General features: G+C 36.7%; 5 protein-coding genes across 8 annotated transcripts; 4 read left to right on the top strand and 1 right to left on the bottom strand.

Moving 5' to 3' along the window:
• The first annotated feature begins 19,275 nt into the window (after positions 1–19,275).
• LOC149072456 (uncharacterized) lies at positions 19,276–52,607 on the top strand. The gene is made up of 8 exons (XM_089246938.1): positions 19,276–19,425; positions 33,799–33,943; positions 36,447–36,538; positions 39,160–39,244; positions 41,442–44,455; positions 46,334–46,391; positions 47,401–47,609; positions 52,173–52,607. Exons 3-8 carry the CDS (start codon positions 36,468–36,470, stop codon positions 52,432–52,434), a joined length of 3,699 nt encoding a protein of 1,232 aa, XP_089103064.1. The 5' UTR covers positions 19,276–19,425; positions 33,799–33,943; positions 36,447–36,467; the 3' UTR covers positions 52,435–52,607.
• LOC149072457 (uncharacterized) lies at positions 24,033–25,659 on the top strand. The gene is made up of 2 exons (XM_089247195.1): positions 24,033–24,612; positions 25,088–25,659. Exons 1-2 carry the CDS (start codon positions 24,033–24,035, stop codon positions 25,657–25,659), a joined length of 1,152 nt encoding a protein of 383 aa, XP_089103321.1.
• Positions 52,608–63,738: 11,131 nt separating the features above from the next.
• Positions 63,739–190,711, bottom strand: Lasp (LIM and SH3 domain protein Lasp). Of its 4 annotated transcripts, XM_089246082.1 has the most exons (9): positions 190,134–190,711; positions 182,217–182,311; positions 124,895–124,979; positions 116,960–117,155; positions 114,732–114,782; positions 106,657–106,803; positions 94,717–94,845; positions 76,517–76,554; positions 63,739–67,592 (listed from the first exon to the last, which is right to left on the bottom strand). In XM_089246082.1, exons 1-9 carry the CDS (start codon positions 190,203–190,205, stop codon positions 67,416–67,418), a joined length of 990 nt encoding a protein of 329 aa, XP_089102208.1. In that variant the 5' UTR covers positions 190,206–190,711; the 3' UTR covers positions 63,739–67,415. The 4 variants fall into 4 exon arrangements, with proteins under 4 accessions (XP_089102208.1, XP_089102211.1, XP_089102209.1 ...); XM_089246085.1 differs by lacking the exon at positions 94,717–94,845 and having other exon boundaries at positions 190,134–190,387; XM_089246083.1 differs by lacking the exon at positions 114,732–114,782 and having other exon boundaries at positions 190,134–190,379.
• Positions 190,712–194,231: 3,520 nt separating this feature from the next.
• Positions 194,232–195,176, top strand: LOC149072454 (uncharacterized). The gene has a single exon (XM_089247194.1). It carries the CDS (start codon positions 194,232–194,234, stop codon positions 195,174–195,176), a length of 945 nt encoding a protein of 314 aa, XP_089103320.1.
• A 22,723-nt stretch (positions 195,177–217,899) lies between these two features.
• LOC149072453 (uncharacterized) lies at positions 217,900–232,653 on the top strand. Its single transcript, XM_089246995.1, has 2 exons — positions 217,900–218,059; positions 227,722–232,653. The coding sequence occupies exon 2, from the start codon at positions 227,867–227,869 to the stop codon at positions 231,467–231,469; it is 3,603 nt and encodes a 1,200-aa protein (XP_089103121.1). The 5' UTR covers positions 217,900–218,059; positions 227,722–227,866; the 3' UTR covers positions 231,470–232,653.
• The last annotated feature ends 11,929 nt before the right edge of the window (positions 232,654–244,582 follow it).

Raw genomic sequence — 244,582 nt, 5'->3', positions numbered from 1 at the left:
CAACCGTTTCATCAATTGGAGTCAGAATATACATCGTCCACAATGTGTGCCATTTCTCTACAAACTAATATTATTGCTTATAAAATATCAGCTGATATCATATCTAATCGTTTTTTGTCTGAGACACATTAGTAAAAATCCAGATGTGTGTGCTAATTTTAATCAAAGAATTATAAGTTTTATTTGATAGGTGGCGGAAGGGGTTCTACTTCATTTACATGTTTCTCACATGTAATATAATACTGCACTGTATAATTGTTTTCAATATTTTCTAGAAGGTATATTTTTGCTTATGAAATTTTATTTTCACCCGTTTATTGTTTATGGACAAAAGTGCCTAAGAAAGGCACCAGTGGGGGGACCTAAAATGAATAGGAGCCTCCATAATAAGTCTGGCAATATGATTCATGACAATAAATATGTAAATTAAGTGGTGCTGCCTAGGCTCTCTTTCATTTTGCCTTGGGGCTATGTTGTTGTTGGGGCAGCAGTAGGTACACTTTTTTTGGATAAAATGCAAACATTTGTTTGAGTTTGAGTTCTGTAGAACAGCCTCATTATCATCAAGGGTGTCGTGAGAAACTTTACCTTGGTATAGAGAACAGGTATACACAGAAATGGGCAGTCAGAACATTCTGGAGCTGAACAGCACCACACTAGAGATTCTCTTATTATGGAGTTGGAAGAAAGAAGCATTTGTGGGGAGATGAACAAGGAACCCAAATTTGTGCTGGGAGAATCGACTAAAAAAAGTCATTCGAAAAAAATATTGGTAAAGAGTGAAAGATCCTTAACAAAAAAAAGGGAAGGAACACTTTTTGAAAGTGCAAGAAAGGAGGTGTTTTGAGATGAATTAAGCACTGAATAGCAAAGAGTTTAATAGCATTTCAACACTGAAAAGTGTTGTATTTACCTGCGCTTATTTATCCACTCTCTCGCTTTCCTTTCAAAATTATTTCGATGTGCAAAAATTTCCGAGAGTGAAAACGTCATGATAAATCTGTGATAAAAAATGCCACCCTAGGCAGCCAGCCCTGCATTATAGGATAACATTCTCTTCTCCTATGAAGAAATTGTATTCAGTTGGTATAAAATTCAGTGAAACTCTTGTGTAATGATACTAAAGGGATCAGTGAAATTTATTGTTATAGATGGAATATATTAATTCTATGGGAATGTGCACTGAAACCAGAGAGTAATATTGTTGTATAGGTGATTATCATTGGTCAGAGTATCGTTACATCACGCTGTATCACATAGGCTTTTTATGTAACATGCATGATGTGCTCCTTCTTGAGTGAAAGGTTTGAGAGAAACCATATCAAAGGTAACAGACATGAAAACTTTCTCAGTTGCTCACTTTATTAATTTGGAGAAAAAAATCTGATGTATGAAAGAGGTAGAAATGAACAGATTTCTTCACAGTTGATATCGCAAAAGCTTTTTTTAATTCAAAGGTAAGATCAATCCCTATCTCTTACTTATCTGTTTTTGAGTCAAAAAATGCTTCAATTAAAGATAAAAAATTTCTTCCATGTAATATATAGGCTGTTATGAATTTTTTTAAATCTTAAACTAATCAATACAGTTAAATATTAAAAATACAAACATTAATTATTATTTTCATACTTGGTAAAAGATAAAGAATAGGTTGGAGTCAATGTGTTATTGCATGGTTGCAACCATGCAACATGTCTAATAGGGTGGAACAAAATTTTTTTTTTCGAAATTGTCATTGTAATAGAATTTTAAATATGCCTTTATGTGAATAAATGCCATTCCTAATTTTTTCCCCAAAATTCGAACTTCGTGAGGTTCCTCATCGCCCCTAAAGTTTTACGCACGTGTGGAATTCTGTAACATGGCACCGTGGAGGAGGCTTTCCTATTCCCCTGAACACGTGATTCATTCAGTGAACTCGATGTTTTTCCCTTGTTTTCAGTATTCAATTGCAATCTTACCCCTTAACTTAGAGGGCATATAGCAGTCAAAATGATGACAAGAAGCTTTTATCGTTGTGACATTTTAGGAAATCTTAAAGAGTTGAATTCTCTGGTCTTGCCCACCTATGGCAATTTTATGCTTTATTTGCTGACTCAATGTAATATAAAGGCATAACGATCAAGAAAAGATCCAGCTATTGCAGACATTCTTGAAATTATCATGCCAAAGATAGAAAATATTTGGAAAACTGCTTCAATTCCTACGGTTTCTCACCAATGGATATGCAAAATTTTCAAAGACTTTTACTGTAAATACAAGAATCATGAGAAAAATATGAAAGCAAAGAAAGATTCTCAAACTTTTAAGTGGAACTTTTGGAATGTTTTCAGTGCGAATCACGGAAATTGTTCGACATTGCAGCATGCAAATGTGATTTTGAAGACTAAGTGTGACAAGTTGAGAAAGATCCCAAATTTAGAGCGAGCTTTCTTGCAAAATCAAAGAAGTACACGCAAGATGACCATTGGTCGAGTAATGCTCTAACAACGAAGAAATTGAAAAACAATAAACAAAGGAAAATGAAAATTTTCCTTGTATCCTGTTTGAAGTCCTCTCAACTACTAGTTCATCAACCACTGAAAACTCAATCTATATCCAACGATTCTGAGGAAAGTGATTTATATAAGCCAAAACACAGTTTACCGTTGAAGTTAGCATTTCCATCTACCAGTAAGTCCATCTGAAGCTGGTCCATCAATCGGTGTCGAAGCAAGTATTTCATTTGCTTTTGAAGTTCTACCATCATCCTCACAGATGAGATTTAAATTACCAAATGTTGCTCTTGCTTGTGATCGAACTGGTGTGTCTGATCGATCAGATATAGACCGGATATATGACAATATGACAATAGACCGGATGAAAATAAGGCGTGAAAGAGCATCACAGAGAGTTCTTTTGCACTATAAAATTCCTAGAACAAATGTGAGAGGAATATATTTTGATGGTCGAAAAGACAAAACCTTAGCTAATGTCAAAGAAGGCGAACTCTGTAGGAACCAGGGTCAATTTATCTCGGTCACATAACTCCAAGAAGCAGTAAAGCAAGGGATATAACGTCATCAAATACATTGATACAATACAAAACAAATAACCATTCAATAACTGTAATACACACGCATGATCGTGCGTAACACTCGTTGGAGTCGGAAGGTATGAAACAGCGGTTGTAGAATAAACAAAAAAATGGGTTAATAGATGGGTTAATAGGGGGTATGGTCCCCTCTTACAGATATACAGGTCTCGCAGCGTGATTTCATACTTGAAATAAGGCAGTTTATCATTTCCTGTGGCAATTGGTCCCACTCGTTCAGCAACGCTGTTTTCATTCCCTGGATGGTTCCCAGAGGGGGGTTGCGAGTTGCAATTGCCCTCCCCAGAGCGTCCCAGACATGCTCTATAGGGTTAAGGTCTGGAGATCTGGCTGGCCAATCCATCCGGCTAATATCCTCACTCTCTAGAAAATCGTCGAGCAGAAGAGCTCTATGTGGCCTCGCGTTATCATCCATTAAAATGAACTCAGGGCCAACTGCACCCCTGAAAAGGCGAACATTGGGCTCCAAGACCTCATCCCTATACCTCACACCAGTCACAGTGCCTCTTTCAAAGACATGGAGAGGTGTGCGGCCATCCAACGTGATGCCTGCCCAGACCATTAAACCTTCTCCGCCATAATGGTCGATTTCGCGGACATTCGAGGGTAGGTAGCAGGTCCCTGGTTCTCTCCATATGAACGTACGGCGAGAATCGGTGCTTAGGCTGAACCGGGACTCATCAGAGAAGAGAACGGTCACCCATTGATCCATACTCCAATCTCTATGCTCTCTGCACCATGATAAACGGATTCTCCTGTGAATAGAAGTGAGCGGGACGTAAACAGCAGGTCTTCTTACGAACAACCCTCTCTCATGAAGTCTTTTGGAAACAGTCACCCTTGATACACGGGTTCCTGTGGTTGCGTACAAGTCACGAGAGAGCTGAGAAGCTGTAGCACTCCTGTTATGCCTCGCTATAATCGACAAATGGCGATCTTCTCTGGCCGTCGTGGCTCTTGGACGACCTTGCCCAGGCTTTCTCTCGATGGATCCGGTATCCTGGAACTGTTTCCATAAGTTACACACGACGCTGGGCGTTAAATTGAACTCTCTACAAATCTAGACTTGAGATTGGCCTGCTTATAGCCTCCCCACAAATCGTGGGGGGCATCATCATACATTTTAAGCATTTTCTTCAATGATAATTTATTCAGAATCTTCAATAACAATCTAGATACAGTATTTTGCAGCCCTCTAATACTTATAATCAATAAAGTGTAGTAAAATAATTTTTTTTCTGTTAGACATATCAATAAATTAATAAAACTTACCACGTTTCATTTTTTCAATCGTATTTAAAATTTATTTAAAAAAAACCTAAACTCCATTTGGCTTGCATACTTGGGACAGTAACAATATTTAAATCGAGTTTTTATTAAGAAATTTATATATATATATATATATATATATATATATATATATATACAACCAAAAAAGTTATCATTATTTTTATTTTTCTAATTTAAAACCTGATCATGGCCCCCCCACAATGGGTGGGCTGCAGCCCGGGACGATTTTCATTATTTTTTGTTTTTCACGATGTAAATCCATCATAAGAGGGCCCCGTGAAAGTGTGGTCGGGGGGCCCGCAAAAGATCTCAGACTAGGGCCCTACTCCAGGATGTGGAGGCCATGAACCTGATATATGACTCAATATATGAGAGTAAAATAAATCTTAAATAAGTGAAATGTAATTCGATTTTGGGGGAAATATACATTGTATCATAAAATATAAATAAATACAGGGCATTGCAAATCAGAAAAAAATTTAGGCACCAGCCAAATTCCGTAGGAGCCAAGCATGGTTTTTTCCCGAGAAAAGTGTCTTAAATAATCTTTTTTCAACCTTTCTGAGAATTGATGACCCCTTCCCAGTTCCGCAATTAGATACTTTGTCACCTGGGACAAGCCGTAATTTTGACGCGCCCCCCTTGCATGTAGAAGAAGCAGTTAAATGGTGAATTTGACTCCCATTCTGATCCAGCATCCGGAGCACCAGACCCACCTGCTCTCTCTTGTTACGGCTCTGCTCCTTTCCATGTTGGAAGACAGTTAATTATGAAATCAGAAAATTTTGAGCCATCCCTAGATTCTGATTTAGCAATCACATATACAAAATTTTAGGTGCCAATACAGATTTTCCAGTCGCCATGGTGACCTGGCGCCTGGGATTTATCCAACCCTGGAATAAATAAAGATGTATATACTGTATATATTTTTACTTGCATTCCGTGAAATATAATCGTTTTCGTGACCCCGTCTAGGGATTTCAGGATTCATGAGACCAGGGGATCCTGGGGGATATACTCAAATTTACGGCACAACTAGATCTGTAAGAAATTGCCTATGGCGATAGACCGGAGCTGTGTGCGGTTTCACTGAGACAGAGAGAGAATGAAAGTATATTTTTACTTGGACCGTGATCAAACTAGAATGGGGCTCAAGGGCAGAGGCATACGCCCCCAACAATTAAATAAATTTTTATTAATTAAATGCTTTTGGAAATTTTTCACCAACTCAAAAATTCTCCAGAAGAAATTCCGTGCCCCCCCCCCATAGATCGGTCTTCTTGGTTACGCTCCTGCTCAGGGACAGTCCCATTCCAAGGGCATAGCGAGGGGGAAGACTTGGGGGGGTCTGGTTCCCCCCCCCCCTCAAAATGTGAGAAAATGACCGAAAAAAGGGAAAAAGATGGCCAAATATATTGTTCTATCACTTTGGTTCCCCCTCCCCCGAAATGTAAGTGGTCCCTCCGAACGAAACATTTCTGACTACGCCCCTGTCCTATTCACTTTGGTAACAATACATGAAATATATTAAGGAAACATCTATTTTCTGGATACTATGCTGAGGTGAACTCGGAAAGAAAAGTCATCTTGTCCCCACCGGGACACGAACCCAGGCCCTCTTGCATACCGGGCAAGCACGCTTTCCTTTCCGAGTTCACCTCAGCATAGTATCCAGAAAATAGGTGTTTCCTTGATATATATCTCTTGGGCTGAGAAAAAGCCATCTATCTCTCTAAATACGTGAACTGATTGATATAATTAGAGTCTGGATTTTCCACTTAAAAAATGGCAAAATATGAACTAAAACTGAGAATAAAAAATCTAAAACTGAGAAAAATAAAGAACAAATAACCACGCAAAAAACACAAATATGTTTTTAAATGCATCTTTTCTATTTGTCTCTGTGCATATTCATTTGCAAAAACATTCTCATGCAAATGACTTCGAAAGGTATTTTATTTAGGAATTTCTAATTATTAGTACTGTAGCTGCTCACTAATAGAAAGAAAAAGTTGCTCGAAAAAGAAGCAAACTACACGTGCACACAAGTAACAATACATGAATAATGTCAAAAATGGGCTGATTTTTCTCCTGAGAGATTTTACTTTTTACTTGAAAAAAAAAGAAAAAGAAATGACAAGCAAATAAAGCACCCGAGCTTCGGGTATGGTTTCAACTCCAACTTCCTTGGAGTTGAGCAGCCAAACACCAAACTATTTGAAAATGTCGAATTTCCGATTCAATAGACTGTGTGTGTGATCCATATATATATATATGCATGGAAGTGAGCATGAATGTAATAAGTTCAGACTTTTAATTGTTCAGTTGGTCATCTAAACCGCTTTGATGATACGAAATTCTATGGAAAACGTCTTTTACTCTTAGAGAATCAATTGCTTTGAGATCAAAAATCAATTTCATGACTAGAGTTCTGTTCAATCGTTAATATTAGAACGAAATGATCTCAAAGACGTCCCAATGCAGATAAAGCAGCAATTTTCAATAATTTTATGTCCTTACAGACCAAAAAGTGAAAATTCGTTTATAATGAGAACTACGTTACAACGTTTTTGTAAATGTGGGAAGTTGTGAGCTGTTGTTATAACAAAATTTTACTGTATTATAAGCAATATTAATTTGAAAAATTACAAAAATTTAATTAATCTTCCGCACAACTTGAAAATTTGCACTTATTCTGAAAATTCTTCAATTACATACATTTATACACACATCAATGCTGAAAACAGGTTCATTTATATAAATGCAACAAACAGGACTAATAACAAATTTATAAATAGTGCAAAAAAAAAAATCAAAAATAAAAAGGTCAATTTCCCGTGACCTTTCATTAAATTAAGTTGTATAATAACCAAGAATGGCCACTAAAGCAGTGCTTTCCAAAGTGTGAAATATCGCCCCCAGGGGAAGGGGGCGATGCAATTGTCCAAAGGGTCAATAGAAGATATGGGTGGTGGGCTTGAGTTGGAAGAAATGAGAAAGAAATTTTTTTTATAGAAGGGCTATGGAACAAAAAGTTTGGGAAACTTTTCACTGAAGCAACGGTCCTCAACCAGTGCTCCATGTACACTTCCCGGGGGCTCCGCAACCACTCGAAGAAAATAAATTAAATCAGTAAATTTGATAAATGAATGTAAGAGGAGAGCCTACGGGGCTCCGCCATAGAAATTTTACGCCGAATAGAGGCGACCACTGATGCATATTTGTGTTTGAGTACAGGTGATCATTTGTGGAGATTTCACTGCATTTAGGAAAATGTAATGGAACCCTTTCTATACATCTCCCTATTACGTTTCTGACCTTACTCATTTGTACGACGTTTTGCTTCAGTTGCTATACATTTCTGTACATTATCCCCGTATACAGGGCCTAATTTCTTCATGGGCAAATGAAGCCTTTATAACTTTGAGCCCCCGAAATTCAAACAACATACATTCACTGACCAATTAACATCTTTGACTCTTGTCGCAAGAGCCTCCTTATTCCTGCTTTACCCAGGGCCCTGCCTGTACACACTTCAATTAATCGACGTTTTCACTTCGATTCGAACTCCCAAGTCTTTGGGAAACACCATTTCTATCAATCGAATCACATAATTTTTCAATTGGTAAAAACGTGTCACTGAAATACAGTGTTCCCGGTTTTCAAAAACACATCATGAAGAAACGTTGTAAACTGAAAAACTAAGCGGGATCGACTGTAGTTTCTCATGCATATTCTGTACTGAAAAAGCTATAAAATTTTAAATGATTGACTGGTTCGATGGCTTTTGACAGGTACTGAAATAATTATTGAATGGGCTACGGTATGCTGATAGCCAGGGCCGTAACTGGGATTTTTGCCAACCGAGGCAAACATGATTATGCTTCCCCTACATTCGATAATTTTGTAACGGTGTTCTCTGTTCCCACCTAAAACTGTCGCCTGGGGCAGTTGCTTCCTCTGCCCCCCCCACCTCTCTAGTTACGGCCTTTTGCTGATAGCAAACATATACGCTATTAGTTCTTTCTTTAAGAGAAAAATCTTTCAACAACGGAACTCAATACAACATCTACTTTTTACTTAGATATAGAAAGCAAAACGAACAAGTATGTATAGGACGTTTTACATAAGGTTTAAATAAAAAAATTTTCTGTTAATCTTGAAATGAATACCATAAAATTGCTTGAGACTTTAGCAACAGTAATGTTGTGATAATATAATATTTCTTCTCAAGCATAAGATTTTGAATCAAAACGACAGATTTTTTACAAAAATTTTTTTGGGAAACATTTGTAAAAAAAAGGGGGGGGGGTAATTTTCGGAAAAAGTTCCAGTTATACTGCTTTTGCATTTATACAACGCGTCATATAAATGAGGTTCCATTAGAGCCTGAGCCCCCCCCCCCCAACATTTTCATTAAGTTTACACCTATGACTGAGTACATAACAAAAGTTTACTCACCAATGTGGTTCAACATTAAGATAGTCATCGTGTGCTGATGAAGCAAGGCATTTGTTCAATTTAGTGGAGTTATCCAGGTTTTTACCTGACAAAATATTATGCATCATTGACCCAGTTATTAAAAGGAACGCTTTCTACGCCCACCCAGAGAATTTATTGCTCTCATTACTCTCAAATGAGAATTTCATTTACAAAGAACTGGGAATCAAGAGAATTCTGAAAATTAGAAATGAAGGATTATCAAAAGCAGAAATATCTGTACATTCCATGTTCCGAAAATAAACTTTTCTGCTAAGCACTATTCGGAACTAATTGCATGGGATCAAGTGCTAGTGACTGAACCACCTATTATAAAAAAATCAGGAAATGGACCCATAAAAATTATCTGAGCCTGCTTTTCCATCTATACAGAATTTTCCGTGTCACACACACAAGCAGTTAAACGATGCGTACGACTCGTAACTGAAACATCTCTTGCTTTATCAAAAACCGAGAGTCATGAAGGCTTCATTCAAGTGAGAATAAAATCAAGGAGTAAACTTCCATTGTTTGAAAAAAAAAGCAGATTATTTTGCAAAAAAGTGAAATGTAATAACAGTGTAATAACAGAGGAAGCAGTAGAGGCATTCTCCTGACACCTATATCGTCAAGCTATGTTTTTTGTTTTTTTAATTTAGAACATGGTTATAGTTTTGTCCCCACCCCCATAAAAGGGTTTATTTTCATCTTCCTCTATCAATCACTATATTCGGAGTTCTTAAAAAATTCTCCTTTCAACTGCCATGACAGCTGCAACGCTGCGTATTTGCTTGTCAGTTATTACTTATATATGGAACTCTTAACTTGTATTTCTCTGGGTTTATATTTATTTATTTATTCAGTTTTGCCTCATGTACTGAATAACTTTTAAATTAAGTGTTTTTCTTCTTTTTAGACTATGCTTTTTAAAAATCATCAACTTCGTTTATGCTTAAAAAGATTTTTATGTGTACTTAGAAAAGTCTTTTTGCTCAACCTTTAGGGTCTGTGAGGAACCTCAAGGTATTAAAATATTTTCCTAGATTTTGGTATAACTTCTTAAAACCTTGAAAGGCATCTTTTGAATACTAAGGCAACATCAATTTCCAAAAAAGTGAAAAAACACCCTTTTTCGTTCCACCCTAATATCTAACTCACTCATAAGTAGCATATAATTTTATAAATCATTTTCATGGATTCTTGTCTCCTAGTAAATTCAAACATGGATTCTTATCTCCTAGTAAATTCAAACATGGATTCTTATCTCCTAGTAAATTCAAACATGGATTCTTATCTCCTAGTAAATTCAAACATGGATTCTTATCTCCTAGTAAATTCAAACATGGATTCTTATCTCCTAGTAAATTCTTTGAAAACAAAGAATTCAACTCAGTTTTTAAAATTACTAACAGGGATAAAACTCAAAATTTATATATTTCCATAGTGAACATAAGCACTTATAACATTGATTTCTGAGCTGAGGCAATCATCCTGTGCTTGTCCTTCAAAGTGATGCTGATAATTATTATGTCTATGTGAAAAGCCACATATAGGATTTTCACTGTATCAATTTCCATATAGGTTGTGAAAAAACTAAGGCTAAAAAGGTGTTTTTTATACCGTTACAGCGAACATCTCGTTTTAATGAAGTTTTCTACCCCCCCCCCCCCCACATAAGTTTTCATAGCAACCATGCAAAAATCTTTATAACAAAATTTTTTTATAACGAAGTGATTTCTCTGGTCTCTTGGAGTTCATTATAATGGACTTTGACTGTATTTAAAGGCATATAAGTTGATTTGCTAAAGATTATGTAAGTGAGATTTGTGGGCTGCAAATGATTTAAAACTCAGTGGGTTTTTAAGTGAGCCTGTACTTTCCATATCTTGGGATAACAATCTTTTCTCCCATGCAAAGAAATTGTATTTAGCTATATACCATTAATTTTTATTTAAAAAATAATAAGGCTGAAAAGGTAGTTATTTTGCTAATCATAAATGTAATTGGAATTTTGTGGGCTAACAAACTGTTTTAAACAAAAACCCACTTTCGAGAAATAACCCGGGGGGGGGGGGTTGTAGGTGGGCTTGTGGCCTATTTTTCTAACACTGGTTTTATTTAAAAAACCCATGTATATGTAGCTGCTGCTCTGATGAATAAGTGCACGTCATTCTCACATACTTATATAGATATTTATTTAGTCACAGGGGAATAAGAATCAACCTTCAGAGCGAGCATACTGTGTTTGGGGCACAAGGAAATAGACTTCAAAAAGCAGAAATTAATAAATATAGCATATAAGTGCATTTTCTTTCAATATTTTAATTTTTTAAATAAAAATATTCAAAAACATTTTTAATTTTTGATCTTCTTGTGGCCCCAACCATGTGTAAGCCTCTGCTTACAGTAATACTTACATTGTTATAGAGTATAAGTACAATATATACGGAAAACTGGCTGTATGAAGAAATATGGTTGTTTTAAAAAGGAAAGTTCATCTTTGCCCTCACTGGGACATAAACCAATCTCAGGTTTGTACCCAAAAATTTCTTTCAGGGGGGACCACTTGCGTTTCGAGGGGGACGGACCAAAGTACACTGGTGAAATAAATTAAGAGAATTTGCATATTTTATCGAATTTCATGAAAAGAACTGAACTGAATGTAAAACCACTGCTTCTAGATAAAAATGCAAATCTTGTACGTCAAATACGTAATCGTACACATGTGTGTAGGCGGAGCCAGTAGAGAAACAGGCTTTATAAGCGTGCGTAAGTTAAGACGCATTTTGTTCGCTAGCACACCTCTGCGAATTTCTTGGTGTTATTTTGCAGCAATCGGTTAATTTCAAATTGTAACAGTAAAAATGAGCAGGGTTGTTTGGTTTAAACCTTTAGTTTTTTTCAAAAAATCAAATAAAAGTTGCCTAAATATCATTTTTTTTCCTTGAGAAATATCATATTGGTTCATTATTAGCCAAAATGTTCCATTTTTGAGAAATAGATCTGATAGGAAAGGGGGTGAAGTGTTGATATACGTGAAATCCTGTTTGAAGGCTAGAGAGTGTAACGTGCAGAGAAGTGATATTGAAACCATATGGGTTGAACTTGAGAGCAAAAGACGTCATAAGCTTATTGTTGGGGTTTGTTACAATCCACCGAATAGGGATCAAAACTACATTGCCAAAATGCATGATGAAATTTCCTACATGTGTAAGCGAAAGAGGGTTCTCATACTAGGGGATTTCAATTACCCGGGTATTGATTGGGAGAACCTTTCATCTGGAAATCAGTATGAAAGAGACTTTCTTAAGTTGGTGCTCGAAAATTTTTTGTATCAGCATGTATCAGAAGCCACTAGGGGTACTGCTATTTTGGATTTAGTTCTTACTAGTTCTGAGGATCTAGTTGAACATGTTTCGGTGGGGGAAGAGTTTTCTTCCAGTGATCATCGTATCGTCAGATTTCACTGTAACTTTTCCTCGGGTAAGGTTGATAACATAAGACTGGTTCCTTGTTTTCGGAGAACTAACTTTGATGTTTTGAGAAGAAGGTTAGCGGAAGTTTTCAAAGACCGGTTGGAATCAGTAGGGGTGGTAAGTCAATGGGAAGAATTTAGTACGAAGCTGTCCTCTGTTTTGCACGACGTCATACCCTTTGTTCGAAAAAAGCGTGTTTGTACATCACACCCTCTATGGTTCACGGATAGCGTGCGGAACCTTTATCTTGAAAAGAAAAGAGCATTCAGAGAGTATAAAAGTGGACGTGGTGACCTATCATTGTTTACTGATAAAAGAAGACTGTTGAAGAAGGCGGTAAGGGATAGTAAAAAGGAAGTTGAATCTAGGTTTGCAGATAACATTGGCTCTGACCCAAAATCATTTTTTTGATACGTCAATAATGGATGTAAGGGGACAGTTGGCCCCCTCTCAATAGGAGGCTCTAAGGTAGAGAGCAACGTAGGCATGTGTAGTGCTTTCAATGACTTTTTCGCGTCGGTTTTTAATGGAGATAATGATATTTGATATACGGGTGTTGCATGGGGTAATAAAACCCTCAACGATATTCAAGTAGAAGACGTGGAGGTCCTAAATCTTATAAGAAATGTATGTGCAAGCAAAGCACCAGGACCAGATGATATCTATCCCAGGGTTCTCAGGGAAGGTGCTAATGAATTGTTGGGGCCAGTCGCACAGATATACAGGAGTAGTGTTGCTGAGGGTATCGTCCCGAGAGATTGGAAACTGGCTAACGTTGTTCCGATATTTAAGAAGGGTAGTAGAGAAATGGTGTCTAATTATCGTCCAGTGAGTTTGACGAGCTCCCTCTCGAAAATTTTGGAAATTATCATCAAAAGGCAGTTTGTGAACTGGATAGACGAGAATAATGTATTGTCGGATAATCAGCATGGGTTCAGGAAGGGGAAGTCATGTGTAACTAACCTCCTTTGCTTCTATGATTACGTGACTAAGGCTTTGGGTAAGAGCGAAAATGTCGACGTTGTTTACCTTGATTTCCAGAAGGCATTCGATCGGGTCCAACATGGCAAACTCTTGAAGCGTTTACACGAGATTGGAATAGGGGGCAACTTGCTGAATTGGATAGAATCGTGGTTAAGAGATAGGTCGCAACGAGTTATGGTGAACGGGGAATTCTCTGGTTGGACAGACGTCACAAGTGGAGTTCCTCAGGGAAGTGTCCTTGGCCCCATACTTTTTTCACTTTTTATCGACAAACTCGATCAGGGTATCGATGGAATTACTAGCAAATTCGCAGATGATGTGAAGCTAATGGGGGTAATCGGGAATGAAAGCGATAGGGAGTTGCTCCAGACCTACTTAAACAAGATTGCAGCATGGGCAAATGAATGGAGCATGACGTTTAGCGTAGATAAGTGCATGGTCGCTCATTTTGGTTCGAACAACCCACGGTTCTCTTACGAGTTGAATGGTGTCACTATCCCGGATGCAACTAGGGTCACCGATCTGGAAATTCTCATTGACAAGCGGCTCAAGTTTTCTGAACATTGTTCAGCGGTTGTCAAAAAAGCGAATAGAATGCTTGGTCTCATTTTCAAAAAGGTCTCTTCGCGTTCTCCTAAAGTCATTCTTCCGCTTTTTCGAGGCTTAGTTCGTCCTGGACTGGAGTATGCGGTAAGGTTTTGGAGACCATACCTACAGAGGGACATAGACTTGATTGAAGGGGTGCAGAGAAGAGCTACGCGTGTCCTTATTGGCACACAGGGCTTGAGTTATGAAGAGAGACTTCATTTTTTGAATATGTTTACATTGGATGAACGCAGGTGTCGAGGAGATATGATCGAAGTGTTCAAAATTTTCAATGGGATGGATAGGATGGACCATGAACTTTTAGTACACCGCCAATCAACTGCTTTTACAAGGGGACACCAGTATCGATTGGTGAGGGACAATGCAAGGCTATGGTGTCGCAGGGAATTTTTCTCTAATAGGGTTGTTAATAAATGGAATAGCTTACCCCCGGAGGTAGTAAATTGTAACACAATTGACACGTTTAAAAAGAAATACGATAAACATGTTGGGGTAAATCGAGAAGCTATCCATTCTTAGAATAAGACAACCATAAGTATTCTTTATGGGCATTGTATAATATTTTATCATGTGTATATATTGTTTGTAATTTGTGTTAATTGCATTTTTAATGGGGGTGCTGTATTTTTGAAACATATGACATCCATATTTTTATGGGCATCTTTTTATCAGCCACCTCGTTGGGCATTTTGCCTGTTGTGGCATTGTATTTGTATTTACCACATTTTATATCCTTGGGGTACATTCTGATGGTATATCTTTAAATGACATAAGATTTTATAAGTGGTTTTTTTCAAAAAGTCTCATAAAAGTGGCCAGAATATCTATATATTTTTCATATGAAGTATCTTAGTCATTTAAAGTTATACATAAAAGCCAAAATTTCTCATTCTTACAACATTTTCTAACCTTTGGCTACATTCTGATGCTCTATCTTTAGCAAATTCATGAATAAGGATTGCATCACACATCTAAATGTAGTGTTGTGTTATCTCACAGGGTTTCTTTTTCCCTTCACAAAGAAGCAGCTACAGTAGTGACACCATCATGCTAGGGGCAGGTGGTCCTATAATCCAATAAAGACACCAGCTGTCCTTAAAGGACAAAGACTAGTGTACTAGTTGTTACATTACCTCACATACATTTTCATTCCAATAAGAAGTAGCACATCTCCTACTGTATATCTCCCAGTCTTAATATTCAATATTTGTTTTTTTTATACTTTCACACACATACTGTTAAGCCCAGTTAATCAAGGTTCTACTGTATAGTAGTAACAGATTTATGAAAAATAATCAGCTATATACAGGGTGATTATAATTAAAGTTTTGATTCCAAAACTATAGAATAAGTACTGATTTGAATGACTTGAAAATTTGCATGGATACTCCTGAAGCAATGGAAGTTTCTTTCGCAAAAGAAAAAAGTGCAAAATGTGCAAGTAGACGATGCTGTACTTGGCCAGCAGTATAATCTATTTTGTGCAACCACATCATTTCGGCTCTTCCACAGCATCAGTGTGTGGATAGAACTTCTATCAAGATGCACATTGCAATACCAGCAAAGCAGCTGCTGAAGACCCATTTTGACAGGATGCACCTTAACCCTTGCAACTTCTGGCTGTGGGGGTACCTCAAAATGTTATAAACAGTGGTCAGATTAAGTGGTTTAATAAAGCTGAATTGCAAGCACATCCACATTATGACCACGGCATACTCCGATTCTGTTGTTGAACAAGAATTTTGGTGCTTTCAACCTCATAGCCAGAACACGCGGTGGACAACATATTTAACATTTCTTCAGTAAGTTGTAGTTATTTGTTCAATTACTTCGTTTTTTGTGATGTTTCCATGAATTATGAAATCATGAAATGCTATAATTAAGGTATCATTCTGCCATGACTGGCTATCGTTTCCATTCTGCGGGCAAATTTCCCACATTGGATGATGTCATTAATTTTACATTTTCAAGTAATTTTTCCCCTTTATCAAATAAAATTTTTTCAGGAATATTCATGTCAATTTTCAAGTCATTCTGACAATCGTTTTTTTTACAGTGGTTTGAAATCAGAACCTTAGTTATAATCACCCTGTATATCGTAAATCATTGCTAATTAATCTGCATTATTTATGCTTCATTGAATACATTATATTCACCTAATTTTTATTACTTTTTGCAAAATATCTTCCTAATTAAGTATACTGAAAGTAACTGGAGAAAAACCTTTATATATTAGATGATTAATAATAACATTAAAAAAATTTTCAAACACACAGTAATCCATTGAGTTAAGCAAAAAATAATTAAATTGCAAAAGTTGGTTTTTGTTAAAATGTAATAAATATTTATTGATTAATTAGCATGGGAATAGTGTTAATTACATTAATAAACATTTTATTTTAGTTAATTATTGGAAGTTCAAATGATTTTTCAGAAAATTTCATTGTTTTTAATGTTAATACTATTTAAAACAAAAAACCGGTTTAAACCAAAAAAACAAGGTTTTTTGGTTTTTTTCAAAAAAACCGGTTTTTATACCAACCCTGAAAATGAGTAACCTCCAACATTTAGATGATGGAATGAGGTGGCGAATTGTGGGGAGGCTAGAAGCAGGCCAATCTCAAGTCTAGATTTGTAGAGAGTTCAATTTAACGACCAGCGTCGTGTGCAACTTATGAAAACAGTTCCAGGATACCGGATCCATCAAGAGAAAGCCTGGGCAAGGTCGTCCTAGAGCCACAACGGCCAGAGAAGATCGCCATTTGTCGATAATAGCGAGGCATAACAGGAGTGCTACAGCTTCTCAGCTCTCTCGTGACTTGTATGCAACCACAGGAACCCGTGTATCAAGGGTGACTGTTTCCAAACGACTTCATGAGAGAGGGTTGTTTGTAAGAAGAGCATAGAGATTGGAGTATGGATCAATGGGTGACCGTTCTCTTCACTGATGAGTCCCGGTTCAGCCTAAGCACCGATTCTCGCCGTACGTTCATCTGGAGAGAACCAGGGACCTGCTACCTACCCTCGAATGTCCGCGAAATCGACCATTATGGCGGAGAAGGTTTAATGGTCTGGGCAGGCATCACGTTGGATGGCCGCACACCTCTCCATGTCTTTGAAAGAGGCACTGTGACTGGTGTGAGGTATAGGGATGAGGTCTTGGAGCCCAATGTTCGCCTTTTCAGGGGTGCAGTTGGCCCTGAGTTCATTTTAATGGATGATAACGCGAGGCCACATAGAGCTCTTCTGCTCGACGATTTTCTAGAGAGTGAGGATATTAGCCGGATGGATTGGCCAGCCAGATCTCCAGACCTTAACCCTATAGAGCATGTCTGGGACACTCTGGGGAGGGAAATTGCAACTTGCAACCCCCCTCTGGGAACCATCCAGGGAATGGAAACAGCGTTGCTGAACGAGTGGGACCAATTGCCACAGGAAATGATAAACTGCCTTATTTCAAGTATGAAATCATGCTGCGAGACCTGTATATCTGTAAGAGGGGACCATACCCCCTATTAACCCATTTTTTTGTTTATTCTGCAACCGCTGTTTCATACCGTCCGACTCCAACGAGTGTTACACACGATCATGCATGTGTATTACAGTTATTGAATGGTTATTTGTTTTGTATTGTATCAATGTATGTACATATCAAATTTCATTAAAATCGGTACAGTAGTTCTAGAGATAATCGACCAAGTCTGCAAATTCTCTTAATTTCTTACACCATTGTAATATACCATTATATTTGGCATCTTTTTCCCTTTTTTTCAGTCATTTTCTCATATTTTGGGGGAACCAGACCCCAAAGTCTCCCCCCCCTCCAGCCTTGCCCTGTCTTTTGTATGCTGGACGAGTACTCCACCACTAAGCTATGAAAAAAGCAGATAGAATATTCCATCCTTGGAGAATATATATATATGCTGAATATCTCTGTGAGATTGACGGTGGCTACATTCTGCTAATACACTGAAGAGCCAAAAAAACTGGTACACTGCCTAATATCGTGTAGGTCCCCCACGAGCACGCAGAAGTGCCGCAACACAACGTGGCATGGACTCGACTAATGTCTGAAGTGGTGCTGTAGGTAATTGACACCATGAATCCTGCAGGGCTGTCCATAAATCCGTAGGAGTGAGAGGGGGTGGAGATCTCTTCTGAACAGTACGTTGCAAGGCATCCCAGATATGTTCAATAATGTTCATGTCTGGGGATTTAGGTGGCCAGCGGAAATGTCTAAAGTCAGAAGAGTGTTCCTGGAGCCACTTTGTAGCAATTCTGGACGTGTGGGGTGTCGCATTGTCCTGCTGAAATTGTCCAAGTCCATCGGAATGCACAAAGGACATGAATGGGTGCAGGTGATCAGACAGGATGCTTACGTACCTGTCACCTGTCAGAGTCGTATCTAGACGTATCAGGGGTCCCATATCACGCCAACTGCACACACCCCATACCATCACAGAGCCTCCACCAGCTTGAACAGTCCCCTGTTGACATGTAGGGTCCATGGATTCATGAGGTTGTCTCCATACCCGTGCATGTCCATCAGCTCGAAGCAATTGGAACCGAGACTCGTCAGACCAGGCAACGTTTTTCCAGTCCTCAACAGTCCAATGTCGGTGTTTTCGGGCCCAGGCGAGGTGTAAAACTTTGTGTCGTGCAGTCATCAAGGGTACACGAGTGGGCCTTCGGCACCGAAAGCCCATATCCATGATGTTTCGTTGAATGGTGCGCATGCTGACACTTGTTGATGGCCCAGCATTGAAATCTGCAGCAATTTGTGGAAGGGTTGCACGTCTGTCACGTTTAATGATTCTCGTCAGTCGTCGTTGGTCCCGTTCTTGCATGATCTTTTTCCGGCCGCAGTGATGTCGTAGATTTAATTTTTTTACCGGATTCCCGATATTCACGGTACACTCGTGAAATGGTCGTGCGTGAAAATCCAAATTTCATCACTACCTCGGAGATGCTATGTCCCATCTCTCGTGCGCCGACTATAACACCACGTTCGAACTCACTTAAATCTCAATAACCCGCCATTGTAGTAGCAATAACTGATCTAACAACTATGCCAGACACTTGTTGTGTTATATAGGCGTTGCCGACCGCAGCGCCGTACTCTGATTTGTTCCATATCTCTTTATTGGCATAAGCATGCCTTACCAGTTTTTTTGGCTCTTCAGTTTAGGTTGCAAATGACATCGAGTAAAGTATTTAATTTAAGCTTGGATTGCTGATGTTGAATGGACATGACTTCTTTTTTCACATGTGGTTTCTCTATAATAATCCTATCTGGTTCTTTTATAATATATTAATAAATCACTGCTTATACTATCTCTCAGATTGAACATGATTCAAAGACTTTTAGAATGCATTGAAAATCTGATGAACATGAATTAACTTCTATAGGTGGGTGAGTGGTGTCTTCAGTGTGGTTCATCCTTTGGTATGGGCAGCATGTACTCGTTACATTACTGATCCTCATTTACGTAACAGGTAGTTTTTTTAGACATATTTTCAGTGATTGATAATGATTGTTATCATATTCCTTCGCATTAGCTGGCATGCCCTAAAACATCAAGGTAGACCAACATGCTAGGAAATTTGAGTCACATATTTGGGATAATTCATAAATATTTGGACTCTAAGAATCATTTGAATTACCTGATTTGAACTTTTTCTGTTCTTAACATTTTAGGATCCCTTTGCTTTACCTAAACTACTATTCAGATGGTTCGCCTTTGTTTGCTTTTGCTACCACAAATTTTGATTTATTAAAAATTTTGGATACTAAGTATATCCATTTATTTACATAAGTTAAATGGAAACTTAAGTAGACTTTGAAGTATTTCTGTAATCCTTTGATTATGTGTGAAATTGGAATAGAATTAGCAAGAAATTAAACAATTGCACTACAAAACATGATGTTGTCATGCAGAAATGACAGCATGTTTTTCAATGTCTGAACAGGCAAAATACAGTATCCATATTTTTTATTAGGCTGATCATAATTAAATTACAGCAATAAGTAAATTCTCAATTTTTATTACCAATATTCTAATTACATTCATGACACCAATTTATTCAATTTTTGTTATCAAGTTCTCTGGCAAAACATATTTGCCACAATGAAAAATTATTTCATTCACGGTCACTTATTTACTCAGCATTTAATGTGAATTGATATAGTCTTTTGGATGTATTCAGTGATCCTTATTAACCTTACTTTTTCTGGCATGCCAGCAATGGATCATACTCCAACATTCAAAAAGCCGGTGTCTCCCGATTTTTATGGCATGCTAATTAATGCAGAGAATACAATACAATATAAAGTAGAACCTTGATTAACTGAGAGTAATAGGTCCAGAGTCACCTCAGATAATAAGATCCTTGGTGAATAGTATATTCACCATTCAGATCATTATAATGATCCTGAAAACATGAGAAATGAAAGGCTGTGCCAATCAGGTTAATTTATTCACCAACAAAAACAATTGAACTTTGCTACATAATAGTGATTGTAAGAATTATGCAAAAATATTTTGAAATCAACAGTTTGAAAATCACCAGTTCTGAAAATCATGCATTTTACTCATGGAGCTGTAATAATAGGAAAGTTTGCTTTGATATATGAGTGCTTTGGATTATGAGCACCTTCACAGAATGAATTATGTTTGCAAACCATTGTATATTACTTTTGTTATATATGTGTGTATGACAGGGATCGACAAATTCCAGGTGCCAGGTTGTCATGGCAACTTGAAAATTAGTTTGTCACGACTGAAATACTGGTGCTTAAGATTTGTATATTTGTAATTACTAGATTGAAATGTAAGCAACACAAAATTTTCAGGATTTGTATCAGTGTCTATCAACATGGGAACTGGCTTGAAATCCTGGAAAAATTGATTTAAGAAATTATTTTTGACTATTTTTTTTAAGAGAAAAATAGGCTTGAATCCTGAGAAATTTGACTGGCGCTTAATTTTTTTTCATTTTGTCAAAAACTCTGGTATATAATAAAGTTTTCCAAACATGCACCAGCCCCTTAACCACTTGTGTTTGCCAAGAACTTTGGATCATCTCTATTTGATGAATCAGCGATAAATCTGGTAACATCATCCTAACTTAACTGCACATTAGGAAAAGGAAAGAGAAAGGAAACATACATAAAAAGAAAAAGTATAATAGATAAGAGTTTTTTATTCTTTTTTCACCCAAACCCCTATGTGTTCTTTTCTCTTTCACTTTTATGTGTATATTAGTAGAAAGATACAATATATGTGGGTAAAAAAATCATTATCAAGAGTATAGAAAACCAGGGAAGTTTTTTTTTTATAGGGTTACAATAAAGCTTCACGATGGTAAAGAGAGAGAAAAGAAAACACATAGAACTTATTTGAATTTATTCCACTGGCGTTTGGATGCAATATTATATATCCGTGATCATAAAGAGGTTAATGACGGCAGTGAACAGCATTGGCTATAGTCAATAGAGCCTGTGCTTTGTTTGGTATGGAAAAAAGAAATTTTAACTGGTTAAAATTTCTTTCAATTTAAAATTAAGACTGGTTTTCTTATCTGTGATGTGCCATGCTATACTAGTGAAAAGTATAGCTGACCAGTTGACCTTGATCCGACCACATGTCTTGGTTAATTGATGTCCTACTGTGTATATGTATGCTCCCTCAGTCAAAAAATAATAATGCACCAAAAAAGCTGAATTGTATGAAAATTGGCAGGAAGTTACACTCGTGTGCAAAATTAAGAGAATTAGCACATTATGTCGAATTTCTGAAAAACTAGCGGACAGATTTTAATGAAATTTGGTTCGAATACACAGTCAGGGCCACAACTAGATACTTGGTCACCCGGGGCAAGTGCACATTTTGGCACCCCCTTGTAATGTTGTCATCCCGTCTGCTCCCCCCTAGTTGCGGCCCTGCACACAGTTATAACAGAGAAAGAGATGTACCATACAAAAGTCATAGTACGCACACATGATTGTCAGTAATGCTCATCATTGCAAGCATATTCAAAATCCATGTTGCGAGATTTAACTGAAAATGAGTTTAATATGGGGTATGGTCCCCTCTCGCATTCAGACAGGTCGCGATGGCATACTGGAGTCCCTGTGGCAATTGGTCCTGCAGCAACTCAGTTTTCAGTTCTGGTGTTACAAACTATAGGCGATAGATGGCACAATCCTTTATTGCAATCTTCTGTTGGCAACGAGAATTGATACTGGTTTCGGTTTAGCGGATATACCTGCTATTGGCGGAGAACTGGCGGGAACATTCTATAAACACCCCCCCCCCCATATGGTGACGCCGCCAAATTGGAAACTGTAAAATAGAATTTGGTGGAATGTTCTTTTTCTCGAAGTTTCTTCTGGGTTATAAATAGGGCGGCGCTCACAAGATGGCAGGCTCAAAGAGACTCGAATAGAGAGATTCGATGAACAGTCAGTTGTGTTTGAACTGTACGAGAAAGTTGTTAGCTCTCTGGTTAGGTTGTAAATACGTGTAAATTGCTGTTCTGTAAATAAATCAGGGTTTGTCTGTCGAACCACTTCTTGTTTTGCAATCTCGAAGTCTTGTGTGTGGAAAATTATCCGCAACACCAGGATGGTTCTCGGCAGGGCCGTCTTAAGAGCATAATGGGCCCCCAGGCCAAGTGATTTTTCTGAGGCCCTACCTGACAAAGTCTCGAAAATTTGAATGTAATGTATCTACTACTTCATAATACCATTTGTCGATGGCAGCACCATCCTGCCTTGTAAGATAGTGATTGTAATAAAGAAGGGCAGTCATGCTCTGGATGCCATGCTAACTGGTTGTAGTAATCTGTGTCCATCGCTATAGTTAGTGGACCAAACAGTAAATAGCTAAGCATCAATATATAACATGGTGTCAGTTAGAGAAATACTCACGTATTTTTGAATTTATGCTTCGAAGATCTGAAAAAGATGGCGAACAGCCTGCCGACCATCCAGCCATTCGATGCCGGAGCAAACCCGTCCGAAGCATAAAGGTATTGGAAGGAAGATTTCTTGGATTATTTAGAAGCGCTTAAATTCAGCTCTGAGGCTGAAACTACGAAAACTGCTCTTTTTCGTCATGTGTGTGGAGAGGAATTGAAGAAGCAGTTGCGATCCTTCGATATTGCGCCCGCAGCGGCAAGCACTGCGATATCGCTCGAACAAATCCTTCGTGAGTTCGACAAATATTTCTCGGACTATCAGAATGAGATTTATGCATCTTTCAAGTTCCTTGAAATAAAACAAGAAAAAGGCGAAAAATTTGTCGACTATTATTCGCGACTACGATGCGCGGTCGTCGAGTGTAATTACGGTCAGTCGATGGAAAGAATGCTCCGTGACAAGATCATCCAAGGACTGAGTGACAAAGCACTACAAGAAAGACTGGTCCGAGAAACGAGTAGATCAACGAAAACACTGCAAGACATCATTAGCGAGTGAAAAACATGCGAACATAGTAAGGCACAGGCAACAGAGATGGGTGAAAGCAAAATAACGGTCGACGTCGTAAAGAGAAACAAACACCACACAGCATTGTTGCGGTCAGCAAACAACGAAAACGCCGAGCCGAGAGACTTTAAACAGTGTGGAAAAAAACTCCGTCCAAAAGAGTGTCCGGCCTTCGGAAGTAAATGCCGCAAGTGCGGTGGAAAAAATCACTGGGCCAAAGTATGTAGGAAGAAAACTTTCTATAAAAGATCAAATACTCGCCGAGTTAACACAGTAGATCTCGCCAGTGACGACAGCGGCTCAGATACTGTTTATTTAGGTGAATTAAAATCAATTGATGCCTTAGAGAATGAAAAACCAAACTCTGTGTGGCTTCAGAAGATCCTAGTTAATGGCAACGAAGTCAAATTTAAGCTGGATACTGGAGCACAAGTGAACATTATACCTAAGAATGAACTACTAAAATGGAAAATAAAGCCAACTGTAAAGAAAATTAAACAACCAGTGCTAGACTACAGTGATAATGTAGTTCCAATATTGGGCGAGTGTTCGTTAAATTGTGAGGTCAAGAATCAGAAGAAATTCACATAAGAGTGATACACCGGAAGAAGTTATGAAAGAATTCTCAGATGCTTTTACTGGTGTGGGACGACTCAAACGTACTGTAAAAATTAAATTGAAAGAAAATTATTCACCAAATGTGGCAGCTCCACGAAAAGTGTCATTGGCTCTTCATGGCAAAGTGAAACAGGAGCTTAAACGCATGAGTAATAATGGAATAATTGAAAAAGTAGAGGAACCTACTGAGTGGGTCAGCAACATGGTTGTGGTGAATACACCAAAAAAATTATGCATTTGTCTAGACCCACGGCCATTAAATGATGCCATACAAAGACCTCACTATCAAATACCAGCAGCCGATAATCTGATAACAAAGCTGCAAGGATGTAAAGTATTTACAATCTTAGATGCAAAAAATGGATTCTGGCAGTTACCACTTGATGAAGAATCGTCATTTTTAACAACTTTCACAACACCTTGGGGAAGATATCGATTTTTAGTTTTACCATTTGGGCTAAACAATGCCCCAGAAGAGTTTCAGAGGGCCATGAATGAAATTTTTGAAGATGATTCAGAAATAAATCCATACTTTGATGACATAGCCCTTGGATCTTCATCCATGCAAGAACATTGTCAGTTACTCTGTCGAACCCTGACATGAGCCAGAGAAGCTAATCTTAAGTTCAATATTGAAAAGACACAATTAGCCTTAACATCAGTCAATTATTTAGGACATATAATGTCTGATACTGGAATAACTCCAGATCCCAAAAAAGTTAAGGCCACTAACGAGTTTGCTGTTCCCAAATGTCGTGAGGATATACAAAGATTTCTTGGAATGATAACTTATCTAGCCAAGTTCACTCCTCACTTGTCTAGTTTAACTCACTCGCTACGTCAGCTATTAAAACAAGATACTGAGTGGCTGTGGGATGAAAATACCCAACATGATTTTGACAAATTAAAACAAATGATAGACTCCATGTCTACAATATTTTGATGTGAAAAAGTCAGTGACTGTTTCAGTGGATGCCAGCTAGCACGGATTAGGAGCAGTTCTCCTACAAGATAACAAACCAGTTGCATATGGATCTGCTACACTTACAGCAGCTCAAACACGCTATGCACAGATTGAGAAAGAACTGTTAGCTGTGATCTATGGGCTGGAACATTTCAATTATTACACCTATGGAAGACCAGTAGTTGTTCAAACTGATCACAAGCCCCTTCTAGGGTTGAGTAAAAAGCAATATGACACAATCTCTCCCAGACTTCAGCACATCCTGTTGAGATTGAACAAATATGATGTTGAACTTATGTTCATACCTGGTAAAGAGCTAAAGATTGCAGACGCCTTGTCAAGAGCTCAATCGCCAAATGAAAAATTTGAAGAGGATTACGAGCAAGAAGCAGCTGTCTCGATTAATCTCCTTGCATGTGCTACACCCAATAAGTGGCACGAATATGCTTTGATGACAGCAAGTTATGCTGAGCTGCAGGATGTGCTTCATCATGTTCAAAAGGGATGGCCAGAAAAGAATAGAACCAGAGCAGCAGCTCAGCCTTACTGGCACTGTAGAGATGAGCTGTATTATTCTAAAGAAGGAATAATATGCAGAGGCCAGAGACTTGTGCCACAAGTTGCAAGACCGTATTATTGCTTGCAAATTGAAAGCTAAAGAATATTTCTACTGGCCGAAAATAAATGACGATGCGGAAAACTACATCAATAGATGTAAAATCTGTCAGCAAATTCTAAAGAAGTCCTGTTCAAACAAATTCTGCCTGGAAGACCATGGGAAAAAGTGGCATGTGACTTTTTCTACTTGAGAGGTCAACAGTATCTTTTGATGATCGATTATTTCTCAAAGTACATAGAAGTTAAAAACATGAAGAGTACTAATGCAAAGGCAGTAATAGAAGCAATGAAAAGCATCTTTGCAAGGCATGGAATACCAGAAAAATTGGTGAGTGACGGAGGGCCACCATTTCATGCAGAAAGCCTTCGAAAATTTTTCAAAGAGTGGAACGTGACACACAGTATTACTTCACCTCACTTTCCCAGAAGCAACGGCCAAGTTGAGAGAGCTGTACAAATATTGAAGAAGTCTCTCACAAAAGCTCTAGAAGACGGTAAAGATCTACATACGGTCCTACTGGATTATAGGATACAACCTACACAGGATCTTCCTTCTCCAGCTGAACTGCTGATGGGCAGACGATTAAGATCCTTTTTGACTACTCATCCTCATCAACTCAAGCCAAAGTTTTCTACAGTTGAAGCCAGTAAAATCTTGAAAACCAGACAAGCATAACAGAAGGAAAGATTTGACAAACATGCAATGCATCATCCTGAACTCAAACAAGGCTTGAGGGTCTGGTTCAAGAAAAGACCTCGTGAACCATGGCAACAAGGTGTCATAACCAAGACAGGACCGAAACCTTGTTCCTATATCATCGAGGGAAAAGGTGGAGGTACATATCGAAGAAATAGACACCACGTAAGAGAAGACAGAACAACTAATGAGAAGATCACTAGAACCAGAACAGTTGAAGATTTGTACCTTTAACGGCAGCTAAAAAGATGGCATCTTCAACTTCAGATGCAATTCCAGAAGCAGGTCAAATCCTGAGAAGATCAGAGAGAACTGTAGTTAAACCCATACGTTATAGACAATAAATTAAATATTCATTATCACATTATCATACATTAACTATAATAGAACTTTAATGTTTAAAAAAAAAAAAAAAAAAAGGCATGTAATGTATCTACTACTTCATAATACCATTTGTAGATGGCAGCACCATCCTGCCTTGCATGGCCCCCACTATCGATTTGCCTGACCTCTTGAAATACAAAATTGAAAAAAAAGAAGGAAATTTTACTCACAGTCACCCATTGCAAGTCACATCAATCTTAGCATCTTTGAAAACCAGATTTCTGAAGGGACAGACAGTTCATTTCGATTTGAACCTATTATAGTCTCCAAAGCCTTCCTCGACGAGGGTGGACTGCTTGGCCACGGGATCTTCGTCTTCCTGGCGCGAGGAGGTTCCTCCATCTGGTACGAAGGTGACAGCCGGTAAACCTTCTTCCTGGTTCACTACCACTCGGGGAAGCATGGACCTTACTGACGATTCAGCATACTGGCTCGACTCTTACTTATTTTTTTTTTCATAACTTCACTATTTCCCACGTTACGATTTTTGGCAGTTCAAAACTAGAAGGGATCTTAGTGACTGAGTTTCGGGGGGGGGGGATTTCTTTTGTGAGGGATTTGCACTTTACCGTGCAACTGATCCCGATGAACTGTACGCCTCCAAAGTTTTCCGGTGTTAATATGAAAATTGAATGATGGGAGGGGCTTGAGAAAGTGCACATTCAAACTGGTTGCGCAAACAGCATCATCCAAACTTTTATCCAATTGTATCACGAGGGGCCAACCAAAACTAAAACATGAAACCAAAAGGAAAACACCATGGGGCTGATCAACAAAATGAAAGGGCTACAACAAAGTTTTTAAAGACAACAATAATTTTCAATATAAGATTTCCGGATTAAAAGCATAAATATTCATCAAAATAAAAAAACATTCACATCATCGTGTGGGGAAAAAAATTAGATTTCCAACGATATGCTACATGAAATACTTTCAATCATGATTAGTGGCATGGTAATTTTCCGAGCCACAAGACAAAGAGAAATTTAAAAAAATTCAATTAACACAAATTTTCACATCAAGACAATTAATTTACACATACACGACACTTGTTGTGAAATGTCCCAATATATATATGATCATTTTAAAATCGACATTTCTGTTTCCTACGACATCAAAATATTACGACAAAACACAGAAATAACATTTGTTTTCTTAATTAGTTTTCTGACAAATTAATTAATTAATGGGAAAAATAATCATCTCAGAATGATTATGTTCCTTCGATCTCAAATTCTGACGAAAAATTTCATGTTTTAGACACGAAATTGCGGCATTTTATATACAACAGAAGCAAGCAAGAAAATAATAAAAATTATTCCTTCCGCTTCATAAAGAGAAAAGGAAAAAAATTCTTATCAGTTAAATGGCAGCATTTCTTCCTGACCTTAACGTGGGAGAGTCGTTTGATTGAGCTCTTTGTGCAGGGAATTAAATTTTCACAAACTCGACTTTTTCTCATCAAAACTTGTCCACACAAAAAACTCAAAATTTCACACACTGATTCCAAATTTTCCAAGGATTATTTTTGTGAAGTCGAAAAATTTCAAAAACAACAGGATTATATCGCAATTTCCGAATTTTCGCAAAAGACATACAGTGTGCAGAACAAAGAGTGTGTCTCCACTCTACACAAGCGATCGGTGGTTCAGATCTTGGATGTTTTAGAATATCGGACGGAATAATAACACAAGGAAAAAAAAAACAACCACGAGATTCAGCTCAGCCTACCACAATAAAATAAAGACAAGCCCCAGGGACGCTGGAAGTTAAAAATGATTTATGTTGCTCAAAGTTTATGGGACATTACTTAGTACAGGGGTCATAACATATATCTCCTATTGACCATACGTCCCTTTTGGAACCAGAATGTCCTGTGTTTTATCCTCAATCTGTATTTGATTTCAGCGATGATGGGTTATTTAACTTATTTTGTGGAAAAAGATTTTTGCCTCAGTAAAATATGGTAAATCTATTGATGTCTGCCTCAAGGTGATCAAAAATTTAGATTATTTTTTTAATAAATTAAAATATCGACAGAAGTTGCATATAGCATTTATATGGATTTTCTTTCTATTTCGGTTTGTTTTAAATTCCTTTTAAAGGTTACTGATTCAAATTTTTTCTGGGAGAGATACCCCGGTCTCTCCCACAAAGTTTGGTTCTGCGCACATCATATACTGCCTGCGTACAGTATATGTAGACCTATTAATGTTATACATACGCTCAAATACATGAGAGTGTACATATACATGAGCAGGGCTTGACAAATCAAAAAAAAAAATTTACGTGCCAACAAAATATTATAGTCGCCAAGATTCCCCCCCCCCCCACAAAATAAGTCCAAAAATGTGTATTCTGACTTGTTCAGGACCCCTTTCATGCTGGCAGAAATGTCGACATAATTTCCGATAATTCTGTACTGTCCTCAGACTTCAATGTAGTTATCAGTTATCATACATAAAAATATTAGGCGTCAAGGGCAATTTCTTAGTCGCCATGGTGACCTAGTGCCTGGGATTTGTCAAGCCCTGTATTTTTCCATCAGATTATTTTGGACAGAAATTTTTTGACAAAGAATTTTGAAATTTTTGAACCTGATTTTATAAATTACTATTATGCAAGAAGACACTCTCTGAAATTAAAAAAAAAACGTGTTTTATTTTTCTCTCTAAAAAGCTTAACAACGTCTTTTCCATCGCTTGGAAATAAAATTTAAGTTGACTGAATTTAGTACTGATAAAAGGATACAAAAATGTATAATAATAAAAAAATAATAGATAATATAATAATAAATAACTGAACTAATAACATTTTGAGAAATAACATGAGGAAACATCGGCGGGCCACGACGAAAAGCTTCGAGGACCAAATATGGTCATGCGTTGAAGACCCCTGGCTTACAGGGGATCTTGGCTATACGTAATATGGAAGGCTTGAGCCAGGGGTCTTCAATGCATGGCCAGATTTTTTGTCGTGACCCGCCGATGATTTTCAGAAAATGGTTGTCATTGGAAAACATTGAAAAACGATTAATTCTAGAATTGAAAGAAACAATTTCAGAATTAATTAAAAATAATAATTTCGGATGAAATAAATTCTAAAGTAAATAAATAAATGAAAGAAATAATTCCAGAATTCGCGAAAAATTCAGAACTACTGAAAGAAATAATTATGGAATTTGCAAATCAATAAGAGAAATAATTTCGTAATTTCTGATAGAAATCATTTCACAATGAACAAAAGTATAATTGCATAGTCATTGAAAGAGAAATAATTTCAAGATATTTTGAGAAGGAAAATAATTTCAAAATTACCACAATAAATAATTAAAGAATAATTTAAAGTGTTTTCAGATTAAAATTAATCTCATAATTAATTAATTTCATCAGCAATTAATCAAACTTTTTTAGAATAAGTGAAAAAATAATTTTTCAGAATTAATCAAAATTGATAATTAATAAAAAATAATTTCAGAACAAATAAAAGTCTTCAAATATTTTTCTCCAGGTTCAACACGGGGCCTATTGGCCACTTCTATTAAGATCATGGCTCCCACAAGGGGTGGGCTGACAAGGCTCCAGCCCTGGGTCCGAGACAATTTTCACAATTTTTTTGCTTTTCCACGCTATAAATTCATCATAAAGGGGCGGCCCATGAAAAATCCCGGCCTAGGCGCTCTACTCCAGGATGTAGGGGCCATGATTAAGATGTCACTAAATCACAAGATTTAGTGGTCCGTGGACTTCATGGGAAGTTTAAATTGACCCATTGTGTCTGAAAAATTGAAGATCCCTGCTGTAAGCTGTTACTTCTAGCTAAGTACGGAACCCCTAGAACAACACTTTGCCCAAAGGTCCATGTTTTGAGACAGTGTTAAATAGAACCAGGGGAGTGTAGTGAAGCTCAATAAACTCGAGAACCCGAGTACTTGAGTACTTTTGGTTTGCACTGTGGTCTGTTTTGTCAATTTCGGACAGAGCAGCTGGAAAAGAGATAAAACATGTCTGAAAATGACTGATGTCATATTCACCGGAACCTAGGAGCTGAGGCCATTTGAACCCCTCCCCCCCAATAATTTCTGAAAGAACAATGCATTGCTGCACCTTCTCTCTTCTGCGTACGTGCTCAAGTTTCGTATATACGCATAGGTGTACACAGAATTTTCTCGGGGGGGGGGGGGGGTTCAATTTTTTCTTCTTAAGGGGGGGGTCACATTTTTTCCTGCAAAATAACACCTAATAAGTTGCCTCGCTCTGGGACAGTCATCTAGAGATGTCCATGCCACAGGCTACTATGGCTAGTGGAAGCACGCAGGATGAAACTACAAACATTCACCTTCTGTGCACTATTGGTACCCCCAGACCAGATGGTAATTACTCCAATGGAAGGGAAGGTTTACAAGGGGAAAAAATTACTAGATTTCTTTTGTAGTGTCCCTTTTTGTTTGATGCCCTAAGTATGTTTTTTTTTCTTGGTTAATGTAGCCCTGTTGTTTCTTTAATGGCAGAAAGAAAGGAGACCTTTTTCAGGGGTAAAGAATATGACCATCTGCATACACTCTTCCCGTTTGAAACATAGGCGGAGATAGATTTGAAAGTCTGGGGGCATGATGATTATGATGTCAATTCATATATATGCAAATACATTATATCAGTCGGCTTTACCGTCGATGCTGGGGGGACATTGCCCCCCCATGACGCCCTGTATCTCCATCCAATTTGAAATAAGCTAATGCCATACCTAATAATACTAAAAATGATATTATAGGAGGCTTCAAACTGAAAGCCTCCTTTCACAATCAATAATAGTTTAATGGGGAAAAAATTAAATTTTAATCAAAAATTTTCAAAACATCTACTAAGAAAGGAAAAGGTTTATTTTGAAAGAATTGTGGCCCAGTGCGACCTCACCCCCTTAAGTCGGTCCCTGATTGCAAGGCTTCCAGCAGGTGTTTTCAGCAAGATAATGTTCTCCTACATATAGCAAGAGTTTCTCAAGAATGTCTGCACCAAGTTGAAACCATTCCTTGTTGAACTTATTCACCTGACTTATAGCCAATTGAGCACATATGGGTCCAACTGAGACGACTTCGCCAAACTGCAAAAGCGCAGGTATGAGACCCAGTAACAACAAGCATGTACAAATCTACCTCAAATCAACATACAGAACCAGTAAGCATCAATGTAAGACTGTATTTTTTCTTGTATCAACCTTGAGGCAGGACTAACATGATAGTGTTTGTGTCATTGTGCTGTTTTCTGCAATAAATGACTGTTTCATTCTGATATTGTGATCACTTACACATTTTAATGACAATTAAACACACCAAGTTTAAATTGAACTTGCAGCTTTCTTCTTGGTGTGCATAGGCGTATGCAGAATCTGGAGGGGGGGGGGGTCAGAACCCCAACCCCCCTTGCATACACCAATGTTGGTGTGCATTACTTTTTTAATCAGGAGTATATAAAACAACTTCAACACACAGATTGGATGGAAATTATTAAATCTTACCGCATGAAAATGAACATGATAATAATTGTGATTTTCTTCTATGAATTTTTAATTTTGCAGAAGAGTTAAACTTGAACAATAAATCTTAATTTTTAATGATTTCACAAATTTTGAATTGTAGTATCCTTGAAATATTGTCTTAGGCTTTCATGGCTGGCGTTTGATTAAATGATTACAATTTCTGGGGTGTTAGGTCATGGTCTGGGAAATTCACTTCCTGTAGAAAGAAACCATGTTACTCCTCAATGTTCATACAAAATACAAGTCTGGAAGAGAAAACCAAATAGAGATGCATTTTGGAAAGAAAATTCACATGCCCTGTGAAGAATCCAACTACCATTCCCTCACAGTCTGGACAAGTGCTCTACCATTAAGCTACAGAAGACTGGCATTTCAGTCTTTAATTTTTTAGCAGAGGCATGCAAGTTTTTTTTCTGAAATTCATCTCTGCTTGTTATTGTCTGATCAAGTTGTACCATATATACATGTCTACAGTTTGACTAGATTCATTAGAGTCATATTGGCTTGAAATCTTCAAGACTAGCAACACAATAATGTATAGGGTGTTACAAAAAGAATCATTTGATTTAAAAAATCATAACTATTCAGCTTTTAATCTGTTTTGATCGAATAATGTATAAGTAGAAAGAGGGAAATCTTGAGTTTCACACGGTTGCCGACAGGTAGCACCAGTGCTCTTTCTTCAGCTACCACTTCAGTGTTTGTCAAGATTGGCTTTTCCCACAGTTAGAAACCGATTCGGATTACTTCATTTTCCAGCAGGACAAGGCACCATGACACTGAAGCTTGGACGTTTGAGAATTTTTGAACAATCGCATGCCTAAACGATGTATCAGCTGTACGGAACCTGGCGATTCAGTTAAACATCACCGCCCTCCAAGATTGCCAGACCTCATAGTGTGCGATTTCTTCTGGTGGAGTTTATAAACGACTATGTTTATGTGCCTCCACTTCCAGCTACATTAGCCGAACTGAAGATACGCATAACAGCAGCAGTGGGTGCAAACATGCTTGCAAAAGTTTGGGAGACGAATTTGACTACAATATAGACATATGCTGTGAATCCCAAGGTGGACATATTGAGCACCTTTAATTTGGTTTGTAAAAACTTTGATTAGCCATGTAATATAAAATTAATCTTAAATGTCTATGTTCAATATTTTTCGTAATATACACTTTGAAACACCCTGTACATTAAAAAGGTATTACTCCAACAAAGCAAGTTGACAGCCCTTAATAGAATTAATAAAATAATCTACTCCAATGAAGCAGAAGAGTTAAAATACAGTAGCTTCAATGAGATTCAGAGGAAATTATCCCATCAACCAATCACCATCTGACTCAACAGGTAACCAATCAGAGCCTGGTCAGTACAACACCACTGAACCCAATCAAACCCCAGACATGTATGTATATAATGAACAACTTGGTGTGCAATCACACATACAATCATTGTATGTCTAATGCAACACTTGTTGCAGATATGCAGAGAGGAAATTTTTAGACCATGACATAACAGCTCAAAAGTTGCATGTATGTCATATAGTATCCTTGGTTTTTCAGGTTATGTTTGCCACCTTTCCCATTAGCATTACTTCTTTACTTATCTAATGATTCAAAACCTAAGTTTTTTGATTGCTTGACTGCGCAACAAGAATGGCCTACTTTTGCTTATTTTGAGGGTTTTGCTTCATCAACATTGCCAAAGGTTAGTGATTTTATTCAAATTATTTGAGATAATTTTCTATTTCTAGCTATTTTTCCTCTCATAGTAATGCTATTTTTTGTTGAGAAAAAAAACCCAAAGCTTCTTCTGCCATCTTCAAAAAATAATACATTGCAGTGATTAGGAGTTTTTCCACAACATTTTATTTGCACTAGGGTGAGATCTTCAAGATGGCAATTAGATGATATCTATACTAGTTACAAACTTACAAAACTGTTGAGATTTATATATTCTAAGTATTTTTAAAAAATCATAAAAAGTGCCAAAAATCCTCAGTCCACAGGGACAAACAGTCAAAATAGTTCAGACCCAAAAGTGTTAAAAGATACCACATGCACTGTCACTCTTTTGAGCCATACCTTGACAATGGAAATGTTGAAAAAACTTTGGGGAACAGACAGGGCCTGGGGCCATAATACCAGAAACAAGAATGGACTCTATCACATTGTGCAGGAATTTCTGCATTTTAAGTTGGCCATGGCCCCCACATCCTGCAGGAGGGCCTGTAGGCTGGGATCTTTGGCAGGACCACAGGTCAGATTGTTCATGGGCCTCACTTGTCCGGGATCAGAAGCACCAGAAACCTCCCCTACACTTCCTTAATTTCCATCTTGGGAAGCTTGGAGTAAGTATATATATATATATATATTTATTAGTATTAATAAGGTTCAACTGCATTAAAAAAAATAGAATTAAAAAATTCAATAGGAAGGAAAATATGAGGGTTGAACAACAAGAGCTGAAGGTGGAAAAAGTTATTTGGCATAATTAACAATAGTAAAATAATTCAGCGGAAGAGCAGATGACTTTGTCTAATATAAAAAAATTGTCAATGAATAAGGCAAATACCAGGAAATACTAAAAAATTCCTAATGCATTTCAACACACTATGGGTGTCGTCTTTCAGAGGATAAGAGTATCACGCTGACCGAGTTTCTCACTTGGATTGAGTACCAAATCTTCAATCTTACCAAATCAAAACTCTAAGAAACGAAAAAAAACAATACATCTGTTGAAGTCAAACTTAGTGGCAAGAATGAAGCGAAGCACCTGCGTGTAAGTCTTTTGCAACAACCTGATTGGCTGCTCGCGAAATGGAGCTATCCAATTGGTCTATTAGAATTTTCTTTAAATACCCGCTCGTTATGAATTTAAACCATGGCGATGCGATCTGTGGCATTGATTTACTGTTTACTAATTTATTTTTGAAGGCCCGGATGTATTTTCCTCCATTGAGCATTTAACATTTACTCTCTAATGTTTGACTTGAACAGACGTTTTATTTTTTCATTCCACTGAGTAACCGAGATTGAAGATTTGGTACTCAATCCAAGTGGGAAACTCAGTCAGCATGATACTCTTATCCTCTGAAGATAACACCCATAGTGTGTCGAAATGTATTAGGAATTTTTTAGTATTTCCATTTTTATTCATTAACAATTTTTTGACTAAAATAATTCTGGACCAAAAAAACAGGACTGTTTATTTTAAAGAAGGATGTATGGTCAAGAACAATTTTGGTTAAACATTGGTGTGCAGGCTTTGAACGGGTAAAAAATTAGGTGTATCCCAGAGTCCTCTTGGCTAAAGTCCTTTCAGCCTCCCCCCACAGATGTCTCTAGGGGCGGCAAATGAGGTTTTGCATCCGGGCAGCAGGTGAGCTAGAGCTGCCCCTTTTGGCATGGTGTAACTGAAAACACGATTCATCAGGCCAAATAACTTGTTTCCAATTTTCCACTGTTCAATGCTTGTTTTCCTGTGTGAATTTGAGATATTTGTTCTTGTTAGATGCAGACAGCAACAGTGTTCAAACTGACCTTTGGCTTCCATATCCCATGCAATGCATTTGTGACAAAGTTTATTCAGAGATCCTTTGAAACGATCCTTGATCAAGATCTGCTGCAGTTTGCTGCACTGTTACCATGCTGTTGTCTTTCACAATATAGAAACTCCGTTCCACCCAAGCATTCACCAATTGTTGACAACCACAAGTTGCACATTGAGATCCAGTTTTTTTTCCTGACAGTCCAGTCCAGGGCTGCAACTAAGAGGGTCCAGGCGTGTCTAGTGCCCTGGGTGCCGGACTAGAGGGGGTGCAAACTTCACTCTTTAACCTCTCCTTCAACATTATGAGAGGGTGCCAAAATGTGTGTGCTTGCCTCAGCTGACCAAGCATCTAGTTGCGGCTCTGGTCTAGTCTGAGACTACTGTCTCAAGAACTAAGTTTTCCTTTTTTTATACTAGCCTAGCCCTCTGGCAGTAGCAGTGTGGCGCTATAGCTTATTTGCTTCAAACCCAAAAAGTGAAAATTTGCACATTCATGCTTCGGGCACGAGGAGAACAATATGGATGGCCTTGTCTTTATCAGAAAATCTTTTATAAATTTCCAATTTCTTCAAATTAATTTTTTTTCTTCTTTAAATCTTTTTTGTATATTCCTAATCTCAAATATGCTTAATTTTTTGTCTAATTTTAATTAAATTAGATTCCAATAACTCACTCTAGAATGTTGGGGATTGAAATGCATAAAAAAATGAAAAGTACGTTCACAGCTGCACATGCTTTGATAGACCGTCAGTAAGTATTGTTTAAGAATTTTTATCAACTTTCTTTTCTAGTTATCAGAAGAGTTGTTGCAATATCTATTATTTTAATGAAATAAATCTAAATCTAAGATTCTGTTAATTGATGTAAATTATATGAGATTTGTTTCTTATCTTATCCCCCTATTGCTCATATATTTTATGTAATTATTTAAAGATAGGTGATTGAATTCATTTTCATTCAGCATAAATATTATTCTAAACTTTATGAAGGAAAAGTACATTTGGAGCCCAATTTTACTAATCAGATGGAACCAACAATTTTATTCATTAAATGGACAAAAATATTACACCAGGGTTGCGGCCGCTGTGGTGGTCGAGTGGTTATAGTGACGGACTCGCGATGCGAGGATCCGGGTTCGAACCCCGCAGTGGTGGTCGGCTGAAGTTGGTTTTCTGTGGTTCCCAACTTCAAGGCGCAAATGTGAGCCGATCTCCCCGTTAAAAAGTCTCGCCACAGAGAGCAACAGTCCTACAACAATAAATCATTCAATCATAACACTTCACTCATAGTTAGAAAAACTAGTGGCAGATGGCAGCACTACACATAACAAGCATTACAGAGAAACAACAAAACTTCACGTCAGGTTTCACTACACGTACACGCACATTCCCGCATGTACCGATTCGTTGGGGGTTCTGGGGGGGGGGTGTGTGGGCGGGGCACATGTGTGGTGTAGTAGTAGTAGGTAGGGCCTCCAAAAAATGGCTCGGGGATCCATGATGTTCTTAAGTCAGCCACCTCGTTGGGCAATTTGCCTGTTGTGGCGTTGTATTTGTATTTGTATTATCAAAATATATGCTAAGGGGCTTAACAAAATTGTTAACACCAAGGAAAATCATTAAGTCAAGGTTTGTGTAAGCAAGTTCTACTCTTCCAAACAGAAACACTGAGACTACATTTTTGACATTCACCAAATACCATATTCTAACATGTATAAGGAACCCCCTGGTTGTTTTAGCTTAAAATTTAGAAATAAAAGTTTTCATTGAAGATATTTTTTATTTTAAGATAGTAAAAAAAAATTTCTATTCATTCATAGAAACCATTATAAATTACTCGTCATTCTCATCTGATACATCACAATCACCTAGTTCATTATCATCATCAGAGTCACTCTCGTTGTAAATTACAAGGAATTTAGTATAATTTGTTAATGTCTGTAATACTACCCATGTATAAGGAACCCCTTATTTTTTGGGGCCAAATTTTTGGCAAAAGGGGGGGGGGGCGGCGGTTCCTTATACACATTAAAATATGACATATCGTTGAAAAGACATACATAAAAATTAAAAACAGACTCAACATTTTTATGGACATGAAAAAAGCATTTGAGAGCTTTGAGTGCTGCATTTTGCTCAATAAATCACATATTTATGGAATCAGAGGTAATGCTCATGAATTAATTACTTATTTAAGTCATAGATCTCAAATAGTCAAAGTTGGAAAAATAACCTTAATAACCCATCAAAAATAACGAAAGCAGTACCTCAGGGCTCTGTTCTGGGGCAATTGTTATTTAATACATTCATAAATGACCTATGCAAAATTGAATCAACTGGTAAAATCGCTAGCAAATAAACACAGATTTGTCGATTATTTGTAATTGATTCATCAGTTACGACTTGCAAATAAATATAACAAAAACTAAGTTTATGTACTTCTCCTCTATAGCTAATATACCTACACTTTGACCACAATCTGCTATTCCATAATTATAATTGTCAAAATATTTCTACTTGTAACTGCAGAGTCTTCAACAGGTTTCCATAATTAAATATCTAAGTATTCATATTGATCATAACCTCAGATGGAAAACTCATGTAAAATATTTGCAAACCAACTGTTATTTTGCAAAAACTATGATAAAATCTAATAGCGATGATTTCCAATATATATGATGAGTAGAATTAAAGTTCTGATTTTAAAACACTTTAAAATACAAACCATTCATCATAATGACTTGAAAATGTCCATTAATATTTCTGAAGCAATGGGTAATCTAGTTGATTATTTTTAATAAATCACTTACTACACACACACACACACAATACCATAAAACCTCAATTAACTAGGGTTCATGGTGAAAGAATAAAAACCTATTGAGTATTGAGCCTGATGGTTATATATTGGATGTGCTGCTTATGAAAAAAAAATGTCTGTGAGATAATGAAGTACTTTATACTGGTCTTTGTCCTTTAGAGGCACAATTGTTGTCTTTATTAGATTCTAAGACCACCTATACACTATATACAAAATGCATGATGCAATCCTCATTCTTCTAGTGGCTACAGATAGAGCATCAGAATGTATCCCAAAGTTAGAAAATGTGATAACAATAAAAAATTTTGGCTAGTAAAAACTGATACGATACTCTTTAACAAGGGGAAAAATTTTTAAGCCACATTTATGTAATTTTTTGAAAAAAAAGCCAATTATGATTAAAATCAGGGTTTAAACTGTGGTAAAAACCAAAGTAGTTTAAACCAAACAACCCTGATTAAAAGTCATCAATCGAGAGTTACTGTATCTCATAGGCTCTATAGCATTTTTGTGAGAAATAAAATAGGTAAAAAAAGCTCAATTTTTTTCAGAAAATTTCCTTCTGGCCCACCTGTTATTTTTAAAAATGCTGATGATTTGCCTATACCGATTTGGCAGGAACCACATAAGATGAGGGTAAGGTTCAATACATTATATAGATTTTTTTCATAATACTGTAAATTTGATTTAGTAGAAAAAAACTATGTAATTGAAGTTACAATTAAATAATGTTAGGCTAAGGTAAAGTGAAATGTTTTCTTTATTTTTTTATATATGAGATTATTACCCTTAATTTAATGATTTGTGTCTTATTTGATTTATTATCCCGTTTGGATCATTTGATACGATAATGTCACAGAATATTTTTCTTGGCATATAAATAAGGTGACAAGCCCAGCTTGCAGTGCTCTATATATGTGCTTGTATTTTGAATTCTAGCTCATAGCAATTAAAAGATTACCAAGTTGGCCAAAAATCGCATCACTAATACAAGAGTCAATTTGCAATTGTGTGGAAAAGGATTAAAGGTTACAGAAAGGTTATATATTGCAATACAAGGCCATAGCAAGAGGGGAACTTGAGGGTCTGGTCCCCTTTCCCAAAATGTGAGAAAATGACCGAAAAAAGGAAAAGATGGCCTATCTATTGTCCTATCATTTTGGTCTTCCCTGAAATGCAAGTGGTTCCCCCCGGCCGAACAAAATGTCTGGCTACGGGCCTGTTATGATATGTGTGTGCCTTCAAAAATACATTATAAAACTATAATAAAGTTGATCAAACCATCAATTGCAGTGCCATGGTTTAGGTTCATTAAAAGTGAGAATTGTAAGAAAATTCAGATAGACAAATCAAATAGCTCCATTTTGCAAGCAACCAATCAGAATGGTGCATTAGACTTACATGCAGGTGGTCAGCTTCATTCAGATCATGACGTTTGATTAGAGCAGACGTCTTTTTCCTCTGAGCAACTGAGAGTTTGGTATCCAACAAAAGTGGGATCCCTGGTCAGTGTGGATAATGCTTATATTTTATTTATCCTCTGAAGATGGCACCCATATGATCAAACTATGATCATATGGGTGCAATCCAATTGCTTCCCCCAAATAAACTCTTACCTAAACATTGGCACCTATTCTCGTAAATAATATTGTCTATTCCGCAGTCCCGTTCAGCCCAAAGGAACACAGGGTTCTTAGGAAATAAAATGTCTATCTTCTGTAGCTTAGTGGTAGACCACACACCCGAAAAGTGCAAAGTTGGTGGTTCAATTCCCCACAGAGGAATGTGACTTTTCTTTCCAATTATCTTTGCTTGGTATCCAGTGTGTGTGTGTCATCTATACTTCATATAATTAGTGGAGAGGTTGATCGTTTTGTTCAAAAACATAGTTTGTTTTTCCTTTGTTGCAATTTTTTTTATAATTTTAAAATAACAGGATTTTTGGTGGTACAATTTGCAATGGAGTTGTTTCCTTTGACTGTCATGCAGCTGAAATAACATTTAAAAAGTGCATGGTTCCCATCATAGAAAAGTTGCAGTTCAGTAGATTTTTTTAATATAAAGGGTGTTCTGTAAGTGCTAATGTGGCCTTTATCTCATCAACCATCAGTCGTAGAGGTATCATTCTGATTCAAAAAGTGCAAAAGACATTCAAAACTACCCTGTATCAGTTTTTAGAGTGAGAACACAGTGTGTCACAAAATAAAAAATTGAATTTTTATATGGTCCCCCTTGTCCACTAACTTCCAATTAGAAAGTTGTTGCCCTCTTTTGTGAGCCCAACAAAAAAAAGAAACACCCATGCCTTTCCCAACTTTCCTCAAATTTTTGAATTTGAATATCACTGCAAATATTGCAGTTAAAACTATGGGATCCCTTTTATTGGACTCTGAAATGACAGAGCAACAACTTTCTAACTGGAAGTTAGAGGACCGGGGGGGGGGGGGACCATATAAAAATTTAGATTTTTTTATTTTGGTGCATATTTTCTCTCAAAACTAGTACAGGGTGATTTTTGAACACATTTTGATAATTTTTTTAATTGAAACCATACCTCTATGACAAATGGTTGATGGGATAAAAGTCACATTAGCACTTACAAGACACCCTGTATTTTACTACAACATGAATTTTTTTTTTTTTTAAATTTGTGCCAAGTTCCTTGAAAACAGCCACCCTTGAGTCTTACATGTACTTAAATTTCTTAGTTTTATAAATTTTTAATGGTAATTCAGTACAATAAATTTATATGTTTGATGATATAAAAGTAAAAATATTTTTGCTTTTGAATTTTTTTCTCGTATATTTGATTTTCTTATTGTTATTATTACAGATCTGTGATATTTCACATCAAGTTCCTGATCTATCCTTCTCTGATTGTGGGAGTGATTGTTCCACGGACAATATTCCTCATGATAATTACAAGAATTTACAAGACATTTTTGCCAAAAAAAAACTAGAGCAAGAAAATGTGATGGATCCTTGGACAAGTAAAAAACACTCTGGTGACATTTATAACAAATTGTATGTCAATGTAGAAGGAAATAATTGCAATTACAAACAAAGTTCTCCTAGCTCAGATTCAAATGATAATTTTTTGCATTATGACCTTACAAATCAAACAAATACCACAACACGTAAAGGAATCAATGTTTCAGAAGGAAATTTTCCAAAGCATTGGTCAAGTGCACATCCAAGAGATAAATACTTGTTAACTGAAAAAGATAGCCACACTGGATTGATGGAGTATAGCAACCCATCCAGGACGGAGTGTAGAGATAAGCATTTGTTAACTGAGAAAGGTAGCCACACTGGATTGGAGTATAGCAGCCCATCCATGATGGGGTGTAGAGATAAGTACTTGTCAACTCAGAAAGATAGCTACACTGGATTGATGGAGTATAGCAACCCATCCAGGATGGAGTGTAGAGATGAGTACTTGCCAACTCAAAAAGATAGCCACACTGGATTGATGGAGTATAGCAGCCCAACTGTACGTCCAGAAGGTAGGTACTCATTAACTCAAAGAGATAAGTACTCGTTAGCTCAAAAAGATAGCCTCAAACAAGAACAACATTTTCCGAGGCACTGGCCAAGTGTGCCCCCCAAAAATAAGTACTTGTTTACTCAAAAAGATAACCACACCGGATTGATGGAACATAGCGGACCAAAATTTGAACAAAATGCTCTAAATGTGAACAAAAAGCTGCTTGAGCAAGAAAGTATGATGAATCCTCTGGCAAGTAGAGTGTACCATGCTGGTGTTAATAACAGTTTGAAAACCAGCGTAGAAAAAAATGATAGCAACCACAGACGAAGTTCTCCTGGTTCAGTTTTGAATGACAATCCTCATCTTTATGAAAATGATAAAAGATTTGATGTTTTGGAAGAACAGTTCCCACAGCAGTGGCCAAGTATGCCCCCAAATGAGTACTTTTTAACTCAAAAAGATAGCCACACTGGATTGGTGGAACATAGCAGACCAAAATTTGAACAAAATCCCCCAAATGTGAACAAAAAAAAGCTAGAACAAGAAAGTGTGATGAATCCTTGGGCAAGTGAAGTGCATCACCATGACATTTATGACAGTTTGAAAACTAATGAAGAAAGAAATAATTATAAACAAAGTTCTACTGTGCATCCAAAAGATAAGTACTCATTAGCTCAAAAGGATAACTACACTGGAGTGATGGAATATGGCAGACCAAAATGTGAACAAAATGTCTCAAATATGAATAAGAAAAAGCTAGAACAAGTGAGTGCGATGAATCCTTGGACAAGTAGAGTGTACCATGATGGCATTTTGGAAACTAATGAAGAAGGAAATAATCGTACACAAAGTTCTACTGGTTCAGTTTCGAATGATAGTCCTTTTCATTATGAACTTACGAATCCTACGGATTCCACAAGATGTAAAAGATTTGATGTTTTGGAAGAACATCTTCTGAAGCAGGGGCCAAGTGTACGTCCAAAAAATAAGTGCTCTTTGACTCAAAAAAATAGCCACACCAGATTGATGGAACACAGCAGACCAAAATATGAACAAAATGCCTCAAATATGAACAAAAAAAACCTGGAACAGGAAAGCATGGGGAATCCTCAGGTAACTAGAGTGCACCATGATGACATGAATGGCAGTTTGAAAACTAATAAAGGAGGAAATAATTATGAACAAATTTCTAGTGGCTCAGTTTTGAATGATAATCCTTTTCATTATGAATTTATGAGTCCAACAGATTCGACGTGTAAAAGAATTGATGTTTTGGAAGAACATTTTCCAATGTGTCAATCAAGTAGGGTTGTAAAAGATAAACACTCATTAACTCAAAAAGATAGCTACACTGGATCGGAGTATGGCAGAACAAAATGTGAACAAAATGCTACAAATGTCAAGGAAAATATTGCTAATAGAATAATTGATGATCCTTCTTATGTTCAAGATTCTTGGAATACGAATGAAATCATCAATGTATCTTCAAATGTTCGTGAAAGTTCTTCTCATCATATTACAAAGTCATGTGCAAATAAGCCAGCTAATGTCAACTCAAACGTAATACAGGATACCAGAGATGATAAAAAACTTCCTAAAGTGTCAAATAAAGCAAAAATACTTACTAAAGTAAAACCTATAGCCACTGATGTTAATACAGCAAGAAATAATAGTAAAGAAGGAAAGAATATTAACAACAGTTCAAATGATGAAAATTCCACATGCAAAACTGCAAATGCTCATTCCACAAGCGGGAAAACTATTTTCCCAGAAAGTGACAGTAAGCGCATTCAATTATTAAAGTTACTTTATAAACTTTTATCAAGTGTTCAAGATATTATTCCCAAAATTATCCCAGATGTTAATGACACTGAAAGTACCAGGGTTGAAGCAGAAAAGAAAAGTACTGTAAAAGATTTGGAATCTCAAAGAAATAAAGAAGATTCAGGTTTTAAAACCAAAAATTTGATAGCTACAATGGATGATTCTTTGACTCTTTCAGACAGTTCAAAAGATATTGGTTCGCAAACTTCTTTTCAAAGCAAGATTGAGAATTCAAAAGATTGTAAGATCATTGGAAAATTAGAAGAAAATGATATAGCTGATGGTTTTGACTGCAACATGCTAGATGATGTATCACATTCAATTATCTCTTCTCAAAGACATAAAAGTGATTCCACCTGTAGTCAAAACACAAAGTCAGAAACTTTCAAGTTGTTTGATGACTTTATGGACCCCACTGAAGCAGACATTTCCCTTCAGGAAGTAAATATTGACGAAGATGGCTCAGAAATGTGTTGCAATTCTAAACATGTCCCTCAAAAGAAGATTCCCATTCACTCTGCTGCCAGCAATAGGTATGTAGCAGAATTTTTGTCACTTCTCTTAACTACAAAACCATATTTGAAAGAAATTTTTTTTTTTCATGATTTCAGAAAATTTCATTTTTAGGATTCAATCTTTATTAAAAAAATTCCCATCATCTAAAATTTACAAGTACCTACTACAACTTGAAAATATATATCATGTCACATCACGTCATTTTAATTGTCTTTTCAAAGAGAAATAAAATTAGCTCCAGGGATCATACTTGTCCTACTTTTTGGTAAAATGTCCTATTTTTCCTACCTTTTTACCAAATCATGACAAAAAAATTTGAATAACTTTTTTTAAATGAAAAGGGAACCAAATTGAAATGTTGCCAAATAATACAAAGGTAGTAGATTGCAATTAATGATTTTGCCAAAGCAGAAGTTGTATAATTTTTTTTTTGGGGGGGGGGGGTATGTGATGCTATGTGGTTTATTAATTTTTTTTTGCTTAGTTTGAGGGTTCAAAAACTCATTTTGTGTCCATGTTTTGAGTAATCATTAAAAACTATCTGGATAGAAAAAACAATTTTGTGTTTACTACTTCATGGTTTTGAACTGTTCATTATAAAATGTAACTAACGTTCACCATTCAAAATTATGATGTTCATAAACAATGTTTACAAAGCTCTGCAAAGAGCTGGAAATGAAAGTGCTTCATTTGTCAAAAACGATGAAGCTAGTTAATTGTAAAATGTTAACAAATCTCTTTAAAAAAAGATGAACCACAGAATAAAACCATCTGGCTCACCTTGACTTATTTACATTGGGCCTTGTGATTTAAACATTCTGCAATATACTTTTGGTAGTGGTCTCAAAGGAGCATCATTCTAGAAAAACTTGCATGTCTTTATAATTTGCTGTGAGGAGACACAGAATAATTTGTGGTTTCTAGTATGCTGTTTTGTCCCAAAATTATTTTTTTACCAAGTCGTTTCTGTCATTTTGCTTAGGCTCAAATCAGTTTCATAGGATACTGAAATAGTGCGCTATGAAAAGGAAATTCATTTTTAAATTTTTTGAAAATACATTTTTGCATGTTTTTTTTTTTTTCACAAGGCTATGTTGTCTTGAAAAAAATTATAAAAAGTATGAGGGGGAAGGGGTACCCCCCCTCATACTTTTTATAATAATTTTTTAACTGGGAACTCTGGAGCTCAAGCTTTTAACAGTTGAAAAGTGCAACAACTCTTGCAATTAAAATGAATTAACCCCTTCGCTTACAAGCTATTATATAAACATGACATTATATCAGTCAGCTCTGTAATTGATGCTGGGGTCTCCCATTCTATCCCCATATTTCTGCCCATGCCAACTTGATCCAACATATATTGTTTGCAACAACATGTCCCACACCAGAATATAAAAAATTTAAATGCTTCATTTTGTTTTTCTCATCTGAGACGATGCAAATGTTCTTACAGACATTAGTGAGTTTGACTGATGTTAAATTTTTTTAATTTATTAAGAACAAATTTCAACGATATATATATATATATTTGTAGTTGTATATGAAAGATTACTTATAATTCCATTAAAGGCAAAACAAAGTAATTTTAGATAGGTTGGTGGTAATATATTGGAAGATAGAGTAGAGCAGTGTCTTGTACAAACATTGAACTCAATCTTTGGCAAGCAAGAAAGTCATTGAATAGCTCGCCAGTTAAATTTGGTTGCCAGATAAATTTAACTTGATATTAATCACTGAATACAAAGAATATATGGTTGATGCCCATATAAGCAGCAATTTTTAGGCCCCAAACAGTTATGAATTTTATTCATGTTAAACTGTGCTAATTAAATCGTATCTTATCACAAACAATGACAAGAATTTTTTTAAAATTCACTTTGTAATCTTTTTTACAGTAAATGCTGTCATCGACATTGCATAAAGAGCCATTTAGTAACAGAGCAAAATGAGAAGGTAAGTGCATTCATTAAATCACATATTTCTTTTCAATATTTTCAAAATGGAAAAATAAGGAAAACAATTTCAAGGGTTTGACAATGAAAAAAAATAAGTGCCGGCCAAGTTTCATATAAGAGCCAAGCATTTCTTTTCTCCCCTTGAAAAACTGTCTAAAATAATGTTTAACAGAGTGACTGACATAATTTCTTAAAATCTTGTGATGCACTCATTCAAAGTGAAATATAGTTATGATACATTTAAAGTACAGTGTCAATTCAAGGGCTTGCAGCAGCAAGGGGTTAGCTCCATTTTTTGAACTTCTGATTTGAGCCCACACTTTCTTTTTTAAAAAAAAACATTTCTTTTGTTTGATGCCAAACTAAGGTACTGCAGCAGTTAGTTTCTGTGTTTCACAATAGATAGAGAACACCATCCTAGCATTGGGGAAAGAAAGAGGCTGACTCTTTCTTGTTCTGATAGAAGAAAAATATGGAGGTAACCCCTTCTTGCTGGAAGCCCTTCAATTTTTATATTCTATGGAGAACTGGTGCTTGTCAAGTTCTGTTTATGATAGTCTATTTAATTTGCAAAACTGAGCATTTACTTATTTGCATAAGCATTTTGTGATAAACGAACAATCATAAAATAGGTTAAGGCATCATGTACAGGTATTTTCAGTGAAAAATTAATTATTCAATGCTTTGTAGTGATCATTGTATAAAACAGGAATTTTTCAGAAGAGTCTTTTCAATTTGTTTTTTTTTTTAATTTAAGGTTAGTTTTAAAAAACAACAACAATAGTAATGAATTCAATTTAAGAAAAAAAATTTGTGATTTTTAACAAAAAGTTTACTTTATTATTTAGTTTAAAAAATATGTAGATATGTGATAGATTTGTCTAGCCCTGGATGTACAATAACCAGTCTTTTTATAGATTCTCTGATAAATAATAATGAGATTGAATAATCTTAGATTAATTGGCACTTAAGCACTTTTGAAAAAAAATTTATATTTTGCTTTTCAGACTGAAGTTCGGACTTCATCACAGAGAAGCAGGTCAGCTCACCAACAGTCTATTCCCACTCACAAGAACAATCATAGCAGCTCTAGCATGGGTAGAAAGCATTTGCCAAAGTCAGAAGATACTAAAAAAGAAAGATGTAACAACTGTAATAAACAGCTCTTTATGGATAAGGCAACAGAGAAGTTGGAGCAAGTTGAAGCTGGAACACAGTAAGTATAAACTCCAACCCTTTTACTCATGGATTTTTGGCAATAAATTTAGAACATGCATAATTTATGTTCAAACGTGAAGTCTTCAAAACAGGTGTCTTAATTTCTATCTAGGAAATACAGGAGATGAAATGTGAGGTGTTCATTGTTCTATCGTAATTGCTCAAAACTCCCCTCCTCCAACATCCACTACCTCTTCCTTATCTCTTTTGTGTTACTTACCAACATACAGTCAAAACGTTTTTCTCTCTAATCATGTTCTTCAAGAAAAAAAGAAAAAATTGCTGAATCAAATGAAAATTTTTTTAATTTTACCCTATGTGAGAAACTAGAATGTATTCCTTCCAACTGGATTAGGACGAGTTAACAGTTCTATCTCAGGATGTGGTGGTTAATATTCACTATAGGGATAAATCGATTAGAGTATTTCAGAACTGGAATAATATGTTAAGTTATTCATATTTTGATGGAATATTTCCAGGCTCAATTCTGGGCCCTTTACTTTCCCTCATTTACACTCATGTCCATAAATTAAGGATAATTAATAATCACACGGAAATCGAAATCTAAAGTAAAAATTTCACTTGTAGAATTATCACACACATCTGCAAGAATGATATGCAAATTTCAGGAAGCCACCAGATGATGCCGATAGTACGTCACAATGACGAGAGTGTAAGAGGGGGGTATATAAGGAATGGTGGCAAAAAAGTGAAATTGTTAACAAGAGTTCTGTAAGGCGCTCAGTGCCATAAGCGAATAGTTATGACACAGAGGACGCATGTGGATGATTTTTTACGTGGTAGAATTATCGGCCACCTGGAATGTGGGCGTACTCAGATGGAAGTATCCGAGGAACTTGGAATTGCCCAAAGTGTCATCTCTAGGCTTTGGCAACGATTCCAAGATAACGGAAATGTCAGTAGACGTTACAGTACAGGTCGCCCCTGAGTTACAATGCCGAATGAAGACCGGTATTTGGCAGTAACTGCCAAAAGAAGCAGACGGAGCACAGCATCCGACCTGTCTCGTCAGCTATCTGCAGCCACGGGTACCACAGTTTCAAGGCAAACTGTGTACAGACGTTTGGGAGATATTGGTCTATATGCTCGCAGGCCTGTCAGATGTGTTCCGCTCACGGCAACTCACTGTCGGCAGCGATTAGCCTGGAGTAGAGAACATCTGTGTGATGTTTTCCGACGAGTCCAGGTTTAGCTTGCAGTCTGATTCACGTCGGACTTTCATATGGAGAACACCAGGTACCCGTTACCACCAAGACAACATCATTGAACGACACCGTTACGGTGGTGCAGAATTGCTCGTTTGGGGTGGAATTTTACTGGGTTCCAGAACAGATCTGCATGTTCAAACCGGAACCATGAAAGCCCAAATTTATCAGGACATCATTCTGGAACAACATGTACGTTTGTTTATGGGTGCAGAATTTGTGTTTATGGATGACAACGCCCGTCCTCACCGAGCAAACATCGTAAATGAATGCCTTGAATCTGAGGATATAACCCGTATGGAATGGCCAACATTCTCACCTGACTTGAATCCGATAGAGCATGTGTGGGACATGCTTGGCTGACGAGTTGCAACCCGTCAACCACCTCCTACATGTGTACTGGAACTTCGGAGAGCATTGCTTGCTGAGTGGAGTGATCTTCCCCAAGATCAGATCAATAATTTGATACTCAGCATGCCTAGGCGTTGTACGGACTGTATTTCATCTCATGGGAGACATACAATGTATTAACCATCATACCAACCATGTAATAGTAAGTTTTTGTAAAGGAGATATTTTTTACAATTGCTCCAGGGAGCAAAAATCATAGTTTTTATGAATGGTATCATACATACACCATCGTTTTTGTTCTTTATCTTTTGTTTAATAAATGGGCTTTATGAATAAGTAACGTTTGTTTTGTTTCTGAACCTTTATTTGTCGGAGCTGGCATTATCCTTAATTTATGGACATGAGTGTATATTAATGACCTATGTGATCTGCAAATAAATGGGAAATTTATAAGTTTATATACTATACAACCCTATTATATTCCTAAAGAAATTTGAATAGCCGTAAACATTGGTGTCAATGAAGACCTGAAAATATGAAGTTAATTTTTGGCCAACAACATAAATGCTGATATCGATAAAACCAAACATTTGATTTAAATTGGGAGAAAATGACATCTCTATAGCACATGATTTTTCACTAACATATAACACTAAATAACTATTGGTAAATTTCATAAAATTGCTACTGCGCAAACTAAGAAAAAGTCTATTCTATTAAATACCTAGGTCTTAATATTGATTGTAACTTGAAATGGAAAACTTCACGAGAAAAAATTTAAAAAAATTAAGATTTTCTTTCAGTAAATTTTATTATTCAAAATATAACATGCTTGAATTCTGTCTCGCATGAGTTATGGTCTTGTAGTGTTTGGAGAAGTGTTTTTATTTATTTATATACAATGGTGTTAGCCTACAAGCCTAATAACTAATACTCAATAACTTGACGCCCAAGGGGAATGAAAAACATGCCAACTTGAGTGAATGTTAAGTCAGCAAGGTTTTATATCTCTCATTTCACCTTTCAACCTTATTAGAAAAAACATTTGTGTATGTATATGTGCCTGTATATTGTTAAACAATTCTATATTCCATCATCTACAAATTCATAAAATTTGATCTGCAATTTTCTGTGAAAAGTTATATTGAGAGTAATCTCGAATTAGGTTGAAAAGCATATTTTGATTGCCGGAAAATGTTATTTCTGCATGAACAGTGCAGAGAGAGTTCTCCAAATTAATTTTCCTCCTCTAACTTGAAGCATTTTGATCTAGCTCTTTCTTGGTAATCTCCCTCTCAAAAATCATTCACATTTATCTTTGGCTTTTGTAATCCACAGATTGAGTTTTCAGGTTTCAAGAGGTTCAACAGAGGAATAATAAATAATCCTACCTGAAGGTGTATGGAAGATTCTTCCCCACATATCAATAAACAAGCAAATGACAGAAACTGTGAAGTAGAATTTCCGTAGGGAATTCTAGAAATCACTTATTCCTTATTCACAGTAATGAAAATGAAAAGTCTTATTTGCACAACACTCTCTCTGTTTATACTTTTTTTTCAGCCTCGATTACTCTTTATATACTTTTCAAAGTTAAAATATTTCATTCATATGCCACACAACTTCAACTACATGACATTTTTATGACACTAATAAAAAATTTTGTATTAATTAATTAACATTATATTATTTTATTTTTATATCTAACTGTCCATGCATAAAAGGTTTGGAAATATTTACGTTAAAGGGTGCATTGGCACTCGTTCCTGTGTACGCAGCACTCCTGATGGCAGCCCTGGCACCAGGTTCTAAATTTCATTGCAGTTTGGCAGGCTCCAAAAAACATGTACAATTTCATATTTTTCCTGCTGCTGATTAAATTCAATTTCTACAGCATAAAATTTTATTTTCTAAAATTTTCCTACAGTTATCAAATGGCATTTAACCCTTTTTTCATTTTTCTTATATTAACCACACCCATTTTAGAAGAGCGAGCAAAGATGAAAAAAAATGTTTTACCTTTTGCATAGTTTTAATTTCAACTTGCCTATATGCAGTACTATTTAAAATAAAATTAAATAAAATCCTAATACTAATCTGTATTATAATTTCATAGTAGGCAGGGTTGCTACTTCACCGTACATCAACTCCATTAATATATTGCCATATGACAATTTCCAACCAATGGAGCTGGATGAAAAATGAAGGTGCCATCTATCAGTGGTAGTTCAAAGCTCAGTAGGTGAAGAATTTGTTTCTGATATTCTTGTCCTGATTCGACCCCGTGACCCTTAACTGTAACCTTCATAGTGGAAGACGAGCATCATACCATTGTGCCACTCGGGTGCTATTGCTAGGGAGGGTTGTTAACAAAGCTGCCTGAAAGTTCTTAAAAAACCGTAATGCAGCTTTGATTACTTGTACAGTGTACACAAACTGGAGAAGCACCCTCCCCTTCATGTTTTTTCCCCCTCAATCTATTCCTTTCCCCCCCCCCCCCATTTCTTTCCCAAGCAATGCTATACTATAGGTATTTAATTAAATTTGCAACAAATATTCCCATTGATTTTTTTAAACCTTTTATATTCTTTTTTTAAGTATTACTTGTGTTACAACAGTAATTTTTCTGCTTTCCCGGAAATTTTTCTCAGGATTTCGGGAATGGCTAAAAATTCCAGAGAGCGGGCAGGAATTCTCACCCAGAAACCCTACATTGAAGCATAGAAGTTTTGATAACAATTAAAACCCATGTCACCATTATATGCCAAGTTGGAGAGGTTTTTCCCACTGAATATAAAACTTGTGAAAATTGTGTATTATACAGTATTTTTATAATTTGCCGAGTTGACTTAACTTTTGCATTTGTTCCTGTGTTTATTTTTAGTTTTGAAAAATGGTGCTGACTTATGTATAGTTCTTCCTTTCTTTTTGGAAAAGAAAACTTTCAAATATTTTTAGCAATCTTTTGATTATTTTTTTCATAGGACATCATTTCTACAGTCAAGTGTAGAAGTCAGGAATTCACATCGAAAGTGCAGTATTAGTGCGACAGATTTTGATGAAGAAACAAACAAGAAGCATGTTTGTAATTCAAAAAATCATTCCAGGAAAGAGAAGAGTGAAAAGCCATGCCCTAATGTGTTGGAGTGTGGTGTTTCATCGCCCCCCACGAGTCCACCACTTTGTGTTTATTTGGATCGTTATGAATTGTCACCTTCAAGCTCATCTGATTATTCACAAGTATAAAAAAATTTTCCGAGCATAGTGATGAAAAACAATAATGATGGGTAAAAGCAATAATGTGTGTTTCCAAGAAGGAAATTGTGTTTTTGATTTTGAACCTTTTCATGAATTAGATATTTTGATTGAAACTCCAGTAGTTTTTATTTTTTGTGCTAAACTTTGTAATTTTTTTTGTCTTCAAGTGTATATTATCCATTATGAAAGTCATTAATATTTTAATAAATGAGTTGGTTTGTTTTTTCTTGTATGCGATAGTTTTTTTTTTGTGTTATAGTCGATCATTTTAGAAAATATCTTCATAATACAATAAAACCTCACTTGCAGACACTCATGGGACAAAAAAAAATCATCCTCTTAATACTGTACTATACCAAGTTCATATACCAAATTTAAATCTTTTGCAAAAACTGATCAATCGATGTTTGGTGGGTTTTGCTGAGTATTCTTCAAAATGTATTTTAAGCTGCAAGACTAAATCCACTTACCTTCTATCATTGTGCTTACAGAAAAATGTTTTTAATCGATGCATTGAGTTTATTTGCTAGAGCATGAACACCAATTTTATGTTTTTCACAGTATTCGAAACATCAAATTTTTTCTCTTAGTGATAGGGAGCAAAGATTACTAGAGCTGGACAATTAAACAGCATGAAATAATGTAAAATATACACAAGCACAACCATCAACATGTGATTTCAGATTCTAAACAAACATGAGAGTTACCAAACAGCAACAAGTTTCAAGTCAAATTTTCATTAAAAAATAAGCCAAATAAAGTATAAAATAGTTGATCAAATATTATAACTTTTGCTGTCATCTAATTAGCATAATTCAAACCAAAATTGTAATCATTGGTGTCCATACAGGGGTATTAGTCCAATAAAACAAATGGTGAAAATGGTGTCCGTGACTGTTAACCCTTTGTTGTTCAGTGTTACACTGCATGGAACACCCAACTTGACTAGCTTCTCAAACCGCTAAATTCAATTATAAATGGATAAAAATAGGTTTACCATTTACTTTGAACTTTCCTTTTCTATCATAGATTGCACCATTACACAAGGCAATCCATGATCTTCAGCTATGATGCATTATTTAAAATCCTAGTATTTACAAGAAGTTTTGTATTTTGTATATTTTTTTTGTGATACAAAAAAGATATCATGAAAAAAAATTTCTACGTTATATCGTTGGCTGTACTCTAAATTATTTATTCTATATTATTTTTAATTTTTTATGCAGGAAACATACGAAGAATCACTGAATAAAATAAGGAGTTCCATTTACTGGAACACTGTGCCACTAGCTCATATCATATTACACAAACGAACGCAATGAGAGGAAACATCTGTGTTTACGTTTTCTGTTTTTATCTGATTGGGGGGAATGAAGTCAAGCTGTCATATGCTGCGAGGGAGGGTTGGTTGTCTATAAAAAACAAGAAATATATATTCTATTTGTAGGAAATGTGATCCTCTCAAATTTTGTGGGGAGGTTTCAGGAACGGATGATTTTATCAGTAGCTCGAGTCATCTTTACTTAGAGCTGCATGAATTATTTTGCTCTTGCTGTTGTACACTTTATATAATTGTGTAGATATTTTTTTGTATATATATACATAGCTTATTTTTTCTGTATTGTAAACATAATTGTAGTTAATTTTTTTATTAGTTATTAATCGATCTGTAAATGGCACAGAGAGGTCTGCTAAGTCTTCCAGAAGCACTGAAATTGCTTGAGGGATTGCCTTCGGGTAGCGAATGGTTTGTGCTTTCAGCAAAAGGGTCTAACATGCTTCGAAAAATTTCATGAAGCCAAAAAATAGATTCGGGGGTCATTCAAGTATTACATCAGCAAATTTTTTGCCATTTTTGACCCCCCCCCCAATTAGCAAAGTTCTGACTCCCTCCCCCCTTGTCAGCAATGGCCCCTATCTCCTAATGCATATTGGTGGGATCAGAAACGTACGCGGGAGGGGGGTATAGGGGGCTTGTGCACCCCCCCCCCCCAACGAATTTTTTTTTTTTAAATGCAAAAAATATTTTTAAAAAAATTTTTCGAAAGAAAATACCTTTGTTATTATAATCAATTTCTATTAATTTCAATGCTATTTGAAGGATAAGAACTCAAAATTTCTCTTTAAAAAATTCATTGCGACCCACCCTTTAAGGCATATATGGTAAACCCTTGAACTGCACTCCAAATGTGGCCCTGAAAGTTATCTGATGGGGTTTGCCCCCACAAACCTAATTTTGTAAAAAAGAACCAAGCGGCACATTTACAAATCACTTAAATGACCCGTGGCACAATTCCAGATCATTTAAGTTGCCCATGACACATTTTCAGATCACTGAAGTAGGCCTCAAAGGTCACTTAAAGTAACATTCAAAGTTCACATTCAAAGATCACTTAAGTAACCCGTGACACCAATCCAGAACACTTAAACGATCTGTGGCACAGTTTTAGAGCACTTAAGCAGCCCCCCAGTGCGGTTCTACACCACTCAAGTTAGCCCTGGAACATTTCCTGATTACTCAAGTGATCTGTGGCATAATTACAGATCACTTGAGTGATTCATGGCACAGTTCCAGAGCACTTAAGCAGACCAGACAATTCCAGAGCACTTGAAGGACCCGTGAAACATTTAGAGATCACTAAAATGGCTCTGTATGGAACATTTAGAAATCACTAAAGTGGCTCTGTATGGGACTTATCAATAGGGAGAATGTTAGTTCAGGTACCCAATAACTATCAAAAGTTTTTTTCCATTTTTGGCGAACCGAATAAGATGCCATTAAGAATATTTTATATCTTCATAAAGAAGGGTTGATGACATAAGCATCATCCAAACCCCCCTCGTCATCAAAAGTCAGCAAATCGGAAACCCCTCCTCACTATCGATGCTGACGTAATACTTGAATGACCCCCTGATTATAAATATTTTTCTCATTATTTCATAAAAAATCATATAACCAATTTTTTTTGGGGGGATGAGGTGTAAATTAGCAGGCCTCCCAGTGGTGCACCTTGGGTCATGCTAAATCTGCTACATAGGCATAATTTTTTTTCATTTATATGCTTCACTGCAATGCTCACTTAGACACACTTTTCAGAGCTCTATTGGCGCAGTGTTCCAGCTCATGAAACACCCACAGAATCAAAACGGTAAGTGCAATCTTTACAAAATTATACCTGCATACTCCTTTAGGCCTAAGTAGACAGCCTACAACTTCTTCTGTTGAAATTCCAACTTTAAAGGGTAGTGCACAGGAAAGGGTTAAGCAGAGGTTTGATATACATTATTTAAATAACCTTTTTTGCTGGGGAAATTTTTATTTGGCCATAAAACAGGGGTGACTGTTAAGAGGGGGTTTTACTGTATTCGTTTTAGAAAATATATTTATATAATGTTCATTTTACAAAATTAGACAATGTATTCATAATGTTTAAGGTAGCTTTAATAATGAAATTCAGCATCATGTCTGAAAATTTATTATGATATTATTCCAGATGAGATTAAGTTCCAATTTTTCAATGCAATGAAAATATATCAAGAGAAAATTTCCCAGTTCTAATCAGTTTTTTTAATTTTGAAACACATCCCCAAGCAGGTCTCTTCCTCTTTAGAAAGGTCTACAAAGTCCACATCAAAAAGTTCAGACAGAAAGAGCAGCCACAAACAATAAAGTTACTACAAATGCTACACATGCCATTCCCTTCTGATTTTAAAGAGAGATGGCAGAACTTTGAACACAACATACATGCCTCAGGTTATAAATATGTGAGGGAACACATGTACACTGCTCAAAACAATTAGGGGAAGCAAGCAAAAAAGCGAAGAAAACCGTGCGAGACAGCCACGTATTGGCATACAATGGATAGTACACGCGTATCAATGCGCCATACAGAAAAAAGATGTAAAAAAATTTGGAATTAAGCTTTAATTCTTTGAAAATATGGAAAAACATGAAAAGATGATTTAGGGCAACAATTTGGTTACATGTAAACAATAAAAAAAAGTACTGTTTAGACATGATGCATGAGTTTTAATAGGGCGTGTGGTCTCCTCGAACAGCTAAGACTGCTGCACACCTGTTTGCCATGGATGCGATGAGGTTATCGATCAGACTTTGGGGAATACTGTTCCACTCCTCAAGAAGTGCAATCTGCAAGTCTCGGACAGTAACAGGCGGCCTTGGTCGTGCAGCAATGCATCGTCCGAGCATGTCCCAAACATGCTCGATTGGATTCAGGTCAGGAGAGCACGCTGGCCATTCCATACGCTGTATCGTTTCAGCTTCAAGCATGTTCTCCACCAGACGAGCTCTATGCGGTCGGGCATTATCATCCTGGAAAACAAAGGAATCTCCAATGGCTCCAGCGTAAGGGATGACATGAGGTCGCAGTATCTCGTCTGCATACCTTCGGGCCGTCAAAGTGCCATTCCGAATGATATGCAGGTCCGTACGTCCGCCTATGCTGATTCCATACCATCCAACCAGCTTGTCTGTATTGTGACCTTTGACGAACGAATGCAGGGTTATTTCGAGTGCCCCTGTCCCTCCATACCAGAACACGTCCCTCAGCCAACAGAGAGCCATCGCAAATTTGTTTTTTTAGTGAAATGTTTTGTTTAGATATTTTCAGCATTCCTATGAATATTAAAGGCACATGGTTTTTTGTTTAGATATTTTTCAGCATTCCTGTGAACATAAAAGTCACGTGGAAACAAACACGCTATCTGATGTGTAATTTTATTATATTACCACTGATTAGAGACCCTGGAAACCTGAGGCCGACTTATCCGCCATCTTTGTGCAAAGTGTGATGTAAATATTATCACTACAGCCAGTTGTTCTCTGCCATTTTTTTAATGATTAAACATCACTTTGAACAGAAAACAGGTTTTTCCACTCTAAGATGGAGAGCAATGAGCTAGCTTAAAAAAAATGAGGGGGTGGGGGGGTATAAAACTTTTTATTTCAAACATTCTAAATATCATGTAAAAGGGGTAGATTGAAGTGTGTGGAAATCACACAAATTCATTCGCACGTCACAGCATATAACTTCAACTCCCTCACTGGAAATCAGATGGCTTCCGAGTTTTGTTCATTTTAAGTTTTAGAGTTGTGAAATGATGAAAGTCAAAACATGATTTTAAAGTCACTAATCAGATCAAATTAGTTGGGGCCCTGTGCCAAATATTGTGCCACTGAAATTATTGAAAGTTTTCACTACAGTGGAACTTTGGTTAATGAGTTTAATTAGTTCTGCCCACGTGTTCATTATCCGAATTGCTTGTTAATCAAATCAAACTTCCTCATACGAAATAATGGAAACTCTGATAATTTGTTCCACAATTACACATTCCCTTAAAAATGACTAGTAAAAAAGCATTCATTCAATAGCACAACACAATAATAATATAATAAATACAATAAAATATATATATTATGGCAACACCATAAATAAACATGCAATATGATAATGTTTACAGATTAACTTGCTCTGAATGAAGAGAGAGAGAGAAGGGGACTATATATATATGTTGTCTAGGAAGAGGAGACTTAAGGACTCATTTTTTTTGTAAACCTATTCTTTTTGTATCACTTTTAAAAGGAACCTATCTAATTACACTTGCTTTTGTCTACGTTTTAGGATTTCTCGGAAATGGAGAAATTGCATTTTTGTTGGTCAGATTCAATGCTCGCACACTGCTACAGCTTTATTTGATTGGTTTGTTTCTACAGAATTTTGCACAGATTCCCACATTTTACTTTTACACATCTCTCTAATCTCATTTGAAGAGAGGGACTTCTCATTTCTCTTCCTCAGATGAGATCCCATCCATAAGCTCTTGCACACACCAAAGGTTCATCAGTTCACCTATGGTCAATTCTTGGCCAAGCAGAATTTAAAAGAAAAGAATCCTTACAATGCAACATCTAGTTTTTTATATTGCAAGCAGTCATGCTCGCTGACCAGAGACTGTAGAAAAGAATATTACCCAAAATTCCTCAGTACATAAGTGGACAAAAGCAAAAAACCATCAGCTCAGTTGTGATAACATGACAATATATAAACAAAGCTCAAAATTTTTGTTCATAATGTGAATCATCACTCATTAATTGAATCAAAATTATTGTTCATTGTATGAATTGCTCGTTAACCAAAGTTCCGCTGTACTTCATATTTGATTTGCATTAAAATCTCTATTTAATATTACTCTATCATTTGGATATTTATTCAATATAAATTCAATCTCATTAAGTACAGTGATCCTGCTTATAACGTTTTCCCACTAAGTACGACATATTTTCATGGTGTTGACTCTAAGTAATTCTCATTAAGATTTCCCGCTTACATTTTTCCATGACGGTTTCTCGAAAAACCTTATAAGCAGGATCCACTGTATATGTATACATGGATGGGAATCAAATATTTTACGATCCAGTGCAAAAAAAAGTTTTGCATCCCTCTAAAATAAGGTGTCCTAATCCCTCAGTGTCCGTAGGCACCCTTGTGCATGTCAGCTTTATATTGGCACTTGAGAATGATTATCAAACTACTATTTCATTGTCATGAAAAAGCCATTCAGCAATAAATTTGGATAATATAATACGATATAATTATGTCTGGTTGCAGAGCAAAAAAATTGCAAGTGTGCCCCTGGGTACTTGAAGGTTGGGGGCTTTCAGGACAAAGAGAACTGATTATTATATTCAGATAATATAAAGCCGCAATTAGATACTCTTTCAGCTGGGTGAGCATGCATTATGCCTCTTGTTTAATTTTTAATTAAGTTGATAAAAGAAGAATTTATCACTCCCTCAGATCCAACCTTATTGGCTTGGAAGGGGGAATCCCTAAGCCAGAGGGCTTAATGTCTGAATGCTAATAGGTTCTCTATCTTAGACAGAATTTTTAATTATTGCTTCGTTAAGAAATTAGTCAAAATGTAATAAAAGTATTTTTATCCATGTTTGCGGCCTAGTGCAGTTGTACGGTTTGCACCTGCTTATGTTCGGCCCTGTATATATGTGAAAGAGAACACACATAGGGGAGGGTGAAGAATGGGTTTGATCACGAAAGAGAAGACTAATTATCTTCCCATCTATTTCTAATCTGCAGACAAGAAAACTAGTTAAGATTTATTAGATACTTCAAATTCAGATCGACCAAATTTGTTGCCAAAAGTCTGTATGTAAAGGGCTTACCCCTTTGTTTCATGACCTTTTTCATTAATAAGACAATGGCCAGGGTACCCCTTGCCTAGGGTCGCAACTTGGTCAGCCAGGACAAGCATGCATTTTGGCACCCACATGTAATATTGAAGGACACGTTAAAGGGTGAAATTTGCTCCTCCTTTGGTCCGATGCCCAAGGCACCAGACCTGCCTGCTCCCCCCCCCAGTTTTGCACTCTCTCCTTAACAAAATAATATTAAGTACACATAAGTTAATTGTTATCTCATCCAAGCTCAAAACACTGAAACCTCTCGAAGGACCCCGGTATAACCACTTCTCTCCAGAGTTATATATATGCGTATCTTCAGTTTTAACGGTTTCAAATAGTTTTAATTATTCTTTTTTTCAAGTTATGACCCAAGGTATACATATGTGTACCTAATTCAGATAGTCCTAGTAAAGAACTCAACCCAAATTCATTTATATTTTTTAATCAATTTTTATTTCTTTTTAAAGGGCATTTTGATATACAATAAGCAAATCAATTAAAAAACTTTTTTTTAATAGTTTGGCTCAGGTTTGAACCATTATGTTACATACAATTTAACAATTTTCCATTTGATTAGAATTAATTCTGTCTGCTGAACTTTTGGTTTGCAGAACATAGGTTGAGAAATGCTAGGATATAGATAGGATGCCCCAAGTCTCCCCCCCCCCCCCCACAATTTGGCAGCTACACACAAAGACTGACTGAGCACTCACAGCCCCAAGGTCCACCACCGCTGCTGAGAATTAGCATCCATGGCCCCTGGGTTTTTATACCACTGGTGAGAATGAATACCCGGCTCTGACTCTAGTGCTAAGTTTAGCCAACTTCACATTCTCCTTAACCCACAGTCAGTAACAAATGTAAGGACATCCAAATTCATTATTATAGATCATTGCAATGAAATGTAGTTGCCAAATCCTACTGTGATCAAGGGTTTGATGCACCGGAAGATTGCAGAGACAAAGTTACATTCAGTATAGGCCTATATGTAATTTAAGGGTGTATATAGGGAAGGGTGCAATGTATTATATATTGATGAATTATTGAGGTGTTTGACTGCTTTTAAAGTTTATTGGGATGGAGGCTCAAGTATGACTAATCACTTTTCTTATATACAGGTTGGGCAAAAATCTGGCATTTTAAAAATTAATTTTAAAAAAATCTACCAATAAATTGATAAAAAGGTGAGCTTTGCATTAAAATTCTTATCATATCAGTTGTACTTGATAAATTGTAAAAAATAGTTTTACTCCCAGATAATAACAGTGCCCTCAGCCTAATCATGAAAAACTCGACCCAACATACAAAATATGACACATACAGTATATAGGCTAATTAATGTTTATTACAATTTGTATTGTATCATTTCAATATGAGCACCTCTGTAGCTCTAACTTCATCCAAATGATACTGAATTTCAACCCACCACATATCTACCAACATAGATTACTGAAGAGAATCTATCACACTTCCATAATTCTTATTTCCAGTCATTCAATGTTGGTTACACGTGAAGCACAAACTTTGTCTATGTGGAGGAATGCAGTCTTGCTGCCAAAAGATGTTTGGCTGCTAATAGGAAATTGTGGATCTGAATCATGTACAAATGGTTCTTTTGTCACAGTGTTAAGTTTCATGTGGAACAAATTGTCATTAAAAATAATTATGCACTACTGTTTGTGTCACATTTTATATGATATGGGGAGTTTTTTTTTGGAAAAAACTCTGCACCATAAATTTCACTCACTCTGTATTTTAGATAATTTGAACCAAAGTTTCGTAAACTATAGGGAGTTATTTTTACTCACTCACTCTCACACACGAGTCCCAATCATTTATCAAAAATTATATTGCAACAGAGGATACTAAATGTGCTTTGCTTGGGAAATCAACTTACGATTTTCCCCTTTGACATTCAAAGTTTGTGATTTTGGACTTCTTATACAAATACAAATACAACGCCACAACAGGCAAACTGCCCAACGAGGTGGCTGCGAGCTATTTTTTGGAGGCCCTACCTACTACTGCTACACCACACATGCACCCCGCCCACTCCCCCCGCGGAACCCCCAACGAATCGGTACATGCGGGAATGTGCGTGTAGTGAAACCTGACGTGAAGTTTTTTTGTTTTCTCTGTAATGCTTGTTATGTGTAGTGCTGCCATCTGCCATCAGTTTTTCTAACTATGAGTGAAGTGTTATGATTGAATGATTTATCGTAGGACTGTTGCTCTCTGTGGCAAGACATTTTAACGGGGAGATCGGCTCGCATTTGCGCCTTGAAGTTGGGAACCACAGAAAACCAACTTCAGCCGACCACCACTGTGGGGTTCGAACCCGGATTCTCGCATCGCGAGTCCGTCACTATAACCACTCGACCACCACAGCGACAGTTCTTGGAACTTTCTTGAGCTGCTCTATAATTTGAATGCATTTTCGATAATTTTGAATCCATTTATTAGCTAAATTTTGTGGAAGAAAGACAATTTTCAAATTTCTTGGAATGCACAATTTTGCATATAATCACTATTTGCTTTTACCTTTGTGTTGCATGTCATATACTTATAGAACTTGGTGGAAAAAATTTACTGACCCCTCACACGACGTATACATGCCAGAGTTTAGAGCTACACGAAAAAAAAACACTTTCTTAGAAAGCACCACTGCATGCGTGAATAAAATTTTTACAATCCTTCTCTGAAATTCAAAGTATTTAACATGCTCAGTATGTCAATGGCATCAATAATGCATACGCGGCATGTACAGAAGTATTTCAAGGAACTCTAGGTATATGTTAAAAGAAAAAATATATATATATTAGCAATCCATTTGGTGGAATGACACAAAAAAGACACTACAAGAATAGACTTCCCACCTCTGGATTTTTGAATATATGTATGTGATACGGTAAAAGCATGAAGACTGGTAAAACAGATTTTACCGAGACAAGTTATGTGATGAAAGCCTGAAATACATTTGTAAATGTTTTCATTTCAGACTTATACCAAGTCCAAGCCTGTTTTTAACCCATTGATGCCAGTTGGTAAGAAAATTTGTCATTTGAAATTTTCATTTTTCTATTTGCCAATAAATAGTGGGAGTGGTTCCACTGAATGTTTTTCCTTTCTAAATAAAAAGTCGTCTTTAATGGGTTAATGAATCAATTGACCACCATGATCTTAGTTCCTGCCACTCCTAAATTATAATTATTTGTTTGTTAAACAAATTAACCACACCAATGGTTAGTTCCTGGTGCAAAAAATTACCATAAATTCATCCATTTTGAATAGTAAAAGCCATAAATTATAATTACTAAATATATATAATTAATTAATAAGATTCAGGAACTAATAAATTTCATGATGGTCAATTTATTCATTAAAAAGGCTTTCACTGTCCTGAGTAAATTAATAACTAATTTTCTCCAAACAGTATGAATTTTATATCAATTATGAAGTGAAATCAATAGACTTTCTGGATATTATACCAAGGTGAACAGGAAAAAAAAAGTTTTCTCTCCACCGGGAATTGAACCCAGGACCTCTTGCATACCCGGCAAACACTTTCCATTCTACTTCAAGTCACACTACTGTGCATGTTTTAAGGAAAAAAGGATAGTCTTTCTATGGCATAAAGGTAAGTATGTTTGCCGGTATGCAAGAGGTTGTGGGTTTGATTCCCAGTGTAGTGAAACATTTTTTTTTCCTGTTCACCCCAGCATAATATCCAGAAAACCTATTGATTTTATGTATCTTAGCTGAGCAAAAAATCATCCATATTTGAATCAATTTATGAATGATAATTATTACGTAAATTGGCGTCGGGAACTAAGGACTAAGCGTGAGGAAAAATTCACGGTGGCTAATTCATTAGTTAATTATTAATTACAATTATTAAATTATAATTATTAAAACATCAATCAGCAGCAGAAACTAATAATAAGTTCATGATGATTAATTCATTCATTAAAACATTGAAAAAAGGCTTTGACTTGGTAATCGTCAGAACTCAAAATGTTTTCTAACATATTTCAGGCTTTTACCAACTCGCCTTGGTAAAACTTGTTTCACTGGTCTCTGTGACATATGGACAATTAGAACTAAAAATATGAATAAAAATAAAAATATTTTAGTCACAAAATTGAAACATTTGTTGTGTTCGTAAATTTTATTCTCCAGAAGTGGACAACAAGAGAAGATATTTCACTATAGGACAAATGCAATAGAAACTGCAAAAATAACAAATTAAAAATCTTTCAAATTCCACGCATTAAAATTACACAACAGCACCCTGAATATGCAAAGAACAGAGGCAAAAATCATCGCATAGTAAATTACATGGTCATACATACACAAAAAAAGAGCAATGCCAGAAGCATTAAATAAAATCACTTCATGTATTTTATTCACAATTTACTTCACTCTTTCTTCTTAAAAAGGAACTAGAAATACACACACAGTAACATCACAGGGAACACTAACTTTTTATGAAGGTAGACAGCTACACGGCCTGTGGTGAAATTTGTATTTATACAACTTGAACTAGTATTCTCTACAAACGAAAGATATTTTCCATGACAGAAAATATAATGAAAAGGCAATATTTATTGCTCTATTATGAGCATCTATTTCATATGGCATGAACATTAATGCCCATTGAAATAACTAAATACTTTTCAGAATGTCTCAATATTTTTTAATTAAAAACATTCTGAACAATTCAGAGTCCCAATTTTATATTTACAACCTTTTTACCTTCATACCACATTCAAGGAACACTGTATTTCATAAAATAAAAATCACTTATAGATATCCTAAGCATTATCAATATTATTAATGCACCGAACTTGGGCATCATTGTCTGAGTAATTCTATTCAATTAAATGTTGATAGCTTAAACTGATTCAAAAATTTAACTTTCAACTGAGATATAAACAGCAAAACTAGTCTTCAGCAATAAATCATGCAAAGATATAAAACAATTGTAGAAGTATGTTCTATATGTACACAAAAAAGTTATTTCTTCATTCACTTTAAAAGAATTTATAATCAAACAATAATTTCACGAACAGTTGCACTGAAATTTCTTTCTACTTGAGTATAGCCAGTGATAAATTATTTCATGAAAGAATTGATTATCAAAAGTCTACCAACACACAAGATTTTGTGCTTTGGGTTTTATCACAAAAGTCAGCAAGAAAATTTAGTTTAATATTTTTCTCATCCCTTATTTTTAATGCACATATCATGTTTAACCCTGAAGATTTAATGAGCTCAAGGCAAATTTGCCATATATGTAATTAAATTGGAACATAAATTATGCAAGCACATGAAACCATGATTAAAAGACTTGTGAATATATTTATCTATCTTGATTTTTTTTGCATCAAAATCATTTTATACACACGAGGGCTAAGACTGAGATCTACAGTTTACAATCGATTTCGAATGACTTTAGTTTCATGTCTCTTGCCAAGGAGTTGGTGTGCTAACTGTTCAGTGTATGGACTTCTTGTAGTAGCAATGTTCTGTGAGGTTACCTTGGCATTGTAGCATATGCCAGCAAAGAAGCTGATGTTTGGCGAGATTTTGAGCTGTCTTGGCAACAAACCTCACTCACCATGTCACAGGGAAAAGAACACCCACCAATATAATCTGGAAATCATTTATATAAATTTGAGTAAATACTATATTTTGTTAAACATAATCATTATCGTCATGAAGTCCTCTCTTGGCGACATATCAACAGCATCATCCATCTTCCACAAGTTAAGTAGAACTTGTTTCTATGTGTCAGGAAATACTCTGACAAAGACTGAGCACATTTTTATGCATGAAATCTCTGAACAATGTTTCATACAGTAAGTGAATTGTCTTATCGATCTAAGCTACCAAGCCCAATACTTTCCCACATTGTAAAAAAAATTAAGTTTGTGTTTACTTATGAAAAAAAAAAGTTCCATCTTCTGACAAAAGCCATTGTATTTTTACTTCATGTTATTGTCACTGTATATCCGTTTCAAAAGTATAACAGTCACAAAGAATTTTCAGATCAGTTTGACAAAATTTTGGCTGAAAATGTTGATAAAATTACAAGGATAATTTTAAAACAAACACAGCTTGAACATACGGTGAAACTCACATAGGAGTCTTCCATTTTAAGATTATGAGAAATACAAAGAGGACAAGCATCCATGTTTTTCATGTAGCTTTCACATTTTAATTGCAATTAAAAATATACACTTGATTTTTTTTATGAATGCAAAAGAATAATCACATATTAGCTCATTAATTTATTGAAAAGTATGCAAACCCTCCCATGTTTAAGAATGCTGCAAAGGTTTAATGCAACTTAATTCCTATTGCTTTACTCATTAAAATGGTGCACAAAGTAACTTTTGTTCTTAAAAAAAAAAGAAAAGCAAATAACCTAAGGGTACGAATAAAACTGAAATAAGCAATTACATTAACTTAGTAATATATGCTCCAAGTTGATATCAGAACAGTTACACATACTTTCAAACTCAAAGCATCGCCATCTCGGTTGAAATGCACATCAAAAGAAAAAAGCTTTACTCTGCCTTCACAAAAAGACCATAAATGAAAAAATATATATATATACACAACACTAAATATCTTCTCGAAGCTTTACAAACCAGTATAAAAGCCTTACATAGTACCATTTCGTCACTTTACAAAATAAAACACACATTCACATATACTCATGCACGTTCTCTTACGAATAGGCAGAAACATAACATGTAGCTAAAAAGGGATGAAAAACTTATCCTACACACCTATGCATACAAGTGTTAAAGAATTGCACAGTGAACGTGTGCTCCAAAAAACAACCAGTTTCACTTTTTAAGTAATAAAAGCATAACATTCAAAAGATTCATGCGATTGCATACACAAGCACACACACCCCACCTAATTTCTCAAGACAAAAGTAAACTTTGAATTTGTCTAGTGCTAACTGCATACACCAACATTTGAGTGTTTAAAAGAAAATCTGTTTATAAACGTTGATTTGGCACATTTTATATAGACAACATAAGCCACAAATTCAACAAGCAATATAAACATTTTTTTTTCATCTTTCACATAAGAAAGACAATTTCATTACTAATTCATAAAACATGGGTAATAGCAAGTTGTTAGGCTATTCGGCATTCAGTTGGTTCATACCTGTATCGCGTAAGATATATAAATTTTATTCTAGAAATTAAAGTATGTTATCTTAACAGTTAACACATTGTCATTCACCATTTAAAGGAAAGAATGCATCACTTTGCAAATCACGTAACAAACTAAAATGCAGGAACTAAAGAAGTCAATGTTATTAAATTAAAAAAAAGTATGTTTTGTGCTTTTCAGCCAAAGCAAATCCAGACATGCATGTTCTAATATGAACAACAGAGTTAGAAGTTTATATGTTCAGTAAAAGAAAAAAATCTTGAATGTGAATGCTCAATATTTTACTCATACCTTATATGTTCAAATATTTCCACAATTTAGCTTTCATTTGAAAACAAGGAGTAAGACAAATCTATTCAATACACTGAGATGCAAAGCTAGAGCTTTTAAGATATTGCCAATTTCTTACCCCTCCCCCTTTACGTGCATGAAAAAAATGCTTGAGCGAGCCTCTTTGAGCGAGTCTTCAGAATGCTTAAACAAAAGTATCTATCCAAACTGAAACATACAAAAACTGTGGACAGACTTATGAATACAAAAAAAGTTAAGTTCTTTAATTGATCATCACAACATAATTTGCAGGCAGCATTCCACTCTGGCCAGTTCTTTGAACAGTGCCAGTCATCCAACCCTCATCAATTGAGTTGCAATTTATTATGATGTCTCCATCTAAGAAACTGACCTCATCAGAATCTTGGGCTGCATAGTCATACATGGCACGGAATGATCGCTAAATAAAATGAAACATGCAGATACATAAATGCTGCCAAAAAAAGGATATATATTTTTTTTTTTTTGCAAAATTTTCAATATTCTAAAATACAAAAAATATTGAAAGTTATTTCTTTGAAAGAATTTTTCTACAACAAATTATTTGATAGAGAACTGAGCAACTTTGTTATATGGAGATTCTGCTACACAATTTCATAAAATAATTAAAATGTAATCAGGATGCCATCATAATACTTGGCCTAAATAAAACTACTAGGGTTGGTCTGATTAATTACAGTTAAAAATTTCAGAAGTTTATTTATACAATGAGTAAATCAACTTTTTTATCTGAATTTAAAAAAATTTGAAATTTGATCAGAAAATTTGTCAAGTTTGGAAATAAACTTTATTTGACAAATAAATTGACTAAATTATGTTTTTATTCATAACATTTTTATTTTAGCCAATTTGCCACATTTCAAAATGCATGCATGCATACATCATACTATACGACATACAATACCATCATTTCCATATATGTCCACACTCTAATCTATTTACATACAGATAACACACTAAATATAAATAACAATTTTGTTTTGCCCATAGCCTTTGTATCGTCTTGGTTGTGAGTATCCATGTTTCAGCAAGTGCTGGTAGCACAAATTTTTGGTTAAACACTTCTTTTCAGGCATAATGGCACATGTGACCCTTAGAATTAAGTTTTCTCCAAAAGTATTTCATCTGATCCTGATTCTTCTGTTTATTTCATTAATGATTCTGTTGTTCATGGTAATTTCTTGTCCCAGATACACATAGCATACTACTACTTCTGTGTTTTTGTTTGAGCAAGATCTTCAAAGCAAAGGAGTTGAACATAACTTTAGTCTTTTGCAGATTCATTTTCAAACTCACCTGAATACTTGCCTTTGCCAGTTCTTTTATCATTTCTTCTAGTGTGTGTCTGGATTACTGCTGATAACGTCATCAGCAAAACTCAAATGGTTGAGAAATTCTTCATTTATTTTAATTCCTTTCTCATCCCAATCCAGTTTTCTGAATACTTCTAAAACAACAGTAAAGAGCTTTGGTGAGATAGTATCAGCCTGTCAGACTTCTTTTCCAACTTGCTCTTCCTTTACTTTTCCTTTATACAAACAAATCGTTGCAGTTGCTTTGTCATATATTTTTTTAATGATGTCTTCTCTACCCCAATTAAATCCAGAGCTTTAACAGCAGATGTGAAGACCGAGTCAAATGCTTCCTCAAAAACAATGAAGGCCATACAGAATAGTAATTAGTATTCCTTGTCTCTCTCTAGGAGTTCCCTGATTGTTTAAATGTGGTCCATTTTACTAAATCCACTTCAAAAACCTGCTTGTTCTTTTGGTTAGGTTGCGTCCAATTCAAGCCTATATAGCAGCACTTTGGTGAAGATTTTATAAATTACTGGTAGGAGACTATTTGGTAGATAAATTCTTGATATTTTCTTTTTCGTCCTTTTTGTAAAGAACCATCATTGCATTATTCCAATCTTCTGGCACATCTGATTCTGTGAGACAATTTGTGAACAAAGTAACTAGCATACTGGCAAATTCTCCTCCTGCTTCTTCAACAATGCCTATTGAAATCCCATCTTCACCTGGGCATTTCCCTTTTTTCATTTTATAGTCTTCTTTCAGCACAGGTGCTACTTGTACAAATTCTGCTCGATTTTCTGTCAGCTCTTTTTCATTCCAACCCCTTTCTTTACATTTGTACAGAGTATTATAAAATTTCTCAAAAATACTAATAACTTTATTTCCATCTGTGTGAATAGTAGTTTCTAAGTTAATAGCATAGCAGTTTAGGAAGCATTAGCTGCCTCCCAGTATCACTTAGAAGCTGTGTGAACACCATCTAAAATATTACCCTTAGTTTCCAAAAGAGGGTGCCATAAGCTCAATTTTATCTTAAAATTAGGTATACATAAATTTCTTATTCACAAAATATATATGCAGTAAATGCAAAATTTACAAATTTCGATGAATTGGTGAAAAAATTTGATTTTGTATTATTTTTCCATCAAATCTTGATAATTTTCGAAAGAGAAAATTGGTCATAATTTTGCTTAGTACTTGCACCTTGTGTCCTACTATGTACTTGAAATACAATATGCTCTTGCATAAACTAGAGCACCCTGTTGCATGCAATTGTTTTGCAAAATATGTGCCTTGTTCAGGCAACCTTCCTTCAGTTTTAAAAATGAAGTTCTGGCTCATAAAATATGATTCAAGTTGACTTTTGCTTCAGAGTTGTGTAGGAAAATTATGGAACGTTCAATCTATCGATTCGTACAAGTTTTGTGCATTAAGTCTTGAATTTTTTTAAGCGCTAAAGTTAAAGTTTTATTTATTTAATTATTATTTTCATAAGTCAAAATTTATTCTTTTTTGGAAAAAGAATAAATTTTGGCAGATGCGAGTGGTGAATTGAAAAAGGGCACAATACTATCCTAAAGACAGCAGAAATTTTTCATACAAAAAATTGACTCCAAATGACATCCAATGCAACGAATGAAGCCTATCAGCATATGCCTTCACTGATGATAAAATTCAGCCAATCCTCATTACTGAAGTTCAAACAAAGCCTTTTGCACCTGGCTCGATTTCAAATTTTTTTTAATTTTCAATGGAATTGATGCTCTTGGAATGGAAATACTACTTGGTAATTTCGATTTTATAGTGACCTTTTTAGAAATATGCGCACATGCTATCCAATTACAGGGTGATGCATATTAAATGGGCCAAAAATAAAGCATACCTGTGAATGCTGTAATTAACTTATTTTGATAATATATATTTACCACATGAAACTACAGTTATCCAAGTTTCTATAGATACTCTGTGTGCTCCTGCGGTGACACTGCTAATGTCTGTGGTATTTCAGTTCCTGCCACACTCATGACGGAATATCCCCTGTTAATGGGTCCAACACGTCAGTTATACGCTGCTTCAGTTGCTGTAAGTCCTGAGGAAGTGAAGGCATGAACACTTTTTCTTTTACAAAAGGTGGAGCACCATCTTGCTGCAAAATGAAGCTGGGAACAGCTTCCTCTAACTGAGGGAATAACCACTTGAGAGCATGTCTTGGTAAATGTACCCGTTAATCGATTTTTGCACGAAGAGAAAGGACCAAAAACACAACTGTTGGCTACGACGCAGAAAACGTTCACCTTTGGAGAATCACGCTGATGCTCCATTGTTCCATGTGGATTTTCCATGCCCCAAATTCATAAATTATGGCCGTTAACTTTGCCACATAAGTGAAAGATACTTCATCTGAAAACACAAGTCTGTTCGTGAAACCATCCACCTCCAGCTTATCTTACGAATTCACAAACAAAGCTTTACGTAACAGTTCGTCAGAAGGTTTTAAAGCCTGTACCATCTGAAATGTGAATGGTTTGAATTGTAGATGCTTTCATAACACACACCACACCGTTTTTTGAGGCACATTCAGTTCTGTACTCGCATGACGCCTTGATTTTGTGGGACTTTTTGAATTTTTCAACCACTTCGGTTTTGGGGAATGTTCGTCCTGGGCTGGTTTTCTTGCATAAGCAGCCCGTATCCTGAAACTGCTTCACCCACCTTACAATGTTGTGGTTCTTTACCAAATTTCATGTGAAAATGTCTTTGAATGACGATAAACTATGTTTTGGTGTATTCAAAAACACAGTATGCTTTCTCCTGTATGGATGGTGCCATTTTTGATTAACAGCGCCTCTAGCTGCGATTTCGTAACTGGAAGAATTTTCGTTGTTGCCAGATAAAATTTGTATGATTGCAGTTTCAGACAAACTTGTTTCGGCTAAATAAATCAATTACATAAATTGTACTATGCTATTATTTTTGGCCCATTAAATATGAATCCCCCTGTATAATTACTGTTGTTGTAATGCACTAGATACACAATTATGTTCGCACTCTATGAAGCATGGGTCGGCAACCAAATTTACCTGGCCATCTGCTGCTTTATAACTTTTTCCCTTTATCAGACAGACTCATATAGGACACAAGTCCCAACTATTTCATTGTTTTTTTTTATCACATATTTTAATAAATTTAATTTGGCATAATTTTAAATGCAGGACTCTCACTTCTTTCTTGATTAAAACTGGCAAGCATCAGCAGGGAGAAAAAATCATTGCAATTATTTTCTTTTACATATAATTTTGAACGAATCTCATTGATCATTTACCATTGTTGTATGAACATATCAGAAATCTCGTTAGATTGCAACGAATTTCAACTTTCAGCTCAAACATTTAAAGAAAAAATTCAGATGAAACACCACCAATTAAACATAAGAAAAAAAACAATAAAAAAATCCTTTGAGGGAGATTGATAATATAATGACATCATTGATAAATACTATTAATATACTACTATACTTAAAAGATTTTGAATTGAGTTTAATCAATCTTAAACAGTCGAGCGAAAATGCATAGTTTTCTTCCAAGAAAGAAACACTACATAAGTCGAAGTAAAAAATTTTGAAGTAAAAAATATACATTTTCACGAGGTCAAATCCATTGCGAGGAAAACTTTTTATCATCTTGTGTTGAAGGAGTTGGTATCACCTATCCGTATATTTCTCATAATATTCGGAGGAGAAACAATGCTTGTTTTCTGAGATAGTACCAAAATTTCACTTTTATCCTTATATTGTCATGATCAGTGCACATACGGATAGTATCCTTAATAAACAAGAGTAGATAGTACCGCCCAAGTACCTTACTCAAGTTGATTTAGTAAGATCAAAATTTTGAAGAAAAAAAACATCATTCTACTATGGTGTGGATTTAACAAGCATTTTTTACCGCATTAGTTTCATTTCTTTTCGGACACAAACTACTAACACAAAGGCCACAACAGGTAAATTATCAAATGAGGTGGCTGAAATTCATCTGTGTTTGAATCAAATGGATTACCACCAGTTGTGTCAAAAACACTTCTAATATGTGACTTTTTCACATAAAAATTCAATACTGCTCGTCTGTAATTATATTTGGCGCTTCAACACACAGATGATATCCTTGGGTTTAAGTATTTCATGAACTTGCACAAATTCATTAAAAAATGTTTCCATTAAGGCAGTGTTCCTCAAGTGAGCATTGTGATTCCTAGGGTTGTCACCAATATCTATCATGGCGTCGCAACGAGCTGTTGACCATTGATGTTTGAGCCTGTTCTTAAAGTTCTTTTATGAATGCAAATAGCTACTATACTTTTCCTGGAAACTGCAGATAATAACCATGACTGGAGCCTAGGGTAAAGGATGACAAATGTTTGATGATCACTGCATACAGCAATGAATGTCATTATGTATAAAAATAACATATAAAAAGACCATAGCCATAGGTGAATGAACAGTGATGCTAATCACTAGCCTTCTTTCCCCCCTCCCCCACATCCATCCACAGGGTCCTCTTTGACAGGCCACTGCTGTAGTAAATTTACGACAAGAAAAAAAAAAGAGAATCTTATGGAGGCCCGAAACCAGAACCCAGATACCAGCAGCACCTTTGTTGGGGGATATACACTTTATGGTGCCAATAATGACTTAGTCATTAGCAAATGCCCCTAATAAATAACTGCCGATAAACGCTATGTAAACAAAGTCAAATCTTTGCCAATTGCTTAAATGCGGTCACCAAGACTTTTTATGGCTGCTCGATGGAAATGACCACAGCTGCCGTCTATGGGTGTTTTCCCTAACAACAACAGCAGTAATTGTCGTCGCGACAAAGCGAAAGCTCGTGTAAAATCTAATTTTCTGCCAAAATCTGGAGAAGTTTTAACAAATCCGGAGTCTCCCGCTTAAATCTGGAGAGTTGGCAGGTCTGTATATTGCTCAATCTGTGTTACTTTGATTGCTTATAATGAACACTTATCTCAGCATAGTATCCTTAAAACAAATTTTCAACCAGTTTTCAAACAGGAACTGTCAAAAATTCCCGTGTAGTCTTATCTAAATTGTCTCATCTGAATATTTACCTTTCAACAATGCTTAGCTACAGCCGATATCTTTTTTTCCTGGAAGACATTCTATTATTGCATTCTTTGCAGGATGTAAAATCCGCTTTGCTGAAATTTTTTGCTGTTCTTTATTGAGTCTTATTTTACTCTTAGACGAGAAGTTATTTATTCCCAAGGTCTCAACCTCTAAAACACCTTTGTTACATTTACCACTCTTCTTTACCTAGATCCAGATGTTGGTTGGGGTGGTGTCATGTGCGAGTGAATTTTGAGAATGTCTAAGCACAAAACGCTTTCTACTACTCTGAAGCTATATGGTTGGTTTAAAGCCAGAATGGACAAAATAAAGTAAAGTTTCAAAGAAGTTTGAGATCACTCAAAGTTTGTAATTCATGATTTTGAAGAGCAAAGAGGAATTTCATTTTGCTTAAATGTGCCATTTTCCAAAAGTCAGTACGGATATAACAAAATTCGCATACAAACCAGTCTCAGCCACCTCGTTGGGCATTTTGCCTATTGTGGCGTTGTATTTGTATAAATTGCCTGTTTTCTTTTTGACTTCATTATAAGTGGGCCCGAATCAAATAGACAGAAAGATGCTTACGTCTATGGAGACTTACTTTTTTTTGGACACTCACACGAGGGCAATTGAAAAATGAACATGTAGTTTAAGAAATCGAAAAAGGGGCTAGTTAAGAGTGAGTCTCTTCACACTTTTTCCTTTCATGCAGCTATGTAATTTAAGAAATGGAGATGATATATGAGTGTGAAAATTCATTTGTTTAACTATATATTTTTTCTTAATATTTTAGGGGTGAGTGATACAGAGTAATTAAGCATTGTTATAAGTTTAATGTAATATTTTCAATATGGGGCATAACATCAATGCCGAAAGTTTTGATTATTAATAAATCCAAAAGTAAAAAAAATGGTTTTGTATTAAACCTGTAGTTTTCTTCTTTTCAATTGCAAAGTGTTGTTACTCTGAAGTTAATTGGTATTATACTTTCTCGGCCATAATTTAAAATATGTTGCGGGCCCACACTTTACTTTAAACTTGCGACAAGAGAAGAAAGCAGCAGTATGAAAATTGAAAGTAGTTTCAAAATCAGTGGTGAACTGCTTTTAGTGGGCAGCCTTGATTCCTAATCCATTCTTGTATGTTTTCATTTGCTAATATAGTTGTTATAAATCCTTTATAACAAGATCTGACAATTGCAAGAAAAATTGTTCTATAACATACTTCTCATTAAATAAGAAATTTATATGTCTTGCTTGCATTCTCACAATGATTTAGCAGACTGACAGAAAAATTAAACTTATCGATTCTACGACTGTATGGACTTTTTCCCTATATATAACAATCATTAAGCAACAGTTTCCTCTAATCATCAAGTTTTTCAAACAAGGCATAACAGCAATAGTGGTCTCTTAGTCACTGGGAGAGACAAGTCTAATAAATTGTCAAATATCTTGTGTGTGTATAGTGGGAAAGCCTAAAACTATGAAGAAAAGACTGGCATGGAAAATGACTTTTCTGGGTCCATCCTTCATTAGAGAAATTCCTCAGTTATGTTTATGAGAAGCATGTGCGATAAATGATAATAATCTATTCTTTTGTCCAATTTCTTATGGGAGGAAAAGAAACACTGGCTTTTGTTGGACAATTTTGCTGACAAAAAGTTTAATAATTTTCAATTCATTATAACTGAATATTTTTGTATCTTTGGTATTAATTTATATCTAAAGAAAAGAAATGTGGCACCAGGAAAACAGCAAACTCAATGTTTTTTCCCTTCATTTATTTCCATGTTGATTTCAGTAACTGAAATCCGGCAATATGAATTCATAATCTGGAAGACCTGTAAACATTGTGAAAAATCTGGCATTGCCAGGCAAAATCCAGAAAGTTCGCAGGTCTGTGTTATCCTCACAAACATATTTTTCTGGATTATTTTCAAAAATATTTTTATGAAACACTCAGAAATAATAGTAAGAACAACAAAAATTGCCATAGAATGTTATTGCAAACCTCATTCAGTCTGGTCAAATCTCAAAAATACTCATACAGAATATGCCATGTTCATGCATGATGGTGCCCCAGTACATCTTCCCATGAAGTGTGCAACTATATCTATGCTACATATCCTGGAAGGTAGATTGAGTATGCCAAACCTATTGCTTGACATACCAGCCTATTGGACCTCAATGTCTTTGAATTTCTCGAGTTTCTTCTGAGGGCATCTTACATAACTCACTTATGGAGACAGTGGAAGATCTTGTATTGTTTTGTTTTACTGTGGCAATTCTCAACAGCACATTCGGTATCTTCAAGCCAGTTCGAAAATGGTTTTCTCCATCACTGAGGGCAGTGCAATCGTTGTGTACATCCACAATTCCAAGCATTTACTATAATTTTTTATCATCTGCTTTCCGATATTGTTCTTTGCACCACAGGTTGTGTTGTAAGCATAATGTCAGATAAATGTTTTTTGTACTTATTATCATAATTTTCGTCCTCCCTACTGATGTCAGATCAAGCATGAATATATTGATGATTTTCACCAACTCATCATGATTTTTAAAACACATATTTTATGGTAATTGTTTTTATCCCTCTTGATGTTCCTTTCTGAGTCACCACTTCAAAAGAACTTCTGTATAATTTAAATAAATATGTAACTTTGTGAAGTCATGTAGCAACTAAATTCCTTTAGAAAAGTCTAGATTTTCAGTTGGCGCATCAGTGCTTTTTCCACTAGGGTACCGAATTTTAAAACCTTTTATACTCTTTTGAAGTTTCATGAGAATCTAAATTTGACTGCTCATCACTTATAAGAAAAAAAGCAATCATGTATACTTTCGAAAAAAAATGAAATAATTCACAAAAATGGGCATTTGTATTACTGTATCTACTTACTCCTGAAGCTTTAGAGCCTGATGAAACTTGTTCTCGTCCTGTAAAAAAAGGTTAAATATGACATTTTTAAAACAATTGGGATATAAAAATGTTACACATTTGTAGAATTATTACCACAAACTTTTTAAGTTGTATGAACTTTTGATTTAATAGATAGATTTTTGCTAGTGTCCCCCCATGTTCTAAATGCATGTATAGCAACTCTGTTTCTAAATTATGAAGACACCTAACGTGACATTCAATGAATTACTAACATGGTGGCTAGGAAATTAAAAAAAAAAAAATTTTATGAAATTTCTGGTTCTTTGAATTTTTTTGGATTTATTCAAAAACAAAGGTTTAGAAGAAAATACAAAAGTAATCAGGACACTAAAGAATTTACACAGATGTAGCATTAACTCTACCATTTTTAATTTAGCTGCTGCCTCAAAAAAACGACTTTAGTTTATAAAATGGAAAAGTTGTTGCAAGACAAGGAAGCTGAGAACCAGCGCTGGTAAAGTTTTTTTGGTTTAAACCGGTTTTACTTATACAAATACAATGCCACAACAGGCAAAATACCCAATGAGGTGGCTGAGATCTTATTTAAATTGCATTAACATTAAAAACAATAAAATTTCTGAAAAATCATTTAAACTTCTAATAATTAATTAAAATAAAATGTTTATTAATGTAATTAGCACTATTCCCATATTAATTAATCTACAAATATTTCTTACATTTTAACAAAAATCCACTTTTACAATTTAGTTATTTTTTTTGCTCAACTCAATGAATTACTTTGTGTTTGAAAATTCTTAATATTATTAACCATATAATTACATATATATAAAGGTTTTTCCTCCAGTTACATTCAGTATGCTTAATTAGGAAGCTATTTTGCAAAAAATGCGATAAAAATTAGGTGAATATAATGTACTTAATGAAGCACAAATAATGCAGATTAATTAGTGATGATTTACGATATACAGGGTGATTATAACTACAGTTCTGATTTCAAAACACTTTAAAAAAAGAACCATCATCAGAATGACTTCAAAATTTACCTGAATATTCCTGAAGCAATGGAATTTAAATGACAAAGGGGGAAAAATAATTAAAAATGTAAAATTAACGACACTGTACTCATCCAACACGTGGGAAATTTGCTCGCAGAATGGAAATGATAGCCAGTAAGGGCAAAATGATAGCCAGTAAGGGCAAAATGATAACTTAGCATTGTATGATTTCATAATTCATGAAACATTACAAAAATGAAGTATTTGAACAAATGAAACTACAACTTATTTCAGAAATGTTAAATGTTGTCCACTGCATTTTGGCTATGAGGTGAAATCACAAAAATGCTTGTTCAACAACAGATCAGAGTATGTCATGATGTGGATGTGCTTGCAATTCACCAGAGTTTGTAATTCGACCACTGCACATAACATTTTAGGATATTCCCAAAGCCAAAAGTTGCAAAGGTTAAGGTCAGGTGAACTTACGGCCAGGTGTCATGTCATCCTGTTATTGTCAAAGTGGGTCTTCAGCGGCTGCTTTGCTGGTATTGCAATGTGCATCTTGATAGAAGTTGTTCTATACACACACTGATGCTGTGGAAGTGCCGAAATGATGTAGTTGCACAAAATAGATTATATTGCTGGCCAAGTACAGCATAATCTACTTGTACATTTTGCATTATTTGCACTTTTTTTTTTTGCCAAAGAAAATTCCATTGCTTCAGGAGTATCCATGCAAATTTCCAAGTCATTCTGACCAGTACTTATTATATAGTTGTGGAATCAAAACTTTAATTATAATCACCCTGTATATAGCTGATTATTTTTCATAAATCTGTTACTACTATACAGTAGAACCTTGATTAACTGGGCTTAACAGTGTGTGTGTGTGAAAGTATAAAAAAACAACTATTGAATATTAAGACTGGGTGATATACAGTATGAGATGTGGTACTTCTTATGGGTAAGAAAATGAAAATGTATGTGAGGTAATGTAACTACTAGTACACTGGCCTTTGTCCTTTAGGGACAGCTGGTGGTTTAGTATCACTACTGTTGCTGCTTCTTTGTGAAGGAAAAAAACAAAACCCAGTGAGGTAATGCACCACTACATTTAGATGTGTAATGCAATCCTTATTCATGAATTTGCTAAAAATAGAGCATCAGAATACAGCCAACAGTTAGAAAATGCGGTAAGAATGAGAAATTCTGTCTTCTGTATATCACTTTAAATAACTAAGATACTTCATATGAAGAAAATATATACATTCAGGCCACTTTTATAAGATTTTTTGGAAAAACCATGTATACCACCTTATACCATTTGAAGATATACCATCAGAATGTCCCCAAGAATATAAAAAATGTGGTAAGAATGAAAAAATTTTTGGCTAATAATGAACAAATATGATATTTTTCAAGGAAAAAAAATTATGTTTAGGCCCTTTTTATTTGATTTTTGAAAAAAAAACCACTTGGTTAAAACCAACCTTGCTGAGAACTATTTAAAAGGTTTTAGAATATCAGATTTCAGTGGAAGTCACATTGAACAGTGGCTAGACAATGACAAAGGTGATCAAATGTCAGGCAAAGAAGAGATAGTGGAAAGTGTAAGACAAGGAAGAAATTGATGGTATCACTTCACTTATTAGAGCATGTTAAGATTTGACCCTTTGAAGGGTGGTGGTTTTCTCTTATGGGTGGTTTGGCGGTGGCATGCTCTTATGTCATCATCTGCCATGTTGATGAAGTCATTTGAAGGCGGTGGTTATTTGCCACTTTCGGGCAAAGGTTTTGCCCGAAAGTGGCAAATAAAATATTCGGAATCAGTACATCGAATACATTCAGAAAAAGTTGTTCACTCGCTTTTCCTCAAAAATGCTTCCTACTGTCAGAAGTTTCAAAAATTGTTCCAGTCTGTCCAATTTCAGAATTCTCTAGCCCAGTGGTTCCCAACCGAGGGCCATATGGCTCCTTTGTGGTACTGGGATATTTCAAGGGGGCGATGGGAGAAAATAAAGAGGAAAGGGGGCCACAGAGAGCTGAGAAAAATATTTAGGTGTGAAGCTTTTTAAAGTCAAGGATGCTAAACCTTTTGAAGTGCATGGACCACTTCATTGGTTTGAAAATGTGCCATGGGACAATCAAGTAATCTGGAAATATGCTGCAGGCTACTGAAATTATCTTTAAATGTGCCACAGATCACTTAAGTGGTCTGAGAATGTGTCTGGGTCATGTAAGGAACCTAGTTATATGCTGCTTCATTCATTTTTAAAAAACTAAGTTTGATGTCTTGGGCCCCATCAGAAGACTCCAAGGGCCATGTCTGGCCCGCAGGCAATGGGTTGAGTATATATGTCTCAAATAAACTATGGTTGTGGAAGTGTAACTACTTACATAATCCAGTACCCATAAGAACCAGGCCATCTTAAGTCCCCAGGCCTGACCTCCATATTTTGCAACAGGGCCCCTAGGGTGGGGTCTTTCGCAGATCTCCTGACTAGATTTTTCTCATAGGTTCTTCCATATTAAATTCATGGTGTAAAAAACAAAAAAATGATGAGAATCATATTGGGCCCCCAGGCTGCTGCTCTGTCAGTCCCACTCTTGTGAGGGGCCACACCCAGGGGAATCATATCCATTAAGTGACCTCTCCTCATGAGGTTTTGTACATTACAATGACTTTTGAAGATAAATGGTAAATATGTGGTATGTGTTACTTTTCCAGCTAATTATGGGACTACCAGCTTATCATTTTGCCTAGGGCCCATGATGTTGAGGCAGCCCTGAATAGAACTAGAGGGAAGTTCAATAAATTCTAGCCCAGTGGTCTAGAGACCAATCTTATTCACAAAATTTTTGTTCAGTATAAATTTACTGAAAAAAATCATTTCAATACATAGGAGGATCTTCCTTCTTTATGAGGGTCGAAGACCCTGGGTACAACAGGGGAGCCACGAAAAAAAAAAAAGTCTAAAGGGGGCCACGGGCGAAAAAAGGTTGAGAAACATTGCTCTAGCCCACAAAGACAGTTTTCTTTAATTTTGCAACAAAATCAAAGGGACTCTTGTTAGTCACCGGCTATCAAGACCAATTTGTTTGAAGATCTGTCTCGTCTCGTAGAGCATACAGAAGTGCTTTACAATGATAAGTTGTATTGCGCTGCAGCTCTTCTGCTGCTTCAATCATTACACTTAACTCATAGTTCAAAAAATAGGAGGCAGATGGCAGCACTATAACAAGCATTACACAGAAACAAGCTTCACATTAGGTTCACAACACACACATTCAAACATGTAACAATTAATTAGAAGTTCTGAAAAGGAATATGGACAAGGTGCATGTCTGGTTTAGTAGTAGCTCTTCTATTGCTGCACACAATGAGTGTAAGTCACCTGGCACCTCTTTTGCTCACAAGTGATTTTTGCCTGCTATTCTGTTTTCTGCTCAGTTTTTTAGTTTAGCTGCAATTCTTCCAAGAATCGAGAAACTGTTGTACGAGAAAAGCCAAGAAGGTTAGCGGCTTCAGAGATACTCCAACCGCCCCTTTTGGTGTCTACAATCATGAAACGTTCAAAGTCACTCAAATATCCTGTTTTCCCCATAAACAGGCAAAGTGACACGTTAACTGGTGATCTGACTAGGAGAAAGCTTCTTAACAGCAAAATCAGTTTATTACATCAGCGCACACCCTGCATGGATGAGTCAAAGTTAGAGTGAGGGGTGTTCCTAATTTTTTTGGCCATTGGGAGTATATCCCAGTTTAAAATGTGTGACCGGTAAATAATGTCAATCCCTCCTCCTTTTGAAAATGTGAGCAGTCAGAGCCGCACTGCCACAATACGTTATTCCCTATGCTACCTAACATTTGCGCCCTTTTTCACAATATGTCAGCAAGTGTTTGTTTATGCAGGGTAGCTGTAATGAAAGAGAGCTGTTTATTGTGTAATAAAGCAGAGTATGGATGTGAAATTTTGTTTCGAATTGGTAAAACTTCAACAACAACCCACAAATTGGTATATAATGTGTACGGAGATGAAGTTGTATTTTGTAAGACAGTATTTCAGTTTGTGGATGGTACTGGAAAATGTGGTATCATCTGCCATATTGATTAAGTCATTAAGACTAAATTAGCTGTTGTTTTTGTTCAGCACTTAGGTGATGGGGATCAAAATTTGCATTTGCCCAATCTTTAGTCACAATGGTTTGGACGATTTCTCGTGGAAGATTCAATTCTTCTGCCATAATTTTGAATGGACAAACACCCATATTGTAACGATAGCTGCCAAACTCTGTCAAAATTTTTCGCTGATCTTCTAATTGCTGGTCTCCTACGACTAGGGCTGGAATTAGGCAGGTGTGAAGGATGCAGCTGCACCAGGCGGCTAAATTTTAGGGGCCACAAAACAGATAGAAAATTCTGGCCAAGACAAAATATCAGGGCTATAACTATGATTTTTGCCACCCCCGAACTTAAAAAGTCAATAATTTTATAATGGTGTTCTTTGTTTCCACCTAAAATTGCCACTCCCCTAAAATTTTTCCTCCCAGGGCAGTTGACTCCTGCCCCTCTCTAGTTCCGGCCCTGCAGAAGACCCTCTAGGTCTAGGATTTTGACATCCTCCAAACCCAGGGCCTGTATATCATAAGTTAATAATGATGCCCTAGGAAAATATTTTTGCGGCCCCTTGTACATAGTATTTTTTGTGGCAGAGACATGAGGAAGGACCCATGCCTATAATGCAAAATTCAGCCCGCTTTGGGCCCTGAAAGTTTTTAGGCCAAAATGTCCATGCAAGAAACATAGGCCTTGCCCATGTCAAGAGTGTAAGCCAGTTTGGGGTCCAAGGAGATGGAAAAGAAAGTGAGCTGAATTCTCACTCTAACAATGTACTGTATCTAAAACTACATGGGGGAGAGTGGCAAAATGCATACTTGTCACAGATGAAAGAGTATTTAGTTGAAACACTGGGCTGATAATCTGTCATCTAGCTCTGTCAGCCTTTCCATTGTGGTGCTGCAGATATTTTGGACATAGTACCCATATTTTGCTACAGGGTTCCTAGAATAGGTACTGGAATCTGGGGGCTGAGGCTATATCAGTTCCCTGAAGGATTGGGGAAAATCATTTCAGATAGCCGCAAAATACTTAAGCCCATCCCTGCCCATGACATTCATGAAAATGTGTGAACCACTCAAATAGTCTTGCAAGATAGAGCTTTATATTTGTACACATTTTGCAGCATTTCATGGGTGTCCATTGGGATTTACTATTATCCACTAGAGAAGGGGGCTCAGATGTGGCAGTGATTCCAGTGGTAGCAGGGGGTATACGAGTAGGATTCAAAAATTCAATATAGGCCTGAAGGACATTTGCTCCTCACTTGGGGTCACGTTCTTGGAGCTTCCCGCATTTACCGATAGGTGGTTTAGTTCGGATGGGATCCATCTAAATAAGAGGGGGGGGGGTCTGGGAGGTTTACGATAGTCTTAGCTCCGTTTTTTTACTCCCAGACCACGTAGTTGGGAATGCGGGTTAGTTAATGATAATCACAACAGTACTGACGGGGAATTACCCACCTCTGACTTGGATGGCTTCTTGATTGACACTAAATCACCAGGCAAATTAAAATGTGTGCTAATAAATGCCAGGAGCTTGGGTTATAAGGAAGATTTTTTAGAAACTATGATAGTTGTGGAGGGCCTGGATCTTATAGCCATTACAGAATCTTGGGCAAACGATGGGGATGAATCTTTCTTACACATCTCAGGATACGATACTTTTTTGAGAAATAGATCTGATTAGGAAAGGGGGGTGGAGTGTTGATATACGTGAAATCATGTTTGAAGGCTAGAGAGTGTAACTTGCTGAGAAGTGATATTGAAACTATATGGGTTGAGCTTGAAAACAAAAGACATCATAAACTTATTGTTGGGGTTTGTTACAATCCACCGAATAGGGATTCAAACTACATCGCCAAATTTCATGATGAAATTTCCTACATGTGTAAGCGTGAGAGGGTTCTCATACTAGGGGATTTCAATTAGCCAGGTATTGATTGGGAGAACCTTTAATCTAGAGATCAGTATGAAAGAGACTTTCTTAAGTTGGTGCTCGAAAATTTTTTGTATCAGCATGTATCAGAAGCCACTAGGGGTAGAGTCATCTGTTGTGGCCCACATTTTCAAACCTAATTTTGTAAAAATGAACTAAGCGATACACTTCCAGATCGTTCAAGAGGCCCTGCGGCAGTTTCAGGTCATTCAAGTGGCTCGCATCACATTTACAGATCACCACGGCACAGCTCCAGATTACTCAAGTTACCCGAGCTGCTGTTCCACTTCACATAAATGAGCTGTGGCACATTCCTAGATCACTTCAGTGATGTGCGACACTGTTTACCAACACTTAAGTGACTCACGGCAAAGTTCCAGACCACTCCAAGTGACCCCAGGTACATTTACATATCATTCAAGTGACCCATGGCGTATTTACATGTCATTCAAGTGACCCCACGGGACGTTTCCTGATCATTAAATATTTTGCAGCATATTTAGAGATCACTGTGGCACAGTTCCGGAACACTCAATTGACCCATGAAACTTTTAAAGATCACTCAATAACCTGCGCCACAGTTCCAAATTCTTTCAGTGTGCTGCGGCACATTTCCAGATCATTTAGGTGACCCGCGGAAAATTTACTGATCACCGCGGCACAGTTCCAGAGTACTCAATTGACCCAGACATATTTACAGGTCAGCTTAAGTGATCCGCGACACATTTCAAAATCAATGAAATGACCCACACTCTACTGAATGTTGAACACCCTTGATGTAACAACTCGTGGAGTTACATTACATCCGAAGGATACAATGATTAGAATGGCCTGCATATGTAATGAACATATCGTCAATAGCATACACACGAACCTAGTATGCCTTAAAACAAACATGCTAACCCATGACCCCCGAAGTCATCTCATGTGGTCCAGGATGAATAACAAAACCACACGAGTGGCCCACCAATGATCATCAAATCATTTAAGTGGGACACATTTCCAGATTACTTCAGTGGCTTGCGGCACATTTGCAGATCATTCAAGCTGCCAACAGCATATATCCAGATCAGCTAAGTGACCCCAAGCATATTTCCAAATCACTTGAGCGGCCTGCAGCAAACCCCCAGTTCACTGAAGTGGCATGTAGTTCAGTTGCAGATTACTGTAAGTGACTGGAGGCACATTTGGCACATGAGTGGCTCACAGCACACAGATCACCTAATGGGCTGCAATACATTAACACTAAGTGGTTCAATGCATTTCTTATAGATTATTTTAGTGGCGCTCTTGACACTTTTTCAGGCCACTCAAGTGGCCCGCTGTGCACTTTCAGATCATCCAAGTGACTTGCGGCACATTTCCAGATGACTCAAACGGCTCGCGGCACACTTTCAGACCACCTGCATGACTCGCAGTACATTTCAACTTAACTCAACCTTTTGAAGTGTGCGGGGCTACTTCATTAATTTGAAAACATGTCGTGGGCCACTTAATTAAATGATCTAGAACAGCGCCACAGGTTATAAGTGTGATCTGTAAATGTGCCGCGGGTCACTCAAATAATCTGGGAATGCGCCGCGAGCCACTTGAGTGATACCTGTAAGCCACATAGGTAACCCTTGAGCCACGGTAACCACTTAGCCTGTGCGGATCAAATGTGGCCCTGGGGGTTCTGTTGCGGCCTGTCCCTCTCAAACCTGTAAAAATGAACCAAGCGGCACATTCAAGGATCGCTGAAGTGACCCGGGGCACAATTCCAGACCATTTAAGCGATCCGTGGCACATTTAGAGATCCCTTGAATAACATGTGACACAGTTTTAGAGCATTGGTGTGGCCACCAGTGCGGTTCTACATCACTCAAGTTATCCGCGGCACATTCCCAGATTACTCGAGTGATCAGCGGCATAATCACGAATCACTTGTATGACGCGCGGCACAGGTTCAGAGCACTTAAGCGGCTCGCGACACATTTTCAGATCCCTTAGATCCGCTAAGTATTTAGAAATCCCTAAAGTGGCTCTGTAGGGAGAATGCTAGCTAGTTCAGGTGCCCACAAACTAGTGAAAAGTTTTACTCGTTTTTTTGGCGCACCGAGTAAGATGGCATTAAGAATATTTCATATTTTTCTAAAGGGTTGTTGATGACGTAAACGTATCCAACCTTCCCCCCCCCCCATCAAAAGTCAGCAAATCGGAACCCCCACCGATGCTGACGTAATACTTGAATGACCCCGAACATAAAGACACCCAAAAGTTATTTTCTGTAGGTTAAAAAAAACTGGGTTCAGCTAGAGGCTAATCGGCTCGTCTCTCCCCACCCTCTCCTGTAAAACCAGACAAGATCTATCCCGTTAACGGCCGTATTTACCGACATGGTTTAAACTGTAGTCACAACTTTTGGATAAGAGATCAATACAGATTGGTTAAAAACCTGAATTTAACCAATCCGTGTCGATCTCTCATCAAAAAATTGTGACTAATGTTTAAAGCATGTCTGTGAATACCGCCCTAAGTCGGGCTTTCCTAGGAGCAGGTTTTCTGTGCCGCGCGCAACGTGAATCACCCAGCGCGACACGCCGTCCACTCACCAATAAGAAAAGCAGTACGACTGTTTTCCTACAGAGCGCAATACGGCTCATGACAGCGCTTTACGTAGGGCATGATTGGCGGACTGCTTCTGGAGGAGTTAAATGCGTCGTGTGCCACGCGTTTCACCGATCTTCTCTTCATTTTTTGTGTTCTCTTTCCCTTCCCTTCAAACCGGAGCATGCAGATGACAGAGTAGCTGACGCCAGGGTCATATAATATATAGCCGTCCTGAGCTGATGCTTGCAAAACACAAATGCGTAGCGTGATTATGCAGCACATTTCTGCCGAAGCGAAATGATCCAGTTCGGTTCACGGGGCGTAAAAAGCCTATTCCTAGGAAAACCCGGCTTTCGGGATGAACGATTGTTACGGGATCCCGGGAGAGAAACCTATACTTAAAAACCTAAAAACTTGTTTTCTCTCATGGAATATCTCTTGTGAGCCTGTCCCCAACCCCGCTTTTTTGGCCTTCTTATTAACGGCAACCAATCTCGGAAACGGATTCGCTTTCCCCAATGGACTTCAGTTTTTAGCACTTGGACTAAGTCGCAGGGGCGAAAAGATACGCTTGTCGTCATCCCCCTACTTCAGTGGAACTGAAAATTTTCTTTTTTTCTCTTCTTTTTTAGTAGCGAGTGATGTGAATAAAACACATCAAAAAGGGAGGGAAAGCAGTGCCATTTTGCGGTTGCGCGGAATTTTCGTAGTGAGATATTGGCTGTAAACAAAAGAAGGGATAAAATAGGAATAGTAGGAGAGAATTTGGGTAAAAAAGGATGATTGCGGCGAAAGTAAGAAAATAGGTCATTTCTAAAAAATAGGAAAAATAGGAGCGCTGCGAGGTCTGTTACTAGTTCTGAGGATCTTGTTGAACATGTTTCTGTGGGGGAAGAGTTTTCTTCCAGTGATCATCGAATAGTCAGATTTCACTGTAACTTTTCCTCGGGTAAAGTTGATAACAAAAGACTGGTTCCTTGTTTTCGAAGAGCTAACTTTGATGTTTTGAGAGGAAGGTTAGCGGAAGTTTTCAAAGACTGGTTTGAATCAATTGGAGGTGGTAAGTCAATGGGAAGAACTTAGTACGAAATGTACTGTTCTCTGTTTTGCACGACATCATACCCTTTAGAGAGATATAGATGGCTTTTTTCTCAGCCAGAGATATCAAGGAAACAGTTATTTTCCGGATATTATGCTGAGGTGAGCTTGGCTTGCCCGGTATGCAAGAGGGCCTGGGTTCGAGTCCCGGCGGAGACGTGATGACTTTTTCTTTCCAAGCTCACCTCAGCATAATATCCGGAAAATAACTGTTTCCTTGACATCATACCCTTTGTTCAAAAAAAGTGTGTTTGTACATTGCACCCTCTATGGTTCACGGATAGCATGCGTAACCTTTATCTTGAAAAGAGAAAAGCATTCAGAGAGTATAAAAGTGGATGAAGTGACCTATCATTGTTTACTGATAAAAGAAGAGTGTTGAAGAAAGCGATAAGGGATAGTAAAAAGGAAGTTGAAAACTAGGTTGGCAGATAACATTGGCTCTGACCCAAAATCATTTTTTTGATACGTCAATAATGGATGTAAGGGGACAGTTGGCCCCCTCTCGATAGGAGGCTCTAGGGTAGAGAGCAGTGTAGGTATGTGTAGTGCTTTCAATGACTTTTTCACATCGGTTTTTAATGGAGCTAATGAAATTCGATTTACGGGTGTTGCATGGAGTAATAAAACCCTCAACGATATTCAAGTAGAAGACATGGAGGTCCTAAATCTTCTAAGAAATGTATGTGCAAGCAAAGGACCAGATGATACCTATCCCAGGGTCCTCAGGGAATGTGCTAATGAATTGTTGGGGCCAGTCGCACAGATATACAGGAGTAGTGTTGCTGAGGGTATCGTCCCGAGAGATTGGAAACTGGCTAACGTTGTTCCGATATTTAAGAAGGGTAGTAGAGAAATGGTGTCTAATTATCGTCCAGTGAGTTTGACGAGCTCCCTCTCGAAAATTTTGGAAATTATCATCAAAAGGCAGTTTGTGAACTGGATAGACGAGAATAATGTATTGTCGGATAATCAGCATGGGTTCAGGAAGGGGAAGTCATGTGTAACTAACCTCCTTTGCTTCTATGATCACGTGACGACGACTTTGGGTAAGGGCAAAAATGTAGATGTTGTTCACCTTGATTTCCAGAAGGCATTTGATTGTGTCAAACATGGTAAACTCTTGAAGTGTTACACGAGATTGGAATTGGGGGAACTTACTGAATTGGATAGAATCGTGGTTAAGAGATAGGTTGCAACTAGTTATGGGGAACGGGGGAACTCTCTGGTTGGACAGACGTCACAAGTGGAGTTCCTCAAGGAAGTGTCCTTACCCCCATACTTTTTTCACTTTCTATCGATAAACTAGATCAGGGTATCTAGTATGGGATTACTAGCAAATTCGCAGATGATGTGAAGCTAATGGGGGTAATCGGAAATCAAAACGATAGGGAGTTGCTCCAGACTAACTTAAAAAGAATTGTAACATAGGCAATTGAATGGAGCATGACGTTTAGCATTGATAAGTGCATGGTCGCTCATTTTGGTTCGAACAACCCATGGTTCTCTTACGAGTTGAATGGTCACTATTCCGGATGCAACTAGGGTCACCGATCTGGAAATTCTCATTGACAAGCGGCTCAAGTTTTCTGAACATTGTTCAGCGGTTGTCAAAAAAGCAAATAGAATACTTGGTCTCATTTTCAAAAAGGTCTCTTCGCGTTCTCCTAAAGTTATTCTTCCGCTTTTTCGAGGCTTAGTTCGTCCTGGACTGGAGTATGCTGTAAGGTTTTGGACACCATACCTACAGAGGGACATAGACTTGGTTGAAGGGGTGCAGAGAAGAGCTGCACGTGTCCTTATTGGCACACGGGGCTTGAGTTATGAAGAGAGACTTCATTTTTTGAATATGTTTACATTGGATGAATGCAGGTGTCGAGGAAATATGATCGAAGTGTTCAAAATTTTCAATGGGATGGATAGGATGGACCATGAACTTTTAGTACACCGCCAATCAACTGCTTTTACAAGGGGACACCAGTATCGATTGGTGAGGGACAATGCAAGGCTATGGTGTCACAGGGAATTTTTCTCTAATAGGGTTGTTAATAAATGGAATAGCTTACCCCGGAAGTAGTAAATTGTAACACAATTGACACGTTTAAAAAGAAATACGATAAACATGTTGGGGTAAATCGAGAAGCTATCCATTCTTAGAATAAGACAACCATAAGTATTCTTTATGGGCATTGTATAATATTTTATCATGTGTATATATTGTTTACAATTTTTGTTAATTGCATTTTTAATTGGGTTGCTATATTTTTAAAATATATGACATCCATATTTTTATGGGCATCTTTTTCTCAGCCACCTCGTTGGGCATTTTGCCTGTTGTGGCGTTGTATTTGTATTATGTTACAGCTACCGCATAAACAAAAACCTGCTGAGAAATTCTGAAAAACAATAGTGGTTGTTAAGTAACATAAGGGAATAATGTAATGCTCATGTGGAAAAGTGTCGGGCTGTTCACAAAATAGGGGCGATTCAACATACTTACTGTCACATCTTGCATATTATACAAATACAAACAAAAAGGCAAAAGAAAAATTAATAATTGATACTATATAATACACTGCCTATAAAATAAATATGGTTGTTTTATCAAAGTATGGATAGCTTCTCCATTTATCCTGCTCTGTTTATCATACTTTTTTCGAACGTGTCAAATATATTAGAATTCACGACCCCTGGAGGTAAGCTATTCCATTTATGAACACCACTATTAGAGAAATACTCCCAGCAACACCACAATCTGGAGTTGTCCCTTAAAAATTTATAATGGTGTTACTTTGTCAAAGCAGTCGATTGATGGCATATTAATAATTCATGGAACAGCTGTCATATGGTCGGCCACTTGGCGACTTTTGGCGACTTTTTCGGCGCCAAACATGTCCAACAGGCTGACTAAAAGTCGCCAAGACTGTCTGACACTACGGGTGCCGAAAAAAATCGCAGCATGAAAAAAATTACAATAACAGTATAACAAATAACAACAAATACAGATTTCTGGGTTAAGAGGTCATTCAAGTATTACGTCAGCATCGATGGGGGGGAAAGGGGGTTCGAATTTGCTGACTTTTGATGACGGGGGGGGGGGTAGGGGGGTTTGAAGGTTGCTTAAGTCATCAACCGCCCCCTTTTGAAGATATGAAGTATTCTAAGCTGCTGACGGGGGAGGGGGGATCAGTGTTTTGCTGACTTTTGCTGACAAGGGGGAGGGAATCAAAAATGGCTCAAAATCTGCTTACATAATACTTGAATGGCCCCTAATAAATATATACTCTCTGATTTTTGTTTTAAAAAAAATACTGTCAGATTTCTTGGCTATAAATATACTCTCCGATTTGTTCCTTTCAGGGGGATATACAATATATTTACATATATATACAAACAGAAAAACATCTCTGGAAAGCCTATAGCCATTTAAACGGATATTGGAGAACTCCAGATATTTTGTAATCTTCCCATTTTATATCCCTAATAATCTTCAAAAAGCCATTGGAAATATCAATGTTTTTTCTTCGAAAAAAAGGCCAAATAAAATTTAAAATCTCCCTGCCTATATTATGTTCCAGCAGCGAAGCCTTGACATGTCACCATGCACTCTCAATAGTGTTTGTATAACATCCTGTGATGGAGTCAACAAACTCAACGCTACGGTTTACTTTGAGATGGTTGTAACCTTTATCTCCTAGATGATGATATGCTTTCCAACAATCTGAAAAAAATCATTGTACCCTTCTCTATCCATGTCTCGATGACACCTACAACAGTAGCTGTGGACCTATCATGAACAGCTACTAGAAACATCTTCCCTGAGCCCCTCTCTATGCCACCCCTCCCCCCTGTGACCTCTATTGTATTTCCTCTTCCCAAACTTTGATTCATCTATCTCTAATATCTTCCCTGTGCTGCCAACTAATTTTCAGACTTGAGCTCATTATGATTCAGAATCATTTCATGAATGAATTGCCGCCACTCAACCAAGGTGCGAGAAAAAAAAAATACTCCTCTGCTATCCTACTGGAGCTTTCACCTCACAATGGAACAGGTGAGCAGCCAGATCTCGTGGAGATTCAACTTGTTGCAAGTGAACCACGACCCATACCTAACTGACTTCTGGGATCTACAACTCCTAACTGTGCATTCCCAAATGAAACCGATAGTTTCATTTGGAGATCAGTTTTTTTTTCGAGACAACCCTTGTGGCACAGTTGCATTTACTGCAAAGCATTTCTGACTTAATGAGCTGCGATTCTCTCAAGAATTCTAAGAAAAGGGGCTTATTTCGGCACAGGTAAGATAAATAAAAAAAACGATGTTGCCCACTCCCTCTTTCCACAAAGTTGCCCTACAATTAGAAAACGTTAGATCAAGGTCCTTCGAAATTATGTCCTGATATTTCTTAACTATGCTTAACACCGGAGGCATGACAACAGGTAAATGAAATATGAAAATGATGAAAAATAATAGGGAACGGTACAACCTGTGACCAGTTGCAAGACAAATAAAATAATCCAAGTGACGCAACGAGAGATGCAAAATATGAACCAACAAACCAAGAGATGTGCTGAAAGTGGAACGGCTGTATGAAATTTTTTGAAAAACATGGTTAACAAAAGAAGAAACCTGTTTTGCGAAGCAAACACCATCTGAAATGGAAAATTCTGGAAGATTGAAAATTCTAGAAAACACGACAACCTAGAGCCCCATTCTGCCGGTCTTGGTGACTTATCGCAGAAAAAAGTTGCCAAAGTCGTGGCAGACCATACTGCATCTGTCCCTAATTCATGGTCTATCCTATCTATCCCGTTGAAAACTTTGATCATACCCCAATGACACCTGCATTCATCGAAATGTAAACATATTCACAAGAAATCAAGTCTCTTCATAACTCCAGCCTTTGTGTGCCAACAAAGACATGCATAGCTTTTCTCTGCACCCCCTCAACCAAGTCTATGTCTCTCTGTATAGGTATGGTCTTCAAAACCTTACAGCACACTCCAGTCCAGGATGAACAAAGCCTTGGAAAAAAAGAATGGCTTTAGAAGAAGACAGAGAGATCGTTTAAGAATGAAAACCGAGAATTCTATTCAGTTTTTGACCACTGCTGAAGAATGTCCACCCAAATCTGTGATCCTAGTTGCATCCACAATAGTAATACTGTTCAAATCATCAGTGAAATGTGGGTTGTTTAAATCAAAATGACAGACTCAAGAATACAGGTCATGCTCAAAGCATTAGTCCAGGCTGAAATCATTTTCAAGTTCGTCTGGAGCATCTCCCTTTGATTTTTGACTATCTCTATACACTTCATGTCATCTGTGAATTCGCTCACAATTCCATCAATACCCTGATCAAGCTTATTGATAAAAAGTGGAAAAAGATATGGGGTAAGGACAGTTCTTTGAGGAAATCTGCTTGTGGCACCTGTCCAATCAGAGAATTCCTCATTCACCACAACCCGTTGTGACCTAATTGATCTTGTACCCATGATTTTATCCAATTTAACAAGTTGCCCCCAATCTCATGTACATGCTTCAAGAGTTTACCCTATAGCACCCGATCAAATGCCTTCTGGAAATCAAGATAAATTAAGTCATTTTTGTCCTTAACCAAAGCCTTGGTCACATGATCATAGAAACAAAGGGGTGGGTTACACATGACTTCCCCTTTCTTAACACACTCTGATTATCCGATATCACATTTTCATCCATCCACTTCGCCAACTGCCTTTTCATAATTTCCAAAATTTTTGAGAGAGAGCTCTTCAAACTCACTGGATGATAACTGGACACGGCTTCTCTACTACCCTTTTTAAACATCGGAATCACATTAGCAAGCTTCCAATCCTTTGTGATGATACCCTCTGCAACACTACTTCTGTAAATCTGTGTGACTGGCCCCAAAAATTAATTAGCACATTCCCTGAGGACCCTAGAATAGATAGTATCTGGTCCTGTGCTTTGCTTGCACATACATTATTTAGAATATTTATGGGCTCATCTTCTACTTGAATACTGTTGAGGATTTCATTACCCCATGCACCATAAAAAAATGATTGAATGCATTACACATGCCTGCATTACTCTCTACCCTAGACCCTTCTAACAAGAGGGGGCCAATTGTTCTGTTACATCCATTGTTGACATCAATGCCAATGTTATCTGCCAGCCTTGATTCAACTTCCTTTCTACTTTCCCTAATCACTTTCTTCATTGCCCTTCTTCCTTTTCAGTATATGATGACTGGTCAACTGTCCCACTTTTATGCTCTCTGAATGCCCCTTTCTTTTCAAGATAATGATTACACACTCTTTTCATGAACTGAGGCAGTGCAACAAACGCACACAATTTTTATAAACAAAGGGTATGATGTCATGTAAAACTGGAGAGAGTTTTGCTTTAAATTCTCCCCATTGATGTATCACACCAAGTGATTCCAACTGGTCTTTGAAAACTCCAGCTAACCTTTCTCTCAAAAAGATAAAAGTTTGGTTCTTTCAAATCAAAGAACCATTCTACTGTTATCAGCTTTACCCGAAGAACAGTTAGAAAAAACTAACACAAAAAATGATCACTAAAAGAAAACTTGTCCCCCACCAAACCATGTTCAACAAGATCCCTGGAACTTGTGAGATTTAAATTCAAAATAGAAGTACTCTTAGCGGCTTCTGATACTTACTAATACAAAAAATTACCAAGCACCAACTTAAGAAAGCCTTTCTCATATTGATCTCTAGCCAATAGGTTTTCTCAATAGATACCTGGGTGCTTGAAAGCACCAACCTTTCGATGAGTATAAAAACAAGCCTGCTGTTCAGAATCGGCAATAAATTGTAGGTCTCAGTCTAATTAGCCCTCATGTGCAGAAAATGACCGTGGTGCAGCAAAAATTATCAATTGAAATCCCCTAATATGACAACTCTTTTATGTTTACATACTTAGAAAATTTCTGCTTTCAAAACATTTCTTTTCTAGTTTTATCAAATTCATTTGATTAAAAATAATTCAATGGTGCTAAGTTGGTATCAAATTCATTTCAAAAATTAAATTATTATCTTAAAAATTTTCTAGGGGAGAGTATGCCTTCTTCAGGAGCCACCCCTGCCAGTAATCTCTGTTCATTTTTTGTACCTGCTATTAATTTCCTCAGGACGTTTCTAGCCATCAAGTTCCTGTACAATTCTCAATCCTTTTGATATGTTCTCTACTTCCCCTTAAAGTTTGTACCTCGATTTATGGGATATCTTATATGCTTTAAGGATTTTTGTTGCTTTTATGGTGTAATGTAGTTGGGTGAGGTTGGTGGTTCGATTTTGAGTGGAGGCAGTTGAGTTTTCTTTCCTGACTTCATCTTCATATCAGTCCATTGCATAAACTTTTATATAGTATGTATGTGTGAATGAAAAAGAGACCCAGAGCCTTCCAAAAGCCTTTTTATCTATGTCTTACCTGCATATGAATCACCTACTGCTACAGGATCAGCAACAGACCTGTATCCAGAGGCCAATGAACCATAGTTTTCATTTAAGGGATCATAATCGGCAATAGATCCAATTTTACGAGTAGGGAGGTTCTGAACTAAAATGAATAATTTGAACCAAAGGAAATAAAGTAAGTTTAAACTGAACTTAACAAAATCATACAGAAATAACTAAAATAACTAAACACCAAAAAAAGTAAATAAACAGAAAAATAAAAAAAAACCAAATAAATCTTGATATCATAATAAAAGGATGTAAATAATCTTTTCTGTAAAAAGGTTCCACTGTAAATGTAACGAGATATGCGTTTTATCTATCAATTCACATGCTGCATATGGATCAAAACACAATCCTCTTTTTAGGAAAATTCAAGAGTTGGTTCACATTACAAATACAGAGGCCACAACAGAAATATTGCCCAACAAGATGGCTGGAGAAAAAAGGGTAATAAAATAAAGAAAAATCAATATAAATTGAATAATATGGGGAAAAACCCCATAAAAATATGGTTGTCATAGCCTAAATACAACGACCTAATAGCAATAAATAAGAAAAACTACAATAAATTGCCCATAACAATATGATTGTCATTCAATTTGGGTGTATGGATAGTTTCTTTATTACTCACACACCCAATTTATCATATTTCTTCTCAAAGGTGCCTATGGTAAGGAAATTCACAACAACTTAAGGAAAGTTATTCCATGCATTTACACTCCTTGTGACACAGCCTGGAATTATCACTAACAAACCGAAACTGGTGTTCCCAAGTTGAAGCAGTTGAGTGACAGTGTAACAATATTTCATAATCCATCATATTGATCCCATTGAAAATCTTAAATACTTTGATATCTCCACAATGCCTACATTGCTCCAAAGAAAATGCATTCAATGAACCAAGTCTTTCTTCATAGCTCAAGTCATGCATACTCAGTGTTCTAGTGGCTTTTCTTTGCCCCCTTCCACCAAGTCTATTTCTTTCCAAAGATAGGGTCTCTAAATCTGTACAGCATACTCTAGGCCAAGACAAAGCCTTTGAAAAGTGAAATGATGACTCAGAGAGAACATAGAGACCTTTCTAAGAATAAAACCAAGCATTCTATTTGCTTTTTTCACCACTGCAGAGCAATGTTTCAATGAGAATTCCCAAATTGGTGAGCCCAGTTGCATTCAGAATAGTTTTAACGTTCACCTCACAAGCAAAATGTGGGTTGTTTGAACCAAAATGAGCAACCATGCACTTGTCCATTCTGAAAATCACGCTCTATTCATTTGCCCATGATGCTCCAATCCTACTAAGTGGGTATGGAGTAGCTCCCTATTGCTTTGATTCTTTACTGCACCCATTAGTTTAATGTCATCTGTGAATTTGCCAATGATCACATCCATTCCCTGATCAAGTTTATTGATAAAAGTGAAAAGAGTATGGGACCAAGGACACTTCCTTGCAATGTCCTCTTAACGAATAAAACTCACCCGGGCCTGACTTGGGTGCCCTAATGAAAATTAGATCTGTTCAAAGCTTTTGAAAATAAGAATATAAATCGATAGGCAGGCATTTATAACCTGGTTTGGGCCTCTAGAAAATCACTTAGCCATGAGCCCATGATGTTCTTGAGACAAATCTGCTTCTTTGAGGGGGACTCCACTTGTAACAACTGTTCAATCAATAACCCTGTTCACCGTAACCTCTGTGACCTTTCTTGCAACCACAATTTTATCCAATTCAACAGATGTTCCCAACCTCAAGTAAACACTTTTGCTTGTTGTCCTGTTGGACCAAATTGAATGCCTTCTGGAAATCAAGATAGACAACATTGATGTTTCTGCCTTTGTCCAAAGCCTTAGTCACATGACCATAGAAGCAAAGGAAGAGATTGGTAACATAACTTTCCCTTCCTGAATCCATGCAGATTTTTTACCAAGACATTATTGTCTAACATGCAATCCACGAGTTGCTTTTTGGTAATAATTTCCAGTATTTTAGAGAGAGAGCTAGTCAAACTCACTCTTGTGATAGTTTGAGATGATTTCCCTACTACCCTTTATAAGGATAGGGACTACGTTGGCAAGTTTCCAATCCCATCGGACGATACCACTACTCTTGTACAAATCTGTGCAACTGACAAAAACAGTTCATTAGTATATTCCTTAAGGAACCCGGAATAAATGTCATCTGGTCCTGGTGCTTTACTAGCAGATAAATTCCTAAGAAGCTGTAATAGAAGGACATCTATTTGAATTCCATTCAGTTCCTTATCAACCCATAGTTTCTCTCTACTTGAAACATCAGTCTTTATTAAAAATTAATGTGAAAAAATAGTTGAATATCTTACACGTTTTAGTTGCTCTCTACCCTACACCCTTCCATGAATAATAAACAAACAGGTACTTTGCATCCATTATTAACATACAAAAAAAAATTGGATCAGTGCCAATATTATCTGCTAATCTAGATTCTACTTCTTTCTTGCTATCTCTAATCACTTTCATCACAACTTTCTCCTTTTATCTCTATAAGCAGCCAAATCTAAGTTAACATTCTTTATAAGTGCCTTTTTCTCTTTTTAAGATAAAGATTACTCATGTTATGTGAACCAGAGGAGGTACAATGAACAAACATGCTTCTTATGAACAGAGTATTATGTCACACACTAAGCAGAAGAAAGTTTCTCTAAAAATTCAGTTAACCAGGTTTACCCCCCCCCCCAACTGATTCCAACTTGTCTTTGAAAGTATCTGCCAACTTTTCTCTCACAAGACTAAAGTTAGTTCTATGAAACAAGAAATTATTCTTTTGTTATCAGCTTTACCTAAAGAGAAATTAGACAAAACTGACACCACAATTCTTCACTAGATTTTATTAACATGAAAGAATATTCAAAACCTTTCCAACACTATAAAAGAAAGTGACAATTTTCCTAGTATTCTTCAACAGAGACAACACAGTTTGAAAATCAGTGTTGTGAAATTTTTTTTAAAGAAATTGCCACTTTCCAATATCATCTTTGTTATTTGAGAACTGTGCACACAGCCAGATTTGCAATCAAGTAGGATGAATTACACTAAAAATTATACTTTCAAATACAGTAAAGTTCAGCTATAATGAGTACGGTTTATAACGAGAATCTCGCTGTATTGAATGAGTTGCAAGTAGTTGTCAAAGAGATGATGTAAAAGATATCAAAAAAAAAAAAATTTGGTCAAGGAGGTAAATTTGGTTGGAAGTTCAAAATTAGTAAGCATTCACTATAATATAAAAAATTCTAGAAAATGTCAGTTTTTCTTTCTTCAAGAATTTATATAACTAAGGCCAGTATTACACAACAAACGTTTTATAACAAAGGGAAACTTCTCTAAGGCAGCCACTCTGTGTTCCGTAAAAAGTAAAATTTGTGAAGGTGACCGCCAAATAGAAGTTATACAACAGGAAAAAACATTTCAGGGGTCCTGTCAACATAACGCGTTTCAGAGTCCCTAAAAAATCTCATACTCAATTTATGTACAATGCCGCAAAAAACAGATACATATGCAGTCAAACCCCAATTTAACTAATCGAAAGAACTGACAATTAGTTCAATCTGGGTAAAATTGATTAGGAGCATGCACACGCTCAAAACGATACATTTTATAAGCTACCAACTGCTGCTACAACTTATTTCCATCAACAATTGAAAAAAATGTATAAACTCAAGAATAAGTCAGGGTTTGAATGAAAAAATTGCTTGAGAAGTTTTTGGGTATGTCCAACATTTTTATCAAATTTTGTCAAAACTTCATTTTTCATTGACCAAAAAAAGGCTCTCTCTTCAGATTACCTGCAATTCTTTGCTTGTAATAAAGAGTAAGACAGAGCACACACAAACTTGAAGTAACTTTATTTCTTTACTAAAATTTAAACATGCGGACAACAAAATGTTTCATTGCATTAGTGTATACTGATTGGCCCCACTGAAACCTGCCTATGCGCACCAGAGTTTGCCTTGACTATGTAGCAATTTGGCTAATCAGATGGATAAGTTGTAGCCAAATTGACGCGTCATATGAAAAAATGCAGATTCCAAAAAAACTTATATCAAGTTAAAGATGAAAATATAAATCAAAATGCAAATCATGTATAAAATAAAAATTGTTTGATATAAAATGTAAATTACAGTACAAAAAATATTTTAGTTTTCAAGAATCTGCTGAAATTTTTTTGCTGTCCACAATTCAAAAGCATTTTCGAAATTCAATTGTTGCCTGCTGGGACCATTAACAGGAACAGAAATACTGTTATTTATATTTTTTACATTTATTCTGTTCCGCAACTGTGTTTTAATGAAGTTCATGATTCTGAGGCAGAGATATTTATAGATCGCTAATTGAATATTGCATTGCATATTCATCATTGCATATTCATCATTGCATATTCATCATTGCATATTCATCATAGTCGTGGAGCCGTAGTCGCTTAGTCAGGAGTCAGGAACAGTCACAAGTTTTGCTATAGCTGAATTCCTAAATTTGTCCTCTCTATGAGTATCAGAAGGAAACTCTGACTACTTAGATTCATTTTGATTGATGTATGATCACTTGTTCACATTTTTATACTGTGTTTAACACTTCTATGTTTTATTCATAAAGACAAGCTAATTACATAAATATAATAAAGTAAGAAATATATAAGCAATATAAATATAATTAATTATATACAGTATATATTAACTAATTATTATAATAATATGACTATAATAAATATAAGCAACTAAAATAAATGTGTACATAATAACTGGAGGGGAGGAAGGAATTAGGATGCCTTTGATGAAAATCCAAAATTTGCATTGTTTTATTTTTTGGTTATGAAAAATTTATTCCGTACAATCACACTTGCAGTACGATTAGGTATGGAGTTGAGTTACTTAAATCAGTTTAAATAACTCTAATTATCAGAATTAACAATTTTGCTGGGGGAGGGGGGGAAGGACAATATTCGGGCACTTTCTCTATATATATAACTAACAGAAAAAGTTTAATTTAGTAGTATTAACTAGGTTTAGTTTTTTTTACATTCATTGCTAAATATTCTACTAAATATTCTATTGGTACAAAAAAGAGCTCAAAGAAACCCGTCGACACTGAGGAATTAACATGTATAACAAATTTAAAACAAATATAATTAACAAGGAAACATTTTATTTTCTGGATATTATGCTGAGGTGAACTCGGAAAGAAAAGTCATCTTGTCTCTGCCAGGAATCGAACCCAGGCCCTCTTGCATACCGGGCAAACATGCTACCATCTACACCACTGGAGACATGACCCTGCCTTCCTTATTTCAAGCACTGTGGCGTGAGGCACTGAAGTAGAGACATTAGTAGCCTCTCTTAACTTCAGGAATTAGCCCCCAGGTGGGACGGTTTAAAGAGATAGATGGCTTTTTCTCAGCCCAAGATATCAAGGAAACATTTTATTTTCTGGATATTATGCTGAGGTGAACTGGGTTCGAGTCCCGGCGGAGACCAGATGACTTTTCTTTCCGAGTTCACCTCAGCATAATATCCAGAAAATAAAATGTTTCCTTGATATCTTGGGCTGAGAAAAAAGCCATCTATCACTCTAAATATGATTAAGTTGAGCACATTATATACAGTATTTACTAATAAACCAGTCTATAATTTCTCTGATTGATTTTTCATTTCAGAAAGCCTCAGCTTCAATAATAAATTCAAAGCAAATGATTCTGATAATCTTCTGATTCATATAAGTCCTTTTTGAGCAATTCCCAGCTGGAATGATTTTCTTCTCTCCCCCCCCCCCCAATGGTCCACAACTGTGGTCCACCACCATTTAACTTCCACTTATTTCACACCTGAATATGAGAGATATGTCAGATTTGTATTGCCACCACCCCCTGAAATTCTTAAAATTAATAATCTTCTGCGTACTTTCATCTTGGATTTGGCACCCCGTGTGAGTCACGTATCCGAAGAGCCACTTCTGCAGCTTGGCAACAGAATTTTTTTTTAAGGGATAGCCAACTGAAAGTTGGAAAACTTTAGAAAATCATATTTGGTCTGCACATTAGCGGCCTAGCGAATCTGAAACCTGAATTTTCATGACGTAACACTCACGATCACATACTGGCTTGATGGCTGGATGTTTATGATAGAGTTTTTACAGATTTATCTTTTCCAACGATCTCTGAAAATTGTATTACGATTCGAATGGACGATTCTTCAAAAAATTGCATTTGAAATCTCGAGAAAATGAAGAGAATTTATGCTGTAAATACGCTCTCTCTGACGTGGGTAGGTAGTCGCGAACATTACTGTAATTTCCAATTTATAACCTACAGGAGGAAAACCCTCAGAAATTGGAAAATTCAGTATAATAGCCAATCTCATTCCGGGACGCAACTTGATATTTCATCAGCCTCGTTTTTAAGGTCACGATCATGATAGAGGGTGAGGAGTAGGAAAAATAAAATAAGTTGGTACACAGGTTTCCCCCCCCCCCATCCATATTTTTCTTAAAACTCGTAAAGTACGCATCCCACGGGAAGTGTGAACAAAATTGTTATGCATCCTTTCCTGAAATTCCGGGTATTTGATACGCAACAGCGCATCGGTGGCATGTCTGCTGAGAGAATCAAGTAAAGAGTTTATCATCGAGTAAAGGGTTAAAACAATTGGTTGGTTTTTGCATGTAGGCTCTTGGGGGTGCGCTCAACTAGTAATGCTTCTAGATGAGGCTGATTGTCCCTGTCAACCCCCCCCCCCCTCCTCTGGAACTGTACTGAAAGTAGCTGCACATTGTTTGCGATTAGATAACAAAAATTTCACTTCAGAATTTTTGCACATGCGTCAAATGACAGATTTGACCATCAAGAGGCAGAATGGACACTCGTGATTTGGCGAGCCCGATCTTTTATTTATTCGCCAAATGAAATATTTTGTCGCGATTTGGTACAATGGCGATTGGCAGCGCAAACCCTGAAGCGCACTCTAAATGGCTCTATTGCCTTAGGAGTTCTTGAAACTGCTATGTGATATTTATATATTAGTATTTATATCAGTATTTTTACACTCTGCTAAAAATATCTGTCAACATATTTTTAAACTCATCATATATTTTAGTTCTTTGGAGGACAAATATATATCAGTATTTGCCACCACTGAAAGTGTTTGGTATCACTATTTTTCATGTGATACACCAAAATGTACTGCAATAAACCTCTTCACAGGGTTGATACACCCCACTAAATTTTGTTTTTGCAACAAAGTATTGTAAAGCAAAGCAAAAATTTGAATAGCTTTGTGGAGCAATTAAAATTTTTTGCCACAAATAAATACTCATAAGTGCATTTTTTTGGTGGTATTAAAAATGCAGATTTAGAAAAGATGCCAACAGCAGAATACTCATTAACAGCAGTGGATAGGGTGGCCATAAAATAGGAGTGGTTTTTGTAATGTCTATGGAGTCTATTGTGTGTTTTAGAAAAAACTGGCCACAAAAAGAAGTTGGGTTGCAGAATAGAGGCAGCCACCTATTGGAAGTTTCATTGAAGTTCTTTTACAAAACTTGAAAAATACAACCAATAAGCTTATTGGTTGCATATGTCAAGTTTTTCTTGATCTTTTTAAAATTTTTTTTTATAAAACTTTTGGTGTAATACCAGCCTAAGGATGACACCAATCACTGCACATGCTCATCATAAATATTACTCTGACATACTTGTAACCAATAATGAACACATAATAGTCAATTTTTTTTACCATCTCTCCCTACTTTTAAGGCTTTCCCACTAGACATGAAGAATATCTGACAATAAATTTCATACCTCTCGAGCTTTTATGCCGTGTTCAATATGTCACTTGCTCCATGTCACAATGATGAGAAAAAAAAGTTGATCCCTCCGCATCTCCAGCAAAAGCGACAACAGTCACCTCAAGAGGTCATTCCGTCTCCTCGCTCGCCAAAAACCGCACTGAAGATGTTCACTACAGTAGTGGATGAAATGTCTGCTACAAAACAGTTTGGAACACGGCATAACAGTCCCAAAGGTATGAAACTTATTATAAACTCCGGCCGTGAAAGCCTACTTTCTCTTTTCAATATGTGACAATTTTATATTTGACTTTTTGTCTCTTCATGTGACAATGAACCCACTGTCACTGCCAGGGCTTATTTGACCAGAACTTGAAAAAATTGTGCTAAAAAAATTCAACAGGTTCTTACAGCTATGAAAATGAAGCAGTGATATAATAACTGTTTGATTGGTCGGCTGGATTGTTTTGAGAATATAAAATTTTATACATAAACAACTTAGAGAACCAACTGTTGTGTGACTAAAAATCAGTCTCACAACTGGAGTTGCGTTCATTCAAAAAAAGCCTAAATATTAGAATTAATTACCCAAAGACGATTATAATGTAGATAAAGCAGAAATTTTTATAATTTATTACATGACAGAGCGAAAAATTGAAATTCATTTTTAATGAGAAGTCCATTATAAAATTTTCTTTATGATTGTGAGCTCTCATAATAACAGACTTTTACTGTAAAAATTTTCAAAAAATTCAATAAATAAGTCACTATTGACTAGAAAGAGCATCTTTTGATTCGCTAGTTACTTTAAAATTTAAAACTGGAAAGGGTGGCTGAAAATAGCATAATGGATCAGAGAAAAACCCCACATATTTAACTGAAACTGGAATCACATTTTAAACAATTTCACAATATAATTAATTTTATCATCATATTATTACATTAATAATTCAGCCACACGTAATAACCAATTTTACCAAAGGAATCATTCATGTAATTCAGAATTATTTCATAGGAAAGAAATTTTTCCTGCATAAAAGCAATTCTAGAAATAAGAGATTTGAGTAAAAAGTTCTTTTGAATCCCTCTTATGGGGTTAAAGTGTATACTCAAAAAAAACCAAAAACATGTTTCAAAGTCTAGTTTGCCCCTTGTCTGTAATGATAACTTGCACTATACAAGAAAGCAAAAAAAAGCTCTAGAAATTTTTGTCAAAAATTTTTTTGAAAAAAAAATTGGCTACTTCAAATTTCAAATCCTGTTACTTCATCTAATTATTGCTAGGCAAGTTCACATTAAATTTGCTGTAGGTGTAATATGTAAAACTCCAAATTTCACTGTTGAATTTTGAAAACTTCATATTACTACTGAAAATGAACTTCCTAATAGAACACACAAAGATGCAGAGACGATGGTAAAATAGACAAGATACATGTAAAAATTTAATGTTAGAAGTAAAACGCAAAACACATGCGTAGATGGAATTATATAATCTATCTCTCAGCATGCAGTTAGTACAGACTGACTTGTCTTTGTCACACCACTGTCATTTTTATCATTCTGATGGTCTCAGATTGGCTAGTAAGTCTGCTTTTGATCTTTCAAAAAGCAATAGTTTGCAAAATCAAAATATGGAATGACATCAAGCAATTTAATTTCATTAAACAATCAACTAAATATTTTCCCGTTTTTCGCTCGATTAAACTGAATGGTTGCCCTGGAATAATAAAAGCAGAATGATTGGCTTACACAAGCTAGCAAGATCTTTAATTTTTTGGTGAGTCCATTTTCATGGTGCGATAAGTAATGAGGATACAAATTGATCTGCAAGATATACTATATCAGAATGAATCAAATAAAATCAGCAGAATAAAATCGAAACAAAAAGGTTCTAAAGTTCTTTGGCAGAACAGAGAATATGTTCTATAATTTGTGTGGGTAGGAATTTATATATACCATATCTTATATTATGTCATTTCAGCAGCCATTCAATAAAGTTGATGATATGAAAATAAGGCAGTGGTGCCCATCTTGACTGGTGATTGAGAGTTGGTGATTCCAGACATTCTTAGATAAAAAGCTCTTCCAACTCCTTGAGCTGAGTAGCTGCTCCATTGCGAAGCCTTGTCAGGGTGATAAAGTTCCTCTCAGAGGGACTTGGATTCAAAGATACATGTAGCTTGGTGAACAAGGGTATTTACGACAGCACGTTTCTAGCCAAGATGGTGACTTCTTGTTCTGATACCTGTTGATATACGCATGGTATCTTACATTCCCAGTGATCATACCATAGCCGCCAACTTTTGAAAATTAGGGAGATTTTCGCGTGGACCCGCATTTTATACTAAAACCACTCCCCAATAAATACAAAAGGGATTTTCCACACATAAAAGTTAAAGTGTAGGGAATAAAATCCCTACTCAAAAATTGAAGTCAAATAAAATAGGGATTTTACTCACATGGAAGTTAAACCCCTGGGAATAAAATCCTTACGCAAAAAACAAGTGAAATTGGAGGCCAAAACTTCAATGGTGATATAAAAAAAATATTGTGTTCAATCAGAAACGATGTGAACAAACATTCTGCACAAATGACCCCAAAATCATCGGAAGATGAAGGGAAAAAAACGTCAATTTTTTAAGAGCACTGACTTTTTGTGACACTTGTTTGATGTTTTTCGATTTCACATGGGTGATGATGTCAGTCTTTATACCATGACCAATGTTTATGTTGGTAACACAACTTGCGTAAAGAGAAAAAGTTGACCCTTTTCTGGAACGTTTGATGAAAGGAAATTCATTGGGGAATAAGTATCTTTATAAATTTGATTAAATATTTTTCTTCTTATCAGTATTCATGTTTTGTTATCGCATGTACGTAACTTCAACAAAAGAGGAAGTTTTGACCACATGCGTGTCACTATAACCTTCAATCCAGGACTATTGGCTGCTAAGCTATTTCCCTGCACGATAAGACAAACAACTTTTCTTGTTACCATCAGAGGGTTTGTAAAACTTCCTTAAAAAGGAGTTTTGCACTATTCCCCCATTTACGACGTGTGACGCCATTTCAAAAGGGGAAAAAAGGAGGCAAAAGACTTTTGGCCCCACAAGAAATTCCTTAGGGATTGTTTCCAGAAGCAGGAATTCTTTTTAAATGAAGTAGAAATTTTTTAGGGATACTTAAGGATTTCTGTGATTTTCGTAAAAATTCTGGAGATTTAAAAACTTTTTGGGAGGTCGAGAGATGAAGCTAAGTTAAATCGGGAGACTTGGCAGCTATGCCATGCTATGAGTGGTTCTTACATGTGTTCTGTCTAAGACCAAAGTCTAGCTCTTTTTGCAAAATGACCAGCTACTTGGCAAATTGGTCTGGCTCCATATACCAGCGACTGACCGGTTACTGTCAATGCACTGAGACAGAGTTCCATTACATTTCTTTTTAACTAAGACATCTAATAAAACTCAGCAGTGCTCTTTTATTTTTTCAGAGTGAATTGCATTCACTTCAGTGTGATCACAGTGTGTTCACAGCAGTGCTGTTGATATGAACCAAGAAGTCAGACAAAACATCTTTATAGCTCAAGATTATCATTACTTGGATGGCATCAATGTGGCAAAACAAACAAGAGCTTTACAGTAGAAAAGACTGCAAGGTTTATTCAAAGGATTCGGAGTAGAAAATTATGACACCAAGGGAACTTATGATACCATATAATGTTTCAAAAGTTTCTTGTTTTATTTATGAGCATGTGGTGTGGTCAGGACATAATTAGTTACATTGCGTTTAAGATTTTGAACTGAAAATAAGGCTTTAGTTGAGTAGTTTTATCCTCTAAAATGGTACTCACTTAGCTGATTTTTCTTCTATGGATATATAGAATTAGTTTCCAAAAAAAAAAAATCAATAGTAAAATACACCCTCAGGAAATTAAAAGAAAAGACTGTCTTTTGAACAGATAATAAAATTTACAAAGGAGACATTTTTTGAACTAAAATTTAAAAATAAAATAAAATACCAATAGGTTTTTAAAAGCTATACGATTTAGTGAGTGAGTATTATTTATTCCTTGTTCGATGAATTGAAAGATGTTTTCTACCTGGACCTTCTTGCGATGTATAGATGACAGTGGAGGAAAGTTTTCCAGAGTAAGGGGAGTCTTTCACTTCAGGGACAGGTGCAGGTTCATAATCAGCTATCTTCCCAGGAATAGGCTGGTTATGGTGTTGAATTTGGGGTGCAGGAGCTGCAGAGTTGATGGAATAAATTAGGCAAATCAGACAAGAGTTAAAAAATAAGGTTATTTGAAAACAGCCAAGGACAACAATCAACACATTCAGTAAATGTGAAGCTGAAAAACAATATACAAATTTGAAACAAAAATAGATCTGAAGTTAATATGTGAAGTTATACTATTTATGTTAGAGCATAAAATATCTTTTGATCATTTTATGAAGTATTCATAAATAACATGCAGTATAAATTAACAAAGATGCATAGAAAAGAAAAAAACCACGATCCCCCTCTCTTATTTCATGCCTTTTCTTGACTTTTGAGCAACCACTGCCATAAGAAGTTTTCGTATTTTTGCTTTACAATTTTCTTCGCTACTGAGGAAAGTCAGAAACAAGTGTCATTATCACCGGAACTAAATTTTGGGCTCACCTATGTTGCTTACCCTATATTTATTGTTTTTGTCCAGCAGCATCATACTGCCTGCACAAGACATAATATTGAAGGAACTCACCCACACACACAATATCATATGTGATTTTAACAGCTATAAATGGAAGGTACTCTCAAAAACAATCTCACCAACAGTTTTAGGGGCTGAAGGTGTACTCTCCTTTCAATATACTCCTCACACTACATTTTCACTATTCAAAACAATGATACAGAGTCACCAGCAATATAATGCTTCTTGAAAATTTCGGGGACAAGGTCTATAGACCGGTAGCCTGTTTTTGTCATTCATCAGCTAGTACTAATCAACTTATGAGAACATGTTCTATCATTTTCAACATGTTCCTGGAAAAAATTTCAGGAACACGTTAATGTCATGACATATAGGAAGCTCTTCTTGCAATAAATAAAGAATTAAAATATTTCAGAGAAACTCAATTATGAAAAAAGTAGTTAAAACAAAAATATTATCAGAACTAAAATAACTTTCATGTATAAAATATTAAAAACCCTTAAAATTTTAAAATAAATAAAATAAAGTGAAAGTATACATTTTATAGTCATAAGTCAGTACTCACTTTGGAGTTTAGACATTTTTCAAATTTCTAGACTAATCATTATATAATTTCAGGCACATTAATCATAGTGTTTTAACTCACACTTTCCAGTGCAGATTTGGTCAGTGTTTTCATGGGACAGACAACAAATTGAAAGAAAACAAAAGGTTTCGACCAACCCTATATCATGAAAAGCTGCAAATGATTTGTAACTTTCACAAAATATTTTGCCTGTTTCGTGCAATACTTGTATTCATTTTTGTGAAAATAGCATGCATATTTACGAATTGTTTTAACCCAAATTCAAATTTTTATCACATGTTTGTTGTTTATAACATGCAGAGTTTTCAACTAATTTCTACAGAACTAACAGAAAATTTCACACTGTACACGAGACACACTTTAAAGAAATTTAAAACGTAACAATTTAGAATTTGATGAGCTTTGAGCATTATCTTAAAACCAGTAAGGGAGGTAGGTATATGCCATAATACAAGTTTACAACGAATTGTTAACGTTTTAGAAGCAGTTCTAAGGTACTCTGATACAGATATTTGTCTGTCACAAGTAAATATCATTTTAAGCCAAACATTGGAAATCGAAAAATAACTTGAGAAATCAGTAGCATATTTTGCATCACTAACATAACGGCCTAGTGACGATTTGAGAGTATTGTAACAGCATTTTCTACTACCACAGCTGATTTTCTTTATCTAACTTTTGAGGCATTTCTGCATTGAAATATTTTCGGATTTATTGGACAATTTTAAAAGTTTCCCCGAGTTTATGGACGTTCTCCTTTAAAAAAAAAAAACACACACACACACACTATTTCATTAACCAATAACTAAAATAACAATCATTAAAATTATATAGGCCTACACTCAAAATATACAGGTAGGAATGTAGGAACTTTAGCACTCAATATTTTTTCAGAAACAAAACAAACTGTCCTCATTCTGTTATTTTAAAAATTAACACAGTAAGAAATTTAAAAATCACATTTGAAAACCTCATTTTGAATCTAAAAAAAAAGAGATCAATTAAAAAAAAACTTTAAAAATAAACAATACTTTACTTTAATGCAAGAGGGATGAATGGGACATTCCCATTCATCCTCACTATAACTCTTCATTTGCAACCATTTTGTAAAATGTGTGCATTCATGAGACAGTAAAATAAAGTATGTATTTCTATAACATATAAGATATATAAACAGCAAAGTATGGATTCTTGGCTTATAGCAGTACTTATGAAATTGAAGAAATATGCAGAAATTTACTTTTTTGATATTGTTTTTTTAGCTTAAGCGAACAAATTCAACAGTCATTTTGATTTTCTTATTCCTGTTGTGATTGAAGCTACACTAAGGTAATGTATTGGTGAAAAAAGAAACTAAACAAAGTGTTTAAGGGCTGAGTGTCCCATTCATCCCTCATTTTTCTTATTTAAGTAAGTTTTTAATTACGAATGCACAAGAAATATCAAGTTTATTTTTTCATAGTTTGGTGACCAGATGTATATAGTGCAGCTTGTATAAAAATTCCAGTTCATTGCTAAAATTCAAAAAGATGGATTACAGCTCACTATATCACTAACAAGTTACTAGCTGAAAGTAGTTGCATGATAAGGGATTTTCACAGACTGATATTTTGATTATATTGAGAATAAGCCTGCAGCATTATTTGAATGTGTGAAGACGCATGTCTGATTTTATGTAAGAGAAATGCTTGGGCATAACACATGTGTATGAAAATATTACATTAAAATGAAAGATGCTGATGAAGAGAATGACCAGATGAAAGAAAATAATTGATATCAATTTGGTGAAGATTCCTTATGCATATATATATACAGTGGAATCTCGATAACTCGACATGTGGCCAACTTGACATCAATTATTCCCTTGGTTGGCCCAATACTTAATTTCAAAGAGGGGGGACTCTCTAACTCGACACATGTTTGGCTTAACTCCACTTAAGTCGACTACGATTTTTGTCCCTTTACCACGACTGGTTTTTACAACTGCCCGTGTGTTACCATTCTAAGAAATTTTTGACGTTGTTCACGGGTACTTCGATAATCCTGTTTCTTTGTTCTACACTCATGTCCATAAATTAAGGATAATGCCAGCTCCGGCAAATAAAGGTTCAGAAACAAAACAAACGTTACTTATTCATAAAGCCCATTTGTTAAACAAAAGATAAAGAACAAAAACGATGGTGTATGTATGATACCATTCATAAAAACTATGATTTTTGCTCCCTGGAGCAATTGTAAAAAATATCTCCTTTACAAAAACTTACTATTACATGGTTGGTATGATGGTTAATACATTGTATGTCTCCCATGAGATGAAATACAGTCCGTACAACGCCTAGGCATGCTGAGTATCAAATTATCGATCTGATCTTGGGGAAGATCACTCCACTCAGCAAGCAATGCTCTCCGAAGTTCCAGTACACATGTAGGAGGTGGTTGACGGGCTGCAACTCGTCGGCCAAGCATGTCCCACACATGCTCTATCGGATTCAAGTCAGGTGAGAATGCTGGCCATTCCATACGGGTTATATCCTCAGATTCAAGGCATTCGTTTACGATGTTTGCTCGGTGAGGACGGGCGTTGTCATCCAAAAACACAAATTCTGCGCCCATGGCACCCCTAAACAAACATACATGTTGTTCCAGAATGATGTCCCGATAAATTTGGGCTTTCATGGATCGGTTTGAACATGCAGATCTGTTCTGGAACCCAGTATAATTCCACCCCGAACGAGCAATGCTGCACCACCGTAACGGTGTCGTTCAATGATGTTGTCTTGGTGGTAACGGGTACCTGGCGTTCTCCATATGAAAGTCCAACGTGAATCAGACTGCAAGCTAAACCTGGACTCGTTGGAAAACATCACACAGATGTTCTCTACTCCAGGCTAATCGCTGCAGACAGTGAGTTGCCGTGAGCGGAACACATCTGACAGGCCTGCGAGCATATAGACCAATATCTCCCAAACGTCTGTACACAGTTTGCCTTGAAACTGTGGTACCCGTGGCTGCAGATAGCTGACGAGACAGGTCGGATGCTGTGCTCCGTCTGCTTCTTTTGGCAGTTACTGCCAAATACCGGTCTTCATTCGGCATTGTAACTCGGGGCGACCTGTACTGTAACGTCTACTGACATTTCCGTTATCTTGGAATCGTTGCCAAAGCCTAGAGATGACACTTTGGGCAATTCCAAGTTCCTCGGATACTTCCATCTGAGTACGCCCACATTCCAGGCAGCCAATAATTCTACCACGTAAAAAATCATCCACATGCGTCCTCTGTGTCATAACTATTCTCTTATGGCACTGAGCGCCTTACAGAAATCTTGTGAACAATTTCACTTCTTTGCCACCATTCCTTATATACCCCCCTCTTACACTCTCGTCATTGTGACGTACTATCGGCATCATCTGGAAGCTTCCTGAAATTTGCATATCATTCTTGCAGATGTGTGTGATAATTCTACAGGTGAAATTTTTACTTTAGATTTCGATTTCAGTGTGATTCTGAATTATCCTTAATTTATGGACATGAGTGTATATCAGTGTTTCCCAACTTGGATGCTGTGATATCGGCTAAGGGGTGCCGTGAGATATTATGGAGATAGATAAAAAACATGACAGTCCACTTAAGGTCATAAAAAAATTTTTAAATTGAATTAATTACTCTCATGCGTGACACACTCATTGGATACGTCGCCATCTGGTGGCAGTGTCAGCAATGTGAGCTTTGGCCTGAGTTAGGTCTAGCTGTCCATGTATGGCCCCGTTTAGCCAACATCATCTGTAACAGAAAGCCTCCGTACGAGACTCGTGACAACAATTAAGAAGTCCATTCCATCTAGTCATTGGATATACTGCAAAAAAAAAAGTAAAAATATCGAATGCGTTGGCCTCCTATATCCATGGCCCCCCACATCCTGAAGCAGGGCCCCTATGCTGGGATCTTTCACGGGGCCCCTTTATGATGAATTTATAGCATGAAAAACAAAAAAAAAATTATTAAAATCACAGCGGGCCCCAGGGCTGGAGCCTTGTCAGCCTACCCCTTGTGGGGCCATGGCTATATCCAATGGCTGTAGGTGAAATGGCCTTCTTCAGTGACATCAAAGCTTTGAGTGGATGCCTTGTGCTATAGATGGTGTTGGTTCAGCACACACGAGCTTAAGGAAAGAGGATTAATTGGTTTTGTAGTTTAATGGCCTTGGGTGCTCACCTGGCCAGATGAATTTTCTTTCTTGGATTTATCTTCACATCACTCAGCTGTCTAAACCGTCATAGTAATAGCGGAGAGTGACATCACCTTCGGATAAGATGAAAGAACTCATTTGTCAACACTTATCACGATTGCAAGATGCAAAAGATATGTAATTTCTATCTCATCTCTTTGCATTGAGAATCTCAACTGGGTTGTCTCACCATTTGATTTTGCAGACAGTGCGAAGAAAATAAATTTCACTGCTTGCAAACGAGATGAATTTATTGATTTTTGCGCTGATTCCACACTCAAAGGTAAGTTCACCAAAAGAGTAAGGCGTCTGTGGCTGCTTTTTGGCTTGGACTGAGAGAGGACTATCTTGATCTAACGAAGAAAGCAACTAATGCACTTTTGTCCTTTTCAACATATCTATACGAGCAAGTCTTCTCTACTATGGCAACAATAAAATACAAAAAGCAAGAAATAGAGTACTACTACTCAATCGTACAATGCAGCTTGTACACATTCCTATAAGGAATCTCTATCGAATTGGTACATGCCGGAATGTGCGCGTATATGTTGTGAATCTAACGAAGTTTGTTTTTGTGTAATGCTTGTTATGTGTAGTGCTTCCATCTGTCAATAAATAGATTGCAAGACCTTCAGGACAATTTACATGTTTTGTTGCCAGCTGTAAGGAATGATTTCAAATATTTGTGCTTTAAGCATCAATCACAAGTTTCATATATTAATGATTAATCGAACAAAACTTAATTGATGTATTTTTACTCTGTGATTTTTGTTGTAGTAAACTGCATTCTGTATTCAAGGAAGGGTGCCCCAAGTTTTCAATGTTATTCGCAAGGGTGCTGCGAACTTCAAAAGGTTGGGAAACACTGTTCTAAAGTATATGATGGGTTTCTTTTATGTGCTGTGGGTGAGGGGTGTGGCGTGCATGTGAAGAATGAATGTTTGAAGCCTCTTGGCTGGCCCATCATTTTGGTAGCATTTCCAGGAGATGTCTTTAATTTTTTTCATGGTCAAAAGAAGTGTGGTTGATTCCTAAAGTGTAGTGTCAACATCCAATAGGGATAAAAATCTCATCTCTTGTGAGTTTTGATATTGTTCGTTGAGGAGAATGTTTTTGGCGGAACTGTTTTACGATTTCTTGGAAAAGGAGTAAAAGAAAGAGCTAAAGCCTGGTTAGATGCTGAATATATCATTTGGTTGTCATTGTGAGTATTGACTACCATGAATGCAATGGCTCCAGGTGAACTTCATACTTTAACTTTAAAATCAAAAGTTGAAATTTTCAAAAACTAGAATCGAGAAAAACTCAGTGAACTTGCAGAAGAATATGGAGTTGCACGGAATACAATTTCAACATTTGTTAAAAATGAGGGAAATTTTTTTCAGCATTTAATCTTCCTATGAACCAAGCAGAAAATGCATAAGAAATAAGAATTAAGCCATGTAGAGGAAGCAATCTTGTGGTTCAAATCCCTCGATCTCACTCAATCCTATTATCAGGATCAAGAGAATGCTGGTTTTTGTTCCGAGTCTTTGGGAAACGATTATTTTTCCGAAGATTCCTCCCAGATTAAGTGTGGAGAAAGCGTAAATAGCATAATGGGTGATTGTATCGACGATGAATTTGTGAATATTGACTCTGATCTTGTAACATCAGGAGTTTTAGAAGACGATGATATTGTAGAATCAATCAACCAAAGCAAGTGTTCCATGTTTCAAAGAAATAGAATCAGAGAAAGTTCAAATGAAGAAGTATCTGTACCATCTCTCCATGATGCATTAAAAACTCTAGTTGTGATACGTCACTTCCTACACAGTCAGGAAGTCAGGAAAAGCCAAACACTCGCGGGATAAACTGAAAAGTGTAGAAGAATTTTTGTTTTCTCTTCAGAAAGAAAAACAAGCAAATATACTTGATTATTTTTCATGAGGTACATTTTTTTTATAAGTTTTGATTATATTTTGAAACAACCCCAAATTAAAATTAATGAGAATTAGAATTTTATTTAATACAATTGTTAGAATGTATATTATGTACACAAAAATGATCAGACAAAAATTTAGAGAAAAACCCTGCTAACTCGACATGTTTGTCTATACTTTTGGGGTGTCGAGTTACCGAGAGTCTACTGTATATATATATATTAAGTATATAACTTTTATACTTCTCACGTGTAGTATAAAAGTTTTCTGTAAGGTTCACAAAAATTGGTTGAAAAGTCAGCATGTTAAGCAAAAAATAAATTGGAATTTTTAGAAGAAAAATCATATTTTTGTGAATATATATGCTATTTTAAGGAGAAGCATATGAATATTGCAAGTAAGCAAGTAAAATATTTTGTGAAAGCTAAACAAATCCTTTGCAGCTTTTTATGATATAGGGTTGATCAAAAACATTGTTTTCTGATTAAATTTTTTGTTGGTCCCCCAAAAAACACTTGTGATAAAATTTGCACTGGAAAGTATGAGTTCAAGCATTATGTTTATATGCCTGAAATTACAGAATGATTTGTCCAGTATTTCTCTAGAAATTTGAAAAAAAATTTCTGAACTCCAAAGTGGACACTGACTTATGGTTGTATATGGTGTATCTCTGCCACTAATTTGGGCAAATTAAGTAAATTAATGTTCACAAACAGTGTCAAGACAGACATGCTAGAAGTACCTATGGTTGGAGGGTTATAATCAATTAGTTCTGGACTTTTACTTTCACCACCTACAGCAAGGAAGAGAAAAAATTAATGCATTCATCACTCACAAACAAATTTTATATTAAAGATAGATACTACATGCATAGCGTCAGCTACAGCAGACCTGCCAACTTTTACAAGGTAAAATTCCTGCAACTTTCTCACGAAAATCCTACAAGCTTACTTTTATATGTTTAAAATTTTTATAGGCATGATAAGAACCAATATAAGAAGTAATACATGAGGTGACCATGTGACCCATATTTTATGGGATTTCTCAGTATTTCTTCTTTTTCGCTGCCAAACTATTTTAAATAAATGTAGTTATGTGTTTTAATGATATGTTTCTTTGAATTTGAGATATTTACTGATATATTTGTCACGTTGAAAATTTGTAATGCAAAATGATTCTAATTCACTGAGATTTGCAGAAGTCCTTTATTTCCAGTCTGTTGGCAATTTTTTGCAATAAATTGAGAATTCCCCAATTTCTCACTTTTGCTGTCACAGTTAACAATTTCCATATATCATTGGTTCTCAAACTGTTCATTGCAGCTCCTAGGGTCATTGTGAGGAGTTTATGTATTGATGCATGCATGTTCAGTGCTTTGAGATGATTCTAGACTGTTTTGCAGAGCAGCGGGTAAATGATGACAAGGAAAAGGGAGTTGTGTGTGGAGAAAAGTTTGTGAGAACCAAAGCCATGCATTATTAGCATTTTTGTGCCCAAGTAGCACCATGGTGAAATACTTGTCTAGCACCATGAAGGTTTCCATGAGGTCCACGGGTTCGATCCTGGGGAAAGAACATAGATATCAAGTTCTTTCCCAATGAACTTGAGACGACCACGATAGATGGCACCTTCATTTCTGATCCAACTCTACTGTAGTAAATTTGTGTATGGCAATATGACTAGAGTTGGTGTGCGGTATAGTGGCAGTAGTGTCATATATGGATCAAAATTTTCTGAATTTTTCACAATGCAATATGGTTGGACTTGTAATACAAAAAGGAAATTCAATGACTGAATTATCTATCGGCCATGGTATGATCAAACACATAAAAAACACAACACACTTTCAACACGAACTATGTTTGTTTGCATTCAGATTTGGATGGCTTTCACAACTATTCATACAGTGTACCAGGCCTGGATTCCAGGTAGTATGATGTCACACAAGCTTGTTCATGTAATTAAATTCTAAAAATTGAGAATGGGAAGAGGCGTGCTTTCTAGAGAAGAAAAAAAAAACGGCAGAGGAAAACCATAACCATGTGTTTTTTTCATACTGAGAGCAAATAATTGAAAACAAAAAAATATCAATATATACTTGGGAAGCCCTGTAAATGTCGCTGAATCTGGAATTGTATGCCCAAATCTGTTGAGTTGGCAGCTCTGTACAGTAACAAGCTGAACTATTTAGGCAAATGAACAAATTCACAAACTCTATAATGCAAAACAAACAATAGGGTGGGAGACAAAGCACATCAAAACTGATCTTCAGTGTTAAGAATACCCACTCAGTTATAATGTTAAGTTTCTGATGATCTACTAGTTGTCCAGTAAAAAAGGAGAAAAAAAAATGTATTATTAAGTATTTTAATAAAGGAAACGTTGAAAAAATGCAATCTCATTACCGCACAAGTACTTCCACACAGCAGAGGTTAGAGAATTAAACACTTTATACACAAAATATGGCGAAAAAACTGATGTACTGAAAGGCTTTTAATTACATGTATAAAATTTAAAAAAAATTTAGGAACAAGACAGGAAGAAAGAAATTTCACTCGCTTACATGGCCAAATTACTAGAATGACTAATTTATAGACAAAACCAAAGAAAAGTTGTGGACTGAGTTAAGACATCTAATCTGCATGCACATCGCAGGAGATGTGTTTTGCTTAACCACAACCAAATAAAATTCAAACACTCAAATATTAGCCTGCATAAGCAGATGTTGCACTCAGAGTTAAAGCATTTCTATGTTATACAAGTGGACTAAAGAGAAAGGAAAATATAAAATATATGGGGTGCATTCTTATAATTGTGCAATAGCTATGTGTTTAAAAAATGTTCTTTGAATTCATCCTAGAAACCTTATCTGATTGATTGCAAAAACAATTGATTGAACACTTCCCATAAACTGATTCAAAAATGTTGAATAATTCCTACCCCTAACATTAATTTAAAGAAACCACAAACCATTCACAGGTGCAACACCATTTTTCTCAGGTACTAAGTGGCGTTTCTGCTCCATCTGTTTTTTCCTTTCCAGTTCACCGTGGTAGGAAACATTGCTGATTATCTTTGTAGTACTACGAATTCGGAGTGTTTCAGGATCATCTGCCACTTGCGTGAACTTTCCTTTCTGTTTTTCAAAATCTTCATGATATTTTACCTAAATGATTGTCAAACATACAAAATAAATGTTATACACCACCACATAATACGATACCCTATTTTTAGCAGAAAATTATGTTTTAAAAAATAAACTGATCAGATGAGATGCATCCTTTATGACATTTGATATCTGTATTTCATAGGCGCATTGCATTTGACCTCACAACTACACTGTATAGCCAAAACTTTGTGCCCACTTTGGATTAGACATATTAGATATCGAATGACATGAGATTTTGGCTGGTTCAAAGTTTCAGCCTGATTGCTTGTGTTTGATTAAATGAGACATATTCAAGAATGTCAACATCTGAGAACTTTATAACTCAACATGATTAATTAAAACTTAAACAAAAATTATTAGTTAACAGTAAACTTTCCCCGACTTCTTATCGGTCGTAGGCCCTTGGCTGTACCTCCACTACGATTGCAGGATGAAATAACTGGATTCTAGACTCCCAAGGGAAGAAAACAACACTTTATTTAATTTATTATCCGACACCTCCAACGGAACCGTCCTGTCTCTTTGGTACAAACTTTCACACTATCCCTCTTTTTCGAATGTCTCAAATCGTTCTCGTTTCTCTCTCTCGCGACTCCTGTTTCTCCTCTGCCTTTTTCCAACCTCTTTTCTCCTGAACCTTACATTAACGAAACAGTGTTAAAATATATTGCAGTAAAATATTGTCTCCAAATCAACGCTTATCTGCAGTTGTGAACAGAGAATCTCTTCAAAAAATCTTTGTCAGTTGGGCTCCACTGCGCCCCTGACAAAGTGAATCTGATCTGTTCTGCCAAACAAACGTAGTTAATAAATGAGCCCAAGTAGAACATGAAACACCCAGAGATGTCATTGACACGTTACAAAACGTCAAATACCCGGAATTTCAGAAAAGGAAGCATAAAAATTTTGTTCACGCGTCCTCCAGGACGCACTTTCCTAGTTCTAAGAAAAAGTATAGGGGGAAAACCTATCCAACCTTTTTTTCCTTTCTTTTTTTTCTTCTTTTTACCATGTATCATGATTGTGGGACCTTAAAAGACCATAAAGTCGTTTTAGTATTTTGTACACTGTACTGTATTAATATACATGCGGGTTGTTGAAGAATAAGATGAGGGATATCTAGTTGCTTCCCTTAATAAGGAGCCGTGTACAGAAGTATCAAATTTCGGATTTTTTATTCCCCTGCGGATTTTTTGAAATCACGGTACTTTCGCAGCTATCTGCCGGCATTCAAAGACAGTGATGATACGCCGTAAATTCGTCTTGTTGCTACAATATTGCGAATGCACATTTTTTAATCGTAAAGGACTGGAACGCCCATTCAAATTGTAAAACTTTCCCGATATCGTGGAAAAAAAACCGAATCTGTAAAAACTCTACCTTTCATATCCACAGTTTTGTCATCTAGCTGCTGTGGTAGTCACAGTTTTGCATCGCAAAAATCAGTGGTGCATATGCAGAATCGGCTTTTGGAGGGACACAAGGATCTAATTCTTCACAGATAGTATAAAAGAAATTTTATTAAAAATATTTTTGTAGAGAATTGAAATATTGTAATCTGGGTGGGGTGAAGGAAGAGGCCCCTTATAGCCCCTAAATTTTGCTTTTGGTAAAAATCCGGGTTTGGAACTTGCAATTAAAGAAAGAGGGACACACTTTTCAATCAAAAAGGACAGGATTTTTCGAATAACCTGGGTCCCGAGTACAGTGGCATGTCTGAACACCCTACCAACCCTTTCTTATCTTGAGCCATTTTAGTTATGGTGAATAATCAACAATAGAAAAATGTGAGAAGTCAGGAAAAACCCAAATTTATGAAGTTTCTGCGAGACCTACACACATTTAAAAAGAGCATAAAAAATCCTATAAGGTGACACCATTTTCAATTGAATATCTGGATTTAATGGTGAACTACAAGTGCTGAAACATTAATGAAAGTCAAAATCGAATTGTCTCCAAATTTTTTAATCGCCAATTCCGCGAAAACGATTGGTCAACTTTGCGAAAAAATTGGAAATTGATATATAGTGCAACAATAAAATTCCAGTTAAATGTTGCGGAAATTTATAAAGATGTGGGAGATACACTGAGCTAATTTGTTTTGTATTATACCCCATTCTGGATTAAAACAAATTACTTCAATTACTGCACAAAATATCAATCTGAGTATAAAAAATATACAATATTGAAAGTGTAAAATGAAGTAATTTTTTACAAATCAGTTTTTTCCATTTCTTTGCATTCAGTGGAAGAAACCTTTATTTCTTCCGACTATTTTTTCCAACTCAAAGGAAGCTTCCTAACTCTGGCAGCAACATACCTGATGAACTTTGTAGATATGTCAATCAAAATGCTATTAAACACTCCTTCACGATCTGCAGGACTCAAAAGAGTTTCCTCGTCTTTTCCATTCATTCATTTTAAGCTGAGAAATCGATTATAGCACACTACTAAAAAAGCTTTTGTTTTGTTCTTCAATGTTACACTGCAGCAAGGAAAATGAGGATTTTGATAATACTTTTTGATATTGTAATTATTAGGATAATAATCTGTCTTATCTAATGGTCTTTAAAATAAGATGAAATTTTAATTTTCCAATAGTACAAAAGAAATCAGTGCTGTTTACGAAATGAATAATGTTTAATTGTTTTGTTACTAAAAAAAAAAAGTTGAAAATAATTTTGTCAATTAGATTGAAATTAGATAAATGGAATTTAAACTTCCAATGAAATTTCTCCAGGTCTAATAAAAAGCTTCAGCTAGATATGTGAGCTTGGTCAAAGGACTGATACAATTTTTCTACTTCCTTTTACATGTGCATAGTTAAATTGTCATAGACTTAATTCAAATTTATTAGAGGTGTTAAAATGTGTTTGCCATATTTTACATTGTAGTGTAAATTATGAATACGAAAGGAAGACTAGTTTCTTTTGCTCGGAAAAAGCAGGCCTAGAAGTGAAAATTTGAAAAAAAGAGTAGGAAAAATAGAAAAACCATTGACAAAAAATAGGAAAAAAATAGGAGGGAAAAAACTGAATTCCCAAATTATGGGATTAAAATTATGCATTTAAAAATGTGCCATTGAGATTCACACCTTATATATTTTAATTATAGTATTATCTATTGATATTTTAAGAAACTCGAGTTCTAACAAATTTAAAAATCTTTCATTTCCACAGAATGTGGTATCAAAAACAATGTAAACAGCAAAACTAAAAAGAAATTAATCACATTTCTACTGTTACTTCAAAAGTCCAATCAATAATCGTGATCCCTTTTCCCCCATGCTTTTCAGAAAAAGAAAAAACCCTGTCTAGGTGCCATAGAAATGTAGCACATGCATGCATAACCCATTGCCCACGGGCCGAATGTGGCCCCGGAGTCATCTGTTGAGGCCCACAGCTTCAAACCTAATTTGGCAAAAAATGAACTAAGCGACACATTTCCAGATCATTCAAGAGAACCTGCAGCACTGTTTCAGGTCATTCAAGTGACTCGCGTCACAGTTCCAGATTACTCAAGTTACCCAAGCTGCTGTTCCACTTCACTTAAGTGACCTGTGGCACATTCCTAAATCACTAGAGTAACCAGCGATATTGTTCATCTACATTTAAGTGACTCACGGCAGAGTTCTAGACCACTCGAGTGACCCGTGTACATTTACATGTCATTCAAGTGACTCGCAACACATTCTCTGATAAGTAAATATGTTGCAGCATATTTATAGATCCCCGCGGCACAGTTCCAGAGCACTCAATCGACTCATGAAACTTTTAAAGATCACTCAAGTAACCTGCAGCACATTCCTAGATCATTTAGGTGACCCGAAGAAATTTTACAGATCACTGCGGCACAGTTTCAGAGTACTCAATTGACCCAGAAATATTTACAGGTCACCTTCAGCGACCTGCGACACATTTCAAAATCAATGAAATAGCTAACACTCTACTGAATGTTGAACACCCTTGATGTAACATTTCCTGGAGTTACACTATATCCAAAGGATACAACGATTAGAATGACCTGTTGTTCATGAATGTCTGCTGACCTGTGGCCCTCGGAGTTATCTCATGTGGTCCAGGACAAATAACAAAACCACACAAGTGGCCCCCGAACAATCATCAAATCATTTAAGTGGGACACATTTCCAGATTACTTCAGTGGCTTGCGGCACATTTCTAGATATAAGCTACCAACAGCATATATCCAGATCACCTAAGTGATCTCACACACATTTCCAGATCACTTGAGCGACCAGCGGCAAACCCCCAGTTCACTTAAGTGGCACGTAGTTCAGTTGCAGATTACTTTAAGTGGCTGGAGGCACATTTGATCATTTGAGTGGCCCTCTGCATGATTCAAAATCACTTGAGTCGCTCGTAGCACACAGATTACCTAATAGGCTGCGATACATTAACACTTCCAGTGGCAAAATACATTTTTTTACAGATTACTAGCTTACCTGTCGCGCGTTGCTGCAATCTCAGAAGAAAGGAAATTCAAGGAAATGAAGAAAAGGAAAAAAAAAAACTATGCCAGTAACCTTCACGGGAATGTACTCAACAACTTCCCAAAGTTTCATAGCAATAGGATGAATGGTGTAGTAATGCACAAAGGACAAACAAACAGACATACATTTGTTTTGATATATATATATAGATTTTAGTGGCGCTCTTGACATTTTCAGACCCCTGAAGTGGCCCGCTACGCACTTTCAGATCATTCAAGTGACTTGTGGCACATTTCCTGATGACTCAAGCGGCCCACGGCACACTTTCAGATCATCTGAATGACTCGCGGCGCATTTCAACTTAACTCAATCTTTTGAAGAGTGTCGGGCCACTTCATTGATTTGAAAGCATGCCGTAGGCCACTTCATTTATTTGAAAGCATGCCGTAGGCCACTTCATTGATTTGAAAGCATGCCGTAGGCCACTTCATTGATTTGAAAGCATGCCGTAGGCCACTTCATTGATTTGAAAGCATGCCGTAGGCCACTTCATTGATTTGAAAGCATGCCGTAGGCCACTTCATTGATTTAAAAACGTGTCACGGGCCACTTGATTAAGTGATCTAGAACTGCACCGCAGGTTATTTGTGTGATCTGTAAATGTGCCACGGATCATTCAAGCAATCTGGCAATGTGCAGCGGGCCATTTATGTGATTAGGAAATTTGCCTCGGGCTGCTCAATTGAAGTAAGAATTCACAGCGAGCCACTTGATTTATTTGTAAGTGTACCAGGGCCACTTGAGACAGGCCACATTTAGGCCATGGGTTGAGCACATGCACATGTATGCTTTAAAATAAGGGGCTGTTCAAGTATGTCAGCAAATTTTTAGCCATTTTTGACCCCTTCCTTGTCAGAAAAAGTCAGCAAAATTTTGTCAGCGCTCTGTCCCATTCCTCCTAACGCATATTGGTGGGATCAGAGATGTACCTGGGGGCGGGGGGTTGTATCTGGGTTGGGAGCTCATGGCCCCCCCCCCCAGACGATCAAAAATTTATTTTTCAATGAAAAAAATAAAAGAATTAAAATTTCGAAAGAAAATATTTTTATATGTTATTATAATCAATTTCTTTCAATTTCAATGCTATTTGAAGGAACTAAGAACTCAAAATTGCTCAAGAAATTCATTGCAACCCTACCTCTCAGCCCTTGGTAATCCTTGACCAGCGGTAAACATTTGGCCTGTACGGATCAAATGTGGCCCTGGGGTTATGATGTGGCCTGTCCTTCTCAAACCTAATTTTGTAAAAATGAACCAAGTGGCACGTTAACAGATAGCTTAAGTGACCCGTCGCACAATTCCAGACCGTTCAAGCGATCTGTGGCACATTTAGAGATTCCTTGAGTGACATGTGACACAGTTTTAAAGCATTGGTGCGGCCACCAGTGCGGTTCTACATCATTCAAGTTACCCGCAGCACATTCCCAGATTACTTAAGTGATGCGCGCCATAATCACTTTTATGACGCGCTGCACAGGTCCAGAGCACTTGAGCGGCCCGCGGCACATTTCCAGATCACTTGGCTCCGCCAAGTATTTAGAGACCACTAAAGTGGCTCTGTAGGGGACTCAATAGGGAGAATCATAGGGACTCATAGGGAGTTCAGGTACCCACAAACTAGTGAAAAGTTTTATTCGTTTTTTGCGCACCGAGTAAGACGCCATTAAGAATATTTCATATTTTTATAAAGGGTGGTTGATGATGTAAGCATCATCCAAACCCTCCCCGCTCAGTCATCAAAAGTCAGCAAATCGGAAATCCCCCATCGATGCTGACATAATACTTGAATAGCCCCTAACATAAAGGATACCCGAAAGTTATTTTCTGAAGGTTAAAAAAAGTGGGTTCCGTCTTCCCCCCCCCCCTTCCTGTAAAACCAGACGTGGCTCGGGATCTGTCCCCTACCTAGAAGCAGGTTTTCTGTGCTGCGCACGTGAATCACCCAGCGCAACACGCCATTCACCAATAAGAAAAGCAGTACGACTGTTCTCCTACAGAGCGCAATACGGCTCACAACCACGCTTTACGTCGGGCGTGATTGGCGGACTGCTTCTGGAGGAGTTAACGTCATGTGTGCCGCGTGTTTCAGAGATCTTTTTATTTTCGTGTTGTTCTATTTCCCTTCCCTTCAAACCGGAGCATAAAGCTGATAGAATAGCTGACGTCGGGGTCATACTATATAGCCGTCCTGAGCTGATGCGTCACGCTTTGGAAACACATGACTATGTAACACATTTCTGCCGACGCGAAATGATCCAGTTCGGTTCACGCGGAGCAAAAAGCCTACTCCTAGGAAAAACCTGGCTTTAGGGATGAACGCTCGTTACGGGATCCCACAAGAGAGAAACCTATAGTCTCTCATTGAATCTCGTGTGTGGATGGATAGAGCCTGTTCTTCCCTCCTTTTTTTGCCTTCTTATTTACGGCAACCGATCTACGAAACAGATTCGCTTTCCCCACCGAGATTTTGGCACTTTAACTACAGCACAGCGGTGAAAAGATACGCTTGTCGTCGCCCCCTTTCCAATGGAACTGAATTTTTTTCCTTTTTTAGTAGCGAGTTGAGCTACGTATAAAACACGTCAAAAAGAGTGGTAAAGCAGTGACACTTTGCAGTTTTTCGGAATTTTCGTAGCGAGATTTTGGCTGTAAACAAAAGGGAGAAAGAGATAAAATAGGAATAGTAGGAGAGCATTGCGGAAAAAAAGAATGATTGCGGCGAAAGTAGGAAAATAGGAGGAATTTCTAAAAAATAGGAAAAGTAGGAAAAATAGGAGCGCTCCAAGGTCTGCGGAAGTGGAAGAAATTGGCCAACTCTTTAAAAGACTGATGCAGTTATTAATTTGCATACACAAATAAATTAGTGAAATCAAATTTACTTGATGTTGTAAAAAATATAATTTGCTATATCTAAAGTATAAATTCTAACTCATATGATAAATTATTGAAGGAAAACTAGTTCCTTCCAGCTGGTGTGCTGGTTTTTTCCCTTTCAGAAGAAATTGTCCAACCCTAGATGCAGCTAAAAACTGCACTGCACAGATGTTCTCCCTCTATTTGTGACATAATAATTTTTGATTTTATAAAAGTTTCTCTAAATCACCATGCAATAAACAAGCCTTCTTTTCTGTAGGGGTAATGAAATTAATACTTTTAATCCTTATTTAAAACATAAACTTCAAAAAATTTGAGCTAAATAAAAAAATTAAGAACTATGCAAGTATACATTGCTTTGCAATCTTGTATTTTCAGCCAGTCTTCTAATTTCTGGAGTATCTGCCACAGCTGTGTGTTTTGCTTGAGGGCAATGTCTAAAACATGGGAAAAAACAAATTAAAAATTCAAATTTTAAACACTTACAAAGTACACATAGAATAAGATATTTCCAAACACATTTATATAACCCTTTTAGACCCGAGCATTCGCTTATAATAATTTTCAATTTTTTTTTGCATTTGACTCTAAAATTGAATTAAATACATAAATGTCAGTAGATTTTTATTTTGTCAACTTTTTACTTATAATTTTAGAACTTTTTCTTTTTGTAAAGAGATCCACTTCATTCAAATTTTTCAGCCATGATGATATACAAGGGTATATTCATATTCACATAAAATTTTTTCCAGAATTTTATTGCTAAATTTTATGTAATGAATCACACTTTTCCAAGATGTACTTCTGGAAACCATCTTAACTCCCAAAAGTTCAACTTTAAGTGCTGCACTCAGGTGAAAGCCCCCCCAAAGTTCATATACAAATACAAGGCCACAACAGGCAGAAATGTCCATTGAGGTGGCAAAAAAAGATGCCTATAACAAATATAGATATCATATATATTTGTTAAATAATGAAATCAATTTCTGCAATACAGCAACCAAATTAAAAATGCAATTATAAAAACTATATATACATGACAATAATACAATGTCCATAAAAAATATTTATGGTTGTCATATCTAAGAATGGATAGTTTCTCGATTTACCCCAATACGGCTATCATATTTTTTTTTAACATGGTTCATACTCTTTAAAAGTAAAAAAATTCAAGGACTATTCAAGCACTTTTCCAGGCAAAATTTTAAAATTCAAGGATATTCATATTGGGGTAGATAAAGATTGCGATTTAAAAAAAAATAACTTAGATTTTTTTAAATATATGTTCAACATTTACTCATTTAATCGATTCTTGACTACCCCCATTAGCTTCACGTCATCTGCGAATTTGCTAGCAATCCCATTGATACCCCTGATTGACTTTATCAATAAAAAGTGAAAAAGGTACGAGGCCAAGGATACTTCCTTGAGGGACTCTACTTGTGACACCTGTCCAATCAGAGAATTCCCCGTTCACCATAGCCCGTTATGGCCTGACCTATCTTGCACCCATGATTCTATCCAATTCAACAAGTTGCCCCCAATCTTGAGTACATGCTTCAAGAGTTTACCCTGTAGCATCCGATCAAATGCCTTTTGGAAATCAAGAAGAATAACAGTCATTTTTGCATTAACAGTCTTGGTCACGTGATCCTAGAAGCAAAGGGGTGGGTTACACATGACTTCTCTTTTCTGAACACATTCTGATTATCCGACATCACATTATTTTCATCCATCCATTTTGCCAACTGCCTTTTGATAATAATTTCCAAAATTTTTGAGAGGAAGCTCTTCAAACTCACTGGGCAATAACTGGACACACAGCTTCTCTACTACCCTTTTTAAATATCAGAATCATATTAGCAAGCTTCCAATCCTTTGTGATGATACCCTCAGCAACATTACTCATGTAAATCTGTGAGACTGGCCCCAACAATTAGTTAGCACATTCCCTAAGGACCCTAGAATAGATTGGATCTGGTCCTGTGCTTTGCTTGCACATACATTTTTTAGAAGATTTAGGAGCTCATCTTCCCCTTGAATATCATTGAGAATTTCACTATCCCATGCATCACCTGTGAATTGAATATAATTTTCTGTATCAAAAACTGAAGTGAAAAAATCATTGAATGCACTGAACAATTATACTTTAAATTGCGAATTCATACATTAGTGGTTTAGAGGCAAGGGTGTAGCCGGGGGGGGGGGGGGGGACTTGGGGGTCTGGTCCCCCCCCGAAATGTGAGAAAATGACCGAAAAAAGGGAAAAAGATGGTCAAATCCATTGTTCTGTCACTTTGGTTCCCCCCCCGAAATGTAAGTGGTCCCTCCCGGAACGAAATTTCTGGCTACGCCCCTGTTTAGAGGATAGATAGCACTCACTTACTGAACACAAGACAATGCTGGACACACAAGCACACTTATGTTTCACCAACATAAATCTGACATAACTCCCATATTCAGGTGTGAAATACGAGGGAGTTAAATGAGGGTAGAGGGAAAAGGAGTGCCGTGAGGGAGGGAAAAGGAAATCTTTCCAGCTGTGGAAATTGCTTAAAAAGGAGTTATATGAATCAGAGATTATGATTCTGAGAATCATTTGCTTTAAATTTATGCAGCGGATATTCTATTCCATGTAGCCCAAATATACTCTTAACATCAAGCTTATATTACTATAGAGAGGAAGGTAAGGTGGTACACTAAACCTGGTGTAGAAGTGTAAAACTATCTACATCATTAGTTTCCGAAACATTTTGTTCCATCGCTCCGTTCTTTAGAAATTTTTTTCTCTTGTGGAACCAAACTCAAACCAACCCCTATGTTATTCTTGTAGCTCCTATTGCCTTCCCCAGAACCTTCTCTGATTTGGATTAAAGTTATCTAAAGCTTTTTTCTCTCAGGTTTGATTAGGTATAATTACTTTAAAAATTTATTTATAACAATTTTTTACATATTTCTGGAGGGACATAAGGGACATAGATGTAAATCCAAAAATCAACATTTTTTCCTACAAAAACATGGCAACCTACCCCCCCACACCACCACTTTCGTCAAAATTTCATTATTAATGGATGAAATTTTTTTGGGGGTTCTACACTGCTGTGGACTATACTATGTCTTTTTTTTTCTTCTCAGAAACTAACGAAATTTACTATTTCTATTAAATTTTCTATATATAATCTGCAGATTATACATAGAAAATATTATATATAGAAAATATATTTGTTTTGTTTAATTCTCATTCAAGAGTCACATAGAGGAAAGAAGAAAACAGACAAAAATAACTCATTTTAAGATGCTGAAAAAATCTTACAACTTGAAAACTAATACTGTGTATCCAAGGTTGATGTCACTCTCTGCTACCCATATGAAGGTTTTTAACAGCTGGCTGATGTGAAGATATAGTTAGGAAAGAAAATTTAACTGCCTTTGTGGGGAATCGAACCAATATCCTTTCGCTGTCCGGGTGAATGCCAGGTTAGATTCTTTGCAGCAGTTGAATTTTCTCTTTTTTCTAAATATATCTTTGCATCAGCCAGCTGTTGAAAACCTTCATATGAATAGCAGAGAGTGAATAGTGAAGAGATAGCAGAATATCATCCTCGTATAAGTTGCCATCTGGTGGCAGTTTCAGCAATAGTAAGCTTTGGCTTGAGATAGGTCCGACCGTCCATGTACGGTCCCATTCAGTGCACACGAGCTCCAAGGAAAGATAGAGATATTCGTTGCCTTTGTGGTCTAGTGGTTTAGGGCATTAACCGGAAAGTGAAAGGAGATAGGTTTAATTCCCCACAAAAGGGGAGAGAATTTTGTCTCTTTCCTAAATACAGTAAAACCTTGTTAATCGTCACCCTAATAAATACAAATACAAATACAACGCCACAACAGGCAAATTGCCCAACGAGGTGGCTGACTTAAGAACATCATGGATCCCCGAGCCCCTACCTACTACTGCTACACCACACATGAACCCCCCAACGAATCGGTACATGCGGGAATGTGCGTGTACGTGTAGTGCAACCTGACGTAAAGTTTTGTTTCTGTGTAATGCTTGTTATGTGTAGTGCTGTCATCTGCCCCCAGTTTTACCAACTATGAGTGAAGTGTTATGGTTGAATGATTTACCATTGTAGGACTGTTGCCATCATTTTACAAAGTCATCATTTTTCTTCAGGCTCTTCCAGCTTTCATAGACAACAATGTTATTAAACCCTCGTTTACTTGTCGTTAATTTTGGTTAACTCGTCACTGAAAGTTTGAGAAAAAGGAACAGACTATTTTTATGGCCCCCATTAAAAAAAGAGCTTGTTAACAGCATTGCCATATGCTTAAAAGTCACCATAAAATCTTATATACACAAACAGAACAGTTTAAGTAACAAAAGTTACGGTGAGGAAGTTCATTTGCCGACTAAGGTTTTTGAAACATTAGGGACTGTTCGAGCTAGATCTCATTCCAGCATGGGTCCTACTAATTTAGGGCATCAAATTTAAACAAAATATCTTTGTTGAAAAAAATCAGGCATTCTTCCCAAAGTTCAGGTCTTCTGTTTATTTTTCCCTGCCCCCCCCCCCAAGTCAAGCATTCAAGATTACCTTGTAATTGTACCATGAACTACTGATGACAATAGTTCAATCAAACGCCTGAGTGGTGCAGTGTGGTAAAGATGCTCGTCTTCCACTCTGAAGGTTACCTTCAAGTTCCATGGGTTAGAATTCGGGCATAGAACATTCGAAGCAAGTTCTTTACCTACTGAGCCTAGGGCGACCACCGATGGATGGAGCCTTCATTTCCCACCCAACTCCACTGGTTGGAAATTGCTGTATGGCGATATATGACCGGAGTTGGTGTCCGGTGTAGTAGTAGTAGTTCAATCACTTCTCTGCCTTTTGGCTAAGATCAAAGTGTAATAGTTTAATTAATTAAAACACTAAAATTAAATTTTATGTATATGTAAAATTAATGTGCAATAGAGATTTCTGTTATGAAGAAAAGCCACCTATTCTAATAGTTACTATGTTAGTCTAAATTAAAAATTACTAGTATAAATCAAAGTGCACCAGTACATTTTACCACAATAAGTAATAAGAGATCAAATATAGGTAAAAAATTTCCATTATTTTTTTCTTTTGCAATCTATAACTTTAATTAATATTGCTATTTTGATTCATACTTTAATAAATGTCATATTACTTTAAATTTATATGATTTTCCCAAGATTGCAGATTAAAACTGACGGCACTCTGCTCAAGTCGTCACTCCGCTTAAACCGTCATAATTTTTCGATAACATGAGATGATGACTTGTAAAGGTTTTACTGTACATCTTTGCATCAGCCAGCTGTTAAAAACCTTCTTAATACCATGTAACAAAAATAAAAATTTCATTAGCATCACCACATTTTCATTTTTATCAAACTCATATTGAGCTTTTTGGCCCTCCTCAAACGTGGTTGACATATCTTGTGAAGCAATCAATCCTATTGTTTCTGAAGAGTTTTTACTACATTGATTTGTGTATGACCTCCCGCGATTAATAGCCCACCCCAACATGAGTCATAAAAAATGGGGCACTATAATTACTTTCGATTCCTGTCTTTTGACTCCAACAACATAGCTGTATTTATAGGGGTGTCCTATATTTTTGCTCTAAACTGATGGTTACCAACCTCCCCCCCCCCCCCGTCTTGAAAGAAAGACAACTTACATCGTCGACTTCAGCCCTCAATGTGATCCATATGAAAAAAAAAAGAATTCCATATATATATATATCTAATGGCAATAAAACCCCACCTAATCTGCTTTAGGAAAATTGTGCATTTCTTTCAGATGTTCTCTTCACAAGTGTTTCCATATTCTCTAAAACACTGTCATAAAAATCGCCCTAGTTCCCAAACTTTTTTGGTTCGCAATGCCCTTTGTGCAGGATGCCTCTGTCCAACAGTCCAAGTTAGTCTAAAATAAAAATTGGGTTGTGCATGAAAGGGCCAGATTGTAGAAATGGGGGAAAGGAATAGGTGTCAACTTTCTTCGTAAAAAAATAATGAAAAAAAAAACGAATAAATATTAAATTTTTTTTTTTTTGCAAAGAAAACACTTCCAGCAACACCAATCACTTTTGACTTCTGGCATCCCTGCCTTTATGCATGAAAAGTATGAAATATTTTACCTTTAAACACAACATAAGCCTACCTAACAGCTATAGAGCAGTTTGATGATTTTTAAAACAATTATTTAAATTCCCAAACAAAATGCATTACATAACGAAAAAATGCAAACGCTTCAATATATAAATTGTTATCAAATTGAATAAATCTATTTGGTGAGACACATCGTGTCCCCCCCCCCCCCACAGTATCTTACCAAGGCGCAAAAATAATGCAGCAGAGTATAGTTTGGGAACATCTAACCTAGCGAAAGCAGAGCCAGATTTAGGTAGGTGCGAAGGGTGTGGTCGCACCTGGTCACAAAATTTTACGTGCTGCTAAATGGGATAAAAATATGATTACATTTTGAGACTTCCACAAAGCAATAACTTAAAATTTTGTCCAAGACCTCCTAAATTCAGACATTGATCCCTCTGGCCAAGGTTTTAACAGAACCACCCAACCAACTCCAAGTAAAGATAAAAGTGCAGGTGGATCAGGTGCTCCGGGCGCTAGATCAGAGGAGGGGTAAAATTTTTTTAAAATGATTCAAAATTACACGGGTGAGACACAATGCATGCTTGTCCCACTGAGAGAATATCTACTAGTTGCGGTCCTGGGTAAAGGGCTTCCAATATTCAAGTGCCGCGGGGTACACTTGCAAATTTTTTCAGTTGGCACTATCACCCAAATTTATTGACAAATGATTTTTTTACGACCATGCAATAGTGGTTTGATAATCATTCTTGGGTGCCAATGTAAGCCCATTGCACACAAAGGTGTTCATGGACACTGGAGAAGTAGAGTACAAAGGTTTTTCTCGTACTCTACTTCTCCTCAGAAGGGGGGGGGGAAGAGAGTGCAGTTTCACATTTTTTCTCTTCCGGAATGGGGGCATGTTTTTAACAGCAAAAATTCAACATAACTTCAGGTGGGGGTAGCCCAACCTCCTCATTTGAATAAAAATTAGTACACTCGGGAGGGGGGGGGGTTGGAAACCATATTACAGAAGATTAAAAAGACTTCAGTCCGTCCCTGAAATGAAGCAATATATTTTTCACCATCTTCTGTAATTCATAAATAGAATTAAGAGGGGTTTATAATTAGAATCTGGTTTCCAATCGTAGTCATTGAAGAAAAAAGAAATTGGATTTTTCAACAAGAAGTCCTCATAATTTTTCGAAAGGGTAAAAAAAATTCATTTTAGCAGCCGGTGTGGCCACACTTCATGCAAAAAGAGACAACTAAGAGAGCAGGGGAGTCTGGCGCCCCCGTCTGCTTAACCATGAAGAGCACCAAGTTTACACTTTTTTTGTTAAATATTACTGGGAGTGGGGCACCAAAATGGAACCTAGCCTTGAGTGACAGAGTAAATTTCTGTCCCTAGTTACAGCCCTGCTTATTTACCTGCTTAATTCTGGGCCTGAGTATCTGGAACTTAGGTTTCTGAAACAACGAAAGGTGTTCAGTTGTGTGTAATGAATGGTTTGTTATAAATTTTCGGTCCACGTACATCTGTTACTCTATTAGGAAATTCTGGTGGGGCGGGAGACGAAATAGGTACTTGGGGGTGCCAAAATGCATTGTTTTAAAGTGTGAGAGAGAGAGAGTACTGTACTTTTATTTTTCTAATTGCTCTTTGTGAGACTAATAGAAAACTGCACCAGAGCGCAGGATCTCTGTTCAATGAGGGCCCACAAATCATAAAATAGTCATTATTTCTTAGCATAGGGGGAGTTAGGAACTTGCAGACAGCTCAGCCCTCACTGATCATTTCAAAAGAAAAAAAAACTTTTTTTACTTCCCGCAACGCAGAGAAACCAACACCATCTATAGCAGAACTGCTATAGCTGGTGTTGGGGAAAAACACTATTTCTTGTTAGCAGAAGAGTGGGGTGATGAAGGGAGATGACTTTCTCAACTCTTTACTTTTTCCATCACTACTGGAAAACAAAAGAGAAAGGGAACTGCCCAGCAGCACCTCTCAGAGGGTTAAAGAAGAAAAAGAGCTAGTGTGTGCGTATTCTTAATTTCATGGAAATTGTTATACAGTATGTGCACCACTCATTGACTCAAATCTCGAATTTTTTTTTATTATCGCTTATTTTTCATGTGTATTATGAATAGCAAAATTTTAAAAAAAAGAAAATGCCTTAAGGATTATTTTCTATTTATGTGTAGCTAAGTTTTCTAACTGGTTTTAATGACCCCTATAATTTGGCACCCTGCACAAATGCACAGATTAGATCAGTCAACTTCAACTTTGACATGGGAGTCCCCCGCCCAGTATTTCACCCATGCCCACATGGAATCAGTTATCAATACTACTGATGGAAATTGAAGTATGTGAAAAATCACAGACTGATATGCATTGATGCCGGTGCAATGCACTCGGTTGCAGTACAACTTTTATACAGGCTTTTCTTAAGCAAAATGTACCTATGAACAATACCACCACGACTATTTCTCTGGGTGATGGTACCCGGTTTATTAGCAGTGCCTCTGAAGTCAAAGTACCTGTACGCATTGGAAATTAAACTGTTGATACCACCTTTTTAGTGTTGCCAGAAGCAAAGGGTTACAGATCATTGCTGGGATTGGACTTCCTGATGGCAGCAGATTATAACGTGCCGATGGGCCCCCGGCATTAAAGTCTGAAGTCGCCGTCACATAAAAACATGTATGCTTACTTTTTGTTGCTATTCATCGGCAGCGGTGATCATATGGCGACGATCAAGGCCGATCGTGATGATGTCTGCCTGCGATCGCATGCAAATGAGGTGACCTTGAAGCCGATTGGCTTGGTTAGACACGTGAGGTCAGGAGTTTTTCCTTTAAATATCGGCCGTACGTTGTAACAACGCTCTCACTTCCGCTCTTGCTTTGTTTTGTTCATTCAAACTAGAACCCTCTAGTTGGACGGTTCTCCGTCTTGCTACCACATCATTTGGCCTTAGGCTGGGAAAATGATCCAATAGTTATTCAAAATGAAATAGTTTAAAGTGTCTGAATTTGTTTTCCAGCAGGTCCGGAACCGAAAGATTATTTTATCTTCATAGTTGAAAAAACTTCATTGCTGGTGCTGGACGAAAAATAACATAGCAGCTGGCCACGTCTAAAGGTACATGCAGTAACGTAACATCGAGCTGATCCGGCCCTCAACTGAGAGGCCCCCCTGGAGCTGGTCCGGCCCTCAACCAAGAGGCACCCTGGAACTGATCGACATGATCCAGTCTCCAACCGAGAGATCTCCGCTGGTACTGACCAGACTACACTGCACCGAAGTGACTGTCAACCTCGGCTTCCCGACCGGCAAATAAGAGACTGATTATTGACTGCCCATAAACTGGTGAGAGGGTTCCTTAATATTGAATAGAGGGTTTTATGTGGAATAATCTTGTGTTAAAATTGTGTAACTAATGCCCGAAGTTAATAAATATTTTCATGCGAAAGTTTAGTTGTGATAATTTTCCACTTGCCATTTGCTACTGCAATTACTGGATATTTCGAACCAGGCAAGCAACTCCCATAAGGGACGTTGCAAGATATTGCTGCCATCTGGATCCGATGAGGAAATGTTGGTTTTTAAGTGACACTCATAATTCCCATGGGTTTCAATCATTAAATGCGCTGTACTTAGCACCCTGCTATTCAAACATCAGCACATCCTCAAACCAAGGAGAGAGCTTACTCCAGTCATTCAATATCACAACACCACTAGTAATTAGTTCACCAACAGCTGTGTCTCTATACTGAATGTCTCCAGCCAAGACCAAAAAGGGTCGCAAGTCTGTCTGTGTTATTCATGGACATCCAAAACCAGAGAGCAAGGGACGCCATGATGAAAAGGCAGAAGCCATGATGGCAGGGCCGCAACTAGGGGGGAGCAGGCGGTCACGTGACCCGGGTGCTAGACTCGAGGGGGTGCAAATTTCATTCTGAAACCTCTCGAACATTACAAGGGGGCGTCAAAATGCATGCTTGCCCCGGGTGACCAAGCATCTAGTTGCGGCCCTGCATGATGGAAAGTGTGGCAATGCCCGGAAAAGAAAAGAAGAAACAAGGGTCTAGCCTCAACCCAATTGAACATGGACTTATTACTTCAGAACACCTTTGAGCTGGATCTTGTGAAGGAGAGGAAGTCTGTCAGGGTCATGAGAGATGTAATGAATGTCTTCGACCAGAGCACAGATGAACAGAAATGTGCAGATGCTGCAAGAAGGAAAAGTGACAGGCAATCGTTGGAGTTCACGCAGAACTTTGAGTGTGACGAGCCTCACACCCTCTTGCCAATGACGGTTACCTTTGTTTACTACATGAAGATGCACAGATTGAAGGAGTTCTCTCAATCCATGACTAGGTACTTCGCCAAGAAGACCAAGAGTCAGTCGAGTTGAATGATGACAAGGAAGTGTTTTTGCAACGTCTGCAACAAGATGGTCTCAGATAAACAGCATCTGGCGAGCCACTTGACACTGGTCAGTGGTAAATAACCAAGAATCGAGGCAAATCCTTCGCTCAACGTCAGAAATTCATTTAAATGTCACTTCTGCCAGGTTGTTTTCGCCCAGAAGTCAGCTTCAGAGGCACGTTGACAAGCAATACTCAAGGAGCCATTCTATATCCACAAGGTCATCAAGGGGAACCTGCAATTGCGCAGTAATAATCGGCTAAATTCAATTTTCTACAGCAGGACCATAACTAGAGAGAGGCAAGGAGAGGCAATTACCCTGGGTGGCAAAATTTAGGGGCTGGCAGTTTTAGGTTAGAACAAAGAACACCATTGTAAAATTATCAAATTTTAAAGTTGTGGGGAAGGACGGCAAAAATTGTAGAGGTGTCTCTTATGGTTCTAAGGTTTTCCAAGTGTGTATGAGTTGGCTATCTCCCCCGGAAAAAAATGTTGCCCAGACAATCACACAGAACTACAACACAAACATTGTCACATCAAGTTTCAAATCCACACATTATCAATTTGGAAGATAGATGGCACCACCCACTGAACACAAAACGTGCTAAACGCATGACACAAGTATACTGCTGAGTTTTACCAACATAATAATGACCTGATATAGCTCCCATATTCAGGTGTGAAAATATGTGGCAGTTAAAGGGTTGTAGATCAGAGTTGCTGACCATCAGGGAGGGAAAAGAAAATTATTCCACAAGGAAATCAATTCACAAGGATTTATATGAATAAGCATCAAAATCATTTCCTTTAAATTTAATTGGAAGATATTATTGAAAGAGCTAAGGTTTTTCTGAAATGGAAAATCAATCAAAAAAGAATTTATAGATTGATTTATTAGTAAGTATAATATACAGGGTGCATACAAACGGGTACAAGCATATAATATTTTTAAAGTATAATCCATTGCACACAACCAGTTTCCTTCCCCACGCGATGTCAACATGTGGAAAACTTCATGGCATGCATGGTCTTATACAAAAACGTATCCTGGGTATTTCGAGAATCCTGTTGATTTCATATTTATTGCAAACAACACACTTGATTGCTTTTAACAAAACTGAGCATGCAAAATATTCACTTGCTGTAGCTGGTGTAAAATATGTTTCTGCTTTATGTATTTCTTCAATTTCCTTACTTTCAAATTATAAAGAAATTAACCCTTTCATTTGACCCGAATCAGTTGTAATCAATTATATCAGTTGTAAACTATGCAAGATAGTACTGATGCATCTAATCTACATATTTTAGTTTTCAAGTGATACTTTTAAGCTATTTTTCAAATATTAACGGCTCTAAATACAACATAAAGCATGTTTTGATAGTATAAACGCATTAAATGTTTTCATTAATTTTCAAGAATGCCAAGTCACCAATTGATGCTAACTGTATGGGTTTGGCATCCCAGACCCAATTTTCAACATTAATTTACTCCTCTTCTAATGCAAGCTACTTTTTTCACAGTACATATTTTGAGCCATCTACTAACGCCTGTAAAATTTTCATCATTCTGAGTTAAGCTTGGGAGTGTTTCCTTGTAAGTATGAAACAGGTAGATTGGTAAAACATCTTTAATATACATGCATATATTTTTTTAAATATTGAAGTACCGTATATACTCGTGTATAAGCCGACTCTTATATAAGCTGACCCCCCCCCCATTTCAGGACCACCAAAATCGCAATAAATTGAAAACCCGTGTATAAGCCGACCCCAAAAAAATCCGTGCATTTCAGAGAAATAAAATTCTTATATTTTCATGCAAAATGAATAGCTTGCGGAAAAATAGCTTGCTCGGTTAGGGAACTAGCTTCTCACTGTGCAGGTATGGGTTCGAATCCCGGTTCGGGCATGGATGTTTACTAACATTAACAAATTCCCTGGGCGGATCATGCGGATCCCTTGGGAATACGTGAGGATCACGTTATTATTTTAAAAAAATAATAATAATTTACAATGGAAAACGATTCAGACTTTTTAATCCGTTTCTTCTGAGTCTCTAAGCTCATCGTAATAAATCAGATCATCATAGGGGGTGCGACATCTTCGTTTTTATCTTCATTTGGGCTGTCTCATCACCATTGTCACTTTCAAAGAGAATATCATCTTCAGTTCCATCCATCGCATTGCTGATGCAACACTTTTTGAAGGATCGGATGATACTTTCGGTGGAAACAGAATTCCACGCCTCCTGTACCCATTGGCACACTAGGCCAATGTCAGGTTTCTTCAAGGCACCACTTTTAGTAGTTTCTTTATCATCGGAACTCATCTATTCGATCCGCAAATTCCTCAAATAGTCTTTGAAAGACTTGTTGATGCTCACATCTAAAGGCTTTACAATCGACATTAGCCCACCCTGGTATCAAAGTCAATGATGTTTTCGATTTCTTTGATTATCAGGATTTTGAACATATCCCATACCAATAATGCAGTTTTCTCGAACTGCTACAAAAATGACTACTGATTGTGGGGTCGAAATTTTCTCATAAAAAACTGACCCGAGTATAAGCCGACCCCCCCACTTGAGGAACGAATTTTTCCACAAAAAAACTCGGCTTATACACGAGTATATATGGTACTTGCTTGCACTAACAGGTATATGCTCATTTATAGAATTATTAATATTTTTAATTAAAAATTATCAATTTAAAATTTAGTTGCTCCAAAAAGAATTTATAGTTAATTGTTTCAATGAAGTTAATTGAAAGCAAATGATTTATTATTATTCATTCTATTAACGAATTGATCTTTAAGTGGCATTCTTGAAAATATTATTCAGCAGGATGCTTGTGGGGTCTCAACCAGTGCTGGTCACCTTCATTTGAAATCTTAGATTTTGTAGTGAAAATAAGTTTTTTTTTAGAATTTCAGTTTCATCAATACGAGACCCACTTCTATGCAGCTCTAAATACTCGTTTCTTCAATTAACCCAAAAGAATGGATACTCGGAAAGATTTCAAGTGTGGGGTCAATGAGCACAGACATTGGAAACATTTTTACTATTATTACATACCGAATTTTAATTTTAAAAAATTCACAAAAATGAAAAATGTTGCATTCTCATACGTTTACAGATAAGTAAACGAACTTGCGATATTGGTGAAAAAAAAATCGCAAAGCACGGGCGACAAAAATTTATGGCAAGAAAAAAATTCCCTGGAAAAAGTTTACAACCCAGTTGTAAACATGAAATCGCTGCCACCACCAGTGAGGAAAAAATTATTGTTAAATAACTAGTAGTAGTTATAGAGTTCAAACAGTATCCCAATTGGTTGGAGATCCACTACTCTTGAAACTAAAAATTTTCTCCTCTTCCAACTACTATTTCACATCACGTGGTCTTAAGGACCGGTAGTTCACGGTGTTCCTCATAGTTCCTCTGAACTACCGGTAATTGAAACGGTCCTTAACTTCAGTCCTCTGACACCAATAGTTCATTCAGACTAATAGTTACTAAGGACTGCAGAGATAGTTTACTTCCTGGTTCCAGATGATAAAGCAAGTCATGACTCACATAAACGAGGCCTACCCAAAGGAAACAACATCATTATCATCATCGCCAGAGTCGCAGCAGCCGCTTTGCATTTGCATCCAGGTGATCATTTGTCAGTATTGCGAGATGGCAGAGGACGAATCCGTCTTCTGGAAGCATGGAGATTTCCACAAGAAGGAAGATGAAAACTGTAGGTACTAATCGCAGAGACTTAAACAATCCGAGATGTCCCAGAGATACCCCATGTAGACATGAGGTGACAAATACATCTTCACCTGAGGTATTGCATACTGGACTGTATCATACGTCAGCACTTTTTAGTGCAACATTGCAGAGGCACTAGTAATGCCTGTACATAAGAGAATTTGTCCTCCAGAAAAGTCGCAGATTGATCTACCCACAAGTCATCGTTCTCATGAAGAGTTTTTCTTCACTATTTTTTCTTTGAATATGTGTGAATTTTTTTCCCCATCATTTCACTGCCTTTTCTTATTTAAATGTGTTCACCAGATAATTGGTGATTGTCTATGTCCTGTATTTGTTTATGTACCTACAAGATTGTTCCTGGTTTCATACCAAGATGGTATTACAAAACCATAGAGGGAGTCTGTAACGGTTAAGGTAGACCGTCTCTGAAATATAGGTGCGCCCGGGGCTGGCTCTAGTGGCAGTGGAGTTGGAGAGTCTTAAACGTGGAAGAAGTGGTCATGGCATCAATGACATGTTTTGTGTAATATAGGCGGTTTCCTCCACAATGTAATTTGTATTTTTTGTAAACCGTATACACTCGTGTATAAGCTGAGTTTTTTTTGTGGAAAAACTCGTTCAAGTGGGGGGTCAGCTTACACTTGGGTCAGCTTTTGATGAGAAAATATCGACCCCTGCAATCAGTAATCATTTTTGTAGCAGTGTTCGAGAAACCGGCATTATTGGTATGAGATACGTTCAAACCTCACAGAACTGATAATGTCATAGCCGAGGCATAGAAATCGAAAACATCATTGGTTGGTGGTAGCTAACGTTGATCGTACAGTAGGGTGGGTCGAAAAAAATGAAATTTTTATTTTCAAATTGCTATATAGTGCGGAAAAGTTGCCTCCTTTAATAAGGAGAAAAACGACATGAGAAATTTTAAAATCGGTTGATATCTTCCGGTTGCGCATCGTACTTGAAGTTTATGGAAATTGACGAAATTGCACATTTTTCTTAATTTTTTTAATATTACTTAAAGTTCTACAATCGACATGCAAATGTTTGTTATTCTTATTTTATAGTTTAATAAAGTAAAATAAATTAAAATATCATTAATATTTCAATGAATATTGATCGGGCAACGTGCTCGGAAAACAGGAATTATCCAAATTTTTGCAAGTTTTATTGTGTAACTTTTCGCCCGTTTTGTCACAACAAAACACACATCCAGTTCCACACACACACTACCCAAACAAACATCCAAAGTAGGTGTGTATGTGTGTAATTTACATTATATTTTAAAAGTAGTTACCAAAATTGACTAGGATTCAGTGGTTTACAGTTTCTTCTTTTTCTTTCCCAAGTGAACATGTTTGAGGTCTCAATTTTGGGAGAAATCAGGCATGACTGATTTTGATAACAGTGTAGATCTGATGTAGCTATCTCTAGCTTCTTGTCCATATACTTTAGTTTAGGCTTCGGTAACAAGTTAGGCACATCTCTACACTGTCTGAGTGTGACTGGAGCACGTGTGAACCACATACGAGAAGACCACTACATTGGAGATCGTATATCTACTCCATCAGAACGAACTTCCTCTCTGTCATATTTTTCAACATATAGATAGTGCAATGAATCAATGAATGAAAGGACTCTACAACCGGACTTATCCTGTTGTCGAGATTTCTTCTAGTTCAGTTTCGTTACAGAGTCTGTAACAAAGTGTGTATACCTGACAGTCTAAGTATTCAGTGTTGTAGGAATTCTTAGTGCTGCCATATCTATCTATATTTTAAATTGTGAGCAAAGTGAAATGATTGAATATTTGTGCCGTCGTAGGCCTGTTGCTCTCTATGGTAAGACTTTTTAACAGGGGGTAGGTTCACATTCGCGCCTCGAAGTTGGAAACCACAGATACAGATGGTGCATCTACAAGGCCAAAATCTTTTTCTGGGCCCATTGGAAAACAGCTTACTGGATGCGAAAGCTCTCAGTGGTGGAGTACGACTAGATTGTTGGATTCTAAAAGTCAGAAAAATGCTGAGAAAAGACCAGGAATATTGTATTTACTAGACATATCCAAAGCAATATAGTCTGTACAGCCTTCAGATGTGAGCATCAACAAGCCTCTAAAAGACTATTTGAGAAATTTGTGGATCGAATGGGTGAGTTCCGAAGAAACTACAAAAAGTGGTGGCTTGAAGAAACCTGACATAGGCCTAGTGTGCCAATGGGTACATGAGGCGTGGAATTCTGTTTCTGCTGATCCTTCAAAAAGTGTTGCATCAGCAAGGCGATGGACGGAACTGAAGATGATATCCTCTTTGAAAGTGACAATGGCGATGACAGCCCAGATGAAGATAAAAACGAAGGTGCCACACTCCCTATGATGATCTGATGGATTAGCATGAGCTTGGAGACTTAGAAAAAACAGATGAAAATGTTTGAATCATTTTCTATTTTTAATTTCCATAAGCTATTTATTCATTTTGCAAGAAAATATAAGAATTTTTTTTCTCTGAAATGCGTGGGTTTTTTGGGGTCGGCTTATATACAGGGTTTAAATTTATTGCCGTTTTGGTGGTCCTGAAGTGAGGGGTCAGCTTATAGGCCTACACGAGTATATACTGTAAATAAATTATTTATAAACAGCATGTACCTATAATGTTTGGTTTACGTTATCAGTTTTTTTTTCTTTTTTCATATTTTAAAGCTAGGGTTGAACCAGACTAATTTTTTTCCTATAAGTTATCGTTATCTATGTGCACGACTATATAGGAGATCTGAAAGCTCTCTTGCTCTCCTTGCTCAGTTCACAATGTCCTAATTGGGTCAAAAAATACATGCCCGGTCAAAATGTGTACATGTTCCAGGCATGTTGGCAATATATTAGTCCAGCCCTGGTATACAGAATACTGCAACACATAAGGAGGGGGGGGGGTTGTTAATGCAGGCACCCCATAGCACTGCTGAGACACCTATTCTACTCAGACACCAGAGCGTGACAAATCGTAAAAAAATTTAGGTGTCAGATAAACTTCTTGGGAGCCAAGCATGGTTATTTTCACAGGAAAAACAGTCTTAATGATTTCGGGTCTAAGCCCGAGCCTGACTCTGGATGCCGTTTTTGTTCAAGGGAACAAAATATAATATAACTTTATATATAACTTATATAATATAACTCAACTTTTAACTCTAGCAGCTATAAAATGGCTGAATATATATGTTCCCAGTGGTTTTAAACATAATCTATAAATCGTCTAGTTCCAAAAAAAAAAAATATATATATATATGTGTGTGTGTGTATATATAGATGGCAGCAGCCAACCGATGTAGCTTGTAACTTTATGAAATACAAATACAACGCCACAACAGGCAAAATGCCCAATGAGGTGGCTGATAAAAAGATGCCCATAAAAATATGGATGTCATATGTTTCAAAAATACAGCAACCCAATTAAAAATGCAATTAACACCAATTATAAACAATATATACACATGATAAAATATTATACAATGCCCATAAAGAATACTTATGGTTGTCTTATTCTAAGAATGGATAGCTTCTCGATTTACCCCAACATGTTTATCGTATTTCTTTTTAAACGTGTCAATTGTGTTACAATTTACTACCTCCAGGGGTAAGCTATTCCATTTATTAACAACCCTATTAGAGAAAAATTCCCTGCGACACCATAACCTTGCATTGTTCCTCACCAATCGATACTGGTGTCCCCTTGTAAAAGCAGTTGATTGGCGGTGTACTAAAAGTTCATGGTCCATCCTATCCATCCCATTGAAAATTTTGAACACTTCGATCATATCTCCTCGACACCTGCGTTCATCCAATGTAAACATATTCAAAAAATGAAGTCTCTCTTCATAACTCAAGCCCTGTGTGCCAATAAGGACACGCTTAGCTCTTCTCTGCACCCCTTCAATCAAGTCTATGTATGTCCCTCTGTAGGTATGGTCTCCAAAACCTTACAGCATACTCCAGTCCAGGACGAACTAAGCCTCGAAAAAGCGGAAGAATGACTTTAGGAGAACGCGAAGAGACCTTTTTGAAAATGAGACCAAGTATTCTATTCGCTTTTTTGACAACCGCTGAACAATGTTCAGAAAACTTAAGTCGCTCGTCAATGAGAATTCCCAAATCGGTGACTCTAGTTGCATCCGGGATAGTGACACCATTCAACTCTTAAGAGAACCGTGGGTTGTTCGAACCAAAATGAGCGACCATGCACTTATCAACGCTAAACGTCATGCTTCATTCATTTGCCCATGATGCAATCTTGTTTAAGTTGGTCTGGAGCAACTCCCTATCGCTTTCATTCCCAATTACCCCCATTAGCTTCACATCATCTGCGAATTTGCTAGTAATTCCATCGATACCCTGATCGAGTTTGTCGATAAAAAGTGAAAAAAGTATGGGGCCAAGGACACTTCCCTGAGGAACTCCACTTGTGACGTCTGTCCAACCAGAGAATTCCCCGTTCACCATAACTCATTGCGACCTATCTCTTAACCACGATTCTATCCAATTCAGCAAGTTGCCCCCTATTCCAATCTCGTGTAAACGCTTCAAGAGTTTGCCATGTTGGACCCGATCGAATGCCTTCTGGAAATCAAGGTAAACAACGTTGACATTTTTGCTCTTACCCAAAGCCTTAGTCACGTAATCATAGAAGCAAAGGAGGTTAGTTACACATGACTTCCCCTTCCTGAACCCATGCTGATTATCCGACAATACATTATTCTCGTCTATCCAGTTCACAAACTGCCTTTTGATGATAATTTCCAAAATTTTCGAGAGGGAGCTCGTCAAACTCACTGGACGATAATTAGACACCATTTCTCTACTACCCTTCTTAAATATCGGAACAACGTTAGCCAGTTTCCAATCTCTCAGGACGATACCCTCAGCAACACTACTCCTGTATATCTGTGCGACTGGCCCCAACAATTCATTAGCACCTTCCCTGAGAACCCTGGGATAGATATCATCTGGTCCTGGTGCTTTGCTTGCACATACATTTCTTAGAAGATTTAGGACCTCCACGTCTTCTACTTGAATATCGTTGAGGGTTTTATTACCCCATGCAACACCCGTATATCGAATATCATTATCTCCATTAAAAACCGTCTCCATTATAATGTAGAAGTATGTATAGTTGAAACACATTTGTCTTCCTAGGTAAGGTAGCCATGTCTGTTGATGTTTTTTTTTAATAAAAACCATTTTTAGCTATTTGTATAACATTTGGATAACTTTTTATTCAGAATTATTTGAAATTTTATGTTAAAAATGATGTTTTCTTATGCAAAACTTTTTTAAAACTCTAAAACACACTTTTTTTAATTATTTCTCATTAATTATTAGTACCTTTAAATAACTGCTATATTATGAAGGAAAAGAGTTTGAAATTTCTAGCTAAAAAAACTGTTGAGATGCATACATTCTAAGTATTTAAAAAAATCATGAAAAGTTCAAAAAACTCTTAGTTCACAGGGACAAACAGTCAAAATAGTTCAGAACCAAAAGTGTTAAATAATATTTTAGCAACTTTTCTGGGATTAAATGACTCTTTCCTATGTTATTAGGCACTTCATTATGAAAAAAGATTTTGTTTCACCCTCAGACTGATTTAACAAACATATATAGAGAATTTTAGGTGCCAATACCGATTTTCTAGTTGCCAAGGTGACCTGGCAACTGGGATTTGTCAAGTCCTGGCTTTAGAATGGTGTTTCTTTTCCCAAACTTTTGCTATTGTCATTGTTATGCAAATGTTATAGCTTTAGTTTTACACAGAAATAATTCCCTTTTTTTTTGTACTAATAAATTTTTTTTCCACCTTTTCAACTTGGATTTGGTAGCTCTTCATGAGCGGATAAAAACAGTTTTTTTTTGTCAATAATGTTTTTTTTTCTGCCCTTCACTTCGGATTTGGCACCCCTCCTACAGCGGCGCCCCATGCGACCACAAGCACGTCTGTAACTAGGGAAGCAGGCAGGTCTGGTGCCCTGAGTGCCGGACCAGAGAGGGCGAATTTCCCCCCTTAACCTCTTCAATATTACAAGGGGACACCAAACTACGTGCATTTGGCGGCGCTGGCAAACCACGCATCTAGTTTCAGCCCTGGCCTCATGTCCGAAGAGTGACTTCTGACTATACGTAAATTCGATCACAGACTCTTTCTAGTCCGAAGAGTGTTTTCCTCTCGAACTCTCTTGCTCTGTCACATGCGTATGCAACTTTGTCGTTATGCTGTAGCAATGGAAAAGTAGACGACTGCCTAATAATACTCAAAAAATCACTAACAAATAAGGCAAATACCAGAAAATACTAATAGCCAGTAGTAGTTAGCCGGTAAAGATTGACGCGATTTCAAAAATAAATAAATTACTCCAACAAACTCGAAGACCTGCATTTTATTTTCGAGAGAAAACTAATCGGAAGAGAAAAACTATTTTTATAGTATTGAAAGTAGGCCCGTAACTACAGGGAGGGGGCTGGGACAACTGCCCGGTGCTGCAAAATTTATGGGGGAATAACGAACACAGTTATAAAATTATAGAATTTTAAAGTTGTGGGGGCGGCAAAAATCCAATTATGCCCTGATTGAGTATTTCCCGTAAATGGCCCGTGGCACATTTTCAGATCACTGAAGTAGGCGTCAAAGATCACTTGACCAGGGCCGAAACTAGATGCTTGATCACCCGGGCAAGCACAGATTTTGACGCCCCCTTGTAATGTTGAAGAGGTTTCAGAATGAAATTTTCACCCCTAGGGTGCAGCGCAAGGACCACGAGACCTGCCTGCTCCCCCTAGTTGCGGCTCTGCCCGCAACGCAATTCACAATTCCAGAACACTTAAACGATCCGTGGCACATTTAGAGATGCCTTGAGTGACATTTGGCACAGTGTTAGAACACTTACGTGGGCGGCCCCCCCAGTGCGGTTCTACATCACTCAAGTTACCCGCGGAACATTCCCAGATTACTTAAGTGATCCGTGGCATAATTACGGACCACATTTAGCGTTGCACAGTTCGAGAGCACTTAAGCGGCCCGGAAACATTTCCATAGCACATAAGCAGCCCGGACACATTTCCTGAGAACTTGAAAGATCCGTGAAACATTTAGAGATCGCCGAAGTGGCTGTGTAAGGGATTTATCATTAGGGAGAATATTAGTTCAGGTACCCACAAACTAGCGAAATTCTCGTTTTTGGTGCACCGAGTAAGATGCCATCAAGAATATTTCATATTTTCATAAAGGGTGGTAAGCATCATCCAAACCCCATCCTTCCCCCTTGTCATCAAAAGTCAGCAAATCGGACCCCGCGGATGCGGACGTAATACTTGAATGACCCCTTACGCAAAACATTTTCCCTTATTGTAGTGATTCTCAAAATGCAGGTCGGGGCTCCAAGGGGCGTCGCATCGGGCTGTTGATATTGAAGTGTATCTGTTCGAAGCTTTGAAGTTATTTGTTAAGCTATTCTGATTAATCGCGAATGAACGGTGACTGAAGAAAGGGAGCCGGTGACAAATGTTTGAAAACCACTGCCTTATTGTAAAAAAATAACCGTTCAAATAATTTAAAGTGATCTGTATGTGAAGTGATGAAATTATGACCAATGATTCCAATTTAAAGTTTCAGAAAATGTGCATTCAAAAGAATTACCTACCTACACCTATGTCATTTAACTGGTCTCAAAACTAAGGAACAAAAATACAAATAGAAGGCAAAATAATTGTAGAATGTCGTTCTTTCACATGCATTTCAACGTTTTATTTATTAAGCTTTATATATATATATATAAAACTTACATTTCATTTTCTCCAATGATACAAATTAAAATGTTATTTTCAATTCAACGTATTTTTCCGCATTAGCCGGCCTGTCGGGAGATAGTGATCAGCATGTTGGAAATTCGAGTTACAAATGCCAGATCTTAAATACAGTATATGCACTATAAGAATCGGTTAAATTGGCTGATTTGAACCTAAATGGTTAATTGGCATTTTATAATCGTTTCTGTTTTATGAACTATGATCAGAAGTTGTTATGCTTTATGTTTGCTTTTGCTACCACAAATCTTGATCTATCAAAAATGTCGGATATACTAAGCATATATATCAGTGTAGATCGAAAGAGTTGAATGATTAGCAGATGTGCCAACTTTTGAAATCCAAAAATCCGGAGATTCTCTCGAGGGGGGTACACCCCCCACCCGACACTCATAGACTCGATCAAAAAAAAAGTTAATAAAAAAAAATTTCAAATTTTTTTTTTAAAATAAATTAAGAAAAAGTTATTCTTTCCTCCCCCCCCCCCAAGGCAGGTTCCTGAGCAGAATATAATTTCATGTCAGTCTTTCCATGCGGAATAGAGAAATCAAATCTACATACTGTTTATAAAGTATGTGTTTCCTTTTGTGGATGCTATCAGTGATTGATAATCTTGGGTATATGAATTCTTAAAAGCTTTATATTTAGCTGTATATAGCTTAAAGTTTTATATTTTCTTTCTGAAGATGTTTAATCGGTAGAAACGATTTAAAAAAATTCAAATTACAAAGCTGCGGACGAAAAAACATGTTTACCGCACGGCTGTTAATGGCATACAATAACGATTATACAGGAATTTCGGTAACTGAGGTCATGCCCCTGATAAATGATTGCCGATAAACGCTACGAAAACGAAGTCTTTGCCAGTTGCTTAAATGCGGTCACAGAGACTTTTTTTACGGCTGCTCGATGGAAATGATTACGGCTGTCCTCTATGGGTGTTTTCCTTAACGACGACTGTAATCATTGACTCCACGACAACGTGAAAGCTCGCGTAAAATCTAATTTTCCGCCAAAATCCGGAGAGCGGGAGGAAGGATGAAAAATCGGGAGAGTTGGCAGGTCTGGATTAGTACAACTACGAAGCATTTTTTATTCCTCAATCGTGCGTGTAAAATTGTAATAAGCATTCATTGTAAAAGTCAAAGAATTGCACGGCAAAATAACAAAATAATGGGATAAGTGACAGGCATATTTCTTCAATCTCTAAACATGCAAAAAAAAAGAAAACTTCCGAAATATCTGCAGTTTGCATTAGGTTGACGATAATCATACAGTAAAACCCTTACTTTTGCGAACATAGACGGCATAAAAAAAATTCTCCCGTAAATGAGGGGTGACCATTAAGAGGGGTTTTATTATAACACGAAATCAATATTGAATTTTCATTATTATTATCCAATTTCTGAGCAAAATGCGTTTGCTACAGTGGAAAACTTTTTTTTATTCTGGCTCACTTATTTATTTAGTAATTAATATACGCTATACCGGTCCTTCGAATTTATTCGGAGATCCTCATTAAACCTCGTGTTTCCGTTATGCCGGGAATGGACCAGACTAGTATTCAAAAAGCTGGTGTCCCTCAATTTTTCCGGCACGCCAGCTAACGAGAGGGAATACGGGGTAAGTAGCAATCATTTCAAATAAAACAATTTACACTTTAAGTTGTATTAATGTTGCAATTTACCTATCTTCCCTGTCTAGTGCGCAATGAGAAGTATTTTTTTAGGTTTATAACACATATACTGTACATGTATTTTCAAAAAATTAATATCCATGCTTTGAGAAAATTCATAGGCGAGTAGGAGTGATTGAAGGATAACTCATTTAATTCAGATTGATAAATTTCAGGAAAAAAAATGAAAAAAAGAAACCTTCAAAAGACCTCCACTGTGCTTATCAACCCCTCACTCCCTTACTCAACCATCCTTTACAATGGCAGCGAATAGCATCAACAGTATCTCTCAAGTGGAACAGGGTTAACCCAAATAGATCAAGAAGGGAGAAAGCAAAAGAACCTCTCGTATCTGACTCACAGCCTTAGCATATAAACCTATTACACAGGTCAAGGGTTATTTTTTTCCCCTACTCAGAAGCAGGGCCTACTTAAGTAAACCACATCTTTTACATCAAGATGCAACCATGATTAAAGGCATGGTGTAAAAAAGATTTTTCTTTCTCTGATTGCTCTTCATTTTCAAAACAAAGGCTAGCAGCTAGCAGAAGTGAATAATCAGAATGCAAATGGTTAGTGGAAACTATTTTTTTTTTTTGAAGACACAATAACAAACTCTATAACTGGTAAACACCCTCACATCAGAGCCCAACTTTTGACATGAGCGTGGTTCTCGCGTGGTAGAGGAGAGCGGGGCCACTCCATTGATTTGTAAACTTGTCGCGGGACAGTTAATTAAGTGATCTGGAACAGCGCAACAGGTTACTTTGGTCATCTACAAATATGGCACTGGTCACCCAAGTGCTCTATAAAATATGCCGCGTGGTAACTCCATTGATCTGGAGATGTGCTGCGGTGATCTGTAAATATGCCGCAAGTCACTTGCGTGATTTGGAATTGTGCCGCAGGCCACTAGAATAACTTGGGGATATGACACGGGCCGCTCAAGTGATGTAGAACTGTACCGCACGTCACAAGTGATCTGGAAATGTGCCGTTGAGTTCATTTTTAGAACATTAGATTTGAGGTCGCGGGCCATGGTTGAACATGTATGCATTAAACAAAAGTCATAATTTGCTCTACCACTGGAATCAAGGACGTTTGTTTCGTTAGAGTCAGTGAACATGTGCTGCGTTCATATTTGCGGGCCTCTGAGCGAATGTGGAAATTACGTCCACACACCTAAAACTGATTTCTCTAGCACAATCGTTGACCATATCAAAGATTCAGTCGACGCTCCATTTCATGAACCTCTTGATTTATGAACCGACACGTTCTTATATATATATGAACCTATCCTCTGGTCTTAAACAATATTCCATTCTTTTGAACATCTTTCCTATTTACAAATCAATTGTTCAAGTCTGTACGAACTCATAGAAATGAGAGCCGACGGTATTTCATTGGTATATTTTAAAGGCATCCATGGCCCCCATATACTGCGACAAGAGGGGATTTCAGGTGGCGCTGGACCAGAGGTGGTGCTCAATTCTTTCTTTTACCCCCAATTCAAAATTACCCGGGGGGGGGGGTGTTAAAATGCATGCTTGTCCCAGCCGAAAGAGTATATCCAGTTGTGGCTCTGAGTAAATAATCGGTTCTCTAGCTCGGACAGCCTTTCCACTGTGGTTCCTTGCATACAGATATTTTAGAGCGGTGGTTCTCAACTTTCAAGCGCCTGGAGGCACATTATTTTTTTCGCTGGGCAGCGGACGATATTATCCAAATTTATTGCAGAATGGCTTTGCGTTACCATGAAATAGTAGTTTGACAGATTCTCAGGTGGCAATGTGAACTGATGTGCGCGAGAGTGCCCATGGATATCGAGGGATTGGGAGAACCCATTAGTAGTGCAAGCAAAGCTGTTTTGGCTACGGGCCGCAAAATATTTTATCCCGTCCCCGCCTTCCATTTAGCGACCACCTTTAATGACAGCCACTTATTTCCTGAAAGCAAAGTGACCTTCTTGGCGAGGTTTCACAAAATATCCAGGGTCAGTTTCTCATGCAAGGGTTTTGCCCATGGAATATTTCAAGATCTAAAATTAATATTAATAACCGTACCTCCCTTTCCCCAGCATAGAGTGGAAAAGGTAGGGTGACTAGAAGTCCCGTATTTATCGGGACGGTCTTGTTTTTTTCTGGCCATCCCGACTTTTTTACTACAATGTCCCGGGTTTTTCCCGTGTTTTAAACGGAGTTCACTTGAATTCGTTACTTTCATCAAAAACGTTGATGCAGGCAATTTTCATGACTAATAGCGATATATATTTTCAATAATATATATGTGTGTGTTGTATTTGTATTTTCTTTGAATATTACACGTATTGACACTTCGAGCGTCTTACTAACACACCTGTTTGAGTTCCAGAAATTGAGTTTTAGTTCTACTTTTTCTGCTGGCACGAGGGAGGCCCCTATTAGAGATCTCTATTAACTTTACCTTTATCTAAATATAGGGCAGTGATTCTCAAAATATAGTTACCACAGCTGTCTTGCCTAGTTCATGGTTCATCTGCGGCTTCCCATAATAGTTTAGTGGATATTTTCACTTATAAAAAACACTTCAAAGCGTAAATAGGTACACAAATGAATATCCACAGCTCGTCGCGACGCCCACTTTGAGAAATACTCTCGTAGGGAAAGAGCCTTTGGTTACCAATAGCTCTAGTAATTTTTTCAGATTGAGATTGTGTTCCAGAAATTGTTTAATTGTCCGAAAATGTCAAAAAAGTATATGCAGTTTCAATGTGCTCCGAAAAGAGTTTTGAATTTGATTTCATTAAACTGGACGACGGAAAAATAAAGTTTAATCGATTTTTGAGGAAACAAAACATTCAGATTTCTCGAACCACTATAAACGAACTCATTCTGAAAGTCTTCTCAAACTTGAGGGGAAGAGGGTTTGGTCCCGAACAGCTATTTAGGGGTGTTTTTGAAAATTTTGTCATAACTGGCAATTTCGAAGTAATTTGGCAACTGTTTGGCAATGTCGCATATTTGCGAACCGAATTTTCATATTTTTCCGGGAAATATGGTCAGCCTGGGAAAAGGGCTCTATCCCACGGTATCTCTCATGACTCACATATTTTTTTCATTTTCTACTCAAAAATATCACTGCAGAGGAGCCCATGAAATATCCTAAGATATGGGCCCGGTTCTAGGACGGGACAGGGTAATAATCATGCATTTTAATTAAAACGTTTTATTTAACCCCTTCACATACAAGCTATTGGCAAGGAATTCTGATGACCTATTTGACGAATCGGCGATAGATATTGTGACCTTGTCCCAACAGACGAGGGTTAGTTGCACTGCAAAGCTGCATTAAGAGCTGCAACTTACAAGCGGCTTTGGTTGCACTGCGCGTAAAACCTGTCAATCAAATTCGAGGGTCAATTGTATTGAACTACCCTCTTATCAGAGGTTACGTGCCCTGTGCGACTAAATCCTTTTCTATTGTTCACTTCCACAACAAGGGGCCATCCCTCATGTCGTGGCATTATGTAACATTTAGTTTAGTAAGTGATGGAAAGCAAAAAGCCTGTGTTTTAAATTTATTTAAAGTCGTTTTTATATTTTTTTATACCGTTCAAATCGTATGAACTAATTGAGTTCATCGAGATGAAAACTTGAATATCCATTTTGAGAGTAACATTATACAGTAGGACTTCAGTATAACGTTGACCACGTTTAACGTCATCCCGCCTATAGCGTCAGTTTTTTTTTTGGTCCTGTTAGTACAATTTGTAAAAAATTTTATTCGTTATTATGTCACCCCGCTTATGAAGTCATTTTTATTCGGCCCCGAGGCGGGACGTTATACCGAAGTATGGCTGTAATATCAATTAAGACAGTTATTTCCAACGGTGTGTCGCGTGTCACGTTAGGGTACTTAGAGATCAGAAAGGGTTGCCCGCTAACTTCTTCAGATATTATTTTCATAACTTAGGGTTTACGCACACCAAAAAGTTCCCGTGGAGAACATAATATTAAAATTCAGCCCATCACATCGTTTGACAAGCTGTTCTCGCACTAGACTCTCCAAGGACAGTTGCGGTAGTATAAAAACTTGATGAAAATGAGTAAAAAAGTAGGTCGAAAATTTATTATCCGTTTATATTTAAAATATGATCATATTTGACGATTTCGATGAGATGACTAGTTCAGTGTTTCACAAACACTTTCGCTGCAGGCCATTCGTTAACATAACATAGGGAAAAACTCAGTCATTACAATTAACAGTCGTTACAGTTTTGTGAAAACTTAACAAGTGTGAAAAGATTTTCTGAAGAATTGGGCGATGGGACAAAAAAAGGTTGGGAAACTGATCTAGTGCAAAATAGAAGTTTTGTTACAGATTCATAAAAGGTGACCAAATGTCCCGTTTTCAGGGACAGTACCGGTTTATAACTAATGTTTAGGAGGTGTCGCGAGTTCGATATCCGTTTCGTCCATGTCAGAAACTTTCCTGACACAGGGGGTACTACAGAAATGGCAACATGACCACCGAAAAAGATTGCTGCAGCAGAGACCCACATCGATTGGTTATACAAATACAACGCCACAACAGGCAAATTGCCCAACGAGGTGGCTGACTTAAGAACATCATGGATCCCCGAGCCCTTACCTACTACTGCTACACCACACATGCACCCCCCCCCCGCAGAACCCCCCAACGAATCGGTACATGAGGGAATGTGCGTGTACGTGTAGTGCAACCTGACGTAAAGTTTGTTTCGGTGTAATGCTTGTTATGTGTAGTGCTGTCATCTGCCCCCAAATTTTCTAACTATGAGTGAAGTGTTATGGTTGAATGATTTACCGTTGTAGAACTGTTGCTCTCTGTGGCGAGACTTTTTAACGGGGAGATCGGCTCGCATTTGCGCCTTGAAGTTGGGAACCACAGAAAACCAACTTCAGCCGACCACCACTGTGGGGTTCGAACCCGGATCCTCGCATCACGAGTCCGGCACTATAACCACTCGACCACCACAGCGGCACTCGACTACCACAGCGGCGTGCATCAACTATTCGGTGAGTATGAAAAAAAAAGTCTGTCGTTCTGGGAATCGGCAATAAATTGTAGGTCCTGGTCTAATTAGCCCTCGTGTGCAGAAAATTACCGTGGTTCGAAAAAAATGATCAAATGACATTTTGAGCTTCTACAAATCACTGTAGAAAAAAAATTATTTCAGGAGAAAAAAATCATTCATCATGGCGTGATCATATTTCGTTAGAAAAATATGGAAAATTAGAATTTTATAAAGAAAATACGGGACATCACTGAAGATGTTGGCAAAACTACCAACTGTTTTAAAATTTCTGAAAAATTAACGAGGGTTGAGCAATGACGGGATAATAGAAATCGCAGCGAATTGAACTCTTGCAGAAAAAATGTTTAGTATGGAAAATACACGAGATGAAATTTTAATAATTATCTAAATATTTTATAAATTATGAAAATTACCTTCATTCACAATTTCAGTAGAAATTTTAAATTCAAATTAGCATTGTTGGAAATATATAGGAAAATTGTATAAAGTCGGAACGGCCAAATTTACGTCAAAGTACGAGAATGTCCCATCAAATAAAGGACACGTGGTTACCCTACTGATAATATGCTATTAATTAGTGTAAAGTTGAAAAACGCGATTTATACTTTTAATACTATTTCTATGGTTGTCATGTAGCCTTCTACACTTATAATAATAAAATTATTTTTCAATGATGCTGATATATGTGGGATGACTATACGTCCTGTATTTCTCGGAACATCCCCGTATTTTTACCATCCCGACTTCTTGGGAAAAAAAAGTCCCGTTTTTTTCACTGGATTTTCAATCAAGCCAACTTGAATTTTTATTCTTCATTGAAATCAAGTATTAAAACTATCTTCTTAACTCATAAACTATAATACGATAATTACGACTATAAATAAGAATATTCATCTCTCATATGGCCCGTGATACACATGCTACTAAGTAGCACGAAAGTGGCATGCTTTCGTGCTATTTGTAACATGTGTATCACGGACCTATTTCCCCGTAGTTTTTCTTGAAGAATTGATTTCAATTCACCGTCTTTTACTGATAAATACACTGTCTTGAAATCTATGACAATAATAAAATATGATTTTCAAATGTTTCAATCTATCAAAATTGTGGAACTTCTCCAGCAGTGACATTCAGAATTTTAAGTGAAAATTTTTCATTTTATCTCGAATGCAATTTAAACTCAGCAGAGAACTGGTTACGCAATTTCTCGGTTAATAGTGATGGATTCAAACAATGAGGAATAATGTTTACACATAATCAAAATAGATTCTTATACATGTAAATTTGCCGATGCGTCCACAAAAGCATACCCGAATTTTTAGTAATTATTTACTTTTCCTCACGAGGTTGAGGAAACAAACTAAACGCTAAATTATTAATGTAGCTCAAGGAATTGAAACATTTCCACGCCTTCTTCCCCCCCCCCCCCCGTATCTCCAGCCATGTTGGCATTGCAGTCAGAGTCGACATAATTGAAGTTATTTGTCGTATAAATGAAAAATTTTAACATTAAAATCTACAGGGAGGAATTGTGACCAGTGTTATCGGAAAAAATAATTTTCAAGAATAATTTCACCCCTCTCCAAAATTTTAAGGGATAATTTTGTGCAGAGATGAATATTTATTTTTTATTAAAATAAAAAATAAATTAGATATGACTATCTCTTCCCCCAATTTATTATTAGTATTTTATAACAATTTTACATCAATTAGATTTTTTCTTCTTTATTGAGGAATTTCCCTCATCATTGGGGGAATTATATAATTTATGTCAAAATATAATTCCACATGTTCATATTTTATAATTTATCCCGCAAAATTATTTCTTTTAGTATTTTAACGATAAATTAGTCGACATATCAGCTCAAAATAGTGCACTGAAAATGTAAAAATAATTTTAGCCAGGTTTTCGGGTAAAATACCTCACTATGCGTCGTATAAATGTGAAAATCCCATAATATAGATAAAGGTGGTCGTATAAACGGTATTTACTGTATTCCTATAGTTCCACCTATATTGGTGATATGAGGGAAATTTCAATACAAAGGAATAAAGGGAATCTAATCGAAAGATTACTCTATTCACCAAGATATCACAAAAGAAACTATTTGTCCCAGTAAAGAATGGAGAAGGATTTGATCGCACAGGGCACGACGATATCCATATTGGCCGCTCAGGGCACCGGTCGCACAGGGCACGACACCTTATCAGATGGGTTAGTTGCACGGGAGGGGGGGCTAGATTAAAATTCACGGAACCCTATCTAATCTCATCTTATCTATAGTAGATGGTGTAGGAATAAAGCAGGGTTGGTAAAAAAAAACCAAAAAACCGGTTTTTTGTTTTAAATAGTATTAACATTAAAAACAATAAAATTTCTGAAAAATTATTCAAACTTCTAACAATTAATTAAAATAAAATGTTTATTAATGTAATTAACACTATTCCCATATTAATTAATCAAAAAATATTTCTTACATCTTAACAAAAACCAACTTTTGCGATTTAATTATTTTTTGCTTAACTCAATGGATTACTGTGTGTTTGAAAATTCTTTTAATGTTATTATTAATCATATAACATAAAGATGTTTTCTCCAGTTACTTTCAATATGCTTAATTAGGAAGCTATTTTGCAAAAACTATAATAAAAATTAGGTGAAAATAATGTATTTAATGAAGCATAAATAATGCAGATTAATTAACGATGATTTACGATATACAGGGTGATTATAACTAAGGCTTTGATTTCAAAACACTGTAAAACACAGCTAAGACTGCCATGGATGCGATGAGGATATCGATCAGACTTTGGGGAATACTGTTCCACTCCTCAAGAAGTGCAATCTGTAAGTCTCGGGCAGTAACAGGCGGCCTTGGTCGCGCAGCAATGCGTCGTCCAAGAGATTCAGGTCAGGAGAGCACGCTGGCCATTCCATACGCTGTATTGTTTCAGCTTCAAGCATGTTCTCCACCAGACGAGCTCTATGCGGTCGGGCATTATCATCCTGGAAAACAAAGGAATCTCCAATGGCTCCAGCGTAAGGGATGACATGAGGTCGCAGTATCTCGTCTGCATACCTTCGGGCCGTCAAAGTGCCATTCCGAATGATATGCAGGTCCGTACGTCCGCCTATGCTGATTCCACCCCATACCATCCAACCAGCTCGTCTGTATTGTGACCTTTCACGAACGAATGCGGGGTTATTTCGAGTGCCCCTGTCCCTCCATACCAGAACACGTCGGGTGTCACACTCCAGACTGAATCGGGTGTCACACTCCAGACTGAATCGGGACTCGTCTGTAAACAGCACTTGGCTCCAATCATGTTGCTCCCAATCTCGATGTTCAGCAGCCCATCTTCTTCGGGCCGCACGGTGGCGTGGGGTCAACGGAATGCAGACCATTGGTCTACGTGCATAGAGCCCTCCCTCATGAAGCCGATTACGTACTGTTTGGCTGGACACCCTGTCCTGTTGTCAAGAGCAACCGTCTTTGCAGCTGCGTAGCATTCTCTGTTCTGTTTCGACGGGCTGTTAACCGTATATACCGGTCATCAGTTGCTGTAGTGGCGCGTGGCCGACCTTGCCCTGGTCGACGTCTAACATTTCCTGTTTCTTGGAATCGATTCCACAGCCTTGCAACAACACTTCTGGCGACTCCAACAGCGTCCGCGACACTACGTTGTGTTTGCCCGGATTTCAGTCTGCCTATAACACGCCATGCTATGGATTCCGGTAAATCACGTTGTTGAGACATCCTCAAGTCACCTTGTCTCAAAAAAAAATACTGCGCAATCGAATTTCACAGTTACGGCAGTAAAACAGACGTTTCTGCAACATCCCGATTTCTGCCCTTATCTCCTTTTTCTGGTTTTTGACTTCATGAACTTTGATTTGCATATGAAGTTTTCTTCTTCCGTTTCCTGCTAGGCTTTAAATTATGGATGATTCATTTTATGTTACTTATCGGTATACATCTTTGCGTAATTTTGTTAAAACCATGTGCTCCCCTAATTGTTTTGAGCAGTGTATGTTGTCCACCGTGTTCTGGCTATGAGGTGAAAGCACAAAAATTCTTGTTCAACAACAGATCAGAGTATGCCATGGTCATGATGTGGATGTGCTTGCAATTCACCTTTATTATACCCCAAACGCGCCCCACGTTAATATTCCTGAGGAACTACTAACATATAGAGGATGCGCTGAAGCTTGCAATTCAAAGTTTACAATGCGACCACTGTTCATAACATTTTGAGGAACCCCCACAGCCAGAGGTTGCGAGGGTTAAGGTCAAGTGAACTGACGGCCAGTCAGGTGTCTTGCCATCCTGTTATTGTCAAAATGGGTCTTCAGCAGCTGTTTTGCTGGTATTGCAATGTACATCTTGATAGAAGTTGTTCTATCCAAACACTGATGCTGTGAAGTGCCGAAATGATGTGGTTGCACAAAATAGATTATACTGTTGGCCAAGTACAGCATCATATACTTGCACATTTTGCACTACTTGCACTTTTTTTCCTTTTGCAAAAGAAAATTCCATTGCTTCAGGAGTATCCATGCAAATTTCCAAGTCATTCTGACCAGTACTTATTATATAAATTTGGAATAAAAACTTTAATTATAATCACCCTGTATATAGCTGATTATTTTTCATAAATCTGTTACTACTATACAGTAGAACCTTGATTAACTGTGCTTAACCATGAAAGTATGAAAAAAAACTTGAATATTAAGACACAGTGATATACAGTACGAGATGTGGTGGTACTAATGAGAAAGAAAATGAAAATGTCTTTGAAGGTAATGTACACTAGTCTTTGTCCTTTAAGGACAGCTGGTGTCTTTATTGAATTATAGGACCACCTGCCCCTAGCATGATGGTGTCACTACTGTTGCTGCTTCTTTGTGAAGGGAAAAAGAAACCCTGTGAGATAATACACCACTACATTTAGATGTGTGATGCAATCCTTATTCATGAATTTGCTAAAAATATGGAGCATCAGAATGTAGCCAAAGGTTAGAAAATATGGTAAGAATGAGAAATTTTGGATTCTGTATATAACTTTAAATAGCCAAGATAATTCATATGCAAAAAAATATATATATATTCAGGCCACTTTGTTATGAGACTTTTTGAAAAAGACCACTTATACCATCTTATGCCATTTAAAGATATACTGGCCCCCGTTATAGGCTGAGGCTGGGCCAGCAGTTAAATACGCCTCAATTTATAGGCAGTTTCCAGGTGCTTTTTCAAAGTTCAGAATTCAAATCCATTTCTTTCTAAACTTATGAGAATGATGGTAATTTAATAAAATATTTTACTGAAATGCAAAACAGTGCACATATTTAAATGGAATTTCGAAACTGTTATTTAGAAGTATTTCCTTGTGCTCAAATGAAACCATTTCCAAAGCTAAAAGAGAAGCATCTTGCGAAATGGGTTTTTCATCACTTTTGCTTGTGAAAAACGGTAACCACAAACCACTTGAATGTAGGTGATGATATGCAGATAACCTTTTTTTCAAAGAAAGAATCTCAATTTTAAAATTTCATTTATTATGAAAAGAAACAAGTTAATCACTAAAAGTCGACATGTGCAGTAATTTTAATTTTGTTGCATTGATATGTCCGTGTGCATTTTTTTTCAATAAATTAATTTTGCACTTTACAGGGTAAATATGTTCAGTTTGGAATCTTTTCTGCAATTAATTATTGGATAATTTAGTTAATTACAAAAATTTAAATTTTCACGCAGTGACTATACACAGCCTGTGCTAAGCATAGATGAAGTGTGAAAGAAAAATAAATGCGGGGAGAAAGGAAAAAAGTTATTAACAATCTCTTGGTAATCAGCAGGGAAGTGGGGAGGGGCCGTCCAGTGCAATTCGGACATAGATAACAAGAGTGAAGCAGTGCAATTCGGTAGCCACGTCTACCTTCCAGTGCAACTGACCCATCTCCGGTTTTTCACTGCGCCGTTTTGTTGTTGCTCTTCTCATTCTCGAGCGCATATTTTGAAACACCTATATCTCTAATTTCATTCGCATTCGTTGATTTTTGCGGCTACTAGGGGCTCGCATATCAGAAAAGTTATTTCATGACCACTCTGTATGTATAGAGAAATAAAGAAACATACCGAACTTTCTAGCGTATATTAACCTTTTAACCACTGACGGTACTTTGAAGTACTAGGTTAGATAAATTTGTTTTATGAATCAACTAATTATTTGAAAAACAGCATCTCTTATTTTTTGCTTTAATTTGAATTGACCTACCAAATAATTTAAATAAAATAAATATTTATTATCATTACATATATATTTATTGTCATTTTCTTTTTATTCTACTTTTCAGAACGAGTCAAAAGGGTTAGGGGCCGTTCAAGTATTACGTAAGCAAATTTTTTAGGCTTTTTTTTGACCCCCCCCCCTTTGTCAGCAAAATTTCGTCATCAGGTCTGCCCCTCTGAATCTCAACTCATATTTCCATAAAGGGTGGTTGATGACGTAAGCATTATCCAAACCCCCCTCCCCCCTTGTTATCAAAAGTCAGCAAATCGAACCCCCCATCGATGATGACGTAATACTTGAACGGCCCCTTAACGAAAAATCTGAATTTGTTAATACGTATTACCTGAACCTTTTTTACAGATAGGCTTTAATACAAATATATTTTTTGAATCAACTTTTAAAGATATTTTTTTATATATAATATATATGGCGCATAGAAAAAAAAAAATCGACAATTTTTTTTCAGTAAAAATGCGACCCAATAACACTTTTCATTCCTAGATTTCATCATTAGTGAATAAAATTCACATCTATGGATTATTCGCCATAGCAGACCATACTAGTACGCAAGCAAATCCGACATTTCACTTGACTAAAAAAGCACAGACATCCTTGACAGAGTTTTAAAATTTTAATTTTCTCATGTGAAACATCGAATTCAAATCGATTTTAAAAATATACAATTTCAAACATTTCTTTTCAGTCATTCCAAGAGAGATGAGATTTCTGGATATTATTTCTTTGCGGGTAGATTGACGATAACGATATTCAGGACGCATTTAAAAACATCAGGACAGCACCTTCTTGCTGGTAAGCATTTTGGGAACAAAATGCATTCGAAACAAAAAACGAACACCCAGGGCCGCCCTAACCAGACGCAAGGACCGGGGTGGAAATAACAGCGTGGCCAGTTAGTCTTTCATATTTTTTGGAGGGGAGAAGAACCGAAAAAAAATCCAAAAAAATTCATATATTATTACAGAATATATGGGAATGCAGAAAAACATCAATATAAAAAAATGTCACACAATTAAATGTAAATTTTCACAAAAATTGATGAAAATTTCAAATTGATGAGAATTCGGAACTGGAAAAACATTTTAAAGTAATGAAAGAAATAATTTCAAAACTAATGAAAAGTAATGAAAGAAATTATCCCGAGAAAAAATTAAAATTTGGTACTGGTGAATTGAAACTAAGAAAATAATTATTTCCTTTAAAAATTAATTCTGGTATAATTTCCTTTAATTATAATACAGAAATGATTCTAGAATTGACGAAAGTTCAGAATTAACGAACCAGAATTGATGAGAGTTCAGAATTTCAGAATTGATGAAAGTTCAGAATTAATGAAAAAATAATTCCGGAATGCCATATTTGAAAGCTCAGACACCTTGTTTGGAACAAAATATATATATTTGATACATGTTTTTTTCATTTCTACCATCGTAAAATGCGAGTACCTGTCGCACACCTCTAAGTGCGGCTCTGCAAACCACCCAATATTTAGGAAAAAGGAATGATTCCGGTAAAAAACAATTGCGAAGGAGGGTTATCCCGCGGGCTTCAACTACTAAGCCACACAGCTGCATCTGTTTGAAAATAAATAAATCGAAAGCAAGAGAGGAAAAAGTGTGTATATGTACGTATAACATAAAGAATCCTAAATATGCAGCGAACATAACGACGCCCAAGCTACTCCACACGACCCAGATTAGAGAACAACTTGAAACTACTATCGGGAATAAATGTCAGAGATTTGATCTTCGGCAAAGGGCATAGACCAGACTCCATTTGTTAAAACTTGTTTTTTACATAGTGACCCCCATTTGAGGTAAGAACAAATCCGTATATCGACAAGCTGATACAACGCAACCTTTTATAGGTGGTGAGCGTTTATGCGTTTTTTTTCAAAGCGGATTTCAATTCCTAAAACATCCATAACCAATGCGTCAACACCAGAGCCGCCCTTAGGAGTGTGAGACAGGTGAGGTCACACTGGTCCCCGCACTGACGATAATGGAAGTGAAAAAATATACATACAGTAAACGAAATAAATTTTTTTGTAGTAAGCAATGTCTCTGCGCTCCAACTGATTTGATTTTTGGGACATTTTCTTTGATTAATTCTGAATTTTCTTGGTGTTGAAATTATATATCTTTCAATTATTTCTAATTTTTAATAAATCAATTTAAAATTTTCATTAGTTCTCAGATCATTAGGCCCTAATTTTCATTAGTTTTAAAATTATTTCTTTCATCAATTAAAAATTTTCTTCAGTTCTGAATTTTCATCGATACATACATACTTTCAGGGTCCTCACCTTTGTGTGACGTTTGTTGGTTCGCAGATTTAGGTTTATTTTCGGGGTAATTAAATATTGTACACGGGAAAAATAACCAATACACCTGAATTCAACTGCTGGAATCGGCATATTGGTGTTAATCGAAATCTCTTGCCTATTTAGCAGTAAAAAAGCATTTTTTTTAAACATTCAGTGTTCTAAACTTCCTACACTGTAAACATTTAATTTTCTCATTTTTACGTGTGAGCCATACTTTAATTTTCCATTTAAAGTTGTCCGCACATTTTTCCTATTGAGATCTAGTTTATCCTATTTGAATGATAGTGAAATTCCCTTCTGTTATAATTTGTGATGACATATGTACACTCTAATTCTGGACTCAATGGAAACATTGAATATATCGTTTTTCATTGTACTTTTTCCCGCGTTTACCGAAACAAATATATTTTGCCACACTGTCAATTTATTGATTTTATAAAAGGTGGATTAATACAATTAATAAATACCAACTCATCTAATAGAAATTTTATATTTGATACACATTTTTTTTTTTCAACAATGTCTGTTTACTTTTGTCTGAAATTGATATTTGATTTTTTTTTTCTCATTTCTCCGTATTGTTCAACAATTATGTGATGTTTTTATTTTTTTTTAACATTGCTGTATAATTAATACATTATAATTAATTTGATTAAAAATTATGTATTTTGAACAATTTTTTTTTGTGTTGTCAACCTTTGTAACGGGCCAATGGTCTATATGCAAATAAATTATTATTATTCATTATAATTTTTGTGTTAATTTAAGTCATGAGTTAAATCGAGTCTTTTTTTGAGTGGATATTTTTTAGCGTTCCTGTATATTCTATGATGATGCAAAAAATCGTTGGATGCCAATTTCCCATCTCCACATAATATAGGCTTAGTATAAATGAATATGACAGGATTTTAAAAATTTTATATTTTCAAAACTATTACAAACATAATCAATGATACGTAAAAATGAATAAAAACATTTCAAGTTTTTTTCAGTTACAAATGTTCGATGTATAAACATTTCGTAACACGACAAACACCGAATCTGTGATCGGGTTCATTCCACACATTTGGCAGTTTTACACTGTCAATGGTTCTTATGCAGCACTAATGCATTTTCTTCAAGTTCATTGTTTATAAACCGCCATTGCACTCAAGAACGCACCAGAACCATTAACAGTTGAGAAAGGAAAGAATAAAAAATCACTGATATATAAACTGGAGAGCCAAAAAAACTGGTACAGGCATGCGTATGCAAATAAAGAGATATGGAACCAATCAGAGTACGGCGCTGCGGTCGGCAACGCCTGTATAACACAACAAGAGTCTGGCACAGTTGTTAGATCGGTTACTGCAGCTACAATGGCAAGTTATCGATATTTAAGTGAGTTTGAACGTGGTGTTATAGTCGGTGCACGAGAGATGGGACATGGCATCTCCGAGGTAGCGATGAAATTTGGATTTTCACGTACGACCAGTTCACGAGTGTACCGTGAATATCGGAAATCCGGTAAAAAATTAAATCTACGACATCGCTGCGGCCGGAAAAAGATCATGCAAGAACGGGACCAACGACGACTGACGAGAATCATTAAACGTGACAGACGTGCAACCCTTCCGCAAATTGCTGCAGATTTCAATGCTGGGCCATCAACAAGTGTCAGCGTGCGAACCATTCAACGAAACATCATGGATATGGGCTTTCGGAGCCGAAGGCCCACTCGTGTACCCTTGATGACTGCACGACACAAAGCTTTACGCCTCGCCTGGGCCCGACAACACCGACATTGGACTGTTGAGGAGTGGAAACACGTTGCCTGGTCTGACGAGTCTCGGTTCCAATTGCTTAGAGCTGATGGACGTGCACGGGTATGGAGACAACCTCATGAATCCATGGACCCTACACGTCAACAGGGGACTATTCAAGCTGGTGGAGGCTCTGTGATGGTATGGGGCGTGTGCAGTTGGCGTGATATGGGACCCCTGATACGTCTAGATACGACTCTGACAGGTGACAGGTACGTAAGCATCCTGTCTGATCACCTGCACCCATTCATGTCCATTGTGCATTCCGACGGACTTGGACAATTTCAGCAGGACAATGCGACACCCCACACGTCCAGAATTGCTACAAAGTGGCTCCAGGAACACTCTTCTGACTTTAGACACTTCCACTGGCCACCTAAATCCCCAGACATGAACATATCTGGGATGCCTTGCAACGTGCTTTTCAGAAGAGATCTCCACCCCCTCTTACTCCTACGGATTTATGGACAGCCCTGCAGGATTCATGGTGTCAGTTACCTCCAGCACTACTTCAGACATTAGTCGAGTCCATGCCACGTCGTGTTGCGGCACTTCTGCGTGCTCGTGGGGGACCTACACGATATTAGGCAGTGTACCAGTTTTTTTGGCTCTTCAGTGTATATAGTGTAAAACTGCAAAGTGTGTAGAATGAACTTGATTATAGATTCGATATTTATCGTGTTACGAAAGGTTTACACATCGAACATATGTAAATGATAAAAACTTGGGATGTTTTTATTTTTATGTATCACTGTTTATATAATGTGGAATTGAGGGCTTGAAAAATCGAAAAAATATTTAGGCGCACGCCCAATTTCTTAGGAGATAAGCATGACATTTTGATCAAGAAAAATGTGTGTGGTCCTAAATAATGTTTTCTTTTATTTTTTTCCATGTAAAATAAAAGACGTAGCGTAATGGAATAAGAAAATTTCGCGTCATCCTTAAAATCCAATTCAGAAATTTACTCAAATTTAGCAGCCACATTCAGAAAATTTTAGTCACCAATATCGATTTTCTGGTCGCCATGGCGACCAGGATTTGTCCAGCCTTGATGTAATAGTTTTAAAAATATCAAATTTCAAGATCCGGTCATTCATTGATGCTAACCCTGTATATAAAATCAGGGCTAAGGAGCCCTGAAATTATTTTCGCACCCGGCAACGAACGCATTTGATAAAGGCGGCCCTGATCAATGCTATGCCGAATGTTCATGCACGTGAAGTTCTATTTTCCGTTAAAACCTTAAGCTCACTCCTAATAAGTTTCAAAATCTGAAATAGTCCATTCCTGGCGGGTAATTTTTAGTGTAACATCACTCACGACGGCAAGCACACTTCTACTTAACTGTGTGATTTATAACCAGAATAGAAATTTCTTCGGTGTTATCACAAAAAAAACACACACACACTCTATACTTACATCAACTCCTCCATACCTCTTTTTTCTCGCTTAAAAGAGGGGAGAGGGGAAACAAAACGTAAAAGAAAATGCCTTGCCACTGAACTTCCAACATTAACAACTCGCTGTCAGACTGATAACGGAAATGTCCACGTGGGTGTCAACTTCGCAACTTCTAGAAAAGCAAGACTCATTCACGGTTAGTTCATGCTACAGGAATTCAATTCTTCACGTTGAAACGAACGACAACCCCTTTGAATTAATTAACTCGTTCCGACAAAATTACAAATGTTATTGATCGCAAAACCAAGTGATCTAAATACAGTCAAACCCGTTATAACGTAAATAATTGGCGGTCCGGACTGATTCAAATGGAGAATTATGTTAGTGAACCTAGCTTATAATGTCGATGAAAAGAAATCATCCCGGATATAACAAATTTTTCTTAATTTTTGTTCCCGTTTCAATGATGTATCCCTAAGATTAGAGCCGATCACATCCAGGGAATGTTTGTCTATTCTATTTATACCTAACATTGAAAAAAAAGTTTATTGCATGTTTGATGTTCCAACTTGCTCATTGACATGACATCTATACGAAACATTTCCGTATTTTATCCTTCCCGACTCTTTTTTTTTTCATTTATAAAAATGTCCCTTTTTTTCAACGAAGCTTGCTTTAATTATCTTTACTAGAATCACGACTGAGGGTATAATTTGAGTAATTTATAAATTGTGTTATATAATGAATACGACTATATTCATCTCACGTATTTCCCAAGTTCATCTTTTTTCCGTGAAATAAATTCTAGCAGACTCCTGCCGCAGCATTTTTTTCTCTATAAGTATTATTTATAAAAGTATTTGGGAGGTGAGTTTGGCAACATGTTTGGTGAAAATCGGTGATGTCCCGTATCAATTATCCCAATTTCCCCTATTTTTTCCGATAAAACTGGTCACTCGTCACCCAAATCATAAAGAAATAAAACTTCATGCAATGTATTTGATTGCCTCTGATTATATTTTTTGCCAAAAAAGGTCTTGAAAACGTCAACCTTGGTCATCACAAAATTTCGTGGAATCTTCGATGTCGTTATAACCGAGTTTGACTCATGTTGAAAAGTTATCTGTGTTATACGAGTTCAACAAAAAGGTTTGGGAAACTAGTGAACTGTGTTAGAAATACGAATGCCACAGCAGGCAAAATGCCCAAAGAGGTAGCTGAAAAAAGACGCGTATAAAAAAAACAGATGTCAGATATATCTAAACTATATCCAAAATACAGCAATCAAATAAGAGCAATAAAAAACTAATAGTTATGATAAAGTATAATACACTGCAAATAAAAAGAAATTATGATTGCCATATCTAAGGCCAGGATAACACTATAAAAGTTCATTTACACAACTTGAAAAATGCATCCAATAAGAGTATTAGCTACATTCGAGCAAATCTAACCAATGATTGCATTGGTTGCATTTTTCAAGTTTTATAAAAAAAGTTTTATGAAATTTTTGTAGTATAATCTCAGCCTTTTGGTATATATGGATAGCTTCTCGATTATAAAATATCTTTTAGCTCTTTATAAAAAAAATGCAATGCTAACTTGAAGTGCATTGACATGGTATATTTTCCACACCTCACATGACTTCTATTGTTCAACCTATGGATCAAGGTGTGATTCAGAATAAAATTCTATCTCAAAAATTTTTTATCCTCACTAAGGGAAAGATCGAAAACATGAATAATAATATGCAAATGAAAGTAGATCTCTGATACCATACGAATGATTAGAAACCAGTTTCGTAACACATGATCATGAACCGTTGAATATTTAAAACATTCTAGTGATATGTCGATTCCAGAACAATAAAATAATGTAAGAGCCAAACATCACTTATGAATCAAACATAAATAATGGTGATTTAGTTGCGATTTGTGGTCAATTTACTAATCCCGTATTGATGAATTAGATAATTTGAATTGTTTTGCAGTATCCTTGAACTTCGAATAAACCGAGTTAGATTGTACTTGAACAAGTCTATATAATCACGATCACATCAGTAAACTAAGGTTTGACATACCTTAACTCTGACTCAAGATATAAAATCTACTAATTATCGAAAAAGCTAACACATTAAAATAAATGAAAAATCTAAACACGTGTAAGTTTTAAAACCTGCGAATGGATTTCGCATTCGAGAAAATATTAGGTTGGTACGAATGAAATGTCTGGCCCGAAAAAAACTGCTCTTTTAAACGATCACTCCCACAGTAGAACAGAAACATGTGGGTTCCCTAAGTAATATTTACCCAGGTCTGCTAAATATGGTCGAAGCTGACCCACTCGAACGTGTTGTGAGGTGGCGGCGAACGTAGGTGTTTACCATACGACAGTAATTCGGTGATTGGCAAGATAGAAAAAAGTTGAACATTTGAGTCCTTCATGAACGACAACTGCTAACTATGAACAAACCTTAGGAAGAGGTTGACGTTTGCACATCACTTTCAGATAACAGTATAAACGCAACCTTCGTTAACTCTTTCGTCTACAACGTGCGTTCTATTAGTTCTCTTTGATTGCTCTTCCGAATAATGTCCACGAGACGTCACGATATAACAATAATAAAGACAAGCAACGTACATCAGACAAACAAAGTTTGTGGGGATCCGATCGTCGTCGGTACATTAGCGACTTGTAGGAGGTCAGAAGGCTCTTTCGTTGACAAAAATTTGCATACTCATTTCACAATATCCTAATCGTAATAGCCTCTATGATCCATGTAGCGCTGCTTTTGCAAATCATTTCCTATGGTGAAGGCATGCGTAAAGTAAAAAAAGAAGTCTCTTAAGTTCTTGGTCAGTTCATAGGCGGCGATAGACTTGGAATCCGGGGGGGGGGGGGGAGGATGATATATATACGCATATACAGGGTATTTCAAAAAGAATCACCCGATTTGAAATGCGTATATTACGAAAAATATTGAACATAGACAATTAAGATTCATTTTATATTACATGGCTAATCATTTTTACAAACCAAATTAAAGGTGCTCAATATGTCCACCTTGGGATGCACGCATATGTCTATACGGTAGTCAAATTCGTCCCAAACTTTTGTGATAATGTTTGCATCCACTGCGAGTGGATTTCTGCGGACTACGTGCGAAACTCTGTCGGACGAGCTCTGCATATTCGTCTGACATGTGGGGACGGCCAGGAGATTTCCCTTTACTCAGACAACCCGTCTCGAAATTGCCCGACTAATGCTCTGAGCGGTAGGAAGTTCAACACCAGGGTATTGTCGACGAAAGCACGATGAACAGTTGTTACGGACTCACACTTCGCGAAGCTTAGAACACAAAACGGTTTCTGTTGTGCAGTCGCCATCTTGACAAACAATGAAGTGGCGGCCGAAGGAAGAGCATTACCGCTACCTGTCGACCAACTGCGTGAAACTCGAGATTTTCCCTCTTTCTAGCTACACATTATTCGATCAAAACTGTTTAAAAGCTGAATAGTTATGATTTTTTTAAAAATCGGATGACTCTTTTTGAAACACCATGTATATTAGATCAGTTGCTTCACCTTTGACGCTGGGGGAGGGGCGTATCTTTACCCATGGGTCAGTTACTTTCAACTGACCACATTCACAGTTTCTCGGCCTGAAGAATTCCACCAGGGAATCTAGAGTGTATCGTAATTTGTAACACATTAGACCAGAGTTTCTCCATTTTTGTTCGATTGCCCAATTATTAAAAAAATTCTTTCTCATCGCCCCCAAATCAAGCCCATCCATAGGATCCTATAACGATTCCCAACATCGAGGTGCGAATGCAAGCCGATCTCTCCATTAAAAAGTCTCGCCGCAGAGGCAACAGGCCTACAACGATAAAATCGTCTAACATTACACTTCACTCATAGTTCAAAAAATACGTGGTAGATGGCAGCACTATAACAAGCATTACACAGAAACAAGCTTCACGTTAGGTTCATAATACAGACATGCACATCCCAACATGCACCAATTCGTTAGAAATTCCGCAGAGTAATATGGACGAGGTACATGTGTGGTTTAGTAGTAGGATCCTATAACTAAACCCATAGTTTCTATCGCCCTCGGAACATTTTCAAAAGGGGCGATATTGCCCACTATGGGCAACACTGCGTTAGACAGTTCCATTCTAACTCTTCACAATTCCTGAATAAAAAAAAACGGATTTTAACTCAAAGGGGGGAAAATTCCTGTTCAAGGATAATTGAAAAAAAAAATGCAACATTAAACATTTTGGAACCGTTTATATTGGAGAGAAAGACGGAGTTGTCCCGTTTCCATACGTCCTGTTCGACCAAACGGGATGTATATGATCACCCTACTTACAACCTTTTTTTTTCAGATATAGAAATCGGTTCTAAAAAAAAACAGACTCCTGATATGATCACATTAAGCGGCGTGCACCGTACATCTTAAATGTCTATTCAGACAAAGTCTACCTACCGTGGAACGAAAAAAAAAAAACCCTTTCCCAGTCGCCCAGTTAGACGAGAAACAAAAACCCACAGTATCAATAGCGCACTATTCGTTTTTTTCACAAGACCGCAAGATATCGTATTGAATGCCGCAAATAATGAATTGTAGCCATGCGGATTAACGGAAAGGAAAAAAAAAACCACAAATGACGTTAGGTTTTTTCGGAATGACATAACAGAAAAAAAAAGCAACGATCGTGTCTGCCCACACAGAATCACGGTATATGAGAAGAAGAAAATTGCCCACGTACGCCAAAATTCAATATTCCTACGCAGATGATGAACAACAAAGTTTCGAAACAGTAATCAAATTCAATCGCATTAACTGATACGTTTTTAGGATTTTTTTTTTTAAATGTATCAATGACATGCAAAATAACGCTAAATATTCTTACTATCGTGGAGTATATTGTGCCTTTTTCTGAATTTCAAAAACGAAACAACCCAACAAAATTCTGAAAAATCATTTTTTTTTTTAAAACAGACAATCGTTTCCAGACCCGAAACTGGCACAGCGATAGAACAAGGAAAGAAAAAAAACGAAATGTTATCGTAATTCCTTATTTGCTGAGCTTCCAACACTAGAAGCCTTGAGGCTGTAACATCTTACACTCACACACCTGTTATCACACTTTCCTTCCCGTTGATTCCGTGACTAAATTTACTGCTCTCTGTCGAAGCCGAACAATAAACGGAAGTGGCACAACCAACTCTTCGAACATATTTATTATAATTAATAAAAAAAAAAACACAAAGACAGAAACCTGGAAGGATAAAAAAGGATCTCAGCACGCGAACAGCAACGCTGAAAAAGAAAACTGTTTGTTTAGAGGGCGAGCAATGGAATCCCATTTGGTAAACGGTTATTTATTCTGCATTATCTCTCCACCCACCCCTTTCAAAAACGATAGATTCCACACATCTACTGAGACGTCGTACAGCGTCAAACATCATTCACACTTTTTCAAACGAGGAGTAAGCGTTAAAAAAAATCGCCAACTACTACTCAAGAACGCTTTGAAAAAGCTGACAAATAAACAAACAAGATCGTGAAGGGGGACAAGCTGATGAAAAAAAATTGTGTTTGCTCAACGCTTCTCAAGAGGTAGGGAAGTGACTAAGAAATACCACCATGGTATAAAGACTACTACTATATAAGAAGATGGATAGTAGGGATGACTCCTGTTCTAAAAATGCGCGATAGTATGTCAGACTAGAGTTTAAAATGGGGAACAACCAGTCAAGTATACCTTCCACGTAGGTAAATTATTTTATGCGGGAAAAGACAAAAAAAAATTCCTCTAAGCACACGCGAACACAACCGAGTTATCCACACGACACACGAGTTTTCACATTTCCTCTATTTAGAAAGCGCCTTGCCGACGCAATCGCCGTATTTCAGAAGCTTCCGGCCAATAAAATTACAGCTGATCACGACATTGTTTCGTCTGGATTTCGAAAAAAAGCGCTGATCAGTAAAACGATTTTAGTAATAGCTTTCCCAAGGAGAGCATGACGATGCTTCGAACCAAGCATAAAGCTGTCCATGAATGCAAGGACGAAAAATTTAGGACCAACGCCCCTTTCTGTACATTCTGATAACTCACTTGCCATAGCTATTCAATCATTCGACGTCAGACATTCTTTTCTTTGAGTAGTCAAACTCGGTTATAACGACATCGAAAATTCCATGAAATTTTGTCGTTATAACCGAGGTGGACGTTTTTAAAACGTTTTTTTCGCGGAAAATACACCAAAATACAGCAATGTATTATCAGAGGTAATCAAATACTTTGCACGAAAGTTCTATTCCTCGTCAAACATTTTGCCAAAATGACGAAATTAAATATTGTTTACAAATGACCCTTGGTGAGAAAAACAATGTTACAGCAAGTCTGCTAAAATGTATTTCACGGGGAAAAAAACTTAGCAAATATGTGAGAGGAATATTTACAGGCTAATATTCATTATACAGAAAAAAAAATCTGGTATTATATATTCATTATAATACAATTAATAAATTATGCAAATTACCTTCATTACTAATTCTTGTAAAGATTGGAAATAAAAACAAGCTTAGTTGAAAAATACATTTTTTATGAAAAAAATAGTCCGGGAAGGGTAAAATGCGGAAATGTTTCGTATAGTGGATCAGTAAGTAGGAAAGCCAAACATTTAATAAATATTTTTTTTCTTTTCAACGTTAGATATGAATACAGACGAACATTCCCTGGATATGATCAGCTCTAATCTTCAGTTTCCTGAGAAAACGTCACTGAAGCGGAAACAAAAGTGACAAAACATTCGTCACCGTTAGCAAGGTTATATTCTCTATAGGAATCAAATTCGGACCATCAATTGTTGACGTTATAGCCGGGGTGTCATAACAATCGAGGTCGTTATAGCCGAGTTTGACTCTCTATAAGTTTATTCCTTTTCTAATGTTTTTAAATCGATTCGTATCGGAGTTGATTTATAATTACATACTTGAAAAAACACCAAAAGCCATAATACACATTATTTTTACGCACTTCCCTCAAATTCCATAAGGATACCATCAAAATCATCAAGGCAGAAGGTTTTCCCTGCAACTATTCGGGCAAACACATTAAATCATGTACGGGGGGGAAGAAAAATAATTCTATGCTTAACTGTGTAGACTACAGCAGAAACCAACCATGGATAATAAGAACCAGTTAGTTTCACCATCAACAAATTAAAATATCCGACTATGGCTTCCAGGTTGAACGGACGCGAGGAGTAGGAAAAACATGCAATAGCAAAACAACGAAATACAATGAAATCCTAGAAGTCGAATTTCAAAATAATGAAGCGGTTGACCTTGCCAAATGGACAACAGCAAGATTTCCACCCTAGTCTGATATGGAAATCGAAAGTGTCATTACACAAGGTTTTATATAGATTGGAAAAAAAGGCACAAAGAAAATCAATTGGTGGGTTTATTGTAATTACAGCTTGTATTAGAATTATTGAAACTGGTAGGTCAAGAATAATAACAATAAATGAATATTCATCCCCATGTTCTAATTCACCACATTTGGGAACCCATATTTGTACTTATTCATTAGTTTCTGCCCAACTACTATGACACACATATTAAAAATATTGACTTACTTGCCAAAATAGCCAATCTTAACCCTTAAATGAACAACTTTGTAAAGCAGAATGTTTTGCATTGTTCTGCAACGAGCCCTCGGCTGACTGAAAATGTTCTGCCGTAAAAATTCTCATAACAGTGGTTTTCGACAATTTTTCTTAAAATTCTTCCAGATTGTTCTGCGTATGTGCAAAGGGTTCTTTAATGTTCATTACTGCAGCTAGTTTGAAGATAAAAATTCAGAATTACCTTTGCACATAAGATGGTCATATTCTTTCCATTTTATACTTTGAATTTGTTGGTAGATGTCCCAATTAGCGAGAACAACTTTTTGTTTCTTGCAGAGCATATGTGGCTGTAATTTCGCTAATTTGTTAAAATGTTTTGCTTGCGTTTCTTTTTTTTTTACCAACCCGAATTTTTTTTTCTTACTATAGTTTGAATCACAAAGGTAGTAGTTATACTGAGCGAATCCATACTTCCTCTTGCCGCATTTTACTGGCGACGCAATGATCTTCGAGGATCATTAATAATTAGTGTCTAAATAACATGTAGAACCCAGAAACGTCATTTATGTTGCAAGGGGTTGTATAGTTATTAAAAAAGGAAATTAGCTTTTTATACGGGCATCCTGTGCTCAAAAAGATAATTAGAAAATTTTTTTCTCTCCCGAGAATAACAAAAGAAGTTCCACGTTTCCAAGTGCGATTCGCAGAGATATTTTAATTCAAACACCAGGGAAAAGGGGGGGGGGGGAAGAAAAGCATCAACTAACAGACAACACTTCTTTTCCTTGTTTATGCTCTGTTCTTTCCCAACTTTCCTCCGATTTTTGAATTCAAATAACTCAGCGAATATTGGAAACGTGGAACTTGTTTTGTTGGCCTCAGGACAGACATGGAAACAACTTTCTAATTGAGTTTTTTAGGACAGGATGTCCGTATAAAAAGTTAGTTTTAATATTTTAATAACTATGCAACCCCTTGCAACATGAATGACGTATGAGTTCTCCATGTTATTTGGATACTTTTTCTAGTTGGAAGTACGCCAGTACGCCTCTGGGATCAACAGGTTGCCAGTAAAATGCGGCGAGGGAAATTGTGGATTCCCCCTGTAGAAAGTAATATTACTTCATTACATTTATTTTATATGCGATTTTTGAGGCTCTGTACGTCCTGTTTAAGGCCCTGTATGAGCGGTACATCTCGAAATAGATTTTTTAAATGGTTTTTCCGGCTTTCTATAATGCGTGTCATTTATCCATAAAAAAAATTATCAGCTCGAACAAATCATGCTTTCAAGGATTAAAACACCAATTATTAAAAAAATAACAATAATAATTACAGATAAAAAAAATATACAGTGTCCGGGAAATCCTTTACTCAGGCCTTTTCTTCCCAATCACCGTTCACGGACAAAAAAAAACATCCATAAATCTTTAATGAGGTACCCTTCCCTACTCAATTGTAATTTAGTAATCACATAAAATTTAAGGCGCCAATGACAGTACACCAGTGGTCCCAAACCTTTATATATGCCTGCGCACACTTTTTCCCCCTAGGCACGGGGTAAATTTTCAAATTTTATTTCCAAAATTGACCACTTCAATAACTAGAAGAATAGCTTGAAAATCGTTCCGAACATCGACAGAAACGCGGCGGGCAACGGGTTGGGAACTACAGCCGACGCCGTTAGTTAGAATCACGGATAACTATTCGGGTATTGTTATCATTCTCGCAAATTACGGAAAGGGCCAATATCATTACATTGGGGGGGGGGGGGAATTCGTGAAAAGTTATCAGGACTTTGGGGTCGTGTTATTATCTTTTTTGAAAGTCATTTTTCCCCCTATACGTTATCAACCTGCAAGACTGTGGAAAGCTCAGAAAGCTCCTTTGTGCACAAAAATTTTCATACTCAGTTCCACAATATCCTAATCGGGTTGTAATAGCTGCTATGATCCATGTGCGTGTAGCGCTAATTTTGCAATTTATTTGCTATAGTGAAGGCTTATGTGAGGCGAAAAGGAAGTCCCTTTCTTCAGTTCTTGGTCAGCTTCTTTCAACTAACCATATTCGCAGTTCCTTGGCTAAAAAACTTTCACAAGGAATCTATGTAGAATGTAGATTACATTATAAAAAGAATAGCATCTCGTGGGACACATTAGACGGTTCCATTTTAACCTCTCGCAATTTCTAAATATGTAAAAAAAGGATTTTAACTCAATGGGGAAAAAATTCCTGTTTAAGAACTGAAAAAACAAAAAATGCACCATTCAACATTTTGAAAATTTTTGTGATGGAATTGGAAAGAAACAAACCACACTTACTACCGGAATTTTTTCGAATATGGTTATCAATCGGCTATTGTTATCAGAAACTCTCCAGAGTCCCGATGTGATCACATTGAGCAGCGTGTACTGCAGTAATAAATCGCACATGCATCTCTGAGGAATTCATAACGAATTGATGCGCGCCGAGAAATGTTTCTATATGTGCATATCCTCTTAACGTATTTATGACGTCAGCGGTGTGTCATGTGTTCGAAACGCGTTACCATCTAACTTCCAAATTAAAAGTGAACATTGGCAGATTGTTGGGAACCACTGCTGTACACCATAGCATACTGCGAATAACACCAGAATCACATCGGCACCGATTTGGTAAACGTAGCTAGGGGTTTACTAGACGGTGTGCCGCGACACTTCAAGGGTGCTGCTAAAGGGAATCGAGATCGGGTAGGGATGTGTCGCAAAATATTTGAAACTCTAATGAAGAGCACAAGGGTGCCGCAAACATTAAAAGTTTGGAAATCAATGCAGTAAGGTTTTTAAAATATGCGTAAGCCGTAATTATGGTGTTAGCCGTTAGCGATTCCATTAGTTTGACGTCACTATCGAATTACGTGACCTCGTATCGAAACCCGATGTAAACTGCCACTTTTTGATGTTTTCGTTATTTATCACGTCGGAAAGCTATCATTAATAAAATCCAAACAATAGTGATTTTTTAATAAGCTACGTAACACATACACAAAGGGAGAATCTTGTAAAGCCGGATCCACACAAGCACCCCATGCAGCTTCAGCCTGCGTAAAAAGCCGGTTTTGAAGTGACTAACGCAGCAGCGCGGGATTTTAATGGTCAATTTTGCGTAGCCGCCCCTCCAAAATCGTTTTGCGCAACTCAGAATCTCGTAGCGCGTCTGATGCCGACAGAGATCATAAAAAAGCTCGAAATCATAATTTACGGCTCGAACATACTTAAAGCGTTGTATGTCACTGGTGACCGTTAATAAAGACGCCGTAGAGACAGCCCAGTGATTCTCAACCAAGGGCCATGTGCAAATACAGGTTGTTCTAGGGCACAGCTTGACAAATCCCGGGTCACCATGGCGACTAAGAAGTTTTATTGGCCTATAATTATTTTTATGTATGATTTGAATTGAAATCGGAGGACAGCACAAAATTATCAGAAATTATGTCAGCGTGTCTGCTAGCATGGGAAGGTCCTGAAGTCATGGAAAAGTCATTGAGTACACTGTTTGGGCTGATTTTCTCGGGAAATAAAACATACTTGGCGTCTATGAAATTTTGCCGAGTCCTAAATTTTTTCGATTTCTCAAGCCTTGGAACGCTTCCGCTGGGCAGATGGAACAGCCAATATAAAAGATACTAGCGAATTGAACGACTCCTAAGGCTGCGATCATAGTGAAGCGAAGAGTTCCGAGAGTAGCGACAACGAAGAAAAAATGCATAGGGGTGGAGGAAGAGATGTCCGTAAATACTAAAAGAGGAAGAGAACAGCGAGAATTGCTGTTCTGAAATGTAAGGGTGTGATGATGATGACCCTCGTAGAAGAGGGAAAGAAAAAAAAGGAGAAACAGCAAGGAATTCAGCAAATAGCGAAAATCAGCAGATCGAGGCAAAACAGGTTTGTTCAAGTCACGCACCTCTCGTTGAGTGGCCTCTTTCTCTTCTTTGTCTCGCTCCTCATGTGTGGTGTAAGAAAAAACAATACGATTGTTTTTGTCATTCTTTCTTTCAAACCGAGCACAACTCAGGTCTACCACCATCTATGAGCGATTTACTACCTAGTGAGTTGTGTCGGAAGTGCAACTGTATGTGTACCTAACAGTCTGACTGCGTATGTAGTGTTGTGTTTGATTTTTCAGTTGATTGATGTGTTATGATTGAATTACATTTGTACTGTTTGTAGGTCTGTTGCTCTCTGTGGCAAGACTTTTTAAAGGGGAGGTCGGCTCGCATTCGCATCTCGAAGTTGGGAACCATAGAAAACCAACTTCAGCCGACCACCGCTGTGGCGACGGTGGGGTTTTGTTTTTGTCACTGGTCTCTATTTAATAGCCGCCAACTTTTGAAAATGAAAATTAGGGAGATTTTCGCGCGGACCCGTATTATATACTAAAACCACTCCCCAATAAATACAAAAGGGATTTTTCCAAATGAAATAGGGACTTCCCCCACACAAAAGTTAAAGCGTAGAAAATAAAATCTCTACTCAAAAATTGAAGTCAAATAAAATAGGGATTTTACTCACATGGAAGTTAAACCCTTGGGAATAAAATCCCTACGCAAAAAACAAGTGAAATAGGAGGCCAAAACTTCAATGGTGATATAAAAAAAATATTTTGTTCAATCAGAAACGATGTGAACAAACATTCTGCGCGAATGACCCCAAAATCATCGGAAGGTGAAGGGAAAAAAACGTCAATTTTTGAAGAACACTGACATTTTGTGACACTTGCTTCATGTTTTGATTTCACGTGGGTGATGTCAGTCTTTCCACCATGACCGATGTTTATGTCCGTAACACAACTTGTACAAACAGAAAAAGTCGGCCCTTTTCTGGAACGTTTGATGAAAGGAAATTCATTGGGGAATAAGTATCTTTATAAATTTGATTAAATATTTTTTTGCTAATCAGTATTCATGTTTTGTTATCGCACGTACGTAACTTCAACAAAAGAGGAAGTTTTGACCACATGCGTGTCACTATAATCTTCAATTATTATCCAAGACTATTGGCTGCTAAGCTATTTCCCTGCACGATAAGACAAACAACTTTTCTTGTAACCATCAGAGGGTTTGTAAAACTTCCTTAAAAAAAGGAATTTCGCACTATTCCCCCATTTACGATGTGTGACGTCATTTTGAAAGGGGGAAAAACAGAGGCAAAAGACTTTTTGGCCCACAAGAAATTCCTTAGGGATTGTTTTCAGAAGCGGGAATTCTTTTTAAATGAAGTAGGGAATTTTTAGGGACAATTAGGAATTTTGAGATTTTCGTAAAAATTCGGGAGACGCAGCTATGCTATTATGCACTCCCGTACCTCGTGGTCACCTCTCAATGTGTTCGGCCTAAGTGTTCTCAGGGATGCAAGTGCTACTCATCTATTTTGGAGCAGCAAACTTTCATTTTCGGAACAGAAATTTTGAAAATGGAGCAGAAGTAAAAACGGACTATATCTGCAATAAAGGGGTAATATTTCCCTAAAATGCTGAAAGTGTGTAAAATACCAAAAAAATGTTTAGAACAGACAATTCTAAATAAATTTCCTTATCAAATTAAAGTCCATTTAAATTTTTTCTGAAGCATCTGTCACTACTGAAACCACGCAATACTGCAATACCAAAACCAATCATCAAATACAACACTTCCCCCATAAGCACTGGAACCCGAAAGCTCAGGCCCCCCTCACCAAGAAACTGAGAGAAAGCCGAGGCTCTCGAATAATTCGTGAACATTCAATGCAATCTATCCCTCCATACGCCATTTCGGGTCGTATTTTTGGTCTTCGGTCACCTGGCAACCCTAGACTTAGGGCCGTAGAATGCCTTCTCAGGGCCCCGGGGTACACTTCTACTTGGGGTCCTCTTTGAAAGGGTTATGACAAATAATGAGAAATAAGAGTGTACATTTTCTATGGGAGCCCCATACAGCTCGAGACCCCTAAAAATGTTCTTGTCGTATCAGAACTTCGGCATCTACGACGAAACTTTTCCAAGTACACAAGGTCCACGGGCGCGCCAGCTGAAAATGCGTCCTGCGCATGGAAAAACTCCTAAACACACTATTGATCTGTATTAACCAGAATCCATACCGGTCCCGTTGCGTTGAGAAAACGCTACGACGCGTAGTAATAGTGGGCTCAAATCAGATCAGAAGAACCTAGAACAACGTTAAACGGAGCGAAGTGCGAGTGATCGAGCACTGTTCCACGCGGGGCGCACGCTAATACCCGACAGGTCATCGCGCCAAACAGTGATCCCCTCCGAATTTTTCGAAAATTAACTGAAATATCCCATCCCGTTACAAGTCAAGTTCTTACTACTACTTTCATGATTGGCACCTTTTCTCTCCACGCAGTGTGATATTATAACATTGTTGTTACTATATTGACAAATTTATCATCAGATTTGTAAAGTATTAGCCAAGTGAGATCTTGAAATTATTTTTAACCAAATCAACTTTGTTGCCAAAATGTGGTAATTTGTTCTCCTTCACAAGTTAAATTTTTTGAGGGAAGGTGCATACTATGTATACGTGTTTACTGCACAATCATTTTTTTGTACTGCCATATAAATCGGATTACATGTTGATCAATAAAACAGGGAAATATTATTTGAGCAAATTTAAAATTTTATCGAAACTGTTACATGTAAGAAGCTTCAAAGAAGGATGTAAAAAATGTCAAGTTGATGAAGGTGAATGGTGGAAACAGTAAAATAACAATTATTCAATCAGAAACCTTTAATCAAACTAATTATTTTATGAATTGACATATTCATGATAATTAGTGGTTTCAGATTTTTCTATTCATTATTTATATATTGAGTCACATTTTCAAACCAAATTCTACATGTTGCAGCAAAGATTTTAATTTCCTTGTGATTGCAATTGATTTTTATCCTGCTCACATGTTAATAAATTTACTTTACCTTTTTACAAGAAAGATTTTGACACAACTTCAAAATTTATTTCAGCCTACATGATTCACCCAGAACTTGGTCATTTTTTCAGATGAAGTTTCATTCAGGGGCATATTTATAAGGAGGTTGTTGCCCCGGGCCCCTCTTAGATGGACTGCAGGCTCTCGCCACCCTAGATACTACTAATTTTAACATGGCTTTGAGATATTCTTATATTTCGTTTCTTGATGGGTTTTTCTCAGACACATAACCCCCCACCCCAGCTCTAAATTTGCAGAATGAAAGCCATCTCTTTATTGCTTGTACTTCTAAATATGGTTTTGGATAGTGTTTCATACACGCACTCATAACATAAATGAGATGCCATAAAAATTTGAAATTGTAATTGTTAGACTCCATCATGACAATTAGTAACTGATGGATTTCATTCAACAAGCTTATTGTGTTAATCAAGTTGTGTTGCAGAATTACAATCAAAAGTTGTGATACAACATATAAATCTTACAAAACTTCTGAATTGGAACTGGGGGGGAAAAAATCTCATCTCAAAATAATTAGTGATACTTTATTAACTTAAGGGGTATCACGACCCCTGAAGTCGATTTTTCAAACGACTTTAAAAAATATTTCATTCAATTGTAAAGAAAATTTCATGTCAATCGGATTAATTTGTTTTCCTCAAAATAAAGTTAAAAATTAATGAACTATAGTATAAACGTGAATAAAAAAAACACTTTGAACATGATTTTTTCAAATTGCAGTTTTTGATCTCATCCGTTTAAGATACGAAAAACCTACTACACCCATAGGCGGAGATAGACTTGGAAGTCAGGGCATGATGATGTCAGGGGGGAATGATGTCAATATTCATATATACATTAGAACAGTCAACACCTTTGACGCTGGGGGGGGGGGGGGGGCAATGCTCCCCCATATCTCCGCCCATGACTACACCAAAAATTCTGAAATTTTGTAGAAATATGTATTTGGCATGTTTTAGTAAGATGAACCTCTCAAACTTTTATATTTGATCATACGTTAGAATTTTGTGTATTTTAAAGTTTGAAAAATGTATAAATTTCCAAAATCTGAATTTAATATTTGTTTTAAAAAATACTTGGGTTAACTTCTAAATCTGAAGTTCATTTTACTAACACATGGCGAGTAAACATTTCTGCCAAATTTCAGAATTTTCAGGACACTGGTTTTGTCTTAATTTTTAAATCTCATGCATTAACTCAAAAAAACTGCAATCTTAGGAAATCATAATAAATAACTGTGTAGTACACACAATCCCAGTATTGTCAAACCCATTTGCTCACCAATAAGGTGTTAAGCGAGATGACTCGCTCCGATGGATATGTATATATATTTTTTTTTATTTCACAATATGATTTTCTTTTCTTTTTCTTTTTGTATCCTGTGTATATAATATGGCAAGTGTAAGATAACAAATGAGATGGCATGGGGGGGGGGGGGGGCGCAATTGCTTTTAAAACATACCTCCATCCTAATATGTGTACATTCATCTTAACTAAACCCCGAAACTTCTCCAACTCCTAATTCCATCTCGTCTGTAATCGCGACAGTACCGAATTGTCTGGGGAAAATATGTTGTAAAAGTTTTTTTTTTTTTTTTTTGACACAAAATAAAGTGTTCCAGACTCTGCCACGAAACTGGGCTGGAAGAGATCTCGGAGACAGGATAAGTCCAGTGGCAAAGTTCTGGCTTTCATTCATTCATTGTAGTACACACACAAGCGAGGAAAGAAACTGCTTTACTTTCTTGATATATCTTAGGGTTAATAGAATATTATCATTTTTAAAAATGCCAAGTTATACACTTGTTGAATTCGGCAGGATTATAAAGCGATGTAATCAACTTTTAAAGCGTTATAACTCATTAATTACGGGTCAAATAAAGAAGCTGAAAACACTTTTCCATATTTGTTTTTCACAAGGAATCACATGTGTAATTTTATTGGGCAGTCAATAGTTACCACCCTGTATGACAAACTCGTACTCTAGTTATACAGAAGATAATGAGGAAGAGTATATAATCCTTTGCCTGATATAATCACAAACAGAAAACGATAAAGACAAATACACAGAAAAATATGAAATTCCTAATTCCTAGTGTGTCAAAATACATTAGGAATTTAGTATTTTTCTATGTATTTGCTTTTATCGTTGTTGTGTGTTTGATGAGGTGATGTCATGATGCGAAGTATCCTTCTATTTCAAGCTATTTTTATACAATAATCATCAAGACTGCTGTGCTAGCAGAAAAAATTATAGAACAAAATAGACCAAACTAAATAAATTAAAAAACAAGGGAAAACTTACGCATTGCAGTATGGCTGCTTGTTATAACCTTTATAGGTTTTCATGTTGAGTGTCATTCCACATTCCTGACACTTGAAACATAACTTGTGCCACAACTGCAATTGTAAAATGCATGATTAGAAAATTATATGCATACATATAAGTATATGGGTCATTCCCAAAAAAAGTGTACAAACTGTTTCCGAGACTTTGTATTTTTTTTTTTTACAAAATTTCAGAGCATTCTGGTGGTAATTTTAATTTTTTTCTAGTTTTTCATTTAATTCTCTGTCATGCAGTGTTTCTTAATTTGTTTCAGATGGTATCTAATTTTTTTTTTAAATCATTGTTTGTAACAAAACGTCAAAATCTGGCTGTCCCAGCTTCAAAAAAGTGTTAATCAAAGAGACGTGGTGCAAACCTGGAATTTTTTTTCAGAAAACTTGGAATCACATTTTATATATGTGCCATAGATGAATGAAACTGACAAAAAAATTTTGAAAAAATTGGAAAACTATCTTATTATGAAAAACTATTTTTTTGTTCAATGTCCCAAAGTTTTTCCCATTTTAAAATGGGAAAAACTCCACTCTGTTACGGTCATTTGGAAAATATATTTTTATACCAGATTAAATCTGATAACACTTTTGAGCTCATTGAAAGGTTTACTTTTAATGCTTGATCAACAATTTTGGATTTGACTTTTGCAAAATGACTTAATATTCATTTTATGTCTTTAGTACCAAATTTTTCTCTGTCAGATGTCCACTCTGTTAAGTCACTATCATAAATAATTAAGATTTTTTTTTTCATCTACATCAGCATCTAGTGATAACACATGGAAATATGCTGCAAAATATAATAAAAGTTTTCACAAATCATTAAAATTTATAATAGAAAAAAAAATTTAGGCTAATTTGTCCACTCTGTGTTACGTCTTCCAAAAACTCAACCAACGCAACAGAATGGAAACTATGATTTAAAGTAAAGTTTTCTTAGTTAAGAGGTTTTGAAGTTTTAAGTTAAATTTAATAAGTTATCTATTCAATTTAAACCCTTTAACACGTTCTCCCCCATCATATTTTTTCAGTTAAATAGTACAGATCATCAAAATCATTGCCAGGCACAGATCTAGGGAGATTTGGCATAAGGAACATTTTAATATGAATAAAGGTCGTTATATGACAATATGGTAATACATTCTGTATTTTAAGGGACAGAACAATTATTTCCCTATATTATTTTTGTTTTCCGGCTCTATCCCCCCCCCCCAAGTCTCACTGGATATACTCGATCACTAATGTGAGAGACATAAATGCAAGATTTATACCAACATCAAATTACCATTCAATTTCAACAAAAAAATTTGAAGTAAAGGAAAGTTGGAAATAGGGAAACACTTATGTTGGCAGCATGGTAATTTGAAATATAAATTGATTGCACTATATAAACTGAGATTAACCCAAACAACATCTCCAGAAACCATAGTTGATGATATCACGTGTAGCATAGTCTAAATCCTGTATGTATGGCAAATGTTTGAATGGTCATAACAAACAAGATGGTATCTATGAATGAAATTTCTAAATCGCTGGATGAGAATAGCACTGTACAGTGAGAAGAATGGCAGCGCAAACAAGAAAAAGGGGAAAAGAATGGTAAAAGGATAGACATTACAAAAATAACAAAAGAGCAGAGATTGTGGAACCTAACAGACTTAATCAATATTTTCCAAAAAGAAATGAAATTATTCAAGAAACACATTTTTAACATCCAACACCAATATAGAGCTTAGCAAATGTGTATTAGAAACATACAAAAACATAAAGCTGTTCTTCATGTGTATTTCAGTGAAAATTATAATTGTAAATTATCTGAAGAAGTGCAAAGTCATCCATCATTTCGGTGGGTCAAGAAATCAAGTATTTCTTCATACCCGTGTGCTGTATGTTGCTTCGGAATGTGAGAAGCCACTTTCGTTCTACTCAGTGTCACAGAATTGGGAGCATGGACCTTCATCTATTTGGGCTCATTTGGAACCGATTTTTTCTGATGGACGTTGTACTCAGTACAAAAAAGAACATTTTTACTTATTAGACAAATCTCTCAAAATATTTCATGTTGTACTTGGAATTTTTTTGAAACAAACCATAGAAAAAGAGCAGTTGATGGTGTTAGTGATATATTGAAAAGGACAGATGATAGCATGTGGGAATGACATATCAGATGCTACTCAGTTTTTCACAATTCCCAAAGATGCCACCAATGTAAAATTGTATGAAATCAAAAATGAAGAAATAAAACGTTTAAAAAAAATTATCTCAAATGATATACCTGCGCTAAAGGGCACTATGGCAATCCACCAAATAGTAGCAACTGGCAATACAGAGATGTTTCTTGCTTTTGTGAAAGAAATGCTAATCTCTGTGAATGCTACGAAAAGAAAACTTACTCTTGCCAAAGAATTCTAAAATGGAAGTTCCACAACCGATTTCAGAGTTTGAATCTCTGGAAAATGACATTCAAGAAAATAGTGAAAACTATGCTATCGACTCCAAAGGAAATAGCTATGAAGAAACGTCAACTGGTCTAATTAAAGTAGGTGTTCATATGCTCATGAAATTTTGATTTCGTTGTGTATATAAATCTACATACAGATACGTTGTTGTAGCCCAAAATGACAGCGATGATGATGATGGAGATCAAAGTTATGTGCCTCAAAACTATGAATGATTCTAGTAAGCTGTTCAGAGCTGATGACAAAGATCTCTTACATCCACTTTGACCAGATTTTAAAAATTTTGCCAGAGCCAAAATTCGAACCTCGAAGGGGGGGGGGGATCGTGTGTTTTTTGAATTTCCTCATAGCGTGGACGTTTTTCAGATGTCATAGAGGAGTGTCTGGGATAACTTTCATATTGTCTATATAATTGTTGAAAAAATAAAAGTGTTTAGTATAATTGTGACTGCTTACTCTAAGTTAAACATTTCTATCCACTCTGTTACGGGAAGCCTTTTCGAAGTTCACAGGCAAAAAAATTAAAAAGCACTTCAAACTAAGATGTTAAATTATAAGTTACCAACCCATTGTGTGCCAGAAATAAAAAATTTAATTTTAAGTAGTTGAAAAAATGTAAAAAATAAACTTTTCTATGTGCTATTTCGAAAAAATCATGGAAAACGATCAAAACGACAGAAAAAAAAAAAGTATAAATTTTTTTAAATTCCTTTTTTTTCAGCCCATGTGCAAGAAATAAGCCGATTTCATTATTTTATGGGGTAAAAACAGCAGAAATAATATTTATTTTTTTACAGCAATATTTGTTTCCGTAACAGAGTGGACAAAATCCATCATTTTCAGTCATAAAACCCAAAAAATAAAATATTACAAACTAAAATATTTCTGAAATATTAAATTTTTCATCTTAAAAATATGGAATGTACACTTTTTTTTTAGGAATGACCCATATACAATGAAACCTTACTATAACGATAATCAATATAATGGTAAATCTCTCTCTACAATGATATTTTTTCAAGTCTTGTTTGGAAATGTGTGACTCTAATGCAGTTTCCCAACCTTTTTTGTCCTATAGCCCCCTACTTCAGAAATTTTTTTTCCCCATCGCCCCCACCCAATGCAATCTAACGCATAGGATCCTATGTTATACTCGTAGCTTTTACCCCCCCCCCCACTCTTTGGAACATTCCATCCCTGCCAGGAGGCATTAACGCCCATGTTGGGAATCACTGCTCTAATGTTAAGTTGCTCCTCTCGATAATTCTTTGACAACAATATTTTTTTTCTTGGTCCACAGAATATAGTTATATCGAGGTTTCACTGTCCATATAATTATGGGGGGTAAAAGAATTAGATTTTATAGAATTTTCAAAGCAATCAATGGAGCAAAAACTCAGAAAATCAGCAAAAACGTGGTCTTAAATAAACATTTTTTTTTCTTTATGGTCCTTAAATTTTTTCTATTTTATGATGTTAGTTTTAACATTGGTTTTTTAAAACATTTTTACTTAAATTTCAATCGGGAAAATTTCAAGTAACAATATTAAAAAACCTTTTATTTATCTGAACACATTTTCAGTGGATAATTTAATATGTACAGCAAAGAAATATGCAGTTAAACCTCACTAAGTCGTCACATCCTGTTATCGAAAAATTATGATGGGTCAAGCGAAATGACGACTTATGTAAAGTGCCATCAGTCTCAGTAAGGAATATTGTGAAAATCGTATAAATTTAAAATACATTTATTAAAATATGAATCAAAATTACAATATTAAATTTGTAAATTGCAAAAGAAAAAAAAAAGAAATTTAGAAATTTTTTTACCTTTTTTGGTCTCTTATTACTTAAATTATGGTAAAATGTATTTGTACACTTTGATTTACACTAGAAATTTGTAATTTAGACTAATCATAGCAACTGTTAGAATAGTTGGTTTTTCTTCACAACAAAACTACTGCACATTAATTTTACAGACATGAAATTTAATTTTAGTGTTTCAATTCTTCGTCAGTAGTTCATGATACAACTACAAGGTAATCTCAAACACAGTATCCACTTTTGTCTTGAACGGGGCCCCTGGGCAGGAAAAAATAAGCATTAAAAGACCATAGCTCAGGAAAGAACGTCTGATTTTTCAACAAAGATATTTCATTTAAATTTGAAGCCCTAAATTAATGGGGCCCATGCAGAAATCAGGCCTAGCTCAAACAGTCCTTTACGTTTCAAAAATCTTGGTCGGCAAATGAACTTCCCCAGCGTAACTTTCGTTACTTAAACTGTTCAGTTTTGGTATATAGGCTTTTATGGGGACTTTTAAACATATGGCAATGCTGTTAACAAACTCTTTTTTTAATGGGAGCCATAAAAATGATCTGTTCCTCTCTCTTTTTCATAGTGACCACTTAACCGAAATTAGTGAAAAGTAAATGAGGGTTTAATAACATTGTTGTCTATGAAAACTGGAAGGGCCTGAAGAAAAACGACGACTTAACAAGATTTACTGTATTTGATATAAATATATTTCTTGTATACATTTTGCATATATTTATTTATATTAAATATAAATATGTTTGATATAAATAAATATATTTTCAGTCTCATATTTTCATTTGAAAATTTGATACATTCAATTGACTATGGGCCTCATATTTCCAGTTGAAACGGGTTAATACTCTCAGTCGAAAATGATCTGATATTTACAGTGGATATTGAATGGTCTGATATTTTCAGTCGAGAATGAACTGATATTTCGAGTCTTCATTTTGATTTCAGAATGGTCCGATATATTTAGTGAAGAATGGTCAGGGCCACAACTAGCTGCTTGATATGCTGGGCAAGAGTGCATTTCTGTGCCTCCTTGTAATGTTGAAGTTAAAAGGTGAACTTTGTGCCCAGGGCACCAGATCCACCTGCTCCCCCTAGTTGCGGCCCTGAGAACAGTCTAGTATTTTCAGGCGTAAAAGGGGTGATACTCAGTCAAGAATCTGATATTTTAATGGGGGATTAAATGGTCTGATGCATCAGCCGATAATGAACGGCCTCTTATTTTCAGTCGGTAATAATGGTCTGATATTTTCAGTTGATAATAGTGGTTTGATATTTTTATTCAGTCACGAATGTGTGTGTGATCTGATATTTTTAGTCAATAAATAAATGATCTGATATTTTCAGTTAAGAATGATCTGATATTTACTGTCAATAATGATCTGATATTTACAGTCAATAATGAATGCTCTGATATTTCAGTCAAGAATGTGTGGTTTTTATTTTCAGTCAAGAATGTGTGGTTTTTATTTTCAGTCAAGAATGTGTGGTTTTTATTTTCAGTCAAGAATGTTATAGATCTGATATTTCCTGTCAATGATGAATGGTTTGTTATAAAATGGTCTATTATCAAGAATGGTCAGATATTTCCAGTTGAGAATAATCTGATATTTTCACTTCAGAATGGTCTGATATTTTCACTTCAGAATGGTCTGATATTTTGAGTCGATAATGAATGGTCTGATATTTTGAGTCGATAATGAATGGTCTGATATTTTGAGTCTATAATGAATAGTCTCATACTTTGTCATAAAATAGATGATACTCTCAGTTCAGAATCTGATATTTTCATTGGGGATTGAATGATCTGATATCTTCAGTCGAGAATGGTTTGATGTTTTTAGTTGAAAATAGCTTGATATTTTCAGTTGAGAATGTATGGTTTTATATTTTCAGTTGAGAATGAATGGTCTGATATGTTCAGTCAATAATGAATGGTCTATTATTTTCAGTCGATAATAAATGGTGATATTTTCAGTCGATATTAAATGGTGATATTTTCAGTCGATATTAAATGGTGATATTTTCAGTCGATAATGAATTGTTCTATATTTTCAGTCAAGAATGGTTGGATATTTTCAGTTGATAGGCCTAATGAATGGCCCGATACCTTCAATTGAGAATGATTTGATATTTTCATTCAGTAATAAATGTTCTGAAATTTTCATTGAGAATGGTTTGATATATTCAGTTGAGAATGATCTAGTATTTACTGTCAATAATGAATGCTCTGATATTTCCAGTCAAGAATGTATGGTTTATATTTTCAGTCAAGAATATATGGTTTATACCTTGGGCACGGTAGCCCAGATAGATGATACTAGCCTAAAGTACCAAAGGATGTTTAGAGATGTCACGAGTTTGATATCTGGTTCGTCCTTGTCAGAAACTTTCTTGACACGGGTACAACAGAAACGTACAACACGACCACAGAAAAAGATTGCTACTGCAGGGAGTCCCACATCGAGAGGTTAGCGGACCAACCTCTTGGTGAGTATAAAAAAAAAGCTGCCTTTCGGAATCTACAATAAATTGTACGCCTCGGTCTAATTAGACCTCGTGTACAGAAAATGACTGATCTGACAACGATCAAATGATCAATGGTTTATATTTTCAGTCAAGAATGGTCCGATATTTTCAGTGAATAATGAATTGTTTGTTATTTCAGTCAAGAATGGTTGGATATTTTCAGTTGATAATGAATGACCTGATAACTTCAGTGGAGAATGATCTTATCAAAACATTCTCAACTGAAAATATATTTCCATTCGCTAATGAATGGTCTGATATTTCCAGTCAATAATGGTTGGACATTTTTAATCGCTAATGAATGGTTTGTTTTCTTCTGATATTTTCAATCGAGAGTGATCCAATGTTTTCTGATATTTTCAATCGTGAATGATCTGATATTTGCTGTCAATAATGAATGCTCTGATATTTTCAGTCAAGAATGTATGGTTTTATATATTCAGTTGAGAATGAATAGTCTGGTACTTTCAGTTGATACATTTTTGCGAAAACATCAGATATTTTCTATAAAACATTGTATTTATAATAAACCCTGCTAGTGCTACATGAAATGTTTTGAATTTGTTCTTGTTAAGTAACAATGTTCTTGTCAGTAATGCCATCTGTGATTTTTATCTGATTTAGCTGGTATCAAGTTATTTCAGTTCATATCATTATGAAATACTACTGTCACTGTAAACAAGTTTTTTAATTTCATGAAAATAGAGACTTTTCCCACTAAATTCCACAATCTTTGATTGATATATACGACCTTGCCTTTACCATAAGTATCAAGTTGGAGCAGTAGAACATTATTTGTTTACAACAAAAAATAGCAGTAGAGTCATATTATGAGGTCTAAAATCTAGAGATGTCACTAGTTTAATTTTACTGCTTATAAATTACGAGATCGAGAGATGATTAGTAGAGTCATTTCATTAAATCTTAAAAATATGAGAAAAAAATTACTTTTAAATGAGATTAATAGAAAATGTTATGAATCATTGCGGAATAGATCTTTAATCCTATCTAAATCCACGCCTTCAACTTAAGCCTAACGTTTTGGAAGATCCTATGCTTACCTTATCTAAACACTTCAACTCTTCTAATGGATACACCGTTTTCTCACATCGTGCACAACGTTTAGAACTCATTTTTAGTAGTTTTTTAGTTCAACGCCCAATTAAATCACTAAATCAAGATGAGACACAAACTCTCGCGATCTAAATCTAAACACACTCGGCAAACACTTCCTTGAGAGAATAAAATACCGACTAACACTAACGCAATGACTGGCACCTCCTTCAGATCTCAAAACTCAAATGCTTGTGTTGGCAAGGATTCCATAAACGAGGTGAATGCCAAGTTGGCGACTTCTAACCATGCCAAGAGTTTTTTTTTGTATAAATTTTGTTGCCAAACATACGTCTGTGATGTGACCTCGTCCCAAGGTTTCTAGATTCTAGAATTTATAAAGACGGGCCCATACTCGCAGCTCTACGCCGCTCCGATGCGAGGGGGAAAAATGATACCGTTGAAAGTTGATTTTAATGCGCAATGTGCGGAAAAACAAAGCGCCGTCCAAACAGAATGGGTATGAATTCAGCAGGGCCTACACCCGCCGCTCTAAGCGACACCGTAGCGAGCAAAAACTGATTGTGGCTGAAAACGTAGCAGAACAACTTATAACGGAGCGAGGTGTCGAGAAGCAGGTTCCATCTGGAGCGAGTGCTAGAATACAGATCATAGAGAGTATTAGTATACAGAGAGCTAGTATACAGATCATGCTAGTATCATAGAGACACATAGCGATGCGCATCGAAAGAAGAAAACGCCGTCCAGATAAAATGCGCACGAATGAATTTCTTTAGCCAGGTCTCCAGCCACAACCCGCTGCGCAACGCGACACTACAGAGCGCAAAATCAAATTGTGGCTAAAAACAGAGCACAAAAGTGCAGAACAACTTTTGACGGAGCGAGGTGTTGAGAAGCTTGTTCCATCTGGAGCGAGTGCTAATACAAGTCCTAGCGCCCGAGACGCACGGTGGTAAGATGCTCGTCTTCCACTATGAAGGTTACCATCAAGATCCCTGGGTTCGGATACAGCCAAAAGAACATCAGAAAAAAGTTCTTTACCAATCGAGATTAGGGTGACCACAGATAGACGGCGCCTTCATTCCCCATCCAACTCCACTAATTGGAAATTGCTATATTACGATATATGACTGGAGTTGGTGTGCGGTAAAGTAGACAAGTCATAATTCAATCATAACATATCACTCACTTCACTTCTGAAATATAGATGGCAGCACTGAAAAATCAAACACAATACTACATACGCACTCAGACTGTTAGTTACACACACGCAGTTACACTTCCGCTCAATTCACTAGGTAGTAAATCGCTCATAGATGGCGATAGACCTGAGTTGTGCTCGGTTTGAAAGAAAAAAAGTACAAGTCAGAAGAAGAAAATGCCGTCCTAACAGAATGAGCCAGTTTTTTTCAAGATGGATTCACACCCCCGACGGGCTAAACGACATCACATCACCCAAAAAGCTGATAGTGGTTCAAAAGAGTGCAGAACAACTTTTGATGGACTGAGGTGTGAGTTATCGAAAGCCTTTTTCCCTTTGGAGCGAGCGTTAATACTGATCATAGTGCCAGATATCGATGCGCGTCAGAAGAAAAAAACGCCATCCGGATAGGGTGCGCACAAATGAGCCAATTTCTTTAACCGGTTCCACACCCGCTGCACTACACGACACCGCAGCGTGGAAAAACTGATTACGGCTCGAAGCACAGCAGGAGAACGCGGAAAACAACTTTAAACGGAGCGATGTGGGAATGATCGATAATCTTCTCTTGTTTCATTGTGGGGGGGGGGGGCTGGTAGGCCTACTGATTACCGCTCAAAACAGCGATGCGCGTCGAAAAAAAAAAACACACCGATCTAATAGAATTAATCAGTTTTTGTGATGTACCGACTCCCAGTAGCTCGCGCTCCGACGAGAGCAAGAATACTGTTCCGGGCAATTTTTCACAAGACTTCGAGATTACAAAACAAGTGGTTCGACGGACAAACCATAGGCGCAGATAGACTTGGAAGTCTGGGGTGGCAAGGTCATTATTGCTGGGGGGGGGCACGATGATGATGATGTCATTTCATATATGCATTAGATTAGTTGACTCCAAAATTGACGCTGGGGGGGGGCCACGCCCCCCGTATCTCCGCCCATGGGACAAACACAGATTAATTTACAGAACAGCAATTTATACACGTATTTGCAGGCTAATCAGAGAGCTCACAACTTTCTCGCAAAGTTCAATCACAACTGACTTTTCATCGAAATCTCTCTAATCTGGAATCTCTCCTCTTGTGATCGCCCCTATCTCCGGTCGAAACTTCGAGAAAAAGAACATTCCACAAATTTCTATTTCATAGTACCAGCTTTGTGGTGCCACTGTCTGGATGGGCGTAACCTTCTGGAATGTTCTCCAACCCTCCGCCAGTTGTCCGCCAATCGCACGCATTTCCGTTAAACCGAAACCGGTATCAACAGATTTCGATATTTCTGAGAGCCATCGAACAAATCGCGCCATCTATCGTCTATAGATCGTAACAATACGCTATGTTGAGCTGTTCACCATCCACATCGACCACGCTGTGTGCAACTTCACCTCCAAAACTGGTTTTCTGTTACGCAGCGCTACGATGTGGTCCGCTTCGACTAAACGGGAAAAAAATCTGATAGTGGCTCAAAACAGAGCAGAAGAGTGCAGAACTACTTTTAACGGAGCAAGTGTCGATAAGCTCTCCTCGTAATTTTGAAAGGAAAAACAGTAAACTCAACGCCCTGCCTGATCCAGCGCTCGGAGCGCAGCAGACACCCCCCCCCCCCCTAGGAGAGAGCTCTCTCCTAGTTGCAGCTCTGCCATGTGGAATGAGTCCCACCATAGGCGTAAACTTATTTAAAATGTTGGGGGGCGGCCCAGGCTCAAATAATGGAACCTCGTTTATGCGACACGTCGTATAAATGCGAAAACCGTATAACTGGAACTTTTTCCGAAAATTACCTTTCCCCCCCCCCCTTTTTTTTTACAAACGTTTCCCAAAAAAACAATTTTTGAAAAAAATCTGTCGTTTTGATTCAAAATCTTATACTTGAGAAGAAATATTATACTATTATAACATTACTGTTGCTAAAGTCTCAAGCAATTTTACGGTATTCATTTAAATTTTTAACAGAAAAAAAATGTTATTTAAACCTTATGTAAAACATCCTATACCTTGTTTGTTTTGCTTTTGGTTTCTATATTTAAGCAAAAAGTAGATGATGTATTGAGCTCCGTTTTTGAAAGATTTTTCTCTTAAAGAAAGAACTAATAGTGTACATGTTTGCTATCAGCAGGGCTAGAACTAAAGAGGAGGGCAGAGGAAGAAACGGCCCCGGGTGGTAAAATTTAGGGGGCGGCAGTTTTAGGTGGGAACAGAGAACACCGTTACAAAATTATCGAGGGCGGCAAAATCATATTTGTCCCGGTCGGCAAAAATCCTAGTTACGGTCCTGGCTATCAGCATACCATAGCCCGTTCAATAATTATTTCAGTACCTGTCAAAAGCCATTGAACCAGTCAATCATCTTAAATTTTATGGCTTTTTCAATAAAAAAACATGCATGAGAAACTACAGTCGATCCCGCTTAGTTTTTCCGCTTACAACGTTTCTTCATGTGTTTTTGAAAACCGGGAAACACTGTAGTATAGTATAGTATAGAACCGAGGACGCCCAGGCTCTGCCGCTTTTGCGATATAAGGGAAACACTGTATTTCAATGACACGGTTTTACCAATTGAAAAATTATTTGATATTCGATTGATAGAAATGGTGTTTTCTAAAACTTGCGAGTTCGAATCGAAGTGAAAACGTTGATTAATTGAAGTGTATACATTCAGGGCCCTGGGCAAAGCAGGAATTAAGAGGCTAATTAAGGGCTATGGGAGTCCGGGAGTCCTCGACACAGTGCATAACTGGATGGAGGCACATGGATTAGAGGTGGCAACGGAAAAATCCAAATTTTTATGGATCTCCTCCAAAAACCCCATATCGCTCCGAATGAATGGCTCACTAATAAAGAGAACCAAGGTACTTAAATACCTCGGAGTACACATTGATGGAAAGATGTCGTTTGTGGACCACATTCAGCAACAAGGAGACAAGGCCAATAGAATTCTCCCCACTCTACTCAGCTGTGCGGGCAGCAACTGGGGAATAAACAGCAGAATGCGGCGAATATTATACATCACAGTCATCCAAAGAATTCTCACATACGCGGCACCAGTCTGGGGGAAAAAACTGTCCCAACAAGCTAAAAAGAAGCTGGATTCTACGCAAAGGGGCTTCTTGCTATACATCACGAAAGCATATTCGACGACACCGACCAACGCCCTTCAGACGATCACGGGTCTCCCTCCACTAAGTCTCTGGAGAGAATTTGAAGCCAAGATGGGACTGCTGACCAGGCTTAAAAGACCCGCCAGACCGGAGAGAAGCAGCGGGATAGTCACGCCCTCACAAATAGACAAAAAGGCTACAGGATGGTCGGCCCACCCAGCCACCAGCACCAAGCAGGGGCAAATCTGTCTGAAACAGGAGCAACCAACAACAGAAACAGAGATTTACACAGACGGGTCTAGAATGGATGAGGCCACGGCGGCAGCTCTCGTCATCATCGAAAAACAGAAAATTACACACAAATGGGCCCATAAAGTAAATAACGAGACCTCGGTCTTCCAAGCAGAGATGTATGCTATTCTGGAGGCAATCGAAAAGGCCCAAGTGATGAATCGACCAGTCAGAATAATAACGGATTCTCTCTCATCACTTCAATCGATTGATGACCCGCTATCCAAAACGGAAGCAGCTAGAATTATCAGAGAAATTCTTATTAATAGCCCAAACATCTCGCTCTCCTGGGTCAAGGCGCACGAAGGCAACTGGGAAAACGAGGAGGCAGACACACTGGCTAAACAGGCCACCAAGAAGGAAACCGTGGATCACCACCTCCCGTTCCCCAGAGCATGGGTTAAAAACAAGTTTAAGCAAACCATGCTTCGAAAATGGTAACAACAGTAGGAAACCAACACCAAAACAGGAAGAAAGATCTATCAGATCCTACCGAAGGTCAAGATTGGTGACAATGGCTGGTCAAGGGGAATGACCCTGTACCTTACAGAGCACGGGCCCTTTCCCGCCTACCTCAAAAGATTTCATATTCGATCAACCGACAGCTGCAAGTGCGGGGAAAGAGGAACCCCCGTGCACTACTCCACAAAATGTCCCCTCACAAAGGAGTTACATTTTGGTGCGCCTTCAGAAGAAAACATACCTTTATGGAGAGCGGAGCTTCTGAAAAGGGCAGACCGCACGGAGAAAATAGGAAAACTTATACGCCTTCTTGAACATAACCAAAACGACTACATGCCTATTGAAGCTCGTCCACAAAGTAACAGAAAACCCTCGATGGCTGCTTCGTCAGAGGAAGATTCAGACGAGGTGGAGGAATAAAGTGGTAAAAGGACGCTCAACATCGCCAGTGAACCACCCTCCAACACATCCGAAGATACGTTTTCAGCTTTCAGCTTATATACGAAAGCAAACGACAAGTACCGACAACATCATCTGCCCCCGAAGTGGCACAATGTCGCGAGGCAGAAGACGAACTATACACAGGAAACACTGCGCCCCGAGGAGGCGAATGCTCGCGAAGCAGTTTCTGACATTTTTGTAAATAATTGTTGAATACGATATTTGATGAGGAAATTCTGGAGAGGTAGGGCTTCGCTGGGTGGTGCGCATGTGCAACATCGGGAGCCACAGCTTGGTAAGGAGCCAGATGGCAGAATTTCATCAAATCAGGTCGGAACGAGCGGCCCACAGGGACACCACTAATGATGCTTCATGGGAGGGGACTGGATAGTGCCCTCATCGTGGATAAAAAGAGGAAAGAGGGCTGGATGTGCCGGACCAGGTGGCCTTCGAATGTATCTCGAGGGCTTCCCTGTCGGACACCCTCAGCACTCTCCAGTACGGACCAACTCAGGCGAGTAAATGGCTAATATCCCTAGCGGGACAGAGCCAGGTCCCTGCCTGGTAAGAAGAAGGAATTAAGAGGCTCTTGCGGCAATAGTCAAAGATGTTAATTGGTCAGTGAATGTATGTTGTTCGAATTTCGGGGGCTCAAAGTTATGAAGGCTTCATTTGCCCATGCAGAAATTAGGCCCTGTATACAGGGATAATGTATAGGAATGTATAGCAACTGAGGCCAAACGTCGTGCAAATGAGTAAGGTCAGAAACGTAAGAAGGAGACGTATAGGAAGGGTTCTATTATATTTTTATAAATGCATTAAAATCTCCACAAATGATCACCTGTACTCAAACACAAATATGCATAAATGGTCGCCTCTATTTGGCGTAAAATTTCTATGGCGGAGCCACGTAGGCTCCTCTATTATTCATTTCCCCCCCCCCCCACAAATCTGAGAAAATGACCGAAAAAAGGGGAAAAGATGGCCACATCTATTGTTCTATCACTTTGATCCCCCCGAACGAAATTTCTGGCAACGCCCTTGCAAATTTTAACCTCTTTTTAGCGTTAATGTGTGTGTAAATGTATGTAATTGAAGAATTTTCAGCATAAGTGCATATTTTCAAGTTTTGCGGAAGATTAATTAATTTTTTATAATTTTTCAAATTAATATTGCTCATAATACAATAAAAGTTCGTTATAAGGAACCCAGAATCCCCTGGGTCATCCCCCCCAGATCTCATGAATCCCGAAATCCTTGGGCGGGGTTACGAAAACGAGTATATACAAAGAATGCAAGTAAATCCAAAAAAATATATACAGTATATACATCTTTATTTATTCCAGGGTTGGACAAATCCCAGGCGCCTGATCACCATGGCGACTGGAAAATCTGTATTGGCACCTAAAATTTTGTATATGTGATTGCTAAATCAGAATCTAGGGATGGCTCAAAATTTTCTGATTCCATAATTAACTGTCTTTCAATATGGAAAGGAGCAGAGCCGCAACTAGAGAGAGCAGGCGGGTCTGGTGCTCGAGACGCTGCACCAGAATGGGAGTCGAGAGAGAGAGAATTCACCTTTTAACTGTTTCTTCTACTAAGGGGAGCCAAAATTCCGACTTGCCCCAAGGTAACAAAGTATCTAGTTGCGTCCCTGGGAAGGGGGTCATCAATTCCCAGAAAGGTTGAAAAAAGATTATTTAAGACACTTTTCTCATGAAAAAACCATGCTTGGCTCCTACGGAATTTGGCTGGCGTTTAAATTTTTTTCTGATTTGTCAAACCCTATATTTATTTATATTTTATGTTACAGCGTATATATTTCCCTCAAAATCAAATTACTTTTCACTTATTTAAGATTTATTTTACTCTCATACATTGAGTCATATATCAGGTATAAATTAGAAAAAAAAATTTTTTTTAGTTGCATAAATTTCTTAATAAAAACTCGATTTAAATATTGTCACTTTTCTAAGTATGCAAGCCAAGGTTTAAATTTTTCTTAAATAAATTTTAAATATAAGTTTTATTAATTTATTGATATGTCTAACAGAAAACAAAATTCTTTTACTGCGCTTTACTGATTATAAGTATGCCAGGGATGCAAACTACTGTATCTAGATTGTTTTCGGAGATTCTGAATAAATTATCATTGAAGAAAATGCTTCAAATGCATGAATTTATCAAAAATGTGTAACTATATTTAATATTGCTTACTTTTTCTGTCAGGAAACTGTGCGGAATCACGAGGAACTTTTCCGTTTTTTCTTGTAATACAACATGTTCTACTAACAGAAGGATATACTGTACATGCACAACCGAATGTGTTTCACACAAACCATAAAATACTGTGGAACTGCCTATATCAACATTTGTGGGGTTTTTTCAGGGAAAAACAAGGCGTTTACTTCAAGGGGCTCCAAACAAAGCTGTTCTTATTATGCAGAATCACAAACCCCGTCTATAGCCGATTTTTTCACCACCGTAATTTCCTTACATTCCAATTAGGATCAGCTATGGAACTGCTTCTGTCGGCGTCCCTGTTTCACTGATGGCCATCCATTAAGCGCAAATAAAGAAACAGAAGAGAAAAAAATAAAAAAAAAGCTTTTACTAAAGCCCTGACCTTCGTCAAAAAGAATGTAGTTTTCATTTTCGGAGACAGCAGGAGTCCCCATATGGACGGATGCCTCCGGGTGACATATTCCCCACGTAGGCGACACGCTATACACTCCCTGTCCTTCTAATCAGGAAATGGTGCTTGTATTCAGAAAACCTGCATTGAAGCAGCCGAAACTGATAACCCTATTAAAATGCTCTTTGTCAGCTGCAGAAGGTGCGACTGAAGGTCCCTTAGTCATGAAAAAAATCTCAAATACATGGAATAAAAACATTTTCAAATGTTTGGAAGAATTTCGGAAACATTTTTTTTCTCTTTTCTCTTCCCGTCTTCTTTCTCCCAAAAATTTAGGCCCTGGGGGCCACGGCCATAGCGAGCCTTCTCGGGGCCCCGGTGCAGAGTTTTTCATGGGGGGGGGGAGCACCCTTGAAAGGGTTATACTCGAAAAAGGAGGGGGTTCGTCCCCCCCCCCTTCTCTTCTCATTTTGCAGAATAAGAAACTGTCAAAGATTTTAAGAAATGTGCAAAATAAGTGTAATTTTTTTTGTTGGGGCCACCCATTTGGCTCAGGTTCCTGGAGCATTATCCCGATTGCTGCAGTCTAGTTACGAGCCTAAGACAATTACCATCATTTTTAGTTTTTCATGCTATTTATAAACTGAAGAGCCAAAAAACCTGGTAAGGCATGCGTATGCAAATGAAGAGATATAGAACCAATCAGAGTACGGCGCTGCGGTCGGCAACGCCTATATAACACAACAAGTGTCTGGCACAATTGTTAGATCGGTTACTGCTGCTACAATGGCAGGTTATCGAGATTTAAGTGAGTTTAAACGTGGTGTTATAGTCGGTGCACGAGAGATGGGACATGGCATCCAGTCCCATGTACCAGTTTTTTTGGCTCTTCAGTGTACATTACCTGTGAAAAGTTTGGCTTCGGGGTCCCGCCAAAGATCCCAGGTTAGAATCCCTTCTCCAGTATGTGGGAGTCTATGCAACAGGTGTTGGTCCATGGCCCTGCTTATAGCCCGCTGAGTGCCCTTCCCCCCCCCTCCGGTAAATACGCCACTAGATGCCACGGACGGGCTGTAACTAGGAGTGAAGATAATTTTATTGTCGGGGGGGGGAGCATCAAAATGACTCCTCGAGATCGACTGAGATGCCGCAAGATATTTAAAATTTCTAAGAGTGCTGCGAGCGTAAACAGGGTATGTAAAACCCTCCTCTTTGCGGTCATCGGCGGGACAAAAAGAAATTCGTCCGTAAAAAAGAAGTGACTGTGAGAGGAGGAACCTTATTAAAACCTTGAGAATAATTCTTCATTTTGAAATAAACACAATTTTGAATAACATAAGTAAGAAGTACTACATACTTTTTAAAAATTCTCAATTTAATTTACAATGGAACATAGAAAAAATTGCAGTAATTTCCGATAAATATGTCACATCCTGAAAAATGGCCTTGAAAAAAAGTTTTTGCGTAAAAATCGACACTTTTTTTTTTGCATGTCACAGCTTCGTATAAAGGCGCAGAACCACTGTACTGACGTGACGTGATTATTCCGAGTCTAGGCGTGGAAAACGTATCCATGCGACTTTTTTTTGGGGGGGGGGGTCTCGATCCCATTGGCCTAATACAAGTTTACGCCTATGACAGGTTCCAAGCACGTCCCTGTGAAAAATCAGGATCCTCGCGAAAGATGTCAGTCCTAAAGTCCGGTTCAACGGAGACAGGATCATTTCTCCGGGATTCATCTCCACTGAAAAAATTGATCGAAACGGTATTTTTCGTCCCCCCCTCCCCAGAATTAGCAGCCCCCTCAAGATTTCCGTCTGTGAAAACTGCCTTCTTCCCTAGTTTCGGCCCTGGCTACCTAAGTGTTGGGGTACTGCAACTGGGGGGCCAAATGTCCAGGGTGCCGGTCCGGGGGGGGGGCACAAATTTCACCCTTTAACCTCCCTTCAACATTACTTGAAATATTTAAAATTTCTATATATATATATGTATGAGCGATGCTAACGTAAATAGTTTGGGAATCCCTGATTTGTAAGGAGAAAATTTTATATTCCTAGTATTAGAATGCAATGGTACCCAGCTCAGGGGCTTTGAAATTTTCCATTCATTTCTTATTTTCTTTTTTTTGTTAATTTTATTTTACTATTATTTATTTGATTCCTCATCAAAGGCACCGGAACCTAGGAGCGGAGGATATTTGAGCCCTCCCAACCCCAATAAGGGAGCCCCTATTTTGTAAGGGGGCTGAGCCAACACCTACTAGAGAATTTTGAGTGGGTGTTGCCTGAGCCTCTCCCCAATATTTTTTGGAAAAACAATGCAGTGCGTCCTTTGTTTCCTGCGTATGCGCTTCAACCCCGTATATACAGGACGGCCAGCAACTTTGAGCGCTCTCTTCCCACCCAATGTTAATTTCTTCATGTCGGCGCCTCTGTTGTGAAGGCTCCAAAAATGTTACAGGCCTTCGATCTTGTTAATAAGCTTAATCGTTGTTCACTTTACCTCCTCCCACTTTTTTATTTTTTTCTGTTGTCTCATGTCCCCATCTCCAAGGTCACACTCAACAAAAGAAGAAGAGATGCTGTTCCGACAGTACAAGCAAGAGAAAGGATTCCCCCCAAGTTATCTCCAGAGGGGCTTTCAGGCAGCACTCTGGGAGGATGCAATTCAGGATGGATGTGGTGATTGCGAGATAAGACTGCTATTGTCACGGAACAAGTACATTGAGATTCTAAAGAAAAATAAAATAAAATTTCGAGCAGATGATTTCTACTATTTAGAAAAATTTTTTGTCAAAAAGTTTTTTCTGAGCCAAGTGTGCAAACATATCCACTCGAATTTTTGGGGAGCCGGCTCTTCAAAAAAGGCTCCCCCGCTCTCTGTTGACAACCAGATGACCCTATTGTTTGCGTGTTCACGGTTTGCCATTGTCGGCACTACAGAAAATGACCTGAAGACAATAATGCTGCAATGAGAAAACTCTGTATCCCACGTTCCTTGGAGACTGGAAAAACATCTGTGCTGCCCGCCAAGCTGCATAACTTCAAAGGGGAATAAAAGTCTAAAGATAATAAAAGTCTTTGTTGGACATAAACCACAGCCGTCGTGAAGTAATCCGTACTTGTTCGGTCATTCACAAAGGAAGACGCTAGTTCCGCTGCCTTTGTATTGAAAACCGTAAACATTATTGCTTCCCCGAGGTGACCGCGGCCCCTGGCAAAGACTTTTATTATCTTTAACTTTAATTATCTTACCCAGCGTCCCCTAGCAAACTCTCGTGGGACGGACCTTTTAGCTTCTTTTTTAACTCGGAACCAAATATTTCTATAGGGAGAGGAAAGAATCGTTTTGCAGACCCATTCAATTAGCAATGTCACGTATTTTCCCGTATTTCGAAGCTCCATTTCCCGTATTTTGCTCCATCAAATACAGTCAAATCGTACTTCCTTCGCGGCGGATTCTTCTCTCTCGCCAGTAATATAATTAAGTAGGTCGATGGGTAAAGCAGCATTTTTTTAAATACTGGCAATTTTGTGTATTTGGGATAGCAAATTTTGATATTTTAATCGAGAAAATATAGTTAACCATGCCGAACCTAATTATTCTATAAAGTGGCCTGATGATGGAGGTAGGCCTGAAAAGTCCCACTGTAGGAAGATTATTAAATTTAAATTCTTCATTTAAAGTCTAGCGTAAGTTTGTAACTCTCATTCGTGTTTCAAACAACAAAATCCTGCATTAAAAATAGATTTGAAATGTTTAAAACACTTTATCGCCCAGAAAATACAATTAATATTTTAAAAACAAGAATAACAATATACCTCCTCCATAGTACTTTAAATTTCCGCTGGAAGATGGCAGACCACTACTAAACTTATTATACCATACTTACTTAATTTTCAGCGGGAAATAACGCCAAATGCTGTGCCAACAAGGTGAAAAGTTCAAAGTTATGTATCGATCTTGCTTTGAAAAACCCAAAATTACTACAACCATGTACAAATGTCGCCAAACATTTCTCGCCAAATTAGAAACAAAACGGGTCGTTTTCAAGTTTTTCACGACTATTTATGAATTCAATATTTGATATTGAAGATTTGGCAATAAATTTAAAGAACTCTTTATTGATTGCTCCTTTTACTTGAACTGTATTATTTACTAAACTGAGATCGCATTTTCGGGAATTTGTTTTACCTATTAAATTCATAATTTTTTAAATAATTGTAGACTTTCATTTAAGAAATTTAAATATGTTAAAAATCGTTCGAAGTGGAAGAAAGAAATATCTTTACATAATATAGATTTTTAGATTATAGAATTTAATTTCTAATATAAATATATAATTTTAATATAGTGAAAACTGTGTCTAAGACGAACTCTACATGAGACGGAAATCTTTCTTGTAGAAAAATAGCTAGTGCAGTGGTATGGTTCCCCTCCCCGTGATCCTAAGATATTTTAAGGTGGGGGGGGGGCACAGCAGAAAATCAGGGGAGTCATGACACATTCTCAAGGGGGCCACAGATAGCTGGAAAAAAATGTAGATGTGAAGAGATGGATGCTTTCTCAAGTAAAAATATGGTGAGAAAAAGTGAGAGCACTTTTTATCAAAACTGCCCTTAGGGCCAGTGTCATTGCAACGCATGTACCAATCTAGGGCGACGTGTTGTAGAGGTTTGTTGAATCGTCCCATATTTTGCAGTACCAATAAGTTACCTCCCTTCATTTTTTAATTTTTGGGAGGGGGTATGCCCTCCAGTCAAAGGTGGAGCCGACAGATGTAACGTATATGCGTCATCGTGCCCCCAGTAATAATGACTGTTCCCCCCCGACTTCCAAGGCTATCTCCGCCTATGCTCTATATCATTGATCAAATTTTACCTGTGGTCAAAATGGCCACACCACTTGCATAAGTCTTTCTTTCATCTGATGGCCGGATTGTTCAGATCAAAATGGTGTATTGGAAGTTGTGTGTATCCCACCATTTTTTTCAAATGTCTTAATAAAAGACCATTTTTGAGAAAATAAAGAAATTTCAAAAATTATTCAATCAATTGATAGAATTCAATCATGTAAAAAACCTATTGCTTTTCTGAAAATTTCTGTTGATTTTTAAAATGCATTAATACTTGCTGGGGTCAAAATGGCACCGCGACGCAGGTTTAGGGTTAAAGAAATTGAATATTGATTTAACAGTGTCGTCAGTTTTGTCTGCAAGTTTCCTTCAGGTAAGGTAGATAACTAAAGACTGGTTCCTTGTTTTCAGAGAACTAAGTTTGATGTTTTCAGAGGAAGGTTTTTAGCGAAAGTTTTCAAAGACCGGTTGGAATCTGTCGGGGTGGTAAGTCAATGGGGCGGATTTAGTGATTTAGTACAAAGCTATCTTCTGTTTTGCATTACGTTATTCCCTTTGTTTCAAAAAAGCGTGTTTGTACATTGCGATCCCCTATGGTTCACAGATAGCGTGCATAACCTTTATCTTGAAAATAAAAAAGCATTCAGAGAGTATAAAAGTGGACGAGATAATCTCATTGTTTTCGGATAAAAGAAAGGCGTTGAAGAAAGGGATAAGGGATAGTAAAAAGGAAGTTGAGTCTAGGTTGGCAGAAAACATTTTCTCTGACGCGAAATCATTTTTTAGATACGTTAATAATGGATGTAAGTAGACAGATGGCCCCCTCTCGATAGGAGGGTCTAGGGTAGAAAGCAATGTAGGTATGTGTAGTGCTTTCAATGACTTTTTCGTGTCAGTTTTTAATACAGAATACGATATACAATGTACAGGTGTTGCATGGAGTACTAAAATCCTGAACGATATTCAAGTGGAAGATGTGGAGGTCTTAAATCTTTTAAAAAATGTGTGAGAGCAAATCACCAGGACCAGATGTTATCTATCCTTGGTAATGTGCTATTTGTATCGATCAGATTTTGTTAGCAAATTTGCAGATGACATGAAGTTAATGGGGGGGGGGGAGGTAGCGGGGAATCAAAGCGATAGGGAGTTGCTCCAGACCAACTTAAACAGGATTGCAGCATGGGCAAATAAATGGAGCATGACGTTTGGCATTGATAAGTGCATGGTCGCTCATTTTGGTTCGAACAACCCACGGTTCTCTTACGAGTTGAATGGTGTCACTATCCCGGATGCAACTAGGGTCACCGATTTGGGAGCTCTCATTGACGAGCGGCTTAGGTTTTCTGAACATTGTTCAGCGGTGGTCAAAAAAGCAAATAGAATGCTTGGTCTCATTTTCAAAAATTGTCTCTTCACGTTCTTAAAGTCATTCTTCCGCATCTTGGTTCCTCCTGGACCGTGGGTGGAGATACAATATTAAAAATAAACATGATCATGCATTAAATTTTTAATATTATAGACCATGTTGCTATGCCCGAACAGACCTTTTTTACCCTTTCAGATGCAATCCTGAGATATCTCGTCAAACCTGATCTGCTTTATTTCTGTCACCCCAAAATATTTTGTCTTCTATAAAAATGCAGTGAAGTTGTTTTTACAATAAAACATGTTTTCCATTCCCCTCCAACCAATCAACTGTCAGTGGGCGTAGTTAGCTATTGTTCTATGTTAGATAAGAAGCGAGAAAAGAGAAATAAATATATGCTCTCTCAGTATAAATAATACAAAAAGGTTTCTCTTCATAGAAAGCCACACATGTAATGGCAAGGTTGTGCAATTTCAAATGTGGCTGGCAATTATAATGCTGATCAGGAAAATTTCAAAAACCACTTAAAGGTTTAAATGGGAGTTTGGTTTACATTTGCACCTTAAAATTGAAACACCAACTTGAGCTGACCATCCCAAACAGTGGGGCTAAAACAACTTTTAATAACTTACCACTAATCATGAGCTAATCCCAAAATATTGGTCTGAGGATGTGTTGTATTCATAATACCAAGTCAAGAAAAACCTTAAGGGTTGTGGAAATAATTAGTTTTTTCTAAATTCAAAAGTCATAAGCTTGTGACAAAAGTTCAGCGATACAAACAGGAATTGTGTGTAGTAACCCACTTTGAAAGTGCTCGAATGTTAATGAATTTAGATAGCTTTATTTTTTTGGTTCCTTCCCACATTGAATAACTCGTGGATGATTAATTGATGATAAATCATGAACGAAGAGACTTAGACATTGAAAATTTTATTCTATTTCATCCCAAAAATTTCTTTAATTCTATTGATTCATATTTAAAAGGGGTTGACAGAAATTGAACATATAGTTAATCACAGGAAAGGGGCCGTTCAAGTATTACGTAGGCAAATTTTTACCCATTTTTGACCCCCCTCCCACTGTCAGCAAAACGCTGACCCCTTCCCTCCCCCCTTGTCAGCAAAATTTCGTCATCAGCTCTGCCCCTCTGAATCATAACTCATATTTTCATAAGGGGTGGTTGATGACGTAAGCATTATCCAACCCCCCCCCCGTCAGCAAATCGGAAAGCCCCTCCCTCCCCCATCGATGATGACGTAATACTTGAACGGCCCCAAAGCATAGGCGTACGCAGAATTTTCTCGAGGGGGCGGAGGGTGTCCGATTTTTTATCCTTCTTTGCAGGAAAGTATACTTACTGTAGAAAATATAATTACAAGAGAATGTCCTTAATATGCAGGAAAAATAAAAACAGAAAAATACACGTAATGTAGGAAAAATAAACACAGAATGGTATACGTAATGTAGGAACAATAGTGACAGGAAAATGTATTTAATACAGGAAAAATAATTGCAAGAAAATGTACTCAATGCAGGAAAAATAAAAATACACAATGTAGGAAAAATTACAGGAAAATGTACTTAATATGTAGGAAAAATAACAGGAAAATGTACTTAATATGTAGGAAAAATAACAATAGGAAAATGTATTTAATGCAGAAAAAATAATTGCAAGAAAATGTACTTAATGCAAGAAAAATTACAGGAAAATGTGCTTAATATCTAGGAAAAATAATTACAGGAAAATAAACAATGTAGGAAAATGTGCTTAATGCAGGAAAAATAAAAACAGAAAAATAAATAATGTAGGAAAAGTAAAGCTCCGGTTTTCTCACGTATTTTCAACGAAACCAACTCTACACACACGTTTTATTCGTCATTTCTATTTTCAAATCAACGATTAAAATTATCTTCTCATTTCAGAAATTACATTACTATAATTGCGAATACAAGAAATAATATTCATTTCACATATTAAACGTGACAGACATTTCCACAAATTGCTGCAGATTTCAATGCTGGGCCATCAACAAATGTCAGCGTGCGAACCATTCAACGAAACATCATCGATACGGGCTTTCGGAGCCGAAGGCCCACTCGTGTACCCTTGATGACTGCACGACACAAAGCTTTACGCCTCGCCTGGGCCCGACAACACCGACATTGGACTGTTGAGGACTGGAAACACGTTGCCTGGTCTGACGAGTCTCGGTTCCAATTGCTTCGAGCTGATGGACGTGTACGGGCATGGAGACAACCTCATGAATCCATTCAAGCTGGTGGAGGCTCTGTGATGGTATGGGGCGTGTGCAGTTGGCGTGATATGGGACCCCTGATACGTCTAGATACGACTCTGACAGGTGACAGGTACGTAAGCATCCTGTCTGATCACCTGCACCCATTCATGTCCATTGTGCATTCCGATGGACTTGGACAATTTCAGCAGGACAATGCGACGCCCCACACGTCCAGAATTGCTACAAAGTGGCTCCAGGAACACTCTTCTGACTTTAGACACTTCCGCTGGCCACCAAAATCCCCAGACAAGAACATTATTGAACATATCTGGGATGCCTTGCAACGTGCTGTTCAGAAGAGATCTCCAGCCCCTCTTACTCCTACGGATTTATGGACAGCCCTGCCGGATTCATGGTGCCAATTACCTCCAGCACTACTTCAGACATTAGTCAAGTCCATGCCACGTCGTGTTGCGGCACTTCTGCGTGCTCGCGGGGGCCCTACACGATATTAGGCAGGTGTACCAGTTTTTTTGGCTCTTCAGTGTATATATTTGTGTATGTATATATACACTCATTGCCATAAAAATTTGCGCACCAAGAAATAATTGTGGGATCGAAACGAAAGTTGGCCTGAAGGTACATGTCGGGCAGATATGCAAATGATTAGAAATGCAGCGTGATTGCGCATTGCGTAATGCCACTAGAGGGCGTTGAACTTCGTTCTCCTTGGAGTATAAAACAGGTAAGCAGAGCTTGCTGGAGTGTATTTAATCGTTTGCAAAGGAAATGCTGAGGTAGACATGACGTTACGTCGCCGTCGAAGACCATATGAGCAGTTGTCAGAGTTCGATAGGGGAAGAATCATCGGGATGATGGAAGCTGGGTGGTCAGCTCAGCGAGTAGCTCGTCAACTAGGCCATTCTGATTTTACTGTGAGGAGGTGTTGGGACCAGTGGACAGAAGAGACGTCATTTACACGGCGACCAGGTTCAGGACGCCCTCGACAGACCAGTCGCCGAGAAGACCGTCACATCATCCGAAACGCACGCGTAGAGCCAACTGCCTCATTGGCCGCTATCCAGACACACGCAGCAGCTTCACTACGGGCCCCTGTGTCTTCCCGAACCATCGCAAGGCGCCTGGCTGAAGGACATCTGGTATCGCGGCGCCCATTACGTGTGCTGCCAATGACACCACCCACCAACGCCTCCGTTTGGAGTAGTGTCTAATACGACGGGATTGGACTGCAACGGAATGGAACCAGGTCGTCTTCAGCGACGAATCGAGATTCAACTTGAGCAGTGATGACAACCGTGTTCGTGTGTGGAGGCCCCGTGGTGAACGCTTCAATCCTGCCTTCGCTTTACAGCGACACACCGCTCCCACAGCTGGTGTCATGGTATGGGGTGCCATTGCTTACGATACACGGTCACCCCTAATATTGATCCATGGCACAATGACAGCCCATCGGTACGTCCATAACATCCTTCAGCCACATGTGTTGCCACTCATGGCAGGGCTCCCAGGAGCCATTTTTTAACAAGACAATGCTAGGCCACACACAGCAAGGATGTCACAAGACTGCCTCCGCCACGTTACCACCCTTCCCTGGCCTGCTCTATCCCCAGATTTGTCACCAATGGAGTATATCTGGGATCATTTGGGACGGCAAGTTGGACACCCTACGAGGTTGGTCGAACTAGAGGCGCATTTACAGCAACTGTGGAACGAGATGTCTCAGGACATCATACGGAACTTGTATGCCTCAATGCCCGCTCGTATCGCATCGTGCATTCGCGCTAGAGGGGGTCCAACAGAGTACTAAAACTTCTGTTCATCTGTACTTTTTTCTGCAATAAATGATCCTTTCTCTTGGATTTTCTAATCACTTACTTATATCAACGTAGTACTTACATGTGTAAAATTTCGTTTCATTTTGACGACTTCTTCTGGGTGGGCAAATTTTTATGGCAATGAGTGTGTATATATATATATATATATATACCATTTTTAGTGTATTTTCAAAAGCCGGGGGGGGCCTGTTTGCAAGATGAACTTTCGTTATCAATTTAAAATTCTTGTTGAATTTTTCCAAAATTTCCAGTATTTTAGAGAGAGCGGTTTTTGTTTTTCCGACATTACGAACGACGAATTTGACACAGTCAGCAAGCAGTGCCGTCTGAACGCATGGACCCACCCCAGCACGGCCCGGGGGCCTCAAGAGAAGAGGGGGTCTCACAAATATGGGAAGTAATTGAAATTATCGAGAATTCTCTAGGTTGGGCCTCAGAAAAATCAATTGGCCCGGAGGCCCATGATGCTCTTAAGACGGCCCTGTCAGCAAGCAAAGCACCACATCAAAAGAAAGTTCTACAGGAAATGATCGAAAGAACTTGCTGTGCATGTGTACCTATTTTCGGCAGACCTGTACCCCCCAAATGCTTACAATAGACTTTCTCACCCTCTCGGGATAACGTTGAAAACATAGGGAGAGAAAAAATTCTGAAAGGTCATATGACCGTCAAAAGAATTGAAACCCATTTCTTCGGGACTCTCTACATCTAGGACTCTCTACCTAAGTGGCCACTCTAAATGGTCATCAGCCATCTCACTGGCAATTTTCGTATACGTCAGCAATCACCCTAAAATTTATGTCTTTTGCGGTGACAATATGCTAGAACTGTTGCAGCAACGCTTTTTCACTGCATACAAAAATTTTGTGCGCATTTGATGGATATAAATTACGTTTTTCTTTTTTCAAAAGTTTCCGAGTTTTAGTCGAAGTGAAAACGTCGAATAATTGAGGTTTTACGATTAATAAATGAATGAAATATTAAAATGTATTTGTTGTATTGTTGTTCAAAATGTATTGTTACCAATTGCTACCCAAGTTAAACGTCGTATAAACATGAAAGTTGTATAACTGAGTGACGTATGAACGAGGTTACTCTGTAATTTGTAGATATGCCCTATTAAAAATAATCGTTTTTAAACTTTATGAAACACAATTAAACAAACATCGTAACTGGCCTCGATGCAGGGCCAAACTCTTCTGACATAGATTTATTATAGTTGATTCTTAATGCTCAAAATAAAATTTTAACAAAAATTCACATTTTTAGTTTTGCTTACCGTTCTTTTGGACTAGAACCGTAGGATTCATCCACGTGGGGAAAAAATCAATCCTTTATGTACGCAAACTCGTTCAACTATTTTACTAAAAGATTTCGAACAACTGTATTTTTGCAGACGCGAACCGTAAATATTTTTCTGTTCAACAATATCTGTGCCAACAATATCGTCTAATTGTTTTGAGGAGAGATGTGTCCTCAAGACAGTACAGCGAATAAAAAAGGCCGATGCGGAATGTAGCCTTTTTTTTCAGAAGCAAGGAAAAAACCAAGGTTTCTAGAATATATAATAAAAAAACCCCTTGATTTGTTCGGAGAGGGAGGGGGTTACTAGAGGGGCCGTGAGCGAAATCACGTGATTCAGTACACACGTCATTACAGCTATTTCGTACAATACTTTTTTGGGGGAAAACGTTTTAAACGAGAAATCTCGATGAGTATCAGTAATTAAGAGTTGGCACCAGAGAGTCGCAGGACCCAAGGAGGAAAAAGTAATGCCGGATCCACTGTATACAAAAGCTTGCAGCAAAGCTGTCTCAGTATCGTAACCCGCCCACGAGAGTGGGGCTGGCGGAGCTTCAGGCCTGGGGCCTGGACCATCCTTGTCATTTTTTGTCTTTTTTCCACACTATTAGTTCACTATAGAGGGGGTTCACTGAAGAGCGCAGCCTACGGGCCCCTGTTCCAGGATGTTGAGGGAGGGGTTCATGTGCTTTATCGGCACCCATAGGCAATTTCACTGTGAAATACGACGTCTGTTTACTCCAATTTTCATTCTATCGAGACATTATGGCCTTCTACGAACTGAAACAGCAGGGGTCGCGCGGTAGCCCTGTAGGTCCCTACACACGCTAGACGACTAGATAAGGATTATAAGGATAAGGACACACAAAATGCTGATGTCCTTGACGTCTCAGTAGCCATGACCATCACACTGTCTTTTCTTCCTTCCTAGGAGAACGACTGCCATGAGAGCCGGGGGGGGGGGGCCCTTGTACAATGTTCTTTTCTTCGTTTCCGGGGTTTTTTTTCGTTTACTTGTACATGTGTATAGTTAAAAAAATTTTCAATGAGAATAGAAGGTACGTAGTTCGAGATATATCCGTCCATACGAGTACAAATTGATATGATTGATATTAAAGAGTCCTGTCTATTTTCCTATGGGACATCGGAAAGAAAAAAAAATCAAAAAGATCTTTCCACGGGCCCCTCTGACTCCCGGGCCCCAGGGCTGGAGCCCTGTCAGCCCCCCCCCATGTGGGGGCCATGGCAGCAACTAGGAGGGAGCAGGCAGGTCTCGTGCCCTGGGTGCTACACTAGAAGGGGCACTGAATTCACTCTTAAGCTGCTACATTACAAGGGGCGTTTTTCCACAAGTATGCATTCTTGAAAAAAGTATCTAGTTGCGGCCCTGATTGGTCATTCTAACGCTATCCGATCAAAGCAAAGTTTGCACATTAGTCAATAATTGTAGCTATGATTCTGTTCCAATTAAATCTCAATGTGAGTTCGATGGTATGTTGCTCACAGAGTATATCAGAGTTTAAAAGTCATTGTTACTTCTGTGCCTGATAATAATTCACTCTAGGAATTGAAGATTTTGTGAGTAAATCTCTTTTTTGAAGCTCTCAAGGCTTCAGATCTACAGAATATGGGTCAAAATTAACGGATATACCTAAAACTCTATTGAAATAGGCATTTAAGGCTGGAAAAATTCAAAAAATGCATTTTTACAAATAGGCAAAAAATATATTTGGCATTTTGCCTGAACTTTTGGACCCTAGGCATCACATTATGAGGTTGATTAGTTGAGAATTGAGGTCTTGTGTATATCTGTGACCTTAGGTGTGTTTCATCGATTAATTTCAAATTGAAATCATCAAGATTTCATTTCAGAATAATCGTCATCACTAATGCTAGGATTATATGCGCTGAAAAACACTGAAATACACATTAAAAATAAAGATAAATTTGCATTTAAAAATGCTTAGATATGCCATGAAATCAAAAATATGTGCAAAAAATTGAAACAAATCCATCTAATGATGCAAAAATTTCAAATGCAAGAATGAAAGAAAAAGCATTTAAAAGTTCCAAGAAATGGAAAAGTTCATAAAAATTGTTAAAATATGAATTTAAAAATTGTTAAAATATGAATTTAAAAATTGTTAAAATATGAATTTAAAAATTGTTAAAATATGAATTTAAAAATTGTTAAAATATGAATTTAAAAATTGTTAAAATATGAATTTAAAAATTGTTAAAATATGAATTTAAAAATTGTTAAAATATGAATTTAAAAATTGTTAAAATATGAATTTAAAATTTTTGAAATATGCATTTAAAAACACTGAAATGTGTGGAAAATACAAAAAAGCCTTAAAAATTCTTCAATATGCCCTAAAGAGCATATATAGGAACAGGGCCATATTTTCCCTTCTCTGGGGGGGGCCCCCTCTTGAAAGGGTTATTATTATTATGCAAAACAAGTGTAAACTTTTGTGGTGCCCCATTCGGCTCGGGACTCAGGGGCAGTGCCCGGTTGCCCCAACCTAGTCACAGCCCTGTATAGGAACACTGAAAAATATATGCATATGAAAATGCTGAAATTTCCCTAAAGACAAATAATATACATAAAAAGTGAAAAAAAAGTGCCTTTAAAAACACATTAATATGGCATAAAAATGAGAAATATGCACAAAAAAAGAAACAAATATGCGTATTAAAAGCGTTGAAGTATTGCCTAAGAGTAGGGTTACCAGGCATCCTCCTATGTTTTAGAAAATTTGCCCTTTTGTTTTCCTTTTCAGTTTTCCGAAATTATATTTTTCTTGGAGAGAGAGAGAATTTTTTTTTTTACTCTGAAACATATATCGCTTGTTTTCATTTTTTTTACTCTGAAACATATATCGCTTGTTTTCATTTTTTTTTACTCAGTTCTATCACCATTAGAATTCTCAGAGTACGAGAACTCAAGTTTCCTTCAAGCATGGTAAATGCCATATTCTAACCACGACACAGCTATCTCCAGGATAATATGAAAAAGCGCCAAAAACAGCTCTGGAAGAACAAAACTGCAACATCAATTTTAAGAATACTATTGTTTGTTCACCAACATCTAATGCCTTGTACTGAACTGCATGTGTGGAGGGGGGAAGATGTCTCTGATTTCATTCAGAAATGAAGAAAATAGGATGCAAACAAAATCAATGCTGATTTCTATGGTGAAATTGCCTTTTGGCAAAAAAAGTAATGCTCCCAATAAAACCTCTGAGGGTTCGAGAAAAACCTCTCACTTTTTGCTCCAGGCAAAGTAATAAACGACTGTCGGAACAATTCATTGAAAACGAGGGGAGGCGGATCGTTGTTTTTTTAGCTGTTCTGTTTTAGTTGGGAAAAATTATTGTGGTGTGCTTTTATATGTCAGTATAGTGGCATCATCTGTTGTGAAAATTGTGAAAGTGACATCACCAAGGGTGCACGCGTCCTCCTTTCTCAGTTTCGAAGCTGGTAACTCTCTCCGAGGGTAGAGAAAGAAAACCTCTCGCCTTACTTCAGACAAAGTGATAAAACTGACCAGACAACAATTCATTAAAAGTGAGGGGTGAATGGATCTTTATTTTTATTTCTTTATTATTTGTTTTAGCAGTTTTTTCAGTTGGGAAAAATTTTGGTGAGTTTTTTTGTTAGCATAGTGTCACCATCTGTTGCGGAAATTGGTAAAAGTGACGTAACCAAGGGTATACATGCAAGTGTCCCCCTTTCTCAGTTTTCGAATCTGGTAACCCTGCCTAAGATTTGCAGTAAACATACCCATACATTTTGCAGTAAAACTAAAAAAGTATGCTAAAAAAATGCAGACTATGCATTTATGAGTGCAAAAATATGCATGAAAAATGCCTAAAAATATACATTAAAAATGAACAATACTCAAAGGTGAATATTTTCTTGAAAAAATTGAAGAAATTTGATTGGGTGCGATAGCCCAGGTCTACTACTGAACCACACATCTACCTTGTCCGTATTCCTCTACGGATCTTCTAACGAATTGCTGCATGTATGTGTTTGACTTTAATGTGAAGTTTGTTTCTGTGTAATGCTCATTTGATCATTTTTGTCGCACCACGGTCATTTTCTGCACACGAGGGCTAATTAGACCGGGACCTACAATTTATTGCCGATTCCGAACGGCAGGCTCGTTTCTTATACTCATCGGTTGGCACGCTAACTCCTCGATGGGGGCCCCCTGCGGTAGCAATTTTTTGCTGCGGTCAAGTCGCCGTTTTTGTTGTACCCCTGTGCCTTTTTTTCTCTCAGCCCAAGATATCAAGGAAACATATTTTCTGGATATTATGCTGAGGTAAACTCGGAAAGAAAAGTAATCTTGTCTTCTCCGGAACTCTCTCTAACCTAGGCCCTCTTGCATACCGGACAAGCGTGCTACCATCTACACCACTTCAGACACGACCCTGCCTTCCTTATTTCATGTACCGTGGCGTGAGGCATTGAAGTAGAATCATTAGTAACCTTTTAATTAGTAGTAACCTTAGCATTAGTAACCCCCCAGGTGGGACAGTAAAGAGATAGACAGTTTTTTTTTCTCAGCCCAATATATCAAGGAAACGGATATTTTCTGGATGTTATGCAGATTTTCCTGGATATAATGTAGATGGTGGCATGCAGGCATGCTTGCTCAGTATGCAAGAGGGCCTGGTTTTGAGACCAGACAAGATGACTTTTCTTTCCGAGTTCACCTCAGCATAATTAACATATTAACTTATGAACATATATAACATGTTGTTATAATAAATTTCTGTTAATTTCAATGCTATTTGAAGTCCAAGAACTCGGTTTCTTTTTAAGAAATTCATTGTGACCCTTTCTACAAGCCATATATGGTAAACCCTTGGCCCGCAGACCAAATGTGGCCCTGGGAGTTATTTGATGTGGCCTGCCCCCCAAACCCAATTTTGTAAAAACGAACTAAGCAGCATTTACAGATCGCTTAAGTGACCCGTGACAATTTCAGAGCACTTAAGCGATCTGTGGCTCATTTAGAAATTCTTTGAGTAATATGTGGCAATGTGGCACAGTTTTAGAGAATTTAAGTGGCACTCGGTGCGGTTCTACATCGTTCAAGTTATCCGCGGCACATTCGTAGATTACTTGAGTGATCCGCGGCATAATTACGGATCACTTGAGTGATGCATGGCACAGTTCCAGAGCACCTGAGCAGCCCGGACACATTTCCAGATCACTTGGATCCACGAAAAATTTAAAGATCACTAAAGTGGCTATGTAGAGCAGTGGTTCTCCAACTTCGAGGCGCAAATGTGAGCCGATCTCCCCATTGAAAAGTCTACAACGATAGCAACAGGCCTACAACGATACAATTATTCAATCTAGTTAGAAAAAACTGGTGGTAGATGGCAACACTACACATAACAAGCATTACACAGAAACAAACTTCACGTCAGGTTTCGCTACACGCACATTCCAACATGTACCAATTCGTTAGAGGTTACGCAGAGGAATATGGACGGAGGTACATGTATGGTTTAGTAGTGGTTCTCAACCACTTTCTTTATGCGAGATGATTTCTTTTATGCGAGTAGAAGGCCCGGTCATACGCACGCCTAATGGGGCATAAATGGGTAAAAATGAATCGGTTAACTATTCACCGCCCGGTTCGACTGGTGTCAGGGCCCGGCGTTTTAGAAACACTGCTGTAGGAGACATCAATATTGAGAATGTAAGTTCTCAGGTGCCCACAAACTAGCGAAAGATTATTCCTCGTTTTTGGCTCACCGAATAAGATGGCATTAAGAATATTTCATATTTTTAGGAAGGGTGGTTGATGAAGTAAGCATCATTCAAACGCCCTCCTCCTTGTCAGCAAGTCGGGCCCCCCCCATCTATGCTGACGTAATACTTTGATAACCCCTTTATGCTGATTCATTCCCGTGCATCGTACACATGGCGGATATTTAACAGCCGCCAAAGAGTAGTTTCTGTTTTGCGTGGGCGGTTTTGTTTTTCCCTTCCCCGCTTTCACTACCTTCATTTCTGCAGGCTTCTCAATAAAATTTCATTGGTCTCTTGAATAGCTTTCCGCATTGTAGGTGCGATCTTTGTTTGGTCTAGGTCGATGTCGTCTTCTTCAAATAAACGATCGAGGATAGCTCTATCTGGGAGCTCACTAACAAAAACATCCCAAAGCATGGTATTCAGCATCTCCTGTTTATAGTCGCAGGCGATTGTTAGACGTCACAATTCGGCTGTATACGAACTGATGCTTTCGTTCTGCTTTTTGTTTATAAACATGTGCCTATACTCGGTATAATCAATGCTTTAGTATTCAAAAATGGTTCTTCGAAACATTTTTCACAATGGCGAATTTTTTCTCCGATGGATTGTCCCGAGACAATGAGTTTTTCAACAAGTTGTAGAGTTTTGCAGAAATGCTCGAAAAATTAAAACTTTTTCACCTTTTCCTTCTGGGACATTTTGAATGTCTGAAAACGCCTAGAAACGTTTTATAAACGAACCAAAAGTCTCTGAAGCTTCATCGTATTTATCAAACGTCACTTTGGTTTGTTGACGTTGAGCCTTGTTACTCTGAGAGCGTCCATAAGAGCTTCTTTCTGTTTTATTAACTCTTCTACTAAATTTTCCATCTTCAGAGATTTATGAAAAATTTTTCTCCTACCTTTTGCGGTCTTCGGGTAAAATCTCTATCAAACTTTTAAGATGGGCAGCGTCGCCACTTGTGTTTTACACTTTGGTGTGCCGAATGGGATCCGACACATAGGTATTTCCTTAGATAAGCATTTATTTATTACGTGACTATATTGATTATATACATATATAAATAGGCAAGAATTCATATATCAGGAGTATAAGATCTAGACACCATATTAATATGGTGTCTATATATATATAGATCTGGACTTTGGGGATTGATGTCCAGGGTGGAACTTAGTGTGAGTTCCCCCACATAACATCAGGTGGCGTTATATGTTCTACGCGATAGTCCATATCAGTTTCATCGGTTTAGTTCTTTTTTAATAAGGGCAGCACAGACAATTCTAGATTCACAAGGATCGTTTTCTTTGATTTAAATTCTGATGGAATTGTCGATGTGTTACCAAAAGATGCTCATTGGGTTTGAGCGTGTCTTCCATATTTGTCTCATCTACACAGACAAATCCAACGGGTTTATCATTTTTGTTGTCATATTCTAATTCAAGACCATTTTCAGAACTGAATTCAAACTACAGACCAAATTTTGCGGGTCGCAATTTCTAAAATCAACTTTTCAAAATCGCGTAAAGCGGGAGCAGTGGCGGATTAAAGCAGGGCTGTCTGGGGTAGAATAGAGACGGCCCTGATTAAAGTCGGTCGGGCCCTGGGCGTAAAAGACAATATTGGGCCCCCCCCCTGAATTAGAAAAAGTGTAAAGTTTTTTTTTGGGGGGCCCGTTAAAATCCTCCTCTGAGGGGGGGGGGATACCTGTATCTTTCACGAATTTGAAAGGAACAACCAAACCAAGGCCGTAGTGGGGGGGGGGGAATCTGGTCCCCCGAAATGTGAGAAAATGACCGAAAAAAGGGGAAAAAGATGGCCAAATCTATTGTTCTATCACTTTGGTCCCCCCGAACGAAATTTCTATCTACGGGCCTGAATGTAACCAATCGGCTTATTGGTTAAGTTATGGTGACGTGCGAATAAACTCTACGTGAACGAGACAACATTCAGTCGAAATCATCGCACACACCAAAGGGGGATTTATTCTTTTTCGAGATTTAGCCCGTTTTGCATGCTTGCTTTTCACCGGCTTGTGTGTTCGTAAGCCGAGGGCAGGCTAGGGTATGCATGGTCACGTTAAATAAAAGAGGGGGGGGGAAAGAATGATGACGTTATATTGTTAGCCAATACGGATTGCTCAAGCACATTTTCGCGGGGGGCGCGGCTATCTCGTGCGATTCCTATGTATTTCGTTTGAAAAGTAAAGTAAACAACTATCGGGCGAGGCTTCCGTACCGGTCTAACGTTTACGTAGTTCGGGTTTACCTAAAGTCGTCGAGAGACCGTTAGGGGTTTTTCATTTCGAAAAGTGTTTGTTTATATATATTACGAAATCAATTTTCTCGAGTTTCACGTGAGAATAAACAATCACTTGACGCAGGTATTAATTGTTATTCCAATCGTTTTTCAATATTATTTCGAGTGTAAGCCACGCTTTCCCTCAAAATCGATAAGTTGTTGACGCCGAGCGTAAGCTGGTGTTTGAAAATGGCAACCGCCAAACACTGCCCTTTAATTATCAAATTTAAAAGATGTCCGAGTGTTTTGATGAGGAAAGTGAAATTATTTGATTCGACTCGCGTGTCATGTCCAAGCACATGGTCAGTGTGTTTACGTTCTCGATCGGGAGTGGCATTTATTGGTCATTGAATTCATAACCCTAAGCACTGATCTAAAGCGGGATCTACTGTTGTAATTAATTTTTTCATAAACTTTGTGCTCATTATGGGATTATCAATCCCCCGTGTTGTTTTAATTGCAAATAATTATTGAAATTACCAATTATAGGTTTCGATATCTTTTAACAAATTTCGCATTAATTGAAATTGTGTTTAATTTGTTTGTTTTTTTTTTCTAGGAAAAGTTCCGTTTTTCGTTGTATTGCGAAAATATAGTTATTTTTGATTTAATCAATTTTAATTAAAATTTACGAGACGTTTTTTTCTTCTATAAACTATTTTATCAACCCTATGGTTCACCCTTATAATTATTGTATTGAAATTTAAAAAAAACCTGATGCTAATTGTTGGTGTTTTGTATATTTTTAATTGAAATAATATATCACAGCAATTTTATTAATTGGAGTGGATTTTTCAGTTATCTAAAATTGTTGATTAAAGATTAAAATATACAGTTTGCTTCGATTTCAGTGTTGTCAATGAACAGGTAAAAACTTGTTTATTAAAGTTAAATAATTTTCACCATGAAGTTTATTTATAATCCCCTCAATTTGGTGCAATTTTACAAATGTCTGAACATGTAAAATTTCAGCAGCTGTCAAAAAAATGAGACAAGGAATCAACTCTTTCTAGATAAAAAAAAAAAAATAAACTAAAATAGTTGTGTTTTGTATTGAAATGACACTAAAATATGCAAAATTGGTACAATGAATTTTTGTGACAGTGTATTTGCATATTCAAATACATACTGGATCATAGAGGGTTAACGTCATAATTGCTATAATTTTGGGCAGAGAGTTTATCATTTATTTCTGATGAAAGATGGTTTTTCTTTTTAAATTAACATCAAAAATTTATTTTATTCATACTATGTTAAGTGTGATTATGAAAAATGATGCATTAATCTTTGTGTCTGGATTTTAATCCCTGATATGTACAGTAAAATCCCTCTTTTATGGCCAAATAATTTCTTTTTGTATAATAAAAGTATGCATTTCAAACCCCTGATTAATGGTCTCTTTGACGGAGAGAGGGGTTTTACTGTATTTACCTTATCAGTGGTTTCAAACCATGGTGGTTGAAGAACTGTGCTGCCCAAAAATATGAAAATGATTGTAGCCAATAATAGTAATCTTAAAAAAGCAGTTCTTGATGTAATTATCACAGAATTTAAAGTATATCATTTGAAGATGGAAAGGGGTTGGGGGAAACTACTGGTCTAGATAATCATAATTCTCTTTCAGCTAGTGGATCAGGGAATCAGCCCATCTGAGTACCTTAAATAGTGGTTTAATAAGAATCAATATATAATGTAGCATTATATATAAATTAAATAGCTACCTCTGTTCTCTCACCAGTCATTTTCATTGGGTGGTCTGCCTACCACCACTTTGTGTTTAACTGTTCAATGAGGATTTTATTGATAATTAAATTATTAAAAATTCAAATACAGTGAAACCTCCCAACAATGGCCACTGATGGGATTGAGAAAATGTGGCCAATATTGGGAGGTTACCATTGTCAAAAGGTTGAGTATTTCTAAAATATAGTTTAAATTAAATTTTTCTTGAACATAGATTTACATCTCCTTTGTTTTTCTTGGGGTCCACCAGACCACATTTTAGAAACCACTGATGTAGGAAAGATCCCATAGATATTTTTATGTTTGAAAGTCTCGAGGAAGGAAAAACTCCTTCAAAATAAATCGTGAGGGTTATTTTTCTTTATGAGATACAATGCATCATTTTTCTTTCATTTTAAATTCCAAAAGTGACTGTTATTCGGAAATCATTCAGAGGTTAACTTTAACGTTAATCCAATAGAATGTGTTTTTTTCTAAAAAAAATGTTGCTGTTGTTGGAGGTTTCACTGTATAATTTAATTATAATTCATAATTCATTCAATCTAAAATTATCAAAAAACTGTTTCCAATGTGCTTACAGTATTTTTGAAGTGGTGTAAATTGTTAATACAGTAGTTTTATTTAATGTAACTTCATTTTAAGTTTACAAAAATAACTTACTCAATAAATTGAATAATATTAAATCTGTATTAATTTGTTTTTTTATTGCATTATGCAGTAATTTAAATCAGGGCTTGACAAATCCCAAGTCGCCGCTGTGAATAGAAAATTGGTATTGGCACCTAAAATTTCCTGTTTGTGGTTGCTAAATTGTAGTCTCATGAAAGATAAAAAAAATTTGATTTCACGATAGTGTATCGTTGAACATAGGAAGAGGATATAAAGTCCAAAGAAGTCAAAAAACATTATTTAGGATAGTGGGTGCATGTGTGGTGTAGCAGTAGTAGGTAGGGCCTCCAAAAAATGGCTCGGGGGATCCATGATGTTCTTAAGTCAGCCACCTCATTGGGCAATTTGCCTGTTGTGGCGTTGTATTTGTATTTAAAATAAAATTATATAGCTATAAATGGAGAAAATTTTACACATCTTTGTGTAAATCTTCTCCATTTAGTACCAATGTATAATGCATTAAAAGATTTATGACAACTTATGTGCAGTAGAGTCACAATTATCTGAGCAAAGATGGACCAAACTTAGTTTGGATCATTACAGACTTCATCGAATTTTAAGGCTAAATGAAATAAAAGGAGTGAATTGTGTGTAAATATAATTTCCACATGGCGACTGAAAAAATGGTACTTGCACCTAAATTTTTGTATCTCTGATTGATAAGTTCGAGTCTGAGGACAAGTCAAAAGTTTGATAATTTGACTGAATGTTGTTCAAAATGCATGATGCAACTAAAATGTGTTAAAGGTATGTGAGATGCTAGCACAAATGATGCAAAAATAATGCGCTATAGCGCATCAAATACCCGGATTCGGTTCGTGCGTCCTCCAAGAAGAAAAACCTTTTTTCCCTTGTCTACTGTCTATCATGATCATGCGACCTTGAAAAAATTGTTTTATGACTTGAAGCATTTTAGTGTACTGTATTGATATACACGCAGGTTATTGAAGAATAAGATGAGGTATATCTGGTTTGTACCTGAATGAGGGGCTGTATACCAAATTTTAAAATTTTAGAGTTTCCCTTTCCGTGTGGGTTTTCTCCCCTCCTATTGCATACCGGAAATTACGGTACTTTCATGGCTATCTACCAGCATTCAAAAGACAACATCTAAATGGCATAAATTTGCCTCGTTCGTACAAGATTGCAAATGCAAATTTTTTTAAAAACCAAAGCAGTGGGGTTCTCAACCGGTGCTCCACTGAGTTCTCCATGTGCACTCCTCGGGGGCTCTGCGGCCGCTTGAAGAACATATAAAAAAACAGTTAATTATAAATATTTTTTTTTAATAGTAAAAATAAATCAGTATTTGATAAATAAAAATAGGCTTACGGGACTCCGCCGTCGAAATTATATGCCAAAACGGGCTCTGTGAGTCAAAAAGGTTGAGAACTGCTGTCGTAAAGGATCCCCGTTCAAATTGTAAAAAATTTAAGATCTCAGATAATTTAAGATCTCTCATTTAAGATTAACTCAGATAGGACCCAGATTTTGCCAATAACCTGGGTCCCGGGACCAGGGTAAATTATAGTACAGCGGCATCTCTGATACATGTAATAACAAAATGATGGCAGGGGGGTTCTGTCCAGAATTTTTTCATTGTTTTGTTCTTCATAAAAACAGGATCAATGTAGTTAATTTTTCACAAAAGAAATGAATTGTGAAATTTCGTTTTCTTTAATTTGTATTTTGTCCATTTTTCAGATTCAAAATTTTGTGAAGGATCTGGAAAACAGATCCAAATTTTGGCTGGACAGACCCCTAAATGTGATATAAAATCATTTATTCCTTTTTTTTTAATACTAAAGCATATAATGCAAAGGTTTACAAATCCTAGGTTGCCATGGTGACTAAAATATTGGCTGATGGGCCTGAGATTTTCTTTGTGATCTGAGGACAACACAAAATTTTCAAAATCTATGTCTGCTAACATGGAAAGAGACCCTGGAAAATTCCAGAAAGGTTTTCTAAAACAATTCTTGGATTCTAAGAAATTTGACTGGCACCTAAACATTTTGTTGATTTGTCAAACCCTGATATATGATTTGAAAATAGAGTAAAACCCCTCTTGACGGTCACCCCAGTTTTACGGCCAAATAGAAATATTTCGGCAAAAGCCTATTGAAATAATGTATTTCAAACCCCTGTTTAACGGTCACCCTGAAATATGGTCACGGACACCATTTTCATCATTTGTTCAATTGGACTAAAAACCCCTATACGGACAATATCTCTGTAATTTTGGTTTAAATCATGCTCACTGGATGGCAGCACAAGTTCTAATATTTTGACCCTTTTTGTGTTCTTTTCAATGAAATTTTTGCTTGAAGTTTTAGTTAATGTTTGGCAACTCTGATGTCAGTTTGCTAGATGTGCTTATATTTTACATGATTTCACTGTTTAATATTGCTTTAACAAGTAAATCCTCGCTTTCTATCACTAATGAAAAGATTCCAATGAGAAAAAAAATGAAGTTATCGAATACAGTGAAAAATGCAAAAGGAGGTTTGTGCTCTTGCAAATGTTGGGAGGACATGGATGTGTTCCGTTTTGAAGCAAGAATAATGACTGAAAAAACAGAAACCAAGATAGAAAAAATAAATTTCCGAAGGCAGAAGAACTTGCCATAGATGCAGCAGTGTACAATTGGTTTGTTTCAGCAAGAAGCAAAAATTTACCTGTTTCTTACCTTGCTCTCCGAGACCGTCCATCCCTTTGAGAAAGAGCGCAAACCATCCCAAGATGGTCTCTCTGGGCGGTCATGTCTGTCTGTTTCTCACCCAATTCTACAAGAATGAGCTCGAGAAGCTGCAGAACTCGGGCTCATCAACTTCGAAGCTTCTCGGACACATTCAATTCAAAAGCTTCAAATAAGGTTGGTGGATCGTTTTCATATATGAGACGAAATTGTATTTAAGAAATTGTGTGGTGCTGATGATGGAGAGGAAAAAAATGCCAAAAATTGTCAAGGGATATTCAGCCAATCATGGGTACCAGGGGTGGTCAACCTTTAGCCTGTGGGCTACATGCAGCCAATGTTTGAGGAAGAGTTTGAATACTCTGTAAAAAAAACCCCAAACATCAATTTATTTCATTTCCAAAAGGACATAAATTCAGTGTATAAACTCTGTACAATATTTATTTTGCAGTTTTAATTTTGTATCTGTGCAATAACTATGTACTTTCATAACTTTAAAAATGCATCTTATATATTGTCAGAATTTCGTTCATTTACAAACAAAAACCATTCCAGTTGTTGATAATACTGGATTTTAGTTTCCACAGAAACCCTCTCTGATGCGGTCACCCCTTTTTTATGGTCAAATTTTTTTGTCCCACGAGTGTTTGCAAAAGAGAGGTTTTGCTATACTATAATAAAGTCTTCATTTTTTAAAATTAAACATTTGTTGTTGCAAAATCATCTTAAGGCCTGCAATGGAAAAAGTTTTAGGATAAATAATTTGATGGATCTCATTTTTGATGAAGTCCCTTGTTTAGTAGGTTTTCCCATTCAAAAAGTTGTATTTCCAGAATTCTGATTTGATTTCCCACATCAAAACATTTCCTGCTGAAGATGTTTTCCAGCTTCATAAACTTTTGCTCTATAGAACCAACAATGTCTAAAGTGAGATTCACTGTAGCTAATTCTTATAGATTTTTATATGGTTAAGTTCTGAAAAACTATTCTATCATCCACTATTTTTTTTTTAATCCCTGAATATATCTTTTCAATAATATTTTGATGAAAAACTGAGCTCATTAGGTATTGTTTATCTTTATTCTCTTATTTATAGCTAATTAGTTTTACAAGTGCATTATATTTCGTGTAAAAAAATTGTTATGGTGAATAAAAAATATTTTATGAAGTAGCCTCCCAATTGTGTAGAGGCCATTTCATTACTTACATTCTGTATATAGAACTAATAGACCATTGTAATTGAAGATAATGTTCAAAATGACACCTATTTTTATTTGATGAAATCGGCGCTGCATATGGGAATGTTCTGAAAGCTACTATAAGGGAAGTTCTCCAATAAAGCATGTGCCTGATTGAAAAACCTTTGAACCATTGCACCAATGTCTGAACGAAGCAAGCTCCTTTATCAATGACATGTCAGAAGTGTGAGGATGACAAGAAGCCTGTTTCATAGTCACCAGTGGAATCACTGAAAAGTTTCTCAATCTGGCAAGCTTCTTTGTCGGAAAACTGCTGGTGCCATCATTAGGCTTCTAAAGCATTTAGCAGCGCCATGTATGAAATGCATGTCTGCTTTTCTATCCTTTCTGTAATTAACAATGGAAATGAGGATAAGTGGCAGAACCAGCTTTTTATCTGTTTAGTGACAGTAGCATCTAGTGGTTCACCACCTACGTTACACCAGGGTTTAAGTTACAGTCATATTTTTTGTAAAATGTGAAAGAAGTAGTAGCCACTTTCGCAAAAATGTATACAGGAGATGCGAAACAAGGAGGCATCCAACCATAAATCATTAGCATTGTAGCATTTTGCTAAAGCTTTTTCCCCCCTCCCATTTTCTCTTTTTGCTAAAGGAATTTTTTATCTAGCTTAAACCCTGCATTACACCCATGCATTGTACAATGGAAATTGGTTGCTCAGGTATGTTCTATCACTCTTTAAATTCAAACAAATCCCAAAAAGTTCTAGGTGCCTGAAAATAAATTTTAGGAGCAAAACTTTGGTTCCAGAAAAAAAAACCCTATTGAATGTTTATTCCAATTTATAACTAACAGAACCAGACATAGCTTTGGATATTTCTTTGATAAAAGAATGAACAAAATAAAAATATTAATAATTGTAGCAAAATATAGATCAGTAATACAAAATAGCAATATTGGCAAAGAAAATTTTGAGGAGTAGTGCCAAAATATGGCTGCAGTTGCTATGGTTTATTGATAATGATAATATTTTTTCAAACTAATTCTTTTTAAATTCAATCTATTAGTTTTGAACAACATATTTTTGAGTATTTTTTCCAAAATCATAGATAACTTTGAAAATTTCTGTTTATATGCTTCAACCTCTGATGTATGGATATTATATTTTATGACGCAAGAATACATACATTCTCTAACTTTCACTTCGCTGTAAAATTTAACCACGGACAAACTATGGATTTAACTTTGATTTTGTGCATTTCTCACTTTTATCCATTAATAATCAAATTATTTTTGAGGTCACATGCTATGGGTTGAGCATGTATGTATTGATGGGGTGGGGAATGCTTATATAACATTACAGATTACCCCATTTAAGAAATCCCTGAGTGGTCTATTCCTCTAAGAGTCTAGTAAGTTTTCCTGTTGGGGAGGTTTCATTTCCATGTCTCAATTTTTTTTTCATATAAAAATATTTCCAGTTTAAGAAGTTTTCAAGTCTAATATGTATACAGGGTGATTCGACCTATTCTGCCAAACGAAACGGGGTAAGAGATGAGCCCAAGTGGATCATGAAACACCCCACCAACCCTGTTCTATCTCAAACCGTTTTCGAGTTATTGTGGATAATCGATTATGGAAAAAATATGTGTCAAGTCTAAAAATACCAGCTTTTATGAAATTTCTAAGACCTATATAGAAACTAAGCACATATTTGGAAGGAACGGAAAAAATCTTATAAGATGACATAATTTTCATTGTGGAGTATCTTGATTTATTGATGTGCTACAAACGCTGAAGGATTGGCAAAGTTCAAAATAGAATTATTGCCAACATTTTTCATTGCTAATTACACAAGTACCTTTCTAAAAGTATAACGTCACTTTCTGTTATACATACAAAGATTTTTAACAACTAGCTGTTGCAAAGATGAATTTTGGAAAGAGAAAATTCAACTGCCTTTGCGGTTAATCAAACCAACGTCCTTTCACTTTCAGAGCAAACGCCCTAGACTACAAAGGCAACGAATCTCTGTCTTTCCATGGAGCTCGTGTGCACTGAAAGGGACCGTACATGGACAACCTGACTCAGGCCAAGCTCACAACTGCTGATGCTGCGACCAGATGGCGACTTATAAAAGGGTGACATCACTCTCTGCTATACATATGAAGGTTTCTAACAACTGGCTGTTGCGAAGATGTATTTTTGGGCGTTCGCCCTGGAAGTGAAAGGACGTGGGTTTAATTCCCTGCAAAAGGCAGTTGAATTTTATTTCCAAAATTCATCTTCACAACAGTCAGTTTAAAATCTTTGTAAATACCTTTCTGGTTACAATCTGTCAAATTTACCAAAAACTAGTCCATTGCACCAGCTTTTGAAAGAGCCTACAATAAACTATATCAGTGTTCTGGTTCAAGAGAAATTTAGCCCTTTGTTCACAATACATCACTGAAATCTGCGTTCGTCAAAGTAATTTTAGTAGATAATAGTGGCAATTCGATTTTTCACTTGACTAGTCTCCCAGTGATTGAAGCTCACCATTAAATACAGATATCCTGCAGATGTCGATGATCCTGTAATGTCACCTTATATCAGGCCCATCATTTAGGGGGGGGGAAGGGGCCAGGGGGGTTCTTCCCCCCCCCCTGGCTTTTGAAAATACACTACAAATGGCATATATATATATATACACAAATATACATATATGTGTACCTTTAGTACATGCTCTTTGCCCCCCCCCCCCCCTGAAAAAAGTTGAAATGATGGCCCTGCCTTTTATATGATTCTTCCTGCAAAATCAAATAGTCACCAAAACCTGTAACCACTAATTCTGAATTTTTATTGAATATCTACTTTGACAAACATTGATTTTAGTTGATGTATTACAAACAAAAGGCTAAATATCTCCTGAACCTGTACACAGATATGCTTTGTTGTGTACTCTTTCAAAAGCTTGTACAATGCTTAAGTTTTTGGTAAATTTGACCGATTGTAGCTAGAAGGGTATTCATGTAATTGGTGATGAAAAATTTAGGCGACAATTTAATTTTGAATTTTGCCAATCTTTCAGCTTTTTTTTTTTTTACCTCGCCACTAAATTCTTATTTTGATGAAATCACAAATGCAGGTATTTTTAGACTTGACACGTTTTTTCCATAAACGATTATATGCCATAACTCAAACAGTTTGAGAAAGGACAGGATTGGTGGGATGTTTCATGATCCACTTAAGCTCGTCTATCACCCCCTTTCATTTGGCAGAATTTTAATATAATGTACGGATTTACCCTGTATATTATAGTAGTTTCAAAGACAATTCTAATTTGTATTTCACAAGGTGTACAATATCTTCTATGAAGATTGAATTAATTTTTCTAATTCAGAAATAATTTATATATTTTTTATGTTGCTTCTAATATCATTTTTCTCCCCGTAGGTGTTTAGCTTTCAAGATAGTGAAAACATCAAATTGACATGCTTATGTGATCATGACAGAGTAGGTGTTAATTTTCTGAATGAGCGTATATATTTAATCACAGTTTCCCATTATTGTTCATTGCAGCAAGCAACTATTTATAGTCATGTCATTAGGTCCATTCTGCAAGGCAATTGGTATTGATGAAGAGGTGCTGAATGGTGAAAAATCACTCACTTGTGAACCAAAAAGTATTACCAATGGTGTAATATGGGAGTTGCGAAAGTACAAAATCACAAAAAAACTTGCCACAAAGGACATTCTTGATTGGTTGGTTAAAATTTGTGGCCTAAAGTGTGAAAATACAGGAGAACTGGAGAGTGAACTGAATGAGAAAATAGAAAAGGTAACAAATTTCCGCGCAACATTCTTGAGATCTCCTAAAAAATATCCAAATGAAGTAGATCGTTTGATGAAATGGGAATTTGAATTCCCTGCTTCAATGGGAATTGATCCTGCACCTGTGTTTGAACCTGTAGTACGAGCCAGTTTGGGTCCAAAATTGTTGAAAGTTTTGAAGGAGAAAGCTGCTGCTGATGATGATTCTATGGATATGTCTGGGCCATCAGATGATGATGATGAGCAAGCTAAGCGGCGTAAAGCACGTGAAGAAATAATTCAGCTAAAGAAAGATCTAACGATTGCTCGAAAAGCCATCACTGGCATGAATGAACGCTTGAATGATCTAGTAAAGCGATGCTCAAACTTGGCTGATGCAAGCAAAACAAGTGTTTCAGAAAGAAGACAGATTCAGGCAAATATTGAGAAACTTAAAACAGAATGGAACGATGAGATGGGGGGTTGGCATGAGTGCATTGATCGTTTGAATCATGTTAATAGCAACAAAGGAGATTACATGGATGTTGGGTACATGGTTCGACGTAACAAAACAAAGCAAGGCATATTTGATGAGCTGAATTTTGAATTTGATAAAACTCTTGATGAGTTCAAACATAAGGTTAATACACTATTAGATAAAGAACGTCGCACAAAAAAGAAAACTGCTAGCCGTGAATATAGACAGAAGAGCAAGTCTGATCGCAAAAGAGTAAGACAAGAAAGTGGTGATGGTGAAGCTCCAGAGGAAAAGAAAATTTGCTTAGTTGAAGAAGTTAAAGAACCTCCTTCAAAAAATATGTCTGTTGATGAATTCGTAAAATTAGAAAAAGTTGAAGAGTTTAAAAATGGGAAATTTGTTGCTTCTTTGAAAGTAATCTATTCTGAACTAACTTCAATGACGATGCAATGTAAAAACATACATGAGATAATATTTTCTGTGCTTGATTCATTGGAAAATGTGAATGCTGATAAAATACCTTCACAGTCATTTGCTGGCAATATTTACATGGAAATAAGGATGCTTGTACTTCTGGAGACATATTCAGCCCTCATTCATGAAAGTGAAATCAGCTTTGCCAATGATCCACTAACAACATTCAAGTTGGTTGGAACATCATATGAAGTGTCATTTCCTGACAAACCTCAGTTATTGCTAGGAGTTCTTGATCTTGCTGAGGGTAGCCCAGATACTTCTTTGAATTTCTTGAAAGATGCATATACACAGTTGGTATCTGCAAAAGTAGAAAATGTTTCATCATGGGATTCTGTTATTCGCGCATTAAAATCTTTGGTTATTGGGCAACATTTACTTGACAGAAGCTTAATTGAAGTTCTTTTTTTGTATAAACAGCGTATTGCACCACATTTTCAACAGTGCTTACAGTGTGTCCCTAAAGAAATTGGTTCTAAAATTACTTCGATCAATAATTTTTGCAATGGGTTGTATTTCATGACTGGCTTAGCTAAACTTGCTGATGTGACTATATTAGCGTGGGAGTTGTCAAAGAATGCCGGAGGTAGTAGTGATGCTAACTTGGTAAATAATGATTCAAATCACACTCTTAGCCAAGCAGTGCAGCAGATCTATGATTTTTGCCAGGCTGTTGAACCATATGAAGATGACGAGTTTGGAAAAGAATTGACAGATTTCTTAAAAAAGGATAAGGAAATCACAGACATACCTCTAACACTTCAAGATAGAGTATCTTTATTCAACACAGTTTTTCATAATAGTGCAGGTCTGTGGTTCTTTCATGAAATTGGTGTTCTCACAGAATTTTTGGAAAAAATGAAAGATAAAGATATCAAGTCCAAGTTTATGATGGATGAAAGTCAAGAAAAACAGTCAGTTTCAATTGCTCGAGCTTTGGGGCTTATTGGGAAGCTTGTGGCTGTCCCATTGTGGACTGTCTTAGGAGATTATGATGTAGAAATAGAGAAAAGGTATGATATTTTTCTTAAAAAGGTTGAAAATTGGGCAAAAGACAGTGGTGCATTTATGAAAGGAAAAGAGAAATTGTTTGAAGATGTTCCTTTAACAAGTGATGCAGTTTATGTAAGTTTGATCAAAAACAATGATGCCAATGATGCAGTTACAAAGGAACTTTTAGAGCTTCTGTTTACTTCTTTTATACCATACATAAAATCATCTTTATACAAGGGTTCAACAAGTTCCATCGCTGGAAATGTTGTGAATGGTGAAACAGCTATGGATGTTGACTCAGAAAATAAATTATCTGTTTGCAGTGACTTCACAACATTTGATCATATTTCAAAAAATGAGCATTCTTTAGCCACGTATGCACATGATGCATTGATGGTTTATGATAAAACTCGCAATGGAGAGTTTCAGGACAAAACAGGTTTCAAGTACAACCAGAAAATTTTCGAAATAATTCAACAAAATACAAACAAACGGCTGAAGTCTTTGTATAAAAGAAAAATCAAATTGAGTGAACTAAGAGATCAAGTTAGTGGCAAAAAAGAGGAAATGAGCAAGTGTCAGCTACTTGAGAAACGTTATAAGTTGATAGATGACCTTGTCAAATGGGGTGGTTTATGGAAAAGTGAAAAAGAAATTGATGAACGCTTAAAAGATATGAAAGAGACAGATCGCATCAATGCTCTTAAATCTCAGATACGTTTCAGAAGACACGTACTGTGTGAAGATCAGGAAGATGGGCTACTTGATTTGGCAAATGATGGTGAGTGTTTCAATTCAACCAAGCTTTGTGAAAACTTGAAAGCAGTTTTGAAGAATGAATGTCTTCAAACTGAAACAGATGTGTTTGAACTAGCGTCAGCTACTGATAATGAACTTGTCAAAACTAAGATTTATGATTCATGCAAAAATGCTATAGAAATTGAAGATGGTTCAGTACAAATAAAGAATTATTCACCTAAGGAAAATTTTCACTGGCTTTTGGGTAAGTTGGTGTCACACACATTGATCCGTGGTGCAGATAAAGAAGTTTTGTCCGGAGTTTGCATTGCAAGGAATAAAGTAAATGGCGTCTATTCATATTTCTTCAGGTACAAAAATAAGGATTCGGTGTATAAACTGAGTGAAAGTAAAATTCAAGAAGATTATAAAAACAAAAATCTTCAACTCATAGAACCATCAGCAAAGGATATTGCTGGTGCTTGTCTCAGTCGAGCATTTTATAAAGATGATGGTGACTTAGAATGGCATGATTGCAAAGTGATTGATTCTGATCCCAGTGGTCCTGAGTTTGTTGTTGAGTTTGATTTTTATGGAAGTGACATGCTAGGCTATGAAAGTGAAACTCCAGTTCCAGATGTTGAAGTATTAACTTTTACTACACGTTTACTGGATGATTACAGAACTGATCGTTTGCGGTTCTTGTGAAGCGCTAATGAGAAACCGAGAATTAATATCACTGTGTGTGAAGTGCCTATAAAACATCCCATTCATGATTCGTGTAAGATTTCTCATTGGTAAACATCTCGCACACAACAACATTCATCTGGCCTGTTTAAATCGTTGTGTTTTAAATTTTTCTCATTTTTTCTTGAAAGTGGAAAAAAAGATTTATGTATAAACATTGGACAAATACTGAAGTACTGTCACTACCAGTGATATCTGGCATTTTTAAATGATTAAGGAGCTCAAAATCGAGTTACCATTTGAATTATGATCTGCTGTGTAAAATTTCAAAGAAGAGAAATTTAGATTGTGCTAGGATCACTGTGAATGTTTAAAAGAAGTCCAGATTTTTATATCTGTAAAAGTGTATTTTGTATCTTTTTAGATTAGTTGTCTACGCATAATATGAGTAATGAGAGTTGTTATATTCTGGTGACAAATTCATAAAGAGTGTCTGACAGGAACATGAGACTTTTAGTGACATGGGTATTTATGTCCTACAATAAAAGATAGGAAACTTGTGACATACTCAGTGCATTTATTTATGTTTTTTTGTGCATTCAAATGAAACAACTTGGCCAAAAAATGACATGCTATAAAATTCCTTGAATGAGTTTTAATGTGTAAAAAAAATTAAAACTTCATCATGTTGCGGAAATTTTGAACACATTTGGACTAATTTAAATGGCCTTCTGGCAGTTGAGTAATTAGTGTTTTACACCAACCTCTATTTTTCATATCTTGGAAGTGGCATGGAAGCATGGACATTAAGAATCACTTCGAGTTGTTGGACCTGGTCTAAATAACCCTCATAATCATTAAATGATCGTGAGTCGTCAGAAATGATAATGATAAATAAATGTTCATAAAATGAATACTGGAGACTGCCAATTTATTTCTTTGCAAATCGGGTCCGGCGAGTCATTATACATAAATGCCATTTGGTTCCTTTGTTTCTGAATAATGTTAAAATTATATTGATAGTGATATTTTTAAAGCTTATGTATCGGATTATATTTCACTCTCAGTAGGGGTTATTTTGTGAATTACCAGGTGAGATTTAAAATATATATATTTGTTTACAATGAGTGATCCTTTTGGTTTTAAAAAATTACACTGAATGCAGTTGAAACAGAATACAGTTGAACTCGATTAATATGAGAAGCAAAAAAAATTTTATCTGTTTTTATTAGCTATTGTTAAATAGTGTAAAAATGGTAATGCTGATTAATAGTGTTTTCTATCAATTATATATAGAATTATATTACAGTATAATATGTTCTTCAATTTGCACACATGCTGATGGAAACCCCCAGTTATAGTCTCAGAGAATGGAAAAACTTTCTTATACCTTCTCAAAAGGTGTTCTTTCACAAAATGGTGTCTAGCAAATAAAAGTGTTTTTCCCCTATTAGAAAGGTGTTACCATGCTTTATTTGAGTCCAAACAAACTTTCAGAACACATAAATATACATTGAAGTTAAACTTTCTTGCCTGTTATAAAGTTCGACTCACTGGTTTTTTGGCAATCACCTGCCTAGAGGATTCCTTGGACCAACTTTTGAAAACCACTAGTATAGCGCAGTATAATAAGACTTCAGGTAACGAATAACTTGGTGTACGAATGTTTTGAAGACAAACAAAAATTTATAAAATTGCAACAGATTTTGACTTGCTAAACAATAGATTTTTTGCAATAAAAGTGTATAAGGACTAGTCTATGAGAAACGTCTTGCATGTTCACATTGTCTGTTGACAGACAAATGATCACTACTTAAAAGCTGGTAATTCATTTTTCCTCTCTGTGGGCGAGGCTGTCTCAACAAGTTTAGGGGCTGAGGGGGGCTTCTTTTATTATTTTAATTCACGAAAGACCAAATTCAAAACATATTGTATTCATATGTCCATTAATAAAAACCTTCAATAATATAAGAACCCTTGTTTGATTTGGGCCTCTTTTCGAGCCATGTTCCTAGCTTCAAGTCCATGAAAAGACTGTCTTACCCTCTTTTTGTATGTAAGCAGATATTTTCCAAAGTGAAGTCCCTTGTTGTTTTCCATCTTTCCAAAAATACTTGAGCCTTCTTAATAAAATATCATTCATAAAGTAAAAATACAATAACAAAATATAAATCAACCTACACTTTATTTTTGAAAAGAATTGTGGCTGGCATGAAAGAGACTGTTTACTGGAACGAATCTCATTTGAGTTCCTACTTATTTCCTATGGGAAAGTGCTTTGATATACAAGTGTTTCAGATTATGAGCAAGTTTACAGAAAGAATTACCGTATATACTCGTGTATAAGCTGAGTTTTTTTGTGGAAAAATTCGTTCCTCAAGTGGGGGGGGGGGGTCGGCTTATATTCGGGTCAGTTTTTGATGAGAAAATTTCGACCCCACAATCAGTAGTCATTTTTGTAGCAGTGTTCAAAAAACCGGCATTATTGGTATGGGATATGTTCAAACCCCACGGAACAGATAATGTCAAAGCCGACGCAAAGAAATTGAATTGAAAACATCATTGGCTTTGATACCAGGGGGGCTAATGTCGATAGGAAAGCCTTATGTGAGCATCAACAAGTCTTTCAAAGATTATTTGAGGAATTTGTGGATCGAATAGATGAGTTCCGATGATAAAGAAACTACAAAAAAAGTGGTTGTCTTGAAGAAACCTGACTTTGGCCTAGTGTGCCAATGGGTACATGAGGCGTGGAATTCTGTTTCCATCAAAATTATCATCCGATCCTTCAAAACGTGTTGCATCAGCAATGCAATGGACGGAACTGAAGATGATATCCTCTTTGAACGTGACAATGGCGATGACAGCCCAGATGAAGATGAAAACAAAGATGCCGCATCCCCTATTATGATCTGATGGATTACGATGAGCTTGGAGACTCAGAAGAAACGGATTAAAAGGTTTTAATCGTTTTCTATTGTAAATTTCCGTATACTATTAATTTTTCATGAAAATATAAGAATTTTTTTTCTCTGAAATGTATAGATTTTTTGGGGTTGGCTTATACACGGGTTTTAAATTTATTGCGATTTTGGTGGTCCTGAAGTGGTGGGGGGGGGGGTCGGCTTATACATGAATATATACGGTATACTTGTAAACAAAAGTTCCACTGTACTTCATTATTTTCTACTGTCAATAAAAATTTAATCTAAAACTTCATATGATTTTGAGCCATTTTTTTTATGTCTAATTTTATAGAGAAAATTAATTCGTAACTGACATGAAAATTTCTTGTATCAGCCAAACTCATTTGAGTGCTCATAAAAAGCTTGAAATTTTTGATGCAATAGCAAATAAAAGGCATTTTTAAAAATTTCCATATTGAGCTAGTTCAACTGCATATGTTTCACATCAGACATGCATTTGAAATTTAATTCACTATTAGCATCTAAGTAAATAAATATATTTGTTTTTTAAATGTGAAACTTTTTTTTTGTATACCGGTATTATTATCGAGTAGAACATTTTCATGATCACAGTACAAACTGGCTGTGTCTTTGATTTCAAGATAATTACATTAATGCAACCACGAGACATTCTTTTCAAACTATTTTATTAAGTATTCCATTCAATGTATGATTCTTGGTTAAAATACTTTGAGATAAATTGAGTCAATAAGTACATTTTTAATGAAATTGTCATAATGTCTAAGCCACAAAAAATATAAAATATGATTGGTGATAGATTCCCCAAAGCTTTTAGATTTTGATTTGTTGAGAACCATTGATCTAATATGATTTGTACAAATGCAGTTTCCTTTCAATGGTTCATTGAAAATGAAAGATAATTATTAGCAAAACTTGAGACAGTTTCATTCTTTTTATTGTCTGAAATTAATGTTAAAATGCCAATTGATTATCTACTTACTTTAATAGTTTTTTTTCTTCGTGATCAGAAAATCAATTATACTTTTCAATGCTTTCATAAGGTTATTAATTATTTGAACTATAGAATGGGGTACAGAGATCAAATATTCTAATGAAAACATTATTCAGTTTCTTTTTTTTTTCATTTATAGCGTAACGTTTAGCAGTGACTAAAATGGGTGTTTCCTATTACCTGTTGCCACTAAACATGATAACTGAAATTTCATTAACTATATGATTTGTCTTCGAAACTATTAACAAACTTTTTTTTCTAAATTCATCCCCCATCCCTGATGATCCAACCCATAAAATCTCAGTGTATCTGTAGATTCTCCCACCCTCCTCCAATGGGCAATGTTACCCATTTTCCTAAACACTGCTCTAGTTAATCTCTTGAGTGTTCAGCCAGATTTTGAGATAGTCATTTCAAGTTTATTAATCTGTTTGTTTTTTGTTTTGTTCTTAAAACGAGGTCTAAATTGACTTTAGAATATGACTTGAAGTGAGCTCATGCTGAAAGAAACTGCATTTTTTAAAATAATGGACCAGAGATGCCACTGTGCTCTAATGGGACCCAGGTTATTATTAAATTAAAAAAAATTGGGTTTTTTTGAGTGAAAGTGGGTCCTCTCAAAAAAAATTATCTTGGAAAAAGTGTATGTGCCCCCCCCCCCCCATAATTCACTGGTATATATATGAATTTTTTCCAGCATGCTTCAGGTCTTTGATCACCTGCTTATATCTTGTTGAGGAAAAGACAGCTGTGGGTCATGTTCTGGGTAGGAGGATGAGGTATCTGTGAATCAAATGAGTAATTCATTTCTAAAAACATGTTCCATTTAAAGGTTCATTTACTTTCATTGTCTACTAGTAGGAAAAGCTTGCAAAGAAGCTCATTAATGCCGACAATTTAACATGGAATTTAGCGCATGTAATAAATATAAAACACAAATACAGTCAATCCCAACTATTATAACATTCCCATTTAGAGCATTTTCCCACTTAGTACAACTTATTTTCGTTGTCCCAACTCTAAGTAATTCTCATTAAGATTTCCCGTTTAAAGTGTGTTCCTGCTGACAGTGTTTTTTATGACAGTTTTTGAAAAATGTTATAAGCAGGATCCACTGTAATTAAAAGTTAGAGGCACACATTTATATATTTACTAATATGAGTCAATTTATAAATTTCCCTTCTAATTGGTTTTCCATTTTGTTAAAAAAATCTTAGCTCTTTCAATTATATTTTCTGGTTAAATTTAAAGTAAATCAGGTTCTTCCTCTTGGTACATACTCTCTCAGACACTCATCTGATTCCCTAGTCACATAAATCTTTACAAAGCAATTTCCTGGTAGAATGATTTTATTTTCCCTCCTTGACAGTCCATCACTCTGATCTGTCGCCATTCAACTGCCACATATTTTTGCACCTGAATATGGGAGCTATGTCAGATTTGTGTTGGTGAAACTTAATTGTCTTATGTGTGTGTGCCCCCAGCATTTGGCATGTTTTGTGTTCAGTAGGTGGTGCCTTCTATCTAGGGCCGCAACTAGGTACTTTCTCAAACGGGGCAAGCATTGAATTTGGCACCCCGTGTAATGTAGAAGAAGCAGTTATAAAGGGTGAATTCGGCACCCTCTCTAGTCCAGAGCCCGGGGGCACTAGACCTGCCTGTTCTTCCCCCCACTAGTTGCAGCCCTGCATATATCCTCCAAATTGATAATACATGGATTTAAAACTTACTGTATGCATAGTTGTTTTGTAAGTCTATGTGATTGCTGTGGCAACCAGAGCTTTTTTTCAAAGGGATAGCCAACTCAAAATTGGAAAACCTAAGAAAATCATATTTTTAGTTGGTTACTATTGCGCAATCTCGAGTTCCAAACCCAGATTTTCACCAAAGACGAAATCTGGGACGGGTATGGGGGCCCGTGCTCCCTCCCAAGATCATCAAAAATTGGAAATATTTGTGTATAAAATTAAAATATTGGAAAAGAAATACTTTCTTATACACTATCTGTTCATTTCTATGTAACCCACAATTTCTATGGAAGAAATTCTTGTACCCCTCCAAAAGATGATTCTGCGTATGCGAAATGGTGACTACCACATAGCAGCTAGATGATAAAACTGTGGATATTCAAGGTAGAGTTTTACAGATTAGTTTTTTTCTGAACGGTCTCAGAAAATGTTTTACAATTTGAACAAGCGTTCCAAATCCTTTAGGATTTTTAAAAAAATATGCATTCACAATCTTGTAGAAACAAGGTAAATTCATGCTGTATAGACGCTGTCTTTGAATGCCGGCAGATAGTCACGAAAGTACCATAATTTCCGGTATGTAACCGGGGGGGGGGGGGTAAATCCACAGGGGAGTACAAACTCCCCAAATTTGAAACTTCTGTACACACCCCCTTATTCAGGGGAAGCAACTAGATATCCGTCATCTTATTCAACAACCCATATATCAATACAATATAGTAGAGTTTATAAAGTAGTAAAACCACTTTTTCAAGGTCGCGAGATCATGATAAAGGGAAAAGTTAAGGAGGTTTTTGTCTCTACTTTTTTTCTTGGAATTAGGAAAACACATCCCGGAGGATGCATGAACCAAATTTTTATGCATCCTTTTCCGAAATTCTGGATATTTGATGTGTTATAGGGCTTCATTGGCATCTCTGGGGACATTGTAGGAAGTGTGCAATCATCTAATATGTTTAGGAAACTTTGGAGCATTGACAGGTCCATATAATTACAGAGCCATTAACATATTCAAAGGTGTCCCAATACTTTTTTCAATATAGTATTTGAGTTAATTTTTGTTTACATGATTCACATTTGTTATGGATTGCCCTTTTTCGTTAGATTTGTATTTGTCTGCAATGACAAATGATATATTTTTCAAGCTATGCTTGGTTGAATATTAGCTGTGTTACAAATATTTGAAATTATTTTTCTAATGCTATTTGAACCGCTGTTTTGGTTCTACTTGAAACAGCTTTACTGTACCTATTTTATTCATCTCTTCTTATATTTAGAACTTTACTAGATATCATTCAGGTGTCTTTGATTTTTTTTTTTCCCGTTGAAACTTTGTAATCCAGGATCTATATTCTATCATTCTTTATTTCACAAATTTAAATACTTAGAACAGTATAGCAATATGTTAATTTGATTATTTTTATTCTTGTTTCTGATAGGATTATTAGCGGAGTATGTGTATATAATAACATAAAAAAAAATTCCTTTAATCCAATAACTTCTAATTCACATATTGTTACCACTAATCCACAAACCCAAGGGCACTTGAAATATTTGTCACAGGAATCACTTTAAATATGGGTCCGTTGGTTTCTATTGTTTCTGTACTTCAATCTATTCTCTAGTTTTTTTTTTCTGGGATCACATACAAGGTCATGACTTTTTGGATAGTTACAATGGACCCATATTCCTGACCATTATCAAAGAAACAAGGTAAATTAACTAATTGGAACTCTCCATGTTTCTTTTTTACAACTTTTGTTTGTGCTGTCTTCACCGATACTGAATCAATCTCCTCTTGATTGCAAACTATACCACAAATTTCATCATCCATTAATTTGTCAATAATCAGCCTATCATTATTGGTTTTTTTTTAATATTCCTATATTCTTTATTCAAGTTATTTGGAGATTTACTGCTGTTGCATTCCAATAAGCTTGAAATTTTGGTAACCATAGTGCATGTTTTGCTGGGAACATCAACTTTCATGTTACAGTAACAGTCTTCAACAAGTAATATATATGTTTCAGGACATATATTGTGTCAGCAATTCTCCAATTTTTCCAGTGACTGTGTGACAAAATGTTTTCGATGTTTCACTTTTCAAGCTTGTACAACTACTCAAACTGCATTTTTCATATTGTCCTAATCTTCAGTATTTTCTCTATTAATAAAAACCAACATTCCATTCAGAAGATTGCTCTTGCAGCTGCACTTCATGTACTCCTGAATGTTCATACTCATGGTTTGAGTAAACAGATGTGTAGTTTGGTGACAAATTCAAGTTTTGAAATTACTTATTTTGAACATGAAAAATGAGCGATTCTCTGAAAAAATGAATCTGACTCAAGTTTGAGAAGAAAAAAAAAGCTTGAAAAAATTGTCTGGATTACAAAGTTTCTGCTGTGTTAATTTTTTACAGTAGAGCATCGATAATCTCAATACCAGTCAACCGAAACATTGGTTAACTGAAAGTGTTCCAGTCGGCAAATTCAAGTTTGCGCACATACAGAAGTTCTGTTAGCGGCAGCAAGTGCTTTCCCCAAATGATATAAATGATATATTCCCCAAAGTGATACAAAATATAAACAGTTTTGTGTTTAATATCACTGTTTCTTTGTTTCATATTGCTCCTATGATATTGGTACAATTTTTTTCCATGAATGATTGGTTTTCCGAACACCCCAGCCCCCAATTCTTTCAAATAATCGATGCTCTACTGTATCTGAAAAACATTTTTAGTCATTTTTTCTTCCATTGAAATTAATGCATAAATGTTTTGTTCATATGCACTGTTACTTAAATTATCACTGTAAAAGTTATATGCCTATAATGTGTGTGTGTGCATTATTGCTCATCATGCGAATGTATGTCATTAATTTGTATGTTGCTGAATTACTAATGAACAAGGATATTTTTAAAACACAGCAAGGATAGACCAGTTCCCGAAAAAGATGTAACATGTAATTTTTTGTGCAAATGCTTTTTTTAAAATTAAACATTGGTAAATACGAGCCAAAGATTTTAATATTTGATAATGAAAACCAGAAAATTGTTTTCTAGAAACTGACCAGTCCATGACTAAAATTATCATAATAACAGACTGGTTTAGGTAATTTTTAAAATGTTGATATTAAAAACTTTTAAACCAGGGGCACTTTTTAAAAAAGATGTATTGAATTTGTTAATTTTCAAGATGGTATTATCTATTGGTAATATTAGTTTTTTAGGTCCAGGTCACTTGCAATTCACAGCATAGCAGTGAAGGGTATTCTTTTTTTTTTAATTTCTCTCTGGGTATATGTAGCAATAATTATGAGAAAAATTTGTTTTAGTTACTAATTAATAACCTAAAAACATGGTAATTAGTATTGAGTAATATCCTGCGTATAATCCATACATACAAATTTTGCTACTTTTTTTAAATTGAAAAAAAGTCATAGTATAATTGCTGCTATGTAGCAGCTTATATATAATCCACAAATGTGATTTTCCTGGTTACTATCTGTATCACCGTCAATGAAATCTTATGAATGGCAGTTGTCACGTCTTTTAGGGAAAAATTTTTTTATCCTTGTACGTATATGTAATCTGATGGTGGGATTTTTTGGATTATTTTTACAAATATTTATTTATTATACCAAACTCAGGAAAAAAAAGCTACAGATCCTCTCCAAGAAATTTGGATGTTTAACATATTATACGCAGGAAATTACGGTAGGCAAAATTTCATCAGTACTTGCAGAACTTCTTTTGTGGAATGTTAATGAAGTTTTTCAGTGGAAACCCAAGTACAACTATCAAAGCTTTGATCTTTTGGAAAGTTTGAAATTGAGTGTCCATATTAAAAGGTTATAAGGTTTTCGCTTCAATTGAAATTTTATGTAAAAAAGTGTTTGGGTGAAGGTTTTTGTTAGTCTTGTGCATAAAGTGGTTGTGAAACACAATTTCATGCTCCCCCCCCCCCCCCCAAGCTGCCATCATGTCGGTGTGTATTTTCTATTTTGTAGAGTGCTTTTGTATGCTTGAAAATTGTGAAAAATACAACAAATGAGAAAAATGTATTTCCATTGTTTTGAAGTGATGTGTGCAGTATATTATATATATATATATATCTGTATTTCAGTATAAAGCAATTATGTCACTTCATAGTGTTCTTCTGAATGTGAAGCACTGTCCAAGCTGACTTAACATTTGTAAAGTCTTTATTTAGTGAAAAATAAAACAGTGCACAAAAATTCAATCATTTTGGTTTATCTTTGAGTTCTGAACATTCAAATATATATCTTGATCATAAAATGTTTAATAAAGTTAAAATTTTTTAATGCTAGAAAAATAGTATACTAGAGTATAACATCATTAAATATGGTAATGTTTCAATTCTACCTGTTGTCAATCTTGAATTAGCCCCTTAAACTGCACAAGTGATTGAAAATATACCTTTCTGTACGTGCAAGAAGAAAAACTTTCCCCCCTGATATCGCAAATCATCAAAACGCATACTCTACTCACGATGGGAACAGTTCAAGGGTTAAATTAACTGTAGATGATCTGACTAATGACCGCAAGTGAAGTTAAATCTGATTAGATACATTTGCGTATAAATAAAAAAAATGTAGAGTTCATGAATTCGATTTTTATCAGTATTTTCTCATGATTAAATAATTGTTCAGCATATATAGAAATGTGTATTCCATATCATGTTTAATAATAAATTAATAAAAGCAAAAATTTTCAAAGGGGGAATATTTGCTATTAAAATGACTCATTTTCAGAGGCTTTTTTATTAAACATTTTATTAACAGTACAAATAGCAGCATAGATTTTACGGACATGACCTGTAAAAACTGTTTTTTTTAAAATTCTGTAAGTGGTGGGGGAGCACCACAGGTGAAAGAGGAACCATGATAGGAGATTGAAGGGGAGTCATAGCTGCGAAAACAAGTACAGATGTGAAGAAATGAAGCAGAATGAGCAGTATAAAAAAAAGTGCAACTTTTATAAACCTTCCTGCCCAGAATCTCAGAGGTCAACATTATTTTTTGAAATTATAAATTTACTCATAAATAGAAAGGTTCCCATTATACTGGTTTTGGGACCTTGATTAAAGCAGGAAACCACAAGAAAGGTGACCCATGTAGAATGACCATCATATTTGTTTTCGATATAATGACCCTCCCAATACAATGTACGTTTTTGATGGGACAAAAGAGGGGGGGGAGCATTATATCAAGCGTTGACTGTATAGACTTTCTTTCACTGTGTGAGCACAGCTTCAGTCTACCGCTATGGTGCTCATGAATACTACTATTAAACCATACATGCACCTTGAACATATATGTTCTTCTGGAGAGTATCTAACAAAGTAATTATATGCAGGAACGTGTGGGTATATGCATGGCTCTAATGCATAGTTCCCCCAAACTTTTCGTTCCTCGCCCCTTCAAAATTTTTTTCTTCTCATCGTCCCCGTCCCCCCCAACTCAAGTCAGCCCTAGGGATCCTGTATTAAACCTTAAGCTTCTACCATGCCCACCAGTGGACAATATTGTCCACACACAACACTTTGGGAAACACTGCTCTAACGTATTCATCTTGTCAGAGTTGTGATTCTTTTATGTTCTTATTGGTGGCAGCACCAGCAAGAACATGAAACAAGCACAACTGCATTTTGTATGAATTCATTGTCCTGAAAGCAGGTGGAATAGTGGAAAACTGCATTCATGAAACCAATTTGAAATGATTGTTAAATAAATAAAAATTATCATATTAATAATGGTGTGTTTTACAATTTCAATATATCAAAAATAAATGGCTTGTAAATTATATCGAAAAAAAAAGTGAATGAAGGGAAATGAAGGAAAAATTTCAGCAACTTCCCTGTTTGCTCCATTCACTAAGATTGGAGCTTCCCAATGGGTGAGCAGAGGAGTAAAAATTGTCTTTAACCTCCCTAGTTTATCACTGTAGGGTACTTTAACGTTTTTTTTTTTGTCCGAAGAAAGAAGTTACATGGTAGGTTTTAACACATGCAGCCTGGAATTGATCTATAGATGCCTAAAATATTATACGTGTGATTACTAAATTTGTGTTCAAGGACTATATTTTAAAAAAAAGTCACTATATATATATATAAAAATGCTAAAGCACAGCAAAACTGCCAATAATCAATGCCTGAAATCACTGAAAAATTGACAAATGGCAAAAAATGAAGCTCTACTCAAAAATGAAATAGATTGATATGTAATTCATAGAAGAAAAGGCTTTAACACACATGAAAATATGTGAGATGATATTTATGATGGTATTTAATATTTATATGATTATCAAGTATAATTTATAAAAACAAAAATAAATTTTAATCCTGGTTGTTAGATGTACCCAAAATAACAGGGATGTCAGGGGTCATGGCCACTGTAGTCATATAATTTATTATGAAAATAATCCTTATTATTTATTTTCGGCGAAGAATAAAAATTAAACTTCATTGAAAAATATGAAATTATTATAAAAATATCAGAATGTCAAAAATATGCAGGGCTACTTGTCAACAAAATTTGTGTAACTTTTTTTTTGAATGGAGAGGGAATCATCGAGAAATTATTTGCCAAATAATACAAATGTAGTAGATTGTAATTAATGATTCTGCCCAAAGTAGAAGTTGTATTGTTTTTTCAGGTTATCTGGGGGTGTATGTAGGCCATATGTGGTTTATTAATTTTTCTTTTGCTCATAGTTGAGGGTTCAAAAACTCATTTTTGTTGATGTTTTGTGTTCTCATTAAAAACTGTATCAATAGAATTTTTTTTTTCATTTACTACTTCATGGTCTTGGACTATTCATTGTACAGTAATTAACATTTATCGTTCAAAATTATGGTTTACATAACAAAGCAGTTGGATGCATAGGCCTATTCTAGACTCTGATGCTGCCCAATAGCAATTGTGTGTCCTTTGTATTTTTAGGACACGCAGAGGTATAAACAATGTTTACAGAGCTCTGCAATGAGCTAGAAATGAAAGTTTCATTTGTCGAAAACCATGATGCTGGCATTGATCAGAAAAATGTAAACAAATCTCTCTAAAAAAGGATGGACAGCACAGTAAAACCTTCCAGGTCCCTTATTTATCTTGGGCCTTGTAATTTACACATTTTGCACTGTGCATTTGGAAGTCGTTTCAAAAGAGCGTAATTCCTAAAAAACTTATATACCTTCAGAATTTGCTGTGTATCAAGGAAGTGAATTGACAGAATAGACTCCTCGAAAAAAAGAAATATATTGTGAGGAGAGAAGAGAATTAGTATACGTGGTTGTGCTAGTACCGTTTATGCCCAAAAAATTGTTTGTTACCAAGTTATTTTGCTTTGGCTCAAGTCTCAATCTTATAGCATACTCAAATAGTATACTATGAAAATAAAATTTAAAAAAAAAATTAAATGTCAAGGC

This window comes from Pholcus phalangioides, unplaced genomic scaffold (genome assembly GCF_987345545.1).
Source record: "Pholcus phalangioides strain wild (caught in Gottingen) unplaced genomic scaffold, Ppha-v1.0 ptg000017l_1, whole genome shotgun sequence".
Lineage (NCBI taxonomy): Eukaryota > Metazoa > Arthropoda > Arachnida > Araneae > Pholcidae > Pholcus > Pholcus phalangioides.
The sequence above is the reverse complement of the archived record's forward strand: the minus strand, read 5'-3'. Positions and strand labels throughout refer to the sequence as shown.

What these genes read in the sequence shown, in the direction of transcription:
- LOC149072456 (XM_089246938.1), top strand. Translation starts at nt 36,468, where the DNA reads ATGTTGGGGATTGAAATGCATAAAAAAATGAAAAGTACGTTCACAGCT. An exon ending in CACTCTGCTGCCAGCAATAG is followed by an intron (nt 44,456 to 46,333) that starts GTATGTAGCAGA and finishes TCTTTTTTACAG; the next exon opens with TAAATGCTGTCATCGACATT. An exon ending in TAACAGAGCAAAATGAGAAG is followed by an intron (nt 46,392 to 47,400) that starts GTAAGTGCATTC and finishes TTTGCTTTTCAG; the next exon opens with ACTGAAGTTCGGACTTCATC.
- LOC149072454 (XM_089247194.1), top strand. Translation starts at nt 194,232, where the DNA reads ATGTCGTTTGTGGACCACATTCAGCAACAAGGAGACAAGGCCAATAGA.
- LOC149072457 (XM_089247195.1), top strand. Translation starts at nt 24,033, where the DNA reads ATGAAAGAATTCTCAGATGCTTTTACTGGTGTGGGACGACTCAAACGT. An exon ending in TTCATCCATGCAAGAACATT is followed by an intron (nt 24,613 to 25,087) that starts GTCAGTTACTCT and finishes CTACACTTACAG; the next exon opens with CAGCTCAAACACGCTATGCA.
- Lasp (XM_089246082.1), bottom strand. Translation starts at nt 190,205, where the DNA reads ATGAGTTCTAAACGTTGTGCACGATGTGAGAAAACGGTGTATCCATTA. An exon ending in ATACAAGATTGCAAAGCAAT is followed by an intron (nt 117,156 to 124,894) that starts GTATACTTGCAT and finishes ACAATCATTTAG; the next exon opens with GTAAAATATCATGAAGATTT. An exon ending in CAGGCTCTAAAGCTTCAGGA is followed by an intron (nt 67,593 to 76,516) that starts GTAAGTAGATAC and finishes CATTTTATTTAG; the next exon opens with CGATCATTCCGTGCCATGTA.
- LOC149072453 (XM_089246995.1), top strand. Translation starts at nt 227,867, where the DNA reads ATGTCATTAGGTCCATTCTGCAAGGCAATTGGTATTGATGAAGAGGTG.